Here is a 283,590-nt window from a genome sequence, read left to right on the forward strand (position 1 = left end):
TTTTAATCCCGACGAAATCACATATACGAACAGGTCAATTCTGACCGTTACGTAGATGCCGATAGTAAATATATCGGATATATATAGCGAAATTTATACAATGTATATGTGCAAAGGATGGGGATATTAGCTAGAATGCATATATCTCAAGAATGGCTGCACCGATTTTGACAAATTTTGTCAATTCAGAATGCTATCTTGGCATGAAAGTACAAAATCTAAAACAATCTCATAAAAAAGCCAATAATGATATTAATATAGATTTTGTTGTATTTTGTGACATTTTTTATTTTTATATTTTTTATCGCATCCGATTTTTTTAATTTGACTTATAATATTGAAGTGTATATTTTGTAATATTTTTTTCACCTTACACCACAGGTTGGGGTTATTATATACAGATTGCAATTATCGTCCGATCCTTACGAAAATTTTCACAAGGCTAAGGTTAGGCTCAGAGGGGCTAGGCCTATTGTTTGCAAAGATGCCCGCAATAAATTTTGGGGGTTGAAATGGATCAACAACTAACAATTTTGCTGATTTTGCAACCGTTATAAAGGTCAAAAATAGAAACCAAAGGACACGAAATCTCGCATGAAGTTAGAGTTTGGGACAGCGGTAGAATGGACCACTACTGTTGTGTGAAAAAATACCAGCATTACTTACAGGCAATATCCGAAGTAGGCAGAAAGCGAACTTCTGGCTTTTTATACCCTCCACCATACTATGGAGGGTATATTAATTTTGTCATTCCGTTTGTAACTCCTCGAAATACTCATGTCAGACCCAACAAAGTATATATATTCTTGATCAGCGTAAAATTCTAACACGATTTAGCCATGTCCGTCTGTGTGTCTGTCTGTCTGTCTGTTGTAATCACGCTATCTTTCGAACAAATTGAGATAGAAGGCTAAAATTTTGCACACATGTATGTTTTGCCAGTAGGCAGGTTGAGTTCGTAAATGGGCCATGTAGGTCTAAGTTATCATATAGCCCCCATATAATGGTACCCCCCGTTATTCGGTATTTTGATGATTTTAGCGACATTATTTACCGGAATCGTTTCAAAGTTGACATTTGAAGTTCGTAATAGATGCTGCAGCATAAAACAGAAAATGGGCCATGTAGGTACACGTCTTCGTATAGCCCCCAAATACCGTACCCCACGATATTCGGTATTTTGATGATTTTAGCGACATTATTTACCGGAATTGTTTCAAATCTCGCATGTGAAGTGCGAAATGGATACTTCAGCCCATGCCAGAAAATTGTCTGTGCAGAACCACGTCTTCGTATAGCCCCCATGTAACGGTACCCCCTATATTCGGTGTTTTGATGATTTTAGCTACATTATAAACAGATTTTTCTTCAAGTTTCGCATTAAAATATTGTAATAACTTATGAAAAAAGTTGCCTATGCGGGTCCACGTCGTCGTATAGGCATTCGGTATTTTTAAGATTTTAACAGAATTTTTAACGGATTTTATTATTTTTTTTTTTTTTTGATATTGTCAAATTTGTACCAAATGGTGGAGGGTATTAAAAGTTCGGCCCGGCCGAACTTACAGCTTTTTTACTTGTTTATGCTGATTTCGTTGACGAATATAGCCAAATATCATAGACAATTAGCTCATATAGATGAGTCTACATTTGTAGGTATAGAGGGGCCTCTTTCTTTTGGAGATGATCGCAAAATATTTAGGAGTTCAAATAAACCAAAAACAGAAAAAATTTCCTGATCACACAATTGAAGCCAATCGACACGCCTGAGAAGAGGGTTCAGGATAGGGAAGAAATCTATCATTTTGGATGACCATTGCATTATATTTAGCTTTAAAATGGACCACAACAACTAACAGCACGACGGAGTGCTCAAATATTGGGCAAATGTCCCTGATGAAAATGCTAAGGGTAGTATCTGGACAGTGCTCCATGGCATAATTTCAAATTCGAAATCTTCCAAAAGTGTTGTAGGGTATCACATGGTTGTCCCCTTAAGACTATAGCCTTTGCTTACTTGTTTTATTTACAATTATTTAAGTCAATCTCTAAATTACTCAATAAAGTGCCCCAAATAGTGACAGTTTCAGAACAAATGCCCTTATATTTCTGTTTAAATAATTAAATGAACTAAGTAATCTATTAAATTCATTTCTATATTTTCCTTCATTGCAATCGACTAAGTGGTTTCCAGTGTCTTTTGGAAAATTTATGAATTTTGATTTGTGGCCAATCTTACAAAAAATCCAAAAAAAAAGAAATTAAATAAAACACTTAACCAAAAACATATAACAAATGATTCTGATTTATTTTTTTTTAGATTTTTTTTCAGTTTTTTGTTATTTACAAAACAACACAACACAAATTGAAGAATTTGGAATGCGCATTTCAAATGTGGTAAAAAGAGGAGATAGAGAGAGAGCCAGAGAGTAAACAAACAAAAATGCCTCTGAGCCGACAACGACGTTCGGCATCAGCGGCGATTTACTCACCCATATCATCGATGATTGGCGCCATACGTAACGTTATACCGACCAACATGAGGCACATGAGCAACAGGAGACACGCTGTGGCTATAATAGTCCAGCGGGCACGTTGTGGCAAGTCATCGGGATCGATTACCTTTGGCGGCGTGAAACGAGAAAGAAAAAAATAAGAAAATACAATATTTTGCAAAAAAAAAAAAAAAAAAAAAAAAAAATTACAAAATTTGGTATTTTCTGCGAATCAATTGGTGCCTTACCTTGACTTCCTGGGTTTCTAAGTCTTGTACAAGAATTTTTGGTTTTTTATGGCGATGACGTTTTTTGTGGCGATGGTGTCTACAAGAAAGAGAAGAGAGGAGGAGAGATACATAATATTAATTTCAATTATAGATAATCTATAAAAATTGTATTGATCGCATATGCTCTCCCAAAAGCGCCAACATTTTTATATCTTTCACCACAAAGGGTGAGAAAAAAAAACTGCAACAAAGTCAAACACCATAATTTTTACACTTTTTTTAAATTTTATTGAATGAAAGCAAAAAATATCGAAAATAGCATCAAATTTCCGAATAAGTTTAGATTTTCTTCGAATTGGTCACCTTTGGCACGAATTATGGCCTTCAAATGGCCAATGAAACCGTCACACACTGCCCGCATGTTGCTATGCGGTATTTTGGCCCATTCCCGGTGAGATTTGGCCCATTGGTATCAGGAGATTTTGGTGGTCATTTTCCGCTGGAAATGATGCGAGGAACCTCATTTGTAACCATTCTTGGGTGGTGCGTGCTCACTGCGATGGTATTGAGTCCTGTTGGAATGTCCAAGGTCTGCGGACAAAATGTTTGCGGGCCCAAGGCTTTAATACCCTCTCCTGAATATTTTCACGATAATATTCACCATTAATTTTGATGCCACGGTCGATTAATAAGAGCGGAGAGCGACCATCGGCTGTTATGGCGGCACACACCATCACCATGGCCGGCGCCAATTTCCAACCAAATTAGGTAAAACTTGACACTTAGGGTTCCAGGCAGGTCGGTTCTCTCACCGCAGAAATTGTTCGCTACAAGACCACTAATTGGTATAGCCCCTGTATAACGGTACCCCGCGATTTTCTATATGTTGAAGATTTCCGCTAAAATTTTTAGCCAAATTAGATGAAACGTCACCATTAGGGTTCTCAATAGGTCTGTTCTCTTCCTAAAAAAAATATTCGCCACAGGTCCACTAATTGGTATAGGCTCCATATAACACTACCTCCCGTTTTTAGGTATTTTGCAGATTTCTGTCACAATCTCCAATTAAGTTGACTGAAATTTAACCACTAGGGTTCTCGGTAGATATGTTCCCTCTCCCTGCAAAAAATGTTCGATTCAGGTTCACTTATTGGTATAGCCCCCATATAACCATTCCTCCAGATTTTCGGTATTTTGGAGGTTTCTGCCACAATTTCCAACCCAATCAACTGAAACATGACAATTGGGGTTCTTAGCAGTTCTGTTCTATCCTAGCAAAACATTTTGGCTACAGGTCCATTAATTCGTATGGCTCCCATATAGCGGCACCTCCCGATTTTCGTTATTTTGAAGGTTTCTGCCACTATTTCCAACCCAGTCAACTGAAAGTTGACAGTCAGGGTTCGCGGTAGGTCTGTTCTCTCCTTAAAAAAAAATATTCCCTACAGGTTAACGAATCGGTATAGCCGCTGTATTAAATGAAACCTTATAGTTGGGATTCTCAATAGGCCTGTTGTTTTCCATGCAAAAAAATTTCGACCCAGGTTCACTAATTGGTATAGCCCCCATATAACGATACCTTCCGATTAGCGATATTTTGAAGGTTTCTTGCACAATTTCTAACCAAATGAAATGAATCTTGGCGATCGGTGTTCTTGGTAGGTATGTTCTCTCCCTGCAAAAAATAATCGCCGCAGGCCCGTTAAATCTATACCCCCAGATTTTCGGAATTTTGAAGGTTTCTGTCACAATATCCAACCCAATCAAATGAAACTTGACATTTAGGGTTCTCGGTAGGTCTGTTCTCTTCATGCAAAAAATGTTCGATTCAGGTCCACTTAATGGTATAGCCCCCATATAACGATACCTCCCGATTTTCGGTATTTTGAAATTCCAATCAAATTCCATCCCAATCAAATGAAACATGACAATTGGGGTTCTTGGTAGGTCTGTTCTCTCCCTGCAAAAATATTCGCTACAGGCCCATCAATTCTATAGTTCCATATAAAGCTACCTCCCGATATTCGGCATTTATACAACCCAATCGAAAGAAACTTGACTATTGGTGTTCTTGGTAGGTCTGTTCTCTCCTTACAAAAAATAATGGCTACAGGCCCGATCATTGGTATAGCCTTTACATAACGGTACATCCTTTTTTCAGGTTTTTAAGCATTCTGCCACAATTTCCATCCCAGTTAACTGAAACTTGACAATTGAAGTCTTTTGCCGTTCTGTTCTATCCTAGCAAAAATTATTCTCTACAGGTCCACTAATCGATATAACCGCCATATAACAGTACCTCCCGATTTTAGGTACTTTTTTAGGTTTCTGCCACAATTTCTAACCAAATTAAATGATACCTTATATTTGGGGTTCTCAGCAGGTCTGCTTTTTCCTTTCAAAAAATTTTTGATCCAGGTCCACCAATTGGTATAGTCGCCATATAATGGTACCCCCCGATTTTCGTCACAATTTCCAACCAAATTATATGAAACTTGACCATTAGGGTTCTCTGTAGGTCTGTTCTCTTTCAGCAAAATTTTTTTTAATTCAGGTCTATTGATTGGTATAGCCCCCACATAACGGTACTTCCCGATTTTCGGTATTTTCAAGGTTCTACCACAATCTCTAATTAAATTGACTGAAACTTTACGATTGGAGTTCTCGGCAGAATTACAAGAAAATATTGAATAAAAATATTTATTTTGAGACTTTCTCTGCCTCACTTCGTCTTTGTTAACCAACCAAACAATAAACGTGCACTCAACTGCCTGATGCTGCCGCCGAACGTCAGGCAGGCAGGCAGGCGGCATATCCTTTTTGTAACCCCTTTTTTGTTGTCAATGGGTGCATAACCGTTAAAGCATGTTCGAGTCGTGGTTGTTAGTATTGCCAGCAACCGATGCGGATTGGAGAATGGAAACTATACCTTGACCCAAATTCGGGATGAATGAAAGAAGAAATAAAAAAACAAACAACAACAACAAAAAAGCAATAAAACAAAATAAAAAATTACAAAAAAATAAACAGAACTGGTGAAGTAAGACATGGGGGCATAATTAAAATGTTTGCAAAGCACGGAGGACAACAGCAGAAGGAGAAGCTTTTTCTGTGCCAAAACAAAATCCATAGTTGCATGGGTATCGCTGCTCCCAAAAGGTAACGCTCACAAAGGCAACAAATACAACACCGGATGTAAGGCACAAACTGAATGAACGAGCAATAGACAAAGTCACAGAAGAATTTCTCAAATCCGTTGTAGAATTGCATAGATCCCCCCCCCCCCATTTTTTTAGTAATAATCGAAATTGAAAGAAGAGGGACTCGGGGAGAAAAAAAAATATGGTAAAGCATTTATGGCTGTGTCTCTTGCGGTAGACGCAAAGCGTTTATGTGGCATCAGAAATGGTGGCAGGTGCATTTGTTCTCTTTCTATTCACACAGAACCGGAAATGAAAGAACAAAAATACGGAAAGGATTCTGTTAACAACAACATCGACAAGAGCCATGTGAAACAACAAATTGTATGGTGATTCCAATGGACAGAAGTGAACAACCTATTAGTGAAGGTTAATAAGTTTTGAAATATTCAATATGGATTTAAAATGTTGTGAAAGGATATATTTTCATATTTTTTAACAACTACGAATTTTTGAATGCAAAAAGGTATTTTATTTTAATAAAGACATCTATTAATATCCTACAGGGTTGCGCATGTTCGACGGACCCATGACCCATTCCAATCGACGAGGCTTGTCCGCAGGCAACATTCTTTGCGTCAATTGAATTTTGTACGGGAACAAATGCAAATCAATGCGAATAATCCGTTGTAAAGTGGACCGAGCCATGCCCAACTGCTGAGAACGGCGTTTTTAGGATGTTCTTGGGGACCTCTCAACAGTGGCTCCTACGGCAGCGATATTCTCGGCCGATCGTCTTGGTCGACTTTTATATGGCCTCTTCGGATTAGAAAGAGCCTTACCAGTCGAAAATTTTTCGTATAAACGCTTAATGGTGTTCTTAGAAGGCGCACTTCTCACATTTTTTAATGTTTTAAAAGCACGTTGAGTTTTCACAAATGACTTCTTCTGTTGAATGTAAATTTCAACTATTTCAGAGCGCTCGCGTGACGTGTATTGGTTCATGGTAAAAATCTGCTTGGACCGACGCTTCAAACGCGGTATGTCATTAAGCGATGTGACATCTCTGTCAAAAGTTATGGCGTCGCCAGATGGGTCCGATGAATATGGGCAACCCTGTACATCCTACAGTCCAATAGAAATCAAATTTTCAAATTTCAGAATTCCAACACTACCCGTTCATCCAACATTTAAATTGTACCATTTAGAACACATAAGTACAAATTTGCCAAACTACCTACATACCCAGTCCTACTATGCAATAGTAATCGTATTTCCACTTTCCAGGATTCAAAATCTATTGGTTCTGACAAAGCAACATTGGTCTTAGAAAACAACAGTTATCTTATTTCTAAATTTCTGAATTCCAGCTCTATCGGTTCACCCAAATCGAAATTGTACCAAATTCAGTACAAATTTTCATAACTACCTACATCATACAGACCAAGAGAAATCTTATTTTCAAATTCCAGAATTCCAACTCTAGCAGTTCAAATTTAGTACCTTCAGTACACATAAGTACGATTTGACAAAAACTACCTACCTTCCTCACTCCTAGAATGCAATAGTAATCTTATTTCCAATTTTCAGGATACCACCTCTGTTGGTTCACCCAAATCCAAATTGTACCATTTAGTACATTTAAGTAAATATTTACATAATTACCTACATCATACAGACCAAGAGAAATCTTATTTTCAAATTTCAGAATTCCAACTCTAACAGGTCATCGAACATTTAATTTGTACCAAATTTAGTACCATTTAGTACACATAAGTACGATTTGACAAAAACTACCTACATTCCTCACTCCTAGAATGCAATATTTGTAACATGGAGAAGGAAACGAGATAGACCCATAGTTACTTTTGAGAACCTTCATAGAATCACTTTCTGAGTCGATTTATGCATGTCAGTCCGTCTGTCCATGTATTCTTGTGAACAAAATGCAGGTCGCATTTATTATCCGATTGAGATGAAATTTTCTAAACAATATTTTTTTGGCCCAGGGACGAACCCTATTGAAATTGGTGAGAATCGGATCAAATTTAGATATAGCTCCCATATATATCTTCATCCGATTTCGGGTTAAATGTGCACCAAATATCCACTATCAGTCCAAATTACCTGAATTTTGGCACACCCAACCGAGTTCGGCCTAGAAGCAAGTATATCAAATTTGGAGAAAATCGGTTCAGATATAGCTATAGCTCCTATATATATCTTTCATCCGATTTGATCTTTAAGTCCCTCACATTCCTACTATGCACTTCACAACCGTGATATTTGGTACCAGGTATTAGATGGAGCACAGAAATAGCTGTTTTAAATTTTATCGAAATCGGTTCAGATTTGGATATAGCTCCCATATATATCTTCATCCGATTTCGGGTTAATTGTGCACCAAATGGCCGATATAAGTCCAAATGGACTGAATTTTAGTACATCGGACCAAATTCAGCCTAGAAGCAAGTATATCAAATTTAGTGAAAATCGGTTCAGATATAGATATAGCAACCATATACATGTTTCATCCGATTAAGAGTTTTAGTCCCACACATTCGTAATATTCACTCCATAACCGTGATATTTGGTACCAGGTATTAGATGGAGCACAGGAATAGCTGTTTTAAATTTTATCGAAATCGGTTCAGATTTGGATATAGCTCTCATATATCTTCATCCGATTTCAGGTTAAATGTGCACTAAATGGTCAATATCAGCCCAAATCACCAGTCTAGAAGCTAATACGTAAAATTTGGAGAAACCCGGTTCAGAGATAGCTATAGTTCGTAAAATGCACGATAGAATTAGATAGATTTTGATTTTGTACCAAATATCTCATAGAGCTCTGAAATGCCCTGTATAAACCTTTTTATGAGAGCTCTACTAAATATGCATAGTGGTGTAGGGTATCATATAGTCGGCCCCGCCCGACTTTTAAGCTTTCCTTACTGGTTAGTATTGCAACTCGATCGGTTTAAATTTTATCAAATTTAGTACCATTTAGTACACATAAGTACGAATTTCCAATATTACCTACATTCCGTAGTTCGAGAAAGCAACAGTTATCTTATTTCGGAATTCCTGCTTTATCGGATCAACCAAATCGAAATTATAGCAAATTTAGTACCATTTGGTACTTTATGTGCACATAATTACACATTTCAAAAACTTCGTCCAAATCCCAATCCTACAATTCGCCAGTAATGTTATTCAAAATTTTCAGGATTCCACCTCTCCCGGTTCTCCCAAAATTTAAATTGTACCAAATTTGTACGAATTTCCAAATTTTCTTAGTTCTAGAAAGCCTCAATTATGCTATGTCTAAATTTCAGAATTCCAGTTCTATCAGTTCTAAATTGTACCAAATTTCGTACTATTTAGCACTTTCCGTGCACATAAGAAAACATCTCTAAAACTACCCCCATATCCCAATGCTACACCCCACCAATAATTTTAATTTCAAATTTCCGGATTCCAGCTCCCTCCGTTCCTCCAAATTCAAATTGTACTAAATTGAGTACCGTTTAGTACTTTTCGTATACATGAGTACACACTTCTAAAAATTACCTCCCAAAATCGATCCTACTCCTCAATCTTGGTTCCCATTCCGAATTTCAAGTTTTTATCTCTAACTTTTTACTTTATACGAAATAGTACCAAATGTAGTACATTTTAGTACTGCTCGTACACTTATAGTGTGAATTTCCATAAACCCGTTGGTACATCTATCATACACTCCATCAAGGACCCTCATGGCAAATTGAAGAGTTACAGCTCTACATTTCCCCTAAGTTTAAGATTTCCAATGATACTGCTTTCTCAAATGCAATTATAGTACGCATTTCTGAAACCAGCACCATATGTCCAGGTTACACCTGAACAACGACCCTAATACCAAATTTCAAATTTCAAGCACTATCTGTTCACCCAATTCGAAATTGTACCAAGTTTAGTACTATTTCAACGTACTATTAAGTACTTTTCTGACATTTCCAAAACCACGTCCATATCTCAATTTCAGATGCCACGGTAGACTTCAACATGAAATTTCAGGATGCCAATGCCAAATTTAGTACTTTAGGTACAATTATAGCACGCATTTTCCAAATCATCTCCATATCTCAACCTCAAATACCAACAGCGACATTAATACCAAATTTCAATATTTCATCTCTGTGCTTTCCCTCTTGCCAAGTTTAGTAGTATTTAGTACGACTATAGGAAATATTTCCAAAACCACCATCATATCTCAATCCCAGATGCTGACACAGACCTAAATATAAAACTTCGAAATTCCAACCACCAAATCTGAGTAATCTTTATATGACATTTCTGAATTGTATCTCAGATTCCTGGTTGAGAGAGATATTTGGTTGCAAGGAATCGCTGATTTGTTTTCCAAGTTGTAACAGATAAAAATATTAAAAATTGCGACCCTATGTGGACCAGGTATCAGAAGGGGTTTGCAAATATACGCCAACTTCACAACAGATCTTGTGTTAGCAAAAATGTTTGTATGTGTGAAATTCGAAGGGATTTGGATACTTATTTCGCTTTCTTTGAGTGGTCTGTTTTTCAAAATCTTGAACCCTATGTGCGGAAGATACCAGAAGAAACGGCCCGATGTCTATCATCTTTATTACATATCTAGTGTTAATGATCTGAAGGAAATCGGATGTTAATTTCGAGTTTTATAAGCTTCATGAATATTCAAAATTTTGGCCCTTCGTTGGGGAGGTACCAGTAGTAGTGGACCGATATATCCCATCTTCAGAGGAAATCTTATGTTAGTAGAAAAAATCAAATGTGTGAAATATAAAGCGATCCGGATGCTTAATTCGAATCTTATAATCGTTTTGTTAATTTCGCGTTTTATAAGCTTCTGAATATTCAAAATTTTGACCCTTTGTGGGGAAGGTGCCAGAAGGAGAGATCCGATTCTTAGCTTCTTTAAAACATGTGTCATATGTCGATAGAATTATTAAGATGTCCCAAGTGTGAATGGAATCGAATGTTAATTTCGCATTTTATGCACTTCATGGATATTCAAAATTTTGACACTTTGGGGGGGAGGTACCAGAAGGAGTGGACCGATGTATGTCATCTTCACACCAAACCTTGGGTTAATATAAATATTGTGTGAAATTTGAAGATAATCGGAATCTTACATCACATTTTATGAGAGTTGTAATTATTCAAAATTTTGACTCTTTGTGGGGGGGGGGGGGGGTACTTGAGGGAGTGGACCAATATTGTCCACTTTCACACCTAACTTAGTGCTAACGAAAATATTAGGATTTAGAACGTTGGAGCAAAATCGGATTATTCTTTCTCTTTGTGTGCAAAAAATATATTTTTTGAAAATTTCGACCTTTTGTGCTGGAGGTACCAGAAGGTGTGGAGTGATATTGCCCATCTCCGAACTCGATCTAAGTTTGACAAAAATATTACGATGTACCAAGTTAGGACCAAATCGGAAACTCCCTTCGAGAGTTATCGTGTTCACCAGCCAGACATACAAACGGACGGACGGATTTGGTCCAAAGAAACCTAGGTTCTAAAACCGTTATTTCGACTAGGCACATTTTGACCGTATCAAATGATATATACCCTTTGTAGCCATATGACTGAGGGTATAAAAACGGATTATCCTTTCCCTTTCTGTGCTGTAAAATATTTTCTTTGAACATTTTGAGATTTTGTGGAGGAGATACCAAAAGGGGTGGACCAATGGTGGCCCATCTCCGAACTCTATCTAAGTTTAACAATAATATTACGATATACCAAGTTTGAATCAAATCGGAAACTCCCTGCGAGAGTTATTGTGAGCACCAGCCAGCCAGACAGACGGAAGAACATCCCTTGATCGACTTCAAATGTCCTGAAACGGATGTGGTCCAAAGTGACGTAGGGTTATTTGGATGAGACACCTAGGTTAAGGATATAAAAACGTGGGATTTCAAAGCGCAAATGGAAATTCTGTGGATATCTCCAAGGAGACAAAAGTCCGTTGTCACCTATTTTAATTTAATTTGCCCGTCCCTGATGGCAATGCAAAAAAAAACAAACGTAGGATTTCAAGGAGGAAATGGAAAACTACACAGCAACTAACCGACATGCAACAGATTTGAATTAACTTTTTCTCCATCTCCCAGGTTCACAGCAGAAAGCTCAACTCAAATACCCATCATTACAATGTTTCAACAAAACACACACACACACAGTGGCAAACAAACGTCTCTATGTATCCGCCATTCTGTTTCAAGTGTGTCCTATTACGTGGGTGTGTGTGTTTGTGTTCCAACATGTGTACTGCGTTTGCGGTGATGGTGTTGTTGGTGCTACTAGAAAATGTTGGCGTATTTGTTTTTCATTTCCGTTAGAAGCTTTACCGTAACTTCCGTTTGGTATTTTCAAAACATTTACAATGTTGAAACTTTATCAGATCACCGAAGGAAGGCAACTCAAAATGGATTTGTAATGGAATACAGTAGAACACATAGAAAGAAACACAAATGCACACACACACACACTCACATTACACATGTCGGTAAGTCTGGTTAATAACTTTTGTTGTATTCCATTTTGTTGTGTGCGTTTGGTGAGAGCGTTACGAAGTGGCAGAGGCAGTGGTTTGAGATTAACTTTTTTTTTGCTGAAGGGGGTTTGGATCTATTTGGCATGCTGGTAGATAAGTTAGCTGAGCAGACAATTTGTTGTTTTTGCTAATTCTATTTGAATTTGGTAATTTGTAATGAAATAAGTGTGGTATTACAGGGAGTTTTAGGGTAATGGGAACATTTTGATGATGGGGGAAATGGGAAAATATATATATATATATATATATAAGAAAGGTTAAATTTAAGTACCATTTTTTTTTCAAGGACTATCAGAGCTGCCAAGGTGGAATTTTTAAGATTTTTTCCCAAGGACTAACAGAGCCAAAAACATGATTATTTTAAGGAGATTTTTTAATGAACCATAAGAGCATATAACATAGATTAAAACCAGTAAGGAAAGGTCAAATGATGGGCGGAGCCGACTTTATGATACCCTATACCATTGTGTCTATTTAGTAGAGCTTACGTAATAAAAACAAGTAAGAAAAGGCTATAGTCGTGCGGGGCCGACTATGTTATACCCTACAGCACTACAATATGTTAGAAGCCCCCTTTTGTCCATATGGATTTGGAAGATTTCGCTTTTGAAATTAGGATTTTGACTAGGCACATTTGACCAACATTTATGCACTCCGTCGGGCTGTTAGTTGCTGTAGTCCATTTTACAGATAAATATAATCCAATGGTCATCCCAAATGCTAGAATTCTTCCCTGTCCTTAACTCTCTTCACGATTGGCTTTAATTGTGTGATCGGAAAAACATTTCTGTTTTTGGTTAATTTCAACCCCTAAATATTATGCGATCATCTCCAAAAACAATAGGGTTCTATTCTGGCCCTAGTCCCACCTCCATTCTAAATTTCGTGAAGATCGGGCCATAATTGCGCCCTGTAAAGTGATTACAAATTAACATGGACAGACGGACAGACGTACGGACGGACATACATAGCTAGATCGACTCAGCTCGGCGATATTGGAAGATCCATATATACTTTCCTATGTGGGAAACCAATATTTCGAGGTGTTACATAAATTGTGTCCCCAACACATAGTGTTGTAGGGTTTAAAAATTGGGTATGTATGTGTTAAAATTGTTCAAAATGCCGACTCATTGTGGGGGAGGTACTTGACGGAGTGCACCGATATTGTCCATTTTCGCACCTTACCTACACTGAGGGAAAAATCCCGTTGCGAAATCAAGCACGTATGTTGTCATTTTCGCAACGACCCGTTGTTATATTTTTCAACAACGGCTGTTGGTGAATTGTGCACGAACGTGCTCAAATTGACACCGAGACGTGGTCAACTTTCGGTACCAACAACAGCCGTGCTTAATTTGTCCATTTGTAATATTGGTAATTGCAGCCGATTACACACGAGTAAAAAATGACAACGGTGGTGCATGATTCACACACGGTCGTTGTCAATATGACACCGGTCGTGTATGAATTATGCACCACCACCTGCATAATGATGCACCACCGTTGTTACTTTGTACACCGACGTGCATGAATCGTACACGACCGGTGTCATATTGACAACGACCGTGTATGAATCATGCACCACCGTTGTCATTTTTTTTACTCGTGTGCAATCGGCTGCATATTTACCATTTTTTCCGTGTTATTGAAAGAGAAAGGACGCATTGTGCAAAAAATTTATTGAAAATGAATAATAATTCGCAAGATCCTCAAAATATCATTGGTGAGTTGTTAGAAATCGATGGCAATATTGTTGTGGTTCGCGATACAAACCATTGCAGCAGTCAAGATGCGGAAAACAATGAGGACGATTATATGTTAAGGGAGTTCTTAAAAGGAATAAATATGGAGTCGCTTTTTGAACAATTAAAAGGTAAGTAAATAAAAATGAATTTTTCAGTTAATCAGTGTAATTAACAAAGAATTTTCTTTTTTGTTCTTTTAGCATCACATGTAACATTTCGCAGCTTGCAGTACTTGAAAAAAGAAGATTTAAAGGAAGCAGTGCCACCATTGGGACTGCGTGTTGAATTCAGAGAAAAGCTCTTTGCTTGGAAAAAACGAAAGGTACGTATTATTTGTTTTACAGAGTTGAACTCAGTATTAATATTGTCATAACAATAGCTCGGGATTGATGACGAAACTATGTCAGTTCCATCTAAAATAGGTGAATGGTGGAAACGCAACGAGACACCTGCAAGTACTCCTGGTACTCCCGACACTACAGGTTCGAACTGCTCAAAAGCCAAAGGAATTTTGTCAGAGGTAAGGTAAGAGTAATATTTGTGTAAGCATAGTTAATGTAGTTTTTTTATTTAATATAGGATCTAACGGAATTGTTAACACATACCTCGAAGGGGAAACTAGCGCTTGAATGTAGTAGCGTTAATAAGAAATTAAGTGACGAGCAAAGAGATGATATAATTAATATAATTATTGAAGATATTTTAACCAACAATGTTACTCTTTACACTCAAGACTATATGCGCATATTGGATGAAATTTGTTCCGTTTTTCCTCTTGAAAACGAAATGAGGGTAAGATTAACAATATAAACAACGTATCTGATTATGTAGTTTCTTAACTTATAATATGTCTTTATTTTTAGGATTATTATTACATTTCAAGAAAAGGAAAGAACAACGCAAGCGGAAAACTTTATGCCAAGTATAGAAACAAGAAGTCCAAAAGAATAAAGCTTTTGATTTCCGAGCCTAGCACAAGCAAAGCAGCAACTCACACATCTCCTAATTTTTGTAACAAAGATGTTCCCGAAATTGATGAATCAGTTGAAAATTCATTGAAAGCTTCCTTACTAAGAGAATGTAATGATTGGGGATCGATCTGCGAAAAATGGAAAAGATCTTTTAACATACGGCAAAGAGATATAAAAAATTTAAGTAGCCATACATTTCTCCTTGAATGGACGAAGTTGTCCGATGCAAGAGCTTCAGAATTGGTAAGTAGCCATGAGCTATTTATTTGTATATGGATACTAATGTTTCGTTTTAGGTCAACATTGATTTCGATATTATGTATCCACAGAAAGGCAATCTTCTACTTTCTAAATGGGACCAATTTAAGAAAAAAATTTACAATTATTATGGGAAAAATATTCATAACGAACATTGCAAACAACTCTTCGCAAATGTTTTGACGGCAAGCAGCATAGGTAAATTTTAATTCCTGATTTATCATAAACATTAAAAGTAATATTTATTTTATATTTCGGTTGCAGATGCTCAAGATTATATATACGCAATACTGTTGAATTCAGTTTTACCATCACCTGCTAGGTTTAAATGTGGAAACGGTAAATTACGAAAAAAAGTAACAATAGCTGATTCGCAGGAAAGTTTCGTACTGCGACTACCGACAATTAACGATTATAAAAGGCAAATTGATACAGTCACTGAAAAGTATTACAATGCTGGATTAACTATACAGCCATTTATAATTGTGGAGGGTTTGTCCGATTTCAATATAAAAGGTTTTTATGTTTTTTTTAACCACAATTTGTTAAAATTTCAATCGTTCCTCGAATGTTTAGATACATGTTTTAAAATTTTTCATGCACTTTCTTTAAAATATCCAAATGCCTGCCAAATTCCATGGATTTTTATCCAAAAATATTTTTATGAAATTAATACTGTATATGATATAAAATCAGTTAATTTGACTTCACTTATTAATTTCTGCAACAATAATTAAAGTACAATTCAAAATGTATATTTGCTTTCGTTGCCGTAAGCATTTTGATAAGGCAAATCTTTTAATAGCTCATTTGAAAACAGACCATTTAATGTCCACTAAATTTTTAAAAGTACAATGCGTTCAGGACAACTGTAAGCAAACATTTACAAAATTTACGTCATTCAGAATTCATTTAGAAAAACTTCACAAGAATCACACAAAAGCTCCACCAATGGTTAAAGCCATTAATGTGCCAGTTGAAATGTCATCATCAAAAGAAAATGATTATACAAACAGTGAAACTGTTATTAACAACAATACAATAGAAAAGGATTTAAATGTTTTGAAAAAGAAAACCTTATATCTGTCTTTACAATTACATGGTCAAAGCTATATGCCTAGAAATCATGTTATAGAAATACAACATTCTGTTTCAATTCTGCTTTCATCCATTTCATGTACAATTGAAAAATATATAACTGATCATCCAAATTATGAAGACTTAAGGTACTTACTAAACTTTTGTAAAAATCCTTTCGAAGAAACTAGAACGGAATATAGACTTTTAAAAATTTTAAAAGAACTAAACTTTTATGATGATCCAAAGGTTTATGTAATTAGCAATCAAGTCTCGGAAATTGTTATCAGCGGAAATCCCAGTTTAGGTCCAAAGTTATCCAATATTTATATAATGCCACTGAAATTCATGATAAGTGCCCTTTTTAAAATTCCAAATCTCTTAGATTTGACATTAGAAAACTCCAAAAAATTCCTAAATTCACCTGTTTTACAAAATTTTACAAACGGTGAGTTATATAAAACTAAATTATTAAAATATCAGTACAATTTAGTTATTCCCTATGTCCTTTACATGGATGATTTTCAAATTAATAATCCTCTTGGAACCCATACATTTTCCATATGTGGTTGTTATATTAGCTTTCCTTCAATGCCACAGCACTTGTTGTCAAAACTTGATTATATATTAACTGCTGCGTTTATACCATCAAAGGATTTAAAAGAACGTGGAAATGAAGTTTCATTTCACAATCTTGTAGAAGAGTTAAAAATTCTAGAAGAAGGGGTTGAAATTTGTGTTCAACAAAGTGTTCAGAAGGTGCATTTTATTTTAGGTGTAATTATTGGAGATAATTTAGCAGTTAATAGTATTTTAGGCTACGTGCAATCATTTAACTCTAAAAGATTTTGCCGGGTATGTAGAAGAAAAAAGTCCCAAATGCAATTCGACGCAATTCAGCATTTAGATAGTTTAAGAAACCAAGAGAATTACAACTCAAATGTATTGGAAAATAATTTTCAAGAAACAGGTATTAAAAACAAGTGTATCTTCGAATCTTTACCAAATTTTAACGTCACTGAAAATTTTTGTTTTGATATTATGCATGACATTTTCGAGGGCATATGTGTCTACGATATGTCTAATGTAATTCTCGGGCTGATTCAAGAAAATATTGTTACGTTAGATTGTATTAACAGCAGAAAATCTTTATTCCAATTTGGAGAAATTGAAGTGGGAAATAAATCTGGACCACTAGATTTATGTAGATTGAAAAACTATAACTTAAAAATGACAGCTAGTGAAACTATGTGTTTTACTAATTTTTTACCTTTAATGGTAGGCGATTTAATTCCTTTCTCCAACGATCACTGGAAAGTTTTTATAATATTATTACAAATAATCGATTTACTTTTAAGACCAAGTTATATAGAAGACGATTTAATAAAATTGGAAGAATTAATTAGAGATCACCATTCACTTTATATAACATTATACGGTTCGTTAAAACCGAAACACCACTTTCTTGTCCACTATCCCACAGCTATCCGAAAATGTGGTCCCCTTAAATATCTCTGGAGCATGAGATTCGAAGCTAAACACAAGGAAGCAAAAGCCTATTTAGGAAATACTACATCAAGAGTAAATCCCTGTCGTTCATTATCTATTAAGTCTGGATTGAAATTTTCCAATTTTTTATTAAAACACGAAGATAACTTAGAACCAAATGTTATCATTAATACGCATACCATCGAAGATTTGGCAAAAGAGGAATATTGTTACAAAAAAAGTAAGCCAGTTTTAAATTACCAAAATTGCAAAGTGTCTGATGACATTTTTTTTAAGGGAACTAGGTATAAAAAAAACTATTATTTAGCAACAAATAATGCCGCAATTGAACTTTTCAAAATTAAACATTTAATAATTGAAAATGAAAATGTTTACATTTTATGTAACCAAGTAAAAGTTAAAAACTTTGATTACCATTTACAATCGTATGAAGTTGGTTCTCTGAATGAGGATACAATTTTTTTAATACCAATTTTAGATTTTATTACTTACCCATTTCACTTATATCCTATGAATAATGGAAAAGTTTATTTCAGATTTAAGTTAATTTAATTTGTTTCTATACATTGAATATATGTAATTCGAATTGTTTTGTTAAATCAAATATGTATTTATATTGAATTTATGTAATTGGTTTCGTTCAATAAAATACTTTTCAAAAAATGTCGTTTCTTCTACTAAGGGTATAAAATGGAAAAGGAACGGATATCAAAAAATGACCACCATTGATTTCAATCTGACAACGGGCGTTGACAATCCGACAACGGAGCGTTGACAATCTGACAACGAAGCGTTGACGATCTGACAACGAAGCGTTGACAATCTGACAACGGGGCGTGCTCGAAATGACCACGTATGTGCTCATTTCATGCACATCTGTTGTTGAAATCGTTGCCAAAATCTCGGTGTCAAAATGACAACAGCGTGCTCATTTTGACACCAAACGTGGTTGATACACTATCATACACGGATGTGGTCATTTCATACACGGATGTTGTCATTTTTTCTCTGGGTGTAGAACTGATGCAAATATTAGGATTTGCAAAGTTACAGCAAAATCGGACTATCCTTTCTCTATCAGTGCACTTAAATCTCTGTGTCTTTTTTTGTTTTCTCCTATTTTTCGGGAGGTTCCAGATGGAGTGGACCGATATTGTCCATTTCCGAACTCGATCTATACTTCAAACTAATATTACGATGTACCAAGTTCGGACCACGTCGGATACTCGCTTCGAGAGTTATCATGTCCACTATCCTGAAACGGATTTAGTCAAAGAGCCATACCAAATGATATATACCCTCTCTACCCATATGGCTGAATGTATTACAAGTTAAAAAGCAGTTAAGTTCGGCCGGGCCGAAATTTGAATGCCCTAAACCATTTGGAACGAATTTGAAAATTTTCAAATAATATAATCCTTTAAAAATTCTGTTAAAATTTTAAAAATATCGAATATAACCGTTACATTGGGATCTATACGGCGTGGACGTACATAGGCATTGTTTGTCATAAGCCATTACCATATTCAAATTCGAAACGTGAAATAAACGGTGAATAATGTAGCTAAAATCATCCAAATATCGTATATAGGGAGGTACCGTTATATCGGAGCTGTGCGAAGACCTGGATCAGCATAGACAATTTTTATATTTATTAATTATTGCGGTATATAATGGTGCTGAAATCATCAAAATATCCAATATCGGCAGGTACCGTCATTTGGGGGCTATAGAAAGATGTAGATCCGCATTCGAAATATATTGCCATCGGTTGTAATACCCATTAGGATCTTCAAATACGAAATTTGAAGTGATTCCGGTTAATAATGGTGCTGAAATCATCAAAATATCGAATATCGGGAGCTAACGTTATATGAGGGCTATACGAAGTCCACGTCTTCGTTTGCACACAAAAATGTTTGTCATAGGCTGGAGTACACGTTACGAACTTCAAATATGAAATTTGAAATAATTCCGGTAAATAATGTCGCTAAAATCATAAAAATACCGAATATCGGCAGGTACCATTTTACGGGGGCTATACGAAAACTTGGACCGACATGGCCTATGTACAAACCAAACCTGACTACTGGTAATCTATGTATATAGGCAAATGTTTAGCCTTCTATCTCAATTCGTTCAAAAGATAGCGTGACGGACAGACAGACTGACATCGCTAGATCGTCTTAGAATTTTTTTGGCCAACCAGAAAATACATACCTTTTAGGGTCTATTATGAATATTTCGAGGAGTTGCGAATATACCCTCAATACAATGATGGCGGATGTAAAATTAGGGAAAATAATGAGGGTGTTTTACGGGCATCTTTGAAGACTCTTAATAGTTTAAAGGAAGATTTATTTGAATATTTTTTTTTTTTTGTCGAACTATCAAAACGGGTAAACTGTTTAAGGCCACATTTCAGCTATAAATAGGCCAGTTGTTGCTCCATTCCATGGAGGGTATATTAATTTTGTCATTGCGTTTATAACTCCTCGAAATACTCATGACAGACCCAACAAAGCGTATATATTCTTGATCAGTGTAAAATTCTAAGTTGACTTAGCGATGTCTGTCTGTCTGTCCGTCTGTCTGTCCATCTGTCTGTTGTAATCACGCTTTCTTTCGAAAAAAGTGAGATAGATGGCTAAAATTTTGCACACATGTTTATTTTGCCAGTAGGCAGGTTAAGTTCGTAAATGTGTCATGAAGGTCCACGTTTTCTTATAGGCCCCATATGACGGTACCTCCCGATATTCGAAATTTTAGAGATTATAGCGACATTATTCACCGGAATTGTTTCAAATTTGGCATTTCAAGTTCGTAATGGATACTACAGCCTATGACAGAAAATTTTCTGTGCAGGTCCACGTCTCCATATAGCCCTCATATAACGGTACCTCCCAATATTCGGGTTTTTTGATGATTTCAGCATCATTATTCACCGGAGTAGTTTAAAATTACGTATTTAGAGTTCGTAATGAGAACTACAGTCTGTGACAGAAACTTGCCTATGCAGGTCCAGGTCTTCGTATAGGCCCATATATCAGTACCTCCTTATATTCGGTATTTTGACGATTTTAGGTACAATACTCACCGAAATTGTTTGAGATGTCGTATTTGAAGTTCGTAATGGATGCTGCAGCCTGTGACAGAAAATTGTCTATGCAGGTCCAGGTCTTCGCACTCGGAGCCGTGGTACATCCCTATATACGATATTTGTATGATTTTAGCTACATTATTCACCGTTTATTTCAAGTTTCGAATTTGAATTTGGTAATGATTTATGACAAACAATGCCTGTGTGGGTCCACGTCGTATTGACACCAATATAACGGCTATTTTATTTTATTTGTATTTTAAAAATTTTAACATAATTTTTTAAGGATTTTATTTCCGAATTTGTTCCATATTGTGGAGGGTATTCAAAGTTCGGCCCGGCCGAACTAACTGCTTTTCATTTTTTTTTTCTTTGGATCGGATATTGGTTATTGAAATTATATTTATATAATTTATATCAATTATCGCCACTCATACTCACCGATGTTTATGATGTTTACGTTTTGTACTATCACTTGGAACTATTTTTTCGAGGTCATCATTTTTATCTGATTCCATTTGCAATTGTATGTCATAAGCGTAATCTTCCGTATAGGGATATTGACTGGATTTCCAATGTGGACAGTTACATTTCACGCACACAATTCGCAGTCCGATTTCAATTCCGATTCCAATCCAATGTTATTGTTTGCCAGCAGCATGGTATCAATGGCAAAAAGTCACAATTGTCCAATTGTTCAGTCGACCGGCAAAAAGGAGATTTTCGATGTTTGTTGACACACAGACACACACACACGAAGAAACAGACAGGGTTCAGTCCAGGCATCAAAGACATGAATTCCACATCATCAAGTCATTCGGTGTGCCAAGAAAAGTGAACAAAACATGAAATGAAAACAAAAAAAAACCCACAAAGAGATAGAAACAAACAAATAGACAAACACACAAAGTGAATTAGAAGTCAAGAAGAAAATGGAACGAGAAAAAAATTATTAATAATGTGTTCATTCGTGTCAAAAAATGTTCATAAACTATAGTTCCTTTGATAAGAATTTATAATTAATGTTGGTTTTTTGTTTGGTCTTTTATTTTGGTGTCATCAGGGTGTTTGTGTGTGTCAAACACACACACACACACAAGAGTATATGTATACATCATTAGTTTTCATTGGGCGGAAAAGGTTCAAGGATCTTTTTCTGCTTACAGGTGTGGATTATACTTACATAGGATCATTAGGTGGCATAGACAGTATGCAGTGCTGCAAACCACTCGTTGCTGGATAGACCAATACTGGATCGGAACAGCGATGATAACGTTCTGTAAGAATATGGCAAAAGAAAAATTAATAATATGGACAATTACAAAAACATTAAGATATATTAGAATTTCTATAAAAAAGTTAAAAAATATCTGTCGGTTTTGCCTACAGATGTATACCCTCAGCCAATGTACGATTACGATTTAAAAATATTTTGGCTTCTGCTATGATTAGTCAAATGTTTAACCCCTTGTGGAGTAGGTTTCGAAGGAATGTGCCAATATTGGCCATTTCGTATCGGACCTAATAATATTATATAACAAGTTTAAAATCAGTAAGTTCAGCCGGGCCGAACCCTCCTCCATACTATGGAGGGTATATTGACTTTGTCATGCCGTTTGTAACTCCTCGAAATACCCATGTCAGACCCAACAAAATATATATATTCTGGATCAGCGTAAAATTCTAAGTCGATTGAGCGATGTCCGTCTGTCTGTCTGTTTGTGCATCTGTCCGTCTGCCTGTCCGTCTGTCTGTCTGTCTGTCTGTCTGTCCGTCTGTCTGTTCTAATCACGCTATCTTTCGAACAAATTAAGATAGATGGCTAAAATTTTGCACACATGCTTATTTTTCCAGTAGGCAGGTTATGTTCGTGAATGGGCCATGTAGGTCCACGTTTTCATATAGCCCCCATATAACGGTACCTACCGATATTCGGTATTTTGATGATTTTAGCGACATTATTCACCGGAATTATTTCAAATTTGGCATTTGAAGATCGAAATGGATACTACACTCTAAGACTGAAAATTGTCTGTGCAAGTCCACGTCTTCGGTCTTCGTATAGCCCCCATATAACGGTACCTCCCTATATTCGGTATTTTGATGATTTTAGCGTCATTATTCACCAGAATTGTTTCAAATTACGTATTTAGAGTTCGTTATGGGAACTACAGCATGTGACAGAAAATTGTCTGTGCAGGTCCAGGTCTTCGTATAGGCCCATATATCAATACCTCCCTATATTCGGTATTTTGATGATTTTAGCGACATTATTCACTGGAATTGTTTCAAATTTGGCATTTGAAGTTCGAAATGGATACTACACTCTAAGACAGAAAATTGTCTGTGCAAGTGCACGTCTTCGTATAACCCCCATATAACGGTACCTCCCAATAATCGGTATTTTTATGATTTTAGCGTTATTATTCACCAGAATTATTTTAAATTACGTATTTAGAGTTCGTTATGGGTTGGGATGGCTGTAGTCATGTGATAGAAAATTGTCTGTGCAGGTCCAGGTCTTCGTACAGGCCCATATATTAGTACCTCCCTATATTCGGTAATTTGACGATTTTAGGTACAATACCCATCGAAATTGTTTGATTTGTGGTATTTGAAGTTCGTAATGGATGCTACAGCCTGTGACAGAAATTTTTCTATGCTAGTCCAGGTCTTCGCACAGCTCCGATATAACGGTACCTCCGATATTTTGATGATTTTAGCTACATTATTCACCGTTTATTTCACGTTTTGAATTTGAATATGGTAATGGCTTATGACAAACAATGCCTATGTAGGTCCAAGTCGTATAAACCCCAATATAACGGCTATATTTGGTATTTTTAAAATTTAAACAGAATTTTTTAAGGATTTTTTTTTTTCGATTTTATTTCGAAATTCATTCCAAATGGTGGAGGGCATTCAAAGCTTGACCCGTCCCAACTTACTGCTTTTTAACTTGTTTGCTTTAATTTTATTGAATGAAAGCAAAAAATTTCGGAAATAGCATCATATTTTGGAATATTGGCACGAATTATGGCCTTTAAACGGCCAATAAAACCGTCACACCCTGCCCGAATGTTGTTCTGCGGTATTTTGGCCCATTCCCGGCGAAGCGCTTGCTTGAGGTGATCGACACTTTGGCATTCTTCAGTGCCAACCTTGCTTATAGTCCAATAGTCCAACGGATTGTTATCCGGAGATTTTGGTAGCCATTGTGCTCTGGCAATGAATCGAGGAACCTTATTTTGTAACCATTTTTCGATCAAGTCGTTTTTTTAGTTTTCGAACCATTTCTACTGATGTTTCTGTTTTCTTCCCTCCACATCCTTTAGCGATGGTACGAGACACAAAAGATTTTTTCTCATTTAAATCCTGGAGTGCCCTAACGATAGCCACTTTTGGTTTTCCAGCCAAATATATAGAAATCACACTATCACGCTTGAATTCCATCACGAATAACTTTTTTTTCTGGAAAATTCTCACCGAAATGCTTTTGTACGCTTGTAAACAATATAATGAGCTGTCACTGGACTAATTTTAATAGCTGTCGGAGTGGCTTAGAAATGACTGTCTGAAGTTGGTTGCAATATTTTTCATCTCACCCTGTATTGGTAACTTCCTCCACTTTACCTGAGATATATGATAATTTTTAGAGAATTTTAACATGTGCGAGAGGTACCAGATATAGTCGAGCGAAGCATTCCATTTTCATGCTTCAACTAATACGTTTAAAAATACTGGTATGGAAATTCATAAATTTCAAATTCATCTCAGGTTTCTGGCAAAGAGAGTTATATTTAGACATAGCAAGTTGTAAAGAATCACTGACTTGTTTCGCAAATTATGATATATGAAAGCTTTGAAAATCTAACCCTTTGTGAGTGAGCTACCAGGAAGGGGTTCACAGATATTTATCATCGTTGTGTTCTTGAAAATATTGAACCCTATAGGTAGGTAGCGAAAGAAATGGTCCGATATCTAGCATCTTATAACAGGTACTGTGTTGATAGAAATATTCAGATGCGTCAAGCCTAAATGGAATCGAATGTTAATTTCGCGTTTTATGAGCTTCATGGATATTCAAAATTTCGACCTATTTGTGGGGGAGGTATCAGAAGGAGTAGACCGATATATCCCATCTTCATAACAGATCTTATGTTAGTGAAAATAATGGGATGTGTGAAATGCTTATTTGGGATTTTGTAAACATTTTGGTTATTCAAAATGTTGACCCCTTTCCCACAAAGGGGAAAAGTCCGATCACTACCGTTTTTACAACACATCCTGTATTCATAGAAATATTCAGATGTGCCAAGTCTAAATGGAATCGCATATTAATTTCGCGTTTTATTAGCTCAATACATTTTCAAAATTTGACCTTTTGTCGGGGAGGTACCAGAAGGAGTGGACTGATGTATTCTACCATGGCACCACACCTTGGGTTAATAAAATTATTGGGATGTGTGAACTTTGAAGACAATCGGACTTTTACATCAGATTTTATAAGAGTTGTAATTATTCAAAATGTTGACCCTTTGTGGGGGAGGTACCTGATAGAGTGGACCGATATTAACCATTTTTGCACCTGACCTAGCACTGGTGAGATTATAAGGATTTGCAAAGTTGGAGCAAAATCGGTTTATCCTTTCTCTTCCTGTGCAGAAAATATATTTTCTTTGAAAATTTCGACCTTTTGTGGGGGAGGTACCCGATGGAGTGGATAGCTATTGTCCATTTTCGGACCTGACCTAGCACTGATGAAAATATCACGATTCGAAAAATTGGAGCAAAATCGGATTATTTTTTCTCTTTCTGTGCAAATAATAGTTTTTTGAAAATTTCGAACTTTTGTGGGGGAGGTAGCAGAAGGAGTGGACTGATATGTTCCATCTTCACACCAGACCTTAGGTTAATAAAATTATTGGGTTGTGTAAAATTCGAAGACAATCGGTCTCTTACATCACATTTTATGAGACTATTCAAAATGTTTACCCTTGGTAGGGGAGGTACCTGATTGAGGCGACCGATATTATCAATTTTCGTACCTGACATATCACTGACGCAAGTATTAGGATTCGCAAAGTTGGAAAAAACCGGATTATCCTTTCTCTTTCTTTGCAAAAAATTATTTTCTTTAAAAATTTTGACATTTTGTGTAGGAGGTACCAGAAGAGTGGACCGATACTGCCCATCACCGAACTCGATCTAAATTTAACAATAATATTACGATGTACCAACTTTGGATCAAATCGGATACTCCCTTCGCCAGCCAGACGGACAGACATCGCTAGATCGACTCCAAATGTCCTGAAACGGATTTGGTACAAAGAGACCTAGGGTATAAAACCATTATTTCGATAAGGTACGTTTTGGCCGAATCAAATGATATATACTCTCTGTAGCCATATGGCTGAGGGTATACAAATATTTAGGGTCTACTAGAAAGTGGGCGTTTAAGGACTAAAAAAATTGTAGATTAAAAAAAGCTAAAAAGTGTCAGTCGGACAAATATCTGCCCTCAGCCAATGTTTGATTATTGAAATATATTTTGACTTTTGTTATGATTATTCAAATTGTTGATCCTCAATGGAGTAGCTACTGAAGCAATGGGCCTATGTTGTCCATTTCGTATCGTAACTAAATAAATATGATAAAAATATTGCGACGTACCAGGTTTGGACTATATGGACTACTTCCTTCACTTTATATGAGATATGCGATAATTGTTAGAAAATGTTGTGCGTGAGGAACCAGATATAGTCGACCAAAGTTCTACATTTTCTTACTTCATCTAATACAAATAAGAATATTTCATAATCATTTTTCGATGTACCAAGTTTGGACCAAATCGGATACTCTCTTCGAAAGTTATCGTGAAAGTAATCAGCAGACAGACATACGGACAGACGGACGGACATCGCCAGATCGACTCCAAATGTCCCCAAAGAAACTTAGGGTCTAAAACCGTTATTTCGATGAGACACGTTTTGGTCGTATCAAATGACATATACCCTCTGTAGCCACGTGGCTGAGGGTATAAAAAACTGGAAATCCTATGAATAAATTTTTAGGACTTTCTGGTTATTTTTTCAAGGACTAAAATAACATGTCCATGTCCATGCAGGGCTTAAATAATGCACTATGACAAAACCTGACGTATGCAGGTCCACGTCTTCGTATAGTCCCCATACAACGTACCTCCCGATATTCGACATTTTAATGATTATAGCGGCATTATTCACCGGAATTATTTCAAATTTCGTATTTGTCATATAAAGAGGTTAATTTAAGAGGTATTTCGCTACGATCTGTTTGGTTTTTTGAAAATTTTCTAGTTCTTTCAAAATGGCGGAGGCCGAACTTAGCTGTTTTTTTTCTAGTTAAATATTTTGTCAAGGGCTAACAGCTCCCTAATCGTAGAAATTAAGGATCAGCTTTAAAGTGTCTACTCACTGTATTTTCTCTTCTTGCGCCGATACTCATCATCGCTACCGCTCTGACCCGATGGAATGATGTGTTGTGCCGGGAAACGATGTTGTTTCTCCTTCAGACGCGATCCGGATGATTTCGTTGTTGTACAACAACCTGTGGGGCCAATGCTCGAACCAGTCGATGTTGAGGTCATGCGATGCAGCTTTGCCGTGTCATCGTTTAGCGACGAGGTGGTCGTTGTGGCAGCGGTGGTGGTGGTGTTGGTTACAATGGCGGCATTTTCCGAACCTACCGCTGCTGCTGGGCCACCCATCAATGTGGATGAGGAATACGATTCGATCACAGGATATTGCTGAGGCAGTTCTGAGTTGGCCGATGCCATGGTGACAATGTGCAAAGATTGCGATGGAATATCACTGGGCGTCTTGGGCGCCCGGTTGGTGATCTGGGTGGGAGCTATGGGCGATTTGGTGACTAATTTGAAACTATCTACTAAGATTTTCTGCTTACTATTGCTTGCAATGTGTAATTGTTGTAGTTCGGCTAGGGGAAGTTGTTGTTGCAATGGCAGCTCTAGGGGTGCTGGTGGTGAGGCTGAGGCCACGGGCGAGGGCTGGGCTGTTTCGCATGGTGGTGGCATGGGTGGTGGCGGCCGCGTGCGGCCATTGCCCAAGGCCACCAAAACACTGGTGCTTTTCGATTTGAAGCGATCGTTGATGTTGACGGGTCGAGTTGAACGCCCCACAAAATCGGCCACTGAGGGAGCGCCATGCAGCGAAGTGGAATCGCTTTGATTCAGTAATGTACTGACGGTGATGTTGGCACTGTCCTCGGAGGTGTTTTGCCGGGAAATGTTGCGCGACTCAAAAAGGCTGTCGGTGTAGGAAAATTGATTGGGCAAAAAACGTCTGCGGGAGGCCATGTCGCTGTCCTGCTCTGGTAGCTCGGCCAAAGGCATGGGTTCAATGATGTTTATGGGTGGTTGGGTGGTGCTCGGCGATGTCCCCACCACGGCGGCTTTAGTGACTGGCGGTGACATGGCTTTCGGCGGAGCATGGACCATGGTGCGTATGACATGCCGCGAGGGCAGTATAGGACTGCATTGGGCACTAATCGACTTGGCCTCCAGGATACGTTGCCGCTTGGCAGAGGCCTTGATGCGTTCATAGGCCACATCTTCGGGTATGATTTCGGTGGCCCCAAAACTAACGGTACAGCGTGAACTGGCAAAGGACAGGCTCTCAATGCTGTCCCGCATTGAGGTGAGACTATCCTCACACAGTGTGTTTGAATTGAGCCGGGCTCCGGCTCCATTGTCATAGCCACTTGCCAGGGAACTGGTATCACAGGTAAGCTCACGTGAGTGGCCTGCAGGATGGGTGGCGGACACGGAAGGTTTCTTTTCAGCCTTTGAGTCCGCCGATGAGCTTGAGGTGTGGACCTCTGTGGGTGTGCCATGGGTTTGGGCCATAACCAAAACGTTATGTTTCACCATTTTGCCCGACGAATTGCTAAGGGTGCTGGCAACGCTGTCCTCCGGACCTGTCCCATGAGGATGCTGCTGTTGTTGTGGTTGTTGTTGTTGCGTTTTTTGTGTCTCTGAACTGGCAGTGTTCGATTTCGATTTGGACCTGGTGGTAGGCGAATAACGCAGCTGGGCCGACTGTTGACTGGAGAGTGGTGGACTCTGCGCCGAGGACATACTGCGATCGGTTTCAATGTCCAATGACTGGGCTTGGACATGGTCCTTGCGAATGGCAGTTTTTTGCATTGGCATTTTCGTTAGTTTCTGGGGTGTTGTGGGTTCCGAATGGGCCTGCATAATCTTGTCCACACTGCCGCCAGCCGATTCACTGAGCATGGAACTTTTCCGTGAGTCAACGCTGCTAAATAAACGCTTGGCCAAGAATATCCTGCCAATGGATTTGCGTTTCAATCGTTTATTGCGCTTGCGCTCCTCACAGTCTCGCTTCATGGCCTGCATTTTCTTTTCGAGCAGGGAATTGAAAACCAGTTCATAGGTCACGGCCCGCTGATAGTCCTCCAGATCGGGTATGCCATAGGTGGAGACGGCCTTGTCCGATTTACTTAGAGGACCCCCGCCCTCGTCCATGGGAGTTGTGGGGCTTGGCAGTTCCTCGGCCAAGGGGTGTGGCATTGCCACTCCCTCCTTTGGCTGGTCTCTGGATGTCAACTCTCCTCTGCATAACTCCGCAGCCGCATCCTTGTGTTCCGCTGTTGAAGATTGCTTTTGAATCGTATCATCGTCCATTTTAGAATTTTGATTTATTAACGCCACGCCGCTCTCAGCTTTCGATACTATAATGCTGATAGCTTCCGGCTATGGCTCAACATTTGGCACAACTCTGGCCGCTGCAGAAAGTCACCGAGTTGGGGGAGGAGGGGAGGATGTGGCAAAAAGAGATGCTGGTGTTGTTGTTTGTTTTTGCGACTATTAGAGCTTAAAGGGAATTTGGGTGGCAGCCGCTGCTTCTGTGGCTGTGGCTGCTGTTTGTTTACGGCTATGCCTGACGTTGACAAGGACCACAAAGTTGCTGTTGTTGTTTTAGTTGTTGTTGTTGGCAAGTGAAATGACAATGACACTTTGATTGATAACCTAGATGTGAATGCTAATGTTCTCGCTGTGACTCGCCCGACTCGGCTGACAATGGCGGCTATTATTATCGCTCTGAGGGAAGATAGTTGCGTTTCCGCTCCTTTCGCTGCCGCAGAAAATAAAGCTGGTATTGACTTGTTATTGTTGTCGGATTCAGATTCTGATGCTGCTGATGCTTCTGGTTCGGCTTCTATTGATGACGACAATTTTTTCAACATTTTTCATTCGTTTTGCATTCCAACAAACCAAGTGACAATGACAACAATATTGCTGATGACACTCCTTCTCCGCCTAACAACAAGGACGATGACACCCCTAACAATGATGTTGTTGTTGTAAATATTTGCACAGATTTCCGATACCCAGACAAACAAAACATATTGACATTTATATGTGTGTGAATGTGTGCGGGTGGACCAGCTCTCTTCGATGGCGAACAATTCAATTTACTGGGTATCCCTCAGCTCTTCCCCGTTTTGTCTTCGAAAATGGTGTCTTTATATTCTTGAGAAAGCACCGAACAATGAAAGCAACTAGAAAAGATTATTTTTCACATTTCTTTGATTGCGTTTTACTTTATCCCCTGTTTCTCGTTTTTGTGTGTTTTACTGAAAAATTGTTGTCTATTCTTCTGTGATGAAATGAAGGAATCCAGTAGATTGTTGACAACGTCTGGAAGAGAAGAAAAAGGGGAGAATGTTAAAAATGTTATATTGTTATTTACAGAAAAACATTGAAAGGAAAGGAAATTAAATTTTGTGGTTAAAATTGATTATGACATTTATTTCAAACCAGATTGGAGGTTATATTTAAAATTTTTTTCCAGTAAATGCACACACACACACCTGAATTGTTGTTAATTAAAAGAAGAAAAATATCTGAAAGTTCTCACCAACTTGTGCAAAATATATTTCCCAAGAATCTTGCAAACGAAGATACAATTAAAAAACATGAACATTCGATCATAAAAACCTGAACAGGAACAACAGGGTGAGATAAAAATGAACTGCATTTTTTTTTGACATTTTTTATTAATTTACCGAATAAAAGCTAAAAATGTCGGAAATAGCATCAAATTTTAGACTATGTTTAGATTTGTTCGAATTGGTCACCTTTGGCACGAATTAGAGCCTTCAAACAGCCAATGAATCCTTCACACGCTGCCCGAATGTTATTCTGCTATATTTTGAGCCATTCCCGGCGAAGCGCTTACTTGAGGTGATCGACACTTTGGTATTTTTTAGTGCCAACTTTGTTTTCAAAATACTCCAGACACAATAGTCCAACGGATTGGTATCCGGTGATTTTTGTGGCCATAGTGCGCGTGCGTGGGTGGCGCGTACTGAGTCCTGCTAAGTCCTACTTGATACGCATAGTGGTATAGGATATCAAATAGTCGGACGTCAAGAGTCCGACTTCCAAATCATGGAGAGTATTCGAAGTTCTTCACTTGTGGTTTTTATTTTTCGGACTCAATACCTAATTTTGAGATGCATTGAGTTTTTATGTTCACTCTTCCAGCGTACGTGACAGTAATACACATGTCATACCCTCAACGCCTAATGAACGCCTAAACATACATACATACATACATAAAAAAGTTCTTGGAAAAATCTCCCATTTTATTATTTTTTTTTTGTCAAAATTTATTGATATTTTATGACATTTATGACTCTTAAGAAGACATTAAAAACTGACTGTGTTCTTTTTTTATTAAAGGAAAAAAAAAACGAAGAAAAAATTTAAATCTTTATCCAAATGTTGGAAGATTTATTGCCATAGGTCATTAAAAATGTTATGGGTGTTCAATGGGGCAATATCCCGACCCGTTGTATACCACTCGAACGAAACGTTGTAATAAAGAAATGAAGGCGGGAAAAACACACACACACACCCACTTACATTGCAATGCCCTATGAAGTGAGTGGGGGAAAGGGTGTGCTCTGCATTCATGATGTGTATGAAAAGGATATCATGTTGTAGTGGTGGTGGTAGTGGTAGTAACAGAAATCATTATCCCATTTTTTTGGGTATAGACAAACATTGAAATTGCTTTTTATTGGCCATATTGAAGTGGAATGCAGTAAGAGGTCGGTAGTTTAAAGCAACAGCTGCCGTCGTGTGGTTGGAGGACAGTGGGTCTAGTTGGAAGGAAATCTACCGGGTCAGATACAAAAACTGTAACAAAGTCAAAAGCCACAGTTTTTACATTTCTCTTTTTTATACCCTCCACCATACTATGGAGGGTATTTTAACTTTGTCATTCCGTTTGTAACTCCTCGAAATACTCATGTCAGACCCAACAAAGTATATATATTCTTGATCAGCGTAAAATTCTAAGTCGCTAAATCGACTTGTCCGTCTGTCTGTCTGTCCGCCTGTCTGTCTGTCTGTTGTAATCACGCTATCTTTCGAATGAATTAAGATAGATGGCTAAAATTTTGCACACATGTTTATTTTTCCAGTAGGCAGGTCAAGTTCGTAAATGGACCATATAGATCCACGTTTTCATATAGCCCCCATAAAACGGTACCTCCCGATATTCGGTATTTTGATGATTTTAGCGACATTATTCACCCGAATTGTTTCAAAATTGGTATTTGAAGTTCGTTATGGGAACTACAGTCTGTGACAGAAAATTGTCTGTGCTGGTCCAGGTCTTCGTATAGCCCCCATATAACGGTACCTCTCTATGTTCTGTATTTTGATGATTTTAGCGACATTATTCACCGGAAGTGTTTCAAATTTGGTATTTGAAGTTCGAAATGGATACTAAACCCTAAGACAGAAAATTGTCTGTGCAGGTTCGCGTCTTCGTATAGCCCCCATATAACGGTACCTCCTGATATTCGGAGTTTAGATGATTTTAGAAACATTATTAACCGGAATTGTTTCAAATTTGGTATTTGAAGTTCAAAATGGATACTACATCCTACGACGGAAAATTGTCTGTGCAGGTCCACGTCTTCTTATAGCCCCCATAAAACGGTACCTCCCCATATTTGGTATTTTGATGATTTTAGCAACATTATTCACCGGAATTATTTCAAATTTGGTATTTGATGTTCGTAGTGGATGCTACAGCCTATGACAGAAATTTGTCTGTGCTGGTCACGTCTTCGTATAGCCCCCATATAACGGTACCTCCCTATGTTCGGTATTTTGATGACTTTAGCGACATTATTCTCCGGAATTGTTTCAAATTTGGTATTTGAAGTTCGAAATGGGTACTAAACCCTAAGACAGAAAATTGTTTGTGCAGGTCCACGTTTTCATATAGCCCCCATATAACGGTACCTCCCGATATTCGGTATTTGATGATTTTAGCGTCATTATTCACCAGAGTTGTTTCAAATTACGTATTTGGAGTTCGTTATGAAAACTACTATCTGTGACAGAAAATTGTCAATGTAGGTCCAAGTCCTCGTATAGGCCCCATATATCAATACCACCCTATATTCGGTATTTTGATGATTTTAGGTACAATACCCATCGAAATTGTTTGAGATGTGGTATTTGAAGTTCGTAATGGATGGTACAGCCTGTGACAGATAATTGTCTATGCAGGTGCAGGTCTTCGCACAGCTCCGATATAACGGTACCTCCCTATATGCGATATTTTAACGATTTTAGCTACATTAATCACTGTTTATTTCAAGTGTCGAGTTTGAATATGGTAATGGCTTATGACAAACAATGCCTATGTAGGTCCACGTCGTATAGACCCCAACAGACGGCTATATTTGGTATTTTTAAAATTTTAACAGAATTTTTAAGAATTTTATTTTTTGAAAATTTTTAAACTCGTTCCTAAAGGTGGAGGGTATTCAAAGTACGGCCCGGTACTGCTTTTTAACTTGTTAAATTTTATTAAATAAAAGCGAAAAATGTCGGAAATTGCATCAAATGTTATAATAAGTTTACGAATTGGTCACCTTGGGCACGAATTATGGCCTTCAAATGACCAATGAAACCGTCACACGCTGCCCGAATGTTGTTCTGCAGTATTTTGGCCCATTCCCGGCGAATGGAGTGATCGACACTTTGGTATTTTTTCCGGAGATTTTGGTGGTCATTGTGCTCTAGAAATGAAGTGAGGAACCTCATTTTGTAACCATTCGTGGGTGGCGCGTGCTGAATGTGATAGTGCTGAATCCTGTTGGAATGTCCAAGGCCAAAATGTTTTCGTGTCCACGGCTCGATCACTGATGCCACGGTCGATCACCATGACCGGCGCTTGAGTTCTGGTGGCCGAACCGAAGGTTCACATTTTCAGCTGACCTGGCGTGTTTGGCAAGTAAATACGATCATTTTGTTTGTTTACAAACTGCTGGACAACTACTGTTTTCTCATCGGAGAAAACCAAATTCGGTAGTTCACCACTTTCGGCCAAGCGAAGTAACTCTTTAGCTCTTTTAAGTCTATTTTCTTTCTGTGGCGGTGTAACTTCTTGCACTTTTTGGAATTTCAATGACTTTGCCCCAAATCTCATTCTTCAATATTTGCCGAATGTAATATTGCGATATGTTCAGCTCACGCGATTATGTCGGACAATTTCTGCTGATGTTGCTGTTTTTATCCGTCCTCTTCCTTGACGTCAGGCTACGCTATCTGTATTACGGCCCGGTTACGAGCGATGGTACGAGACACAAAAGATTTATTCACATTTAAATGCTGGGGTGCTTTAACGATATCCTCTCGTGGGTTTTCAGCCAAATATAAAAAAATCACACCATCACGCTTGAATTTCATCACGAATAAGTTTTTTTATGGAAAATTCTCACCAAAAACCTTTGTACACTTGTAAACAATATAATAAGCTGTCACTGGAATAGTTTTAACAGCTGTCGAACGAGTGGCTTAGAAATAACAGCAGTCTGAAGTTGGTTGCAGTTTTTTCATCTCACCCTGTATTTCGTAAATATTTGTTTCGAATTTTACCCATTTGAAATGGCTTTGAATTTTACTCCCCAACACCATTCCACCATGTTCGAAACATTTGGTAGCTGCGAATGAACATTACTATAAAACAAGACATTCGATATGCATGGAATTGCTCTACAACTTGTACGTGCTGGTAGACGATAACATTTCTAATTTTTATCCGTGAGTGTGTGTATGTGTGTGTGGGTGGATCACAATAACGAAATGTAGAAGAAATCAAAACTTCAAATATATGTGTATATGTGTGTATTTTAAAGAAAAATCCGCCTGTAGCTTTGGCGTTGGCTTGCAAACGTGTTTTTTTAAAGAATATTTTTAAAGGAATTCTAGGGACCTTCAGAATATGTTTTTTAGAAGGACCTCTGGACCAACAAACGTGAATTTTTTAAAGAACATTTTAAGGAATTCCAAGGACCTTCAAAATATGTCTACAAGGACCTCTGGACCAACAAACGTGGATTTTTTAAAGAATAACATTTAAGGACTATCAACAAAATTGGATTTTTGGAATAAGTTTTAAGGACAATGAACAAAAGTGGATTTTTTTAAAAGAATATTTTTTCAAGGATCAACAAACGTGGATTTTTTGACGAAGATTTTTTCAAGAATCAACAAACGTTGATTTTTCGACGAAGATTTTTTCAAGGATATTTGACGAATATTTTTTTCAAAGATTTTCAAGGACCTCCAGACCAAGAAACGTGGAGTTTTTGTAGAATATGTTCTCAAGGTCAATCAAGGACCTTCAGAATATTTTTAAGGACTTTAAGAACAGTGCGGATTTTATAAGGAATATTTTTAAAATGCTTTATTTTTAAGAATGTTTTTCCAAACTTTCAACGACCTTTAGACCAATAAACGTGGTTTTTTTGGAGAATATTTTTTCAGACTTTCAAGAACCTTCAGACCAACAAATATAAGATGTTTTTAAGGACTTTCAGAATATTTTTCCAAGGACGTGAATTTTTTAAAGAATATTTCCAAGGATCTTCAGATTTTTTCCAAATACGTGGATTTTTTAAGGATATTTTTTTAGCAGATCTTTTTTTTAAGGTCGTGGATTTCCTAAGGAATATTTCCAGGAGTTTCAATTTTTTTTCGATACGAAGGTTTTTTGAAGAATTTTTTCAAGGACCTTCATATCCTTTTTTTCAATGACGTGGATTTTTTAAAGAATATTTTCAAAGACCTTAAGATTTATTTTCAAGGATATGGATTTTAAGGAAAAGAAGATTATGAAAGTCCTTGAAAATATTCTTTTAAAAATCCACGCCATTAAAAAAAATAATTATGAAGTTCCTTGAAAATATGCTTCAAAAAATCCACGACCCAGAAAATAAAATCTGAAGATCCTTGAATATATTCTTTTAGAAATCCTTAGAATCTCCTTTGAGAAACGTGGATTTTTTAAACGATATTTTCAAGGACATACAGAATCTTTTTTTGGGAAACGTGGTTTTTTTTAGGAAATTTTTTTTTGAGGTTTTCGATGAGGGTCTCTAGGGTCAATTTGAAGGAATATTTTTTCAAATATTTTTATAAAGACGGACTATAAGGACAAACATAACACAAAAGCTGAATTTTAAAAATAATATTTTTTTATTTTACTGCTCGTAGAATCAATTTCTCTTTTCCACTGAGTTTGTTGTTTACTGATACCATCTAAAGCATTTTACAGATCTATGGCGTATGCCCTCATCCTGTTACACAAAAATCGCTCCTAATAAACTTGTACACATCTCACTTAAGACGAAAAATTTCCTAATTATCGTCAACAAAACGCTAATAGACTTCATTAAGGCAGCAAGCATAAACGCTTAAATTTGTATAGCAATTTTCCGACAAAAAAAAAAAAAAAACAATTAAAACAGCCAAAACCACAAATTACCCCGTGTATAAACAGCACGCTCATAAAACACCCATATAATGACTTAAACACATCAGTGTTCATAAAGACACACATACTCGCTTACACACACACACACACACGTATCCAAATAATCACTTGCTTCCTCTAAAAACAAATTTACTTCCGCTTCCTGTTCAACATTCATGGCGCAGAGGCACAGCAGATCTTTATGGAGAATTTCGTCGTTTCCGTTTGGCGTTAAATATTATGGAACTTTAGATTGCCATTATTATTTTGGTTTTTTTTTTTTTTTTTTTGTTTTTTTTAAGCATAAGCACCCAAAATTGATGTTGTTGTCGTTTTTGCCAAAAAATCAAAAAATCCCACATAAGCAGTCTTAACAAAGCTAGTGATCAGGGGCGTGGCACTGTAATTTTGAAAGGGTAGGAAAACACTTTAATTATTTCTTTCTCAATAGAAAACCTCTCTTTTAACGGGGTTTCAGACTACTATCCTAAATTCCTTACTTATTCCCTCACTCCTCCCTTCTTCCGTGCCCATGATTTGAGCCACAAAAATCTGTTGCTAGAAGAATTTTGTCGTAGCCCAAAAAAATTAAGAACATAAAAATTTGTTAGCTTTACACCAGCAGAGGAACAACAACGCATAATAACGATGCAGTTGCATCTGTTGCCATTGTTGTTCTTGTTGTTGTCATTACTGTCGGCATTGTTGCTTTATTCTCTGTAATTTGCGTCCGGCAACAACTTAAGTTGCCTTTTATGACAACTAATTAAATTTTTATTACATTAAAGCCAATCTGTTTGCCGTTATCTGCTACAGATGGCCTTATTATGAAATTGGATTGTTGTAGTTGCTGCTTGCTGAATTCTGCATAAGGATAAGAGCGTTGCATAAAAAATGGGAATATATAGGCGATATGTTTGGCTATTATTAAAGAGGACACCAGAAAAAGGTGGTCTGCGGTGGAAATTTTTTGAAAAGCTTACAATGGGCTGGAGATCCTTAAATCTGGATTTTGTTGATCCTTGAATCTTTAAGGACCTTCTATGAACGAATGATCGTTTAGAGATCTTCCAGGTATGGGGGGTCTTTGAAAAATACTTCTTTGGTCCTTTGGTGAATAAAATCGTAGTTAAATACTAACTGAGAATCGACGCCCAAACGACGGTTTTAGGAAAGTCATAATAAAAGGATACGAAAAGGAAAAAAATAGAAAGTTATGAAATCTGTAATGAAAGTCACTGATAGAGTGCAGGATATATGAACAAAAGGGTGTTTGGAAATTCGAACTTTAAAGATACGAAAAGTTCAGAAATCGTACTGAAGTTCTAAAATTAAAATAAATGAGAATCAAGGTTATGAAGTAATTATACCCTGCAACACTATGTGTTGGGGGTATTATAAGTTTGATTGGGCCAGAATTTATGTAACACCTCGAAATATTGGTTTCCCATATAGGAAAGTATATATGAATCTTCCTAGCTCGCCGAGCTGAGTCGATCTAGCTATGTATGTCCGTCTGTCCATGTTAATTTGTAATCACGCTACAGGTCGCAATTATGGCCCGATCCGTATGAAATTTTGCACGAAGGTGGGGTTAGGGTCAGAATAGAAGCCTATTTCTTTTGGAGACGATCGCCAAATGTTTAGGGGTTGAAATGGACCAAATACTGAAAAAATGTCGGATTTTGCAGTAGTTATACAGGTCGCAATTATAGACCAATCGACGCGGAATTTCGCATGTAGCTAGAGTTTAGGGCGGGGAAGAAGCCTACCAATTTGCGTGGTCATCGGATAATATTTAGCGGGTAAAATAGATCATATCTTTTGTGTTGAAAAAATTCCAAAAATCTTCATTAAACTGCGAATATTTTAAATCCCGGAGAAATTACAAAGCCGTGACAAGGTTACTTCTGATCTTTACATTGATGTTAACATCCATCAAATCGGATATATAGACAAAATATGTGCGATATATATGTCTATCAAAAAAGATATGCTTGAAAGGTCGCTTATATGTCGACTGATTTCGACAGTTCTCATTAATTCAGAATGGCCTCTTGGCAGGAAAGAAAAAACGTCTAAAAAATCGCATAAAAATATCTCTCTAAAGATGAAAATATTGATTTTGAACATTTTCTCATATTTTTCAATTTTGTCATATTTTTTTGGCATATTTTCATTTTGAATTAAACATTTGGTAATATTTCTACAGCTAACAAAACTAAGTAGTTAGGATATCAGGATATCATATACAGATCGCATTTATGGCCCGATCCTTATGAAATTTTGCATGTGGATAAGATGAGGGTCAGAATAGAAGTCTACTCTTTTTGGAGATAATCGCCAAATATTTAGGGGTTGAAATGGACAAAAAAACTGCAAAATTTTCAGCAAGTCGTAATTATCGCCCGATCCTCACGCGAATTTGAATGGAGGTTACCGGACATTGCAAAAGCCAAATAGTTTTGGATGGCCATCCAAAAATATTCAATGTGTGAAATAGTTTGCCAACTTTTGTAGACAAAATACGAAAATGTCCATTCCAGTGACTTTTTGGAGAATTCACAAATACAGGAAAGACGCACTTCTGACTATTTCGTTAAGGCTGATTTCGTTGAAGAATATAGTCAAATGTCTGTATCTCATATAGATGCGTTTTAGTCAAAAACCAATAATAAATGTTAATCTTTTGCTGCTTCTGAGAGATTATAGGTCTTTGGGAAATATTGGTTCCAGATCTAGGAAGACCATTTACGTGCAACATCTACCAATAAATTGGAAATGAGCAAATTCGTTTAAGTTGCTATTATTCGAAAAGTATGTCGCCTATATAAACAGTATCATTTATTATAGTGATGTAGGGTATTTAATGGTCGGCCCTGTTCGAGGGTAGCCTTTGCTTACTTGTTTTGATATATGAAGGTGGTCATGGAAATGTGTACCATAACCGTACGAAGAGTACTGAATGGTCATATATTTTGTATTGAGTGAAGGGATAGAGAAAATATTCAGAAATTTAATATTTAGGTTTGTTGCTCTGCGGTATTTTGGCCCATTCCCGGCGAAGCGCTTGCTTAAGGTGATCTACACTTTGGTATTTTTAGTGCCAACCTTGCTTTCCAAAATTTAATATTTAGGTTTGGCAATGTTTTGGAAATTCATTCTATATTTGTACTTTCTCTAAAGTACTAAATGGTACTATCTCGGGACTTGGGCGAAGGGATAAGGCTGTAATCATCAAATCTTATATTGAGGTCTCTTTTGGTGTCTAAAATTGAAATATAATTGTGATTTTAGAAATGTGTACTATTGTTGTGCGAAGACTACTAAATAATACTAAATTGGTCAATGGGTGAAGCGATGGAGCTGGAATCTCAACCTTCTATATTAAGGTCTCAGTTTTAAAGATGCGTTTTTAAGGTACGCATCTTTAAAACAGAGAAATTAATGTACGAAAAATACTAATTGGTGCTAAATTGGGTATTTGGAACGACGTCTGAAGGTCCTTGAAAAATATTCTTAAAAAAAAAGTTTGTTGGACTGAAGGTCCTTGAAAAAATATTCTTTAAAAAAATCACGTCTGTTGGTCTGAAGGTCCTTAAAACAATATTCTTTAAAAAATTCATGTTTGTTGGTCTAAAGGTCCTTGAAAAAATATTCTTTAAAAAAATCGCGTTGGTTGGTCTGAAGGTCCTTGAAAAAATTCACGTTTCTTGGTCTGAAGGTCCTTGAAAAAATATTCTTTAAAAAAATCACGTTGGTTGGTCTGAAGGTCCTTGAAAAAATTCACGTTTCTTGGTCTGTAGGCCCTTTAAAAAAAATTCTTTAAAAAAATCATGTCTGTTGGACCGAAGGTCCTTGAACAAATATTTTTTAAAAAACTCACGTCTGTTGGAAGGTCCTTGAAAAAATATTCTTAAAAAAATTCATGTTTGTTGGTCAGAAGGTCCTTGAAAAAATATTCTTTAAAAAATTCATGTTGGTTGGTCTGAAGGTCCATGAAAAAATATACTTTAAAAAAATCCACGTTTGTTGGTCTTACGATCCTTGAAAAAATATACTTTAAAAAATCCACGTTTGTTGAAAAATTATTCTTTAAAAAATTCACGTTGGTTGGCCTGAAGGTCCTTGAAAAAATATACTTTAAAAAAATCCACGTTTGTTGGTCTTACGATCCTTGAAAAAATATTCTTTAAAAAATCCACGTTTGTTGGTCTGACGATCCTTGAAAAAATATTCTTTAAAAAATCTATGTTTGTTGGTTTGATGGACTTTGAAAAAATATTCTTCAAAAAATCCAGTTTTGTTGGTCTGATGATCCTTGAAAAATTATTCTTTAAAAAAAAATCCACGTCCACGTTTATTGGACTAAAGGTCCTTGAAAAATTATTCTTTAAAAAATCCACGTTTATTGGACTAAAGGTCCTTGAAAAATATTCTGCATAATATCTAGGTTTGTTGGTCTGAAAATCCTTGAAAAAATATTCTTTAAAAATCCAAGTTTGTTGGTCTGAAGGTCCTTGAAAAATATTCTTTAAAAAATTCAAGTTTGTTGGTCTGAAGGTCCTTGAAAAAATATTCTTTAAAAAATCCACGTTTGTTGGTCTGAAGGTCCTTGAAAAAATATTCTTTAAAAAATTCACGTTTGTTGGTATGAAGGTCCTTAAAAAATTATCTTTAAAAAAATCCTCCACGTTTTTAGTCTGAAGGTCCTTGGAAAAATATTATTTTAACAGTCCATGTTTGTTGGTCTGAAGGACCTTAAAAAATATTCTTTAAACAGTCCATGTTTGTTGGTCTGAAGGAGCTTAAAAAATATTCTTTAAAAAATTCACGATTGTTGGTCTAAAGGACCTTCAAAAAATATTCTTTGAAAAATCCACGTTTGTTGGTCCGAAGGTCCTTAAAAAAAATATTCTTTAAAAATTTACGTTTGTAAGTCTGAAGGTCCTTGAAAAAATATTCTTTAAAAAATTCACATTTATTGGTCTAAAAGGTCCTTGAAAAAAAAAAATCTTTAAAAAATCCACGTTTGTTGGTCTGAAGGTTCCTGAAAAAATATTCTTTAAAAAACCCACGTTTATTGGTCTAAAGGTCCTTGAAAAAATATTCTTTAAAAATCCACGTTTATTGGTTTAAAGGTTGTTGAAAAAATACTCTTTAAAAAAATCACGATTGTTGGCTCTGAAGGTCCTTGAAAAATATTCTTAAAAAAAAAAAACAAGTTTGTTGGACTGAAGATCCTTAAAAAATATTCTGCATAATATCTAGGTTTGTTGGTTTGTTGGAAAAAATATTCTTCATAACATCCAAGTTTGTTGGTCTGAAAGTCCTTGGCAAAATATTCTTTATAAAATCCGGGTTTTTGGTCTGAAGGTCCTTGGAAAAAGTATTCTTTAAATAATCCACGATTGTTGGCCTGAAGACCCTTGAAAAAATATTCTTTAAAAAATTCACATTTGTTGGTATGAAGGTCCTTGAAAAAAGATTCTTTAAAAAATCAACGTTTGTTGGTATGAAGGTCCTTGGCAAAATATTCGTTAAAAAATCCTTGTTTGTTGGTATGAAGGACCTTCAAAAAATATTCTTTGAAAAATCCACGTTTGTTGGTCTAAAGGTCCTTAAAAAAACATTCTTTGAAAAATCCACGTTTGTTGGTCTGAAAAAATATTCTTTATAACATCCAAGTTTGTTGGTCTGAAAGTCCTTGGCAAAATATTCCTTAAAAAAATCCATGTTTGTTAGTCTGAAGGTCCTTAAAAATATTCAGCATAATATCCACGTTTGTTGCTCTGAAGGTCCTTGAAAAAAAAATTCTTTAAAAAATCCATGTTTTTTAGTCTGAAGGTCGTTGAAAAAATATTCTTTAAAAAATCCACGTTTTTTGGTCTGAGGGTCCTTGAAAAAATATTCTTTAAAAGATCCACGTTTGTTGGTCTGAGGGTCCTTGAAAAAATATTCTTTAAAAAATCCCGGTTTTTTGGTCTGAAGGTCCTTAAAAAATTTTTTTTTTAAAAATCCACGTTTTTTAGTCTGAATGTCCTTATAAGAATATTTTTTAAACAATCGTGTGCTGGTCATTTGAAAAATTACTCTCTAAAAATTCGGCATTTGAGGTCCTTTGAAAAAATATTCTTTAAAAAATTCACCTTTCTTCGTCCTTAAAATTATTCTGAATTTGAAATCACTTGGCACTCACTTATCCAAGTGCATACTCTGTCTGTGGTTCACTTTAAATTCCTTTGAATTTCCAACTATTTTTCGAAATAACTGTGTGCTGTGTTTTAAAGTAACCCCCCTTTCCTCTCAAACTTTTTCCATTTGAATCTCAACAAAAGACTAAAAAAAAATACCATTGCTCTCTGGATCAACTGGCTTTCGATATACATAATAATCAACTTCACATTCCGACACTGGCACAAAAGCCGGCAAACCATAGGACCAACCAAACGACAGAGCGACAGACGTACGGTCAGATGGAAAGATATTGCGGACTGTCAAATAAACAATTCATGTAATCAGATAGTAGCGTCATAAACATCATCCATCACAGCAATGGTAAATATAGACTAGCACACAACTGGCCGAGCCTCGAACGAACACACACTCCGGCAAACACTCATGTTTATAAACATTTGCTAGAGTGTATCGTTTGTTTGTTTATGAGCGACCTTCCTTCCCAGTTCGAAGCGGTGTATCTGTCTGTGTGAGTGTGTGTGTGTCCCGCTGTGCATGTATGCAAATGAACACAACAGTGATTTTCTCATTTCATCAACACTTTACTCTCGACATTGAAATGCCTGGCATGCTTTGTTGTGTAGGGGGGAGAGAGAGAGAGAGTTAGGGAAAATAGGCTTCATGAAATGAAATAGGCGCCAAGCAAATGATTCACAGAATAAGCTAGAGCAGCTGTGTGTGTGTGTATTAGTGACTCGTTGAGTATTTAAGTAATGAATGTCCTGGCCATAAACACAAACAAACAGACACAAACGCTCCCTCCAACCCATTCGTCCATTTTCGACATTTTCCGCACGTTGACAATAAATGCTAACGACTCAGCTAAAATCTCAAGTATTTACCATTGGACACATATGCCATGTGAAATTAATCCCTGTTAGCTTTGGCTGACTTAACATATTTGCGTTTTCTCCAGCTCCCGCTTTTTGTTGGTAGTTTTAAGGAATTGGTTTTTGTGGGAATGGTGGTGAAGAGCGTTTTAAGATGTGGGATATGTTAGTAAAAAAAATGTAGTTCTATTGGAGTCCAACAGATCCTGTATTAGCAAAAATGCTTTTATGTGTGAAATGAGAGTCGGATCCTTATTTAGCTTTTTTGAGCGTTTTGTTTTACAAAATCATGCATCCTATGTGGGGGAGGAGATACGACAAGAAATGGCCCGATCTATATTGTGTTGATAGAAATATATTGAGGTGTGCCAAATCCGAATGAAATCAGATGTTAATTTCGCGTTATATGAGGATATGGATATTATGGATATTAAAAACTTTGACCCTTTTTGCGGGGGCTACTAGATTCCATTCCTTTTCCATCTTCTCTCTAGACCTTGGGTTAAAAAAATATTGTGATGTGCGGAATTTGAAGACAATCGAACTTTTGCATTACATTTTTTAAGAGTTATAATTATTCAAAGATTGATCCAGAAAGGGGGTGGGAGAGAGGTACTTTATGGAGTGTACCGCTATTATCCATTTTCGCACCTGACCTAGCATAGCTGCAATATTTGGATTTTCACATTTGGACCAAAATCGGATCATAATTTCTCTTTCTGGCAGTCAACAATTCTTTGGAAGTATTGAACTTTTGTGGGGAATGTACAAGAAGGAGTTAGTTACGTCTATAGAGAAGACGACCTCAAGGCCGTCTATAAAGACGACGACCTCAAGGCCGTCTATAAAGACGACGACCTCAAGGCCGTCTATAAAGACGACGACCTCAAGGCCGTCTATAGAGACGACGACCTCAAGGCCGTCTATAGAAATGACCTCAAGGCCGTCTATAGAGATGACGATCATAAAATTACGATGCAAGGCCGTCTATAGAGAGACGACAACGACCTCAAGGCCGTCTATAGAGAGACGACCACGACCTCAAGGTCGTCTGTAGAAATGAGCTCAAGGTCGTCTATAGAAACGACCTCAAGGCCGTCTATAGAGATGACCTCAAGGCCGTCTATAGAGATGACCTCAAGGCCGTCTATAGAGATGACCTCAAGGCCGTCTATAGAGATGACCTCACGCCCGTCTATAGATACGACCTCAAGGCCGTCTATAGAGACGACGACCTCAAGGCCGTCTATAGAGACGACGACCTCAAGGTCGTCTATAGAGACGACGACCTCAAGGCCGTCTATAGAGACGACGTCCTCAAGGCCGTCTATAGAGACGACGTCCTCAAGGCCGTCTATAGAGACGACGACCTCACGGCCGTTTATAGAGACGACGTCCTCAAGGCCGTCTATAGAGACGACGTTCTCAAGGCCGTCTATAGAGACGACGACCTCAAGGCCGTCTATAGAGACGACGTCCTCAAGGCCGTCTATAGAGAAGACGACCTCAAGGCCGTCTATAGAGACGGCGACCTCAAGGCCGTCTATAGAGATGACGACCTCAAGGCCGTCTATAAAGATGACGACCTCAAGGCCGTCTATAGAGACGACGACCACGACCACAAGGCCGTCTACAGGGAGACCACGACCTCGACCTCAAGGCCGTCTACAGGGAGACCACGACCTCGACCTCAAGGCCGTCTATAGAGAGACGACCTCAAGGCCGTCTATAGAGACGACGACCTCAAGGCCGTCTATAGAGACGACGACCTCAAGGCCGTCTATAGAGACGACGACCTCAAGGCCGTCTATAGAGACGACGACCTCAAGGCCGTCTATAGAGACGATGACCTCAAGGCAGTCTATAGAGACGACCACCTTCAGGCTGTCTATAGAGACGACGACCTCAAGGCCGTCTATAGAGATGACGACCTCAAGGCCGTCTATAGAGATGACGACCTCAAGGCCGTCTATAGAGATGACGACCTCAAGGCTGTCTATAGAGATGACGACCTCAAGGCCGTCTATAGAGATGACGACCTCAAGGCCGTCTACAGGGAGACCACGACCTCGACCTCAAGGCAGTCTACAGGGAGACCACGACCTCGACCTCAAGGCCGTCTATAGAGACGACCACAACCTCAAGGCCCGTCTATAGAGACGACCACGGCCTCAAGGCCGTCTATAGAGACGACCACGACCTCAAGGCCGTCTATGGAGACGACCACGACCTCAAGGCCCGTCTATAGAGACGACCACGACCTCAAGGCCCGTCTATAGAGACGACCACGGCCTCAAGGCCGTCTATAGAGACGACCACGACCTCAAGGCCGTCTATGGAGACGACCACGACCTCAAGACCGTCTATGGAGACGACCACGACCTCAAGGCCGTCTATGGAGACGACCACGACCTCAAGGCCGTCTATAGAGACGACCACGACCTCAAGGCCGTCTATAAAGACGACCACGACCTCAAGGCCGTCTATAGAGACGACCACGACCTCAAGGCCTCTATAGAATTTATGTCTTTGAAATTATGGATTTGGTTGCTCTGAGCTACCGAAAGTTAATTTCCCAGACCCAGATATTTACCATTTTTTGCCAAAAATATATTTGTATACCCTGCACCATAGAAGTAGGTTGATCAAGCGTATTATTATGTCTGCAGGATTTTTGGTATTGAAAATGGACCATGTCTGTCCACGTTTTGGTATAACCCCCATATAACAGCACCCGATATTTGGTATTTTGATGATTTTAGCGACATTACTCACCGGAATTGTTTCAAATTTGGATTTCGAAGTTCGTAATAGATACTACAGCCTAAGACAGAAAATTGTCTCTGCCGGCCCTCGTCTTCGTATAGTGCCCTTATAATTTTAGCAAGTTTCACATTTGAATATTGTAATGGCTTATGACAAAAGCTGCCTATGCAAGTACATCTCGTCGCATAGACTCTAATATAACGGCTACATTCGGTATTTTAAGATGTTAACAGAATTTTAAACGATTTTTTTATTTAGTTATTTATTTATTTATTATTTATTTATTTATTTATTTATTTTTTTTTTTTAAATTGCCAAATTCTTTTAAAATGATGGAGGGCATTGTTATGCATTATTCTTTTGTTCACAGAAAATAACTTCGAGATAAAAGAATCAGCAGCTTACCGAATATTGCAAGTTCAGTTCTGAAAATATTTCAAGAGTTTACGCCTTACACCTCTCCCCATCCACCATTTTATTGTGGCTGTTCATGAACCGGAAATAATGTTTGTTACTGTTATAGGCTTTTCAATTTTCCACCGTTGCGTGCTGCTGTGTGTGTTTCTCTTTCTGTTTTTTCGTTCATGCTCTCAGACAGAGCGTGAGAGACAACGAGATCTGGCGTATTGTAAAGCGACTTACAATTCCCGTCACATAATCCGTTTATGTCGAAGTGCACTTTCGTTTTGTGTGTGGCAGTTTTGCGCTACTTGAGTTGCCATGTTTTTCGGGGGGTTTTGTTAGTCGACTTATTTTTTGTTTTTTTTTTTTTTGTTCATTCAACAATTTTAGGATGTCATTTTTGTGAATTCTCCCAAGCCTCCTTTCATTGTTTAAGGGGGAAAATATCAAGTTTTAATGAAAATATTCAATATTCTTGATGACTTAGTGATTTCATTCCTTCGCCATTGAAGTTCCTTGAATTTTCGACTACATTCCTTGGACTGTGGATCTTAGCACAAATCTTCCTCCATATCCTTGTCTGGCTTCCGGACTTTTCAAATAAACAATTAAAACTATTTCTTAAAACTAATCATAGGAACAAGAGATTTACTACGGCAAACTATCCAACTATCAAAATTTCTAATCCCATACAAACTCAAACATAATAACACACACACTAAAACACATCCTTTCGCACACACACACACACACACACAGAGGATATATTATTTAAAACGAAAACTTTTCAAACATTTCACAAATGCTGGGATGCCACAAAGCAAAAAGCACAACATATTAGTTTTAAATACTTTTTGTGTTCAACAAAAACCAGAAAACAAGAACATGAAAATGGAAAACAACAATAACAACACTAGCAGATCAAATGTGGTTTATAAATGTTGTCGAATGAATGGCCCGAACAGAGTTTGTGCGGAACTAAACTGGAAACTGAACACTGAACTAAATGTGTGACCAAGTTTAAGTCGGTGCCATTTTGGATGGAGGCAATGAATATTCCATGAACTTGGCAATAGCCACAGGAACATCTTGGTGATGCAGAGGTAAAATGTTCGCCAGAACGAAAACATGAGTAAATGGGAGTATATAGAGGAATTTATTATGGAATTGTTTTCGTTGAATGCTTATATCTTAAGAACAGCTGGACCGATTTTGAAAAATTTTGTCAATTAAGAGTGCCCTTTTGGCATAAAAAAATAATGTCGAAAAAAAAATCGCATAAAAAGATGCCAATAATCATATTAATATAGATTTTGTAGTATTTTGTGGCATTTTCTTATTTTTTCATATTTTTTATCGCATGCGATTTTTTCAATTTGACTTACAATATTGAAGTGTACATTTTGCTATATTTTTTTTCACAACACACGTGGGATTATTATATACAAGTTGCAGGTTGCAATTATTGTCCGATCCTCACGAAAATGTTCACAAGGATAGGCTTAAACTCAGAAGGGCTAGGCATATCATTTTCAAAAATGTCCGCAATACATTTAGAGGTTAAAAGGGACCAACAACTAAAAATGTTCCTGATTTTGCAGCCGTTATAAAGGCCACAAATAGAAAACAAAGGAAACGAAATCTCGCATGAAGTTAGAGTTTGGGACAGCGGGTTGACCCTTTGTGGGGGAGGTACTTGAGGGAGTGGACCGATATTGTCCATTTTCGCACCTGACCTAGCACTGATGCAAATATTATGATTTGCAAAGTTGGAGCAAATTCGGATTAACCTTTCTCTTTCTGTACAAAAAATTTATATTTTTTGAAAATTTCGACCTTTTGAGGGGGAGGTACCACAAGGAGTAGACCGATATTGTCCATCTCCGAACTCGATCTAAGTTTGACAATAATATTACGATGTACCCAATTTGGACCAAATCGGATACTTTCCTCGAGAGTTATCGTGCGCACCAGCCAGACAGACGGACGGACGGACGGACATCGACTCCAAATGTTCTGAAACGGATTTGGTCCAAAGATACCTAGGGTCTAAAACCGTTATTTCGACTAGGCACGTTTTGGCCGTATCAAATGGTAGCCATATGGCAAAGGGTATAATAATCGAACATTGGCTGAGGGTATACATCTGTTGAGGGTATACTGACTGATACTTTTTAAATTGTTTTGCTATGTCTGAGAATATTTAAATTTCAGATAATCACCTTTATATGGAACTGAAATCGATATTTAATATGGCATTCAAATGCCTTTTTCAAAAATCACAAAGTTATTTGTCCAGAATGACTTTGCCAATATTGAAAGATTTATTCACTCCAATGAACTGCAACAAAAGTGTGTAGTATTGCATTTTAAAATACCACCCCATACATAACTAAATTCAATACATTCCTGCTCCCGTTTTCATATTTTTTTACACTCAGTCGCAGCACGACACTGCAGGACCTTGAACTTTAAAAAACTGAAACACGCAAAAATATAAATTTGGCATGTTTTTCTGGTTTAAAATAAAGTCCGACAAACTATTGGGCAGAAAACTATTGCTTTGTATGAGTGGGTTGTGTGTCTGTGTGTGTGTTTCAATATTTTGCGTATGCCTGTTTTTTTGTTTTTCCTTTACACGTCGGAAGCCTCAAACCAAAATTTTCTTCTCTCAGTTTGGCCAACTGATTTATCGCCTTTGCAACGAGACATTTATTTGGCTTTTATTTTTCCGCTCGAAAAAATATCGACTGACTGTAGCAGTCATCGGTTTTTTTTTATTTTTATTTTTTTTTTTTTTTTTTGGTCGCATATGCGTGAACAGAGGAAGTAAGCACTAGGGTATTAAAATATTGCGTATCGCGTGACAAATGTAAGAAGTGTGAGAAAGGGTGGCGGAATTGTTTTTGGCAAATATGGAAACTTTTGTCGCAATGCTGTTGATAGAGGAATAAAAACGAGTAAAAACGCTGTAAGTTCTGTCGGGCCCAACTTTGAATACCCTCCACCATTTGGAAAAAATTTGGAAATTTTCAAAAAAACAAACAAAAATAAATAAATAAATAAATAAAATCTGTTAAAAATTCTGTTAAAATCTCATAAATACCGAATGTAGCCGTATATTGGGGTCTATACGACGACGTAGACCTGCATAGGCAACTTTTGTCATAAGCCATTACAATATTCAAATGCAAAATTTGAAAAAAATCCATTCATAATATAGCTAAAATCATCAAACTATCGAATATAGGGAGGTACTATGGGGGTTATAAAACGTGGACCTGCACAGACAATTTTCTGTCATAGGCTATAGTATCCATTACGAAATCCAAATACAACATCTCAAACAATTTCGGTGAGTATTGTACCTAAAATCGCCAAAACACCGAATATCGGGAGGTACGGTTATATGAGAGCTATCCGAAGACGTGGACCTGCATTTTCTGTCATAGGCTGTAGGATCCATTACGAACATCAAATACTAAATTTGAAACCATTCCGTTAAATAATGTCGCTAAAATCAACAAAGAACCGAATATCGGGAGGTACAGTTATATGAGAGCTATACGAAGACGTGGACCTGCATAGACAATTTTCTGTATTTGGCTGTAGTATCCATTACGAACTTCAAGTACCAAATTGGAAACAATTCTCGTAAATAATGTCTCTAAAATCATGAAAATACCGAATATCGGAAGGTTCCGTTATATGGGTGCTATACAAAGACGTGGACCTGCACAGACAATTTTCTGTCATAGGCTATAGTATTCATTACGAACTTCAAATACCAAGTTTGAAATTATTTCGGTAAATAATGTCTCTAAAATCATTAGATTACTCAATATCGGGAGGTACCGTTAAATAGGGGCTATACGAAGACGTGGTCCTTCATGACTCATTTCCTGTCTTAGGCTGTAGCATCCATTACGAACATCAAATATCAAATTTGAAACAATTCCGGTGAATAGTGTCGCTAAAATCTTCAAAATACCAAATATCGGGAGGTACCGTTAAATAGGGGCTATACGAAGACGTGGTCCTTCATGACCCATTTTCTGTGTTAGGCTGTAGTATCCATTACGAGCTTCGAATACCTAATTTGAAACAATGCCGGTGAATATTGTCGCTAAAATCATTAAAATACCGAATATCAGCAGGTACCGTTAAATGGGGGCTACACGAAGACGTGGCCCTATATGGCCCATTTTCAATACCAAAAGTCCTGGAGACATAATACGCATTTAAGTAAATTTTTATTAACTTACTTTATTTCATTCGGATGCTAGAGTGATTTCCACCGACGGGCAAATGGACGGACGGACATCGCTAAATCGATATCGAATTTTATGCTGATCAAAATAAATAAATAAATAAATAAATATATATATATATATATATATATATATATATATGTTCTTTGTGGAGTCTAAAATTTACAAAATTTCAAAGTGTTACAAATGGAATGACAAACTTAATATACCCTCCATACTATGGCGACAAAATATTCACCTATAATGAATGACAACAATTGTCGGGATCTAACCGCAATGAAAGACGAAGATAGTATATTTTAAGAAGTAAAATATTTCACAATTTGATATCCTGAAAATATTTCAAAAATCATAATTTCTCACAAGGATTAAATGCCATTGCTGTTATTTAGGCAAAACTTTTACAACATAAATCAAAACTACAATTTGTCAGGGCATTAACAAGGGTATAGCAAACTTTTGTTGGAACAGAATGCCCCTACCAAAATGTTGCCGTATCCAATATTTTGGCCTTACAATCGAATTACACCATTCATTTTTACAGCTGCTCTCATTTGAATCCTGTCCAATGGCTGAATGGCCTCGAGCATATTTCACAAATAATAAATCATAATGATGACATTCGGCGATAAGTTTTCAATGGACAACAACAACAACAACAGAGCAGCAAAAAATTGTTTTTCTCTTTCTGTTAACTTGTTATAGATAATGAAAAGAGATTAAATACTTTATTTAGGTGAAATTTATTACACTTTTCAAAAAATAATAGAAAAATTTATTTTTCATATAAAACTTATGGTAGGTCATGAGCAGGCTATGGCTATGAATTTATGTGAAATATATCATATCTACCTTGAACCAAATAACATCGTTAAGGATTATATTAAACAAGTAAAAAAAGCCGTAAGTTCGTCCGGGTGATCTCTGAATACCCTCCACCATTTAGAACGATTTTGGCAATTTCCAAAAAAAAAAAAGCTGTAACTTCGGCCGGGCCGAACTTTGAATACCTTCCACAGTTAGGAACGAATTTGGCAATTCTCATAAACATTAAATCCGTTAATAATTCTGTTGAAATCTTAAAAATACCGAATGTAGCTTTTACATTAGGGTCCATACGACGACATGAACCTGCGTAGGTAACATTTGTCATAAGCCATTACAATATTAAAAAAATCGGTTATAATTTCGATAAAATCACAATACCGATTATCGGGAGGTACCGTTATATGGGGGCTATACGAAGAAGTAGACCTGCACAGACAATTTTCTGTCAAATATCAAATTTGAATCAATTCTGGTGAAAAATGTTCTAAAATCATTAAAATATCGAATATCGGGAGGTACCGTCATATGGGAGCTCTACGAAGACGTGGACCTGCACAGACAATTTTCTGTCATAGGTAGTAGTATCAATTACGAACTTTAAATACCAAATTTAAAACAATTCCGGTGAATAAACTCGTTAAAATCATCAAAATACTGAATATCGGGATGTACCGTTATATGGTGGCTATACCAACACGTGGACCTACATGGCCCATTTTCAATACCAAAAGTCCAGCAGATATAGCATACATTTGATCAAAATTTTATTAATCTATTTGAATTCGTTCCGAAGCTAGAGTGATTTCCACAGACGAATAGACGGACAGACGGGCGGACATTTTATGCTGATCAAGAATATATATACTTTGTGGGGTCTAAAATGTGTATTTCGAGGTGTTACAAACGGAATGACAAATTTAATATACCCTCCATACTATGGTGGAGGGTATAAAAATAAAATCCGTTAAAAATTCTGTTAAATCTTCGAAATATTGAATGTAGCCGTTATATTAGGGTCTCTACGATGACGTGGATCTGCACAGGAAACTTTTGTCATAAACCATGACAATATTCAAATGCTAAACATGAATAAAAAATTCGGTGAATAGAGTCGCTAGAATCATCAAAATACCGAATATCGGGAGGTATCGTTATATGGGTGCTATACGAAAACGTGAACCTGGCCAGACAATTTTCTGTTATAGGCTGTAGTATCCCTTACGATCTGCAACTATAAAATTTGAAAAATTTCCGGTGAATAAAGTCGCTTAAATCATCAAATTACCGAAAAAAGGGAGCTACCTTTATGTGGGCCAATACCAACATGTGGACCTATATGAGTCATTTTTTTAACCTGGAGATATAATACACATTCGAGGAATATTTTATTAAGCTACTTCATTTCGTTCTGAACATTTATTCTGATGCTATGGTCGAGTACTACGAGCGGAGAGCGACCATCGGTTGTTATGGACACCATCACCTTGCTCGACGCTTCGGTTCTGGTGGCCAACCGAAGGTGCACATTATTAGCTGACCTCTTTGGCAAGTGAACACGATAATTTTGTTTGTTTACAAATTGCTGAACAAAGAATGTTTTCTCATCGGAGAAACCCAAATTCGGCAATTCACCACTTTCGGCCAAGCAAAGCAACTCTTTAGCCTTTTTGAGGTAAATTTTCTTTCTGTTGAGGTGAAAGTACCGAGCTCATTATACCCTCAGCCATATGGCTACAGAGGGTATATATCATTTGATACGGTCAAAACGTGCCTAGTCGAAATAATGGTTTTAGACCCTAGGTCTCTTTGGACCAAATCCGTTTCAGAACATTTGGAGTCGATCTACCGATGTCCGTCCGTCCGTCCGTCTGTCTGTCTGGCTGGCGCGCACGATAACTCTAGAAGGGAGTATCCGATTTGATTCAAACTTGGTACATCGTAATATTTTTGTCAAACTTAGATCGAGTTCGGAGATGAGCAATATCGGCCCACTCCTTCTGGTACCTCGCACAGAAAATGTCAAAATTTTTAAAGAAAATAATTTATTGCACAGAAAGAGAAAGGATAATCCGATTTTGCTCGAACTTTGCAAATCCTCATATTTTTATCAGTGCTAGGTCATGTGCGAAAATGGACAATATCGGTCCACTCCATCTAGTACCTCCCCCACAAAGGGTCAAAATTTTGAATGATTACAACTCTTATAAAATGTGACGAAAGAGACCGATTGTCTTCAAATTTCACATATCCCAATATTTTTAATAACATAAGGTCTGGTAAGAGGCAATACATCGGTCCACTATATATATATATATATATATATATATATATATATATATATATATATATATATATATATATATATATATATATATATATATATAAAATATATTTTTTGCACAGAAAGAGAAACGATTTGGCGATTTTGCACTATCTTTGCAAATCCTAATATTTGCGTCAGTGCTAGTTCGGGTGCGAAAATGGACAGTATCGGTCCACACCATCAAGTACCTCCCCCACAAATGGTCAAAATTTTGAATAATTATAACTCTTAAATAATGTGATGTAAGGATCCGAACGTCTTCAAATTTCACACATTTCAATATTTTTATAAATCCAAGATCTGGTGTTAACATGCGATGCATCGGTCCACTCCTTCTGGTACCTCCCCCACAAAGTGAATACCCATGAAGCACATAAAACGCCAAATTAACATCCGATTCCATTTAGACTTGGCACATCTCAATATTTCTATCTTGCTAACACAAGATCTGTTGTGAAGTTGATATATATCTGCCAACCCCTTCTAGGGTCACAATTTTCAATAATTATATATGTTATAACTTTCGAAACAATTTAGCAATACTTTACTACTTGCTATGTCAAATATTTCTCTCAATAAGAAGCCCGATATGAATATGAAATTATCGGTATTTATGATTTCGCATAAAATTGAACATAAATATTATGCGATCATCTCCAAAAGAAATAGGGTTCTATTCTGTACTCACCTCCATTCTAAATTTCGTGAAGGTCGGGCCATAATTGCGACCTACGGGTCTATTTCGCTTCTCTCTCTACGTTATAAACAAATCCACAAAGACATAATACCCTTACCACTATGTTGTGTATAAATTCAAATAAACATTAAACACCAAATTGTACATAACAAAATCACCAAAAATATTTGGTATTTCAGTGCATACATATACACCCATGTGTATGTAAATAGAAAGAACTTTCAAACAAAAACATTTGAATAAAAATGGAGTCAAGGCCAACTTAACACAACTTGGTCTCCAATTCGTATTCAAAAAAAAAAAAAAAGCATCAAAAATATTCAATGATGTTTCGTGTCACAGAGCATTGGCTTGGTTTGATTTTCAAAATAAAATAAAAAGTCGTTTCATGTTTATTTTTACCAGGACGAGTCTTTAATACCAGCACACACACACACACACTCACACACAGCAATACACATTAACATAAATTCCATTGATGTTTGTTTTAACCTGTATGACGTTGTTGTTGTAATCGTTGGGTTTGTGTGTATTTGCGAACATGCTCTTGAGTTTGTAAGTTTGTGTACTCGACATGGAATACCACGCATTATAAAGCAACAGGAGGATATCAAATTTATGTAGATAACAACAATACATACGTGTGTGAGAGTGTGTGTGTGTGTGATTTTGATTCCAATTGTTCCCGGCAATAACAATCATACACTCACACTCAGTCACTCACTCTCTTTTCTCTTCTCTCGCTGATTTTTTGTTTATTTATCAATGTTTGAAATTACTGCAGAATTTGCCTCTTATACGAAACATGCTCTCTCTCTCTCTCCGTTTTTTTTTCTCTCCCCTTAACATTTATGATGAATTTAGTTCATAGCACTCTCAGCTCCAGCTCAAGAGTCTGGGAGCTGTTAAATTATTAATGCTAATGTTAACAAAACCAAAAAAAAAAAAAAAACGAAACAAATGCGGAGACCTTTTTGCCAAGGTTGGCGGATGATTATCTGTAGGGTAAGAGTAGAAAAAAAGAGAGGCGTGAGCTACCAAGTTAATACAATAACCTGGGAATGAAGTATGTAGTAAAGAGGGTACAAAGTAAAGTTGGGACAGAAAACAAAAGGTGGACGACAGCTACTCCCCTCTGGCACTGCTTTGAACCAATTATTTTCGTTTTTGTTTCCGTCGCTTGGCACTGAAAAGCTTGTTGCTCCGACCATCCATGCTAATTTACTACAAATGTGGGCACATTTTGAGTTTCAAGTAAATAAGTGTACTTGGTGCCCGTTTGCCAGGACCAATGTAAAGAAAACATAAAACAATGTGCCGTGGTCATGAAAAAGAGGGTATTTAGACACACAAAGTGGTGGCAGTAAACATTTTAGGATTTTTACATTCAGAAATGGGATTTGGAGCAATTGCTGGGAAGGACTTCTATAAACCGATGATATTTTGGAATGATTATAATTTATGAAAGAATTTCAGGCAGTGGTCATGAAAGTATACTATCATAAACCATAAAATAATATTATTAAAAATTTTCCTTGAAAAAGTATACATATGAAATAATCCTCGGAAATTTGTACCCTGAAAACATAGAAATCTTTAAAAAATCCACCTCCTTACAATTGACAAATTTTTAAAAAATCCACGTTTGTTAGTTAAGAAGGTCCTTGAAAATATTTTTTAAAAAATTAACGTTTGTTAATCAGAAGGTCCTTGAAATTTTTTTCTTTAAAAAATCCATATTTGTTAATCAGAAGTTCCCTGAAAATTTTTTCTTTAAAAAATACACGTTTGTTGGTTAAGAAGGTCCTTAAAAAATGTTGCTTTAAAAAAAATTCAAGTTTGTTGGTTAAGAAGGTCCTTGAAAATTTTTTCTTGAAAAAATCCACGTTTGTTAATTAGAAGGTCCTTGAAAAAATTTTCTTGAAAAAATCCACGTTTGTTGGTTAAGAAGGTCCTTGAAAATTTTTTCTTGAAAAATTCCACGTTTGTTAATCAGAAGGTCCTTGAAACAATTTTCTTGAAAAAATCCACGTTTGTTGGTTAAGAAGGTCCTTGAAAAAAATTTCTTTAAAAAATACAGGTTTGTTAATCAGAAGGTCCTTGAAACAATTTTTTTTAAAAAAATCCACATTTGTTGGTTGAGAAGGTCCTTAAAAAATTTTGCTTTAAAAAAATCCACGTTTGTTGGTTAAGAAGGTCCTTAAAAAATTTTGCTTTAAAAAAATCCACGTTTGTTGGTTAAGAAGGTCCTTGAAAAATTTTTCTTTAAAAAATCCAGGTTTGTTAATCAAAAGGTCCTTGAAAAAGTTTTCTTTAAAAAATCCATGTTCGTTGGTCAAAAAGGTCCTTGAAAAAAATTTTCTTTAAAAAAATCCACGTTTGTTGGTTAAGAAGGTCCTTAAAACATTTTTCTTAAAAAAATCTACGTTTTTTGGTTTGAAGGTCCTTAAAAAAGTTTCTTTGAAAAATCTGCATTTGTTAATCAGAAGGTCCTTGGAAGAACATTCTTTAAAAAATCCAGGTTTGTTGATCTGCAGGTCCTTGAAAAAACATTATTTAAAAAATCCACGTTTTTTTTGGTTTGAAGGTCCTTGAAAAAATATTCTTTAAAAAATCCACGTTTTTTGGTTTGAAGGTCCTTAAAAAAGTTTCTTAAAAAAATCCACGTTTGTTAATCAGAAGGTCCTTGAAAAATGTTTCTTTTTTGGTCTGAAATTCATTGAATCAATATTCTTTAAAAAATCCACGTTTCATTCGGTTCTTTGAAAAAATATTCTTTAAAAAATTTTTTTTAGTCGCTGAAAATTTTTTTTGTAAAAAATTATAGTTCAGTCCATGAAAATGTTTTTTTAAACTATATAGATCAGTGCTTGAAAATATTTAAAAAATTTTACTTCAGTCCTTGGAAAAAAATATTCTTAAAAAACTCAGGTTTTTTTTTTTTTTTTTTTTTTTTTGATCTGATAGTCCTTGATTTCTTTAAAATCTCCACGTTTTTTGCTCTGAAGATTAAAGGAAAATATATTCTTAAAAAATCCACGTTGACGCACTCTTTTTTTTTTTTTTTGTTAATAACAACTGTTGTTAAAATCCTCGTTTGTTGATCCATGGAAAAAAATGACATTATTTGGTTAATTTCAACCCATTGTGCACCGCCATAACAGTTACTACAGATTAAAATTCCAAAAATAGGTTTTATTCCCATAAAATATCGATTCGAAGAAGCTGTTAACATTAAACTTACATACCTGAAACATACATACATACATACATACCAACATGGGTATGTGTGTTTGTATGTGCGTGTGTTCACACAAACATGTGTCGATGACATTCACCTGAATATTTGTGCAATGGAATCTTGACGTTCAACATTCGGACGCTGAGGGGCAATGTTAGCTGACATAAAATGCGGGATTTTTTGGCGGTACCTGCGCACTTTGCACCAGCAACAGATGATGATCTCTTATACCGGCTAAACAAGGAAATGTGTGAGTAAAAGTGAGAGAGGCAGAGAGTGAGAGAATTCTAATAATTGTTGCTCTGTTGTTACTGTTGCATACAATGTTAACAGGTAATGCTGGTGGAGCAAAAAAAAACCAAAGCATTTTGGCTATAAATAAAGTTAGCGTAAAAGTATTGGCTTCAATTGTTCTTTGAAAATGAGTTGTGACTGGGCAACAATGCCCATGACCGGCAAACGGAGTTTTTCTTTTTTATATGGTTCTTTGTAAGAAACTTTAGTGGCAAGGGGTGCCATGGCCGTAGAAAGTAAATATGGAAACTTGAAAATTTATGCTCAGCAAGGGGACGTAGTGTTGCCTTTTCTTTGTTGTCAAATATTTATGCCATGGAAAATAAATGTTGAAAAAAAAAAACAAGAGAGAAAATGTGAACACAGAAATATGCAACAATTGAAAAGAAATCCATGGTGTGTGTCTCAACATGGATGCGAATGAAGGGAAGAGAGGAGATGTAGAGTTATATTTCCCCAAAATATAACGGTACCTTCCTATATTAGACATTTTAAATATTTAAAAGAATATTTTAATGGGTTTTATTTTTTTGATTTTTTTTCTAATTCGTTTCAAATGGTGGAGGGTATTCAAAATTCGGCCCGGCCGAACTTACTGCTTTTTTACTTGTAATTATACAAATTGTTCACCCTCTATGCTGTATTTCTCCAAGAAATGGGTCAATATTATCCATTTCGAATAGGACATAAATATTATAATGTGCCAGGTTTGGACTCTTTGAGCGGTTTGCTTTTCAAAATCTCGAATCCTATGTGGCGGAGGTACCAAAAGAAATGTGTTGATGGAAATATTGAGATCGACCAAGTCTGAATGGAGAAGAAGGTTTATTTCCCGTTTTATTGGCGCCATTGATATTCAACATTTTATTCGGAGTACCAGAAGAAACGTTCTCTTCTATTTTTGCAACAGATCTTGCGTTGATAGAAATATTGAGTTGTGCCAAGTCTGAATGAAAGCGGATGTTAATTTCGGCTTTTATGAGCTTGATTCAAAATGTTGACCCTTTGTGCGGGAGGTACCAGAGGGAAAGGCAGACCTTAGATTAATAAAAATATTGTGCTGTGTAAAATTTGAATACAATCAGACTCTTACATCACATTTTATAAGAGTTATAATTATACAAAATTTTGACTCTTTGTGGGGGAGATACTCGATGGAATGGTACGTCCATTGTCCATTTTTACACCTGACCTAGCCCTAATGCATGTCTTGTAGTAGTAGGTATAATGGGATGCGTGAAATATGATGAAACCCGGATGATTATATCGGACTTTATGATCGTTTTGGTTATTCAAAACATTGAGCCTTTGTGGTGGAGGTACAAGAAGAAATGGTCCGATCTCTGACTTTTTTATAATAGATATTGTGTTGATGGAAAAATTGAGATGATTTAATGGAATTGAATGTTAATTTCGCGTTTTATGGGCTTTACGGATATTCAAAATTGTGACCCATTGTGGGGGAGGTACCAGAGCTGGTGGACCAATATTGTCGATATTCACAGCAGACCTTGAGTTATAAAAAATATTGTGATGTGTGTAATTTGAAGAAAATTGGATGCTCATTTCGCATTTAGAGTTGTAGTTATTCATAACGTTTACCCTTTTGGGAGGAAGGTACTTGATGGATGGTTGGATGGTACGGATATTGTCCATTTTCGCACCTAACGAAGTTTTGATGGAAATATTGGGGCTTGCAAAGTTGGAGCAAAATGCGATCATGCTTTCTGTGCAGTAAAATATTTTTTTTTTTTTTTTAATTTCGACCTTCTTTGGGGGAGGTACCAGAGATATTTTGTTACCATACATAACAAAAATATCTCTTAAGGATCTTCTCGCAAAGATCCTCAGAGTCTGAATTTTTTGGGAATATATTTTGAAGGACCCTTCATATTTTCATGCTTTAACAGTTTTCAGAATTATTGCCATATTTATACCCTACAACACTATGTGTTGGGGTATTATAAGTTTGATTGCGCCAAAAATTGTGTAACACCTCGAAATATTGGTTTCCCACATAGGAAAGTATATATGGATCTTCTTATCTCGCCGAGCTGAGTCGTTCTAGCTATGTATGTCCGTCCGTCCATGTTAATTTTTCACCAAGCTGCAGGTCGCATTTATGAACCGATCTTCACGAAATTGAAAATGGAGGTGGGGATAGGGATGCATTATATTTAGGGGTTGAAGTGGACCAAACCTGAAAAATTTCCTGATTTTGCAGTTGTTCTACAGGTCGCCATTATAGACCAATCAAAGCGGAAGATAGTTTGGGGCTAGATTTTTGGGCTGTGCAGTAGCCTTTCAATTTTGATGGTAATCGGGTAATATTTAGTGGTTGAAATAGACCATAGCATTTGTGATAAATAAAAGTCAAATTTCCATTAAACCGCGAATATTTTTAGTCCCGGCGAAATCATAAATAGACGAACAGGTTAATTCTGACAGTTACGTAGATGTCGACAGTAAATATATCGGATATACATAGCGTAATATATACAATGTGTATATACAAAGGAAGGGGATATTAGTTAGAATGCTTATATCTCAAGAAGGGCTGGACCGATTTTGACAGATTTTGTCAATTCAGAATGCCCTCTTAACATAAAAGTATAAAATCTAAAAAAATCGCATAAAAAGTTGCTTATAATGATGTTAATATAAATTTTGTAGTATTTTGTGACATTTTTTTATTTTTTCATATTTTTTATCGCATGCGATTTTTTCAATTTGACTTAAAATATTGAAGTGTATATTTTGTGATATTTTTTCACCTTACAACACAGGTTAGGATTATTATATACACATTTCAATTATCGTCCGATCCTCACGAAAAGCTCAGAAGGGCTAGGCTTATTGTTTTCAAAGATGCCCGCAATATATTTAGGGGTTTAAATGGACCAGCAACTCAAAATGTTCCTGGTTTTGCAGCCGTTATAAAGGTCACAAATAGAAACCAAAGGACACGAAATCTCGCATGAATTTAGAATTTAAGACAGTGGGCAGAATGGACGACTAATTTTGTGTGAAAAAATACCAACATTAATTACAGGCGATATCCGAAATACACGATTGGCGAACTTCTGGCTTTTTATGCTGATTTCGTTGACGAATATAACCAAATATCGTAGACAAGTAAATCATATAGATGAGTCTAAATTTTCAGACAGAGAAGGGCCTCTTCTTTTGGAGATGATCGCAAAATACGACGGACTGCGTAAATATTGGGCAAATTTCCCTGGTCAAAATGCTAAGGGTAATTTGTTCATTGACATAATTTCAAAAGCGAAATCTTCCAAAATGGATTTGAATATTAGGGTTGTAGGGTATCACATGGTCGGCCCAGCACGACTATAGCCTTTGCTTACTTGTTTTCTTTTTTTTTTTGGAAATTGCCAAATTTGTATCAAATGGTGGAGGGTACTAAAAGTTCGGCCCGGTCGAACTTACAGCTTATTTACTTGTTATTTTTGTAAAGACATTCAAATTTGTTTTTAAGAAAATGTCTTAAGTACAATTATAGTCAGAGCTAAAGCTGAGTTTGAAAATTAAAAAAAAAATAGCTGAGGCTGAGTCTCGAAATTAAGAATTTTCATATAATGTAGTAATTTGATGTTATATAGTAATTTTATATTTTTTAATGAATATTTTTTTGGGAGCTTCAGAGATATAATTGTGAATAATTAAGGAATAATATTTGGAAGAACTAGTAGAGTCCGGGAATGTTTTGCTAATAAAGGTCCAAGGACTTTTTAATGTCCCTAGGACCTACAATATTTCTTCGGAATATATTCTTAAGGATCATCAGATCAATTTTTTTGAAAATATTGAAATTTTCATAACTAAACAAAAATTACAACATTTTATTGCCAAAAATTTTTGTTTTTATCATGGAAGCAACCATAGCCCTGTTTAAGGAAATACCTTAACACACATGCAAAATTGAAACGAATAAAAAAACTCACACACACACAGGCACACACAGAAAATGGATAAAACAACAGACTTGGTCTCCTAATTGACACAGTGACTGACACGGTAATGCCCACTGATGTAAAAACAGGGTGACTGACGGCGCTTGCATTCAAAATGACCATGGCTTCTGTTCCTGGCGATGACAACGGAGCTAGGTGTTGATGAAAAGAGAAGGTGAGGGGGCTGGTCATGCAAACTACAAGAAGGCCATTGTAGCAGCTGTCGAGAAAACATGCCAACAGTTTTGCCGAATAGGCCATGTAACCATTTTATGTGTCTTTTCAATGTGTGTGTGTGTGAGTTTCAGTATTCGTATTGGTGACACATTTGTTTACTTTTTTTCAATTGTCCGTCCGTCTGTGTGTGTGGGTGGATAAGTTACATTATTGGTTGTGGCTGTGAGAGAGCGTGCTGGTTATGATGTTATTAATACGTGTGTTTCACTCCCAAAATACCTACACATGTCTCTACCCATGTTTTTCTATTCTTGGCATCCGAAACTATTTTGTGACTGCCAATTAGTGAGTTTGGTCAACAGAAAAAAGTAAAAACATGTGGGTTATATTTTCAAACACATCAGGATGTGACCTGTTTTGTCGGCTCAGCAAAATAGCTGGGGCGGCTGTTGGTGCATAAATTTAGAAAGTTTAAAAATTATGAACTCGATTATTGGTCTTAGTGGTTGGGGGATTTGTGTTGATCAATATGCATATGGTGGTGGATGAACAAGGACGAATTAACAAAAGACCTAGAAAGCTGTGAAATGGTTGGTATTTGATAAAACAGGTATTCTGTAAAATAGTTTCTACAAATCTCCAAACCAAAGAAAACCGGTCACTTGCCCATCTACCTACGGCCTTCAATAATTTTTATGCCCGTGAAGATAAATTTTAAAATATAAATGCAATGCGTTGGTGCGCAAGGGGTTAATTGAAAAATAGTTTTTTTAATATTAATGAATTTTACCACTTTTTTTTTGGATAAATCAACGTATTTTTAAATTAATTTAAATTAAATTAATTAATTAAATTAATTTAACAGGAAAATGACACAATTTCCCGACGAGGACGAATAACCAGAGTGGTGTTGGCGGTAGGGAAACTGCATGGAAAATGCTGAATTGCATAAAAACTATGCAAGCTGCGTCATTGAGGCGGGTCTTACATGAAAGGTCTCGAGGAGTACTTTCTGGCTATGTATGCCTTATATTCCCAACTGATTTCAGATAATCGAATTTTTTCGATTTTCTAACCAAAGTGGCGGTTTCGGTAGGGAAACTGCATGGAAAATGCTGAATTGCGCAAAAACTATGCTAGCTGCGTCATTGAGGCGGGTCTTAAATGAAAGGTCTCGAGGAGTACTTTCCGGCTATATATGCCCTATATTTCCAACTGATTTCAGATAATCAAATTTTTTCGATTTTCTAACCAAAGTGGCGGTTTCGGTAGGGAAACTGCATGGAAAATGCTGAATTTGTAATTTTCCTTTTGCAAATCCTTCTAATTTAAACCCGTCACTTTTTTTTACGATGTAATATATTTTTGCAAAAATTGAAAATAGCCAAATTTGTTTCTTCATTTTTTTAACCAATCAATTTCACCAAATTAACTCCTTCAATGGTCTATGTGCAACTTCACAAACTAAAATTTGAGTGATGTGCTTCTCTTCAAAAAAAAAAAAAAAAACAATGAAACGTTATTCGCACACACACTCATACATATTGTTTATCCAGAACGTCTTCTGTCCATTGCCTACTATAGTAGGCGATCATCAAACAAGTTCGAACTTCCATGTGAACGTTCAAACTTGTTCGAAATTGTGTCCGTAATGTATTCAGTGTTGCCAGTCGCTTGCCTAGGTAAGTGAGGCAGTTTTGGACTTTGCCACTCCTATGATTATTGATGCATTTTGGATCATGGATACGAGTGTAATTATTTAGATCATAACAGGGGACTAGTTTTTGTGCATGTTTCCATGCAGTTTCCCTACCGAAACCTCCACTTTGGTTAGAAAATCGAAAAAATTCGATTATCTGAAATCAGTTGGGAATATAAGGCATATATAGCCGGAAAGTACTCCTCGAGACCTTTCATTTAAGACCCGCCTCAATGACGCAGCTAGCATAGTTTTTGTGCAATTCAGCATTTTCCATGCAGTTTCCCTACCGCCAACACCACTCTGGTTATTCGTCCTCGTCGGGAAATTGTGTCATTTTCCTGTTAAATTAATTTAATTAATTAATTTAATTTAAATTAATTTAAAAATACGTTGATTTATCCAAAAAAAGTGGTAAAATTCATTAATATTAAAAAAAAAAATATTTTTCAATTAACCCCTTGCGCACCAACGCATTGCATTTATATTTTAAAATTTATCTTCACGGGCATATAATTTTTATGGATGCTCAATAATTTCTAAAGATATTTGTTACATGGAGGGAAGAGTTATTTTTCCAAGTCAGAAATCCTCCAGCTTTTCTATGAAGAAGGCTCCTTGTTCTCCAACCCGGCTATAAAGAAGACACCCTGTCCTCCAGCTTGACTCCCTGATCTTAAGTTCATCTATAGAAGACAGTACCTGACCTCCAGTGCGTCTAACGATGTCCTAGTCTATATTATGCCTGTAGAAGTTTCCATAAACTCCTGCTGTTCTAAGGATAAGTGAAGATCCTTACCTTGTCTAAAGAATCCTTGACTTGTTATTTCATTGCTGAGTTGGTCGAGGAACAGAGGTTGCGAAAAGAATTATTAAAGCTCATTTTAGTCAATCGGCACTCATTTTGGATTATCAATTTTTGATTCCGAGATTTGCTAGTTTCCAATCACTCCCACTTCTTGTGGTCACGTTCCCTGTCATAGATCATTGAAGACTCTGTTCACTCACCGTCCATAACTACATCACTGACGGCAATCACCTTGCGGTTGCACTACATACAACCGGTGACCAGTTCCCAACTTGAAGCCATCTTCACATATCAATTTGAAGAACGCTTCTAACAAAAACTCTGCCTACGGCACTGCTACCCGGAGCTAGCTTCTCTACTACCTTGCTTACTATTATAGCTAGCTCATAGCCCGCTCAACGCTCTTTGATAGCTCACATGTCGTAAGCAGTTTAAATTACCATTTCATGCTCCTAACTAACTCAATACCCTACACAGGACATTTGGAATCGATATAGGGGTGTCCGTTCGTATGTCTGCTATTAAATTTAGATCGAGGGTCGGTTGACCCCACAAAAGGTCAACATTTTTACAGAAAATATTGTACTTCACAAAAATGAAAGGATCTTCCCAGTAAGTTGAAACATTGCATATCCTAATATTCGTATCAGTCCTATGTCAGGTGCGAAAGTGGGCCCACTCCATCATGTACCTCCCCCATAAAGGCTCAACATTTTAAATAATTATAACTCTTATAAAATGTAAAATAAGCATCGGATAGCCTTCAAATTTTGCACGTCCAAATATTTCTACCAACAAAAATCTGATATGAAGATGGGATATAGCGGACCACTCCTTATGATAACTCCTCCATAACTGATCGAAATTTATTAAATGCGAAATAAGCATCCGATTCTCCATAAATTTCACATACCTCAGTGGTTTTTCGAGACCAATTCTTCTCAAACTTGGTACATCAGAAAAAAGTAAGTTTTCAGTTGATTTGGTTGGAAGTTGTGAAAGAAACTTTTTAAATATCGAAAATATCGGGACGTACCAATTAGTAAACCAATAGCGAATATTTTCCGCAAGGAGAAAATAGATTTTTCAGGAACCCTTATTGTCAAGTTTCAGCCAGTTTGGTTGAAAATTGTGGCAGAACCCCCCAAAATAACGAAACTTAGGAGATATCACTATATAAGGACTATACAAATTAGTGGACTTGAATCAAACAGTTTTTGCAAGGACATAACAGATCTGCCGTGAACCCCGATTATAAAGTTTCACCTAATTTGGTTGGAAATTATGACAGAAAGCTTCAACACACCGGAATTCGGGAGGTACCGGGGACCATACCAAATAGTTGAGAAAGAATATTTTTTTAAGACCAAATTAACATGAATTTTTTAAAGAATATTTTCAAGGCACTTCAGACAACTAAACCTGGATTATTAAAGAATATTTTTTTAAGGACCAAATAAACGTGGGTTTTTAAAGAATATTCTTTAAAGGTCCAAATTAGAACTTTGAGACCAAGAAATGCGTTTTTGTAGGGGACTTTAAACTTAAAATCGGATGAAACACATAGATATATGGGATCTATAGCTATATTTAAACCGATTCTCTAAAATCTTAATAGGGTTCGTTCTTGGTACAATAGTTCTTGGTTCTTGGCAAATAGTGTTTGGAAAATTTCATTTCAATCGAATAATAAATGCGATCTGCATTTTGTTCACAAAAATACATGAACGAACGTACGGACGGACAGACGGACTGACATGCATAAATTGACCTTAGGAAGTGATTCTATGATGTTCCTCAAAAATAACTGTGGGTCTATCTCGCTTTGTTCTCCATGTATGTATAAAAAATTCCAAGGGCTTGAAAAAATATTTTTTTATACCCTACAACACTATGTGCTGGGGGTATTATAAGTTTGATTGGGCCTCGAAATATTGGTTTCCCACATAGGAAAGTATATATGGATCTTCCTAGCTCGCCGAGCTTAGTCGATCTAGCTATGTATGTCCGTCCGTCCGTCTGTCCGTCTGTCCGTCTGTCCATGTTAATTTGTAATCACTCTATAGATCGCAATTATGGCCCGATTCTCACGAAATTGAAAATGCAGGTGGGGTTAGGGTCAGAATAGAACCCTATCTCTTTTGGAGATGATCGCATGATATTTAGGGGTTGAAATGGACCAAAAACTGAAAAATATCATGATTTTGCTCTGCAGGTCGTAATTATAGACCAATCGCCGCCTAATTCAGCATGGAGCTAGAGCTTTGGGCTGGGCAGAAGCCTTCCAATTTTGATGGCTATCGGGTAATATTTAGTTGGTAAAATAGACCATGACATTTGTGTTAAATAAAAATCAAAATTTCCATTAAACTCCGAATATTTTCAATCCCGTCAAAATCACAAATAGACGAACAGGTCAATCCTGACCGTTACGTAGATGTGGACAGTCCATATATCGGGATGTTAGCTAGAATGCTTATATCACAAGAATGACTGGACCGATTTTGACAATTCCGAATGCCCTCTTGGCATAAATGAATAAAATCTAAAAAAAAATCGCATAAAAAGATTCCAATAATGATGCTAATATAGCTTTTGTTGTATTTTGTGAATTTTTCACATTTTTTATCGCATGCGATTTTTTCAATTTGACTTATAATATTGAAGTGTTTGTTTTGAAATATTTTTTCACTTTACAACACAGGTTGGGGATATTATATATATATTACAATTATCGACCGATCCTCATGAAAATTTTCACAAGGTTAGGGTTAGGCTCAGAAGGGATAGGCCTATTGTTTTCAAAGATGTCCGCAATATATTTGGGTGTTTAAATGGACCAAAAGCAGAGAAAAATTCCTGATCACACAATTGGACCCAATCGACACTTTTAAGAAGAGACTTAATGACAGGGAAGAATTGTAGCATTTTGGATGACTACTGGATTATATTTAGCTATAAAATGGACCACAACAACTAACAGAACCAGGGAGTGTGTAAATATTGAGCAAATGTCCCTGTTCAAAATGCTAAAAGTTATATCTGGTCAGTGCTCCGTGACTTAATTTCAAAAGCGAAATCTTCCAAAATAGATTTGGAGATAAAGGGACTTCTAACATATTGTAGTGTGGTAGGGTATCAAATGGTCAGCCCCGCACGACTATAGCATTTGCTTACTTGTTTAAATCTACCAAAAAAAAATCCAAAAAGATCTTTACTATATCGGAGATCTTCAGGTGGTATTCAGCTCAAAGGTCTGTTGTCTCTAAATATAAAACCAGAGGTGTTTGAATTTACAACATCTGTAAATTGTATCTATGGAAGAATTTAAATCAAAGAAAAAACTTCGAAATATCCTCTGCCTATAAAATACCCCTTCAATTTTTTCGATCCTAAATTTTATAATCCCTTAAATAGTCCCCTTTGAATATAAAGTTCGCCTAAATATTTCCATTGGCTTTTAATTTCGTATGTCCATATATTTTCATTCTAAGCTCATACAAGTAATTCTAATTATTGTCATATAACTGTAAATTAATTGCCAACACACAGTCACGCACCGACACACACACACAAATACTCCCTCACAAACCTACACACACACATTGAATTGCCTATCTGCAACAGTAGCTCTCTAATGTCGACATATGTCAATTGCCATTGTTAATTTTAATAATAGCCAGTTTCGAATGCGGCATACAAATCGTCTGTGTTTATTTCAAAATCACACAAAATTTAATTTGGATCCACAGAAGCAGGATAATTACGCATTCTTCTGGTGCGCCTTCTTTGCTATCTTTGTCGACTGCTTCGTTGTCGTCTTTCATCTGGCAATTGTCTGAAATAAACAAATGATGTCCTTGCGACAATGATTGCGCCTTCTTGAGTCCATTATGACCTGATGATGTCTCGAGCGCAACATAAAACGGCAAATCGGCAATATGCAGAGGCAGACAGACAGGCTGGACTCTCCTCCGTAGCTATTCGCATCATGTTCTGTGAAGGAGACCACAAAAATAAACTCTAAACCATATTCGTAATAAATTTTATGCTTAAACACATTGCGAAGTCAAGTATCGGGGGAATGGTAGAAGAGGGGGAAGGGGGTGTGTGTGGATAAGAGGTGGTGAGCACAATGTCTAGTTCTTGTCGACATACCAGCAAAATTTAATTATCTCACAGAGCAAGATGGACATTTTTGCTTAGTAATGCCCTCTGGTTCTATATCAGGCCAAGCTGACTTGTCTAGAACATTCTTCGTTTATGGGCGTATTTAGTGACAATGGCTGCCCGAAATTGACTTGTCAATGACAAAATAAGTAGACATGAATTCGAAATGTTTATGTGTAATTGGAATGCATAAAGAGTCGACATTTTATTGGTTACTGATGATAGTCATGATTAGCTTATATTAATTGGAGGGGGAATAATGAAATTCGAAAAAATTGATGTTATAATTTTGGTATTCAAAGTAAAGGAGTAAGAATGAAATAAGAAACGTTTGTTGGTCTGAAGGTCCTCAGAAAAATATCCTTTAAAAAATCCAGGTTTGTTGGTCTGAAGGTCCTCTGAAAAATATCCTTTAAAAAATCCACGTTTGTTGGACTGAAGGTCCTCTGAAAAATATCCTTTAAAAAATCCACGTTTGTTGGTCTGAAGGTCCTCTGAAAAATATGCTTTAAAAAATCCATGTTTGTTGGTCTGAAGGTCCTCTGAAAAATATGCTTTAAAAAATCCACGTTTGTTGGTCTGAAGGTCCTCTGAAAAATATGCTTTAAAAAATCCACGTTTGTTGGTCTGAAGGTCCTCTGAAAAATATGCTTTAAAAAATCCACGTTTGTTGGTCTGAAGGTCCTCTGAAAAATATGCTTTAAAAAATCCACGTTTGTTGGTCTGAAGGTCCTCTGAAAAATATGCTTTAAAAAATCCACGTTTGTTGGTCTGAAGGTCCTCTGAAAAATATGCTTTAAAAAATCCACGTTTGTTGGTCTGAAGGTCCTCTGAAAAATATGCTTTAAAAAATCCACGTTTGTTGGTCTGAAGGTCCTCTGAAAAATATGCTTTAAAAAATCCACGTTTGTTGGTCTGAAGGTCCTCTGAAAAATATGCTTTAAAAAATCCACGTTGTTGGTCTGAAGGTCCTCTGAAAAATATGCTTTAAAAAATCCACGTTTGTTGGTCTGAAGGTCCTCTGAAAAATATGCTTTAAAAAATCCACGTTTGTTGGTCTGAAGGTCCTCTGAAAAATATGCTTTAAAAAATCCACGTTTGTTGGTCTGAAGGTCCTCTGAAAAATATGCTTTAAAAAATCCACGTTTGTTGGTCTGAAGGTCCTCTGAAAAAGATCCTTTAAAAAAACCACGTTTGTTGGTCTGAAGGTCCTCTGAAAAATATCCTTTGAAAAATCCACGTTTGTTGGTCTGAAGGTCCTCTGAAAAATATTCTTTAAAAAATCCACGTTTGTTGGTCTTAAGGTCCTCTGAAAAATATCCTTTAAAAAATCCACGTTTGTTGGTCTGAAGGTCCTCTGAAAAATATTCTTTAAAAAATCCACGTTTGTTGGTCTGAAGGTCCTCTGAAAAATATCCATTAAAAAATCCACGTTTTGAAAAATATCCTTTAAACAATCCACGTTTGTTGGTCTGAAGGTCCTCTGAAAGTATGCTTTAAAAAATCCACGTTTGTTGGTCTGAAGGTCCTCTGAAAAATATCCATTAAAAAATCCACGTTTTGAAAAATATCCTTTAAACAATCCACGTTTGTTGGTCTGAAGGTCCTCTGAAAAATATCCTTTAAAAAAACCACGTTTGTTGGTCTGAAGGTCCTCTGAAAAATATCCTTTGAAAAATCCACGTTTGTTGGTCTGAAGGTCCTCTGAAAAATATCCTTTAAAAAATCCACGTTTGTTGGTCTGAAGGTCCTCTGAAAAATATTCTTTAAAAAATCCACGTTTGTTGGTCTGAAGGTCCTCTGAAAAATATGCTTTAAAAAATCCACGTTTGTTGGTCTGAAGGTCCTCTGAAAAAGATCCTTTAAAAAAACCACGTTTGTTTGTCTGAAGGTCCTCTGAAAAATATTCTTTAAAAAATCCACGTTTGTTGGTCTGAAGGTCCTCTGAAAAATATCCTTTAAAAAAACCACGTTTGTTGGTCTGAAGGTCCTCTGAAAAATATCCTTTAAAAAATCCACGTTTGTTGGTCTGAAGGTCCTCTGAAAAATATTCTTTAAAAAATTCACGTTTGTTGGTCTTAAGGTCCTCTGAAAAATATCCTTTAAAAAATCCACGTTTGTTGGTCTGAAGGTCCTCTGAAAGTATGCTTTAAAAAATCCACGTTTGTTGGTCTGAAGGTCCTCTGAAAAATATCCATTAAAAAATCCACGTTTTGAAAAATATCCTTTAAACAATCCTCGTTTGTTGGTCTGAAGGTCCTCTGAAAGTATCCTTTAAAAAATCCACGTTTGTTGATCAGAAGATCCTTAAAAAATCCACGTTCGTTTGTCTGCAGGTCCTCTGAAAAATATCCTTTATGCAATCCACATTTGTTGATAAGAAGGTCCTTTAAAAAAGTATTCTTTAAAAATCCACGCTCCACCTAATATCCAATCTGCAAAAATTTTCACCCTCAACTTTAATGTTCAGTGAAACGCGGCTTAATACATCACGCCACGATGCGAAAACTTTTCCACAGCAGCCAAAATGGTGTAATTACATTTTCCACTATCCTTCAGAGTTTCTCTCCTCCTCGGTGATTTCTTGTCATGCCACGCCAAACATCTTCATTTACATCTCACAAAGAAACGGAAATAAGCCGCAGGCAACGTTAAAGGATACACTCAAGCAAAGTTCAATGTGACATGGACATCCGTAAGATACATAAAAAAGCGTAAGTTCAGCGGCTGTAAAACAACGCGTAACTACTTGATACAAATTTGAAGAGGGAGTGAGGGTGGTTATTTTGAAACAGTTGAGATGATAGAAAAACGTTGATACTCTACACCATGGATAAAAAATGTTGAGCAGATTTAAAAAAATTAATTTCAAAATCCAGGGGCATAAACCAAAAGATCCCTGAAAAATATTTTCAAAAATCAATGTTCATGGATTTGTAAGACGTTGAAACTTATTTGGTAAATATCCACGTGTTTTTGATCTGAAGGTTCATAAAGAAAATATTTTTTTTTAAAAATTCACTTTTATTGCCCTGAAGGTACTTAATAAATATTTTGAAGCTCCTTGAAAATATTTGAAAAATATTTTCGGTAAAAAGTCCACATTTATTTGTGGTGAAGGTCCTTTAAAAAGTCCACGTTTGTTAATATCAAAGTCCACTTTTGTTTGTCTAAAGGCTCTTAAAAAATGTTCCTTAAAAAACTTCATATGTTGCTCTGAAGGTCTTTGAAAAATAGTCATAAGGTCCTTGAAAGTCCTTGAAAAATATATTTTAACAAAATTTACGTTTATTGCTCGGAAGGTCCTTTTATAATATTTTGATGGTCCTTGAACGTCCTTGAAAAATATTCCTTAATAAACTATGTTTGTTGGCGTTAAGGTCCCTGAAAAAATATACTTTAAAAAGCCCACGCTTGCTGTTGTGAAGGTCCTCGATAAAATAAAAAAAATCATGTTTGTTGCTCTTTTAAAAATATTCTTAAAATTCTTGAAACTCCTTGAAAATTTTTCTTTCAGAAATCGAAGTTTGTTGCTCTGAAGGTCCTTTAAAAATATTCTAAAGGTCCTTGAAATACCTTTAAAATAATCCTTAAAAAATCCACGATTGTTGATCTGAAGGTCTTTTAAAAATATTCGGAAGTTCCTCAAAAATATTTTTTTAAAAATTAACGATTGTTGGTTTGATTGTCCTTGAAAATATTTTCTGAAAGTCCTTGAAAGTCAATAAAAATATTCCTTAAAAAAATTCATGTCTTTTTTAGTCTGAATGTCCTTGAAAAAATATTATATATTACGTGTGTTGATCGCAAGGCCCTTGAAAAAATCTTCGGAAGTTATGCTTTAAAGAATCCACGTTGTTGGACTGAAGGTCCTTCAAAATATTTTCTTTAAAAAATATGCGTTCACTGACAAGAAGATCCTTAAAAACCTATTCTCTTAAAAATTCACTTTTGTTGTTTGTTTGTCGTATAGAAGGTCCTTGAAAAATATTATTTAAACAATCCACGTTGGTTGATCCGAAGGTCTTGGAAAAAAACTTCTTTAAAAAGTCTTCGTTTGTTTGTCTCAGCGTCCTTGAAGAAATATTCTTTAGAAAGTCCTCGTTTCATTAAAAAGACCTCGTTTGTTTGTCGGAGAGTCCTTGAAGAAATATTCTTTAAAAAGTCCTCGTTTGTTTGTCTGATAGTCCTTGAAGAAATATTTTTTAAAAATTCCTCGTTTGTTTGTCTGGAAGAAATATTCTTTAAAAAGTCCTCGTTTGTTTGTCTGCGAGAAATATTCTTTAAAAAGTCCTCGTTTGTTTGTCTGGAAGAAATATTCTTTAAAAAGTCCTCATTTGTTTGTCTGCAAGAAATATTCTTTAAAAAGTCCACGTTTATTGGTCTGAGAGTCTTTGAAAAAATATTCTTTAAAAAATCGAATATTCTTTTAAAAATGGTGTGAAGGATCGTAAAAAATTTTTTTACAAATTAGCGTTGGTTGGTTTCAGGGTCCTCAAAAACTATTGTTTAAAAAAACACGTTTGTTGATAATATATCCTTTAAAATCCACGTTTGTTAGTGTGAAGGTCCTCTGAAAAATATCCATTAAACAATCCACGTTTGTTGGTGTGAAGGTCCTATGAAAAATATTCATTAAACAATCCACGTTTGTTGATCAGAAGGTACTTGAAAGAAGTATTATTTAAAAAATCGACGTTTGTTGGTCTGCTGGTCCTCTGAAAATATCCATTAAACAATCCACATTTGTTGAGCAGAGGTTCCTTAAAAAATTGTTCTTAAAAAAATCCACGTTTGTTGATCGGAAGTTCCTTGAAAAAATATTCGTTAAAAATACAGGTTAGTGATCAGAAGTTCTTGAAAAAATATCCTTTAAAACTCCACGTTTGTTGGTCTGAAGTGCCTTGAAAAATATTCATTTAAAAATCCACATTTGTAGATCTGAAGGACCTTAAAAAATATTCTTAAAAAATCTACGATTGTTGGTCTGAAGGATCTTGTAAAATATTCATTTAAAAATCCACGTTTGTAGATCTGAAGGACCTTAAGAAATATTCTTAAAAAATCTACGTTTGTTGTATAGAACGTCCTTGAAAATATATCCGGGTTGGTCCTTAAGAAAACATCCTTTAAAAAAATCTATGTGGTCCTTGAGATAATATTCTTTAAGAAATCCTCATTGATCCTTGAACAAAGAGAGGGAAAATGTTTTTTTTTTTTTTTTTTTTCAGAAAGACATCACGATGGGAGTTTAGAAGTATTTTTTCTGTACTTGGACTTTTTGAGGTATATTTCTTCCAGAGCCAGCAAATGTGAATAATTTTTAAGGACCTTCAGAGAGAAATTTTCGGAGAATATAAATACATCATGCTTTAAGAAAACCCTGTTGATCCTTGAACAAATATTCTTAAAGAATCCTTATTGGTTCTTGAAAAAATGTTATTAAAAATCTAAGTTGGTCCTTGAGGTTCGACTAACAGAAGGTCCTTGTTTTGCCTCGAAATAATATTTTTAACATATCCTCTTTTGTTGGTACTGGAAAAATATTTATTTAAAATTTTTTTTTTAAAAATCTAAGTTGGTCCTTGAGTTTCGACTAACATAAGATCCATGTTGTGCCTCGAAATAATATTTTTAAAATATCCTCTTTTGTTAGTCCTTGAAAAAAAAAAAAAAAAAAAAAAAAAAAAAAAAAAAAAAAAAATATATATATATATATATATATATATATATATATATATATATATATATATATATATATATATATATATATATATATATATATATATATATATATATATATATATATATATATATATATATATACATATATATATATATATATATATATTTTTTTTTTTTTTTAAATCTATTTAATTTCAAAGTAGATGTCATACAGACAGTAGCGTATCCTCCCTCTCTTGGTATCGGCTATAAAAAGAAGCCCAACAACCGGAAAGGTTGAAACTAAAGCTCTTCGTGGCCATTCGAGTATTTTGAGCAGCAGTCGTCTCTTCTTTGGTTTTTTATTACAATTCTTCAAATTATAAAAAATTTATTTAAATTTTCGTATATCTCCTGGGCAGACAAGACACACACACACTTTGATGTGCACTTTTTCGCGTCAATACAAAGGTTTGTGTTCGATGGTGTTCCTGTTTTTTTTTTTTTTTGTATGGCTTTTACGTTCTGAACATTCGTCCGGCCATTACAGATTGCCTGGCTCGAAGTGTTAGTATGATGAAATATTTTACATAAAAACACGGAATGAAGTACCTACAGAGAAAAAGAGAGACAATTGAAATGCCTGAATGTCAGGCAGCCAGTTGTCCTGGTAGTAGGTTAGGCGGAAGGGGATGCGAACGGCATTGGATTACTCCTCCAATGCAATGGGGAAATAAACTTAAATTATTCAAAAAAAAAAAAAAGATGAAGAATGTGCATAACACAAACCCAGTGCACGTTGCTCGCAGTTCCGCAAGGAAGAGGAGAAAGCAGATGAAGCGATAGCCTATTGCTAACGTTTTTTTAGCTGATTTGTATGCAGAAGAAAAAAATACAATTTTTTTAACCCAAAAGTTTTGAAACGATTTACAACTGGCTGCTGTGACAGAGACAAAGACAATAAAGAATGGGAAAAAAACTGGAAAAAAAAACAACAGCAAAACAACAGCGCTTAATTGTAGTTTTATTCTCACGCTTCTTCCTCTTCTGATTCGTTTTTTTTGATCGCCCTCCAACCATCACTCACATCCAACAACCGCAACACAACCATTGCCGCCAATGCCACAGTGTGGATATGGTTTCTGTAAATGTGGTTGTGAGCTGTTGTTGTGTTGCGGCAGCGAAATAAGTTGTGAATATAAATTTCAAATGTCCACAATTGACTGATAGTCCTTTTAGTTGGGAATTAAAGAAGGATGTAGTTTTTTGTGCAGTTAATTTTAATTAATTCGAATTTTTAGGTAATTAAAAAAGAGAGGGTGGGGGGAAATGGGACACAAATTGAAAAGAATATTTTATTTCAGAATCACATCACTGTGGAAATTTAAAATTTTTTTTCCGTACAAACAAACTTGGAGTTTTTGAAGTGTATTTCTTCCAGAACAAGCAAAGGTGGTTGAGAAAAACCTGTAATTTTAGGAGAATATTTATTCAAGGAACGACAAAAGCGGAATTTTTGACAAAAAAAAAAAAATATTTTTAAGAAACTTCATATCACCAAAAGTGGATTTTTAATATATCTTTAGGGACCTTCAGAAAAGAAAAAATTGATTTTTTTTAAAAATATATCTTTTTTTTTTTGATTTTTTTAAAGAATATTTCTTCAAGAAGGTGGATTTTTTAGAAAATATTTTTGCAAGGACCAAAAAATGTGAACTGTTTAAAGAATATTTTGCAAGGGTCAACCAACGAAAATTTTTAAAGAATACGTTTGAATGACCGACAAACGTAAGTTTTTAAGAGAAACAATTTTCAAGGACCAACAAAGAATATTTTTTCAAGGACCAAAACACGTGACTTTAAAAAAAAAATTAAACTTTGGTTTGAACTTGGATTTCTTAAAGAATATATTTTTAGGAACCAATAATTGTGGATTTTTTAAGAGAAAAAATTTTCAAAATATTTTTCAAGGACCAAAAAACCTGAATTTTTAAAGAATATTTTTTCAAGGCCCAACAAACTTTGATTTGAACTTGGATTTTTTTAAAGAATATACTTCGAGGACCAACAATCGTGGATACTTTAAAGAATATTTTTGAATTTTGAAAACTTGAATTTTTTGGGATTTTTTCTTTTTAAATTACCTACAAACGTGAATTTTTTAAATAATATTTATTCAAGGACCCAAGGACCTGATCACCAAACGTGGATTTTTAAAAAAAAAATATTTATTCAAGGAGTCTAGGACCTGATCAACAAACGTGGATTTTTTAAAAAAAAATATTTATTTAAGGAATCTAGGACCTGATCAACAAACGCGGGTTTTTTAAAAGGACCTAATCAACAAACGTGGATTTTTTAAAAGGACCTAATCAACAAACGTGGATTTTTAAAAGGACCTAATCAACAAACGTGGATTTTTTAAAAGGACCTAATCAACAAACGTGGATTTTTAAAAGGACCTAATCAACAAACGTGGATTTTTTAAAAGGACCTAATCAACAAACGTGGATTTTTTAAAAGGACCTAATCAACAAACGTGGATTTTTTAAAAGGACCTAATCAACAAACGTGGATTTTTTAAAAGGACCTAATCAACAAACGTGGATTTTTTAAAAGGACCTAATCAACAAACGTGGATTTTTTAAAAAAATATTTATTCAAGGAGTCTAGGACCTGGTCAATAAACGTGGATTTTTTAAAAAAGTATTTATTTAAGGACCTAATCAACAAACGTGGATTTTTTAAAAACTATTTATTTAAGGACCTGATCAACAAACGTGGATTTTTTTAAAAACTATTTATTTAAGGACCTAATCAACAAACGTGGATTTTTTAAAAACTATTTATTTAAGGACCTAATCAACAAACGTGGATTTTTTAAAAACTATTTATTTAAGGACCTAACCAACACGTGGATTTTTTAAAAAATATTTATTCAAGGACCCAAGGACCTGAGCAAAATATGCGGGTTTTTTAAATAATATTTATTCAAGAACACAAGGACCTGATTAAAATATGTGGATTTTTAAATAATATTTTTAAAGCAAACATTTTTAAGGACTTCTAATCAACAAACGTGAATTTTTAAGGAAAAAAAATCAAGGACCTCGGACTAATAAACAGGGAGTTTTTAAGAAAAAATTTAAGGACCTTCTGATCAACAAACATGCATTTTTTAAGGAAAATATTTTAGGGACCTCAGACCAATAAGCATGGATTATTTAAAGAAAAAAATTTCATGGACCTCAGACCAATAAGCATGGATTTAAAAAAAAATCAAGGACCTCAGACTAATAAAAGTGGATTTAAAAAAGTCAAGGACCTCAGACCAAAAATAGTGGGTTAAAAAAAATTCAAGCACATCATGCCAACAAACTTGGATTTTTAAAGAAAATTATTTTAAGGACCTCAAACCAATAAAACTTGGATTTAAAAAAAAATTTAACGTAGATTTTTTAAGGAATATTTTTAAAAACAAATGCGGGTTTTTAAAGAATAGTTTTTGAAGGAATTTCAGACCAAAAAAGTAGATTTTTTTTAATAATATTTTTTCAAGGGGCTTCAGACCAACAAATGTAGATTTTTAAAGAACATTTTTTTAAGGACCTGTGGACCAACAAACATGACTTTTAAGAGGACCAATAAACGTTGATAAAAAAAATAATCAAGAACCGCAGACCAATAAATGTGGATTTAAAGAAAAGTCAAATATCTCAGACCAAACGGGACTACTGATCAACAAACGTGGACTTAAAAAATTGAAGGATCTTCTGATCAACAGCCGTGATTTTTTTTAAAAATATTATATCAAGGATCAACAAACGCGGATTTTTTAATTATGTTTTTCAATAACGCTCGGACCAACAAACCCTTCTGATCAAAAAACGTTCATTTTTTTAAGAGCATTTTTCAACAAAAAATATTTCAAAGACCTCGACCAAAAGTTATGGATTTTTCATGGACCACAAAAGTGGATTAAGACTTTTGACAAACAAACGATGATTTTTTAAGAAATATTTTTTCAAGGAACCTCAGACCAAAATGCATGGCATTTTAAACAAAATTTTTCCAGAACCTTCAGACCAAAGAACGTAGATTTGTTTAAGGAAAATTCCTTAAACGACCACCAGACCAACCTGGCTGGAACTTTTTAAGAATATTTGTTCAAGGAACTACAGACCATCCAGCCAGGATTTTTTAAAAATTATTATTTCAAGGACCCCAGACCAATCAGGTTGCACCTTAAGATTAACAAAAGTGGACTTTTTCAAGAACATTTCGAGAGAGTACAGGGTGAGATAAAAAACTGAAACAAAGTCACACGCCATAATTATTATTTTTTCAATTTTATTGAATGAAAGCAAAAAATGTCGGAAACAGCTGCGGACAAAATTTTTGCGTGTCCAAGGCTTCAATACACCCTCTAGAATATTTTCGTGATAATATTTGGCATTTATTCTGATGCCACGGTCGATTAATACGAGCGGAGAGTGATCATTGGCTGTTATGTCGGCCCACACCATCAACATGGCCGTTGCTTGAGTTCTGGTGGCCAAACGAAGTTACACATTTGCAGCTGATCTCTTTGGCAAACATTTTGGACTCAGCACCATCGCACTCAGCACGCGCCACCCAAGAATGGCTACAAAATGAGGTTCCTCGCTTCATTTCTAGCGCACAATGGCTACCAAAATTTCCGGATACCAATCCGTTGGACTATTGCGTCTGGAGTATTTTAAAAAGCAAGGTTGGCACTAAAAAATACCAAAGTGTCGATCGCCGGTAGTGGGCCAAAATACCGCAGAGCAATATTCAGGCCGTTTGAAGGCCATAATTCGTGCCAAAGGTGACCAGTCTGAACTTAATCTAAAACTTGATGCTATTTCCGACGTTATTAGCTTCCATTCAATAAAATTTAATTTAATTTTAATTTAAAAAAATGTAAAAATTATGGCGTTTGACTTTGTTGCATTTTTTTACTTGACCCTGTGTCTTCGAATACAAAATAAGCATTCGTTTGTCTTTGAATTTATTCAGGGACCAAAAAAAGTGGATTTTTAAAGAATTTTTTATTTCAACCTGTCAAAGAAATGGATTTTTAAAAAATACCAGAAAAAATAAGAGCCATTAAGCAAAATAATTTTAAGATATTTTCAACAAATGACCGTTTTTCGTTGAAAAATATATTTCAAGGACTATCAGTAAATATTCCTTTATTTATCATATATTATATATTTACATAACGTTTTCGCAATTTCCTTCCCCCTTTCTCATTCGCCCCTTGCTGTGACACCTGGAAATTTCCCATTCAGTTTCCACGTTTTTCGCCAATTCAATTTAAATTGCCCCCAATTACAGAACAATTTTTATTGCCATTTTATAAAAGTGGATGAATGTAAACAGAAATGAATTGCGTGATTATTATTAATAATTATTGCCGTCTTAAGAATACTAATCCCCCAAATTGCAAAATTCAGCAGCAGAGCTAAATAATTGTGTCGGCATATCGTGTAAACATCGAATTGAACATGTGTCTGAGTCGATTATTAATGATGTCACGAAATGCCTTGTCGGGGCATTTATTGAAAATATTGATTTCCTTTTTTTTTGTTTTTGTCATATTTTTCTATCGATGTCATGAGTAAGTATTGACGACTATTGGGGATTAATTCTCACGAATCAGTTATGTGGCTGATATTTTGTAATTGTATAACACCTCTAAGTCGAATGTAAGAGGATTGGAATACGTAATGGTGGCGGAGGGAAGATGGGGCGGGTGGTTAAGTACATTATCTGTTACGTTTCTTAACCCATAGATGGCGAAATATCAATAACAGGAAAATTCAAAAAAAAAAAATTATTAAGAATATTATATAATACTATGAGACCCCAATCGATGTCTTCCAATAAAAAATTCCCAAAATCTCAAGAACTAAATAAATTTTTATCACAAATTTTAGAAATTAGAAAAAATTGTCCACCTCATTTTGCATTGCTATCACAAGGGTTAACCCACCTTCGAGTACATGGTGGCGTATGAAACTCCCATTTCGGTATTTACATTTGTCATACGTCACCGGTTACCAAGGCGATTGCCGTTAATTGAATGATGACGTTAGTAATTTGTGAATTCATTCAACTGTTCATTACCGGCAGGTTTGGTGATACATGGATAATTATTATCGTCTATTTTTACCAATTGCTGGCTGTAGTTCCACGAATAGAATGGACTCAATAGACTGGGAACAAAATGTTTTACCTGAAATGATAGAGAAAAGGTAATTATGGGAGAATTAATCATTGCCAATATATAATTAGGGTAGGTTGGTAATAGAATGGTATATTATTGCATAAATGACTGTTAATGGTTGTCTATTTAAAGAGGATTGAGGATTGGAGAGTTTTATACATTCTATAAAATCTACAATGACCCTGGGCGCAAAAATTGTTTTTTTTTCCAATAATTACAGAGAAAATTCAACAGATAATGAAAGTATAGCTGAAAAGGGAAAATATCTCTCGAACTGTCTTCGAATGTTTACGTAACAAAGTAACCAAAATAGGGGTGGAAATTCCCTAACTTCTTACAAACTTTGGACGTCAAGGGATTAAGATTCCGCAGAATAAAATACGAAGAATTTTTAGGGAGAAAATTTTAACCCTCGAGCAAGTCAACAAATGAGTCTTTTGGTCCATTTTTATACCCTCAGTCATATGACCGAAACGAGCCAAATAACAATAACGGTGTTAGACCCTAGGTCTCATTGGGCCAAATCCGTTTTAGGACATTTTGAGTCGATCTCGCGATGTCCGTCAGTCTGTTTGGCTGGCCGGTTGTCTGGTTGCGCACGATATCTCTCGAAGGGAGTATCCGATTTGGTCCACATTTGATATATCGTGATATTATTATCACACCAAGATTGATTTCGGAGATGGGCAATATCGGTCGACTCCTTGTGGTAGCTCCTTCACAAAAGGTCGAAATAAAAAAAAAAAAAAAAAAAAAAAACAATTTAAAGTGTATCATTCTTTCTTGCTGACGGATGTGTATGTTTGTGTGTATCAGAAGCAATGACCCATTCTCTACCATCTTTATAACAGATCTGAATGGAATCGGATGTTAACTTTGCGTTATATGAGCTTCATGGATATTCAATATTTTGACCCTTTGTGGGGGAAGTAGCAGAGGAATTGGTCCGATCTCTATCATCATCACACCAGGCCTTGGGTTAATAAAAATATTTTGATGTGTGTAATTTGAAGATAGTCCATATTTTCATCTGCAATAATGTTGAAGACACTATATACCTAACATGCACGGATTCCGAGGAATTTTAATCCAAAAATGTCCAAAAGTGTTAAAAAGGTTGAGATTGATTGAGTTGTCCTTTAATAATCCACGTATAATTGGTCCTTGAAAAAAAAATATTTTTAAAGAAATCAACGTTTATTTCGCTCTTCAAAAATTGTTGGTCGAAGTTCCTTATTTGCTGCTTGAATAAATATTCTTCAAAAATTAGCATTTGTTAATATGAAGGTCCTTACTTTGTCCTTGACAAAATATTCTTCAAAACATCCATTTTTGGTAGTCTGACGGTCCTATTTTTATTCTTAAAAAATCCAGTTTTTTTTTTTTAAATAAAATTTTGGCAGTCGCAAGGTCCTTGAAAAAATTTAATTATATATTTATTCAAAAATCCACGTTAATTTGGTCCTTGACAAAATATTCTTTCCTTGGTTCTTGTCACAATATTTTTTTGATGTAGGATTTTTTAAATAATTCTTTGGTCCTTGACAAAATATTCTTTCAAAAAATATTCTTAAAAAAATCCATATTTATTTTATCTATGAAAAATATTCTTTATGTGGTCCTTAAAAAAACTTTTATTTGGTTCTTCAAAAGTATTCCCTATTTGTTACTTGAAAGTACTCTTTAAAGAATCCACGTTCATATGGTCCTTCAAAAGTAATCTTTATTGGTGCTTGGAAGACTATTTTTTGGAAAATCCACGTTTCATTTGATCCTTGAAAAAAAATACCTTATAAAATCCACTTTTCATTTGATCCTTGAAAAAAATAATCTTTAAAAACACCAAGTTTCATTTGATCCTTGAAAAAAATATTCTTTAAAAACACCAAGTTTCATTTGATCCTTGAAAAAAAATATTCTTTAAAAAATCCACGTTTCATTTGATCCCTATTAAAATATTCTTTAAAAAATCCACGTTTCATTGGTCCTTAAAAAAATATTCTTTAAAAAATCCACCTTTCATTGGTCCTTAAAAAAATATTCTTTAAAAAATCCACGTTTCATTGGTCCTTAAAAAAATATTCTTTAAAAAATCCACGTTTCATTGGTCCCTAAAAAAATATTCTTTAAAAAATCCACGTTTCATTTGATCCCTATTAAAATATTTTTTAAAAAATCCACGTTTCATTGGTCCTTAAAAAATATTCTTTAAAAAATCCACGTTTCATTGGTCCTTAAAAAAATATTCTTTAAAAAATCCACGTTTCATTGGTCCTTAAAAAAATATTCTTTAAAAAATCCACGTTTCATTGGTCCTTAAAAAAATATTCTTTAAAAAATCCACGTTTCATTGGTCCTTAAAAAAACATTCTTTAAAAAATCCACGTTTCATTGGTCCTTAAAAAAATATTCTTTAAAAAATCCACGTTTCATTGGTCCTTAAAAAAATATTCTTTAAAAAATCCACGTTTCATTGGTCCTTAAAAAAATATTCTTTAAAAAATCTACGTTTCATTGGTTCTTAAAAAAATATTCTTTAAAAAATCCACGTTTCATTGGTCCTTAAAAAAATATTCTTTAAAAAATCCACGTTTCATTAGTCCTTAAAAAAAATATTCTTTAAAAAATCCACGTTTCATTGGTCCTTAAAAAAATATTCTTTAAAAAATCCACGTTTGTTGGTCCTTAAAAAAAATAATCTTTAAAAAATCCACGTTTCATTGGTCCTTAAAAAAATATTCTTTAAAAAATCCACGTTTCATTAGTCCTTAAAAATATTCCTTAAAAAATCCACGTTTCATTGGTCCTTAAAATAATATTCTTTAAAAAATCCACGTTTGTTGGTCCTTAAAACAATAATCTTTAAAAAATCCACGTTTCATTGGTCCTTAAAATAATATTCTTTAAAAAACCACGTTTGTTGGTCCTTAAAACAATAATCTTTAAAAAATCCACGTTTCATTGGTCCTTAAAATAATATTCTTTAAAAAATCCACGTTTCATTGGTCCTTAAAAAATATTCTTTAAAAAATCCACGTTTCATTGGTCCTTAAAAAAATATTCTTTAAAAAATCCACGTTCCATTGGTCCTAAAAAAATATTCTTTAAAAAATCCACGTTTTATTGGTCCTTAAAAAAAATATTCTTTAAAAAATCCACGTTTCACTTGATCCTTGTAAATATATTCTTTAAAAAATCCACGTTTCATTTGATCCTTGAAAAAATATTACTTAAAAAATCCACGTTTCATTTGTTCCTTGAAAAAATATTATTTAAAAAATCCACGTTTCATTTGATCCTTGAAAAAATATTACTTAAAAAATCCACGTTTCATTTAATCCTTGAAAAAATATTATTTAAAAAATCCACGTTTCATTTAATCCTTGAAAAAATATTACTTAAAAAATCCACGTTTCATTTGATCCTTGAAAAAATATTTTTTTAAAAATCCACGTTTCATTTGATCCTTGAAAAAATATTTTTTAAAAAATCCACGTTTCAATTGATCCTTGAAGAAATATTTTTTAAAAAATCCACGTTTCAATTGATCCTTGAAAAAAATATTCTTTAAAAAATTCATGTTTTATTTGATCCTTGAAAAAATATTCTTTAAAAAATCCACGTTTCATTTGATCCTTAAAAAATATTCTTTAAAAAATCCACGTTTCTTTGGTCCTTAAAAAAATATTCTTTGAAAAATTCACGTTTCATTTGTCCATAAAAAAATATTTTTTAAAAAATCCACGTTTCATTGGTCCTTAAAAAAATATTCTTTAAAAAATCCACGTTTCATTTGATCCTGGAAAAATATTCTTTAAAAAATTCACGTTTCATTTGATCCTTGAAAAAATATTATTTAAAAAATCCACGTTTCATTTGATCCTTGAAAAAATATTATTTAAAAAATCCACGTTTCATTTTATCCTTAAAAAAATATTATTTAAAAAATCCACGTTTCATGTTATCCTTGAAAAAATATTATTTAAAAAATCCACGTTTCATTTGATCCTTGAAAAAATATTCTTTAAAAAATGCAAGTTTCTTTTGATCTTTGAAAAAGTATTCCCTCATTTATTCGTTTAAAATGGTTGTGTTATAATAGTCCTTTTTTAACTTTATATTTCCCTATCTTATAAAAAAATCTTTTACTTACTAACTAAACATACTTGATTTATTTTGTCCCCAAAAAGATACTCTTAACACCACTGAATAATAAATTACAAAGCTTTCAATAATATTTACAGCTGTATAACTTGTAATTTGCTTAGTTCTACAGCAAAGCAATATTGACTTTGTGACTCTTTTGACTTACACCGAAAAGGACTCCCTCCAGCTGTCTTTCTACGTTCCCTTTCAATGTCCTTATCTTGATCTACAATTTGCAATGTTGTAATAATGGTGGCATTGCTACTTTGCCAATTGTCGGAGCAATAAGCAATCAGCAATTACATTGGCTGTTAATACCGCTTACAATCAACTTTGGCGTTGAAAATTTGGTGTCACATCGGGGGATGGGTAAATATGTCAAATTGTGGTAGTGCAGAGAAAAAGACAACTGTTCCTCGACTCCTTAAGCCCCAATGTCGTTGTCGTAGTTGCTGTCCTTGTGCTTCCTAGTCAACAAGATAACCAAACAAATGAACGAACGTGCAATTGTTGGCGAATTAAAAGATTAGATGGCAACAGAGGCGCTGAAAACAGTGGATGAATTTCGGATATTTGCAACAGCTTTGTAAATAAGGGCAACGAAGACATTGAAGTTATATCTGTGATAAATATACAAAATATAACATTTCCAAAATTTGGAAAATTTTGAATTTCAGCTTCAATATCACCCAACATTTTTACGAATTTCCTTCATTCTTGTTTTAAAACACTGTTTTGATGTATTTCCTTTCTTTTTTGTTTCCCTTTCAAAAATGCAAATGCATTCCAAGTTTTGCCCATTAACTGGGAAAAAACGTAGTTCTGAAAAGTGTTTGTCTTTTGCAATATTCAAACAAACGACACCAGCTGCACTCAACAACTTTTCACAGTCGGAGTCGCAGTTCGTTTAACATTTATTGGTTTCGTAAGCACCGAGTAAATGTGTATGTAAATGCGTATTGTTAACATGTAAATGTACATTGGAATTAAAACAAATAGAAGGCATAAGAAAAATATTAAATGTGGAAATTTTATTTTTTTTTAAAGAATATCTTTTCAAGGACCAAATAAAATTCGATTTTTGAAAGAATATCTTTTCAAAAACCAAATAAAAGTGGGTTTTTTAAGAATATTTAAAAAAAATATTTTTTAAGGATCAAATGAAATGTGGATTTTTTAAAGAATATTTTTTAAGGATCAAATGAAACGTGGACTTTTTAAAGAATATTTTTTCAGGGATCAAATGAAACTTGGATTTTTTAAAGAATATTTTTTTCAAGGATCAAATGAAGCGTGGATTTTCTAAAGATTTTTTTTTTTTCAAGGATCAATTGAAACGTGAATTTTTTAAAGAATATTTTTTCAAGGATCAAATGAAACGTAAATTTTTTAAAGAATATTTTTTTCAAGGATCAAATGAAACGTGGATTTTTTAAAGATTTTTTTTTCAAGGATCAATTGAAACGTGAATTTTTTAAAGAATATTTTTTCAAGGATCAAATAAAACGTGGATTTTTTAAAGAATATTTTTTCAAGTATCAAATGAAACGTGAATTTTTTAAAGAATATTTTTTCAAGGATCAAATGAAACGTGGATTTTTTAAAGAATATTTTTTCAAGGATCAAATGAAACGTGGATTTTTTTAAGAATATTTTTTCATGGACCAAATTAAGGTCGATTTTTGAAAGAATATTTTTTCAAGGATCAAATGAAACGACCAAAATTAAGGTCGATTTTTGAAAGAATATTTTTTCAAGGATCAAATAAAACGTGGATTTTTTAAAGAATATTTTTTCAAGGATCAAATAAAACTTGGATTTTTTAAAGAATATTTTCCAAAGACTAAATAGAAATGGATTTTTAAAGAATATTTTTTCAAGGACTAAATAAATGAGAATTTTTAATAATATATTTTCAAGGAATAAATAAACTTTTTAAGAAATATTTTTTCAAGGATCAAATGAAACGTGTATTTTTTAAAGAATATTTTTTCAAGGATCAAATGAAACGTGGATTTTTTAAAGAATATTTTTTCAAGGATCAAATGAAATGTGGATTTTTTTAAGAATATTTTTTCAAGGATCAAATGAAACGTGGATTTTTTAAAGAATGTTTTTTCAAGGATCAAATGAAACGTGGACTTTTTAAAGAATATTTTTTCAAGGATCAAATGAAACTTGGATTTTTTAAAGAATATTTTTTCAAGGATCAAATGAAACGTGGATTTTTTAAAGATTATTTTTTCAAGGATCAATTGAAACGTGAATTTTTTAAAGAAAATTTTTTCAAGGATCAAATGAAACGTAAATTTTTTAAAGAATATTTTTTTAGGATCAAATGAAACGTGGATTTTTTAAAGATTTTTTTTCAAGGATCAATTGAAACGTGGATTTTTTAAAGATTTTTTTTCAAGGATCAAATGAAACGTGGATTTTTTAAAGAATATTTTTTCAAGGATCAAATGAAATGTGGATTTTTAAAGAATATTTTTTCAATTAACAAATAAACGTGGATTTTTGAAAGAATATTTTTTCAAGGAACAAATAAACGTGGATTTTTGAAAGAATATTTTTTCAAGGAACAAATAAACGTGGATTTTTGAAAGAATATTTTTTCAAGGAACAAATAAACGTGGATTTTTTAAAGAATATTTTTTCAAGGACCAAATAAACTTGGATTTTTTTAAAGAATATTTTTTTAAGGACCAAATAAAAGTGAATTTTTTAAAGAATAGAATGTTTTTCAAGGACTAAACTGAACGTGAATTTTTTTAAGAATATTTTTTCAAGGACCAAATAAAAGTGGATTTTTAAAGAATAGAATGTTTTTCAAGGACTAAACTGAACGTGAATTTTTTTAAGAATAGTTTTTCAATGATTTTTTTAAATATTTATTGAAAAATTATTTTGTCAAGGAACAATTAAACTTCGATTTTTAAAAAATAGTTTCCAAGGACCAACCCAACGTGGATTTTTTAAAAAATATTTTTTCAAGGACTAAATAAATGAACATTTTTAAATAATATTTTTTCAAGGACTAAATCAACGTGGACTTTTTAAAAAATATTTTTTAAGGACCATACGAAACGTGGATTTCTTAAAGAATATTTTTTCAAGGACCAAATGAACGTGGATTTCTTAAAGAATATTTTTTAAGGACCAAATGAACGTGGATTTCTTAAGGATTATTTTTTAAGCACAAAATTAACGTGGATATTCAAATAATATTTTTACAAAAAGAATATGCCAAAAAATTGCACTACTAGTGCTAGAAAGTCCTTCGAAGAATATTTTATGACTTTGAAGGCCTTCTACAATGATTTTATAAATCCTAGAATTTGTGCCATAAATGTCCTTTAAATTCGCCTTAGCTGAACTGACTTTCCTTTAAATTATATGATTGAAAAACGAAAAAACAAATTTGGTGGTCGGGCGATCCTTGAAGAAATGTTCTTTAAATTAGCATTTCAAAAAATCCTGCGTTTTTATATCTTCTAAACAATTGATGGTCTCTTAAATAAATTCACATTTTCAAATATACCCCCTGTCCCCCATGTACGCATAATTATCCCCGAAACCAGTCACCACCCACCTATCTATCTACCTACTCAGATTACATTACAATGACCTTCTCGAACAAGGCCACACACACACGGTGGATGTGCAACAGCCTTTTTGCAATGGAAATTCTCGCAGCTAACATTTTGAAAGGATATTTTGCCAGACATAAATTGTCATAAATAATACCATTCAATAAGTCCTTGAGGGGAGGTGGCAGCGATGCTGATATGCCTCTTCTTCTTCCTCTTTTCTATGTATGTATGTTTGCCATTCGTTTCCTGTATCCATTTGCTCGAGTAGCTGTAGGGAGTTGAACGTTCCTATTGTGGCAGTTGGGGAATGTATCATTTTAATTGTACACCACAGGGGAAATGTTACGTATGGCATGGCTATTATGCTGGTTCGGAATAAATTTATGTGTGTGTAGGTATATGTATATGTACCATGGGGTGGGGAGAAAAGCGTATGACTGATATCGGGTTTTTTCAGACTATATTTAGTATTTTTATTTGAAGCCAGTCATTTCGCTTCTAAATCTATTTCAGTTGAACCACACTAATGTAATGTCATAATAGTAAGCAATGCAAATAACATATACATGTGTAGTTATGTTTATTACTCTTTCTCTCTCTCTTTATGTACATTTAATGTGGCATAACAAAAGGGTGTCATTTACCAAAAGGGTTTGTTTGTACATTTTGTGGTAATACTTATTTTCAAATTCTCTGTAAACACCCATACACATGCACATGCAGCGCGTAATATTAACAAGTAAAACAAGTAATAAAGCTGTATGTTTAATTTAGAATTGCATAAAATATTGCTATTTATTGACCCCTGGTTTGGTCCTTAATTAGTCGTTAAAATGTACGCGCTACGGTTTATTGCAACCTTGTGCTAGCGCCTTTGACATTTTAACTACTAATTATTTGTCACTTGTTTTGCCGCCTCCTTTAGACATCAAGTAGTATTTCGCTGTCATTCGGACAGACAACACCCGCAATATCGTTTGCAAGGCACATATCGTTGTGCATAGGAGGCATATTGTTGCCACAGGTAATATCGTTACCACCCACCAAACTAGCAATAAATAGTTCTATATATTAAGAAAAACTATTGTGTTTTATTTCTTTTTATATTTCCCCCTACGGTCCACTGCTCGACGCATTCGGCGTTTTACTCCCATCGGCGGAGCCCCTCTGAGCTAAACATTGGTCAATTCGAGCCAGATTTGGATCATCGCTTGCGTATGGATACTTGGATCCTCCATAAATATACAGTCCATTACTCCTGCATTACAAGGTACGTATAGTGCAGTGTTGTTTTTAAGTGAGCTCGCGTTATTAAATTACCGCGACACCAACAAAACAATCGGTTTTGTTTGGGTACAAAGGTCGTTTTACTACGTCACCTCTTTCCCTTTTGTTTTGTTTCCCGCCAATCGTCGGCTTCTAATTTGGATGCTTGTATTCGGCAGCATCAAAATCAAAACAAAATTCAAAAGTAAAACTGTTGCAAAAATCGTTCGCTAATTTTCTTTTTGTTTTGGTTCGTTTCAAAAAACCAAACATTCAATATTTCTTTCGTTGATACCAACAAAAACGTCATCGTTGTTATTTCTTAGTTTGGTGTGCTTTACTACCTAAAGCAAAGACCGCAATATTAGTCTTTTTGTTTGGTCTGTCCGCTTTAATATTGCATATTGTTGTTGTTACACCTATTCTCTTTTTCTCGTTGTAACAACAGTCAAATTAATTTTCTGTTTTGTTTGTCGCAAACAACAACAACACTGTTGGATCATCCACCAACATCACTGCTTGCTTTGTCGTGGTTCTCTGATCAGCGCTTGTTGTTTGTGCTTTGTTAGATCAGTGAACGAACATAACAAACGAAGGAAGAATATTTTTGTGTATTCCTCTTTCTGTCGTGTCCGTTTAGGTTGAGTAGCTACACTACGTTGGTCGGTCACTTTGGTTTGTTATATTAGTTGGCATTGGGTGTAAACTTAACGTTATTATTAAAGTTAAATTAATATAAATACTATAGTGTATTTAATTTTTGTTGTTGTTTTCGATATTTTAAAAATTAATACACCCTACAGACGGTCATTTTGGCTAATTAAATAAATAAAAATAAAATTGTTATTTTATTTATTTTTGTATTTTTCCCCAAACTTGTTCAGCGTTTCGTGTTATAATTATGGCCTTCGCTCCTCTACAAACTTTCATAAGAGCATCTGACACTCTGACAGAATTTGGTGCACAAATCGGTGCAATAAAAGGTGACGATTTAGATATTAGTATATTAGAGGAAAGGAAGAGCAAGCTAGAAAAATTATGGCAATCGGTTCATAAATCGTTACGAAACTTAGAAAATTCGGAAAATGTAACAAAAGAACATCTGCATTTGGCAGAAAATAAACACAACGCTTCTTTAAACATTTATTCAAGCACTATGGCCACAATTAATAGAAAAATTATAAAAACTCGTTGTGTGTTAAAAAATTTGATTAAAAACGCGGATAAAAATCAAGAGCTATCGGCTCAATCTTTTTTGGTTCCTGAATCGCAGGAAAATATGGCGGCAAATATTTCTTCTGGTTGTGATATCGTTCACAATATGACATTGCCACCAATTGATATTAATGTTTTTGAGGGAGATTTTTCTTCTTGGCCTTCCTTTCGGGAATTGTTTAGCGCCGTTTACATTAATAACTCTCGATTGAGTGATGTTGAACGTATGTTCTATTTGCTGAACAAAACTTCTGGAGAAGCTCGGGAAATCGTTTCGCAGTTTCCTCTAACAAATCGTGGTTTCGCTTTCGCATGGAAAGCATTAAATGATGAATACAACAATATTCGATTATTGGTTCATCAACAACTAAAGTCGTTGAATAATCTTCCGATTCTTGAGAAAGAAACTGCAGTGGGTCTTAAGGAGATCCGACTGGGAATAAATAGTTGCATTTTTTCTATGTCGATCTATAACGTTCCCACAGATCAATGGGATCCGATACTTGTCTTTCTTTGCCTGCAACGCTTGCCGGAAGAAACGACAATGCTATGGGAACAAGGTATTAAAAACAAATCGGCCCTTTCTTCGTGGAAAGATTTAGACACATTTCTTTCAGAAAGGATAAACACGCTTGTGTGTTTGGAAAGTTATCGAGAGAAATCGATTCCTTCGACTGATACAAATTCGTTTAATACCGCTACCAAGTCCAACTCTAAATGTTCGTATTCCCCTTCAATTGGAAAAACGTGTTCTCTTTGTAGTGAGAAAATCCATCGGCTTCATTTGTGTTCAAAGTTTAAGAATTTATCCCCCGCAAATAGGTTTGCATTCGTAAAGCGCAACGACCATTGCATAAATTGTTTGGTAAAGGGACATAAACTAGTAAATTGTACTAGTAAAAATAGTTGTTTGAAATGTGGTCAACGTCATCACATGTTATTACATCGCGAGTCAGTAAAACCGAATAGTTCGATTCCGGTTTTGACTCCAAAAGCTCAGGCAAGCTCGTCAAAATCGTTGTTGTCAGCTGCAGCCCCAGCTTTTCGTCCCTCAAAATGTACATTCTCCACATCTGTCGAGGTCCAAAATAAAAAATCGGAAATGGTTCGTTTAAAATCACTACACCAAATGTCGAAAGAGAACTTAATTAAATTTATAAAAACAAATTTATTCAATGGAAATAATAAAAAGAAGTTTAAATTTGAAAACAATGTTGTAAAGCGACCTTCGCGTAAAATCGGTCTCACGACAGCTGGCGGTTTATATACCGGCATTGGCACAGGGTCTCAATTGGAACCCGCCTCGAATATCGTTTCGAGAAACACATAGCTCGATTGAAGTCCGAATCTGTAACTGCAGGTTCATCTGCGGCTTCAAAGTACTACATTTCGTGTATAAATATAGCTTGATTGAAGTCCGAATCTGTAACTGCAGATTCATCTGCGGCTTCATATTATCGTTGTAGCGGAGATGGATCCCGAATCTGTTACTGCCGATTCATCTGCGTTTCCATTCCCTACATTTAGTTTGAAAAAAAAGTTCACACTGCACTATACAACCCGTACCTAATACTGGATCTTATATAGATTAAGTTAATTGTGTTGAAACATGCTTTGATGTTTCAAGGGGGTCGGCATGTTTAATTTAGAATTGCATAAAATATTGCTATTTATTGACCCCTGGTTTGGTCCTTAATTAGTCGTTAAAATGTACGCGCTACGGTTTATTGCAACCTTGTGCTAGCGCCTTTGACATTTTAACTACTAATTATTTGTCACTTGTTTTGCCGCCTCCTTTAGACATCAAGTAGTATTTCGCTGTCATTCGGACAGACAACACCCGCAATATCGTTTGCAAGGCACATATCGTTGTGCATAGGAGGCATATTGTTGCCACAGGTAATATCGTTACCACCCACCAAACTAGCAATAAATAGTTCTATATATTAAGAAAAACTATTGTGTTTTATTTCTTTTTATATTTCCCCCTACGGTCCACTGCTCGACGCATTCGGCGTTTTACTCCCATCGGCGGAGCCCCTCTGGGGCCGAACATTGAGTACCCTCCACCATTTGGAACGAATTTGACAATTCTCAAAAACAATAAAATCCGTTAAAAATTCTGTTAAAATCTTAAAAATACCGAATGTTGCTGTTGTATTAGCGTCTATACATCGACATAGACCTGCATAGGTAACATTTGTAATAAGCTGTTATAAAATTTAAATGCGAAACTTAGAAGAATCGGTAATATTGTCGCTAAAATCATGAAAATACCGAATATCGGAAGGTATCGTTATCTGGGGGCTATACGAAGACGTGGACCTGCATAGACAATTTTTGTCATAGGCTGAAGTATCCATTACAAACATCAAATGCGAAATTTGAAACAATTCCGATAAATAATGTCGCTAAAATCATCAAAATACCGAATATCGGGAGGTACGTTATATGGGGGCTTTGCGAAGACATGGACCTGCACAGACAATTTTCTGTCATAGGCTGAAGTATCTATTCTGAACTTCAAATACCAAATTTAAAACAATTCCGATGAATAATTTCGCTAAAATCATCAAAATACCGAATATCGGGAAGGTACCATTATATGGTGACTCTACGAAGACGTGGATCTGTATATAAAAATTGTTGGCATAGGCTGTAGTACCCGTAACGAGCTTCAAATAAGAAATTTGAAATGATGCCGGAAAATAATGTCGCTAAAAGCATTAAAATACCGAATATCGGGAGGTACCGTTATATGGTGGCAATACGAAGATCTGAACCTGCATACAAAATTTTTTTGCCAAGGTTGTAGTACCCAGTAGGATCTTTCCGTACGAAATGTCAAAAGATTCTGGTAAACAATGTTGATGAAATCATCAAAATGCCGTATATCGGGAGGAACTGTTTTAGGGGCTATACGAAGACTAGGACCTGCATACAAACATTTTTGTCGTAGTCTGTAGTACCTATTACGAACTTCAAATACCAAATTTGAAACAATTCCGATGAATAATGTCGCTAAAATCATCAAAATACCGAATATCGGGAGGTACCGTTATATGAGGGCTATACGAAGACGTGGACCTGCATAGACAATTTTCTGTCTTAGACTGTAGTATCCATTCTGAACTTCAAATACCAAATTTGAAACAATTCCGATGAATAATGTCGCTAAAATCATCAAAATACCGAATATTGGGAGGTACCGTTATATGGGGGCTATACGAAGACGTGGACCTGCACAGACATTTTTCTGTCTTAGACTGTAGTATCTATTCTGAACTTCAAATACCAAATTTGAAACAATTCCGATGAATAATGTCGCTAAAATCATCAAAATACCGAATATTGGGAGGTACGTTATATGGGGCCTTCACAAAGACGTGGACCTGCACAAACAATTGTTTGCCTCAGGCAGTAGTATCCATTACGAACCTCGAATTACGAATTTGGAACAATTCCGGTGAATAATATCGCTAAAATCATAGCCCCGTTATATGGGGGCTATACGAAGACTTGGACCTGCATGGCCCATTTACGAACTTATCCTGCCTGCTAGTAAACTATGCATGTCTGCAAAATTTTAGGCTTCTAAGTCAATTCGTCCTAAAGATAGCGCGTTTAAAACAGACAGACAGACTGACATCGCTAGATCGTCATAGAATTTTACGCTGATCCTCATTATATATATATTTTTTGTAGGGTCTATTATGAATATTTCGAGGAATTACAAATGGAATGACAAAGTTAATTTACCCCTTATAATTATTATTTCTTTTTTTTTTTTTTGTCCAAAAGTCACCATTTCCGGATGAGTAACACTTACTGACTGTGAATACTGCACATTGTTCATTTTAACAATGCATAGACGGAAACGTTTTGTTGTTGCATTAATGCAATCCTGGAAGAAGCTACCATAAAAATATGAACATAAACCAACACGATTACATTAAGTTTTATGTTTTTATGTTCTGATGTTATTCGGTGTGCATAATTTTATTAACTTTTTTCGTATTTTCACCCGTAACCAGTTAGCCATAAAAAATATCTGCATCAATTCGTTTGCATTTTTTATAAGACAAACAAAAAAAAAACGAGTTATAAAAAATGGGAAAGTGTCAAAAAGCTTTTATGAAAAATAACTTCAACAAAATCAAAAGAGCAATATAAGAGTGGAGAGGACAATACGTTCCAGAAACGTGTTTTTTTGCGAATATTTCACGTAACCAAATTTTTTAATAAATAAATCTGCCAAGACCATATGACCCGCAAGTGTGGATTTTTACAGCATTTTATTTCATTTCATTTAACTTGGATTTTTAAGGAATATTTTTGTCAAAGGCCATAAAAAATCAACATCCTTAAAAATTTTATGTCTTTTAAAAAATTTTCTAAAAATGTAATATATCTTAATCTTTTAAAAATATTCTTAAAAAATCGTCCTTAAAAAAAATAATCTTAAAAAATCCACGTTCCTTTAAAAACTATTCTTAAAAAAACATGTTATTTAAAATTTATTGTTAAACAATCCACGTTCTTTATAATTATTCTTATTAAAACCACGTCCTTTAAAAATATGCTTTAAAAAATTTCCAGGAACTTTTAAAAGCATGCTTTTTAAAAAATCCAATCCTTAAAAATTGTTTAAAAAAATCTTTAAAAAATCCACGTCCATTAATTTTTTTTTAAATCCACGTCCTCTAAAAAATATACTTTTAACAAATCCAGGTCCTTATAAAAGCATGCTTCTTAAAAAATCCACATCCTTAAAAAAATTCTATAAAAAATCCATGTCCTCTAAACAAATTCTTCAAAAAATCCACGTCCTTTAAAACCATGTCCTTTAAAAAATATTCCTAAAAAAGCCATGTCCTTTAAAAATTATTCTTAAAAAGTCTAAGTCTTTTGAAAGATATTACTCAAAAAATATACGTCCTTTAAAAATATTTAAAAAAAACACGTTATTAAAAATAACCTGAAAAATCCACGTCTTTTCAAAAGTACTCTTGAAAAGTCGACGTCCTATAAAATTTATTCTTTAAAAAATCCATGTCCTTAAAAAAGTATACTTTAGAAAATCCGCGTCCTGTAAAAAAATATTTTTTTTAAATCCCGGATCCAGGTCTATGAACGAAAATTTTAAAACAACACGTCCTTTAAAAAATATAAAAACATCACGTCCTATAAAAATAATCTTTAAAAATATAAAATCCATATCCTTAAAAAAAAATCTTTAAAAAATCAAAGTTCTTAAAAAAGTCTTTAAAATGTCCACATCCTTTAAAAAAAAATCTTTAAAAAAACAAGTCTTGTAAAAAATATTCTCAAAAAGTTCTTTAAAAGATGTTACTCTAAAAGTCCACGTCTTTTGAAAAGTATTCTTGAAAAGTCACCGTCCTATAAAATTTATTCTTTAAAAAATCCATGTCCTTAGAAATGTATGCTTTAGAAAATCCGCGTCGTGTAAAACGTGGATTTTTAAAGATTATTTTTATAGGATGTGGATGTTTTATAATATTTTTTAAAGGACGTGGATCTTTTTATAATATTTTTAAAAGGTCGTGTTGTTTTTAAATTTTTGTTCAAAAACTTGGATTTTATAAAAAAAAAAACTTTTAAGGTTTTTTTTTTAATGGTTTTTATTAAGAATATTTTTCCAAGGTCCTTAATTTTTTAAAGAATATTTTTAAAGGACCTGGGTTGTACAAAGAATTTTTTTTAAGATCCGGGATTTAAAAAAAAAATATATATATATATATTTTTTTATATATATTTATATATATATATATATAATTTTTTTTTAATCCCGGATCTTGAAACATATTCTTTGTACAACCCAGGTCCTTTAAAAACATTCTTTAAAAAATCAAGGACCTTGGAAAAATATTCTCAATAAAAACCATGTCCTTAAAAGTTTTTTTTTTTATTAAATCCAGGTCTATGAACAAAAGTTTTAAAACAACACGTTCTTAAAAAAATATTATAAAAACATCACGTCCTATAAAAATAATCTTTAAAAAATCCACGTCCTTAAAAAATACCTTTAAATTATCCACGTCTTTCAAAAAGTATCCATAAAAAAATATCTTTTAATTAATGATCCACGATTCTTAAATAATCCAAAGAAAAGTTCTTAAAAATCCCCGTCCTTTAAAAAAATATGCTATTAAAAAATCTACGTCCTTTTTAAAATGCTCCTACGTGGATTAAACTTTATTTAAAAATTATATTTTAAAAGTATTCTTAAGTAATCCATCCATTAATAATCCAAAGAAAGTTCTTAAAAGTCCACGTCCTTTAAAAAAATTACTAAAAAAACACACGTCCTTTAATAAACATGTTAAAACATAAAATCCACATCCTTAAAAAAAATCTTTAAAAAATCAAAGTTCTTAAAAAAGTCTTTAAAATGTCCACATCCTTTAAAAAAAAATCTTTAAAAAAAAACAAGTCTTGTAAAAAATATTCTCAAAAAGTCCTTTTTAAAGATATTACTCAAAAAGTCCACGTCTTTTCAAAAGTACTCTTGAAAAGTCGACGTCCTATAAAATTTATTCTTTAAAAAATCCATGTCCTTAGAAAAGTATGCTTTAGAAAATCCGCGTCCTGTAAAAAATATTTTTTTTTTAAATCCCGGATCTTAAAAAATATTCTTTTTACAACCCAGGTCCTTTAAAAATATTCTTTAAAAAATTAAGGACCTTGGAAAAATATTCTCAATAAAAACCATGTCCTTAAAGGTTTTTTTTTTATTAAATCCAGGTCTATGAACAAAAATTTTAAAACAACACGTCCTTTAAAAAATATTATAAAAACATCACGTCCTTTAAAAAATATTATGAAAACATCCACATCCTATAAAAATAATCTTTAAAAAATCCACGTCCTTTAAAAAATATTATAGAACACCAACGCCCTATAAAAATAATCTCTAAAAAATCCACGTCCTTTAAAATTTTTGCACTTAAAAAAGTCCATGTCCTTTAAAAAATATGCTTACAAAACCACGCCCTATAAAAATGATTCTTAAAAATATTCTTAAATAATCCACGATTCTTAAATAACCCAAAGAAAGTTCTTAAAAATCTACGTCCTTTAAATAAAAATATTCTTAAAACATCTGGGTAATCCAAAAAATTTTATAAAAAACACGTTCTTCAAAGGATATTTTTCAAAAAAACAAGTTCTTTAAAATATTTTTTAAGCCACGTCCTTTAAGAAGTATTCTAAAAAATCCCTATCCTTTAAAAACTATTTTTAATAAATTCACTTCCTTAAAAATAATTTTTTAAGAGATCAACGTCCTTAAAAAAATATTGTTTAAAATATACACGTCATTTAAAAATGTTATTTAAAAAATCAAAGTCATTAGAAATACTTTTTAAAAATAAATGTCCTTAAAAAATGTTGTTTAAAAAAAATCCACGTCCTTTAAAAAATGTTATTTAAAAAATTAACGCCCCTTAAACAGAATTATTAAAACAGCTCGTCCTCTATAAAATCCATCTCCCAGAAAAAAATCATAATCCAGGTCCTTGGACAAATGTTCTTAAAAAGTCTACGTCCTTTAAAAAATATTTTTGAAAAATCCACACCCTAGTCAATTCTAGTCAATTAAAAATGTCAATGTTCTTGAAAAACTGTTCTTAAAAAATCAATGTTCTTTAAAAAAATATTCTCTAAAAAATCCATGTCATTAAAAAATTATTTTAAAAAATATCCCAGACAAAAAACAAGGGAACTGATAAGGATTGGTGGCTCTTTCCGAAACCTAGGTATTCTCTGCCTTACCCCCTGGTAAACATTACCATCGTTCTCCACTAATAAACGAACATTGTTTTATAAAAACAACAATAAAGGGATAAAGCCTGGCCATTTTGTAACAACAAATAACTACGGTATCCCGAACAAACAAGCCAAAACTGTTTTAAAATATTTTTTTTTAATCCATGTTTTTATTTTTTTTTTTAATCCACGTCCTTAAAAAATATTCTTATTAAATCCATGTTCTTCGAAAAATATTTTGAAGAAAAATCCTTCGATAAATATTAAAAAATATTCTTGAAAAAATATTGAAAAATATTGTTAAAAAAATTATTCAATTTATGTCTTTTAAAAATTATTCTTAATCAATTCACGCCCTTTAAAAATATTCTCGTAATTCCAAGTTCATGGAATTTTAAAGAATATTTTTTCAAAGACCATTAAACACGTAATCGGGGAATTTTAAAGTACATTGTTAAAAGGGTCATACAATCATCAAAAGTCATATTTTAAAGATTTTTTAAGGAAATCTGGATTTTTAATTTTTTAAGGACATTCAATCAATTAAACCTTTTTTTTAATTTTTTATAAGGACAATCAAGTGAATAAATATGTGCTAAGAATTTTCATTAAATTTTCATTAAAGGAAAGAAGATGAAGTAAACGTTTTTTTTTTTTTTTTTTTTTTGGAATATTTTTGAAGATCTTTACACATAAATTTTAGAATATTTTCAAAAATATTTGCACATTTCCAAATTAGAAATTTTGAATTATTTATTAAATTATTCAGTTTGTAATTTTAATTTTATTTTGCATATTTGCATCCACTTCATAGCTTATCTTTCATTACTTCATATTTAAATTCAAATTCGATGAATTTTTAATTCATTTCCAATCGACATTTACAATTCAATCGGAATTGCTTTGTTGCCATTCATTGGCATTTCGATGACATAGAAATCGTTTAATTTCACATATCCTAGGCATCAGCACAAATATTTGTACATTGTTCGATTGTCAAACAACAATAATAATTTTATATTTTATAATCCTGCCGTTCGGAATATCTATCTATCTCATTTGAATTTCTCAATTTTGTCAGTGAGTGTCGGAGGGAGGGATAGGCGGTCAGGCAAACTGTGGTTCGGATAATTCGATTATTTGTGCGTTCTCATGGGTCATCTGTTAACTTTTAATGAGTTTGGATTATGCGGATTATTATTTGTATCGATTAAATATTCCAAAGCTCGTCCCTTGTTACAGACACACTCGCATGCATACATGTGTGTGTGTGTGTGTTGGTATATTATTTTAATGTTTTTAAATTAGTTGCAATTATAATATTATTTTCATACACGTATACATACACAGGGTGAGATGAAACAAGTAACAGAACATTAAGTTCCGCCGGGCCAAACGTTTAATACCCTCCAACTTAGGGAAAAGGAAGCAGTACAGCCTATATACCAATTTTTAGTTATATTCATGGGAAAATGTGCCAAAAATCATAAAAATACCGAATGTCGGGAAATACGGCTATATGGGGCTATACAAAAATGTGGACCTATACAAGAGCTAGAACCCATTAAGACCAACAAATACCGATTTCTAGGCAAATCCGCGAAGAAATGTGGCAAAAACCATTAAAATACCGAATATCGGGAGGTACCGTTATATGGGGGCTATTCCAAATCGTGGACCTATACATGCAATGTCTCGCCAAAGGAGCTAGAACCTATTATGACCTACAAATACCAATTTTCAGAGATATTCGTGAAAAAATGTGACAAAAATCATCAAAATACCGAATGTTGGGTGGTACCGTTATATGGGGGCTATACCAAAACGTAGACCTATACATACAATATTTCGCCACACGAACTACGACCCATTATGACCCACAAATACCAATTTCTAGACAAATCAGTGAAAAAATGTAGCAAATATCATCAAAATATCGAATATCGGGAGGTACCGTTGTATGGACATGATCTTCGGGTCTTTGAAAAAAAGCACTGATATGACTTCAAAAATGTGTCCTTGCATGTTTTTCATGGAGCCCTTTTCTGGAGTTTAATAGACGTCTACCCCTTACCAGTTCCTTTTCTTGCCACAGCGCCGAAAACAATAAAGAAAGTCCTAAAGTCGGGCGGGGCCGATTTTATGATACCCTACACCACTTTGCTAATTTAGTTGAGCTCCACATAACAATTAAAAGTTTTTATGGGGGAATTCAATCATACACCCTATGATTATAATTATAATTTAAAATTCAAAGGACTAAATATTCCGAATCATTTGTATCGTTTAAATTCGGATTTATATTGCCCATTTGGTGCACAATTAATTTGAAATTGGATAAAAATATATATGGGAGCTATATATAAATCGGAACCGATCTCGATAAAATTTGGCAAAGATATTTCTGAACTGTATTTGATATATTTCCCTGAATATCGTTGTTACGGAGTGCATATTACGGCTGTAAGTAACAAATATAACAAATCGGATGAACAATATATATGGGATCTATAGCTATATCTGAACCGATCTTCATCAAATTTGGCATACTACCTTCTAGACTCAATTCGGTCGTATGTGCACCCCTCCCATTTGGACAAATATTAGACGTTTGGTGCACAATAAAATGTAAGTCGGACGAAGTTATATATGGGAGCTATATCCAAATCTGAACCGATCTCGATAAAATTTAGCAAATGTATTTCTGAGCTGCATTTGATATATTTTCCCAAATATTGTTGTTACAGACTGCATATTACGGCTGCGGAGGACAAAAATAACAAATCGGAGGAACAATATATATGGGAGCTATAGCTATATCTGAACCGATTTCGATCAAATTTGGCATACTTATTTTCAGGCCTAATTTGATTGTATGTGCAAAATTCCATACTATTCGGACTGATATTACACGTTTGGTGCACAATAAAAAGCAAATCGGACGAAGATATATGTGGGAGCTAAATCTAAATTTTTACCGAGTATCTCCAATTTCAATAGGGTTCGTCCTTGGGCCAAACAAATGATATGTGCAAAATTTCATTTGGAGCGGGCAATAAATGCGACCTGTACTTTGTTTTCAAAAATACATGGTGAGACGGACAGACGGACGGACATGCATAAATCGACTCAGAATGTGATTCTATGCAGATCATCAAAAGGAACTATGGGTTTATCTCATATCCTTTTGCCTGATACAAACAAATGCACAAAGACATAATACCCTGACCACCTTGTGGTGTAGGGCATAAACATGCAGGTCACCATCACAACCATTAACCTATGAACTTTATTTCTGTGTTTTGCAAATCTTTGGGATTCTAAATTATAAATCGATATCATCTAAATCATTATGCTGCCAACATATTCAACCCTTATTCAACAATCAGCTAACCTCAAGATATTTGAAAAAAAAGAAAAAAAAAAAACAAAAAGAAAATAAATAAAAACTTCAAAGGAAATGTGTTCGACTGAAGTGTGTCGATATGTTGGAATGAATATCTAGTCGAATAAATTTCCATTTCAAAGGGAAAGTTTTTAGAGAACGTGTTGTTGTTTCTAAACTTTCTCTTAACAGTTTGTGTGTGTGTGCGTTTTTGTTGCTAGTCCTAGTTGTTTGGCTTTGTATTTATAATTCAATAAAACCATTTGTCGACAAAGCCAGGAATGACCCCAAGTTCAACAGAAGAAAAAGAAGACCAAAAGGACGACAAAGACTACGAGGATGATGACGGTGATTATCTTTGCCCCCTTTTCTTGGACTTCTTGCCAACAGCCGAGGAAAATTACAAAAAGTTAAATAAAAGAACATGAAAAGAAAAAACAAGTACAAAACTGTAAGTTCGGCCGGACCGATCGTTGAATACCCTCCACCATTTGGAACAATTTTGGCAATTTTCAAAAAAATAAACTTTTTTTAAAAATTCTCTAAAAATCTTAAAACAACCGAATGTAGCCCTTATATTGGGATCTGTACGACGGCATGGACCTGCATAGGTAACTTTTGTCATAAGCTATTGCAATATTCAAATGCGAAATTAAAAAAAAAAATCGGTGAATAGTGTAGCTACAATCATCAAAATACCGAATATTGGGAGGTACCGTTTTATAGGGGTCTTAGACTTGAATAAAAAAAATCTGGGAATAATGTATATAATAAATAAATAATGTGTATAATAAATCATCAAAATTCCGAATATAGCAAGTACCGTTATATTCGGGCCATACGAACACGTAGACTTGCACAGGCAATTTTCTGTCTTAGGCTGTAGTATCCATTACGAACTTCCAATACCAAATTTTTAACAATTCCGGTTAATAATTTCGCTAAAATCATCAAAATACCGAATATCGGGAGGTACCGTTTTATAGGGGATATACGAAATTGTGGACCTGCACAGACAATTTTCTGTCTTAGGCTTGAATAAAAAAATTCGGGGAATACTGTAGCTAAAATCATCAAAATGCCGAATATAGGGAAGTATCGTTATATTCGGACAATATGAACACCTAGACCTGCACAGGCAATTTTCTGTCTTAGGCTGTAGTATCCATTACGAACTTCAAATACCATTTTTGAAACAATTCCGGTGAATAATGTCGCTAAAATCATCAAAATACCGAATATCGGGAGGTACCGTTTTATAGGGGATATACGAAATTGTGGACCTGCACAGACAATTTTCTGTCTTAGGCTTGAATAAAAAAATTCGGTGAATAATGTAGCTAAAATCATCAAAATTCCGAATATAGGGTACCACCCTATATTCGGACCATACGAACACGTAGACCTGCACATGCAATTTTGTGTCTTAGGCTGTAGTATCCATTACGAACTTCAAATACCATTTTTGAAACAATTCCGGTGAATAATGTCGCTAAAATCATCAAAATACCGAATATCGGGAGGTACCGTTTTATAGGGGATATACGAAATTGTGGACCTGCACAGACAATTTTCTGTTTTAGGCTTGAATAAAAAAATTCGGTGAATAATGTAGCTAAAATCATCAAAATTCCGAATATAGGGTACCACCCTATATTCGGACCATACGAACACGTAGACCTGCACATGCAATTTTGTGTCTTAGGCTGTAGTATCCATTACGAACTTCAAATACCATTTTTGAAACAATTCCGGTGAATAATGTCGCTAAAATCATCAAAATACCGAATATCGGGAGGTACCGTTTTATAGGGGATATACGAAATTGTGGACCTGCACAGACAATTTTCTGTCTTAGGCTTGAATAAAAAAATTCGGTGAATAATGTAGCTAAAATCATCAAAATTCCGAATATAGGGTACCACCCTATATTCGGACCATACGAACACGTAGACCTGCACATGCAATTTTGTGTCTTAGGCTGTAGTATCCATTACGAACTTCAAATACCATTTTTGAAACAATTCCGGTGAATAATGTCGCTAAAATCATCAAAATACCGAATATCGGGAGGTACCGTTTTATAGGGGATATACGAAATTGTGGACCTGCACAGACAATTTTCTGTCTTAGGCTTGAATAAAAAAATTCGGTGAATAATGTAGCTAAAATCATCAAAATTCCGAATATAGGGAGGTACCGTTATATGGGGACTATACGAAGACGTGGACCTGCACAGACAATTTTCTGTCTTAGGCTTGAATAAAAAAAATCGGTGAATAATGTAGCTAAAATCATCAAAATACCGAATATAGGGAAGTATCGTTATATTCGGACAATATGAACACCTAGACCTGCACAGGCAATTTTCTGTCTTAGGCTGTAGTGCCCATTACGAACTTCGAACACCAAATTTAAAACAATTCAAGTGAATAATGTCACTAAAATCATCAAAGATCCTAATATCGGGAGGTACCGTTATATGGGGGCTATACCACAACCTGGACCTACATCAACCATTTTCAATACCAAAAATCTTGCAGACATAATACACATTTGAGAAAAATTTTATCAAACTATTCCGTTCGGAAGCTACAGTGATTTTCACGTTCGGAAGCTAGAGGGACACACGGACGGACATCGCTAAATCGACATAGAATATTATGCTGATCGAAAATATATATATACTTTGTGGGGTCTAAAATATATATTTCGAGGTGTTACAAACGGAATGACAAACTTCATATAACCTCCATACTATGGTGGAGGGTATAACTAGGCAAGTGGAAGAAGGAACAAGAATAGAAAGCCAAATCAATCTCAAGTCGTTTATGACAATACTTGGCCATATTTCAACGAGAAAATTGTCCCATTTTAATGATAGTTGGAAAGTTCTGAAGAATCGTTTCTACTCGTTTTATTGGCAATGAAAAAAGTTTAACAAAAGAGTAATAGTTTGTAAACACTATTCAATGACATTTCATTGTTAAAATATTCAAATTAATATTTTTGTTAGTGGCATTTATTTGTTTGCTTTTGTTGCCATGACAGTAACCCTTCCACATCGAAAATGCAAGATATGACGTACAAGGTCCCTACTTTGTGTGACATGCAAAAGTCATTGGTCACACTATCGCCTGGTTATTTGTGAAGGGCACACTGCTTGACCTTTGGTGTTTACACACGTTGCTTGACCTATCCTAAACTATCCAATACAACAAATAAGGGAAGTGCAGATTTTTCAACCATGTTAAGCGGTGTTGTTTTTGTCCTTTGAAGAATATTAAGAAATATATATAATTATATAATTTTATATAATTTATTTATTTAATTTAATTTATATAATTTATATATAATTTTGTTGGTTCGAAAGTCCTTTAAAGAATATGCTCTGAAAATCGAATTAATGCTAGGAACACAATTGGAGCGAACGACGAATTTTTTCGCGGCGTATGTTCGTCGTCAAAAATAAAACACATATGTGTATATGGAAGTGCACACAATCACGGCACCGGCGAAAATTTCGTCGGTCGCCGCGAACTCAATTAGCTTTATTTCTATTTCACACGCCGGCGACCGGCGAACAAAACAGTACAAGGTGGCCATACTTGTACGAATTTTATGTGTTTTAGTAAATAAAGTTACTTTTTACTTTAAAATTTGTTATGGTCACTCTACTATCTGTTACTCGTATAAAAAAAAAACATAATTAATTTGTTTATTAATTTGTGTACTTGCGCCTGAGTGAAAATGGATATCAGTGAATTTATAATAGAGAAGATGGACATAAGTGAAATTATAATAGAGAACGTAAAGAATTATGTGTTCTTGTATAATTCATTGTAGTCAACAAATGCGCAAAAAGTAAACAACTTCATCAGCTGTTTTATAATTTCGTCGGTATTGTGTTCCATACGACGAATTTTCGCGGCTCATTTTGTCGCCGCGTAGGGCGAAATTCGTCGTTCGCTCCAATTGTGTTCCTAGCATAAGGTTGTGTAAAGACCCTTAAATGAATATTTCTTTTTTAAATCACATTTCTCGTTACGTCGGACTTTTCAAACGCATTCCGTAAAAATCCAAGTTTATAGCAAAAAGTCTTTAAACCAAATATTTTAAAATCCGCAATGTTTCATCGAAAAATTCCTAAATAAATAAATCTGGCCTTGATAGTCCTTGAAAAAATAATACTCAAAAATCTCGGTTTTGTGGATATTTGTTATTAAAAAAAAAATTATGCTTCAAAAAATTCACGTTTAAACGTAGATAGCCCTTCTTTTAAATAGTATATATATATATATATATATATATATATATATATATATATATATATATATATATATATATATATATATATATATATATATATATATATATATATATATATATATATATATATATATATATATATATATATATATAAATCCGTTTCAGAACATTTGGAGTCGATCTAGCGATGTCCGTCCGTTCGTCTGTCTCTTTGGCTGGAACTCTCGAAGGGAGTTCCAAACTTGGTACAATATAATATTTTTCTCAAACTTAGATCGAGTATGGAGATGGGCAATATCGGTCTACTCCTTCTGGTACCTCTACCCACCAAATTTTCAAAAAAAAAATATATTTTTTTTTGCACAGTAAGAGAAGGGATAGTACGATTTTGCTCCCACTTTGCATATCCTAACAAATATAACGATTGTCTTCCAATTTCACACATCCCAATATTTGTAATAGCCCAAGGTCTGGTGTTAAGCTGGACAATATCGATCCTTTTGGTCCTCGCCCACAAATGGTCGAAAAAAAAAAATATATATATATATATATAAAATACTTCGACTTCTGTTATAAATTTTCAAACCCATTACCCTCTTTATTATTATTATTATTTCCTATATATATATATATATATATATATATATATATATATATATATATATATATATATATATATATATATATATATATATATATATATATATATATATATATATATATATATATATATATATATATATATATATATATATATATTATATATATATATATATATTCTGCACAGGAAAGCAAATAATAATAATAATAAAGAGGGTAATGGGTTTGAAAATTTATAACAGAAGTCGAAGTATTTTAAAATGAACGTACATTGGCTGAGGGTATACATCTGTTGGCAAAACCGACCGATACTTCTTTTTATACCCTACAACACTATGTGTTGGGGTATTATAGGTTTGATTGCGCCAAAAATTATGTAACGCATCGAAATATTGGTTTCGCACATAGGAATGTATATATGGATCTTCCTATCTCGCCGAGCTGAGTCGATCTAGCTATGTCCGTCCGCCTGACCATGTTAATTTGTAATCACTCTACAGGTCGCAATTATGGCCCGACCTTCACGAAATTTAGAATGGAGGTGGGGCTAGGATCAGAATAGACCCCTATTTCTTTTGGAGACGATCACATAATATTTAGGTTAAAATTGACCAAAAACTGAAAAAAATCCTGATTTTGCAGTTACTCTACAGGTCGCAATTATAGCCCAATCAAAGCAAAAGTTAGCATGGGGCTAGAGCTTAGGGCTGGGCACAAGCCCTCCAATTTTGATGGTCATCGGTTAATATTTAGTGGCTGAAATAGACCATAGCATTTGTGATAAATAAAAGTCACATTTTCCATTAAACCGCGAATATTTTTAATGTCGGCGAAATCACAAATAGACGAACAGGTCAATTCTGACCGTTACGTAGATGCCGATAGTAAATATATCGGATATATATAGCGAAATATATGCAATGTGTATATACTGAGGAAGGGGATATTATCTAGAATGCTTATATCTCAAGAATGGCTGGACCGATTTTGACAAATTTTGTCAATTCAGAATGCACTCTTGGCATAAGAGAATAAAATCTAAAAAAAAAATCGCATAAAAATATGTCAATAATCATGATAATATAGATTTTGTAGTATTTTGTGACATTTTTTTATTTTTTCATATTTTTGATCGCATGCGATTTTTTCAATTTGACTTTAAATATTGAAGTGTTTATTTTGTGATATTCTTTCACCTTACAACTCAGGTTGGGGTTATGGTATACATATTACAATTATCGTCCGATCCTAACGAAAAGGGTAGGGTTAGGCTCAGAAGTGCTAGGCCTATTGTTTTCATAGATGCGCGCAAAATATATATAGGGGTTGAAATGGACCAGCAACTGTTCCTGATTTTGCAGCCGTTATAAAGGTCACAAATAGAAACCAAAGGACACGAAATCTTGCATGAAGTTAGAATTTAAGACAGTGAGCAGAATGGTCCACTATTTGTGTGTGGAAAAATACCAACAACAATAGATGAGTCTAAATTTAGAGACACAGAAGGGCCTCTTCTTTTGGAGATGATCGCAAAATATTTAGGGGTTCAAATGAACCAAAAACAGAAAAAAATTCCTGATCACACAATTGAAGCCAATCGACACGCCTGAGAAGATGGTTAAACACAGGGAAGAATTCTGGCATTTTGGATGACCATTGGATTATATTTAGGCGTAAAAAGGACCACAAAAAGTAACAGAACGACGGAGTGCATAAATATTGAGAAAATGTCCCTGGTCAAAATCCTAACGGTAATATCTGGGCAGTTCTCCGTGACATAATTTCAAAAGCGAAATCTACCAAAATGGATTTGGACATAAGGGTATGGATTTGTAGTGTTGTAGGGTATCACATAGTCGGCCCTTACTTGTTTGCTTACTTGTTTTTTTTTTGGGAAATTCTAATTAATCATGGAATTGTTTAAAATCCATTGGAGCAAAATTTCCGGGTATTCAATGATAAATGCACATTGAGCTTTAAAACACATTTTGGTTGTAGAAAACACATTTTTTTTTAAATTCTTTGACAGATTTCTTAATATTCGTTTAATGAAAGAATGCTGGAATATTTGTTCGGAAAAAAATTGTAACTCTCAGGAAATTTTCAGAATATTTTCATATACTATCGTATTGAATAATGTCAAGTCAAAAATGTTTTTTTTTTGGGGGTGGGGGGCTGTAGTTATTGTAATTCTGTTGGCACAGGTTTTTATTTTGTAAACAATTGCCGAAGAAAAATTCATTGTCCCATAGTTCCATTTTTTTGCCAGATGTGGCTTGTGGCTTCAGAATTTCGCCCCAAAAATATAAATATGTTTTTAAAATGCTGCCGCAAAATCCGTTTTACAAAAATCACGCGTACAGCTGGTTTCTTTGTGTCTGCCATTCTTTTGCATTTCATTAATGAAAGTATTGCTGGTAATGAAAATATTACCGGTCATGATATAAATAAACCAAAACATCCATTTCGGTTCAGCAAATGCAATTACTTCCTTCCATAGAATAACAATTATTATGAAAATCCTTTCTATTGCAATTCTCATTGTGGCAACAATTATGCCCAATATCCAGGGCCAATGTGCCGGCAGACCCTGTAAGCCCCATTCTTACATCCCCCCTCCTCCCTCAAATTACTTCCATACTCACGCTCTAATGTGACAATATCTGTATGGGTCTTTGCTTTGTGAAATTAATTTCGAATTATTTACATTATAGGGAATCCCGCATGTTATCCACCGCGTAATAATGGTCATGGCGGAGCAGGGTGTTCACCGCGCAGCATGTGGTGGTATGACCATGGAGCGAATTCCTGTAAGCGCATGTGGTACGGTGGCTGTGGCGGCAATCGTAATCGCTGGTGTTCAAAGGCCGAATGTGAGCGTTATTGTCTTCGGCGAGGATAAAACGTGGTTGCATTAATTATGTGTTGGATATTCAATAAAAGGAAGGATATTTTATTAAAGAAGTTGTTGTTGTTTTCTTAAATATTTATATAAAAAACAAGTTAAAAAGCAGTAAGTTCGGCCGGGCCGAACTTTGAATACTCTCCACCATTTGCAACGAACTTGGAAATTTTCAAAAAATAAAATCCTTAAAAAATTCTGTTAAAATCTTAAAAATACCGCATATAGCCGTTATATTGGGGTCTATATGACGTGGACATGCATAGGCATTGTTTGTCATAAGCCATTACCATATTCAAATTCGAAACTAGAAAGAAGCGGTGAATAATGTAGCTAAAATCATCAAAATATCGTATATAGGGAGGTGCGTTATATTGGAGCTGTGCGAAGACCAGGACCAGCATAGACAATTTTCTGTCGCAGGTTGTAGCATCCTATACGAACTTCCAAAACCACATCACAAACAATTTCGGTGGGTATTGTAACTAAAATCGTCAAAATACCGAATATAGGGAGGTACTGATGTATGGGGCCTATACGAAGACATGGACCTGCCCAGACAATTTTCTATCTTAGACTGTAGTATTCATTACGAGATAGATGGCTAAAATTTTGCACACATGTTTACTTTTCCAGTAGGCAGGTTAAGTTCGTAAATGGGCCATATAGGTCCACGTTTTCATATAGCCCCCATATAACGGTACTTCCCTATATTCGGTATTTTGATGATTTAAGCGACATTATTAACTGGAATTGTTTAAAGTTTGGTACTTGATGTTCGTAATGGATACTACAGCCTAAGACAGAAAATTGTCTGTGCAGCTGCACGTCTTCGTATAGCCCCCACATAACAGTACCTCCCAATATTCGGTATTTTGATGATTTTAGCGACATTATTCAACGGAATTCTTTCAAATTACGTATTTAGAGTTACTAATGGGAACTACAATCTGTGACGGAAAATTGTCTATGCAGGTCAAGGTCTTCGTATCGGCCCCTTGTACCAGTACCTCCTGATATTCGGTATTTTGACAAGTTTAGTTACAATACCCACCGAAATTGTTTGAGATGTCGTATTTGAAGTACGTAATGGATGCTTCAGCCTGTGACAGAAAATTGTCTATGCTAGTCCAGGTCTTCGCACAGCTCCGATATAACGGTACCACCCTATATACGATATTTTGATGATTTTAGCTACATTATTCACCGTTTATTTCAAGTTTCGAATTTGAATATGGTAATGACTTATGACAAGCAATACCTATTTAGGTCCACGTCGCATAGGCCCCAATATAACGGCAATATTTGGTTTTTTTTTTTAATTTTAACAGAATTTTTTAAAGATTTTTTTTTTTTTTTTGAAAATTTCTAAATTCTTTCCAAATGGTGGAGGGCTCGGCCGAACTTACTGCTTTTTACCTTGTTTTACTTGTTTCACTAAATTTTGAGGATTTCCCAAAACCCATAACCATGTAGCTTAGTTTAGTTTTGAAGCATATTTAAGCAGAGCAAGCATCTTTGCTCCCATTCATATCTATCGCCCTCTTAAAATTATGTCCATTTGCCTTCATTCCCGCAAAATAATTTCGGAATTTTGCCGTTTGTCGATAAATTATAAAAACAAACAATTATGAGTTGAGCCCATTGCCCCCAACATCACCACCAACTTTGCCACTCATATTTCTAGCGCTACTAATTTTGTTGACGACAGGTCCGTCTGTGTGGTTGCCGGCAAGTGGTCGTTCGCTTATCATCGGGTCCATTTATTCTCCCCGAGAAACGATTCCTCGCATTTCGTTATACCGTCGAGCTAATTATCGTCATCGTCTGTTACCATTAATTTATTAACAACTTATAATTATTTATGGTTCTTTGTCGATGTTTCTTTTTTTTTCTTCAAACGATTATTCATTAAATTCTTTGATTTCTTTTCTCTCTTTCTCCTCTCCCATTGTTGTTGGCCGTTATTGAATTGTTATTGGCCATGGCATGACTAATAATAATGTGCCAATTGCAATTTGCCGATTGCATAAATAAATGAAAGTGTGTGTGTGTGTGTGTGTGAATCGAACGGTTGTATGTGTGTTTGATTGGCTTGGAGGCAGACATGTTGGCTGTTTGATTCTGTTGTGGCGTTTGTTGTGCCATTGAAAGATTCCGTAATTTATGAAGATGAATATTTATGCTGATTTGTTGCATGATTCTATCAGAGATTGATGTTGAAGATCAATTTATGCCCATTACGGTTAAATATTTTGTCGGCTCAATTAAAATAAATATTTATAAAAAACGACAAATAAGTAAAAAACTTAACAAAAAAAAAAAAAAAATCGGAGAATAATGTTGCTAAAATCATCAAAATACCGAATATCGGGAGGTACCGTTATATGGGGGCTATACGAAGACGTGGACCTGCACACACAATTTTCCGTCTTAGGCTGTAGTATCCATTACGAACTTCAAATTCCAAATTTAAAAAAATTCCGGTGAAAAATGTCGCTAAAAAAAATCAAAATACCGAACATCGGGAGGTACCTTTATATGGGGGCTATACGAAGACGTGAACCTGCACAGGCAATTTTCTCTCATAGGCCTAGGTATCCACTACGAACATCAAATACAAAATTTGAAACAATTCCGGTAAAAATATCGCTAAAAACATCAAAATACTGAATATCGGGGGTACCCCCCGAATTCAGGTCATTAGGATGGATATGGGCCATTTGGTGCATAACTAAACCGATATCGGTGGAAAATATATGTGGAAGCTATATTTAAATTTGAACCGATTATCACCAATTCAAGTAGGGATCGGGGGCTATACGAAGACGTGAACCTGCACAGGCAATTTTATCTCATGGGCTGTGGTATTTATTGCGAACTTCAAATACCAAATTTGAAACCATTCCGGTGAAAAATATCGTTAAAATCATCAAAATATCGAATATCGGAGGGTACCGTTATATGGGGGCTATACGAAAATGTGGACCTACTTGACTTATTTTTTGTATTAGGCTGTGGTATCCATTACGAACTTCAAATACCAAATTTGAAACAATTCCGGTGAAAAATATCGTTAAAATCGTAAAAATACCGAATATCGGGAGGTACCGTTTTATGGGGGCTATACGAAGACGTGAACCTGCACAGGCAATTTTCTCTCATAGGCTGTGGTATTTATTGCGAACTTCAAATACCAAATTTGAAACAATTCCGGTGAAAAATATCGTTAAAATCATAAAAATACCGAATATCGGGAGGTAATGTTGTATGGGGGCTATACCACAACATAGGCCTACATCAGCCATTTTCAATACCAAAAATCCTGCAGACATAATACACATTTGAATAAAATTTTATCTACCTACTTCGTTCGGAAGCTAGAGTGATTTTCACAGACGGATAGACGGACCAGCGGTCGGACATCGCTAAATCGACATAGAAGTTTATGCTGATTAAGAATATATATACTTTGTGGGGTCTAAAATGTATATTTCGAGGTGCTGCAAACTGAATGACAAACTTACTATACTCTCCTTACTATGGTGGAGGACATAAAAGCATTTCGTTAAAAACTATCGTCAACCTATAGTAACTTTTAATTTTTAATAACCTCAGCCCAACGGCCACAGAGGGTATATATCATTTTAGACAGAAAAAAAAGTGCCGCATCAAAAAAAAAAAACGGTTGTAGACCCTGGGTCTCTTTGGAGAAAATCAGTTTCAGGACATTTGGAATGGATCTAGAGATGTCTGTGCGTCCGTCCGTCTGTCTGAGTGACTGGTGTGCAAGATAACTCCCGAAGGGAGTATCCGATTTGGTTCGAACATGATGAATCGTAATATTTTTGTCAAACTTAAATCGAGTTCGTAGATGAGTCCTATCGGTCCACTACTTCTCCTACCTGCCCCACAAAAAGTCAAATTGTTCATAGAAAAATATTTATTGGAAGTATCATCTGATTTTGTTCAAATTTTGCAAATCGTAATATTTACATTACTGCAAGGTTGAGTGTGAGAATGGACGAGATCAGACTACTCCTTCCAGTACCTCTCCCACGAAGACTCTGAATTCGGAATATCTTAAACACTCATAAAATGCAAAATATACATCAGATTCTGAGATTCTCAAATTGCACACATACAAATATTTTTGTGATCACAAAATCTGGTATATAAATGGAGTATAGCGGACCACTGCTTCTGGTACCTCCCCCACAAAGGGTGACATTTTTGAATGACCAAAGCGCTCGTAAAATGCGAAATTAACTTCCGAATCTTTCCAAACTTTCATATATCTATCAAAGCATGATCTGGCATGAAGATGGGATATAGTGAATACCTCCTTCTGATACGTCCCCCACAAAGGGTCAACATTTTGAATATGTAAAAAGCTCATAAAATGTGAAATATGCATCAGATTCACTTCAGTTTTTGCAAACTCCAATACAAAATCTGGTGTAAAGATGGAATATAACGGACCACACCTTCTGGTACCTTCCCCACAAAGGGTCAACATTCTCATAAAATGCGAAATAAGCATTCAATTTTTTCAATCTTCGCACATCCAGTATTTGTACCAATACAAGATCTGATGTAAAGATGGGATTAATGGGTGGGGGAGGTACCAGAAGCAGTGGACCAATATTGCCCATCTCCGAAATCGATCTAAGTTTGACAAAAATATTACGATGTACTAAGTACGGAACAAATCGGATACTGCCTTCGAGAGTTATCGTGAGCACCAGCCAGACGGACAGACAGACAGATGGGCATCGCTAGATCGGCTCCAAATGTTCTGAAACGGATTTGGCCCAAGAGACTTAGGGTCTAAAACTGTTATTTCAACTAGGCACGTTTTGACTGTATCATATGACATATATACCCTCTCTAGCCATATGGCAAAGGGCATAACTAGCCATATGACTGAGGGTACAAAAATCCGAGATCCTTCCAAAGGCACTCCTTGTTAAAAATATCTTCTTATGACCTTGATTTTTGTCCAGGATTATCGTAAAAAAATCATTTAAACAATCGACGATATTACGATGGTCCTTGTAATCATTTTTTTACAGAATCCTCATTCCTTAGCCGTGAAACTAACGATTTTTGCTTTGTATTTTATTTTTCAGAAGACTATGCTTGGCGAAAATATTCTTGGGACAAATATATTCAGGATATTTACCATTTTTGACAGGAAAGCCTATTAATAAGTTATTTTTATACCCTCCACCCTAGTATGGAGGGTATAATAAGTTTGTCATTCTGTTTGTAACACCTCGAAATATACGTTTAGACCCCACAAAGTATATATATTCTTGATCAGCATAAAATTCTATATCAATTTATCAATATCCGTCCGTCTGTCCGTTGGTCCGTCTGTGGAAATCACTCTAGCTTCCGAACGTAATGACTTATGTTGATAAATATGTACCCAAATGTGTATTATGTCCGCAGGACTTTTGGTATTGAAAAAGGGCTATGTAGGTCCACGTCTTCGTATAGCCCCCATATAACGGTACCTCCCAATATTCGAAATTTTGTTTCACATTTGGTATTTGAAATTCGTAATGGATACTACAGCCTCAGACAGAAAATTGACCATGCAGGTCTACGTCTTCGTATAGCCCCCATATAAGGGTACCCTCCGATATTCGGTATTTCGATGATTTTAGCGACATTTTTTACCGGAATTGTTTTAAATTTGGTATTTGAAGTTTATAATGTATACCACAGCCTAAGACAGAGAATGAGCCATGTAGATCCATGTCTTCGTATAGCCCCCATATAAAGGTACCCTCCGATATTCGGTATTTTGATGATTTTAGCGACATTATTTACCGGAATTGTTTCACATTTGGTATTTGAAGTTCGTAATAGATACTACAGCCTCAGACAGAAAACTACCCATGTAGGTCTACGTCTTCGTATAGCCCCCATGTAACTGTTCCTCCCAATATTCGGTATTTTAATGATTTTAGCGACATTATTTACCGGAATTGTTTCAAATTTGGTGTATGAAATTCGTAATGGATAGTACAGCCCAAGACAGAAAATCGGTCATGAAGGTCCACGTCTTCGTATAGCCCCCATAAAACTGTACCTCCCAATATTCGGTATTTTGATGATTTTAGCGACATTTTTTACCGAAATTGTTTCACATTTGGTATATAAAATTTGTAATGGATACTACAGCCTCAGACAGAAAATTGACCATGTAGATCCATGTCTTCGTATAACCCCCATATAAAGGTACCCTCCGATATTCGGTATTTTGATGATTTTAGCGACATTATGTACCGGAATTGTTTCACATTTGGTATTTGAAATTTGTAATGGATACTACAGCCTTAGACAGGAAATGGGCCATGCAGATCCACGTCTTCGTATAGCCCCCATATAACGGTACCCTCCGATATTCGGTATTTTCATGATTTTAGCGACATTATTTACCGGAGAAAATTGTCTTTGCAGGTCCACGTATGGTACCTCCCTATATTCGGTATTTTATTTATTTTAACTAAATTATAAATAGATTTTTTTCAAGTTAAGTATTTTAATATTATAATAGCTTATTACAAAAGTTGCCTATGCAGATCCACGTCGTCGTATATACCCTAATATACGGCTATATTCGGTATTTTTAAGCATAATTTTTAATGGATTTTACTTTTTTTTTAACAGAATTTTTAATGGATTTTATTTTTGTGAATATTGCCAAATTTGTACCAAATGGTGGGGGGCATTTATAGTTCGGCCCTGCCGAACTTACAACTTTTTTACTTGTTTTAATTCTTGATTGTTGGAAAAAAAGAGTCTTTATATAAAAAGTCCTTAAACATATAAATTCAGAATACCTAGCCAGGAAGTCCTTGAAATATTAAAGAACATCCACAACTATGTTAAATATATCTTATATTATAACTTATAAAACTGAGATCGAGGTCTTTAATAACTAAAAATCCGAATTCAATAATATTTTCCTCTTGGAAAAAATATATTTTTAAAAAATCTACAAATCTTACCCACAAACAATAAAAAAAAAACACCTTTCGAGAAAAATTATAACAATGTTCAACTCCCACGAAATTCACGTATTGCTTTCCTACCACCCACGTTGGCTCCACTCGGCTATTAGTCGATTTGTTTTGACAGACAAAGAGAATTCTAATTGCCTTTTACTGCGGGGAAGGCATACCCCAACGCATTTCCCTATTTCAATAAAAATGTAATTATACATTGTAAAGAAATGTGCAAAACTTGTGTTAATTATCACAACAACAGCAACAACAACACTCATCCGCCAAATGCAAGCTATTCATTGAACCTTGCAATTGTAAACAATTATTTATGATGATTTAATGCAAATAAAGAGGAATTATCCGAAGGCTTTTTTCTTGGTCTTTTTTGCACTGCCCGCATAGGCAGACGTGTGAAAACACATGTGTGAATGCGTATATGTGTGTGTGTGTGTACTTCCACTTAAGTGCAAGTGGACAGACAGTCTGTGAAAATTCAATGCACTATTTAACCATTGTCTGTCTGTCGGAAGGAAGTGTTTTTTGTGTTTTCTTTTCTTTCGATTTTATCAAAGGAAAGGCGCTTTTTACAAAGGGAATGGATTTTGATAGATTTCTAGGAAAAACTGATTTCGGAAATATCGATTTTTCAAAATTTACATTTTTTGGACGTGGGAATGTTGAAAAATCACTCAGTTAAATTTTCATTTCAAAATGAAATTTCAAATTATATACCTATTTCAGATGTAGTTCGAAACGTTTGAATTGTACTTCATAACAAATTATTTGTACTTCGAGAATTTAATTTGCAATTCGTTAAATTTCTATTTGAAATTCAAAATAATTAATTTGCAATTCGCATTTTTTTTTCTGGAATTAATCTATTTGAAATTTGAATTATTTCACATGTAATCATTTTGTTTCTAATTCGAAAAACATATTCGAAAATGACACATAAATTACAACTAAAATAGATTGAATTTAAAATCAAACAAGTAAGCAAAGGCTACAGTCGAGCGTGGCCGACCGTTGAATACCCTACAACACTATAATAAACGATACAGTTTGTATAGCCGAGATACTCGAAAGAATTGCACAAGATATTGTGACAAATAATAAAAGAAAACCATCAGGTTTCGTTCTCTAATTTTCGAATACTAGCAACTTAAATTAATTTGCTCATTTCCAATTTATTGGTCTTCCTAGATCTGGAACCAATATTTCCCAAAGACCTATAATCTCTCAGAAGTGGCAAAAGATTAACATTTATTATTGGTTTTTGACTGAAACGCATCTATATGAGATACAGACATTTGACTATATTCTTCAACGAAATCAGCGTTAACGAAGTAGTCAGAAGTGCGTCTTTCCTGTAGTTGTGAATTCTCCAAAAAGTCACTGGAATGGACATTTTCGTATTTTGTCTACAAAAGTTGGCAAACTATTTCGCACATTGAATATTTTTGGATGGCCATCCAAAACTGCTTGGCTTTTGCAATGTCCGGTAACCCCCATTCAAATGTGCGTGAGGACCGGCGATAATTACGACCTGCTGACAATTTTGCAGTTTTTTGGTCCATTTCAACCCATAAATATATGGCGATCATCTCCAAAAAGAGTAGGCTTCTATTCTGACCCTCATCTGATCCCCATGCAAAATTTCGTTAGGATCGGACTATAAATGCGATCTGTATATGATATCCTGATATTCTAACTACTTAGTTTTGTTAGCTGTAGAAATATTACCAAATGTTTAATTCAAAATGAAAATATGCCAAAAATATGACAAAATTGAAAAAATATGAGAAAATTTTACAAAATCAATATTTTCATCTTTAGAGAGATATTTTTATGCGATTTTTTAGACGTTTTTACTTTCCTGCCAAGAGGCCATTCTGAATTAATGAGAACTGTCGAAATCAGTTCAGCCGTTTTCGACATATAAGAGATTTTTCAAGCATATCTTCTTTAATAAACGTATATATCGCACATATGTTGCTATATATCCGTTTTGTTGGATGTTAACATCAATGTAAAGGTCAGAAGTAACCTTGTCATGGCTTTGTGATTTCGCCAAGATTAAAAATATTCGGGGTTTAATGAAAAATTTTGAATTTTTTCAACACAAAATATATGGTCTATTTTACCCGCTAAATATTATCCGATGACCACCCAAATTGGTAGGCTTCTTCCCCGTCCTAAACTCTAGCTACATACGAAATTCCGCGTCGATTGGTCTATAATTGCGACCTTTATAGCTACTGCAAAATCCGACATTTTTTCAGTATTTGGTCCATTTCAACCCCTAAACATTTGGCGATCATCTCCAAAAGAAATAGGGTTCTATTCTGACCCTAGCTCCACCTCCATTCTAAATTTCGTAAAGATCGGGCCATAATTGCGACCTGTAGAGTGATTACAAATTAACATGGACAGACGGACAGACGGACGGACGGACATACATAGCTAGATCGACTCAGCTCGGCGAGATAGGAAGATCCATATATACTTTCCTATGTGGGAAATCAATATTTCGTGGTGTTACATAATTTTTGGCCCAATCAAACTTATAATACCCCCAACACATAGTGTTGTAGGGTATAAAAAAAAAAAAAAAATAAAATAAAATAAAACCAGTAAAGAAAGTCTTAAAGCCGGGCGGGCAGATTTTATGATACCCTACACCACTTTGCTAATTTAGTTGGGCTCCACATAACAATTAAAAAGTTTTATGGGAGAATTCAATCATACACCCTATGATTATATTATAATTTAAAATTCAAAGGACTAATTATGCCAAAGCATTTGCATCTTTTAAATTCGGACTTGTATTGCCCATTTGGTGCACATTTAATTTGAAATCCGATGAAGATATATATGGGAGCTATATCCAAATCTGAACCGATCTCGACAATATCGTTGTTACGGAGTGTATATTACGGCTGTGGGTCACAAATATAACAAATCGGATGAACAGTATATTTGAGAGCTATAGCTATATCTGAACCGATCTTCACCAAATTTGGCATACTACCATCTAGACTAAATTCGGTCGTATGCAAATTTGAACCGATCTCAATAAAATTTAGCAAATGTATTTCTGAGCTGTATTTGGTGTATTTCTTCAAATATTGTTGTTACAGAGTGGATATTACGGCTGCGGAAGATAAAAATAACAAATCGGATGAACAATATATAAGGGAGCTATAGCTATATCTCAACCGATTTCTATCAATTTTGGCATACTTATTTTCAGACCTAATTTGGATGTATATGCAAAATTCCATACTATTCAGGCTGATATTACACGCTTGGTGCTCAATAAAAGGCAAATCGGATGAAGATATATATGGGAGCTATATCTAAATTTTTACGGATTATCTCCAAATTCAATAGGGTTTGTCCTTGGGCCAAACAAATGTTGTTTGGAAAATTTCATCACAATCGGATAATAAATGCGACCTGCATTTTGTTCAGAAGAATACATGGACAGACGGGCGGACGGACAAACGAACAAAATCAACTCAGAAAGTGATTCTGTGCAGATCATCCAAAGGAACTATGGGTCTATATCGTTTCCTTTTGCCTGTTACAAACAAATGCACAAAGACATAATACCCGGACCACCTTGTGGTGTAGGGTATAAAAACAAGTAAGCAACGGCTATAGTCGTGCGGGACCGACCACATGATACCCTGCACCACACTACAATATGTTAGAAGTCTCTTTATGTCTAAATCTATGTTGGAAGATTTCGCTATTGAAATTATGTCACGGAGTACTGTCCAGATATTACCCTTAGCATTTCGAACAGGAACATTTGCCCAATATTTACACACTCCGTCGTACTGTTAGTAATTGTGGTCCATTTTACAACTAAATATAATCCAATGGTCATCCAAAATGCTAAAATTCTTCTCTGTCCTTAACTCTCTTCTCAGGCCATTGGCTTCAAGTGTGTGATCAGATTTTTTTTTTGGTTCATTTGAACCGCTAAATATTTTGCGATCATCTCCAAAAGAGGGGCCTCTATCTCGAAATTTAGACTCATCTATATGATTTGTAAGTTCGGCCCGGTCGAGCTTTGAATACCCTCCACCATGTGGAACAAATTCGGTAATTTTCAAAAAACAAAAAAGAAAAACAGTAAGGAAAGCTCAAAAGTTGGGCGGGGCCGACTATATGATACCCTACACCACTATGCATATTTAGTAGAGCTCTCGTAAAAAGGTTTATACAGGGCATTTCAGAGCTCTATGAGATATTTGGTACAAAATCAAAATATATCTAATTCTATCGTGCACTTTACGAACTATAGCTATCTCTGAACCGGGTTTCTCCAAAATTTTACGTATTAGCTTCTAGACTGAATTCGGTCTTATGTACGAAAATTCAGGTGATTTGGGCTGATATTGACCATTTAGTGCAAATTTAACCCGAAATCGGATGAAGATATATATGGGAGCTATATCCAAATCTGAACCGATTTCGATAAAATTTAAAACAGCTATTTCTGTGCTCCATCTAATACCTGGTACCAAATATCACGGTTGTGGAGTGCATAGTAGGAATGTGAGGGACTTAAAGATCAAATCGGATGAAAGATATATATGGGAGCTATAGCTATATCTGAACCGATTTTCTCCAAATTTGATATACTTGCTTCTAGGTCGAACTCGGTTGGGTGTGCCAAAATGCAGGTAATTTGGACTGATAGTGGACATTTGGTGCACATTTAACCCGAAATCGGATGAAGATATATATGGGAGCTATACCTAAATTTGATCCGATTCTCACCAAATTTCAATAGGGTTCGTCCTTGGGCCAAAAAAATATTGTTTGGAAAATTTCATCTCAATCGGATAATTAATGCGACCTGCATTTTGTTCACAAGAATACATGGACAGACGGACGGACGGACGTACTGACATGCATAAATCGACTCAGAAAGTGATTCTATGAAGGTTCTCAAAAGTAACTATGGGTCTATCTCGTTTCCTTCTCCATGTTACAAACAAATGCACAAAGACATAATACCCTTACCACTATGTGGTGTAGGGTATAAAAACAAAATTAAAAAAATCCGTTAAAAATTCTGTTAACATTTTGAAAATACTGAATGTACTCGTATTTAGGGTCTATACGAGGACGTGGCATAGGGAACTTTTGTCATTACCTGTTAAAATATTGAAAAGCGTAACCTGAAACAAAATCTGTTAATAATGTAGCTAAAACCATCAAAATGCCGAATATCGGGAGGTGTCGTTATATTTGGGCTATACAAAGACGTGGACCTGCACAAACAATTTTCTGTCATAGGATGTAGGATCCAGTACGATCCTCAAATGCGAAATTTGAAACAATTCCGCTAAATAATGTCGATAGAATCGTCAAAATACCGAATATCGGGGCGTACAGCTATATGGGGACTCTACGAAGACGTTGACCTACATAGTCTATTTTCTTTGTTAGGCTGTAGTCGCCATTACGAACTTCAAATACCAAATTTGAAATAATTCCGGTAAATAATATCGCTAAAATCATCGAAAAACCGAATATCCGGAGGTACCGTTATATGGCGGCTATACGAAAACGTGGACCTGCAGAGACAATTTTCTATCTTAGGCTGAAGTATCCATTGAGTACTTCAAATATCAAAATAATGTTGCAAAATCATTAAAATACCGAATATCGGGAGGTACCGTTATATGGGAGCTGTACCAAAACGTGGACCTACATGGCCCATTTTCAGTACCAAAATTCCTGCAGACATAATATACATTAGAGTAACATTTTATCAATCTACTTCAATTCGTTCGGAAGTTAGAGTGATTTCCACAGACGGACCGACATCGCTAAATCGACATTGAATTTTATGCCGATCAAGAATATATATACTTTGTGGGGTCTAAAATGTTTATTTCGAGGTGTTACAAATGGAATGACAAACTTTATATACGACCCATACTATGGTGGAGGGTCGAAAAATCGAAATATTTTTCTACAAACATATACACACATGAACTCTTTTGAATGTCTTCTTTGGCTTCATAACTTTACCTAGGATTTTTCTTGTTTTTTTTTTTTTCTTTGAATACTTTACACCTGAAATCAAATGTCCAAATGTCAGATGTCCAAACAAATATTTCCCTAAGAACTGTCACACAAAGAGAGTCAACCTGTCAGTTTTCCACAATGTGGATATGAACACACACAAACGAACACTTCACCTGTATGGGACTATTTTTTTTCCTTCTTCAAATATTGTGGCATGGATGGGCACTTACCCGTCACTTGATAAATAAAATAAAAATGTCTTCTTGTCGTAGTCGTAGACTTATCTAAGGACATGTTGGTGGATTCACTTTTTGGTTTGGCAATGGTCAAGTGCCAGAGTCATGGGGGAGTCAATTGCTTAAATGTTGACGTTGGTTGTAATTTTCACAGAATTGAAGTGGGAAGTCGTGACTGCATATGACATATGTGGAAAAATAGTAGATGTCATGAACATAAAACAAGTTAGAAAGCATAAGTCGGGTTTTCCGACAGATGTGTACTCTCAGCCAATGTCTTTCATACCCTCTACCATAGTACGGAGGTTTCGAAAGCTAGCTTCGAAATTAAATGAAGTCGGTTAATAAAATTTTACTCAAACGTGTGGTATGTCTGCAGGACTTCTGGTATTGAAAATGGGTCAGACGTGGACCTAGTCTTCGTGTAGCCCCCATATAACGGTACCCCCCCGATATTCGGTATTTTGATGATTTTAGCGACATTAATCACCGAAATTGTCTCAAATTTGGTATTTGAAGTTCGTAATGAATACTAAAGCCTATGACAGGAAACTGTCTGTGCAGATTTTTTCACATTTTTATACCCTCAGCCATATGGCTACAGAGGGTATATATCATTTGATACGGTCAAAACGTGCCTAGTCGAAATAACGGTTTTAGACCCTAGGTCTCTTCGGACCAAATCCGTTTCAGAACATTTGGAGTTGATCTACCGATGTCCGTCCGTCCGTCCGTCCGTCCGTCTGTCTGGCTGGCTGGTGCGCACGATAACTCTCGAAGGAAGTATCCGATTTGATCCAAACTTGGTACATCGTAATATTTTTGTCAAACTTAGATCGAGTTCGGAGATGGGCGATATCGGTCCACTCCTTCTGGTACCTCCCACACAAAATGTCAAAATTTTCAAAGAAACGAATTTATTGCACAGAAAGAGAAAGGACAATCCGATTTTGCTCAAACTTTGCGGATCCTAATATTTTCATCAGTTCTAGACCAGGTGTGAAAATGGACAATATCGGTCCACTCCATCAATTACCTCCCCCACAAATGGTCAAAATTTTTGTATAATTACAACTCTTATAAATTGTGATTTAAGAGTCCGATAGTCTTTAAATTTCACACATCCCAATAATTTTATTAGCCCAAGGTCTGGTGTGAAAATGGAATGTATCGGTTCACTCCTTCGAGTACCTCCCCCACAAAACGTCGAAATTTTCAAAAAAAAAATATATATTTTTTCTGCACATAAAGAGAAGCAATAATCCAATTTTGCTCGCACTTTGCAAATACTAATATTTGCGTCAGTTCTAGGTCAAGTGCGAAAATGGACAATATTGCTCCACTCCATCAAGTACCTCCCCCACAAAAGGTCAAAATTTTGAATAATTACAATTCTTATAAAATGTAATGTAAGAGTCCGATTGACTTCAAATTTCACATATCCCAATATTTTTATTAATCTAAGGTCTGGTGTTAAGGGTGAATACATCGGTCCATTCCTTTTGGTACCTCCCCCACAAAAGGTCGAAATTTAAAAAAAAAAATATGTATATAAAATATATTTTTTGCACAGAAAGAGAAACGATTATCCGATTTTGCTCTAACTTTGCAAATCTTAATATTTGTGTCAGTCCTAGGTCAGGTGCTAAAATGGACAGTATCGGTCCACACCATCAAGTACCTCCCCCACAAAGGGTCAACATTTTGAATAATTATAGCTCTTATAAAATGTGATGTAAGGATCCGAACGTCTTCAAATTTCACACATTCCAATATTTTTCTAAACTCAAGATCTGGTGTTGACGTGGAATGTATCGGTCCACTCCTTCTGGTACCTCCCCCACAAAGTGTCGAAATTTTGAATATCCATGAAGCTCATAAAACGCCAAATTAACATACGATTCCATTTAGACTTGGCACATCTCAATATTTCCACCAACACAAGATCTGTTATAAAGGTGGTATAGATCGCGCCATTTCTTCTGGTACCTCCCCCATACATAGGGATCAAGATTTTGAAAAACAAAACACTCAAATAAAGCGAAATAAGCATCCAACTCTCTTCAAATTTCACACATAAAAATATTTTCCATACCAGGAACGTCGGAATATTTATAAATACGATACGAAATGGACAATATTGGTCCATTTCTTCGGAACCTGCTCCATAGAGGGCCAAACGTTTGAATAATTGTAACACTAGTCAAATATATTTTGATTATTTAATCGAACATAAGTATATATCTGTCGGCAATACCGTCTGATACTTTTTAACTTGTTAAGAGTTAATATTATTTCAAATGTTGACCTATTCGGGGGAGGAAGGAGTGGGCCAATACTGTCCATTTTTATACTCTCCACCATAGTATAGGGTATATTAAGTTTGTCATTCCGTTTGTAACATTTTAGACCCCACAAAGTAATATATTCTTGATCATCATAAAATTCTATGTCGATTCTTCAATGTCCGTCCGTCTGTCCGTCTGTGGAAATCACTCTAGCTTCCGAACGAAATGAAGTAGGTTGGTAAAATTTTACACAAATGTCTGCAGGACTTTTGGTATTGAAAATGGGCCATTTAAGTCCACGTCTTCTAATAGCCCCCCCTATAACGGTACCTCCCGATATGCGGTATTTTGATGATTCAAGCGGCATTTTTTACCGGAATTGTTTCAAAATTGATATTTAAAGTTCGTAATAGATGCTACGGCTTAAGACAGAAAATAGGCCATGTAGGTCTACGTCTTCGTATAGCTCCCATACAACGGTATCCCCCGATATTCGGTATTTTGATGATTTTAACGACATTGTTTAACGGAACTATTTCAAATTTGGCATTTGAAGTTCGTAATGAATACTATAGCCTATGACAGAAATTTGTCTGTGCAGGTCCACATCTTCGTATAGCCCCCAAATAACGGTACCTCCCGATATTCGGTATTTTGATGATATTAGCGACATTATTTACCGGAATTGTTTCAAATTTGGCATTTAAAGTTCGTAATGAATACTATAGCCTATGACTGAAAATTGTGTGTGCAGGTCCACGTTTTATAACCACCATGGTACCTCCCCATATTCGGTATTTTGATGATTTTAGCTACATTATAAACAGATTTCTTTTTAAGTTTCGCATTTGAATATTGTAATAGCTTGCGACAAAAGTTGCCTATGCAGGTCCACGTCGTCGTGTAGACTCTAATATACGGCTGCATCATTTTCAAGATTTTGTTACATCTGACCTGGGTAAAAAGGCCAATGAAACTGTCACACGCTGCCCGAATGTTGCTCTTAGGTATTTTGGCCCATTCCCGGCGAAGTGTTTGCTTGAAGTTATCGACACTTTGGTATTATTTCTGGACAACCTTGCTTTCCAAAATACTCACAATAGTCCAACGGATTGGTATCCGGAAATTTTGGAGGATATTTTGTGCTTTAAGTGAAGCAGGGAACTACATTTTTAACCATTCTTGGGTGGCCCGTGCTGAGTGCGATGGTGCTGAGTCCTGTTGGAGTGTTCAAGGTCTGGGGCCAAAATTTTTGCGTGCCCAGGGCTTTAATACACCCTCCAGAATATTTTCGCGATAATTTTCGGCATTTATTTTGATGCCACGGTCGATTAATATGAGCGAAGAGCGATCATCGGCTGTTATGGCCCACACCATCACCATGGCCAGCGCTTGCGTTCTGGTGGCCAACCAAAGATACACATTTTCAGCTGACCTCGTTGGCAAGTAAACACGATCATTTTGTTTTTTGTTGTTGCTGGACAACGAATCTTTTCTCATCGGAGAATATCAAATTCGGCAGTTCACCACTTTCGGCCAAGCGAAGCAACTCTTTAGCTCTTTTGAGTCTATTTTCTTTCTGTTGCGTTGTAAGTTCTGGCACTTATTGGCGTTTCAAGGGCTTTACCCCGAGCTCATTTTTCAAATATATGCCGAATGAAATATTGTGATATGTTCAACTCACGAGCTATTTTTCGCCTAATGCTACGTGGGTTTCGATCAAGTCGCTTCTTTAATTTTCGAACCATTTCTGCTGATGTTGCTGTTTTCTTCACGGACCGGTAACGAGCGGTGGTACGAGATTCGAAATATTTATTCACACTTAAATGCTGGACTGCTCTAACCATAGCCAGTTGTGGTTTCCCAGACAAATATAAAAAAATCACCCTATCACGCTTGAATTCCATCACGAATAACACTTTTCCCGAAAATTCTCACCAAAATGCTTTTGTACGCTTGTAGACAATATAATGAGCTGTCACTGGAATAATTTTAACAGCTGTCGGACGAGTGCCTTAGAAATGACAGCAGTCTGAAGTTGGTTTCAGTTTTTTCATCTCACCCTGTACATTTCAGCACATTTGCATATAGCCACAAGTATTAACTGTTGCGAAAAAAAGAACCTAAATTACGTGTTTTCATAAATCAAAAATCAAAGACCATGTCGACCAGCATGCCCATGAGATTTATTTGAACTACCTGATTATCGCCATGATAACTCGCAGATATCTTCAAATATCCCACATTGATAGATCTTTCGCTTGTCTCTCAACTATGTACTTTATTCTGGTGCAACTAGACATTATGTTGCCCATCTCTCTCTTTTTCTCTCTCGCTCTTTCTCTGTACCGAAAGTGTGAATGATTTGTAAACTATTCAAAAAAAAAAACACTGTTCATCATCGTCATTTATTTGAAACAAAAAGAGAAGGGAAACAAGTAAAAAAACCGAACTTTGAATACCCTCCACCGTTTAGAAGGAATTTGGAAATTTTCGAAAGAGAAAACATTCGCCAAAAATTCTGTTAACATTTTAAAAATATCGAATATAGCCGTTATATTAGGGCCTGAACGGCATGCACCTACATAGGCATTGTTCGTCACAAGCCATTACCATATTTAAATTCGAAACTTGAAATAAACGGTGAATAATGTAGCAAAAATCATCAAAATATCGTACATAGGGAGGTACCGTTATATAGGAGCTATACGAAGACCTGGACCAGCATAGACAATTTTTTTTTGTCACAGGCTGTAGCTTCCATTGCGAACTTCAAATACGACATTTCGAACAATTTCGATGAGTATTGTAATTAAAATCGTCAAAATACCGAATATCGGGAGGTACCGTTATATTAGGGCTATAAAAAAACGTTGACCTATATGGCCCATTTACGAACTTAACCTGTCACAGACTGTAGTTCCCATTACAAACTCTAAATATGTAATTTGAAACTACTATGTTCAATAATGTCGCTAAAATCATCAAAATATCGAATATCGGGGGGTACCGTTATATGGGGGCTATACGAAGACGTGGACTTTCACAGAGAATTTTCTGTCTTAGGATGTAGTATCCATTTCAAACTCCAAATACTAAATTTGAAACAATTCCCGTGAATAATGTCTCTAAAATCATCAAAATACCGAATATCGGGAGGTACTGTTATATGGGGGCTATACGAAGACGTGGACGTACATGGCTCATTTTTTGACTTAGGATGTTGCATCCATCATGAACTCCAAATACCAAATTTGAAACAATTCCGGTGAAAAATGTCGCTAAAATAATCAAAATACCGTACATAGGGGGGTAACGTTATATGCGGGTTATACGAAGACGTGGACCTGTACAAATAATTTTCTGTCTTAGGCTGTAGTATCCATTATGAACTTCAAATGCCAAATTCGAAACAATTCTGGTGAATAATGTCGCTAAAATCATCAAAATACCGAATATCGGGAGATACCGTTATATTGGGGCTATAAAAAAACGTTGACCTATATGGCCCATTTACGAACTTAACGTGCATACTGGCAAAATAAACATGTGTGCAAAATTTTAGCCTTCTATCTCAATTCGTTCGAAAGATAGCGTGATTACAACAAAAAGACAGACGGACAGAAAGACAGACGGACATGGCTGAATCGTCTTAGAATTTTACGCTGATCAAGAATATATAGACTTTGTTGGGTCTAAGATCATTATTTCGATGAGTTACAAACGCAATGACAAAATGAATATACCCTCCATACTCCATGTATGGCGGAGGGTATAAAAAGAACGAAAACAATTTTCATTAAATATTTCATGAAATCGCACTACACCAGGCTGGCTAAGCGCAAACAATTTGTCTTTCACCGCTTGTCTGTCTTTGAAAGCGAACCCACAAAATATATTGACTCTGCGAGTCATTTGTTTATTAGAACGCTAGAATAACAACAACAACAAAATATACTCCAGAGTGCAAAGTGTACAAAATTAAAGTATTGATGGAAAGCCATAACAAAATATTGGCTATGTTGAACATGCGGATATAAATACTCTCGCGTAGCAGTGACAGTGGGATAAGGGAGATTTTATGGGAAAGGAAAAACAATTCGAAAAAAAATAAAGGAAGTAAAAAAGCTGTAAATTCGGTCGGACCGATCTTTGAATACCCTCCACCATTGGGAAAGAATATGGCAATTTTCAAAAAAATAAAATCCGTTAAAATTTCTTTTCAAATCTTAAAAATACCAAATGTAGCCGTTATTTATTAAGGTCTCTATGACGACGTGAACCTGCATAGGCACCTTTTGTCATAAGCCATTAGAATATTTAAATACGAAACTTGGAAAAAAATCTGTGAATAATATCGCTAAAATCATAAAAATACAGAATATAGGGAGATACCGTTATATAGGGCCTATACGAAGGCGTGGATCTACACAGACAATTTTCTGTCACAGGATGTTGTATCCACTAGGAACTTCAAATACCAAATTGGAAAAAATTCCCGTAAGTAAGGTTGCTAAAATCATCGAATTAACGAATACCGGGAGGTACCTTTATATGGGGGCTATAAAGGCGGGGATCTGCGCAGATAATTTTTGGCTTAGGCTGTGGTATCCATTACGAACTTCAAATACCAAATTTGAAACAATTCCGGAAAAGAATGTCGCTAAAATCATAAAAATACCGAATATCGGGGGTACCGTTATATGGGGCTTAGGCTTTAGTACCCATTACGAACTTCAAGTACCACATTTGAAATAATTTCGGTGAATAATGTCGCTAAAACCATCAAAATACCAAATATTGGGGATTTTTTTCAAGTTTCGCATTTAAATATTGTGACTTGTGACACAAGTTGCCCATGCAGGTCCACGTCGTCATATGGACCCTTATATAACGGCTACATTAGGTATTTTTAAGATATGAACAGATTTTTTCATGAAATTGCCTAATTCTTGCAAATGGTGGAGGGTATTCAAAGTTCGGCCCGGCTGAATTTACAGCTGTTTTACTTTTTATATCCTCCACCATACTATGGAGGGTAGATTAAGTTTGTCATTCCGTTTGTAACTCCTCGAAATACTCATGTCAGACCCAACAAAGTATATATATCAGCGTAAAATTCTAAAATTCTAAGTCGATTTAGCCATGTCCGTCTGTCTGTCTGTCCGTCTGTCAGTCCGTCTATCTGTCCGTCCGCCTGTCTGTTGTAATCACGCTATCTTTCGAACGAGATGAGATAGAAGGCTAAAATTTTGCACACATGTTTATTTTTCCAGTAGGCAAGCTATGCTCGTAAATGGGCCATGTAGGTCCACGTTTTCTTATAGCCCCAATATAACGGTACCTCCCGGTATTTTAATGATTTTAGCGACTTTATTCACTGGAATTGTTTCAAATTTGCCATTTGAAGTTCGAAATGGATACTACCACCTAAGACAGAAAATTGTCTGTGCAGGTCTATGTGTTGAGCCCTCATATAGCGATACCTCCCAATATTCGGTACTTTGATGATTTAAGCGATATTATTCAGCGGAATTGTTTCAAGTTTGGTATTTGAGGTTCGAAATGGATACTACCGCTTAAAACAGAAAATTGCCTGTACAGGTCCACGTCTTTGTATAGCCCACATATAACTTTACTTCCCAATATTCGTTATTTTGATGATCTTAGCGTCATAATTCACCGGAATCGTTTCAAATTTGGTATTTAAAGTTCGTATTGGATACTACACCCTAAGTCAAAAAATAAGCCATGTAGATACACGTCTTCGTATAGCCCCCATATACCGTACCCCCGATATTCGGTATTTTGATGATTTTAGCTACATTATAAACAGATTTTTCTTCAAGTTTCGCATTTAAATATTGTGATAACTTATGACAAAAGTTACCTATGCAGGTCCACGTTGTCGTATAGGCATTCGGTATTTTTAATATTTTAACAGAATTTTTAACGGATTTTATTTATTTATTTGTTTTTTTTTTTTTTTTTTGTTTTTTTTTTTTTTTTGGAAATTGCCAAATTTGTAACAAATGGTGGAGGGTATTAACTTACAGCCGAACTTACAGCTTTTTTACTTGTTTTTTAATAAAATTGATTTTTATTTTATGTAAACATATTTTTCTCTTTCATTATTTTATTTTCATCCCGATTTAATTGATTTTTCTTAAAGAAGTTTTGTTTTAGTTTTTAATCCAAGTGCAATTTTGGTATTTTTCACAAACAGGACACATACATATGTCCCAATTAGTTTTGAATTAAAATTGTAAATATTTCCATAGGAATTTCAAATTGACTACTTACACGTATTTTTTAAAATATTTATAATTTTTTGATTTTTGCTGAATTGTTTTTATTACCTGAAAGAAAAAAGAATAAAATATATAAATATTTTATTAGAGCATTTAAATAATGTCGGCTGCAAAATATGTGCTCAACAAAAGTGGTAGGCATCAAGTATACAGGAGTATTGTGGAGAGCAAGGTTGGTACTAAAAAATACCAAAGTGTTGATCATCTCAACAAAGCGCTTAGCCGGCAATGGACCAAAATACCACAGAGCAACATTCGGGCAGCGTGTGACGGTTTCATTGGGCATTTGAAGACCATAATTCGTGCCAAAGGTGACCAATTCAAACAAGTCTAAACTTTGATGTTATTTCCGATATTTTTTGCTTTCACTCAACAAAATTTAAAATAAAAGTAAAAATTATTTCGTTTGACTTTGTTGAAGTTTTTTTTTTTTTATCTCACCCTGTATGTAAGTGTTTTTGTGGATTTGGAATATAAATTTCAAATGTTTCATAATATTTTTGAAATTGTTTTTATTGCAGCTCTGATTTTATAGAAATAAAAAAAAATATGGAAATATTCCCAGAGAAAAGAACTAATCGTTGTCCTTCTGTGAAAGTTCAAACAATAAAATATTTTACAAAAAAAAAAAAAAAAACAAGTAAAAAAGTTGTAAGTTCGGCCGGGCTGAACTTTGTATACCCTCCACCATTTGGTACAAATTTGACAATTTTCAAAAAAAATAAAATCCATTAAAAATGCTGTTAAAATCTTAAAAATACAGAACGTAGCCGTAGATTAGGGTCTATACGACATAGGCTGTAGTATCCCTTACGACCTTTAAATACCAAATTTGAAATAATTCATGCAAATAATGTCGCTTAATTAATCATCCAAATACCGAATATCGGAGTACCGCTATAAAGGGGATATACGAAGACGTGAACCTACATGGGTAATTTTCTGTCTGAGGCTGTAGTATTCACTACGAACTTCAAATGCGAAATTTGGAACAATTCCGGTGAATAATGTCGCTAAAATCATCAAAATACCGAATGTCGGAGGGTACCGTTATATGGGGGCTATACGAAACTGTGGACCTACTTGGCTTTTTTTCTGTATTAGGCTGTGGTATCCATTTCGAACTTCAAATGCGAAATTTGAAACAATTCCGGAAAATAATGTCGCTAAAATCATTAAAATACCGAATATCGGAGGGTACCGTTATATGGGGGCTATACGAAGACGTGAACGTACATGGCCCATTTTCTGTCTGAGGCTGTAGTATTCATTACGAACTTCAAATACGACATCTCAAATAATTTCGGTGGATTTTGCACCTAAACTCAAAATACCGAATATAGGGAGGTACTGATATATGGGGCCTATACGAAGATCTGGACCTGCATAGACAATTTTCTGTCACAGACTGTAGTATCCATTACGAACTTCAAATATCAAATTTGAAACAATTCTGGTGAAAAATGTCCCTAAAATCATTAAAATATCGAATGTTAGGGGGTACCGTTATATGGGGGCTCTACGAAGACGTGGACCTGCACAGACAATTTTCTGTCTTAGGGTGTAGTATCAATTATGAACTTCAAATACCAATCTTGAAACAATTCCGGTGAATAAATTCGCTAAAATAATCAAAATACCGAATATCGGAGGTACCGTTATATTAGGGCTCTACGAAGACGTGGACCTACACAGACAATTTTCTGTCTAAGGCTGTAGTATCCATTACGAACTTCAAATACCAAATTTTAAAATAATTCCGGTGAATAAATTCGCTAAAATATTCAAATACCGAATATCGGGAGTTACCGTTATATGGGTGCTCTACGAAGACCTGGACCTGCACAGACAATTTTCTATCTTAGGGTGTAGTATACATTTCGAACTTTAAATACCAAATTTGAAACAATTCCGGTGAATAAATTCGCTAATATCATCAAAATACCGAATATAGGGAGGTATCGTTATATGGGGGCTATACGAAGACGTGAACCTACATAGCCCATTTTTAGTACCAAAAGTCTTGCATACATAATACACATTTGAGTAAATTTTTATCAACTTACTTCATTTCGTTCGGAAGCTAAAGTGATTTCCACAGACGGACAGACGGATAGACAGAGGGACATTGATAAATCGACATAGCATTTTATGCAGATCAAGAATATATATACTTTGTGGGGTCTAAAATGTATATTTCGAGGTGTTACAAACGGAATGACAAACTTAATATACCCTCCATACTATGGTGGAGGGTATAAAAGGAAAGAATATCAAACGACATACCATCCTTCCCGTTTTTTTTTTCGACTCCACTGTGAAGTGAATAAAATAAAGAAAACACTTCTCTCTAAAGTTAAAACAAATAGATTTATGAATGAACTACCACCACTCGAATAATGTTCACAGCATGCCATAGATAGGTTTCTAGCTGTGTAAATGAAATGTCTTAATTCGAAACGTAGTTCAGCAGCCGTCTGAATGGGAGGAAGGCGGGTGAGCTATATTTTTACCAAATATCTAAAGTTAGAACACAAAGTCACGAAGGAACCCCCCCCCCCCCAACATGCCATCACGGCTCCTCAAATTTATTTCTATTTCAGACATTAGTCAAACTGGCGAATCGGGCTGCTAAAAATTGTTAACCTACAAAATGTGTTTGACTCTCGGTCGGTAACAAATGTTCAAATATTATTTGTAGGCCAAGTCAAAATTTTCACAATTTCCATTCGAAAAAAGCATCTCTTCGTTTATGTGGGTTATGTTTTTGCTGGCAGACAGAAGTGTGGGTGGTCGTGGTAGGGGTGGGGGTACGAAATGTTTTCTTTTACTGCCAGCAATAGACCTCTTGTTGTTGTTATTGTTGGCGATAACTTGAATAAAAATAATATTTATTAAAAAAAAATAGGTATGTGCTTTGTTGATGGGAACCTAGAGCAAATATTTCGTCAGGTGGTTGGCTTGTTTTTCATTAAATTTTTATTCCGATCTCCATAATAGAATTGTGATTTTGTTTTTCTTCAAGGTAGGATTCTATTTTTGTTTCTTGTGTGTTCTATTTAAAATTGGATATGAGTATACAATGTGTGTGCGCAATAATAAGAAATTAAACAAGTGAAAAAGCCATAAATTCGGCCGGACCGGGATCTTTGAATACCCTCCATTATTTGGAACGAATTTGGCAATTTTCAAATGAAAATTAAATCCGTTAAAAATCCTCTTAAAACCTTAAAAACAGCGATTGTATCCGCTATATTTGGGTCTATACGACGTGGACCTGCATAGGCAACTTCTTCCATTATCCATTACAAAATTCAAATGCGAGAATTGAAAAAGAAAATTCGGTGAATAATGTCGGTAAAATCATCAAAAATATATGGAGGCCATACGAAGACGCAGACAATCTTCTGTCATAGGCTGTAGTATCCGTTACGAACTGTAAATATCAAATTTGAAACATGTCCGGTAAATAATGTCGCTTAAATCACCTATATACCGAAAATTGGGAGGTACCATTATATGTGGACTATACCAAAACGTAGACCTATTTATGAGGGCTAAACGAAGACGTGGATCTGCATGGACAATTTTCCGTCTTAAGCTATAGTATCTATTACGAACTTTTAATACCAAATTTCAAACAATTCCAGTGAATAATGACGCTAAGCTTATCAAAATACCGAATATCGGAAGGTATCGCTATATGATATGCAGGTTCACGAAGACGTGAAATCGACATAGAATGTAATGCTGAACAAGAATATACATATACTTTGTGGGGTCTAAAATGTATATTTCACGGTGTTGCAAATGGAAAGACAAACTTAATGTATCCTCCATCCTAAAGTGGAGGGTATAATAAAAGAGGACAGCAATTGACTGACTGACCTAAAGATTCATCAACGGAAAATTCGTTTCAGGGTTAATCTTGGTGGAAGAGGTCAGATAAGGCTGGGTTTTTGGAAATTCGTACTAGAACGGTACTTAATGTACCCTCCATTCTAAGGTGGAGGGTATAATAAAAGAGTAAAGTAGTTGACTGACTGACTGACTGACTTAAAGATTCATCAACGCCCAAACGAAATGGCTGAAGTAAGAATCTGGAAAATTCGTTTCAGGGTTAATCTTGGTGGAAGAGGTCAGATAAGGCTAGGTTTTTGGAAATACGTACTAGAACGGTACTTAATGTACCCTCCATTCTAAGGTGGAGGGTATAATGAAAGAGTAAAGTTATTGACTGACTGACTTAAAGATTCATCGACCGCCAGATGAAATGGCTGATGTTAGAATCTTTAAATTTCAGATCAGGGTCAATCTTTATGGAAGAGCATAGATAAGGCTGGGGTTTTGGAAATTCGTACTAGAACGGTACTTAATGTAACCTCCATACTAAGGTGGAGGGTATAAAAACGAAATAAAGTAATTGACTGACTGGCTTAAAGATTCATCGACGGCCAGACGAAACGGCTGATGTTAGAATCTTTAAATTTCAGGTCATGGTCAATCTTTATGGAAGAGGATAGATAAGGCTGGGTTTTTGGAAATTCGTACTAAAACAATACGAAAAGTATAAAAAGGTACTAAATATGTTACCCTTTGTCTTTGAGGAAGTATTGGAGCTAGAACCCTTAAATTTGGAGGAAGAAGGATTCTTAAAATTGGAATGAAGGTCACCGTCCGTCTATCCGTATGTCCGTCTGTGGAAATCACTCTAGCTTCCGAACGAAATAAAGTAGGATGATAAAATTTTACTCAAATGTGTTTATGTATGCAGGACTTTTGGTATTGAAAATGGGCCATGTAGGTTCACGTCTTCGTATAGCCCCCATATAACGCTACCCACCGATATTCGGTATTCTGATGATTTTAGTGACATTTTTTACCGGAATTGTTTCAAATATCGCATTTGAAGTTCGTAATGAATACTATAGCCTATGACAAAAAAATTGTCTGTGCAGGTCCACGTTTTACAACTCCAATGGTTCGTCCCTATATTCGGAATTTTGATAATTTTAGCTACATTATAAACAGATTTTTTTCAAGTTTCGCATTTGAATATTGTAATAGGTTGTGACAAAAGTTGCCTATACAGGTCCACGTCGTCGCACAGACATTAATATACGGCTACATTGGGTATTTTATATTTGAAAATTGCCAAATTTGTACCAAATGGTGGAGGGTATTCATGTTCTGCCGGGCCGAATTTATAGTATTTTTACTTGTCGTATAGACCCTAATATACGGCTACATTCGGTATTTTTTAAGATTTTAACAGAATTTTTAACGGATTTTATTTTTTTTAATTGTTTAATTTGTACCAAATGGTGGAGGGTATTCGAAGTTCGGCCCCGCCGAAATTACAGCTTTTTTACTTGTTACCTTTTTTTAATTTTAGGATTCTGGTTGAGAGACATATATTTAGATATAGCAAGTTACAAAGAATCGCTGTTTGCAATTTATGACAGATAAACTATTAAAAATTGTGAACCTATTTGGGTGAGGTACCCGAAAAGGTTCACAGATATATAGCAGCTTCACAACAGATCTGGTGTAAGCAAAAATGTTTGTAAGTGTTAAATTTGAAAAGAGTTGGATTCTTATTCGCTTTCTTTGAGCGTTTTATTTTTCAAAACCTTGAACCCTATGCAGGGCAGGTAGCAAAAGAAATGTTCCGATCTCTACCATCTGCGTTTATGGAAATATTGAGATGTACCATGTCTGGTATATACTTGGATGTTGAGTTCGCCGCTTTTAATGAGCTTCATTAAAATTCAAAATTTGAAGCCTTTGTGGGTAAGGTACCAGAAGAAGAGGACCGATATATCGCATCCTCACAACAGATCTTGTGTTAGCAAAAATTCTTATATGTATGAAATATAAAGAGAATCTGATGGTTATTTTGGATTTTATTAACGTTTTGGTTATTCAAAACTTTGACTCTTTGTAAGGGAGGTTCCAGCAGAAATGGTCCGATATCTACCGACTTTACAACAGATCCTGTGTTGATAGAAACATTCAGATGTGCCAAGTCTGAATGGAATCTGATGTTAATTTCGTGTTTTATGAGCTTAACTAATATTCAAAATTTTGAATTTTTTTTTTTTGGGGGGGGGGGGGGGTGTACCGGAAAGAGTGGACCGATGTATTCCGTATTACTACCAGATCTTGGGTTCAAAAAAAAAAAATAGTAGAATGTGTTAAATTTGAAGAGAATCGGGCTCTCACATCATATTTTGTAAGAGTTATAATTATTCAAAATGTTGACCCTTTGTGGGAGAGGCACTTGATGGAATGGACCGATATTGTCCATTTCCGCTCCAGACCTAGCACTGACGCAAATATTAGAATATGTTCCTCTTTATGTGCAGAAAATCATTTTTTTGAAATTTTCGATTTGTGGGATGTGTGAACTTTGAAGACAATCGGACTCTTATATCATATTTTGTAAGAGTTATAGCTCTTAAAAATGTTGATCCTTTGTGGGGGAGGTACTTTATGGAGTGAACCGTAGTGTCCATATACGGATTTAGGATTATCCTTTCTCTGCCTGTGCAATAAATTTTGGACGTTTTGTGGGTGAGGTACCAAAAGGAGTGGACCGATATTGGCCATCTCTGGACTCGATCTAAATTTGACAAAAATATTACGATATACCAAGTTTGGAACAAATCGGATACTGCCTCCGAAAGTTATCGTGAGCACCCGCCAGACGGACAGACGGACGAACGGACATCGCTAAATCGACCTCAATTGTTCTGAAGCGGATTTGGTCCAAAGAGTCTTAGGGTCTAAAACCATTATTTCGACGTTTTGCCCGTATTAAAAGATATATACCCTCTCTAGCCATAAGGCTGAGGGTATAAAAATTCTCCACTCTCATTTTAATTTTACCCAGCTTATATATTTGCCCTTTAGCCTTCCGATGCCTTTGGACGTCTTCTGTATAGAGGTGGACGTCGCTCTATAAGTTGTCTTTACATTTAAGATCTTCCAAAAGCAATAGTTTTTTTTAGAATTAAATGTTCTGCCAATTTATGATATTTTTGTCGATATATATTTTTTTTTTAGAAATTAATATTTTATAAAGTAATGTTTAACATTTTTTTATCCATAGTCCTCATAGTCCTTTTTTAACGTTGTTTAACGACGACATTGCCTTTCACAGGCCGCCTTGGTGCAATGGCGATTGTTGTTGCCACGACATCCTCGATAACGCATCTCCTTGCACTGCCTGTCTCTGGGATCATAATACCACATGGTACGAGGTGTACAACGGCGTCCACGGATACCCAAATCTCGGGGTCCACTACAAGATGGATTTCCTAAAAACAATTATTAAATATTAATATATGTAGATGTTATTTTTATTATTTTTTATTTATTTATTTTTTGGTCCAAATCTTACTTGGTCTTCCAACACATGCCTGGGCGCTGACACAGGCCAAGAAAGCCAAAACTGCAATAATTATTGATTGTAAATGCATGTTGAAGTTAAAAGTTGGATGTTTGAAGCTTGAAAGGCTGGAAACGATGTGATGCTTTTCGAAAGCTAACAGGTGGTTTATATAGCTACAAATTTGTCATAAATATAGCATGAGGCCTATATTTGGCCTTTGTCCTCCGCTGAGAATATTTTTTGTTTCAAAATTGTTTTTTACTTCAAAAAATATGTCATCTCGATTTAATAGTTCATTTCAACACATGAAAAGATTGAAAAGATTTTCAAACATGCACGTGCATGAAAATAAAAACACAAAAAATTCAAAAGAATAGCATTCAATGGAACCGACACGACTCCTGAAAATGTAAGATATTTTTAAAAGCTTTAAAATCTTTTGTATGGCCAACAATGCCAAGATTTCTTTCTACATTTTACAACAGTTGTCCAGCTATATAAACCACCTGTTCCGATTCGAAAATCATCACATCGTTTCAAGCCATTCCAGCTGTAAAACATAACAACTCCAAGCAAAAACATGCATTTACAATCGATAATTATTGCAGTGTTGGCTTTCTTGGCCTGTGTCAGCGCCCAAGCATGTGTTGGAAGACCAAGTATGTGTGTTCGCCAGAGACCTCGACTCCATACAAAATATATCGACATTTTAAATATTTTTAATTTTTATTTTCAGGAAATCCATCTTGTCGAGGACCCCGAGATTTGGGCACCCGTGGACGCCGTTGTACACCTCGCACCATGTGGTACTATGATCCCAGAGACAGGCAGTGCAAGGAGATGCGTTACCGGGGATGTCGTGGCAACAACAATCGCCATTGCACCAAGGCGGCCTGTGAAAGTCAATGTCGTCGCTAAACGCTAAATAGCATCGAAGAAGGATAATAAGGACAATGGAACTGGATAAACGAATATTAAAAATAGCATTATAATATATCATTTTCTAAAAAAGAAAAATATATCTGCAAAATCATCATAAATCGGTAGTAAATCGGAAAATTCGTTTCAGGGTTAATCTTGGTGGAAGAGGTCAGATAAGGCTGGGTTTTTGGAAATTCGTACTAGAACGGTACTTAATGTACCCTCCATTCTAAGGTGGAGGGTATAATAAAAGAGTAAAGTAGTTGACTGACTGACTGACTGACTTAAAGATTCATCAACGCCCAAACGAAATGGCTGAAGTAAGAATCTGGAAAATTCGTTTCAGGGTTAATCTTGGTGGAAGAGGTCAGATAAGGCTAGGTTTTTGGAAATACGTACTAGAACGGTACTTAATGTACCCTCCATTCTAAGGTGGAGGGTATAATGAAAGAGTAAAGTTATTGACTGACTGACTTAAAGATTCATCGACCGCCAGATGAAATGGCTGATGTTAGAATCTTTAAATTTCAGATCAGGGTCAATCTTTATGGAAGAGCATAGATAAGGCTGGGGTTTTGGAAATTCGTACTAGAACGGTACTTAATGTAACCTCCATACTAAGGTGGAGGGTATAAAACGAAATAAAGTAATTGACTGACTGGCTTAAAGATTCATCGACGGCCAGACGAAACGGCTGATGTTAGAATCTTTAAATTTCAGGTCATGGTCAATCTTTATGGAAGAGGATAGATAAGGCTGGGTTTTTGGAAATTCGTACTAAAACAATACGAAAAGTATAAAAAGGTACTAAATATGTTACCCTTTGTCTTTGAGGAAGTATTGGAGCTAGAACCCTTAAATTTGGAGGAAGAAGGATTCTTAAAATTGGAATGAAGGTCACCGTCCGTCTATCCGTATGTCCGTCTGTGGAAATCACTCTAGCTTCCGAACGAAATAAAGTAGGATGATAAAATTTTACTCAAATGTGTTTATGTATGCAGGACTTTTGGTATTGAAAATGGGCCATGTAGGTTCACGTCTTCGTATAGCCCCCATATAACGCTACCCACCGATATTCGGTATTCTGATGATTTTAGTGACATTTTTTACCGGAATTGTTTCAAATATCGCATTTGAAGTTCGTAATGAATACTATAGCCTATGACAAAAAAATTGTCTGTGCAGGTCCACGTTTTACAACTCCAATGGTTCGTCCCTATATTCGGAATTTTGATAATTTTAGCTACATTATAAACAGATTTTTTTCAAGTTTCGCATTTGAATATTGTAATAGGTTGTGACAAAAGTTGCCTATACAGGTCCACGTCGTCGCACAGACATTAATATACGGCTACATTGGGTATTTTATATTTGAAAATTGCCAAATTTGTACCAAATGGTGGAGGGTATTCATGTTCTGCCGGGCCGAATTTATAGTATTTTTACTTGTCGTATAGACCCTAATATACGGCTACATTCGGTATTTTTTAAGATTTTAACAGAATTTTTAACGGATTTTATTTTTTTTAATTGTTTAATTTGTACCAAATGGTGGAGGGTATTCGAAGTTCGGCCCCGCCGAAATTACAGCTTTTTTACTTGTTACCTTTTTTTAATTTTAGGATTCTGGTTGAGAGACATATATTTAGATATAGCAAGTTACAAAGAATCGCTGTTTGCAATTTATGACAGATAAACTATTAAAAATTGTGAACCTATTTGGGTGAGGTACCCGAAAAGGTTCACAGATATATAGCAGCTTCACAACAGATCTGGTGTAAGCAAAAATGTTTGTAAGTGTTAAATTTGAAAAGAGTTGGATTCTTATTCGCTTTCTTTGAGCGTTTTATTTTTCAAAACCTTGAACCCTATGCAGGGCAGGTAGCAAAAGAAATGTTCCGATCTCTACCATCTGCGTTTATGGAAATATTGAGATGTACCATGTCTGGTATATACTTGGATGTTGAGTTCGCCGCTTTTAATGAGCTTCATTAAAATTCAAAATTTGAAGCCTTTGTGGGTAAGGTACCAGAAGAAGAGGACCGATATATCGCATCCTCACAACAGATCTTGTGTTAGCAAAAATTCTTATATGTATGAAATATAAAGAGAATCTGATGGTTATTTTGGATTTTATTAACGTTTTGGTTATTCAAAACTTTGACTCTTTGTAAGGGAGGTTCCAGCAGAAATGGTATGATAGAAATGGTTGATAGAAACATTCAGATGTGCCAAGTCTGAATGGAATCTGATGTTAATTTCGTGTTTTATGAGCTTAACTAATATTCAAAATTTTGAATTTTTTTTTTTTTGGGGGGGGGGGGGGGGTGTACCGGAAAGAGTGGACCGATGTATTCCGTATTACTACCAGATCTTGGGTTCAAAAAAAAAAATAGTAGAATGTGTTAAATTTGAAGAGAATCGGGCTCTCACATCATATTTTGTAAGAGTTATAATTATTCAAAATGTTGACCCTTTGTGGGAGAGGCACTTGATGGAGTGAACCGTAGTGTCCATATACGGATTTAGGATTACCCTTTCTCTGCCTGTGCAATAAATTTTGGACGTTTTGTGGGTGAGGTACCAAAAGGAGTGGACCGATATTGGCCATCTCTGGACTCGATCTAAATTTGACAAAAATATTACGATATACCAAGTTTGGAACAAATCGGATACTGCCTCCGAAAGTTATCGTGAGCACCCGCCAGACGGACAGACGGACGAACGGACATCGCTAAATCGACCCCAATTGTTCTGAAGCGGATTTGGTCCAAAGAGTCTTAGGGTCTAAAACCATTATTTCGACGTTTTGCCCGTATTAAAAGATATATACCCTCTCTAGCCATAAGGCTGAGGGTATAAAAATTCTCCACTCTCATTTTAATTTTACCCAGCTTATATATTTGCCCTTTAGCCTTCCGATGCCTGTGGACGTCTTCTGTATAGAGGATCGCTCTATAAGTTGTCTTTACATTAAAGATCTTCCAAAAGCAATAGTTTTTTTTTTAGAATTAAATGTTCTGCCAATTTATGATATTTTTGTCGATATATATTTTTTAGAAATTAATATTTTATAAAGTAATATTTAACATTTTTTTATCCATAGTCCTCATTGTCCTTTTTTAACGTTGTTTAACGACGACATTGCCTTTCACAGGCCGCCTTGGTGCAATGGCGATTGTTGTTGCCACGACATCCGCGATAACGCATCTCCTTGCACTGCCTGTCTCTGGGATCATAATACCACATGGTACGAGGTGTACAACGGCGTCCACGGATACCCAAATCTCGGGGTCCACTACAAGATGGATTTCCTAAAAAAATTTATTAAATATTAATATATGTAGATGTTATTTTTATTATTTTTTATTTATTTATTTTTTGGTCGAAATCTTACTTGGTCTTCCAACACATGCTTGGGCGCTGACACAGGCCAGGAAAGCCAAAACTGCAATAATTATTGATTGTAAATGCATGTTGAAGTCAAAAGTTGGATGTTTGAAGCTTGAAAGGCTGGAAACGATGTGATGCTTTTCGAAAGCTAACAGGTGGTTTATATAGCTACAAATTTGTCATAAATATAGCATGAGGCCTATTTTAGGCCTTTGTCCTCCTCTGAGAATATTTCTTTTTTTCCCAAAATTGTTTTTTACTTCAAAAAATATGTCATCTCGATTGAATAGTTCATTTCAACACACGAAAAGATTGACAAGATTTTCAAACATGCACGTGCATGAAAATAAAAACACAAAAAATTCAAAAGAATAGCATTCAATGGAACCGACACGACTCCTGAAAATGTAAGATATTTTTAAAAGCTTTAAAATCTTTTGTATGGCCAACAATGCCAAGATTTCTTTCTACATTTTGCAACAGTTGTCCAGCTATATAAACCACCTGTTCCGATTCGAAAATCATCACATCGTTTCAAGCCATTCCAGCTGTAAAACATAACAACTCCAAGCAAAAACATGCATTTACAATCGATAATTATTGCAATGTTGGCTTTCTTGGCCTGTGTCAGCGCCCAAGCATGTGTTGGAAGACCAAGTATGTGTGTTCGCCAGAGACCTCGACTCCATACAAAATTTATCGACATTTTAAATATTTTTAATTTTTATTTTCAGGAAATCCATCTTGTCGAGGACCCCGAGATTTGGGCACCCGTGGACGCCGTTGTACACCTCGCACCATGTGGTACTATGATCCCAGAGACAGGCAGTGCAAGGAGATGCGTTACCGGGGATGTCGTGGCAACAACAATCGCCATTGCACCAAGGCGGCCTGTGAAAGTCAATGTCGTCGCTAAACGCTAAATAGCATCGAAGAAGGATAATAAGGACAATGGAACTGGATAAACGAATATTAAAAATAGCATTATAATATATCATTTTCTAAAAAAGAAAAATATATCTGCAAAATCATCATAAATCGGTAGTACATTTAATTCTATAAAAATTATGCCTTTAGAAGATCTTAAACCTTAAGACAACCCATAAGGCGGTCTTCTGTACAGAAGACGTGCATGTCATCAGGGAAAATTAAAATCGTGATTTTCTTTAAGTCAAGAGCCCTTAACGAGCCAATGATAATATCCATATCGCGATTTTTTTTAATATTTTAAACATTTGAATATGTATTAAGAAAAAGAATATTTTTTTGCAAGAATCTGCAGAAATATGGACCCTTAATTTTAAAAAATATTTTCTCAAACTTTTTCTTTAAAAACCCACACTTGTGGGTCTTCCGACCTTTGAAGAATTTTTGAATTTTTTTAATTGTTGAATCCTTTGGTCCTTGAAAAAAGTTGTTTTTTGTAATCTGCATTTAGTGATCAGTTCGTACTTGATAAAATTTCCCAAAAATCCATTATGGTTCATGAGAATCTTTTCCACAAAAAATCCACATCAGTGGGTCTATTAAGGCCGAAAAAATGGCTCGTGAGCTGAACATGGCGCAATATTCCATTTGGCAAATATTAAAAAACGTGCTCGGGGCAAAGCCATTGAAATTCGAAAAAGTGCAAGAACTTACACCGCAGAAGAAAGAAAGTAGACTGAAAAGAGCTAAAGAGTTGCTTCCCTTGGCCGAAAGTGGTGAACTGCCGAATTTGTTTCTCCATCTCCGACGAGAAAACATTCGTTGTCCGATATTGTCTATTTTCACACCTGACCTAGCACTGAAGCAAATATTAGGATTTGCAAAGTTGGAGCAAATTCGGATTATTCTTTCTCTTTCTGTGCAAAAAATAAATTTTTTTCGAAAATTTCGACCTTTTGTGGGGGAGGTACCAGAAGAAATGGACCGATATTGTTCATCTTAACACCAGACCTTGAGTTAATATAAATATTGGGATGTGTGAAATTTGAAGACAATCGGACTCTTGCATCACATTTTATGAGAGTTGTAATTATTCAAAATGTTGACCAATTGTGGGGGAGGTACTTGATGGAGTGGACCGATATTGTCCATTTTCACATCTGACCTAGCACTGGCGCAAATATTAGGATTTGCAAAGGTGGAGCAAATTCGGATTATTCTTTCTCTTTCTGTGCAAAAAATACATTTTTTTTTTGAAAATTTCGACCTTTTGTGGGGGAGGTACTAGAAGGAGTGGACCGATTTTGCCCAAATCCGAACTCGATCTAAGTTTGACAAAACTATTACGATGTACCCAATTTGCACCAAATCGGATACTCCCTTCGAGAGTTATCGTGAGCACCAGCCAGACAGACAGACGGACATCGCTAGATCGACTCCAAATGTTCTGAAACGGATTTGGTCCAAAGAGACCTAGGATCTAAAACCGTTATTTCGACTAGGCACGTTTTGGCCGTATCAAATGATATATACCCTCTGTAGCCATATGGCTGAGGGTATAAAAATGAGGTTCTTCGCCCCATTTCCAGCGCACAATTGCCACCAAAATCTCTGGATACCAATCCGTTGGACTATTGTGTCTGGAGTATTTTGGAAAGCAAGGTTGGTACTAAAAAGTACCAAAGTGTCGATCACCTCAAGCAAGCGCTTCACCTGGAATGGGCCAAAATACGGCAGAGCAATATCCGTTTGAAGGCCATAATTCGCGCCAAAGGTGACCAATTCGAACAAATCTAAACTTATTCTAAAATTAGAAGCTATTTCCGACATTTTTTTCTTTAATTCAATAAAATTAAAAAAACATCTAGAAATTAAGGCATTTGACTTTTCCAATTTTATGCGAAATCTTCAATTCTATATTCATTTCAGGTGTCTTGTTGAGAGAAATATTTAGATTCAGCAAGTTGTAAAGAACCGCTAACTTGTTTCGCAAGTTACGACAGATAATAGTATTGAGAATTGTGGGTGAGGTACTAGAGGGGTTCGCAGATATATATATATATCATCTTCACAACAGGTCCTGTGGTAGCAAAAATATTTATATTGGTGATATTTGAAGAGAGTTGGATGCTTTTTCGCTTCCATTGAATGTTTTTTTTTTTATTTAAACCTATGTGGGGGATGTACGAGAATAATTGGTCCGATCTCTACCACCTGAGATATACCAGTCTACTATCTATATTAATTTCGCGTTTTATGAGCTCCATGGATATTGAAAATGTTGACTCTTTTCTGGGGGAAATACCAGAAGGATTGGTATATGTGTAATTTGACGACAAGCAGAGCCTGAACTCCCATTTTATAAGATTTATAATTATTAATTAATAATTAATAATTTATTTATTAATTAATAATTAATAATTTATTTATTAATTAATCGTGAAGTGAACCGATATTATTCATTTTCGTATCTGGCCTAACACAGTCGAAAATATTATATTTGCAAAGTTGGAGCAAATCGGATTATATTTTCTGTGCAGTAAAATATTTTTTTTCAAACTTTAACCTTTTGTGGAGATGTACCAAAAGTGGTGAAGCGATATTGCCCATCTCCAAACTCGTTCTAAGTTTGATAATAATATTCCCATGTACAAATTTTGGACCAAACTGGATACTCCCTTCGAGAGTTACTATGCACACCAGCGACGGTCGGACATCGCTAGATCGACTCCAAGCGCATGTTGTGCAAAGAGACCTAGGGTCTAAAACCGTTATATCGACTAGGCACGTTTTGACCGTATCAAAAGATATATACCCTCTCTAGCCATATGTCTGAGACTATAAAAAGTCCTATTACCAGATTAGTTATCTTATGTCCATTTTACGGTCAAAGACCTCTGAAAGCTCTTCAATGCATAAAACCACTTTAAAAGATTTCTAGGTCAAAAAGACTTATGAAAGATATCTGAAAAAAAAAAACATAGTATTATTGTCTTATATTTGTAAAAATACCGTTAAAGGTCTACCGTCTATGGAAGGACCACAAATTGACCTCAGTGTATGGAATATCTAAAGATCTACCTAATAATAACAAGTAAAAGAGCTGGCCGGGCCGAACTTTGAATACCCTCCACACATTTAGAACAAAAAAGGAAATTTTCGAAAGAGAAAACATTCGCCAAAAATTCTGCGAACACTTTCAAAATACCGAATATAACCATTAAATTTGGGTCTGTACGACGTGCACCTATATAGGCATTGTTTGTCACAAGCCATTACCATATTCAAATTCGAAACTCGAAATAAGCGGTGAATAATGTAGCTGAAATCATCAAAATATCGTACATAGGAAGGTACCGTTATATCGGAGCTATACGAAGATCTGAACCTGCATAGACAATTTTTTGTCACAGGCTGTAGCTTCCATTATCAACTTCAAATACGACATCACAAACAATTTCGGTGAGTATTGTACCTAAAATCGTCAAAATACCGAATATAGGGCGGTACTGATATATGGGGCCTATACGAAGACCTGGACCTGCATAGACAATTTTCTGTCACAGACTACAGTTTCCATTACGAACTCTAAATACGTAATTTGAAACTACTACGGTGAATAATGTCTCTAAAATCATCAAAATACCGAATATTGGGAGGTACCATTATATGGAGGTTATGGACCTGCACAGATAATTTTCTGCCTTAGGCTGTAGTATCCGTTACGAACTTCAAACACCAAATTTGAAACAACTCCGGTGAGTAATGTCGCTAAAATTATCAAACTATCGAATATCGGGAGGTACCGTTATATGGGGGCTATATGAAAACGTGGACCTACATGGCCCATTTACGAACTTAACCTGCCTACTGGCAAAATAAACATGTGTGCAAAAGTGTAGCCTTCTATTTCAAATCGTTCGAAAGATAGCGTGATTACAATAGACAAACAGACAGACAAGCGGACATGGCTAAATCGTCTTAGAATTTTACGCTGATCAAGAATATATCTACTTTGTTGGGTCTGACATGAGTATTTCGCGGAGTTACAAACGGAATGACAAAATAAGTATGGTGGAGGGTATAAAAAGGGCTTCAGGTGGATGTGAATAATGTCGCTAAAATCATCAAAATACCGAATACAGGGAGGTAATGTTATATGGGGGTTATGGACCTGCACAGATAATTTTCTGTCTCAGGCTGTAGTATCCATAACGAAATTCAAATACCAAATTTGAAACAATTCCGTTGAATAATGTGGCTAAAATTATCAATCTACCGAATATCGGGAGGTATATGGGGGCTATATGAAAACGTGATTTCAATATGTCAAATCTTTTAGTAGGCCTTCCATATTTAAGGAGGATAAAATCGTCCTCGTTGGACTCTTTTCCGAAATTTCCAAACCCAATCCCCCCAAACACCTTAAAACGATTAATCCGACATTGGGTGTTTTGAGGCCATATTCACACCAATTTCAATGTCTAATTATTTGTTTTGTCTGCGGTCATATGAAAAGGAATCATTTCAAATTGAATGGATGCTTGTGTGGGAGAACATATGGTGTGTAGGTATGTTTGTCTGTTTGTATGTTCATATGTATGTCTCTTTATTTCCGAGAGTAACATTCAAAGTCTTTCTCATTCATGCCAACCCTGTACCGGCGACCAGATGAGATCAATAAAATGAACCAAGCAATTGAATAGCTGCCGCACCAAGTGTATAAACAACAACAGCGACAACAACATGCTACATTGTTTTTGTTGTTATTTTCCTATGACGATGCCGATATTGTTGTTCGACATGTTTATTCTGTTTTGTTGTTGTTGTTGGTTGTGTGGTTAGTTGGTGGCGTTTAATGAGCAGAACTTCTGTTGCCACTGTCTGCCATGTGTGTGAGGGAGGGTGGGTGTGTGTGTGCGTGCGTGTTGGCATTATATGGCTGTTATTGTTATTATTGCGGTTGCAACTGTTTTTTTGTTTATTTCCGAATTATTTACTTTTCCTTATATTTATTTGTTTATCATGTCATTTAATGTTGTTTTTTTTTTTGTTGTTGTTTGTTCGGTATCTGACATTGGGGAGATTCACTTTTTTGAGTGTATCTTTATACGCTACACCACAGAGTGGTCAGGGTATTATGTCTTTGTGCATTTGTTTGTAACAGGCAAAAGGAAACGAGATGGACCTATAGTTCCTTTTGATGATCTGCATAGAATCACATTCTGAGTCGATTTATGCATGTCCGTACGTCCATCTGTTCGTCTGTCTGTCTGTCCGTCCGTCCGTCTGTCCATGTATTTTTATACACAATGTTCAGTTCGCAATTATTGCCCTATCCAGATGAAATTTTGAACAAATCATTTGTTTGGCCCAAGGACGAACCCTATTAAAATTGGAGATAATCGGTCAAAATTAAGATATATCTCCCATATATATCTTCGTCCGATTTGCCTTTTATTGTGCACCAAACGTGTAATATCAGTCCGAATAGTATGGAATTTTGCACATACAACCAAATTAGGCCTGAAAATAAGTATGCCAAATTTGATCGAAATCGGTTCAGATAGAGCTATAGCTCCCATATATATTGTTCATCCGATTTGTTATTTTTGTCCTTCGCAGCCGTAATATGCACTCTGTAACAACAATATTTGGGGAAATATATCAAATAGAGCCCAGAAATACATGTGTCAAATTTTATCGAGATCGGTTCAGATTTGGATATAGCTCCCATATATAACTTCATCCGATTTACCTTATATTGTGCACCAAACGTCTAATCTTGGTCCAAATGGCTTGGAATTTGGCACATGCGACCGAATTGGGTCTAGAAGGTAGTATGTCATATTTGGTGAAGATCGGTTCAGATATAGCTATAGCTCCCATATATACTGTTCATCCGATTTGTCATATTTGTTACCCACAGCCGTAATATGCACTCCGTAACAATGATATTCAGGGAAATATATCAAAAACAACTCAGAAATATTTTTGTCAAATTTTATGGAGATCGATTTCAAATTAATTGTGCACCAAATGGGCAATACAAGTCCGAATTTAAAATATACAAATGCTTCGGCATATTTAGTCCTTTGTTATAATCATAGCGTGTATGATTGAATTCTCGCATAAAAACTTTTAATTTGATATAGTGGTGTAGGGTATCATAAAGTCGGCCCTGCCCGACTTTAAGACTTTCTTTACAGGTTTGAGTGTATCTTTATATCCTACCTGGTAAGGGTATTATGTCTTTATACATTTGTTTGTAACATGGAGAAGAAAACGAGATAGCCCCATAGTTCCTCTTGGTGATGTGCATAGAATCACATTCTGAGTCGATTTATGCATGTCCGTCCGTCCGTCTGTCCATGTATTTTTGTACACAAAATGCAGGTCGCATTTATTATTGGATTAAGATAAAATTTTCTGAACAACATTTGTTTGGCTCAAGGACGAACCCTATTGAAATTGGTGAAAATCGCTCCAAATAAAGATATAGCTATCATGTATATCTTCATCCGATTTTAGGTTTCTTGTGCACCAAATGGCTAATATCAGTCCAAATGGTGTGAATCTTTTAACATCCGACCGAATTCAGCCTACAACCATGTGCTTCAAATTTGGTGAAAATCGGTTCATATAGCTGCCATATGTATATATATATATATATATATATATATATATATATATATATATATATATATATATATATATATATATATATATATATATATTTTTTTTTTTTTTTTTTTTATATCTGCCGTATATATATATATATATGTCTTCATCCGATTTTAGACATATTGTGCAGCAAATGGTGTGAACTTTGGCAATTCAGAGCGAATTTAGTATGGAAATAAGTACTTCAAATTTGGTGCACGATACAAGAATAATATTTGGTACCAGCTATCAGATGCAGCCAAGAAATAGCTGTTTTCAATTTTATGAAAATCGGCTCAGATTTGGATATAGCCTCCACATATATCATTATTCGATTTCAGGTTTATTGTGCAGAAAATAGCTAATATTAGCCCAAATGAAGTGAAATTTCAAAATTCAACCGAGTTTAGCGTAGAAGGAAGAATTTCATATTGGCTTCCATATATGTGTTTTATCCGATTTGGTTTTTAAATCTCCAACTTTCGGAATATGCACCCTATCATAATGATATTTTATACCAGATATGTCATACAGCTCAAAAATGTCAATATAAACCTTTCTTTTACGACAGTTCTACTAAATATGCATAGTGGCGTAGGGTATCATATAGTCGGCCCCGCCCGACTTTTGAGTTTTTTGGATATTCCAATGCAGTCAAATTCCAATCCATCACTCATCCATCCATGAAAAGTTAATAAAAAAAAATATTTTTTTTTTTGTAAATTTTAAGACTTGTTTGTGGCGGATGTTTTGGATCGAAGTGATTAATTCGATTAATTAAAAAGATTCAGAACAAAAAAAATAAATAATAATAATATGCTTAAAGGCAATGGCCAAGAACAACGAAACGAACGAAATTGAATTTTTAACAATTTTGTATTTTTTCAAAGACTACTTATATATCCTACAAGACTATGTGTTAGGGGTATTATAAGTTTGATTGGTTCAAAAATTATGTAACACCTCGAAATATTGGTTTCCCACATAGGAAAGTATATATGGATCTTCCTATCTCGCCGACCTGGGTCGATTTAGCTATGTATGTCCGTCCGTTTTGGGTGGTCATCGGATAATATTTAGCGGGTAAAATAGACCATATCTTTTTTGTTGAAAAAATTCAAAATTTTTCATTAAACCGTGAATATTTTAAATCCCGGCGAAATCACAATGCCATCACAAGGTTACTTCTGACCTTTACATTGATGTTATTATCCAACAAATCGGATATATAGCAAAGTATGTGCGATATATATGTCTATCAAAGAAGATATGCTTGAAAGATCTCTTATATGTCGAGAACGGCTGAACTGATTTCGACAGTTCTCATTAATTCAGAATAGCCTCTTGTCAGGAAAGAAAAATTGTCTAAAAAAATCGCATAAAAATATCTATCTAATGATGAAAATATTGATTTTGTAAAATTTTCTCATATTTTTTAAATTTTGTCATATTTTCATTATACCCTACAACACTATGTGTTGGGGGTATGATAAGTTTGATTGGGCCAAAAATTATGTAACACCACGAAATATTGATTTCCCACATAGGAAAGTATATATGGATCTTCCTAGCTCGTCGAGCTGAGTCGATCTAGCTATGTATGTCCGTCCGTCCGTCCGTCTGTCCATGTTAATTTGTAATCACTCTACAGGTCGCAATTATGGCCCGATCTTCACGAAATTTAGAATGGAGGTGGGGCTAGGGTCAGAATAGAACCCTATTTCTTTTGGAGATGATCGCCAAATGTTTAGGGGCTGAAATGGACCAAATACTGAAAAAATTCCTGATTTTGCAGTAGCTATACAGGTCGCAATTTTAGACCAATCAACGGAATTTCGCATGTAGCTAGAGTTTAGGGCGGGGAAGAAGCCTACCAATTTGGGTGGCCATCGGATAATATTTAGCGGGTAAAATAGACCATATTTTTTTTGTTGAAAAAAATCAAAATTTTTCATTAAACCGTTAATATTTTAAATCCCGGCGAAATCACAAAGCCATGACAAGGTTACTTCTGATCTTTACATTGATGTTAACATCAACAACATCGGAGGTATAGCAAAATATGTGCGATATATATGTTTACCAAAGAAGATATGCTTGAAAGATCTCATATATGTCGAGAACGGCTGAACTGATTTCGACAGTTCTCATTAATTCAGAATGCCCTCTTTGCAGGAAAGATAAAACGTCTAAAAAAATCGCATAAATATATCTCTCTTAAGATGAAAATATTGATTTTCTAACATTTTCTCATATTTTTTTCAATTTTGTCATATTTTTGGCATATTTTCATTTTGAATTAAACATTTGGTAATATTTTTACAGCTAACAAAACTAAGTAGTTAGGATATCAGGATATCATATACAGATCGCATTTATGGCCCGATCCTTACGAAATTTTGCATGGGGATAAGATGAGGGTCAGAATAGAAGCCTACTCTTTATGGAGATGATCGCCATATATTGGACCAAAAAACTGCAAAATTGTCAGCAGGTCGTAATTATCGCCCGATCCTCACGCACATTTGAATGGGGGTTACCGGACCGGAAAAGCCAAGCAGTTTTGGATGGGATACAAAAATATTCAATGTGTGAAATAGTTTGCCAACTTTTGTAGACAAAATACGAAAATGTCCATTACAGTGACTTCTTGGAGAATTCACAAAAATAGGAAAGACGCACTTCTGACTATTTCGTAACGCTGATTTCGTTGAAGATTATAGTCAAATGTCTGTGTCTCATATTGATGCGTTTCAGTCAAAAACCAATAATTAATGTTAATCTTTTGCCACTTCTGAGAGACTACGGGTCTTTGGGAAATATTGGTTCCAGATCTAGGAAGACCAATTACGTGCAACATCTACCAATAAATTGGAAATGAGCAAATTAGTCTAAGTTGCTATTATTCGAAAATTAGAGAAAGAAACCTGATGGTTTTCTTTTATTATTTGTCACAATATCTTGTGGAATTTATTCGAGTATCTCGCCTATATAATCTGTATCGTTTGTTATAGTGTTGTAGGGTATTCAACGGTCGGCCCTACTCGACTGTAGCCTTTGCTTACTTGTTTTTTCATATTTTTTATCGCATGCGATTTTTTACACCCTCAGCCATATGGCTACAGAGGGTATATATCATTTGAAACGGTCAAAACGTGCCTAGTCGAAATAACGGTTTTAGACCAAATCCGTTTCAGAACATTTGGAGTCGATCTAGCGATGTCCGTCCGTCTGTCTCTCTGACTGGCTGGTGCGCACGATAACTCTCGAAGGGAGTATCCGATTTAGTCCAAACTTGGTAAATAGTAATATTTTTGTCAAACTTAAATCGAGTTCGGAGATGGACAATATCGGTCCACTCCTTCTGGTACCTCCCCCACAAAAGATTGAAATTTGCAAAAAAAATATTCTTTGTACAGAAAGAGAAAGGATAATATTTGCGTCAGTACTCGGTCAGGTGTGAAAATGGACAATATCGGTCCACTCCATCAAGTACCTCCCCCACAAATGGTCAAAATTTTGAATAATTACAACTCCGATTGTCTTCAAATTTTACACATCCCAATATTTATAATAGCCCAAGGTCTGGTGTTAAGATGGGCAAAATCGGTCCACCCCTTCTGCTACCTCCCTCACAAAGGACCGAAATTTGGAAGAAATATATTTTTTTGCACAGAAATCCGATCCAAAGTCGGAAAGGATAATCCGATTTTGCTCCAACTTTGCAAATCCTAATATTTCCATCAGTTCTACGTTAGGTGTAAAAATGGTCAATATCGATTCACTCCTTCAAGTACCTCCCCCACAAATGGTCAAAATTTTGAAGAGTTACAACTCTCATAAAATGTGATATAAGAGTCCGATTGTCTTCAAATGTCGGACATCCCAATATTTATATTAACCCAAGCTCTGGTGTTCCACTCCGTCCACTCCTTCTGGTACCTGCCCCACAAATGGTCGAAATTTTAAAAAAATACATATTTTTTGCACAGAAAGAGAAACGATGATCCGATTTTGTTCCAACTTTGCAAGTCGTAATATTTGCATCAGTGCTAGGTCTGGTGCGAAAATGGCAAAATTGGTTTACTCCTTCAAGTACCTCCCCCACAAATGGTCAAAATTTTGAAGAGTTACAACTCTCATAATTTGTATTGTGTCTAGGATGGTTGGTATTGAAAATGAGATATATCGGTCCACGTTCTGGTATAGCCCCCATATAAGGGTACCTCCCGATATTCGGTATTTTAATGATTTATGCCACATTTTTGCACGGATTTGTCTGAAAACTGGTTTTTGTAGGTCATAACGGGTCCCAGAGAGTGTGGCAAAACATTGTATGTATAGGTCCACGTTTTGGTATAGTCCCCATATAACGGTACCTCCCAATATTCGGTATTTTTAAGATTTTCAACACATTTTTTCACGAATTTGTCTGAAAATTGGTAGTTGTAGATCATAATGAATGGCTCCCAGTTCGTGTGGCGAGTCATTGTAGTTATAGGTCCACGTTTTGGTATAGCCTCCATATAACGGTACCTCCCGATATTCGGTATTTTGATAATTTTTGCCACATATTTTCGCGGATTGGTCTAAAAATTGGTATTTGAAGGTCATCATGGGTTCTAGCCCCGTTGGCGAAACATTGCATGTGTAGGTCCACGATTTGGTAGAGCCCCCATATAACGGTACCCCCCAATATTCGACATTTTAATGGTTGTTGTCACATTTATTCTAATGTTTCCTTTACCCTAAGGTGGAGGGTATTAAAAGTTTGGCCCGGCCGAACTTAATGTTTTTTTACTTGTTTTTCTTTTTTAAGTTTCGTATTTGAATATTGCAATGGCTTATGACAAGTGTTACGTATGCAGGTCCATGTCGTCGTATTGACCCTTATATAATACCTACATTCGGTATTTTTATGATTTTAACAGAATTTTTAACGGATTTTATTGTTTTTGAGAATTGACTAATTCGTTTTAAATGGCGGAGGGTATTCAAAGTTAGTCCCGGCCGAACTTACAGCTTTTTTATTTGTTTAAATTTAATTTAATTTTTAATTTATTTATTTTATTTCACTAAAAATTTAATTAATTTTTTATTTAAAATTTTTTTGTTTTATTTTTTTTCTAGTCTTAGACTTTTCAATTTTTTTTTTTTAACATTTCTATCACCTTAAAATCTGTTCTCCGTTTCTTTAACATTCATTTCTAATTTAAGGTCATGACCCTGTATCCCAAATTATCTGAGTCCCGGCCGAACCTACAGTTTTTTTATTTGTTTAAATTTAATTTAATTTTTAATTTATTTATTTTATTTCACTAAAAATTTAATTAATTTTTTATTTAAGTTTTTTTTTTGGTTTTAGTTTTTTTTTTCAAGTCTTAGACTTTTCAATTTTTTTTAACATTTCTATCACCTTTAAATCTGTTCTCCGTTTCTTTAACATTCATTTCTAATTTAAGCTCATGACCCTGTATCCAAAATTAGCTGAGTCTAAACGCAAACACATGAGCCAAGTCTGAGCAATGCAAACGAAAACCAGCTGCCTGAGAAAATACATTAGTTTTTCGTTATTTTCTTTTTGCCAAAGATACATTTTCTTTCGTTTGGTTTACATTTTGGAAATTTAGTGAAAAATCCCCTCTCAATGCCACAGTGTCTGAGAGAAAGAGGGCGAGAGTGCGAATCCATCACTTCGAAACCAGTAGCAGGAGCCATTCAGGCGCTGTTATTGCCCTACCTCTGACGGTCTCTGTAATTACCACGATTCTTGCACCTGAATAAATCTCAAAACAGCAAAAAAAAAAAAAGAAAAACTGAAAAAATATTTAAGTCTTACAAAAATACCATCAAATATTCTGTTTTCATTAGAATGTAGTTGTAAACGTCGTCGTCGTTGACGACGTTGTTGTAGTTTTTTTTTTTTTTTTTTTTTTTTTTTTTTTGTTAAGGCTATGGCATGAAATGATGAAAAAAGACACGTAACATTCCGGCGTTTGACCGGCCCAGACCAGGCTAATTCAGCAGCTACATGTCCTTACATGGATGGACATGTTACTCGGCTGCTAAACTTCAATTCACAATTTTTGTATAGCCCGGTTGTTTTTCTTGTTGTTGTTGCTGCTATTGTTTTGCATTTTGCTTAGCTTTCATGAACGACAACGACCACTCGTAACCTCCACTTGTAGACGTCGTTGTAGTTGTACTTTTTTTCTCCTTCTTTTTTTCACTTGTAACCACTTTTACTCGCTTTTTGCTGCTGGTGTTGCTTGTCGTTGTTAAAGGTCAAAATGGCCAATTTATGGCTTAGAAAATGTAGACAAACACCCTGCCGAGAGCATGTAATGGACAAATATACGACCGTCACACACAGCGACACCACCAACCGACCGACCAACCAACCAAGCATTTAAAACTTGGCCCATACATTTTATGTTAGTGATGTCGTCTGTTAAAAGGGTCAGTGTGAATTTTTTGGAGTCATCTCTTGGTTTTGGCCAGAGAAACAAAAAAAAAGAAACACAGTAGCCAAATAGGGGGCTAGCTTTAAATAATGTAATATTTTGTATTCTCTTTTTTTTATTTTAAAGTAAACGAAAGTAAAACTAGGTCTGTCTAGTTGGCTTAACTTTCCTTGAGTCCTCTGCTATGTCCTTCAGTCTGGTGCTGCATGAAATTATAAAGTTTAGAGTATTAATTAAAACTTTAATGGGGATAAGTTCTGACATACGTTTGCCCATTTTTTTTTTTTGACATTCGTTTGTCGCATTCTAATAGGGTTGCCACTTTGGGAGACCAAAACCAGCGGATTTTTTTAAAGAATATTTTTTTAAGGATCATCAGACCAAGAAATATGGATTTTTCATAGACAATTTTTTCACGGATCTTCTGAACAACAAACGTTAATTTTTAAAGAAAATTCTTCGAGGACTCAGAGACCAAGAAACGTGGATTTAAAAAAAAAATAAGAACCCCAAGTGCGGATTTTTAATGAAAAATTTTTTAAGAACTCTCAGACCAAAAAATCTTGTTTTTTAAATTACCCTCAACCCAACACATATAGGTTTTTAAAGAATATTTTATTCAAAGACCTTCAGAACAAGAAACGTGTATTTTTTAAAGAATATTTTTTTCAAAGACTTTCAGACCCACAAACGTGGATTTTCAAAGAATATTTTTTCAAGTACTTCCAGACCTACAAACGTGGATTTTTTAAAAAATATTTTTTCAAGGACTTCCAGACCTACAAACGTCGATTTTTTAAAGAATATTTTTTCAAGGACTTCCAGACCTACAAACCTGGATTTTTTAAAGAATATTTTTTCAAGCAGACCTACAAACGTGGATTTTTTAAAGAATATTTTTTCAAGGAACCTACAAACGTGGATTTTTTAAAGAATATTTTTTCAAGGACTTCCAGACCTACAAACGTGGATTTTTTAAAGAATATTTTTTCAAAGACTTTCAGACCTACAAACGTGGATTTTTTAAAGAATATTTTTTCAAGGACTTCCAGACCTACAAACGTGGATTTTTAAAGAATATTTTTTCAATTACTTCCAGACCTACAAACGTGGATTTTTTAAAGAATATTTTTTCAAGGACTTCCAGACCTACAAACGTGGATTTTTTAAAGAATATTTTTTCAAGGACTTCCAGACCTACAAACTTGGATTTTTTAAAGAATATTTTTTCAAGGACTTCCAGACCTACAAACGTGGATTTTTTAAAGAATATTTTTTCAAGGACTTCCAGACCTACAAACGTGGATTTTTTAAAGAATATTTTTCAAGGACTTCCAGACCTACAAACGTGGATTTTTTAAAGAATATTTTTTCAAGGACTTCCAGACCTACAAACGTGGATTTTTTAAAGAATATTTTTTCAAGGACTTCCAGACCTACAAACGTGGATTTTTAAAGAATATTTTTTCAAGGACTTCCAGACCTACAAACGTGGATTTTTTAAAGAATATTTTTTCAAGGACTTCCAGACCTACAAACGTGGATTTTTTAAAGAATATTTTTTCAAGGACTTCCAGACCTACAAACGTGGATTTTTTAAAGAATATTTTTTCAAGGACTTCCAGACCTACAAACGTGGATTTTTAAAGAATATTTTTTCAAGGACTTCCAGACCTACAAACGTGGATTTTTTAAAGAATATTTTTTCAAGGACTTCCAGACCTACAAACGTGGATTTTTTAAAGAATATTTTTTCAAGGACTTCCAGACCTACAAACGTGGATTTTTTAAAGAATATTTTTTCAAGGACTTCCAGACCTACAAACGTGGATTTTTTAAAGAATATTTTTTCAAGGACTTCCAGACCTACAAACGTGGATTTTTTAAAGAATATTTTTTCAAGGACTTCCAGACCTACAAACGTGGATTTTTTAAAGAATATTTTTTCAAGGACTTCCAGACCTACAAACGTGGATTTTTTAAAGAATATTTTTTCAAGGACTTCCAGACCTACAAACGTGGATTTTTTAAAAAATATTTTTTCAAGGACTTCCAGACCTACAAACGTGGATTTTTTAAAGAATATTTTTTCAAAGACTTCCAGACCTACAAACGTGGATTTTTTAAAGAATATTTTTTCAAGGACTTCCAGACCTACAAACGTGAATTTGTTAAAGAATATTTTTTCAAGGACTTCCGGACCTACAAACGTGGATTTTGTAAAGAATATTTTTTCAAGGACTTCCAGACCAACAAACGTGGATTTTTTAAAGAATATGTCTTCAAGGACTTCCAGACCTACAAACGTGGATTTTTTAAAGAATATCTTTTCTAGGACTTCCATACCTACAAACGTGGATTTTTTAAAGAATATTTTTTCAAGGACTTCCACGACGTGGATTTTTTAAAGAATATTTTTCAAGGATTTTAAGAAAAAACGTGGTTTTTAAAGAATATTTTTCAAGGACTTCCAGAAAATACGTGGTTTTTGAAGAATATTTATTTCAATTACTTCCAGACCAACAAACGTGAATTTTTTAAAGAATATTTTTCAACGATTTTCAGAAAAACTTGGTTGTTAAAGAATATTTTTCAAGGACTTCCAGTAAAAAAAAAAATTTTAAAGAATATTTTTTCAAGGACCTTTAGACCGACAAACCTGGATGTTTTAAATAATTCTTTCTAGGATCTTCAGACCGAAAAGCTTGGATTTTTTAAGAAATATTTTTTTGGGATCTTCAGACCAACAAACGTGGACTTTTAGAGAATATTTTTTTGGGATCTTCAAACCAACAAATGTGGAATTTTTAAAGATTTTTTTCCCACAACTTCAGACCAACAAACATGGATTTTTTTTAAAGAATATTTATTTCAATCATTTCTAGACCAACAAACGTGGATTTTTTAAAGAATATTTTTCAAGGACTTCAAGACCACCAAACATGGACTTTAAAAAATAAACTCTCAAACCACCAAACATTGATTTTCTTTTAAGAAAAAATTTCAAAGACTCTCAACCACTAAACATGGATTTTTTTTTAAATATATTTTTTCAAGGACTTCCACATCAAAAACGTGTATTTTTTAGAGAATATTTTTTCAAGGACCTTCAGAACAAAAATGGGTTTTAAAGAATGCTTTTTTTCAAGGACTTTCAGACCAAAAAAATTTGGATTTTTAAAGGATACTTTTTTCAAGAACCTCCATACCAATAAACTTCGATTTTTTAAGGAATATTTTTTCAAGGACCCTCAGATAATCAAATGTGGTTTTTTAAGAATATTTTTCATGACCCTCAGACCAACAAACCATATTTTTTTACAGACCAATAAAATTTAATTTTTTTTAAAAAATATTTTTTTAGGATCTTCAGGCCAAACACCTTTGACTTTTTAAGGAATATTGAAGGACTTCCGATCAACAAACATGGATTTTTAAAACAGTATTTTGCTAAGACCTTAAGGTCAGCAAATGTGGATTTTTGAAAGAAAATTTTTGTTCAAGGACCTTCAGACAATATTTTTGATGACCTTAAAACCGACAAAAGTGTATTTTTTATAGAATACTTTGGAAGGACCTTCTGACCAAAAAGCTTTGATTTTTTAAGGAATATTTTTCAAGGACCTTTTGCCAGCATACCTTAAACAAGGATTTATTTTAATTATTTTTTTTTTCTAATAATTAATTTTTGCCGTTTGGCACCGCGACAGTTGTTCTTCAACATCCTGCTATCCGTAAGGTGACATTGAAATCCTCTTAATTTTCCATTCTTTTTGGGGTTGACTTACATTTTTTTATTATTTGTTGCCTTGAAATATTTAATAACATGTGTGTAAGCAGAATGTGTGCACACGATGTGTGTGTGTAAATTTTCGTGTGTCCCATGAATGTGGACCACAAATGAAGTAAAGTTTGCTCTTGGCAGTCAGTGCCCAAAGTGATAATGGTCGGTCATCTAAATGGAAATTGAAAAATATGTTTGTGGTTTCACTAACCCGGAAAATGTGACAAACTATGATAATAGATTTGTTTTTTTTTTTTTTTTTTTTCACACAAACATGGCCATTTAATTTGCTTTTATAATCATGGTGGTGGAAATATTTCTATTGACCCAGGGCGGATACACACATACACATTAATGACTGCCAAAATAAAGCTGTATTTAATAATAAGGGCAACAAAAAAAGATAGAAATTACTGGCAAAACTTTACTATAAACGTATCAATAATAAAAATAATACATTAAAAAAACTAACTTTTAAGGGGTCAGTATGTCTCTGACACAAATTAGAATTTAATTCACTTTCCGATCAAGATATGCATAAATCAAATTTGATTTGAATCAACCAATTTTGGGCACTCTCCTGCAATTTTCCATTGCCTGCACCCCCTTATTTTTGGTATTAATTTTTACATTTTCGTTTTTCTTTTTCTGCAAACATTTTTAATTTATTACAAATTTATCAAAAATTTAAATTATGTTTATTTTTACAATTATGTTTATTGAGCAAATATTTAATTCCAATGAAAATTCCTTTGCGTCGCAGTTATAAATCAATAAACAAATGATTCGATGTGAGATGAGGTGAAAACTTGAAAAGAATTGCATTCGAATCGATATTGAGTTGTAATAAACAAACAAGCAAATTTCGACCAGCAAATGTGTGGCATCAGGGGAAAATGGGCAAATACAGGGTGAGATAAAAAAACTGCAACAAAGTCAAAAGCCATATTTTTATTTTTTCTAAATTTTTTTGAATAAAAGAAAAAAAAACGTCGCAAATAGCATCAAATTTTAGAATAAGTTTAGATTTGCACGAAGTATGGCCTTCAAACGGCCAAAGAAACCGTCACACGCTGCCCGAACGTTGCTCTGCGGTATTTTGGCCCATTCCCAGCGAAGTGCTTGCTTGAGATGAGCGATATTTTGGTATTTTTTAGTGCCAACCTTGCTTTCCAAAATACTCCAGACACAATAGTCCAAGGGATTGGTATCCGAATCTATTTTCTTTCTGTTGCGGTGTAAATGCTTGCACTTTTTGGAATTTCAATTCAAAGTCAGTGTCAGTTTCGTTTTGAAAAACTTAAAATTTTTAACAATAACAAAACAAAGAAAAAACTTGAAAAAATTTTCGTAAAAATCCACGTCTTTTGGTCCTTAAAAAATATTTAAAAAATCAATGGAGGTCCTTTGAAAAATGTTTCTTAAAATTAAATTTTTTTCTTGAAAAATATTATTTCAAAATCCTCGTTTTCCGGTCAGAGAGTCCTTGAAAAAATATTTTCTTTAAAAATCCTTAAAAATATTTTTTTTCTATAAATCCACTTAATTATTGATCATTGATGGTCCTTCAAAAGATTAAATATGGTATGTAAATGTATTAATACATGAAAGTTCGTTTAGAAAAATTGACTTAAGAATCCACGAATACTGGCCTCAGAGATTAGATTAAAAAAATCAATTATTGTTCGGTAAGTCCTTTAAAAAATATTTTATTTAGAAAATCAGAATTATTAATCAGATGGTTCTTCAATAAAACAATGGATATTCTTAAACAAAATCCACGTTTGTTGGTCTAAAATCTATAAAATATAATCATTAAAAATCGACGTCTCTTGGTATGAAGGTCCTTGGTAATACATTCTTAAAAAATAAACGTTTGTTGGTCTGAATATCCTTGAAAAGCATTTTTTGGAAAAATACCGTCTGTTGACCTGAAGGTCTTTAACAAAATATTATTTAAAAAATAAACGTGTGTTGGTCTGAATATCCTTGAAAAAAAATCTTTAAAAAATGGAAGTTTGTTGGTCCTTGAAAAAATATTTTTTAAACATCCACGTTTGTTGTTCTAAAAGTCCTTCAAAAATATTCTTTAAAAATCCACATTTGTTGTTTGAAAAGTCCTTGAAAAATATTCTTTTAAAACCCACGTTTGTTGTTCTAAAAGTCCTTGAAAAAATATAATTTAAAAATCCACGTTTTTTGCTCCAAAAAGTCCTTGAAAAAATATTCTTTTAAAACCCACGTTTGTTGTTCTAAAAGTCCTTGAAAAAATATTCTTTAAAAATCGAAGTTGGTTGTTCCAAATATCCTTGAAAAAATATTCTTTAAATATCCACGTTTGTTGTTCTAAATATTCTTTAAAAACCCACGTTTGTTGTTCTAAAGGTCCTTAAAAAAATTTCTTTAAAAATTCACGTTTGTTGTTCTAAAAGTCCTTGAAAAAATATTCTTTAAAAATCCACGTTTGTTGATCTAAATATCCTGGAAAAAAATATTCTTTAAAAATCCAAGTTGGTTGTTCCAAATATCCTTGAAAAATATTCTTTAAAAATCCACATTGTTCATCTAAATATCCTTTAAAAAAATATTCTTTAAAAATCCACGATTGTTGGTATGAAGGTCCTTGAAAAAAAGTTGTCTGTTTTAAGTTGTTTGTCTTAAGGTATTTGAAAAATATTTTCAAAAATCTACGTTTCGTATTCTGGAGATCCTTGAAAAAATAACCCATACAAAATTCTCGTTGGGCTTAAGGTCTTCAAAAAATATTCTTTGAAAAATTCACTTTTGTTGATCTGAAGTCCAAGTCCTGAAATCCAAATTTTTGGTGTGAAGTATCCTGACGGTCCTAGGAATTACTTGAAAAAATATTCTTCAAAAACATTTACATTTATTTTTCAGAAGGTCCTTGAAAAAACAGAATTTCCTTGAAAAAAAAAAATATTCTAAAGGTCCTTAAAAATATTTTATTAAAAAAATCCAAGTTCTTTTGGCATTACGGCCCTTAAAAAAATATTTCTTAAAAAAATCAGGTTTGTGGCTCTGAAGGTCCTTAAAAATATATTCTGCTAAAAATTCAGGTTTGTTGGTCTTAAGGATCTTAAAAAAAATATTGTTAAAAAAATCAAAGATTAATGGTCTAAAGAGCCTTGAAAACATACTGTCTAAAAAATTCACTTTGATTAGTCTGAAGGTCTTTAAAAAATATCCTTTAACAAATTCAAGTTTGTTGGTCCTAAGATGCTTAAAAAATATTATTTTAAAAATGCACTTTGGTGGTCTGAAGGTCTTTGAAAAAATTGAATTTAAAAATCCTGTTTGTTGGTCTTAGGGTCCCTGAAAAAAAAGTCTTTTAAAATCCACGTTAGTTGATCTGAAGGTCATTGAAAAAAAAATTCTTTAAAAATCCAAGGTTGTTAGTCAAGAGAGCTTTGAGAAAATATTCTTTCAAATATCCACGTTTGCTGGTCCTAAGCTGCTTGAAAATATATTCTTTAAAATATCAACGTTTGCTGGTCCTAAGGTGCTTGAAAAAATAATTTTTTAACAAATTCACGTTTATTTGTCTGAAAATCCTTGAAACAATATTCTTAAAAAATCCGCGTTAGTTGGTCGGACGGTCCTTGAAAAAAATGTTCTTTTATAACCCCCGTTTGTTGGTCTATAAGTCTAGTAAAAATATTCTATAAAAAATCCACATTTGTTAGTCTTAAGGACCTTGAAAAAATATTCCTTAAAAATTCAATTCTGTTTCTCCAAAGGTCCTTGAAAATATGTTCTTTAAAAAATCCAAGGTAGTTGGTCTTAAAGTCCTTAAAAAAATATTCTTTAAAAAATCCAAGTTTGTTGGTATAAAGGTCCTTATAAATTATTCTTTAAAACATTGACGTTTGTTGGTCTGTAGGTCTTTGAATAAAAAATTCTTTAAAAAAATACAAGATTGTTGGTCTGAAGGTCCTTGTAAAACAGTTCCCTAAAATATCCACGTTTATGGCTTTGAAATTTCAGAACGAGGATAATTTCATTTTATTCCACCTCTACCAACCTATTGATTTCAATTTCCCAACAAAAAAAATTGAAGAAAATTGTTTTGTTGCGGTTTTGCCTACCATCGCTGCATTAACAATGACAACAGCAAGAAAAACAATGACACGATGTGTGTTTGTGTGCAATATTTGCACACACACACACACACATATATATATATATACAGCGACATTGCATTTTACATTTTACGCGGTAATTGAAATCGTTGACATCGACGCTAAGTGCCACCGTCGTTATAGTTTTATGACAAATTAACATTTTTGCGTAAAAATATGTCATGTTTGTAAACAAATATGGAAATTAAATATAAATTGAGTTCAACATGTGGGAGAAGGGGTGGAGCGTCCGGACGTGGGTAATTAATTTTGAAAACTTTAATGGAAATACAAAACTGATAATTTTCTTTGCACATGATATGTGCTGAAATGTACAGGGTGAGATGAAAAAGCTGCATTTAACTTCAAACTGCTGTCATTTCTAAGTTACTCGACCGACAGCTGTTAAAATTGTCCCAGTGACAGCTTATTACATTGTTTACAAGCGTACAAATGCATTTTGGTGATAATTTTCCGGAAAAAAGGTTATTCGTGATGGAATTTAAGCGTGATAGTTTGATTTCTTTATATTTGGCTGGAAAACCACAGGTGGCTATCGTTGCAGCACTCCAACATTTAAATATGAATAAATCTTTTGTGTCTCGTACCATCGCTCGTTACCGTGATAGACCCGACATCAAGGAAGTGGATGGAAGAAAACAGCAACATCAGCAGAAATGGTTAGAAGAGTAAATAAGAGATTTGATCGAAACCCGCGTCGCAGTGGCCGAAAAATGGCTCATGAGCTGAATATATCGAAATATTTCATTCGGCAAATCTAGGAAAATGAGCTCGGGTTAAAGCCATTGAAATTCCAGAATGTGCAAGAACTTACACCGCATCGGAAAGAAAATAGACTCAAAAGAGCTAAAGAGTTGTTTCGCTTGACCGAAAGTGGTGAACTGCCGAATTTGATATTCTCTGATGAGAAAAGATTCGTTGTCCAGCAACAACAAAAAACAAAATGATCGTGTTTACTTGCCAAAGAGGTCAGTTGAAAATGTGAACCTTCCGTTGGCCACCAGAACTCAAGCCTCAAACCGGCCTTGGTGATGGTGTGGGCTGCCATAACAGCCGATGGTCACCCCACGCTCGTATTAATCGACCATGGCAGCAGAATAAATGCCGAATATTATGGCGAAAATATTCTGGAGGGTGTATTAAAGCCTTGGGCACGCAAACATTTTGGCCGCAAACAGTGGACATTCCAAAAGGACTCAGCACCATCGCACTCAGCACGCGCCCTCTAAGAATTGTTACAACATGAGATTTCTCGCTTCATTTCCAGCACACAATGGCCACCGGATACCAATCCGTTGGAATATTGTGTCTGGAGTATTTTGTAAAACAAGGTTGGCACTTAAAAATACCAAAGTGTCGATCAAACAAGCGCTTCGCAGTGAATGAGACAAAATGCCGCAGAGCAACATTCGGGCAGCATGTGACGATTTTATTGGCCGTTGGAAGGCCAGAATTCGTGTTAAAGTTAACCAATTCGACCAAATCTAAACTTATTCTAAAATTTGATGCTATCTCCGACATTTTTTGCTATCACTCAATAAAATTAAAACCAGTAAAGAAAGTCTTAAAGTCGGGCGGGGCCGACTTTATGATACCCTACACCACTTTGCTAATTTAGTAGAGCCTCGCACAACAATTAAAGGTTTTGATGAGAGAATTCAATCATACATTTCATTCATTTCTAAATGAATTCGGAAATAATTCCTTAGCTTGTAATATATTTTATCTTCGAATTCATTTTCGCTTATTTTTTTTGAAATTCATCGCCCAACAGTCTTGACTTGAATATTTGATGATTTTTAAATCTACGACTGGTTACGTTATGAATGTAAATATCATTTAAAGTTCAAAGGACTAAATATGCCGTAGTATTTGTATCTTTTAAATTCTTGTATTAAGCATTTTGTGCACAATTAATTTGAATTCGGATAAAGATATATATGGGAGCTATATACAAATCGGAACCGATCTTGATAAAATTTGGCAAAGATATTTCTGAGCTGTATTTGATATATTTCCCTGAATATCGTTGTTGCGGAGTGCATATTACGGCTGTGGGTAACAAATATAACAAATCGGATGAACAGTATATTTGAGACCTATAGCTTTATCTGAACCGATCTTCACCAAATTTGACATACTACCTTCTAGACTCAATTCGGTCGTAAATGCCAAATTCCATACCATTTGGACAAATTTTAGACATTTGGCGCACAATAAAAGGTAAATCGAACGAAGTAATATATGGAAGCTATATCCAAATCTGAACCGATCTCGATAAAATTTAGCAAAGGTATTTCTCAGCTGAATTTGATATATTTCCCCAAATATTGTTGTTACAGAGTGCATATTACGGCTGTAGAGGGATAAAAATAACAAATCGGATGAACAATATATATTGGAGCTATAGCTATATCTGAACCGTTTTCGATCAAATTTGCCAAATTTGCAAAATTCCATACTATTCGGGCTGATATTACACGTTTGGCGCACAATAAAAGGTAAATCGAACGAAGTTATATATGGGAGCTATATCCAAATCTGAACCAATCTCGTTAATATTTAGCAAAGGTATTTTCAGCTGTATTTGATATATTTCCCTATGGGAGCTATGTCTAAATTTTGACCGATTATCTCCGATTTCAATAAGGTTCGTCTTTGGGCCAAACAAATGATCTGTGCAAAATTTCATGTGGATCGGGTAATAAATACGACCTGTACTTTGTTTACAAAACTACATGGACAGACGGACGGACGGACATGCATAAATCGACTCAGAATGTGATTCTATGCAGATCATCAAAAGGAACTAGGGTCTATCTCGTTTCCTTTTGCCTGTTACAAACAAATGCACAAAAACATAATACCCTGACCACCTTGTTGTGTAGGGTATAAAAAATGTAAAAATTATTGCGTTTGACTTTGTAGCAGATTTTTTATCTAACCCTGTAAAGTAAATTTAAATGTTGAAACATGCAATGGGTGGGGATATTCTTGGATATTTCAATGGAAATAAATATAATTATATGTTTTATTTGGTGTACAAGGTCCGTAGAGGAACTTCAGTATGGCAGTGAATTTAAAAATAATTAATTACATCAATAAAAAATCAGTCTTAATAAAATTCATTGTTCAGTTTCAAAAATATAATGAGACATTTAATTCGAAAAACGAAATCTGAATGAATTCGGAAATAATTCATAATATATTTTATCTTCGAATTTATTTTCGTTTAATTTTTTTAAATTCATTGCCCAACAGTTTTGACTTGAATATTTGATGATTTTTAAATCTACGACTTTAGAATGCCAAAAAAAATCTTATGTACACATACATCTAAACATTATTATACTGCAACGACTTTGCAAGTATCCACTCTGGCTTATGCGTTGTTGGCCTACTGTCATATTTCTGTGAAAAATAATTCGGAAAATGTTCTACTGCAGTTGTGTACTTATTTACTCATGGCATCCATGGCTACACAAACACATGCACACGAAAATATATACGTCGTCATGTCGTATGTGTATGTATGTGTACCTAACATGTTTATATCTTTTTTAGATTTACAAAGAAGGTCACATCCTTGAGATCTTATGTCAATATCATTCACATACATTAAATATTTTGAATTTGCCAGAATTTCTATTTTTTTTTTTCAAACGGAAAAGAATTAAATAATTAAAGAGGGGGTCCGAAAAAATGCTAAAGGAATTTTTAAAAATATAAAAAGAAATTAAATAAATAAATTAAAATTCAAAAATTGTATAAAAATATTCAAGATTTGTTTGAAAATTATCTTTAAGACCCATGTATACACTACGAATTCCTTGATATAAAGTTATTTATAAATTCTATAATATTAGAAGGGTAGTCCGTCGAAAGCTTATATTTTAAAATTAACAATTATTGACCTTGTGGACCTTAAAGGCATTCAACTTAAAAGTCTGCAATAATTGGACCACGACACTTAGTCAGGTGAATGTCGAAAGAAATCGATTTCAAAATCCACGATTATTGGCCTTGTGGAAAAGAGACTGCTCAATTTAAAAATCCAGGACTAGTAAACCTTGCAAAACATCTGATCCGTAGTCCTGGTCTAAGAAATTCATAAAAATTGAGACTTAGAGGAGCTAAAGGTCTTCGTACAGAAGAGCTATAGGTCTTCTTCTCATAGAAGAGCTATAGGTCTTCTTCTTATAGAAGAGCTATAGGTCTTCTTCTCATAGAAGAGCTATAGGTCTTCTTCTCGTAGAAGAGCTATAGGTCTTCTTCTCGTAGAAGAGCTATAGGTCTTCATCTCATAGAAGAGCTATAGGTCTTCTCATAGAATAAGAGCAATAGGTCTTCTCATAGAAGAAGAGCTATAGGTCTTCTCATAGAACAAGAGCTACAGGTCTTCTCATAGAAGAGCTACAGGTCTTCTCATAGAAGAGCTACAGGTCTTCTCATAGAAGAGCTACAGGTCTTCTCATAGAAGAGCTACAGGTCTTCTCATAGAAGAGCTACAGGTCTTCTCATAGAAGAGCTACAGGTCTTCTCATATAAGAGCTATAGGTCTTCTCATATAAGAGCTATAGGTCTTCTCATAGAAGAGCTATAGGTCTTCTTCTCATAGAAGAAGAGCTATAGGTCTTCTCATAGAAGAAGAGCTGTAGGTATTCTAATAGAAGAAGAGCTATAGGTCTTCTCATAGAAGAAGAGCTATAGGTCTTCTCATAGAAGAAGAGCTATGGGTCTTCTCATAGAAGAAGAGCAATAGGTCTTCTCATAGAAGAAGAGCTATAGGTCTTCTCATAGAAGAAGAGCTATAGGTCTTCTCATAGAAGAAGAGCTATAGGTCTTCTCATAGAAGAAGAGCTATAGGTCTTCTCATAGAAGAAGAGCTATAGGTCTTCTCATAGAAGAAGAGCTATAGGTCTTCTCATAGAAGAAGAAGCCATAGGTCTGTTCATAGAATAAGAGCCATAGGTCTGCTCATAGAAGAAGAGCCATAGGTCTGCTCATAGAATAAGAGCCATAGGTCTGCTCATAGAAGAAGAGCTATAGGTCTTCTCATAGAAGAAGAGCTATAGGTCTTCTCATAGAAGAAGAGCTATAGGTCTTCTCATAGAAGAAGAGCTATAGGTTTTTTCATAGGATTGCTAAAAGTCTTTTCTCTGAAGATTTTTTGGTTAACCTTTTAATCACAAACATTTTCGGAGGTTCTACCTAAGTTCTCCCCAATTTATTTCCCCTTTCAATCCATTTGAAAACATTTTACAACTTTATCAAACATCTCGATGTTTCAAATGCTTGTAAAAATGTTTCTATTGTTCACAAAATGATCGACCATTATCAAGACAAATTTTCAAGAGCAATTATGCCAGTCATTACGCCAGAATAACAATAAAATGGAAACTAAATTCATTTTATTTAATTTTGAGAAAAAAGTGTAAGAACAACAACAACAGCAACAAAACAAGACTCATAATATTTTTATGGGCCAACAAAAATCAGTTTGCACCATCAACGCTATCATCATCAGTTGGAGCGGCGGCAAGGCATAGTTTTGCCAACAGTATCAGTTGCAACTAGGAGAGGTCTGAAGAGCTGGATTTCTGTTTGGTCTGACACTTGAGCTGAGACCAAGGATACCTTCAACATATCATGTAACAAACACGCGCACACACACACACACACTGATGTACAAATATTCATATATATTATCCAGCACTTCACTTTTTCGAGGATTTGGATATGAAGACGGCAATGCGGATGGTGACGATGATGATGATTATTGTGGTGGGGATGAGGAGCACGATGATGATGATGATGACGATGCTGGCTTACAATGAGAATATGGCTGCGGATAACGAACGAATTCACAAGTGGTTCTACGGATGATGTTGGGTATTAGATATGAAAAAAGTTGTGGCGAACAAAATCCCTAAGAGGAAGACCTCATATACAAAATTGTTAGCTATCCCTTACCTCACACATTTCCCCCGTTTCCAAAAACAAAACAAAAAAAACACGAAATCCAACAAAATGAGAAATTGCACATGGAAATAAAGAATGAACACCGCCAACTCTGCTGCAAAAACTTTGCTACAAATTTTTGTCGCATTTGTTCGAGCGCCGCGCCATAAACGGTGTCTCAAAGTTCATGCATGAGTTCAACTAAAAGATTGTGCGTTTTTCTTCTCCGCTAGTTTGTTTTCCTCCTTTACCATCAAGTCCAACAGCAAGAAAAAAAGAGGAAACGAAACTTTCCTTTATATCTGCTCATCTTCAACTTATTATGGGAATATTACGAAGAGGATGACGAAAAAATGAAAGGAAGGAGACAAAAAACATTTCTCTCTCTCTCTCGTCTTTGTTGGATGAAAGAAAATAAGTTTTCATTTTTATACCCTACACCACATAGTGGTAAGGGTATAATGTCTATGTGCATTCGTTTGTAACATGGAGAAGGAAGCGAGATAGACCCTTAGTTACTTTTGAGGATCTCCATAGATTCACTTTCTGAGTTGAGTTCCGTCAGTCCATGTATTCTTGTGAACAAAATGCAGGTCGCATTTATTATCCTATTGAGATGAAATTTTCCAAACTACATTTGTTTGGCCCAAGGACGAACCCTATTGAAATTGGAGATAATCGGTAAAAATTTAGACATAGCTCCCACATATATCTTCGTCCGATTTGCCTTTTATTGTGCACCGAACGTGTAATAACAGCCCGAATAGTATGGAATTTCGCACATACATCCACATTAGGCTCGAAAATAAGTATGCCAAAGTGATCGAAATCGGTTCAGATATAGCTATAGCTCCCACATATATTGATCATCCGATTTGTTATTTTTGTCCTCCGCAGCCGTAATATGCACTCTGCAACAACAATATTTGGGGAAATATATCAAATACAGCTCAGAAATACATTTGCTAAATTTTATTGAGATCGGTTCAGATTTGGATATAGCTCCCATATATAACTTCGTCCGATTTACCTTCTATTGTGCACCAAACGTCTAATATTTGTCCAAATGATATGGAATTTGGCACATGCGACCGAATAGAGTTTAGAAGCTAAAATGTCAAATTTGCTAAAGATCGGTTGAGATATAGCTATAGCTCCCACATATATACTGTTCATCCGATTTGTTATATTTGTTACCCACAGCCGTAATATACACTCCGTAACAACAATATTCACGGAAATATATCTGATACAGCTCAGAAATATCTTTGCCAAATTATATTGCGATCGGTTCAGATTTTGATATAGCTCCCATATATAACGTCGTCCGATATGCCTTTTATGGTGCACCAAACGTCTAATATTTGTCCAAATGGGATGGAATTTGGCACTTACGAATTGAATTGAATATCGAATTGAGTCTAGAAGCTAAAATGTCAAATTTGCTAAAGATCGGTTGAGATATAGCTATAGCTCCCATATATATACTGTTCATCCGATTTGTTATATTTGTTACCCACAACCGTAATATACACTCCGTAACTACGATATTTACGGAAATATATCAGATATTGCTCAGAAATATCTTTGCCAAATTTTATCGAGATCGGTTCAGATTTGTATATAGCTCCCATATATATCTTTACCCGATTTCAAATTAAATGTGCACCAAATGGGCTACACATGTTCGAATTTAAAAGATACAAATGCTCCGGCATATTTAACCCATTGAACTTTTAATTATAATCATAGCGTGTATGATTAAATTCTCCCATAAAAACTTGTTATGTGGAGCTCTACTAAATTAGCAAAGTGGTGTAGGGTATCATAAAGTCAGCCCCGTCCGACTTTAAGTCTTTCTTTAATGTTTTTTTTTTTTTTTTGCTTTTCACTTTCAACGACAAAATGATGAGTTTAGCTTTTTGTTGTTGTTGCTGCTGTTGATTCTTGATGACTTCTGTAGATGATGATGACGACGATGAGGATGCTGATAATGCTAGAGAAAAAAGTCACAGGGTTATTATGCTAATAAGCTGTAACATTTAATGTAAAATAATATTTGTTAGAGAAAAACGAAAAAAGCAAAATTCGGAAAAAATGCATTATGATCTCAATGATTTTTAATGTTTGTGTGTGTGGTGCTAGGTTTGTGCTCAATTGGGCCCGTTTTTTTTTCGAAATTCTAAAAAAGTTCTGATTTATTCTAAAAATGATTTTTTTTTTCGAAAAAATCTGAGAGATTTGCAATTTTTGAATTTCGAAAAAGAGAAAGTTGTTTTCAATATCTCTTACCTTATTCGAAAAAAAAAAACTTAAGTCCGAAAGTATGCCAGAAGTGCAATTTTCGTATTTCAAAAAATTAATTAACGGTTGTGTTTAATTTGTGCCAACTTTTGCCGTTTATTATACCCTCAGCCATATGGCTAGAGAAGGTATATATCATTTGATACGGCCAAAATGTGCCACATCGAAATAACGGTCTTCGACTCTAGGTCTCTTTGGACAAAATCCGTTTCAGTACATTTGGAGTCGATCTAGCGATGTCCGTCCGTCTCTCATTCTGTCTTGCTGGCTGGGACGCACGATAACTCTCGTAAGGCGTATCCGATTTGATCCAAGCTTGGCGAATCGTAATATTTTTGTCAAACATAGATCTATTTCGGTGATGGGCCATATCGTTCTACTATTTCTCTCAATATTTTCAAAGAGAATAATTTACTGCACATAAGGAGTAAACGTAATCCGAATTTGCTTCAACTTTGCAAATCCTAATATTTGCATCAGTGCTAGGTCATGTGCAAAATGGACAATATCAGTCCACTCCATCAAGGGTCCACATTTTGAATAATTTTAACTCTTATAAAATGTGATGGAAGTGTTCGATTGTCTTCAAATTTTACTCACTACAATATAGCTATTAATCCAAGGTCTGGTGTGAATATAGAAGGGATCAACATTTTGAATGTTTATCTCGGATTCCATTCAGACTTGGTACCTTTTAATATATTTCCACCAACACAATATCTGTCATAAAGATGGTAGAGATCGAAGATGGTTTCTTCTAGTACCTCACCCACATAGGGTTCAAGATTTTAAAAATTGGCTCAAATAATCGCAATAATCGTCCAGCTCTCTTCAAATTTCACATATCCAAATATAATTGCTAATACAAGATCTGTTTTGAAGATGATATACCTGCCAACCCCATCTGCTACCCCATCCGCAAAGGGTCACAATTTCCAATACTTATATCTGTCGTAACTTGCGAAACCAGACGGCGATTCTTTACAACTTGCTATATCTAAATATATCTCTCTTTGCCAGAAATCTGATGTTATTTTTATCGAAATTTATAATTTCGCATAAAATTCGATGTAAATGTTCGATTTCCTTCAAATTTTGCACTTACCAATATTTTTGTATGCATTAGATGAAGTATGCAACTGAAATACTTTGGTCCGCTATATCTGTTATCTTACGCATATTTCTACGGACGGAACCGTACTGACCTGATAATTCTTAAATGATCGATATTTATATATCTACTATCCTCTACGGTTCAATAAGGAGTAGCCTTAATGCCCTCGGAATATTCACATATACGCTCAAAATAAATGACTGGCAGTCGCTTAAGCATAAGCCTGATGATTCTACATAAAATCCATTCTCAATTGTAGCCCTCAGAAGTATTCAGCAAGTAAAAAACCCGCTAAGTTCGGCCGGGTGGAACTTCTAATAACCACCAGACGTAGATCTGCATACAAAAATGTTTGTCATAGGCTGTAGCACCCATAACGAACTTTAAATATAATTTTTGAAATAATTCCGGTAAATATTGCCGCTTAAATCATGAAAATATCGAATATCGGGAGGTACCGTTATATGGGGGCTATACGAAAACGTGGACCGACCTGGCCCAGTTACGAACATAATCTGCCTACTGGTAAACTATGCATGTATGCAAACTGTTAGCCCTCTATCTGAATTCGTTCGAAAGATAGCGTGATTACAACAGACAGACAAGCAGATTGACGGACACCGTCTTAGAATTTTACGCTGATCCAGAGTGTATATACTTTGTGGGGTCTATTATAAATATTTCGAGGAGTTACAAACGGAATGACAAAGTTAATATACCCTCCATAGAACGGTGGAGGGTATAAAAATAGTAGTCCTTGAAGGAACCATACATTAGTCCTTAAAAGATTCACAATCGTGGCCCTGATAGTGCTATATAGTTTCACAATTTTCATTGCCATAGTCCTTAAAGGAACCACATATGCAGCCCTGATTATCCTTGAAAAATCCAAAGCAACAATCCTTCACGAAGTCCACAATTACGGGCCGAATAATTCTTGCAAGATCCACAAGTAAAGTCTGATATTCTATAAAATATAGAAAATTCTGACTTTTCTCATCTTTTAAGGTTTAACCTTTATAGATCGAATAGAAGTAAAAAGGATCCACAATTATAACCCTGACAATAAAAAAAAAATATGTATACATATATAAATATATATTTTTTAATATATATATAAATATATATATAGAAAGCTTTAAAGTCGGGCGGGGCCTACTATGATACCCTACATCACTCTGCTAATTTAGTAGAGCTCCACATAACAATTAAAAGTTTTTATGGGAGATTCAATCATACACGGGCTAAATATGCCGAAGCATTTGTATCTTTTAAATTCGGATTTGTATTGCCCATTTAAAATTGGATAAATATATATGGGAGCTATATCCAAATGGGAACCGACCTCGATGAAATTTGGCAAAGATATTTCTGAGCTGCATTCGACATATTTCCCTGAATATCGTTGTTACGGATTGCATATTACGGTTGTGGGTAATAAATATAACAAATCGGATGAACAATATATATGGAAGCTATAGCTATACCTGAACCGATCTTCACCAAATTTTGGCATGCTACCTTCTAGACTCAATTCGGTCGTAAGTGCCAAATTCCATCCCATTTAGACAAATATTAGACGTTTGATGCACAATAAAAAGTAAATCGGACGAAGTTATATATGGGAGCTATATCCAAATCTGAACCGATCTCGATAAAATTTAGCAAATGTATTTCTGAGCTGTATTTGATATATTTCCCCAAATATTGTTGTTGCAGAGTGCATATTACGGCTGCGGAGGACAAAAATAACAATTCGGATGAACAATATATATGGGAGCTATAGCTATATCTGAACCGATTTCGATCAAATTTTCAGGCCTAATTTGGGTGTATATCAAAAATTCCATACAGTTCGGGCTGATATTACACGTTTGGTGTACAATAAAATAAAAATCGGAGGAAGATATATGTGGGAGCTATGTCTAAATTTTTACCGATTATCTCCAAATTCAATAGGGTTCGTCCTTGGACCAAAGAAATGATATGCGTAAAATTTCATCTGGATCGGGCAATAAATGCGACCTGTACCTATGGGTAACGGACCTATGGGTAACGGTCTGTGCGGTCTGTGCAGGTTCACGTCTTCGTGTAGCCGGTACCTCCCAATATACGGTACTTTGTTGATTATAGCGACATTATTAACCGGTATTCTTTCTAATTTTGTATTTCAAGTTCGTAGTGGATACTACAGCCTATGACAGAAAATGATCTGTGCAGATCCACGTCTTCGCATAGTCGCCATATGACGGTACCTCCCGATATTCGATATTTTGATGATTTTAGCTTTTAGCTTTAGTTTTCTATTTTTCATTTTTATTTATTTTTTTAAACCAAATCCATTAGCCTCAGAAAGGTTACCCCCTTTTCTCCTTTGACAGCTTTAACCTTTTAAAGAGAGCACAAAAAATGGAGAATTTATATTTTTTCAAAATTTGAAATATGATTCAAAGTCAGTTAGTGTAGCTAACGACCATCACATTACACTTCACCCAAAATAGGAAAAGAAAAGAAATTGAAAAAAAAAAGAAACAAGTCCTGGGCATAATCATCAATCTTCATCGGAAATTGTTACAAGGACTATGGGCAACAAACGGGCAAAAATTGCTCTGACTTAAAATGTTTCCTCACCATTTTTTTCTTTGCGTTGTTTTTTCTCTAAAATTTTGTAGACATTGAGCTTATCCCTTTGTCCTCGGTTTCTTTTTACTTAACGACATACATACAAACATAAAATGATGTTAATGCATTTTGGATACAAGATTATTTAAAAACTTGGTGACTTTGGCAGTGCAACAAAAGATCAAGATTGATTGTGGTAAGGGGGTAGGTTAGTATAACCAGAAAGTGTAGCATTTAAAAATTTTCTCGAGAATTTCCGGTAGCTATGGCAACATAAAGAGTGTTCTCAGTCTACAGATGACCTCCAGCAGTCCTTTAATTTCCACAATATAAATTATCTAAAGGAGTACTAAAAGGTACTAAAATCAGTTACTTAAAATTAAAATAAAGGATAAAGCTTGAATTCAGTTTTTTTTTTTATTTATTATTTTTTTTTTTTTTTTTTTGAAAGGTCCTGTAGCAAACTGCAAATACGAAATTTGGAACAATTCCGGTGAATAATGTCGCTAAAATCACCAAAATACCGAATATAGGGAGGTACAGTCATATATGGGGGCTATACCAAAACGTTGACCTATATAGCCCATTTTTATATCCTGAGTCATATGGCTAGAGAGGTATCATTTGATACGATCGAAACTTGCCTAGTCGAAATAATGGTTTTAGACTCTCGGTCTCTTTGAACCAGATCAGTGTCAGGACATGTGAAATCGATCTAGCGATGGTGGCTGCATCTTCGGACCTTTTTTCTTCAAAAATGAGGCCGGAGTTCGCGTTACGGTCAATGGAGATCGTTACCGCAACACGATCAATGATTTTTTTGTTTAAAAATATGGATGACATTAAGCCAGAGGAGATGTGGTTTCAACAGGATGGCGCTACGTGCCATACTTTAAAAATTAAAAATTCTCTATAAAATCTTAGTGTATAGACCTTAAAGTGGTCTAAAGGTTGTCTTTATATTTTTTTAAATATCTACAGGGTGAGATAAACAAACTGCAACAAAGTCAAACGCCAAAATTTTTACATTTTGTTAAATTTTATTGAAGGAAAGCCAAAAATCGAAAATAGAATTAAATCTTAGAATATGTTTAGATTTGTTCGGATTGGTAACCTTTGGCACGAATTATAGCCTCCAAACGTCTAGCGTATGACAGTCTGCCCTATTGTTGATCTGCGGTATTTTGGCCCATTCCCGGCGAAACGCTTGCTTGAGGTGATCGACACTTTGGTATTTTTTAGTGCCAACCTTGCTTTCCAAAACACTCCAGATACAATAGTCCAACGAATTGATATCCGGAGATTTTGATGGCCATTATGCCCTAAAAATGAAGCGAGGAACCTCATTTTGAAACCATTCTTGGGTGGCGCGTGCTGAGTTCTGTTGGATTCTCCAAGGTCTGGGGCCAAAATGTTTGCGTGCCGAAGGCTTTAATACACCCTACAGAATATTTATTCGGCTTTTAATCTGATGCCATGGTCCATTAATAGGAGGGGAGAGCGAACATTGGCTGTTATGGCGGCCCACACCTTCACCATGGCCAGCGCTTTACTTCTGGTTGAATAAAATTAAATTTTTTCTGTTATTTTTTACAATTTCAACAAGAGGAAGAGGAACGATAACCCGATTTTGCTCTAGCTTTGCAAATACTATTACTTGCGTCAGTGCTAATTTGCATCTTACAACTCTTACAATATGTGATGTCAGATTGTCATCAAATTTCACACATCCCAATAATTTTATTAGCCCCAATGTCTGGTGTTAGGATGGTGTATATCGGTCCACAGCTCTGGTACCTCCTCCACAAAGGTCAAATTTTTGAATATCCGTGAAACACGTAAAACACGGAATTAATATCGTTTCCGTTTAGACTTGGTACCTCTCAATACTTCCATCAACACAGGATCTATTGTAAAGATGGGAGGGATCGGATTCATTTCAAGATTCTGAAAAACCAGAGCTCAAAGAAAACGAAATAAGCATGAGACTCTCTTCAAATTTCACACAGACAAATATTTTCGCTAACACAAGATCTGTTCTGGAGATGATATATATCTGCGAACAAATTCTGGTACCTCAACCACAAAGGATCACAATTTTCAATACTGTTGGCATGTTTGTTCGGGATATCAAAGTATTTTGTTGTTGCAGAATTGTCAGGCTTAATCTCTTTATTGGGGAGAAGTTCCCAGACAAAAACCACGGCACTGATGAGGATTGGTAGCTCTTTCCGAAACCTAGGTATTCCCTGCCTAACCCGATGCTGTTCATTTTCACATCTGATCTGAATATTAAAATATGCAAAGTTGCATTAGCCTTTCTCTTTCTGTGCAAAAAATGTGTTTTTTTTTTTTTTTTGAAAATTTCGACCTTTTGTGGGAAGGTAACAGAAGGAGTGGGCCGATATTGTTCATCTTAACACAAGACCTTGGGTTAATATAAATATTGGGATGTGTGAAATTTGAAGACAGTTGGACTCTTACATAACATTTTATGAGAATTGTAATTATTCAAAATTTTGACCATTTGTGGGGGAGGTACTTGATGGAGTGGACCGATATTGTCCATTTTCACAACTGACCTAGCACTGACGCAAATATTAGGATTTGCAAAGTTGGAGCAAAATCGGATTATCCTTTCTCCTTCTGTGGAAAAAAAATTATTTTCTTTGAACATTTTGTGTGGGAGGTACCAGAAGGAGTGGACCGATATACCGACCCATCTCCGAAATCGATCTAAGTTTAACAGAAATATTACGATGCACCCGATTTGGACTAAAACGGATACTCCCTTCGAGATTTATCGTGCGCACCAGCCAGGCAGACAGACGGACAGGCAAACGGACGGACAGTCATCGCTAGAGCGACTCCGAAACGGATTTGGTCCAAAGAGACCTAGGATTTAAAATCGTTATTTTGACTAGACCGTATTAAATTGTATATACCCCCTGTAGCCATATGTATGGGTATAAAAACGACAATAAAGGGATTAAGCCTGACCATCTTGCAAAAACAAAATACTATCGTATCCCGAACAAACAAGCCAACACTGTTCCAGAAAATGTTTTTCAAGAATTTTTTTCAAACGTTGTTTCTTTAATGTTTTTTTTTTTTTTTTTTTTCAATAGCAACCAAACGTGGATTTTTCAAAGAATATTTTTTTTCAAGGACCAAACGAACTTGAAATGTTGAAAGAATTTTTTCAAGGACCAAACGAACTTGAATTTAAAAAAAAAGTTTCAGAGACAACTGAATGCCTATTTCTTATTTTTTTTTTTTTTAAAGGACAACCAAACGTGAATTTTTTGAAAGAATATTTTTTCAAGGACAACCAAAGGGGGGTTTTTAAAAAATATGTTTTTTTTCAAGGATATATTTTTTATATATGTATTTAACAAGGAATGTTTGTTCAAGGACAACTAAACGGGGTTTTTTAAAAGAACATTTTTTCAAGGGCAACCGATCGGAAATTTCGTGAAAAATATTTTTTTCAAAGGAATATTTTTTGGAGAATATTTTTTCAAAGGACAACCAAACGTGAAATTTTGTATGATTTTTTTTTCAGGGACAACTAAACATGAATTTTTTAAAGAATATTTTTTTTTCAAGGACAAACAGACGGTGATTTGTTTTTAAGAAAAATTTTTTAAGGATTTTTTTTCAAGGACAATTAAACGTGACTTTTTTTTTAAAGAATGTTTTTCCAATGAAAACCAAACAAGAATTTTTTTGTAGACATTTTTTGTCAAGGATGTAACAACCGTGTTCTAGGAAAACGAAATAAAATCGCTGTGTTGACCATTAAGTGGCGTTGCCGGTATGCTGGCGTTTAGCGCGGCTATGGCTCGTCGGATTGGGGGTTGGTTCTTGCCACTTACAGATCTTTTCGGTTGAACAAACAAATAAAATCATACCGGACTTCAAACTAAATCAAAAAGGGGGTAAAAAGAAGCCTGAAACACGTTAACACCAAAATTAAAAAGAAGAAAACGTTCACCTAACTACAACCAAATCCCAAAATAACATTAGTTTTTTTTTTCACAGAAACAGTGCTCCTGGCGGCTGACCAGGCAGGAGATAGCCCTCCCTCCGAGAACACCTCTCGCCATGACGTCTACTCATTCTGGACGTCCCAGGTCTGACCCTTGACTTACCGCATTTTAAACCATTACCACCACCTGTTTAAAAGGGCTTTAAGCCAAGGACATATTTGTCTTTTCTATATAAAATTGGTACATTTTATTTAAACTATTTAAATACCCAAATAACAATTCAAAAAAAATTACATGCTAACTTTAATGTTTGCGTTCAAATATAATAATGATTTCAATTAAACGAATAAATACTATTTCGCCAAAGATTACAAAAAAACTTTTCTTTTTCTTCTTTTAGACTGCGCTTTCTGATGACAAAAATTAGGGTGCAATAATGGCGGCTTGCAATTGTGGTTCTTCCCAACAAGTATGTACGTAAGTATTGTTTTAAAGTTTAGCTTTTTTAATTATATTCCACGTTAAATTTTTTTTATTAATTATATTTCTTTCATTTAATTTCAGGAAAGGCAAACAAAGATGGAGTGTCGATAGCACTTAAAATCGACGAACGGATTAAAAGCCTGGTTACCTAACCTTGAATAGAGCTCTGTTCAACGTCGTGTACCTACAGACTAACCAAAAGGTGATTAAAATTTAAAATTGATTTCATTTGTTTCCCCTTCTAATTCATATTTCTCCTTTCTTTTACAGAAAAAACCGCGGAATTTAATTATGATGCTTCGTCGTCCGTCTGTCTGTCCGAGGTTTCTTGTGTTAAATGTCGATTGGGAATACCAAGCCACGCTGGGTTAGCAATGGCGCAAAATCAGCGGCTCCCTCGATGGATTGGATGGGCGATGGTGTGGCTTGTAGGCTCCAATTCTCCATGAATTTTTAGGTTTAAGATTTATTTTCTTGGTTTAGATTTTTAGTTAATTGTTTTGGTTTTTCTTTTCAATTTTGTTAAATTGTTTCCAAATTTTGTTTTAATTTTAAGTAAAGTTCAATTTGTCTTTTAATTTTCAATTTTTGTGAAAATTATTCGTTTTGTTATAAGTTTTATTTCAACTTTTCGCCTTTTGTTGTTAAATTTTGTATAATTATTTTAAGGCTTCCAATTTTGTTAAAAGAGTTTGTATTTCGTGTTGTTGTATATGTGTTTTAAACAAATAAAAACATTGAATTCACTTCTCAACAAGTGGTTCATCACCAAAAACTTTGTCGGCTTTTTTTCTTCGCTGGTTACAGGGAGCCACACATCCAATCTTCTTCGCAGGTAAATCAAAAAGGGAAGATTTTTCTTACAATTTTTGCCAGGAAATTCTGGCTGCCATTTTCCTCGCTTAATTTTTCCATTTTCTTTTTATATTATTCCCTAATATTGACATTTAAGTAATTGGAATAATCAGCTGTTTCCTAGTAATTGTTCTTCTTCTTCTTCTTCTAGCTATCAATTATTTTCAGGGTTACCCCTTTTAAAGGCGCACACCACAAAGCCAACTATCCTGCTGATATCCTTATCGAAGGATAGGGGGAAAAAAGGTGCGACCTTTGGTTTAAAAATGCAAAAAAAAAAATCAATGGTTTGATAGGGTATTTAAAAAAAAAATCGGTATTTGGCATCCCTAATAATCGAGGTCTGGCATCCCTCACACTGATTTTCAGATTTTCCAAAATAAAATTTAATTTTGGACTGCTTTAGTTATCCCAGTATAAAACTCCATTAGCCCGTAGGAACATGGTATAATGTTTACGTCATACGCCACGCGTTATCGTTTAGTCTGACGTAAGGTGACTACCGATAGTAGTGACTATCGATAGTAGTGACGTTTATGAATGAAAACAATCGGAGTACGCGTCTATTGTAATTTTTTTTTGGCGGATTGGAGCACGGACGGACGGAAAATTTGGAGCTGCAGAAATGATAAAATTTTGGGTAAGTAGAGTGAAAAAAATTATAGTGAATTATAAATTAATTATAATAAAATAAATGTAAATGCCGGGTGAGTGAAAATAACGTGTATAATTAAAGTGAAAAGTGAATAAAGTACCGAAAAAAAATGAATGAAAGTTACTATCATAAACATACAGTGCGGGTGTATGTGCGAATAGTAACTTGCAAATAATTGCGTGGAAAAAATAATCCAGAGAAATCTAAGAATTTTATATTGAAAACTAAAAGAATAATAGGAAATATGATAAAAAGAGTGGTTTTAATAAAACAAATTCAATTAATTTCCTAAAAATATTTAAATATTCTAACCAAAAAAATTAATGATTTCCCTCCAGTGTGTGTGTGTGTGTGTAAATAAAAGTTGCATTTGCATTTACAATGAAAAAATGCACTCATTAAGAAAAAATGTGACTTTGGCGGAAACAATAAGTTCGAAATATAATTCGAAGTTAGTGAGTAGTGAATAAAAATGAAACAGATAAAGAAAACAGAATTAAGAAATGAGTGAAAAGTGCGAATAAAATTAAAATAGATAATATCACCAAAAGAAAAGAAAAATTGAAATGGTGAAAACAAAACAAAATGTAAAAATTAACAATGTTGTGGACCAAAGAGATAAAGTGCAACAAAATTAATGAATGATTACTATTGGAAACACAGGAAATATTAAAGAAGGTGAATAAAAATTTAGTGGAGAATAGTGAGAAATTTAGAATTGATCGGACGGACGTAAATTATTTGTGAAAATATTGTGTTTATTTTTTTTAATGACGAAAAGTGCAAAAAATTTAATTGAACTAAACCATGAAAAAGTTGCATGATTAAAAAAAAGAAAAAAAAAACAATTAAAGCATAAAAAGTGATTTTACTAGTTAAAAACTGTGCAAATCTGTATCTAACAAAAATTTATAAAAAAAATTAAAGTGAATGAAATTGAAATGCTATTGTGAATTAATTGAAAATAAAATATTCAAGAATTGGGCTTCCGTAAATTTAATATGACGAATTATGTGCAATGCTTTGAATTTTGATGAAAGTATTAAACTGAATGAAAAATTAATAATGATAAACTGAGAAAGTTATCCAAATTGGTGTGATTGTCTAAAAATTAAATTTGTTTACCATATTCGTTCTAAATTATATTTTAATTTTAACTTAAAGTTTTTTCTTTTTCACAGATAACTAATATTTTCTCTTACTGTTCTTATCTTTTCAGATTGGTGACTGCCTACGTTTGGATTAACCGAACGGTAAGATTGAGACCTGATATTTTCTTTTTCTGTAGGGGTACCCTCAACTAGGTCCACACTTTGGTCAGATTGTTGGATACGATATTATTTCAAATGCATTTAGATGTGTTTGATCGTGTCTTCCCGCTTCCAGACTCTAACGTCGTAAATCGATGACTGACAGCTCTGCGACCTTGTGTACAACACTCTTCTGCCTTGTGCCATAGTTGCGTATGGGAATATAAAGGAAGAGTGCACAAATGGTCAAGGACAGTCACAACGTGACTGCTCAGGAATCGTAGACATATGGTTAGAGTCGGTAAATCTGGGATGCTTCCGTTCGTAATCCAGCGAATTCTTTCTGACCACTGCTGCTGGTGTCTAGACGAGTGGCCTCCTATGGTTACATGAAAAAATTTTCAATGGTCTTAATGTTCGAAAAGACGACTAGAGAATTTACTTAACTTGGATATCTAATTCACAACAGGTAAGTAGATATAGAAATGCTAATAATTTAATAAGAAAAATATTAATAATTTCCTTTTTTATCTTTCCAGACATTATTTACCTACAGGCGATTTAATTTGCCTCTCCTGTGAAACCAGGAAATTATATTTGATGGTAAGTTCGAGTAATCCTGTTCTCCTTTTTTCTCCAACAGGTGTACCATCGACTAGACCTTCATCTTTTGTCAGAATGTCGGATACGATGGTTTGCAAATGCCCTTAGGTGTATTGGTTCTTTTTGTCTTCTGGCTTCCAGACTCTAGTGTCGTAAGTCGGGTGAAGGACGGATCTGCGACCTCGTGTACAACAGTTCCCTGGCCCGTGCCAAAGAGCGAACTGCTACTGCTTCACCGCGAAAGGGGAATTGCACTAATGGTCAAAGACAGTCACCAGGTGACTGCTCCGGATGCGCAGACATCAACTAGAGTCGGTAAACCCAGAGTGCTTTAATTCGTACTCTGACTTCACAATTCTGACATCTGCTGTTAGAGTCTAGAAGATTGGACGCCTGTTCGGATGAAAAAAAACAGGGTTCCGAACTGCATCAGTGAATATTCCAGCCGAGACTTGTGGTGGGACTACGGTCGGCGCTTCAGAAATGAACGTAAGTTGTAGTTTTAATTCTATTTCGTAGTTTTCGTAATTTTGCTCTGGAAAATGAGAAAAATTATGAGAACACTATCTATTTTAAACTTAAATTTTGTAATTTATAACCAAAATTTAGCAAAAAAAACTTTGTAAGTATGGCTTGAGATGGACATTTCAAATTTAATTTTATTTTCATGTTAGTCATTTTTATTCGATTTTTTTCTATTTTGCCAATAATCCTACATAATGATATTTCACTAATTCATATTTTTTTCTCTTTATGAAAAAAAAACTGGAGAAATGGGTTTCAACCTTTACCCATACACAACTACACATCACTCAGGAAGGAAAAGCTGTCCTACAGCTTGTTAAAAAATTTGGGAATACTAAAAGGACATTTCGTAAGTTGTAATTCAGGTTAGTCCGCTTAATATTATATCTTAAATAATCCTAATAAAATTTGTATTTTTTTTTTTTTCAATTCAGGTACTACTTCAACTAAATTCAATTGGACCTTCCGGAACTCTTTGAAAATTCAGGTGAGTATTGGAAAAATTTAAACTTAAGGTAACTTTAAGTTAAGTTAAGATAGAATTAAGAGTTACATTTTACATATTTTCCGTGCATACGTTGCGGATTAGTATATCATTTTGAGATCTCCGCTTCATTTTAAAATTCAACTTAAATTAACTGAACAAAAAAAAAATTTCTATCCTCATATATATGCTTTGGACTTCGGTCGCTATATATATGTAAAAAGAAAAAAAAAATAATTAGAAGAAAAAATTAAATTCTTCAATTCCTAAGCATTTATCGCTTCAAATCTTTAGCGTGAAAAATGCCAATGGGATGCCCTTTAAGATCTTCTACTTCGTAAAGGCATTTCCCAACTGGCTTAACAATGCGACACTTGAAAAATTTTTTATCAAGTTTAGCATTATAATTATTTTTAAAATCACTTTGCCTGAAACTTCTTCGGAAAACTTCTTGCCCTGGGATGAACTTGACCTGACGACTTCTAAGATTATAAGATTTTTCATTTCTCAAGTATGCCTGGTGCAGACTATTTCTTATCTTTTCTCGAATAAGATTCTGTTTTACCGAGTTTGGAATGAGTGTCGTCTCGGGGTCATTAAGAAGTTCATCGCGGGTGTCGATTGAATGGACCTCAGCTTTAGTCTTTCCCAAGCCATACTTGGTAAAGCAAGGAAATTTGTCCTTCACTGTTTGCAAACGAACTCGTTGCTCCTCGGACAAAGAATGGCTGTTAACATCACTGATCTCAGGCTCACCACAGAGACTCACTTCCTGGAGTGACAAACCGTCCACCTGAGCAAACATTTGGAAACGTTTCATGAAGTCTACCCCCAGAAACAACTCACGACTCAGAGAAGGAACAAGATAGAATATGATAGAATGCTCCTGCTTTCTAAATTTTACAATAGTCGTCACCCTGCCAACTATTTTATGTGGGCTTCCATCAGCGGTTTTAATAAAAGAATGGAAATGCTTAATTTCCAATCCCGCTCTCTCCACAAAGCTAAGGCAATTTTTCCCCAGACAGGAAACGGAGGCTCCGCTATCTAGCAATCCCTCTATCTCTTCACCATTTATATGTAATTTTGTATATAGCCGATTATCTTCCCCTTCAAATATGGTAGCCGAGGCTATTTCCTGCCGAATGCGTCTTCTTCTCTTATATCGTTCTCTAGCCTTTTTAATTTTATTGGAAACTTGACCAAAAATTCTTTCTCTCGCCTCGCAATATTCTCTTATTCGGATATGAAGCGGTTTCAACTCTCTCAATCTCGGTTTTACTTCTAACTTTATATTTTCTCTCTCTTCATTCTTTAAAATCGAAACTTTAATACTGGAACTACTACTACTCTGCTCTGGGCTTAAACTGGGGTTGACCTCACCTGCCCAGACTGAGGTGGGTTCCTGTGCCGGTTTCCCTGACACTTCGGACAATCGGGGACGGTGACACCTTCTTGGCCACACCGATAGCAGAAAATCTTTCGAGGCTCCCGGCACTCCATCCAGCTATGACCCATAACACCGCAGTTCCAACATTTATATTTGGATGTCAGGGTCACGGCATCAACTTCAATTTCCCCTCGGGGTTCCTCTTCCATCTGCCATTCAAGCTCATGCACTTTCTGTGGTGTGTTGTATCGTTGCTGTCTTTGGGTCCATACAAGATTTTCGGCTTTCTTCACCTGCCTATAAAAATCACCCAAGCTATTTATCTGAGCCGAGAAGATCATTTGGGCTAGAGACGGCTTAAGGTTGCCTCTCATTATTTCCACTATCTCGTGCTCCCTGTATGGCGACTTTTGCTGTGTCCGTAGCCGCAGTACATCATTATAAAAATCTTCAAAATTCTCGTGTGGTAGTTGACGCCGATTTAAAATCTGCATCTGAAGTTGAAATTCATTTTCAAATCTTTGGTATTGCGCCAACAAAGCACTTTCTAACTCCTTCCATGTGCGAAACTGGACCAATTTCCGGTGGTTCCAATACCAATCGAGAGCTGGCTTTTCCAAAAGTTGGTGAAATTTGGTAATCAATACCTCATCTGGGCAATTATAATCCTTTTTAAGTTCACCCACTCTGAAAATAAATTCTTGGACGCTCATGGTTTTGTCCGTCCCATCAAAAGATACTCCCCATTTTGCCAAATTAAAACGCCCAGAGATTTCTGAGACAATACTGCTTGGATGTGGACTGGTATGGGTCTCGTGTGGCTCTGTTCGCATGCCTCTGCTGTACATATTAGGCAACCTCTCGGTCGGCAGTATTGTGTGAGCTTGGACTCCGGCGTCTGGTGGTGGTACCGATAAGCTGGTTGGTGGTTGTGCTGGTGCACCACTTGATGTGAACCCTGGTGGCGGTTGGTTAAACGGACCAAGTGACAACGGTCTAGGATCGTGAATCGGTGGTGGATTTACTCGCTCCGGATATGGTAGTGGGTAACCCCTTGCTAAATTAGGCTGCTGAGACGTTAAGCCTGACGCCAATGCATGTGAGGACAGAATGACTGACTCCAAGGATGTCCGCGCTGGTGCATGTGGTGCCGCTGCTGGCATCGCCAAGCCGGCTTGAGAAAATAACTGATTAGTGGCGTCATTGTCCCCCAACAACGAACGCTTGGTCGCTTCAGCAATTCTGGGTATCAGAACTCTCAATCTTTCTTCTTCCTGTTGACGGTATTGCAATTGGGACAGGGCGATGGCAGAATTAATAATTTCCCTGACTCCTGCGCTGACTGCTGGATCTGCTGGCGGAACAACTGGTCTATTCTGCAACCCGGTCAAAACACTATAGTTTGGTGAGGCCACGCTTCCATGTGACCAAAAAGACGTGTTAAACGAGTTAGCGGCCTCTTGCATGCTTAATGGAACTGGTGGCGGTGCCGATGAATTGGACATTGATGATGAAATACCTTGAGCTGGGACGTTCCCATGTGCTAAATGTGCAATATGAGAAGCAATGGGACCACTATGCGCGGCAGTTGTAACCTGCTGTGCGTTAGAAGGTGCGCTGTGAACCGCGGTAACAACACTGCTTACGGCTGTAGCTTCGGAAGTGGTTACTACCCCATTTTGCCCTAGAATCGGTCTACCTGCCAAACCTGCACTCGCAGCTCTAGTAAGAGGCATATTGCTTTTTGATACAACCAAATTAGTAAACAAAAAAATTCAGAAAAAGCGATAAAAAATCAAAAAGAAATCTGCCAAAAGAATTTGCTCGAAAGTAAACCACACTGTGGTTTCAATTAAAGAAAAAATAAAATAAAACAATTGTGGTAAGTAAAATAAAAAAATCCATTCAATGTAATTCAGTTCTTTCACAATTAATTCACACTTTTCACTTTTACAGGTTATTCTGTACGGCATACAAATTCTATTATCCGGCAGAATAATTTTGATGAAAAAAAAACTGGAAAAATTCAAATAATGTTAGGTGGTGGATTTCTGGTCAAAATAGTGGTAAGTCAAGGTCAAATAAACTGTTTCTGTATGAATTTTAAACTGTTTCACTTTTTTGCAGGGATTTGGTGAGTTACACTGGCAAAACTGGAATTGAAATGGACTAAAAACGGACTGAAAAATTAAAATGGAATATGGAATAGGCGACTTGCACAGACATCCCTTAAGAGGTTCCAGACAATACGACCAATGGTCGGAAGCCAAAATTGTCGCAGGACCGATGGAAACTCTGGGTGAGTCTGTGATCAGCTACCAAATTCCGGGTACTGAAATTAAACATAGACGGACAGAAACTACAATCTAAAAAAAACAAATTCGTTTGAGACTAGCAATTCTCATTTGCATAGCAGCGCGTCACCTGCCTTCTTATAGGCTGCTTGGACGGGTCTCCACAAATGAGAACTGATAAACCAGACGAATTTCTTCAATGATATTACTTTAAGAAATCTGAAATTTTAACTTTACTAAAATATGAAATTTTATTAAAATGCTAGTGCAATTAGAAGTATTAAACTAGAACGACTAAGCCACTAGAAAAAAACTAAAAATCATATTTTTCCAAATATAAATGATGTTTACCCGAGTCTTCGATGAAGCAACGCGTCAGGACTCTTAATTAAACCTAGACGGGACTCATTAAAGATTCACGGTAAACACATTTATTCACTACGACTAACAATAATTAAAACTAACATGTCTCAGGCCCCACGTTCTGGGCGCCATTTTGTAACAACCGTGTTCAAGAAAAACGAAATGAAATCGCTGTGTTGATCATCAAGTGGCGTTGCCGGTATGCTGGCGTTTAGCGCGGCTATGGCTCGTCGGATTGGGGGTTGGTTCTTGCCACTTGCAGATCTTTTCGGTTGAACAAACAAATAAAATCATACCGGACTTCAAACTAAATTAAAAAAATGGGTAAAAAGAAGCCTGAAACATGTTAACACCAAAATTAAAAAGAAGAAAACGTTCACCTAACTACAACCAAATCCCGAAATAACATTAGTTTTTTTTACAGAAACAGTGCTCCTGGCGGCTGACCAGCCAGGAGATAGCCCTCCCTCCGAGAACACCTCTCGCCATGACGTCTACTCATACTGGACGTCCCAGATCTGACCCTTGACTTACCACATTTTATATCATTACCACTACCTTTTAAAAAGGGCTTTAAGCCAAGGACATATTTGTCTTTTCTGTATGAAATTGGTACATTTTATTTAAACTATTTAAATACCCAAATAACAATTCAAAAAAAATTACATGCTAACTTTAACGATTGCGTTCAAATTTAATAATGAATTCAATTCAATGAACAAGTACAATTTTGCCAAAAATTACAAAAAAAAAACTTTACTTTTTCTTCTTTTAGACTGCGATTTCTGATGACAAAAATTAGGGTGCAATAATGGCGGCTTGCAATTGTGGTTCTTCCCAACAAGTATGTACGTAAGTATTGTTTTAAAGTTTAGCTTTTTTAATTATATTCCACGTTAAATTTTTTTATTAATTATTTCTTTCATTTAATTTCAGGAAAGGCAACCAAAGGTGGAGTGTCGATAGCACTTAAAATCGACGAACAGATTACAAGCCTGGTTACCTAACCTTGAATAGAGCTCTGTTCAACGTCGTGTACCTACAGACTAACCAAAAGGTGATTAAAATTTAAAATTTACTTCATTTGTTTCCCCTTCTAACTCATATTTCTCCTTTTTTTACAGAAAAAACCGCGGAATTTAATTATGATGCTTCGTCGTCCGTCTGTCTGTCCGAGGTTTCTTGTATAAAATGTCGGTTGGGAATACCAAGCCACGCTGGGTTAGCTATGGCGCAAAATCAGCGGCTCCCTCGATGGATTGGATGGGCGATGGTGTGGCTTGTAGGCTCCAACTCTTCATGAATTTTTAGGTTTAAGATTTATTTTCTTGCTTTAGATTTTTAGTAAATTGTTTTGGTTTTTTCTTTCTTTAAACTTTGTTAAATTATTTCCAAAATTTAATTTTAAAAAAAAGTTCAATTTACTTTTAACTTTCAATTTTTGTGAAAACTATTTGTTTAGTTATAAGTTTTCTTTCAACTTTTAGCCTTTTGTTTTTAAATTTTGCTTAATTATTTTAAGGCTTCCAATTTTGTTAAAAAAGTTTGTATTTCGTGCTGTTTGTATATGTGTTTCAAATAAATAAAAACATTGAATTCACTTCTCAGCGAGTGGTTCATCACCAAAAACTTTGTCGGCTTTTTTTCTTCGCTGGTTACAGGGAGCCACACATCCAATCTTCTTCGCAGGTAAATCAAAAAGGACAGATTTTTCTTAGAATTCTTGCCAGGAAATTCTGGCTGCCATTTTCCTCGTTTAATTTTTCCATTTTCTTTTTACATTATTCCCTAATATTGACATTTAAGTAATTGGAATGATCAGCTGTCTCCTAGTAATGGTTGGCAACATTTTTCTTCTTCTTCTTCTAGCTATCAATTATTTTCAGGGTTACCCCTTTTAAAGGCGCACACCACAAGGACAAAAAATATATTTTTCAATGAAAACCAAACGAGTTTTTTTTTAAGAATATTTTTTATAGCATATCCAAACGTGCGTTTTTTCTTTCTAAGAATAACTAAACATTATTTGTTTACCTTTTTTCCAGGATCCAGCAATCATTCATTTTTGAAATATGTTTTTTCCAAAACCACATCATGTGTATGCTTTAACGATTTTTTTTCAAGAACCACATAAGAATGAACTTTTCAAATATTTATTAAAAATGCATTTTAAAATGGTGTCCTTTAAAAGGCCCCACATTTCAACAGTTACCAAAAGTTTCCTCATAAAACCCCAGAGAAACCCTTCGTTCCCCTAAGATATTTAGCATTTTCTCATTTCCTTTCTAAGTACCAACTCCCGCCTCCTCCTCCTCTTCTTTTTGATTAAATATCCTTTAATTGAGTTGGTTAAGACATTTTCCAGAAACGCAAAGGAGGTGGGGTTGCTTTCTTTACAATTCATTATTATTTCAAATTAAGATTTTCACCCTATCCTCCCTCCCACACTCGCTCTCCTACTGGTGCGTACGGTGTTTTAATGAAAATGCTTGGTTTTTGTTCTGCCAAAGACAACAATGGGGCGAACAGCGGGAAACGCCAGGAGAAAAAAAAACTATTTTCACTTTCACGTTTTTTTTTTTCTCTGCCGGCAGCATTTATTTAATTCAACATTAACACGTCGATTGGCAAACTAAGAAATCAACTTGAAATAATCTACCAGCTGCAAGGACGACGACGACGACAATGCAACGCCGTGACGTGACGTGTCATGGGCTAGGATTCATTCGCTCACTCCTTCCGTGAAAGCCTGAACAAACAATGAAACGTGTCTACATTTCCGTTCTGTTTGTCAAAGTTTTTTTTTTCGTTTTGTTTTGTTTTTTATTCTCTTTTCTTTCAATTTTAGATCCTTTGGTTTACTTTGCCAGCAGAGAGGTTGTTGTTGCTGCTGTTGTCATAGTTGGTATAGTTGTTGTCGTTGGCACACTCATCGCTGCATTGTGAAATGTCAGCTTTTGTTTCAAGTGTTTGAAAACGTTTAGCGTTACAAACTTGCCGTTCCTCTTCAGCCAATGTGTGTGCGGTTGTGTGTGTGTGTGTGTTTGGGGTATCCAGCTCTTATGCCAACCGAAATGGATACATATGTTTGTTTGTGTATATATGTGTATAGGTGAATATGTATGGCATTTCCATGGTTTAGTTTTCATCTGCGGTTGTAAGGAATAGACGACGATAAATTCCTCTCATTGTGGCAAACCCGATGGCGGAATGGCGATGTTGGATGGGTGGAGGGCAGCATGTTGTATGCGTGTTGTGTTACAACACAACACAACACAACATTTAATTAGGATATGGTTGGACTTGCCTGCCAGCAGAGGATGTTGCTGTCATGCAATGGAAATCAATACCGGAACATGTTCAAGGATAACTTTGTAATTCTTCTCGATTGCGTTAACCAAGGTGTTTGGTTGGAGGATCCAACAGAGATTGGGAAATCCAAAGAAGTTAATGAACCGGAAAACTATTACTTTGAAGAGGATAATTTTAAGGGACCAAACGCGTGAGTTTCGCAATGATTATATTTTTCAAGGACCAACAAACGAAAAATATTTTTTTCAAGGACATGGATTTTTTTTAAAAATATTTTATTCTCAAGGACGAAAATATTTTTTTTTTCTCAATGAACAAAAAACGTTGAGTTATTTAATGATTATTTTTTTTTTTTCAAGAACCAACAAACGTAGATTTTTTCGAATATATTTTTCTCAAGGACGTGGATTTATTGAAATTTTTTTTTTCTCAAGGACGTGGTTTTATTATTTTTTTTTTTTTCTCAAGGACGGGGATTTATTGAAAACAAATGTTTTTCTCAAGGACGTGGATTTATTCAAAACAATTTTTTTTTTCTCAAGGACGTGGATTTATTGAAAACAATTTTTTTTCAAGGACGTGGATTTATTAAAAACAAATTTTTTTCTCAAGGACGTGGATTTATTGAAAACATTTTTTTTCTCAAGGACGTGGATTTATTGAATTTTTTTTTTTTTTTGCTCAAGGACGTGGATTTATTGAATTTTTTTTTGCTCAAGGACGTGGATTTATTGAAAACAATTTTTTTTATCGAGAAACAAAAAACGTTGATTTATTAGCAAATATTTTGATCAAAGACCAAAAAACGTGGATTTATTAGCAAATATTTTGATCAAAGACCAAAAAACGTGGATTTATTGAGAAAAATTTTTGTCAAGGTTCAAAAAAGTGGATTTTCAAGGAATATTTTTTTTTAAGAACCAAGAAAAGAGGATTTAAAAAAAATTATTTCCAAGGAACAATAACTTTAGATTATTTCAATTATATTTATTTTAAGGATTCTTTGAGGAGTATTTTTTGGTAGGACCAAAAACCTTGGATTTTTCTCTCAAGGACTTGGATTTATTGAAAAATATTATTTTTGTCAAAGACCAAAAAACGTAGATTTATTGGCAAATATATTTCTCAAGGATCAACAAATATGAAATTTTCAAAGAATATTGTTTTCAAGGATCAACAAACGGAGACTTCTTAAGAATATTTTATTAAGAATTTGGATTTATTGACAAATGTGTTTTTTTAAGGACCTACTATTTCTTTAAACCAAACAAAAGGATGTTTTTTGAGGACCAACCAAATGTGATTCTTAAGGATATATTTTAAGGGTACTGTTTTAAGGACCAACCAAACTTGGATTTCTTATAGAAAATGTTTTTCAAGGACCAACAAATCGTGAATTTTTCGAAGGATATTTTTTAAGTAACCTACCGACAGTTTATTTTTTTAAATTATATTTTTCTTGGATCAACCAGGCGTGGATTTTTAAGAGGATATATTTTCAGGGACCAACAAAATGTATATTTTTTAAAGAATGAATCTTCAAGGACTAACAAAAAGTGGATTTTTAAGGGATGTATTTTCAAGGACCAACCAAACGAGAGTTTGTTAAATCATATGTTTTCTAGAATCAACCAAACGTGTATATTTTAAACAATACTTTTCATGGAGTTTCATGGAGCATTGTTTAGTTTTTTTTCAAGGGCCAACCAAACATGGATTTCTTAAACAATAGTTTGTCAAGGACCAACAAAATGTGGATTTTTGAAAGATAATTTTTCAGTGACCAACCGAATGTGGATTTTGTAAAGCATAGCGTGGATTTTAAAGGATAAATTTTCTAAGACCAACCTCAAGGAACAACCAAACCATCCAAATAAACGTGGATTTTTTAAAGAATATTTTTTTAAGGATTTTTCAATAAAGAATATTTTTTAAGTGCCAATCAATCGTGGAATTAAAAAAATATATTTTTTTAAAAAAACTACCAATCGTGGATTTTTAAAAAATATTTTTCAAAGACCAACCAAACGTTGAATTTTAGGAAAATATTTTCTCAAAGTTCTTGATTTAAAAAAAAATTATTTTTTTCAAAGCCCATCCAAACGTGGATTTAAAAAAAAATTCAATGCCCAACCAAACGTGGATTTAAAAAAAATTTCAAAGCCCAACCAAACGTGTATTTTTAAATAAATATTTTTTTCAAAGCCCAACCAAACGTGGATTTCAAAAAAATTTAAACGTGGATTTTTAAAAAACTATTTTTTCAAAGCCCAACCAAACGTGGATTTTCAAAAAAATATGAACATGGATTTTTAAGACAATATTTTTTCAAAGCCCAACCAAACGTGGATTTAAAAAAAAATATATTTTTTTTTCTAAGTCCAACCAAACGTGAATTTAAAAAAAAATATTTTTTCAAAGCCCAACCAAACGTGAATTTAAAAAAAATCAAATCCCAACTAAACGTGTATTTTTAAATAAATATTTTTTCAAAGCGCAACCAAACTGGATTTAAAAAAAAAAATATTTTTTTTTTTCAAAGCCCGACCAAACTGGATTTAAAAAATATTTTTTTAAAGCCCAACCAAACATGGAGTTTTAAAAAACTATTTTTTCAAAGCCCAACCAAACGTGGATTTAAAAAAAATATTTTTTCAAAGCCCAACCAAAGTTTGATTTTTAAAAAAATATTTTTTCAAAGCCCAACCAAACGTGGATTTAAAAAAAATTTCAAAAACCAACCTAAACTTGATTTTGGAAAAAATATTTTTTCAAAGACTAACCAAACGTTGATCTTGAAAAAAATATTTTTTCAAAGCCCAACCAAACGTGGATTTTCAAAAAAAAAAATAAATAAATAAATAAATAAAATAACATGGATTTTTAAAAAAACTATTTTTTCGAAGCTCAACCAAACTGGAATTAAAATATATTTTTTTCAAAGCGCAACCAATCATGGATTTAAAAAAAATACAAGCCCAACCAATCATGGATTTGAAAAAATTAAAGGCCAACCAGGTGTGGATTTAAAAAAAAAATTCAAAGACCAACTAAATGTGAATAAAAAAATAAAAATATTTTTTCAAAGCCCAAAAAACGTTGATTTAAAAAAATATTTTTCAAATACCAACCAAACGTGGATTTTTTAAAAAAAAAATATTTTTTTTCAAAGACCAACCAAACGTGGATTTTCAAAAAATATAAATATATTTTTTTTTCAAAGACCAACTAAACGTGGATTTTGAAAAAAAAAAAATATTTTCTTTTTCAAAGCCCAACCACACGTGGATTAAATAAAAAAAACAATTCAAAGACCAAAAAAGCGTGCATTTTTTTAAAGAATATTTTTCTTTTCCATTTCTCTAATTTTTCCAATTATCCACCATTGTGTTTGTTGCTATTTTACGCTAAAATAAATATCACAAAAACATATTATATCCTACATCTGAAATGCCCGAATCCTTGTGCTCGAATAGAGCCACTACTTTACATCTGACTTGTAAGTGTTTGTTTCTATTCTTGCATCAAGTGTGCTCACACACACACTAATACAGACACATTCATATACAAACGTGTGTGTGTGCGTGTGTTTTTATTTTTGCATTCTTGTTTCCTTTTTCTCTCGTTGTTGTTGCTGTTGTCTTTGTGTTACTTTGTCCTGCTCAAAAGTAGCTTTAGATGTGGCAGTGGCAGCAGACGTTGTCAGGATAAGAAATGAAAACAACGACGAGAAATATGTCCAGCAGCTAAACAACGATGACGACGACAACGACGTGCTCTCGCCACGTCCTCTTTTCGTTGTGCATGTTGTTGCTGTGCTGTTGTCGTTTAGAATGAATGAAGGATTTGTTTAAATGCCGTAAATTAAAACCGAACAATTGCAGTAGTTTTCTGAGAACCCAGTAAATATTAGGGTAGATGGCGGATGTAACAAGGCTCAGAATTTATGGGGAATAAAAATGAAAGAAAATCAAAAAAAAAAACTCTTGGAAAATTAAAAAAAAAATCTTCAACCAAATTCCCAGCATTTCGTTACGCCCTACGTTACTTCTACATCGTTTCCTTGCCACTATACCTTTGTTGCCCTGTAAGTACAAATGTTAGCAGTGTACTTACGAAAGATTCTGCCATTTATTTGGCCAAGAATGAATTGTGAGCACAGAAGAGAATGTTGTAAGTATGTGAGTGTGTACATGTGTGTGTGTGTGTGGGTGCGTCAGTATGTGTGACAAAGATAAATGTCTTTTTAAGGATGCACGTAGAAACGTTCAACAAACACGTAACCAGATTCATAGCTGCAAGTGCAACAATTTACCTCTGGGTTAGACAACAACAACAACAAAAGTTCGTTGTTGTTGTCGTTTTCTAGTTTTCTAGTTATTTGAAGAAAAATGGCTTGACTATTCACAACGGGAAAGTGCTATTAAACAAAACATTAAACGAAAATAAACCATGAAAATGTTTTTGTTGTTTTGTTTGCCTTAGTTTAAATATTTAAATTTATTCTAGAATGGGAAAAAATAACCCGGTTTAATATTGCGTTATTTTCAAGGTCAGGAGGCCCGATCTTCACGAAATTTAGGATGGAGGTGGGGTTTAGGTCAGAATCTTTTGGAGATGATCGCATAATATTTAGGGGTCGAAATGGACCAAAAACTGAAAAAAATCCTGATTTTGTAGTTGCTCTACAGGTCGCAATTAAAGACCAAACGACGCGGAAATTAGCATGGGGCTTGCGCTTAGGGCTGGGCAGTAGCTTTCCAATTTTGATGGTCATCGGGTAATATTTAGTGGGTGAACAAGACTATAATATTTGTGTTCAATATAAGTGAAATTTCCATTAAACCGCGAATATTCTTAATACAGGCGAAATCATAATTAGACGAACAGGTCAATTCTGACCGTTACGTAAATGCCGATAGTAAATATATCGGATATATATAAGCGAAATATATACAATTTGTATATACAAAGGAAGGGGATGTTAGCTAGAATGTTTATATCTCAAGAATGGCTGGACCTATTTTTAAAAATTTTGTCAATTTAGAATGCCCTCTTGACATAAAAGTATAAAATCTAAAAAAAATCGCATAAAAAGATGCCAATAATGATGTTTATATAGATTTTGTAGTATTTTGTGAATTTTTTTATTTTTTCATATTTTTTATCGCATGCGATTTTTATACCCTACACCACATAGTGGTAAGGGTATTATGTCTTTGTGCATTTGTTTGTAACAGGCAAAAGGAAACGAGATAGACCCATAGTTCCTTTTGATGATCTGCATAGAATCACTTTCTGAATTGATTTATGCATGTCAGTCCGTCTGTCCGTCCGTCCGACTGTCCATGTATTCTTGTGAACAAAATGCAGGTCGCATTTATTATCCGATTGAGATGAAATTTTCCAAACAACATCCGATTGAGATGAAATTTTCCAAAAAACATTTGTTTGGCCCAAGGATGAACCCTATTGAAATTGGAGATAATCGGTAAAAATTTAGATATAGCTCCCATATATATCTTCGTCCGATTTGCCTTTTATTGTGCACCAAACGTGTAATATCAGCCCGAATAGTATGGAATTTTGCACATACAACCAAATTAGGCCTGAAAATAAGTATGTCAAATTTTACCGAAATCGGTTCAGATATAGCTATAGCTCCCATATATATTGTTCATCCGATTTGTTATTTTTGTCCTCCGCAGCCGTAATATGCACTCTGTAACAACAATATTTGGGGAAATATATCAAATGCAGCACAGAAATACCTTTGCTAAATTTTATCGAGATCGGTTCAGATTTGGATATAGCTCCCATATATATCTTTATTCGATTTCAAATTAATTGTGCACCAAATGGGCAATACAATTCCGAATTTAAAAGATACAAATGCTTCGGCATATTTAGTCCTTTGAACTTTAAATTATAATTATAATCATAGCGTGTATGATCGAATTCTCCCATAAAAACTTTTAATTGTTATGTGGAGCTCTACTTAATTAACAAAGAGGTGAAGGGTATCATAAAGTCGGGCCCGCCCGACTTTAAGACCTTCTTAACTGTTTTTTTTTTTTTTTTTTTTGAGTGAAAGCAAAAAATGTCGGGAATTAGATTTGTTCGAATTTCTCACCTTTGGCATTTCTTACGGTTGTGGGTAACAAATATAACAAATCGGATGAATAATATATATGGAAGCTATAGCTATATCTGAACCGATCTTCACCAAATTTGACATACTAGCTTCTAGACTCAATTCGGTCGTAAGTTACAAATTCCATGCCATTTGGACAAATATTATACGTTTGGTGCACAATAAAAGGTAAATCGGACGAAGTTATATATGGGAGCTATATCCAAATCTGAACCGATCTCGATAAAATTTAGCAAATGTATTTCTGAGCTGTATTTGATATATTTCCCCGAATATTGTTGTTGCAGAGTTCATACTACGGCGGCGGTGGACAAAAATAACAAATCGGATGAACAATATATATGGGAGTTATAGCTATATCTGAACCGATTTCGATCAAATTTGACATACTTTTTTTCAGGCCTAGTTTGGTTGTATATGCCAAATTCCATACTATTCGGGCTGATATTACACGTTTGGTGCACAATAAAATGAAAATCGGACGAAGATATATATGGGAGCTATATCTAAATTTTGAACGATTATCTTCAATTTCAATAGAGTTAGTCCTTGGGCCAAACAAAAGATCTTTGCAAAATTTCATCTGGATCCGGCAATAAATGCGACCTGTACTTTGTTTACAAAAATACATGGACAGACGGACGGACGGACGGACATGCATTAATCGGCTCAGAATGTGATTCTATGCAGATCATCAAAGGAACTATCTCGTTTCCTTCTGCCTGTTACAAACAAATGCACAAAGACATAATACCCTGACCACCTTGTGGTGTAGGGCATAATTACATAAAAAATTTAAAAATTATGGTGTTTGACTTTGTTGCATTTGTTTATATCACCCTGTAATGAGCTGTCACTGGAATAATTTTAACAGCTATCGGACGAGTGGCTTAGTAATGAAAAGCAATTTGAATTTGGTTGCAGTTTTTTTCATGTCACCCTATATTTAGATAATCAAATATTGTCTAAGGGTATACATCAGTCGGAATAACGGGCTGAGACCTTTTAAATTATTTCAAGTATCATCGAATTCGTATTGTGTTTGGTACAAGACCAAATAAACATTAATTTTTTCTTGGAAACACATGGTTGCTGTTGTTATTGTTTACTTTGGAAATACCATTCACCTCAGATAAATGAAAAAAAAAAAACAACAACAACAACAACTGCAGCGCCACAGACCATGTAAACAGCCACAGCTAATTGGGGTTTTTTCATTTGCACGGTGTAAACAAGAGAGATTTTCGATTAAGACAATCGATCAGAGCTATAGACGTTCTATCGGTCGAATTAGCCTGTCGGCCACCCAACAGCAAATTGTAACATCTGCAAAATGCATAGGCATGCAATGCAGGTTAGTAAGCTAATTATAAAAGTGGCAAAAAAAATCGGAACATTTATTGCCGGCCATTCATTCAACGATTCCAATGAAATGAGAGTCTCTCGGACGTGTAGAGATGGTCTCTTCGTTTTTTTTTATTTATTTATTTATTTATTTTTTTTTTTTTTTTTGCTATAATTAAAGTTAATTGATTTACTGGCTGTTGGTTTATTAGCATGTGGCTAAGGAGAGCTACGCGGGCTAGTTAATGAGGTTAATAACATGGTATGTGTTTGTGTAAAGCGTATTCCACAAATCGAAAGAATTTCCAGCTTTTTGGGCTAATTTGAGGGTGCCGCTTCGAAGCACGTAAAAGTCAGATGACAAAAATATATCTAAATAAACCCCAATCCGAGGGGATTTTAAAGCAAGTTAAAAAGTATTATTAGGTTTTTTCGTCCTTTTATGCCAAGAAGTCTTCAAAATCTTTCGTTTCGAAGTGTGCGGATGAATATCTCAGTGAAGCCACTGCAATTCTTATCTTTTTATACCCTCCACCATACTATGGAGAGTTTATTAATTTTGTCATTCCGTTTGTAACTCCTCGAAATATTCATGTCAGACCCAACAAAGTATATATATTCTTGATCAGCGTAAAATTCTAAGACGATTTAGCCATGTCCGTCTGTCCGTCTGTCTGTCTGTTGTAATCACGCTATCTTTCGAACAAGTTGAGATAGAAAGCTAAAGTTTTGCACACATGTATTTTTTCCCAGTAGGCAGGTTAAGTTCGTAAATGGGCCATGTAGGTCCAAGTTATCATATAGCCCCCATATAACGGTACCTCCCGATATTCGGTATTTTGATGATTTTAGCGACATTGTTTACCGGAATTATTTCAAATTTGGCATTTGAAGTTTGCAATGGATACTGCATCCAAAGTCAAAGAATGAGCCATGTAGGTCCACGTCTTCATATAGCCCCCATATAACGGTATCCCCCATATTCGGTATTTTGATGATTTTAGCTACATTATAAACAGATTTTTCTTCAAGTTTCGCATTTAAATATTGTAATAACTTATGACAAAAGTTGCCTATGCAGGTCCACGTCGTCGTATAAGCACTCGGTATTTTTAAGATTTTAACAGAATTTTTAACTGGTTTTATTTTTTGGAAATTGCCAAATTTGTACCAAATGGTGGAGGGTATTAAAAGTTCGGCCCGGCCGAACTTACAGCTTTTTTACTTGTTTTCTTTTCAAAACTATTTCAACCCCTCCATATATAAGCCTTAGGAACCAACAGTGACCACAAAATCAAATTTCAGCCCAATCTCTTTAACCAATACCGAATTTGGGGGGCAATTGATACGCATATCCAAAACAATCTACATCTCTTCATTCTAGACACCAACAGTGATCCAATATTAGATTGTACAATCACCACGAAATCTCAACCGAGATCTGAATATCAAATTTCGGGATTAGAGCTGGCTCTATACAGGGTTAGATGAGAATGGTAAGAATTTTCCAGAGAAAAAGTTATTCGTGATGAAATTCAAGCGTGATAGTGTGATCTCTTTATATTTGGCTGGAAAACCACAAGTGGCTATCGTTAGAGTACTCCAGCATTTAAATGTGAATACATCTTTTGTATCTCGTACCATCGCTCATTATCGGACCGTGAAGGAAGTGGACGAAAGAAAACATCAACATCAGCCGAAATCGAAAAGTATAGAAGCGACTTGATCGAGCAGCTAGTGAGCTGAACATATCACAATATTCCGGTCGGCAAATATTGAAAAATGAGTTCGGTGCAAGAACTTACACCGCAACAGAAAGACTCAAAAGAGCTAAAGATTTGCTTCGCTTGACCGAAATTGATGAACTGCCGAATTTGGGTTTCTCCGATGAGAAAACATTCGTTGTAAAGGAACAAAATGATCGTGTCCACTTGCCAAAGAGGTCAGCTGAAAATATCCACCTTCGGTTGGCCACCAGAACTTATGAGCCGGCCATAGTGATGGTCTGGGCCGCCATAACAGCCGATGGTCGTATTAATCGACCGTGGCATCAGAGTAATATATATATATATATATATATATATATATATATATATATATATATATATATATATATATATATATATATATATATATATATATATATATATATATATATATATATATAACAGGACTCAGGACCATCGCACTCAACTCGTTCCTAGCTTCATTTCCAGCGCCCAATGGCCACCAAATTCTGCGAATAAAAATCCATTGGGCTATTGTGTCTGGAGTATTTTGGAAAGCAAGATTGGCACTTGTCGATCACGACAAGCAAGCGCTTCGCCGGGAATGGGCTAAAATACCGCAGAGCAACATTTGGGCAGCGTGTGACGGTTTCATTGGCCGTTTGCAGGCCATAAATCGTGCCAAAGGTAACCAATTCGAACAAATCTGAACTTACTCAAAAATTTGATGCTATTTCCGACATTTTTTGCTTTCATTCAATAAAATTAAGAAAAAACGTAAAAATTATGGCGTTTTTTTTATCTCACCCTGTACTTTCACTCACTTCCAAATTTAGTACTGCTAAGTACTTTTCAAACATATTTGGTACACATTTGCGAAACCACCTCCATATGTCCAAGCTACACATGAACAGAGATCCTAATACCAAACTTCCAATTTCAAACACTATCTCTTCAACGGATACCAAATTATACCAAATATAGTACTATTTAGTACTTTTAGTGCACTTGTAGTACATATTTCCAAAACCAAAACACCTTTACCAATAATTTCAGAATTTCAGTTGTATTCCCTCACCCAATACCAAATTTAGTACTAATTAGTACCTTTTGTACAATTATAGTATTGCATATCTCAATTCCAGATACCAGGAGAGATCTCAATATCAAATTTAAAGATTCCAGCCTCATTCCTCACCCAATACCAAATTTGGTAGCATTTGTTACTTTTCGTAAATTATAGTACACACTTTTAAAACCATCACCCAGGCTACACATGAACAACAACCCCAATACCAAATTGCAGATTTCAAGCACTATATGTCGGCCAAATACCAAATTGTACCAAATATAGTACTATTTAGTATTTTTCGTACAATTATAGTTCACATCTCCAAAACCACCTCCAGATCTCGATTCCAGATACCAATGGAGACCTGAATACCAAATTTAAAGATTTCAGCCCTATCCCTAATACCAAATTTTAAAATCTTTTAGTACTTGTCGAGCACTTTTATAGTACGCCTTTTCAAAACAATCTCCAAGTCTCAACCTCGGTTACAAACAGCAACATCAACAACAATTTTCAGCGATACAATAGAGTACAATTTAGTACAGTTATACTCAAATGGAAAAACCACCTACATATTTTAACCACAGACACCAACAGTGACCTCTTCATCAAATTTTGGAGTTTCACCTCTATTTCACCACCCGATACCAAGTGTAGTACCATTCAGTACTTTACCTACAACTACAGTACATATTTCCGAAACAATCTCCATATATTCATGCTATACATAAGCAGCTACCCTAATACAAAATTTCAGATTTTAATCAGTTCACCCAATACCAAATGTACCAAATACAGTACTATTTAGTACGTTTCGCGGACTTGTAGGGCACATTTCCCAAAGCAAACCTACCACCAACAAAGACCCCAATACTTGATGTCAAAATTCCAGCTTCATCCGTCCCACTTAAACAAAACTGTTCCAAAGTTTGGTACCATTTAGTACAGTTTGCACACCTAGTCCACATTTTTTTTCAAGATTCTAGTTTCAGCCGTTTCTTGTGGGATCTCAGTCGATCAGTCAGGTGTTTCACTTTTCTTTTTTATACCCTCAGCCATATGGCTGCAGAGGGAATATATCATTTGATTCGGTCAAAAAGTGCCTAGTCGAAATGACGGATTTTGACCCTAGGTTTCTTTGGACCAAATCCGTTTCAGAACATTTGGATAACTCTCGAAGGGATTATCCAATTTGGTCCAAACTTGGTACATCGTAACATTTTTGTCAAACTTAGAACAAGTTCGGAGATGGGCAATATCGGTCCACTCCATCTGGTACCTCCCCCATAAAAGGTCGAAATTTTCAAAAAAAATATTTTCTATACAGAAAAATTGAAAGGATAAACCGATTTTGCTTCAACTTTGCAAAACGTAATATTTTCATTAGTGCTATGCCAGGTGCGAAAATGGACAATATCGGTCCACCCCATCAAGTACCTCCCCCACAAAGGGTCAAAATTTTGAATAATTACAACTCTCATAAAATGAGATGTATGAGTTCGATTGTCTTCAAATTTCACACATCCCAATATTTTTATTAACCCAAGGTCTGGTGTTAAGATGGAATATATTGGTTCACTCCTTCTAGTACCTGCCCCACAAATGGTCGAAATTTTCAAAAAATATATTTTTTTTGCACAGAAAGTGAAAGGGTAATCCGATTTTGCTCCAACTTTGCACAAACTAATATTTGCGTCAGTGCTAAGTTAGATGTGAAAATGGAAAAGATCCGTCAAAATTTTGAATGATTACAACTCTCATAAAATGTGATGTAAGAATTAGATTGTCTTCAAATTTAACACATCTTAATATTTATATTAACCCAAGGTCTGATGTTGAGACGGAATATATCGGTCAATTCCTTCTGGTACCTCCCCCACAAATGGTCGAAATTTTCCAAAAATATATGTATTTTTTGTACAGAAAGAAAAACGATAAACCGATTTTGCTCCAAATTTCCAAATCCTAATATTTGCATCAGTTCTAGGTCTGGTGCGAATATTAACCATATCGGTCACCTCCTTCTGGTACCTCCCTCACAAACGCCCAAAATTCTGAATATCCATGAAGCTCATAAAAAGCGAAATCAACATCCGATTCCACTCCTTCAACACAAGATCTTTTATAAAGATGTTAGAGATCGGACCATTTCTTTTGCTATCTCCTCCACATAGGGTTCAAGATTTTCAGAAGAATCAAAACGCGAAAAAAAGCGAATTAAGAATCCAACTCTCTTCAAATTTCACACATACAAACATTTATGCTAACACAAGATCTGTGGTGAAGATGCCATATATCTGCGAAGCCTTTCTGGTACCTCACCCACAAAGGGGCACAATATTCAATATATAAATTTTGAAACAACTCAGCGTCTCTCAACCAGAATCCTGGGATGACTATGGAATCTAAGATTTCCCATTACTTGGACATAAATGTTCCATTTTCTTATGTATCCATAATAATCTTTATATAATATTTGGGTCCGATATGAAATGGGCAATATTGACCCATTCTTTCAAAACCCACTCCAAAGAGCGTCAAGATTTAGAAAACTCATAACAGAAGTCAAAATATTTTTAAATAATCGAACATTAGCTGAGGGTACACATCTGTCGGCAAAACCAACCGATACGTATTTACTTGTTATGTATAGATAAAGGTTCCTTCAGGAACATTCCTTTAAAAATCCACGTTAATTCGTTTTAAAGTCTCAGGGAAATATTTTTTAACAAATCCTAATTTATTCTTCCTTGGGAAAATTGTTATAACATTCACGTTCATTGGTTTTACGGACCTTGAGAGATTTTCTTTAGAAAATCCACACTTTTTTCGGTCTAAAGGTTCTTGAGTCATATTCCTTCAAAATTCTTCTAAGAGTCCATGAGAGATATTCTTTTTTAAATCCGTGTTTTTTATTAGAGTTACCTTTTGGGGGAGAAGTACTATATGGTGAAGTGACGGGACAAACAAAGCCGATTAGTTCTACCAGGAAAACCTTGTGAAACCCTGGCCTATCAGATTTCCTCCACTTCCCTATTTCAATATTATTTTTCCAAAATTTCTTTAGATTACTTAATTTTAATTGGTTTCTCTGCACAGAATATGAGAAATAAAATTGTGTCAAAACAAACAAAGGACTTGCAGCTTTGTAGACCTGCCGTTCGCACTGCACACTGCCAACATAAACAGCAGCCACTGTTGTCCTTTTGAATTCATTTTGTTGCTGTTATTCTCTCAAGCTTTGTGAGAATGAATCGGCCTTTTTATGTTGTCCTCTGTGCAGTTCCGTGAAATTGTTTTAATTGTTTAAATGCTGTTGCATTTATATGCCGAGTGGCAAGTGTCAACATTCGTAGTTCCTTTCTTAATTTGTTTTTGTTGCTGCGAAAAAAAAAATAAAAAAAAAAAAAAAACATCAGACGCTCGACACAAGGCGGCGACAGAAAAATCTCAATTCACAAGCGTAAAAGAGCAATGAGAACGACAGACAGGGGCGAAAACAGGGGAAAAATAATCATTTTAATTGATAGACATTTGGGAAAAGAGCCCTCTATTGAAAACTGTTTGTTTAAGTGTCGTTTTAAATTTCTAGCAGGAAATACAAAAAAAAAAAAAAAAAAAGATAAGAGGAAGTCAAAAGTCGGATGATACCCTACCCTACTATACATATTTAGTAAAGCTCCCGTAACAAAAGAATTTATTTGAAGTAGACCATACCACATATCAACATTTGGTTTTAAAGCAGTTATAGTTTGGTTTCAGAGGAAACTAATGGAAAAAATTCTGAATCGATTTTCACTAAATTTGACGTAGACATTTGTATCTTTCATACCAAATAACATTGCTATAGAGTGCATGATCATATCACTTCGAGAAGGTTTATATTAAACAAGTTAAAAAGCTGTAAGTTCGGCAGGGCTGAATTTTGAATACCTTCCACCATTTGGAACGAATTTGAAAATTTTCAAAAAATAAACTCCCTAAAAAATTCTGTTAAAATTTTAAAAATAATGAATATAGCCATTATATTTGGGTTTATAAGACGTGGACCTACATAGGCATTTTTTGTCATAAGCCATTACCATACCATTACCAAATTCGAAACTTGAAATAAACGGTGAATAATATAGCTAAAAGCATCAAAATATCGTATATAGGGAGGTACCGTTATATCGGTGCTGTGCGAAGACCAGGACCAGCATAGACAATTTTCTGTCACAGGCTATAGTTTCCATTACGAACTCTAAATGCGTAATTTGAAAAAAAAATCCGGTGAAAAATGACACTAAAATAATTAAAATGCCGAATATCGGGAGGTACTGATATATGGGGCCTATACGAAGACCTGGAGACAATTTTCTGTCACAGACTGTAGTTTCTATTACGTACTTCAAATACCAAATTTGAAACTATTCTGGGAAAAAATGTCGCTAAAATCATCAAAATACCGAATATCGGGAGGTACCGTTATATGGGGGCTATACGAAGACGTGGACCTACACAAACAATTTTCTGTCTAAGGCTGTAGTATCCATTTGGAACTTCAAGTAATAAATTTGAAACAATTCTGGTGAAAAATGTCCCTAAAATCATTAAAATACCGAATATCGGGGGTACCGGGGGCTCTACGGAGAGGTGGACCTGGACAGACAATTTTCTGTCGTAAGATGTAGTATCCATTACGAACTTCAACTACCAAATTTTAAAATAATTCCGGTGAATAAATTCGCTAAAATCATTCAAATACGGAATTTCGGGAGGTACCGTTATACGGAGGCTCTACGAAGAGGTAGACCTGCACAGACAATTTTCTGTCTTAGGCTGTAGTATCCATTACGAACTTCAAATACCAAACTTGAAACTATTCCGGTGAAAAATGTGGCTAAAATCATCAAAATGCCGAATATCGGGAGGTACAGTTATATGGGGGCTATATCAAAACTTGGACCTACATGGCCCATTTTCAATACCAAAAGTCCTGCAGACATAACATTACTTTTTAGCAAAATTTTATCAATCTACGTCAATTCGTTCGGAAGCTAGAGTGATTTCCACAGACGGACAGACAGACGGATATCGCTAAATCGACATGGAATTTTACGCTGATCAAGAATATATATACTTTGTTGGGTCTGACATGAGTATTTCGAGGAGTTACAAACGGAGTGACAAACTTAATATACCCTCCATATTATGGTGGAGGGTATTAAAATATATATCGAGTTCCACAAAATGGAAACGTTCGTTCCGAAATTCACTTCATTTATGCTGATATTTACCACTATTTTTACAATAAATCCGAAATGGGAAATCGATCTCGCTAAAATTTTACAAAGGTAGTTCAGACCTATATAAGATCTCTGGTACCAAATATCACTGTTATCGAATGCATATTACGAACACCAAATAATTAATAACATAATTATTAACGGATTTAATTTATTTATTTATTTTATTTTATTTTTTTTTTTTTTGAAAATAGCTAAATTCGTTTCAAATGGTGGAGAGTATTGAAAGTTCGTGTCGGCCGAACTTACAGTTTTTTTTTTGGTATAAAAGTTAAACATTTTCCCATTATTTTTTTCGATAAAGGTAGAACTTGAATTGAAATTATATATCTTTGAAAATCTGAAAATTATCAGAAATAATAACCGTATTTGAAATTCACATATTCATTGGAAATGGTTTCAACGAAAATTGTGCTCAAAATTATTGAGTATTTTTTTACATTTACATATAACAATAAACGAAATGTTTTCAATTTCTTATTTATGTTTTTTTTTTTTTTCATTTTTGTAATTTTTAGTTTTGCAACGAATTGCAATTTTCAGTAATTACATGAATTGTAATTCAATACGAAAATAATGTTTTTCAATTCAAAAAAAAAAAAAAGACGTGACTTCTGTTCATTAGCAATCTCTGATGCAATTAATATATGTTTTGAAAATGTAAATCTTCATTTTAACACATATCGATTTTAAGGCATGTTTTCTGCATAACTTAATCTATAAATACGTTGTTTATATTTATTTAAAAAAAATGTTCACGCAACAATTTATTTTTCCTAAATTTGTAAACGAACACCTATAATAGGTGTGTTCGATAACTTTGACAACACAAATTACTCCATAACTTGTACACTCTTTCACACACAAATTTAGAGAAATATGAAGTCAAATCCAATGTGATAAATAATTTTTCGAAAAATTATGCAATATATTTTGAAAATGTTGAGTTATAAGGATTTCTTATAAGCAATACCAAATTTGCTATACTATCTGTTACTTTTCGAATATAGTACGCATGTCTCAACTTTAGATATCACTACAGACCTTAATGTCTAAAGGTAAGGTCACATTGGGCAAATGTTTGACGAAAAATGTCAAATATTTCTATGTCACAATCTGACCGCAGAATATTTTTTTGACGGTAAATACAAAAACAACTGATTTTGAGAAAAAAAATATTTGTCAGAATAACATGAGGGCCCACCTCATGTTACCCTATACCACTTTGCATATTTTGCAAAACCTCACATAACAAATAAAGGTTTTAATGGGGAATTTGTTTGTTTGTAATAAAAAGTCCAAAGGAATTAATATATGGGAGGAATATCCTCCTCTGAATCGACTTCTACTAAATTTGTCGAGACATTTGCGCCTTTTCAATTCGGGCTTGTATTATCTATTTGGTGCAGAATTATCTTGAAATCGGATAGATATATATGAGAGCTACGTCTATAGAACTTCTGAACCGAACTCGATAAAATTTGACAAAAGGTATTTCTGAGCTGTATTTGATATATTGCCCCGAATATCGTTACTACGGAGTCCACATTACGGCTATGCAGAGCAAATTCAACAAATCGGATGAACAATATGTATGGGAGCTATAGCTATATCTTAATCGATTTCCACCAAATTGGACATACTGGTTTCCAGACCCAATTTGGCCGTAAGTACCAAATTCCATTCCATTTGGGCTAATATTACACGTTTGGTGCACAATAAAAGGCAAATCGGACGAAGATATATGTGGGAGCCATATCCAAATATTAACCAATCTCGATAAAATTTAGCAAGGGTATTTCTGAGTTATATTCGATATATTTCCCCAAATATCGTTGTTACAGAGTTCATATTACGGCTGCGGAGGACAAAAATAACAAATCGGATGAACATACTTATTTTCAGGCCCAATCTGGTCGCACGTTCATTCCATACTATTTGGGCTGATACAAGTTTGGTTCACAATATAAGGCAAATTGGGTGAAAATATATATGGGAGCTATACCTAAATTTTCACCGATTATCTACAATTTCAATCGGGCCTTGGGTCAAACAAATTATTTGTGCAAAATTTAACTTTGTTTTAATTGAATTATTATTTTATTTTGTTTACAATAAATCAAATTTGGAATTGATTTATGTAAAAAATACTTCTATTTTTGGAGGTATCTTTACAGGGGGACCCGCAGGTAGAAGCGGGCCGTTCCAAATAATTGCCAGTAAGATTATTTTTTATAACCTCCACCAAAAAAAGTATGGAGGGTATATTAAGTTCGTCATTCCGTTTGTAACTCATCGAAATAATCATTTTAGACCCAACAAAGTATATATATTCTTGATCAGCGTAAAATTCTAAGACGATTTAGCCGTCTGTCCGTCTGTTGTAATCACGATACAGTCTAAACGAATTAAGTTAGGAAGCTAAAATTTTGCACAGATCTCTCTTTTGTCTGCAGGCAGGTCAAGTTCGAAGATGGGCTATATCGGTCCACGATATCGTATAGCCCCCATATAACGGTACCCCCGATATTCGGTATTTTTATGATTTTACCCACATTTTTCAACGGAATTGTCTGAAAATCCACACAAGTAGTTCCTTGTGGTTACTTTATACCTCGGCAGAGAATTATCGATATAGGTTCACAATATCGTATAGCCCCCATATAACGGTACCCCCCGATATTCGGTATTTTGATGATTTTACCCACATTTTTCAATGGAATTGTCTGAAAATCCACACAAGGAGTTCCTTGTGGACATTTTGCCCTCTCAAAAAAATTGTCTATACAGGTCCACGATATCGTATATCCCCCATATAACTGTACCCCCCGATATTCGGTATTTTGATGATTTTACCCACATTTTTCATCGGAATTGTCTGAAAATCCACACAAGGAGTTCCTGTGGGTATATTATACCTCGGCAGAGAATTATCTATATAGGTCCCCGATATCGTATAGCCCTCATATCACGGTACCCCCGATATTCGGTATTTTGATGTTTTTAGCCATATTTTACAACGGAATGGTCACAAGGGGTTCTTTGTGAGCACTTTACCCCCCGACAGAGAATTCTCTATATAGGTTAACGATAACGTATAGCTCCCATATAACGATACCCCGCGATATTCGGTATTTTGATGATTTTAGCCACATTTACCAATCGTATTGTCTGAAAATCCACACAAGGAGTTCCTTGTAAGTACTTTACACGCAGACATAGATTTGTCTTTATAGGTCCACAATATTGTATATCCCCCCCATATATCGGCACCTTCCTATATTATATATTTTAAAGATTTTAAAGGAATTTTTAAGGGATTTTATTTTTTTTAATGTTTTCTAATTAGTTCCAAATGGTGGAGGGTATTCAAAGTTCAGCCGGCCGAACTTACTGCTTTTTTAATTGTTAACTCCTTATTCGGGAGGTACGTTGTAAGGGGACCATGCCAAAACATGCATCGACCATATCCATTTTGTCACATTTTTTATTTTTATCCCATCAAGATACCATAACCAAAGATTCATATTGATATGTGCACTGAAAGTATTTTTGGCCGCTGTTCCCATACGACCTCGACCACTGTGCATTGAGCAGCATTTTGCTTTAAGAACAGGAGCATTTGTAACATGATGTTTAATAAATAGAAACACAAACGAATGCAATAAGTGTTTTTTTTTTCATTTGATATTTTTGAATTAACTGAATTTGAATGTTTAGTAAAAATTGTAATATATAGTCTGTTCCAGAACTGCAAGAATTTAAATGTTTTTACTACGATAACCGATTTTCCCTTTTTGATATCGAAGAAAATTGCGAAACTAGTAGATTCTTGCAGGTTCTGGAACAGGAATTAGGTAGACGCGTCAACGCTTGAAACATTGATATGTCAAAAATTTTGAAATGTTTTGAAAAAATAAGAAGATTTTTCTACGTTTTCTTTCGCGACGCAAATCGGAGGTTGTAATGATATGACTTTTTCGACAATTTTTACAAATTTCAATAATATTTCATTCATCATTTTCAATTCCAAAATTGTTTGGCAGTTCAGTTCCCTTCTCCAAATAAATTATATCCGAAACTCCATTTTCTGTATGTTCTCTGTCACTCTCTCTCTGTCTCTCTCTCTCTCTGTCTATTTCTCTCGGCCAAATAAACGTATGTTTCCTCACAGTTTGATTAAACAATTTAATGGGAAAATATATGTTTCGAATGTGAACATGTGACACACATAGCACTATTTGACGCTGTTTGGTGACTGCTTGAACAAACAAAATCTGTCAAATATTTAACTGTAATGTGAAAATCAAATCAGCTTTGTATGAATTTCACATTTGTTCAGCCAAATATGGGAAAACAAATTTCGATCAAATATTTGTCCAATGTGACCGTAGCTTAGGATTATCATTTTATCCCTATTCCTTCCACCCAATATGTTAATAACATTTAGTACTTTTTAGTACCTTTCCTACAATTATAGTACACACTTCCGAAACCACCTCCATATCCAAGCTTTACATAAACATCGATCATAATACCAAATTTAAGATTTTAAGCACTATATCTGTTCAAGCAATACCAAATTTATCGTACATTTCGTACGCTATTTTCATTTCCGAACCCCACTCGTTGTCTAACCCTACCTACAGGCAGAGACCCCAATACCAATATTTAAAATTTCCCAGATCAACCAGTATAACCAATACGAAAGTGTACCGAATTTAGTACCATTTAGCACTTAGTACAGATTTCCAATAACATAAGTTAAAAATAACCACTTTTGCCGACAGATGTATACCCTCAGGCAATGTTCGATTACTTAAAAATATATTTTGATTTCTGTTACGATTATTCAAATTGTTGACCCTCTATGGAGTAGATTCCGTAATAAATATGATACAAATATTGCGACGTTCCAGGTTTGGACTGTATCGACTACTTCCTTCCATATCGCATACATATGATAATTTTTAGAAAATGTTAAAATGTGTTTGAGGTGCAGGGTGAGATGGAAAAACTGCAACCAACTTCAGACTGCTGTCATTTCTACGACATTCGTCCGACACGCTCGTTACCGTAATTATGGTAACGTAGCCCGACATATGTCAAGAAAGTGGACGAAAGAAAACAGCAACATCAGCAGAAATGATTCCAAAAGTAAAGAAGCGAATTGATCGAAGCCTGCGATCAAGTCGAAAAATGATTCGTGAGTTGAACATATCGCAATATTCCATTCGGCAAATATTAAAAAACTTGCTCGGGGTAAAGCCATTGAAATTCCAAAAAGTGCAAGAACTTACACCGCAAGCGAAAGAAAATAGACTCAAAAGAGCTAAAGAGATGCCTCGTTTGGCCGAAAATGGTCAACTACCGAAAATGGTCAACTACCGATGAGAAAACATTCATTGTCCAGCAGTTTGTAAACAAACAAAATGATCGAAAATGTGCACCTTCGGTTGGCCAACAGAACTCAAGCGCCGGCAATGGTCATGGTGTGGGCCGCTATAACAGCCGTTGGTCGCTCTCCGCTCGTATTGTTCGACCGTGGCATCAGAATAAATGCCGAACATTATCGCGGAGGGTGCATTAAAGCTTGGACACGCAAACATTTTGGCCGCAGACCTTGGACATTCTAATAGGACTCAGCACCATCGCACTCAGCACGCGCCACCCAAGAATGGCAACAAAATGAGCTTCCTCGCTTCATTTCCAGCGCACAATGGCCAACAAAATCTCCGGATACCAATCCGTTGGACTATTGTGTCTATATAATTTTGGAAAGCAAGATTGGCACTAAAAATACCAAAGTGTCGATCAACTCAAGCAAGCGCTTCGCCAGGAATGGGCCAAAATAATGCAGAGCAACATTCGGGCACCATGTGACGGTTTCATTGCTCGCTTGAAGTCCATAATTCGTGCCTAAGGTGACCAATTCCAAAAAATCTAAACTTATTCTAGAATTTGATGATATTTCCGGCATTGTTTTGTTTTTGCTTTCATTCAATAAAAAAAAAAATAAAATAAAAGCTGGTAAAAAGACAATAAGTTTGGTCAGCCCGCACTTTTAATACCCTCCACCAATTTTTAGACATATTTGTGGGAAAATGTGGCAAATATCATCAAAATACCAAATATTGGAAGGTACCGTTATATGGGGGCTATACCAAAACGTGGACCTATACATACAATGTTTTGCCAACGGAGATAGAACCTATTTTCATCAAAAAATTCCAACAAATTTTAGACAAATCCGTGAAAAAATGCGACAAAAACCATCAAAATTCCGAATATAGGGAGATACCGTAATACGGCGGCTATACCAAAAATATGGACCAATGAATACAATGTCCCGCCACACGAACTACGACCCATTATGACCTATAAATACCAATTTTCAGACGAATCCGTGAAAAAATGTTGCAAAAATCATCAAAATACAGAAAATCGGAAGGTACCGTTATAGGGGGCTAATCAAAATATTGAACCGATATATCTCATTTTCAATACCAACTATCCTAGACACAATACGAATTATTTTGCTATATTTTGGAGCTCTACGCCAAATAATGTGGCCTGTATCGTGATTTCAACAGACAGGCGGACATCGTATAATCGACTTAGAATTTTATACTGATTATGAATATATATATATATATATATATATATATATATATATATATATATATATATATATATATATATATATATATATATATATATATATATATATATATATTATGGGGTCTACGACGAATATTTAGGGATGTTACAAACGGAATGACAAAGTCAATATACCCTCCTTCAAAGGTGGAGGGTATAAACCATAAAGAAAGTATTAAAGTCGGGCGGGGCCGACTTGAAATCGGATGAACAATATATACAGAAGCTATAGCTATGTCTGAACCGATTTCCAACAAATTTGACATACTGGTTTCTAGGCTCAATTCGGTCACATATGCCAAATTCCATTCCATTTGGAAAAATATTAGACGTTTGGTGCACAATAAAATGTAAATCGGACGAAGTTATATATATGGGAGCTATATCCAAATCCCAACCGATCTCGATAAAATTTAGCAAAGGTATTTCTGAGATGCAGTTGATATATTTCCCCAAATATTGTTGTTACAGAGTGCATATTACGGCTGCGGAGGGATAAAAATAACAAATCGGATGAACAATATATATTGGAGCAATAGCTATATCTGAAACGTTTTCGATCAAATTTCGCATACTTATTTCCAGGCCTAATTTGATTGTGTGTGTAAAATTCCATACTATTCAGGATGATATTACACGTTTGGTACACCATTAAAGGGCAAATCGGACGAAGATATATATGGGAGCTATGTGTAAATTTTTACGGGTTATCTCCAATTTTAATAAGGTTCGTCCTTGGACCAAACAAATGATTTGTGCAAAATTTCATCCGGATCGGGCAATAAATGTGAACTGTACTTTGTTTACAAAAATACATGGACAGACGGACGGACATGCATAAATCAACTCAGAAAGTGATTCTATGCAGATCATCAAAAGGAACAATGGGTCTATCTCGTTTCCTTTTGCCTGTTACAAACAAATGCACAAAGACATAATACCCTGACCATTTTTTGTGGTGTAGGATATAAAAAATTTTAAAAATTATGGCATTTTATTTTTTTTTTCAGTTTTTTATCTCACCCTGTACCGTCAGCCGTTTCACCTGGACGCCATTTAGAGCATTTAAATACTTTTCACACAATTTAAGTAGCATTTTCCGAAATGTCTCTCGGTTCACCATGTGAGAGATCAACCTCGTCCTATTTGTTTCATACGAATGGTACCATATTTAGTACCTTTTCCTACATTTCCTTACCTTCTGGTACCGTTTTCCACAAATGTGATTGATTTCACTTTTGTTACCCCCTCTACAGCCAGTGTTCGTTGGGTGGTTTCTCTAGGTTCTTCATATAAGATTGTGATTCTTCGAGTGTTTTGAACACTTCAAATTAACAACAGCAACAACAAAAACAACGCCAACAACTTCTTGTAGTTAATTATAAAAACAAAAAAAAAAACTCTTAGTTCTTTCTGAGAACTTGTGAAGTGCATTTTCATTTATTACTCAAAATGACGTCTGATGGAAATGAGATTCTGAGAGAGAGAGAGAGAGAGAGAGAGAGAGAGAGATGGGAATAAAATACATGAAAAATGCGGATGTTACAGCGTGCCGAAGTAGCTGTCAGTCAGTGTTGATGAATATCAAAACAGACAATGAGAATAATTATTTAAAAAAGGAAAATAAATAAATAAATAAAAAGAGAAATATAAATTTAAGTATTTAATTACCCTTTTTTCTATTTGGAGAGGAAGATGAAAACAATTTGCCTGAAGCAATTTCTAAAGTTAAAGGGGTGCTGGTGATTGACTGGCAAGTTATCAATCCTCGAGGGTAGCTATAGCACTTGAGTATTTTTCACTTTAAGATTTACAATAAGCACATAATTTGTAATCTCTTAGATTTTCTATTTTTTTTTTAACTTTTTATGTAAATAATTTTTTTATTTAAAATTTTTTATAAGAATTTTTTTATTCGTTACACATTTGAAAAAAAAAACTTTTTTTATTTTTTTGTAGAATGACTCTAATAATATTTCATTTATTGGGGCTTTATTTGCTTGCTCTTGAATATTATAATTTTTTATATATTTTTTCATTTAAAATTTTATTTAAATATATTTTCGAATTTTTTTTAATAAATTTATTTCTTTTTTTTGTGATTATTGAAATTCGTTTAAATTTGATTTTTTTGCTTTTGCTGCTTCGATTTAAATTTTATTTATTTTTTTTTTTTTGTTTATTAAAAATTTATATTTATTTCATCATAAAAACTATTGGATTTATGTGCCACAATTATTTCACAATTTATTTTAATTTTTTTTTTATTTTTCAAATTTTTTGAGTTTTGTTTAAAATAGTTGTGTGTTAATTTTATTTATTGATATTGTTGGGATTTTAATTTATATTTATTTAGAAACAATATTTATTGGCAAATGTTCAAATGCTCAGTCATGCATTGGTGTGGCTCACTTTTAGGCGGCTATTTATTAGGGATTTAAATAAACATATATATGTTGTTGTTGTTTTTTTTATTATATGCAAATAGTTATATCTCTCTCGCCTCCACTTTGGCTATTTGTCCATAACCTATCAATAACAATTTGTTTTAAAATATTTTGTGTTTTATTATTTATATTTTTTTTTTCAATTCAAACGAGGGAGCGAAGAGAGTGGCATGAATAACAATGAACTGCTTAATTGCTCATTAATGATTGTTTTATTAATTTTTTTAGCGTGTATGTGTGATTTTTTATTTAATATTTCATGTGTGTTTTTCTTTTGAATTTTTTTTTAGAGGAACATTTTTTTTGAATTATTATCTTTTTTGTTTCTTATTTGTTTCTATATTATATTTACTATAAAGAGATTTTCGTAAATTATTTATGCTAATTAACTTTTTTAATTGCACTAAGTATTATTTTTAATAAGCATAATTGATTTTTTTTTTTTTTTTTTTTGTTAGAAAAATATTCACTGCATCTGCCGCATATTAATCAAAGCTGCAAAGAGATAAAACCAATTTTGTTTTATAAATTATTATCAACTCACGTTCATAGAAATAATTGTGTACTTTCGGTTATAAATATTTAAAAAGAATAGAATTTAAATAATATAAAAATATATATATAAAAAACAAGTAAAAAAGCTGTTAATTCGTCCGGGCCTAACTTTGAATAGCCTCCACCATTTGAAACGAATTTGGCAATTTAAAAAAAAAATAAAATCCGTTAAAAATTCTGTTAAAATCTTAAAAATACCCGACGTGGAGCTGCAATCGCAACTTTTGTCATAAGCCATTACAATATTCAAATGCGAAAGTTGAAAAAAAAATCGGTGAATATTGTAGCTAAAATCATCAAAATACCGAATATAGGGAGGTACCGTTATATGGGGGCTATACCTAAATGTGGACATACATGGCCCCTTTTTAATGTCAAAAGTTGTGCAGACGCGGCCTTGAGGTCGTCTCTATAGAAACAGCCTTGAGGTCGTCTCCATAGACACGGCCTTGAGGTCGTCTCTACAGACACGGCCCTGAGGTCGTCTCTATCTACACGGCTTTGAGGTCGTCTCTATCGACACAAATAAAATTTTATCAAGCTACACTGAATCCCACAGACAGATAGACGGAAAGACGAACGGATATCGCTAAATCGGCAGAGAATTTTATGTTGATCAACAATATATATACTTTGTGGTGTCTAATATGTATATTTCGAGGAGTTATAATCGGAATGACAAACTTAATTTACCCTCCATACTATGGTGGAGGGTAAAATCTATCAGTCGGTTTTGCCGACAGGCAGACCGATGTACAACCGATGACTGAAAGCAGCAAATGTCGAAAATAGCATCAAATTTTAGAATAAGTTTAGATTTGTTCGTATTGGTCGCCTTTGACACGAATTATGGCTTCAAACGGCCAATGAAAGCGTCACACGCTGTACGAATGTTAACCGTACAGCGGTTATTTTGGTCTATTCGCGGCGAAACGCTTGCTTGAGGTAATCGACACTTTGGCATTTTTTAGTACCAACCTTGCTTTCCAAAATACTCCAGACACAATAGTCCAACGGATTGGTATCCGAAGGTTTTTGGTGGCCATTGAGCGCTGGAAATGAAGCGAGGAACCTCATTTTGTAATCATTCTTAGGTGGTGCGTGCTGAGTGCGAAGGTGCTGAGTCCTGTTGGAATGTCGAGGGTCTGTGGCCAAAATGTTTGTGTGCCCAAGGCTTTAATACACCCTCCAGAATATTTTCGCGATAATATTTGGCATTTATTCTGATGCCACGATCGATTAATACGAGCGGAGAGAGACCATCGGCTGTTATGGAGGCCCACTCCACACTATCACCATGGCCATCGCTTGAGTTCTGGGGTAAACCGAAGGTACTCATTTTCAACTGACCTCTTTGGCAAGTAGACACGATCATTTTGTTTGTTTACAAGCTGCTGGACAACGAATGTTTTCTCATCGGAGAAAACCAAATTCGGCAGTTCAGCACTTTCGGGCAAGTGAAGCAACTCTTTAGCTCTTTTGAGTCTATTTTCCTTCTGTTGCGGTGTAAGTTCTTGAACTTACTGAAATTTCAATGGCTTTACCGCGAGCTCACTTTTTCTATATTTCACGAGCCATTTGTCGGCCACTATAAGTCGTTTCTTTACTTTTCGAACCATTTCCGCTTATGTTGCTGTTTTCTTCCGTCCACTTTCTTGACGTCGGACCACGCTACCATTATCACGGTAACTAGCGATGCTACGAGACGCAAAATATTTATTCACATTTAAATAAATATAAAGAAATCACACTATCACCCTTGAATTCCATCACGGATATCCTCTTTTCTGGAAAAATCTCACCAAAATGGTTTTGTTCGCTTTTAAATAATATTATGAGCTGTCACTGGAATAATTTTAACAGCTGTAGGACGAGTGGCTTAAAAATGACAGCAGTCTGAAGTTGGTTTGCAGTTTTTTCATCTCACCCTGTGTATATATATGTAGACTTTCTGGGTTCCGGATAAATTCCCTAATATTTGTTAACGTTTATCCTTAAATTCAAAAAAAAAAACAAGTAAGCAAAGGCTATAGCCGTGCAGACCATGTGATTCCCTACAACACTACAATATGTTCGATGTCCCCTTATATCCAAATCCATTTTGGAAGATTTCGGTTACCCTTAGTTCCGGAGAATTTGGCAAAAATTGTGGTCCATTTTATATCTAAATGTAATCTAATGGTCATCCAAAATGCTAGATTTCTTCCCTGTCCTTAACTCTCTTCCGATGCGAAATTCCGTGTCGATTAGTTTCCCACTGTGGCCTATAGAGCGACTACAAAATTAGAAAAAAATATTTTTTTTTTAAGAACAATAGGCTTTAATTCTGACCCTACCCCCATGCCAAATTTCGTGAGGATCGGACGATAATTGTGACATGCATATAATGCATATAATATAATACCCTCAAAACGTAGGGTGTAAACATTTAGAAAATTTACAATTCAAAATTGTAAGTCAAATTGAAAAAATCGCATGCGATTAAAAATATGACAAGAATTGAAACAAGTAAAAAAGCAGTAAGTTCGGCCGGGCCGAACTTTAAATACCCTCCACCATTTGGAACGAATTAGAAAATTTTCAAAAAAAAATAAAATCCAATAAAAATTCTTTTAAAATCTTTAAAATATCCGATATATGGGGGGATATACGATATTGTGGACCTATAAAGACAAATCTATGTCTGCGTGTAAAGTACTCACAAGGAACTTCGTGTGTGGATTTTCAGACAATACGATTGGAAAATGTGACTAAAATCATCAAAATACCGAATATCGCGGGGTACCGTTATATGGGAGCTATACGTTATCGTTAACCTATATAGAGAATTCTCTGTCGGTGGGTAAAGTGCTCACAAAGAACCCCTTGTGACCATTCCGTTGAAACATATGGCTAAAAACATCAAAATACCGAATATCGGGGGTACCATTATATGAGGGCTATACAATATCGTGGATCTATATAGATTATTCTCTGCCGAGGTATAAAGTACCCACAAGGAACTCCTTGTGTGGATTTTCAGACAATTCCGATGAAAAATGTGGGTCAAATCATATAATACCGAATATCGGGAGGTACCGTTATATGGGGGATATACGATATCGTGGACCTATATGGACAATTCTCTGCCGAGGTATAAAGTACCCACAAGGAACTCCTTGTGTGGATTTTCAGACAATTCCGTTGAAAAATGTGGGTAAAATCATCAAAATACCGAATATCGGGGGGTACCGTTATATGGGGACTATACAATATCGTGGACCGATATAGCCCATCTTCGAACTTGACCTACCTGCAGACAAAAGAGAGATCTGTGCAAAATTTTAGCTTCCTATCTTAATTTGTTTAGACTGTAGCGTGATTACAACGGACGGACGGACAGGGCTAAATCGTCTTAGAATTTTACGCTGATCAAGAATATATATACTTTGTTGGGTCTAAAATGATTATTTCGATGAGTTACAAACGGAATGACGAACTTAATATACCCTCCATACCTTTTTTGGTGGAGGGTATAAAAAAATGGAACAAAATATTTTCACTTTTTTATTGGTAGATTTTCTGCTTTACTGGCAAAAGACCATTCCGAATTGATGGGAATTGTGAAAATCGGCCCAGCGCTTCTTGATTTATAAGCTGAATAAATAAGATCAATTCTTTTACATATATATTGTACCTATTTTGCTATATATCCGATTTTTTGGCTATTAGCATCACTCTAATGGTCAGAAGTGCTCTTTTAATGTATTTGTGATTTGGCTGGGGTTAAAAATATTCGCGGGTTAGTGGAAATTTTCCTATTTTCTTTTATAAAATTTTGTGTCTATTTTAACCGCTAATTATTGTCCGATGGCCAAATTGGTAGGTTTCTGCCCACTCCTAAACTATAGCTCCATATAAATTTTAGCGTCGATTGGTTCATAATTGTGACCTATAGAGCAACTGCAAAATCAGGATTTTTTCTGTTTTTGGTCCATATCAACCCCTAAATATCGTGCGATCATCTCCAAAAACAATAGGGTTCTATTCTGACCATAACCCCACCTTCATTTTCAATTTCGTGAGAATCGGTTCATAATTGCGACCTGTAGCTTGATTACAAATTAACATGGACAGACGGACAGACGAACAGACGGACGGACGGACATACATAGCTAGATCGATTCATCTCGGCGAGATAGGAAGATCCATATATACTTTCCTATGTGGGAAACCAATATTTCTAAGTGTTACATAATTTTTGGCCCAATCAAACTTATAATACCCCCAACACAAAGTGTTGAAGGGTATAAAAACGGAGAGTGAGAAAGGAGACATAATCCTGCTCGGTAAATTATAATTAAAAGTATTGTTTCGCCATTAAAATTTATCATAACGACGCATTGCCTAATGAGTTTTAATATTTATGAGGCTTTTCAGAAAAGTCATTAAGAGGGTTACTTGTGACCTACGCTAGCATAAGTAAAAGCATGACAAGAGCAATGTGTTTGTAACACATTGAGGTGATGATTTAAAGCACAAATGAAGAAAAAGTAAAACAAACTTGGAACCTAAAATCCCCACAATTTTAAATCGATTCCAAGCAATGAAGATTCTTGTGGGTAATATTTATTAAAACTCCGCTCTTGATGATTTTTTTGGAATTTCCCTTAGAATTTAATAACACACACAATTTATTTTAAATCACACAGACAGATGTAAACGTTAAAATTGTATATTTAAGAGAGTACAGAATCTTCAAATCTTAAATTTATGCCAGGAAGTTTCCAGACAGCTTGCCTGCAGGAAGTGCTCTAAACATTTCCTCACCGAAACCTTTGAAAAAGTCGTTGAAAAATGGACCTGCATAGGCAAGTTTTGTTAAAACCATCAAAACACCGAATACCGGGTGGTACCATCACATGGGGGCTATACCAAAACGAGGGCCGATACAGACAACTTTCTGTCATAGGCTGTAATATTAATTACGAACTTCAAATATTAAATTTGAAACAATTCCGGTTAATAATGTCGCTAAAATCATCAAAATATCGAATATTGGGAGATACCATTATATTGGGGCTATACCAAAACGTGGACCTATTTGGTCCATGTGGTCCGCCTGTGGAAAACACTCTAGCTTCCGAGTGAAATGAAGTTGGTTGATAAAATTTTACTCAAATGTGTATTATGTCTGCAGTACTTTTGGTATTGAATTGTTTGTAGCGGAATTATTTCAAACTTGGTATTTTAAGTTGGTAACAGATGCTACTGCTTAAGACCACGTCTTCGTATAGCCCCCATATAATGGTACCTCCCGATATTCGGTATTTTGATGATTTTAGCGACATTATTTACCGGAATTGTTTCAAATTTTGTACTTGAAGTTTGTAATGGATACTACAGCCTATGCCAGAAAATTGTTACTTCAGGTCCACCCATCCCTTCGTGTAGCCCCCACATAACGGTACCCCCCGATATTCGGTATTTTGATGATTTTAGCGACATTATTTACCGGAAGTGATTCAAATTTTGCATTTGAAGTTCGTAATTGATACTACAGCCCCAGACAGAAAAATACCCATGTAGGTCTACGTCTTCGTATAGTTCCCATATAACCGTACCCTCCGATATTTGGTATTTTGATGATTTTAGCGACATTATTTACCGGAATAGTTTCAAATTTTGCATTTGAAGTTCGTAATGGATACTACAGTCTAAAACAGAAAATGAGCCATGCAGATCCACGTCTTCGTATAGCCCCCATATAAAGGTACCCTCCGATATTCGGTATTTTGATGATTTTAGCGACATTTTTTACCGGAATTGTTTTAAATTTGGTATTTGAAGTTCGTAATGGGTACTACAGCCTCAGACAGGAAATCGGTATTGAAGGTCCACGTCTTCGTATAGCCCCCATAAAACTGTACCCCCCAATATTCGGTATTTTGATGATTTTAGCGGCATTATTTACCGAAATTGTTTCACATTTGGTATTTGAAATTCGTAATGGATACTACAGCCTTAGACAGAAAATTGACCATGTAGGTCTACGTCTTCGTATAGCCCCCACATAACGGTACCCCCCGATATTCGGTATGTTGATGATTTTAGCGACATTATTTACCGGAATTGTTTCAAATTTTGCATTTGAAGTTCGTAATGGATACTACAGTCTAAAACAGAAAATGAGCCATGCAGATCCACGTCTTCGTATAGCCCCCATATAAAGGTACCCTCCGATATTCGGTATTTTGATGATTTTAGCGACATTTTTTACCGGAATTGTTTTAAATTTGGTATTTGAAGTTCGTAATGGGTACTACAGCCTCAGACAGGAAATCGGTATTGAAGGTCCACGTCTTCGTATAGCCCCCATAAAACTGTACCCCCCCATATTCGGTATTTTGATGATTTTAGCGGCATTATTTACCGAAATTGTTTCACATTTGGTATTTGAAATTCGTAATGGATACTACAGCCTTAGACAGAAAATTGACCATGTAGGTCTACGTCTTCGTATAGCCCCCACATAACGGTACCCCCCGATATTCGGTATGTTGATGATTTTAGCGACATTATTTACCGGAATTGTTTCAAATTTTGCATTTGAAGTTCGTAATGGATACTACAGCCTATGCCAGAAAATTATTTGTTAAGGCCCACGTCTTCGTGTAGCCCCCATATAATGGTACCCCCTATATTCGGTATGTTGATGATTTTAGCCACATTATTTACCGGAATTGTTTCAAATTTTGCATTTGAAGTTCGTAATGGATATTACAGCTTATGCCAGAAAATTGTCTTTGCAGGATTATGTCAAAAGTTGCCTTTGCAGGTCCACGTCGTCGTATAGACCCTGATATACGACTACATTTGGTATTTTTAAGATTTTAACAGAATTTTTGACGGATTTTATTTATTTATTTATTTATTTTTTTTTTTTTTGGAAAATTGCCAAATTTGTACCAAATAGTTCGGCCCGGCCGAACTTAGATCTTTTTTATTTGTTTTTTGAATGATCCATTTATTATCAGGTATTTTTTTTTTTGGAGCACTGGATTTGATTTGAATTTATCTGCTTTTAAACGAAAATTATTATCGATCAAGGTACTACCTTCCTTCGAATTCACTCTTAAAAATGCCTTGCTTTCAATGTGAATATTTCTTATAAATCTTCTCTTCAAAATGCATGGCTTTATTGATGGATTTGCCTAAAAATATGCTTTGATTTTTACCAAACACATGCAAAACCAAGCCATAACTCATTTTACCTTCGGATGCTGTGAAGAATAGTGGTAACGTGAATTAACCAGCACTCAATCAGACACATACATTCGTTTACTCATACTTTCTCACTCCTACACACGCACACATAGCTAAACACCCATTTGGTGGCATAAACATAAAAATAGACCCTTCTCAAAAAACAAATGAACGAACGAGAGTGAGCCTTGAAATATCGAAGTAAACCAAAACCAAAAAAAAAAAAGAAATAATCAAACAAAACAAAAATTCCAGGTAAGAAACGTCGAATCAAAGCAGAAAGAGAATGAATGAATGTGTGTTGAAGATGTGAAAGGCAGGAGTCCATGATGTGGAAAAATATGTGTCAAGCTAGGTTGGTGGGGAAGGAGAGCGGGAGGGGAAATGAAAGTAAAAACGTAAGAGACAAAAAGTAAAAAAGAGGAAAGACTAGGCAAGGAGAGGGTAAAAGTTTGTGATGCTTGTGCTGATGGCGTTGATGATAAAAACGATGAAGAAGAAGACGATGATGATGATGAAGACTACGATGTTGTTGTTATTATTATTGTTGTTGTTGTCGTTGTTAACGACGAGAATACATTGAAATAAAACATAAAACCCCTTAAAGCTAAGCATAAATGTGGTAAGCAACAATTTATGTTTGTATGTATGCATGAATGAGGGTACATTTGAGTATGATTGTATGTGTATTTAGGCGTTATTGAGCAAAAACATTACTGAAACACATACACACAAAATGAATTTTCACACACACACAAGTCTTATGACAATGATTACAAAATATACCCTCAGCCATAACATTGATAACTTCCCAGCAAGCATTTGGAAGTGTGTGACTCACTTCCATTTTAAGATGCCACTTCTGCGACGCTTCTAATCCCATTAAATGCGATAGTATGTACATTTACAATAACAAAACTACTGTTGTCTACTTTCTATCGTCACGTAGTTACTACTTAGTGGCGTCAAGAAAGTTAAAAGAAGGTGTCGCGTGTGCAGACACTATCTAGTGACTGCCATCGGATAAAACAGTGATAGTTTGCCATTATTTACGAATTGAACATAAATAAGACTTTATTCTATCTGAAGAATATAAGACACTGTGGCGCAGTGGTAAGCATGCCAGCTTTGCTCTCTGAACACCTCGGTTCGATTCCCAATCCAGACATCACATTTTTAAAACGAAAAAAAAAAATGTTTGAGCATTTCATGTAATAAGTAATAATTCTATGCAAATGAACATTGGAAAAAGAGACAATAAAAACAAAAAAAAAAAAAAAATAAAAAATAAATGCTTAAGTCTGGAGTAAAATTTTTTTTTTTAGTTTTTTTTTCACTTCCAATTACTATCGAGGAAGTGACTTCCACGATCATTAGAAAAATATCGCGGGCGTGGTTCATCTCTTCCCGAAGGATGCTCCTTCCGGGGTGAGAAAGCGATATCAAACGCGATGATTTCTATTGCTTAGGCGTGACTTCTTAGTGATTTGGGGGATAGTTTTTGCTTGCTGGGTTGGTTACATCGAGATGCACACATACAAACATACACCTAGTGGCAATGTGGAAAATAGTAGCTCAACACTTTTGCTAGTAATACATACACACACGCACCCAGGTTGAAATATCACCGTAACCATACACCACAAACTTTTTGACACTCAACAAATGGCATTTCTCGAATAATTCATGACAACTTTCATAATTGTTGGAGACGAAGGTATTTGGGTCATGAACTTTTGGAATCGCAACAAATGTGTCCTAATTGAAGACAAGACACGAAGAGGTGTGGGCCAGACATGGTATATATTCATAAATTATTTGCAAGGGGGCTGAATTGCTATGGCTTCGAGAAGGATTTAGAATGAAGGGTTTAAAAGGGGTTTAAGACCGGCCTAACATTCTTTTTAACCCTCCACCACCATTATTATCGAAGTAAAATGAAATAATGGAATGTGTAGAATATATTAAACTAGTCTAGTCTGGGCCGAACTTTCAATACCCTCCCCATTTGGAACAAATTTGGCAATACTCGAAAACAATAAAGTCCGTTAAAAATTCTGTTAAAATCTAAAAAAAAACACCGAATGTAGCTGTTACTTTAGGGTCTATATGACGACATGGACCTGCATAGGTAACTTTTGTCATAAGCCATTATAATATTCAAATGCGAAACTTAACAAAAAAACGGTAAATAATTTAGCTAAAATCATCAAAATACCGAATATCGGGAGGTGCCGTTATATGGGGGCCATACAAAGACGTGAACCTGCACAGACAATTTTCTGTCATGAGCTGTAGTATCCACTACGAACATCAAATACTAAATTTTAAAGAATTCCGGTGAATAATAATCAAAATACCGAATATCGGGAGGTACCGTTATATGGGGCTATACGAAGATGTGGATCTACATGGCCAATTTTCTGTTTTAGGCTGTAGTATCCATTACAAACTTTAAATACCAATTTTGAAACAATTCCGGTAAATAATGTCGCTAAAATTATCAAAATTCCGCATATCGGTAGGTAAGGTTATATGGGGGCTATACGAAGATGTGGACCATTTTCAATACCAAAAGTCCTGCAGACATAATACACTTTTGAGTAAGTTTTTATTAACTTACTTCATTTCGTTCGGAAGCTAGAGTGATTTCCACAGACGGACAGATGCTGATGAAGTATGCAGATTCTTGATTTGGGGATCTAAAATGTATATTTCGAGGTGCTACAAATGGAATGACAAACTTAATATACCCTCCATGCTATGGTGGAGGGTATAAAAAATAGCGATCATTTAACTGTGGCAGAAACTTCAAAATTACCGACAATCTGAATGTAGTGTTCTGTGAGGGCTATACCAATTCAATCAATCACTTATTGGGTTGGAAATTGTGGCAAAAACCTTCAAAATACCGGAAATCAGGAGGTACCGTTATGTGGGGGCTCTATCAATTAATGACGATTTTTTTTTTGCAAGGAAATAACAGACCTGCTGAGAACTCTAATTGTCAAGTTTTAGCTATCTTGGTTGGTAATTGTGGCTGAAACCTTAAAAATATTGAAAATCGAAGGGAACCGTTCAATGGGACTACACCAATTAGTGGACCTATGTCGAACATTTTTTGCAAGGAGGGAAACAGACTTACCAAAAACAGCAAATATCAAGTTTCATCTAATTTGGTTGGACATTGTGGTAGAAACCTCAAAAAACCGAAAATCGGAAGGTACCCTTATATGGGAGCTATATCAATTAGTAGACGTATATCGTATACTTTTGCGAGGAGAAAACAGACTTTTGACCAATTGCCAAGTTTCATCTAATTTGGAGGAAATTGTGGCAAATACCTTTAAAAATACCGAAAATTGGGAGTTATCGTTATATGGGGGCTATATTAATTAATGGACCTGAATCGAACATCTTTCGCAAGGAGAGAACAGACTTGCAAATAATTTGCCCCGTTATCAAATATTGTACAATTATGTACAACTATAGTACATATTTCTAAAACCGCCTCCATATCGCAACACCAGACCAAGAGAGATACCTGAATGTCAAGTTTCGGGAATTCAGCTCTATAGATTCACTTAATACCAAATGTAGCACCATTCAACACTTTTCGTACACATTTTCACAATGATTTTCAAAACTTAACACCAGACACTTACAGAGAACAGAATGTCAAATGTCAAGAGTCCAGCCCTCTCCCTTCACCGAATAGCAAATTTAGTACCATTTAATACATACAGGGTGAGATAAAAAAGTGCACCAAAGTCAAACGCCATAATTTTTACATGTTTTTTTTTTTTTTAATTTTATTGAATGAACGCCAAAAATGTCGGAAATACCATCAAATTTTAGAATAAGTTTAGATTTGTTTGAATCACCTTTGCCATAACTTATGGCCTTCAAACGGCGGCATTTTTTAGTGCCAACCCCTTGCTTTTCAAAATACTCCAGACACAGTAGTCCAACGGATTGCTATTCGGAGATTTTGGTGGCAATTGTGCGCTGAAAATGAAGCGAAGAGCCTTATTTTGTAACCATTCTTGGGTTTAGCGTACTGAGTGCGATGGTGATGAGTCCCAAAGCCCAAGGCTTTAATGCACCCTCCAGAATATGTTCGTGATTATATTCGGCATTTATTCTGATGCCACGGCCAATTAATACGAGCAGAGAGCGACCATCGGCTGTTATGGCGGCCCACACCATCACAATGGCCGGCGTATGAGTTGTGGTGGCTAACCGAAGGTGCACATTTTCAGCTGACCTCTTTGGCAAGTAAACACGATCATTTTGTTTTTTGCTGTTTACAAACTGCTGGACAACGAATGTTTTCTCATCAGAGAAAATCTGATTCGCAAACTCTTTAGCTCTTTTGAGTTGCGATGTAAGTTCGTGCACTTTTTATACCCTCCACCTTGGAAAGGAGGGTATATTAACTTTGTCATTCCGTTTGTAACATCCTTAAATATTCGTCTTAGACCGCATAAAGTATATATACTCAGCATAAAATTCTAAGTCGATTTAACGATGTCCGTCTGTCTGTCTGTCTGTCCGTTTGTCCACATTATCTGACGTAGAGCGCCAAAATTTAGCAGAGCTATTTGCATTGTGTCTAGGATGGTTGGTATTGAAAATGAGATATATCGGTCCACGTTCTGGTATAGTCCCCATATAACGGTACCTCCCGATATTCGGTATTTTAGTTTTGTTTGCCACATTTATTCACGGATTTGTCTAAAAATTGGTATTTGTGGGTCATAATGGGTTCCAGCTCCGGTGGTGAAACATTGCATGTATGGGTCCATGATTTGGTATAGCCCCATATAACGGTACCTCCCGATATTCGGTATTTTGATGGTTTTTCCCACATTTCTTCTAATGTTTCTTTTACCCTAAGTTGGAGGGTATTAAAAGTTTGGCCCGGCCGAACTTAATGTTTTTTTTACTTGTTGGAATTTCAATGGTTTTACCCTGAGCTCATTTCTCAATATTTGCCGAATGGAATATTGCCATATAGTCAGCTCACGAGCCATTTTTCGGTCACTGCGACGTGAGTTTCGACCGAGTCTCTTCATTACTTTTCGAACCATTTCTGCTGATGTTGCTGTTTTCTTCCGTCCACTTTTTTAACATATGTCGGGCTACGCTACCAGTATCACATACAACGGTACCACCCGATACTCGATTTTTTTTTTTTTTTGAAAATTTTAGGGACATTTTTCAACGGAGTTGTTTTAAATTTTGTATTTAGAATTCGTAATAGATACTACAGCCTATGACAAAACATTGGGTATGCAGACCCAAGTCTATAGCCCAAGTCGTATAGCCTCCAAATATCAGTATCTCCCTATATTCGGTATATTGATGATTGTAGGTACAATATTCATCCAAATTGTTTGAAATTTCGTATTTGAATAGGTATAACAGGCTGTGACACAAAATTGTCTATGCAGATCCAGGTCTTCGTATAGCTCCGTCATAACGGTACCTCCATATATTCGGTATTTTGATGATTTTAGCTACATTATTCAGCGGATTTTTTTTCAAGTTTCGCATTTGAATATTGTAATGGCTTATGACAAAAGTTACCTATGCAGATCCACGTCGTCGTATACATACGACTACATTCCGTATTTTTAAGATTTTAACAGAATATTTAACGGATGTTATTTTTTTGAAAATTTCAAAAAGTGTTGGAGGGTATACAAAACTCGAGCCTACCGAACTAACTGCTTCTTTACTTGTTTTTTGTTTCTATATAAATCACAAGAATTTAAGGCCTGTTTTTATCAATATACCACTATTTTGAATTAAATTATTTGACTCTCTATATCCATTTTACCCTTCCATCAACCTTCACCCGCCCACACACTACACCACATAACAAGTTAATTAATTGCAATGCATATAAATCCAAACATAGCTCCCCCTCTCTCTCTGTTCCTCACTCCGTTATGCATGAATTCCAAAACTTATCGCAGATCGAAGAATAACTAACATAAAATGGCGAAATGGCAACAAATTGATTTTGTAATTTTCTTCTGCCGGTTGGTATCTGGCATTTGTACGGCTATTGCTCATTCTAATACGGCCATCAGATAAAAACAAACAACAGACATTCGTACGCAGTCAGGCGTGTTGATTGAAAGAGCAGAAACAAAAGGATATCATCCAGACACAATGTCTCGTTTTTTTTTTCTGTTTTTACTTTTGTTTTTTTTTTTCGCCATAAACAAGGGCTGAACAACGACAGAATAACATCAAAGTTTATGGACGAAAACAACGGGTCTCTTCTGTAAAATTTGAGAACAGTGCAATATATTTCAGCAAGAAAATTCAGTACTTTAAAAATTCGAAAATGAGAAAATTTAAGAAGTTTTTAAAAACTGCTTGAAGGATGTGAACTACTCAGAATTATTTAAACTTTCCGAAAGCCGGTTACATCTAAATTCTTAAAAACCTAACTCTTTTAGTCCCCGGGCATCCTACGTTGTCTAAGACATAAAGGCCAATTTTTCATAACTCTGAAAAATCTTCCTAATTGAGTACTTTGACTATGTGGAAAAACCTATTTTTATTAAATTTTTTCTTAAGGATCAAAAGTTTTCCTCTTCCATCAATGGGATTAAGATATTACCATTAAGCAAGGCATTGGAAATTTATTTAAACCCTCAAACACACACACACACACACACGAAAACCCCAACAACAAGAATACTATCAATGTCGACAAGAAGCAACATGTTGTAAAGATTATCCTGGTAAGGAGCTCAACAGGAATATAAATACTCTGCCACCCACCCACATCGAGCAGAAGTATTGATAGGTAAACGTTTGGGAGGCCCATCTGAAATGGTGGATAGATTTCATTCATTTCAAAATACAAAAATTGGATTTCCATGGAGTGTGAGTGTTTGTGATAGTATGTGTGTGTGGTTGGGTACCTGTAATATTTCTTGGAAATGTTTATGTGCAAAACTGACACAAAAATTCAAAAGCGAATACTAACTTTTCCAAGAAAAACAATTTTTTGGTCTTCTAATGAATTTTCCTACATAGAAAACTTCAAACGAATTAAGAAAGTTCAACGTTCGACTTCTATACGAAAAGTTCATCCATCGTCTGACAATGAACTTTTCTATAAGAAAAATCTATCCATAGTTTGACAATGAACTTTTCTATGAGAAAAGTCCATCATCGAATGACGATGAATTTTTTTATGGGAAAAGTCCATCATCGTATGACGATGAACTTTTCTATGGGAAAAGTCCATCCATCGTTTGACGACGAACTTTTCTAAAAGAAAAGTCCATCATCGTTTGACGATGAACTTTTCTATAGGAAAAGTCCATCATCGTTTGACGATGAACTTTTCTATAGGAAAAGTCCATCATCGTTTGACGATGAACTTTTCTATACGAAAAGTCCATCATCGTTTGACGATGAACTTTTCTATACGAAAAGTCCATCATCGTTTGACGATGAACTTTTCTATACGAAAAGTCCATCATCGTTTGACGATGAACTTTTCTATACGAAAAGTCCATCATGGTTTGACGATGAACTTTTCTATACGAAAAGTCCATCATCGTTTGACGATGAACTTTTCTATACGAAAAGTCCATCATCGTTTGACGATGAACTTTTCTATACGAAAAGTCCATCATCGTTTGACGATGAACTTTTCTATACGAAAAGTCCATCATCGTTTGACGATGAACTTTTCTATACGAAAAGTCCATCATCGTTTGACGATGAACTTTTCTATACGAAAAGTCCATCATCGTTTGACGATGAACTTTTCTATACGAAAAGTCCATCATGGTTTGACGATGAACTTTTCTATACGAAAAGTCCATCATCGTTTGACGATGAACTTTTCTATACGAAAAGTCCATCATCGTTTGACGATGAACTTTTCTATACGAAAAGTCCATCATCGTTTGACGATGAACTTTTCTATACGAAAAGTCCATCATCGTTTGACGATGAACTTTTCTATACGAAAAGTCCATCATCGTTTGACGATGAACTTTTCTATACGAAAAGTCCATCATGGTTTGACGATGAACTTTTCTATACGAAAAGTCCATCATCGTTTGACGATGAACTTTTCTATACGAAAAGTCCATCATCGTTTGACGATGAACTTTTCTATACGAAAAGTCCATCATCGTTTGACGATGAACTTTTCTATACGAAAAGTCCATCATCGTTTGACGATGAACTTTTCTATACGAAAAGTCCATCATCGTTTGACGATGAACTTTTCTATACGAAAAGTCCATCATGGTTTGACGATGAACTTTTCTATACGAAAAGTCCATCATCGTTTGACGATGAACTTTTCTATACGAAAAGTCCATCATCGTTTGACGATGAACTTTTCTATACGAAAAGTCCATCATCGTTTGACGATGAACTTTTCTATACGAAAAGTCCATCATCGTTTGACGATGAACTTTTCTATACGAAAAGTCCATCATCGTTTGACGATGAACTTTTCTATACGAAAAGTCCATCATCGTTTGACGATGAACTTTTCTATACGAAAAGTCCATCATCGTTTGACGATGAACTTTTCTATACGAAAAGTCCATCATGGTTTGACGATGAACTTTTCTATACGAAAAGTCCATCATGGTTTGACGATGAACTTTTCTATACGAAAAGTCCATCATCGTTTGACGATGAACTTTTCTATACGAAAAGTCCATCATCGTTTGACGATGAACTTTTCTATACGAAAAGTCCATCATCGTTTGACGATGAACTTTTCTATACGAAAAGTCCATCATGGTTTGACGATGAACTTTTCTATACGAAAAGTCCATCATCGTTTGACGATGAACTTTTCTATACGAAAAGTCCATCATCGTTTGACGATGAACTTTTCTATACGAAAAGTCCATCATCGTTTGACGATGAACTTTTCTATACGAAAAGTCCATCATCGTTTGACGATGAACTTTTCTATACGAAAAGTCCATCATCGTTTGACGATGAACTTTTCTATACGAAAAGTCCATCATGGTTTGACGATGAACTTTTCTATACGAAAAGTCCATCATCGTTTGACGATGAACTTTTCTATACGAAAAGTCCATCATCGTTTGACGATGAACTTTTCTATACGAAAAGTCCATCATCGTTTGACGATGAACTTTTCTATACGAAAAGTCCATCATCGTTTGACGATGAACTTTTCTATACGAAAAGTCCATCATCGTTTGACGATGAACTTTTCTATACGAAAAGTCCATCATGGTTTGACGATGAACTTTTCTATACGAAAAGTCCATCATCGTTTGACGATGAACTTTTCTATACGAAAAGTCCATCATCGTTTGACGATGAACTTTTCTATACGAAAAGTCCATCATCGTTTGACGATGAACTTTTCTATACGAAAAGTCCATCATCGTTTGACGATGAACTTTTCTATACGAAAAGTCCATCATCGTTTGACGATGAACTTTTCTATACGAAAAGTCCATCATCGTTTGACGATGAACTTTTCTATACGAAAAGTCCATCATGGTTTGACGATGAACTTTTCTATACGAAAAGTCCATCATCGTTTGACGATGAACTTTTCTATACGAAAAGTCCATCATCGTTTGACGATGAACTTTTCTATACGAAAAGTCCATCATCGTTTGACGATGAACTTTTCTATACGAAAAGTCCATCATCGTTTGACGATGAACTTTTCTATACGAAAAGTCCATCATCGTTTGACGATGAACTTTTCTATACGAAAAGTCCATCATCGTTTGACGATGAACTTTTCTATACGAAAAGTCCATCATCGTTTGACGATGAACTTTTCTATAAAAAAAGTCGATCCATTGTTTGACAATGAACTTTTCTATACGAGAAGTCCATCCATCGTTTGACGATGAACTTTTCTATACGAAACTTTTCTATAGGAAAAGTCTATCCATCGTTTGACGACGAACTTTTCTATACGAAAAATCCATCCATCGTTTGACGATGAACGTTTCTTTTCCTTCACGAAAAGTCCATCCATCGTTTGACGATGAACTTTTCTATAGGAAAAGTCTATCCATCGTTTGACGACGAACTTTTCTATACGAAAAATCCATCCATCGTTTGACGATGAACTTTTCTTTAGGAAAAGTCCTGTTTCATACGAAAAGCCCATACGAAGTTCAGAGGACTTTATTCAGACTCGTTTCAGGTTTTTTATTTCAATTTCTTAAATAAATAAAAAAAATCATTGTAATTCATTCTCGTAGGCTTCTGAGAAATTAAATAAGAAAAAAAACAACAGCCAAGTCCTATTGAACCTTTTTTCTATTATTTTCCTTGCCACCTCTACTTCCCAACCTCCAACCTAAAACTTTATTAGATTTTCCTCTCTCGACATTCATTTTCTTATTTATTGACCACACAATAGACAATTGAATGGAAGAAGATGAGGAGGATTTTCTCTCATTTCAGGTTAAATGTAAACAGATATGTTTGATTAGAATCCTCCCACATAGACAGGCATAGGCCTAAATCACGAACAGCTCGAGAACAATACTAGAAAACAACGACAACAAGAACAACAAAAAAATGTCAATTAATTGAAATTTGTTATTCAGATTTACAAATGAATATTAATAGAATTGAACAGATTTCCATTTTCATTTTGTTTCGATTTGGTTTTTCCTCCTATTTTCCATTTGGTATTGGTAATTCACAAAGGATAATTTCAAATCGATATTGAATGGCATGAATTTCAATGTCTATGGGGATTGTGGTTGGAGGGTGGGGCCGTTGGAGAGGTCATGGAAATCTGAATGGGATTTTTGCACCGTTTCTAAGTCGCTTCTCATCCCCTTGCCGATTATTGAATATCAATGGTGTAATTATGTCTGAATGAGATTAGTTAGCATTTTTTGGCTGTCGCTGTGGGGTTCCCCTTTTGTAAGCTTTTTTAGCTATTTGTTGGAAGCAAGCAAAAACAAATATTTATGGGCAGGATAATAACACTTGGCAATTAACGGTGTTCAGCGTACGTTTCGGAGGGTTTGGTAAAATTTTGATGTTTGCAAGGGATAACAAAAGGATGAGGCCACTAAAAACCGATTCTGTATTCTCAGCCAGGACATAAATCGTATTTTCTTAAATAGACTTCTGCTCAAGTATCGCAAAATGGTGTCGAATCACGGAGTTCTTCTGAAAAAATCTTGTTTTTTAGAAACTATTTAAGAAGTTCCTGTAGAAAATCATCGATGGCCAAAATTCGTGGACTTTTTTTAGGAATAACATTTCTGGCTTTTTGCAGAAAATTTTTGATTTGTTCTAGGATCTCCTTAATTTGTTAGAACTGTTTCCTATTTAAGGACCTAAATACTAAGAATTGTAAATTCAAAGAAATAGGTTTAAGGAGCTTTTGGACAAAAATCATAAATATTGGAATATCTGCACACCCTCCACCATAGTATGGAAGGTATATTGAGTTCGCCATTCCGTATGTAACGCATCGAAATAAACATATTGGACATAACAAAGTATATATAGGGTGAGATGAAAAAACTGCAACCAACTTCAGACTGCTGTCATTTCTAAGCCACTTGTCCGACAGCTGTTAAAATTATTCCAGTGACAGCTCAATATATAGTCTACAAGCGTACAAAAGCATTTTGGTGAGCATTTTCCAGAAAAAATGTTATTCGTGATGGAATTCAAGCGTGATAGTGTGATCTCTTTATATTTGGCCGGTAAACCACAAGTGGCTATCGTTAGAGTACTCCAGCATTTGAATGCGAATAAATCGTTTGTATCTCGTACCATTGCGTAGCCCGACGTCAAGGAAGAGCACGGAAGAAAACAGCAATATCAGCAGAAATGGTTCTAAAATAAGAAGAAGCGGCTTGGTCGAAACCCACGTCGCAGTGGCCGAAAAATGTCTCGTGAGCTGAACATATCCCAATATTCCTTTCGGCAAATATTAAAAAAATGAGCTCGGGGTAAAGCCATTGAAATTCCAAAAAGTGCAAGAACTTACACCGCAGGAGAAGGAAAATAGACTTAAAAGAGCTAAAGAGTGGCTTCTCTTGGCCAAAAAAGGTCAACCGCCGAATTTGGTTTTCTCCGATGAGAAAACATTCGTTGTCCAGCAGCTTGTAAACAAACAAAATGATCGTGTTTACTTGCTAAAGAGGTCAGCTAAAACTGTACTCCTTCGGTTGGCCACCAGAACTCAAGCGCCGGCTATGTTGATGGTATGGGGCGCCATAACAGCCGATGATCGCTCTCCGCTCGTATTAATCGAACGTGGCATCAGAATAAATGCCGAATATTATCGCGAAAATATTCTGGAGGTTGTATTAAAGCCTTGGGCACACAAACATTTAGGCCGCAGACTTTTGACATTCCAACAGAACTCAGCACCATTGCACCATGCACGCGTCACCCAAGAATGGTTACAATATGATGTGGCTCGTTTCATTTCAAGCGCACAATGGCCACTCCGGATACCAATCCGTTGGACTATTATGTCTACAGTATTTTGGAATGCAAGGTTGGCACTAAAAAATACCAAAGTGTCGATTAGCTCAAGCAAGTGCGTCGCTTCGCCGGATATGGGCCAAAATACCGCAGAGCAACATTCGGGCAGCGTGTGACGGTTTCATTGGCCGTTTGAGGGCCTTAATCCGTGCCAAAGTTGACCAATTCGAACAAATCTAAACTTATTCTAAATTTTGATGCTATTTCTGACATTTTTTGGTTTCATTCATTAAATTTAAAAAAAAATGTAAACATGATGGCGTTTGACTTTGTTGCTGTTTTTTTGGTCCCACCCTTAGTACCCATATATTGATACCTCTCAATATTCGGTATTTTGATGATTTTTGCCACATTTTTTCACTTATTTGTCTAAAAATTGGTATTTGTAGGTTATAATGGTTTCTAGCTCGTGTGACAAAACATTGTATGTATAGGTCCACGTTTTGGCATAAGCCCCATATAACGGTACCTGCCGATATTCGGTATTTTGACGATTTTTGTCACATTTTTTCGGGGATTTTCCTTAAAAAAATTTTAAGAGTTTCTTTAAAGGCTCTTCGAACTGAAAATTCGATTTTTTCAGATTATTTACATGACATCCTGGCAAGAAATCATGGATATGTGAAGATTTTTCTTAGGAGCTCCCTGCCATATATTGATACCTCTCAATATTCGGTATTTTGATGATTTTTGCCACATTTTTTCACGTATTTGTCTAAAAATTGGAATTTGTAGATCATAATGGTAGCCCGTGTGACAAAACATTGTAGGTATAGGTCCTCATTTTAGCATAAGCCCCATATAACGGTACCTGCCGATATTCGGTATTTTGACGATTTTTGTCACATTTTTCGGGGATTTTCCTAAAAAATGTTTTAAGAATTTCCTTAAAGGCTCTTCGAACTGAAAATTCGTTTTTCTCAGAATATTTACATGACATCCTGGCAAGAAAGAAGATTTGAAGATTTTTCTTAGGAGCTCCCTGCCAAAATATTCTATAATTTTTGCGATTTTTTAAGGGATTTATGCCTCAATATCATGGCTCTGTCTTAAATCTGTATAGGAGGCATCGTCCGAATAAAACATTCTTAATTTTACATAAATGTTGTTCTAGTCCTTACATTTTTGGCTTTTTTGGCCTCAACATCCTTTCTTATTCCATTCAGATGAATTTTTGTTGTTTTTGTTCTTATCCTAATATTTCTACCAAATTACAATATCTTTCCTTACCTCCTACCAGATAACAATATCCTCAAAATATAAATGTAATTTTTTATACCATCTCCCATCATGCCAGCAGTTTTAGATATTTGTAAACATTTGTACTTAATCTGAAAAATTTTTACATCTCTCGATTTCATCTCAACTTGTCACAACCACTTGATATCACTTTTTGAATCCTTTTGAAAAGGCAAATGGAACTGTATTTCTTTCATGAAACCAAAAAAGAGACCACACTCAACGATACACAAACCTGTCCTTTCATATCCCGTATCTGGTGGTTTGTCATTTGCACTCACTCACAGATTGTCTTGATATTCTTTTGGTGCAGATTTAATAACAAAAAGAAAAACAAAAAAACACAAAAGTAAAATATTTTCATGACATTTCCACCTGAGAGAGGAGTGGTTCATTTTTGTGGGCTTCATTTCAAATTGACCGTAATTTTTGTGGGTCTTCTGACAAAGTGAGCATGCGGATTTTGTCGCCAAACAAACATTTGAATAACTACTACGACTTTAATAGACTGACAAATTTTCCAACTAAGATTTAACAAAGTTCAAATGAAGTCGTTACAGTCTAGAATGGTAGGCAAACAATTTTCGGATCATTATCTCGTTAGTCTATTGCTGGAAAGGTCTTTTGGACGATGTTAAGAATATAGGTCAGATTATGTTGGTTTTTATTGTGAATTTCAGAAATCGGAAAGGTAGAAAGTTTATATTGAATTATATCGAAAGTTTGCATTAAACCTGGGCCAATAAAAATTCGGAAAAAGAAATTGACCATTTCTAATAACACAACAAGTAAAAAAAACATTAAGTTCGGCGGGGCCAAACATTTTATACCCTCCACCTTAGGGTAAATGAAACATAAAAGCCCATTATGACCCACATATACCAATTTTTACACATATTCATGGGGAAATGTGCCAAAAATCATCAAAATACCGAATATAAGGAAATACGGCTATATGGAGCTATACAAAAAGGTGGACCTATACATACAGTGTTTCGCCAAAAGAGCTAGAATCCATTAAGACCAACAAATACCAATTTCTAGACAAATCCGCGAAGAAATGTGTCAAAAAATCATCAAAATACCGAATATCGGGAGGTACCGTTATATGGGGGCTATACCAAAACATGGACCTATAATAACAATGATTCGCCACACGAACTGGGACCCATTATGACCTACAACTACCAATTTTCAGAGAAATTCGTGAAAAAATGTGTCAAAAAATCATCAAAATACCGAATATCGGGAGGTACCGTTATATGGGGGCTATACCAAATCGTAGACCCTTACATGCAATGTTTCGCCGCCGGAGCTGGAACCCATTATGACCAATAAATAATTGGTCAATTGGTCGTTATGACCGATAAATTATGGCAAAAATAATCAAAATACATAATATCGGGAGGTACCTTTATATAGGGGGGCTATACCAAAGTGTGTACCTATACATACAATGTTTTGCCAGACGAACTGGGACCCGTTATGACCTACAAATACCAATTTTTAGAAAAATCCGTGGGAAAATGTGGCAAAAATCATCAAAATACCGAATATTGGGAGGTACCGTTATATGGGGACTATACCAGAACGTGGACCGATATATCTCATTTTCAATAGCAACCATCCTAGACACAACAAAAATTGCTCTGCTAAATTTTGACACTCTACGTAAAATATTGTGTGCTGTATCATGATTTCAACAGACAGACAGACTGACGAACATCGTTAGATCGACTTAGAATTTTATGCTGATTATGAATATATATACTTTATGGGGTCTACGACGAATATTTAGCCATGTTACAAACGGAATGACAATGTTAATATACTCTCCTTTTCAAGGTGGAGGGTATAATAATAGAGGTATTAAAATTGTTTACTATCCTGAGGGGGGCGGTATCAGAAGAAATGGTCCGATCCTTCGAATCTTTATAACAGATGTTGTGTTGATGGTAATATTGAGGTGTACCAAGTCTGAATGAAATCGGATATTAATTTCACGTTTTATGAGCTTAATGCGTATTCAAAACTTTGACCGTCTGTGGGGGAGGTACCATAAGGAGTGGACCGATATATTCCATCTTCACAGCAGATCTGGTGCTGGTAGAAATAATGGAATGTGCAAAATATGAAGAGAACCGGATGCTTATTTTGGATTTCAATATCGTTTTGGTAATTCAAAATTTTTACCCTTTGTGTGGGAGGTACCAGAAGAAATAGTCCGATCTCCACCATCTTTATAACAGATCTTGTGTCGATGGAAATATTGAGATTTGTCAAGTTTGATTGAAATCGAATGTTAATTTCGCGTTTTATGAACTTCATGGCTATTCAAAATTTTAACCCTTTGTGTGGGAGGTACCAAAAGGAGTGGACCGATATTTCTATCTTCACACCAGACTATGGGTTAATAAAACTATTGCGATGTATGTAATTTGAAGGCAATTGGACTCTTATATCACACTTTATAAGAGTTATAATTAGTAAAAATGTTGACTCGATGTGGGGGAGGTACTTTTTTTTACCTAACCTGACATTGATGCAAATATTGGGATTTACAAGGTTGGAGTAGTATCGGATAATTCTTTTTCTTTCTGTGTAGTAAAATATTGTTTTTTTTTTTTTTTTTTTTTTTTTTTAATTTCGACCATTTATGGGAGAGGTACCAAAAGGAGTGGACCTATATTGTCCGTGTCCGAAATCGATCTTAGTTTCTACTAATAATATTAAGATGTTCCAAATTTGGACCAAATCAGATACTCCCTTCTAGCGTTAGGTTAGGTTAAAAAGAGGGGCGAAACCATCGTCTGGGTGGACATACTCTTAAGCCAGTGTAGGCCTGTTATGCACTCTAGACTAAAATATTGTTGCAAAAAGACCGTCAGTTTAGAGTCTATGTATTATATTCGAAATTCAGTTGCCTTAAAAAAATCCGTAACTGTATTATTTCATTTACAATGAACTGATTGAGGTCTGGTATGGATTTGTTCCCTTAAAATTGGATTCTGTTATTTGTAAAAGCTGGGCATTGGCAGAGAAAATACTACATGCGAGAGTTATTGTGCGCACCAGCCAGCCAGACGGACGGACGGATGGATAGACATCACTAGATCGACACCAAGTGTCCTGAAACGGAGTTGATGCAAAGAGACCGAGGGTCTAAAACAGTACCTCCTGATATTCGGTATTTTGATGATTTAAGCTACATTATTCACCGGAATTGTTTCAAACTTGATATTCGAAGTTCGAGAGGGATACTACAGCCTGAGACAGAATATTTTCTATGCAGGTCCACGTTTTCATATAGCCCCCATATAACGGTACCTCCCGATATTCGGTATTTTGATGATTTTAGCGACATTATTCACCGAAATTGTTTCAAATTTGGTATTCGAAGTTCGAGAGGGATACTACAACCTAAGACGGAAAATTGTCTATGCAGGTCCACGTCTTCATATATCTCCCATATAAGTGTACCTCCCGATATTCGGTATTTTGATGATTTTAGCGACATTATTCACCGGAATCGTTTCAAATTTGGTATTCGAAGTTCGAGAGGGATACTACAGCCTGAGACAGATAATTGTCTATGCAGGTCCATGTTTTCGTATAGCCCCTATATAATGGTACCTCCCAATATTCGATATTTTGATGATTTTAAAGTTATTGTTCACCGGAATTGTTTCAAATTACGTATTTAGAATTCGTAATGGGATCTACAGTATGTTACAGAAAATTATCTATGCAGGTCCAGGTCCCATATATCAGTACCTCCCTATATTCGGCATTTCGACGAGTTTAGGTACGATACCCACCGACATTGTTTGAGATGACGTATTCGAATTTCGTAATGGATGCTACAGCCTATGACAGAAAATAGTCTATGCTGGTCCAGGTCTTCGCACAGCTGCGATGTAACGGTGCATCCCTATATACGATATTTGGATGATTTTAGCTACATTATTCACCGTTTATTTCAAGTTGTCGAATTTGAATTATGACAAACAATGCCTATGTAGGTCCACGTCGTATAGACTCCAATAAAACGGCTATATTCGGTATTTTTAAAATTTTAACAGAATTTTTTAAGGATTTTATTTTTTGAAAATATACAAATTCGTTCCAAATGGTGGAGGATATTAAAAGTTCGGCCCGGCCGAAGTTACTGCTTGTTAATTTCTAAAACGCTCCACTAATATGATACCCATCTACAACCACGTACAACCACTTCTATGTAAAGCACTGTTTTAAACTATGTTCCGTGGCCACAAATTTTCTTTTTATTTGAAATTTCCTCCCCTAACAATTCCATGTGGCTTTCTTTCGACGTCTGTTGGAGTATGTAAACCAATGCTACTTACATCTCCTGCCAAGGAACATTTTTTTATGGCTTTTGTAAGAAAATTGCTCATAAAATTCCTACAGATACTTTATATGCAAAAAAGAAAAAAAAAGGAAAAAAAAACAAGAGAAGAGAAGAAGCCATCCGCTTGCCACACAGCCGCTGCAGAACGAAAGGCAGTGAAATGAACATTGATTTAATGTTCAGAAAGGTGGAGTTTTTTTTATTTTTGTATTTTAGCATTGTCTTTGTGTTGTGATATTTTCTTTTTAATATTCAATTTGATCATCCTGGGTGATGAGAAGAATATCACTAACCATCTCTCGTAGGTAAAATAATCACGGCTTAACTCTAGTTTAGTAAAAACTCTTCGATTTTTCGAAATTTTTTCCAGAGGTAGGTATTTTTACCCTGATCCCGGGAAACTATTTTTTTCTTGGGGGACGGACCTGGGACCCCAGATATTTGACCCGAAAGTCCGGTTTCAAGACCCCGACTAGACCCGGAACCAATTACCCGATAGATATCGTTGGAAAGCTTATGAAAATACCTATCCAACAAGTGGTGGGGTAAGATTGATGGGGTAAGATTAATTATTAATTAATTATACAAATTATCGATTTTTTGGACCCGCACTTTTTTATAAAACCCCTAAAAAGTCAAAAAAAGGGTTCATTATGGGGGACAACAAAATTGATGCCAAATTATAGCTGACACTCTTACCTTTCCAAAATGCTACAATTTGTGCTAATACCTTTACTAAGTCCAGAGATATGGGTCTCTCCATCCGCATAACCCGATTCTAACCAGTTCATTAAAACTAAGTTTTCAATGAAAAAAGGTATATTTCAAATTCAGATATCTTTGGTTTGCATTAGCCGGTGTTGGACATACTCAGAGGAGAAAATCCCAAGCCCCGGCCGAAGGCCGGCTATTTACAAAATGTCTTAAATTTGGAAAACTTTGGTTCGCGCCGGTGTGGGACATACCCAGAGGAGAAAATCTCAAGCCCCGGCCAAAGGCCGGCTATTTACAAAAAGTGCCAAATTTAGAAAACTTTTGTTATTCCGACGACTGCTACGCGAAATAAACCCTTTTTTATTGAAAACATCATTTTAATGAACTGGTTAGAATCGGGTTATGCGGATGAAAGACCCATATCTCTGGACCCGGAAGAGGTATTAGCACAAATTGTAGCATTTTGGAAAGGTAAGAGTGTCAGCTTTAATTTGGAAACAATTTTGTTGACCCCCATAATGGGCCCTTTTTTACTTTTTGGGGGTTTCATAAAAAATGCGGATCCAAAAAATCGACAATTTGACTATAACTTCCGAACCATGACAACTTACCCCTTCATGTGACAACTTATTGGATAGATGGATATCCATAAGCTTTCAATCGATACCCATATTGTCTATATCGGGTAAGTAGATCCGGATCCAGGCGGGGTCTTGATACCAGACTTTCGCGTCAAAAATCTGGGGTCCCGGGTCCGTCCCCCAAGAAAAAAATAGTTTCCCGGGATCAGGCTAAAAATACCTACCTCTGGAAAAAATTTCGAAAAAATCGAAGAGTTTTTACTAAACTAGAGTTGTTACTAAAGCTCTTTGTTAGCTTTAAATCGGAATCTGTTCTGGTCCTTGGAAATTTGATTGAACCATATCCGTGCGTTCAATGCGCACAACTAAAACCACAAGTGGTTATCGTTAGAGCACTGCAGCATTTAAATGTAAATAAATCTTTTGTGTTTCGTTACATCGCTCGTTACCGATTACGCGATACTGGTAACGTAGCTCGACGTTAAGGAAGTGGACGGAAAAAACAGCAACATCAGCAGGAATATTTCGAAAAGTAAAGAAGCGACTTGATCGAAAGCCGCGCCGCAGTGGCCGAAAAGTGGCTCGTGAGCTGAACATATCGCAATATTCCATTGGGCAACTATTGAAAAATGAATTCGGGGTAAAGCTAAAGAACTTACACCGCAACAGAAAGAAATTAGACTCAAAAGAGCTAAAAGTTGCCTCGCTTTGCCGAAAGTGGTGAATTGCCGAATTTGGTTTTCTCCGTTTCCGATGAGAAAACATTACTTGTCCAGCAGTTTGTAAACAAATAAAATTATCGTATTTACTTGCCAAAGATGGTCGCTCTCCGCTCGTATTAATCGACCGTGGCATCAGAATAAATGGACCAGAAATAATGGACCTGTAGTATTCATTGCGAACTTTAAATACCAAATTTGAAACAATTCTAGCGAATAATATGGCTAAAATCATCAAAATACTGAATATCGGGAGGTACAGTTATAAGGGGTCTATACCAAAACGTGGACCTACATGGCCCATTTTCAATACCAAAAGTCCTGCACACATAATATACATTTGAGTTAATTGTTATCAATCTACTTCAATTCGTTCGGAATTGAATTCAATCATACACGCTAAGATTATAATTATAATTTAAAGTTCAAAGGACTAAATATGCCGAAGTATTTTAAATTCGGACTTGTATTGCCCATTTGGTGCGAAATTAATTTGAAATCGGATAAAAATATATATGGAAACTATATTCATATCTGAACCGATCTCGATAAAAATTGGCAAAGATATTTCTGAGCTGTATTTGATATATTTCCCTGAATATCGTTGTTACGGAGTGAATATAGCTATATCTGAACCGATCTTCACCAAATTTGACACACTAGCTTCTAGACTCAATTCGGTCACAAGTGCCAAATTCCATTCCATTTGGGCAAATATTAGACGTTTGGTGCACAATTAAAGTTAAATCGGACGAAGTTATATATGGGAGCTATATGCAAATCTGAACCGATCTCTATAGAATTTGGCACATGTATTTCTGGGCTTTATTTTATATATTTCCCCAAATATTGTAGTTACAGAGTGCACATTACGGCTGCGGAGGACAAAAATAACAAATCGGATGAACAATATATATGGGAGCTATAGCTATATCTTGATTCGATCAATTTTGGCATACTTATTTTTATTTATATATATATATATATATATAAAATATATATATATATATAAAATATATATATATATATATATATATATATATATATATATATATATATATATATATATAAGCTATATCTAAATTTTGACCGATTATCTCCAATTTCAATAGGGTTCGTCCTTGGGCCAGACAAATGAGTTATGCAAAATTTCATCAATAAAAATACATGGACGGACGGACGAGCATGCATAAATCGACTCAGAATGTGATTCTATGCAGATCATCAAAAGGAACTATGGATCTATCTCGTTTCCTTTTGCCTGTTACAAACAAATGCACAAAGACCTAATACCCTGACCATCTTGTGGTGTAGGGTATAAGAATTGATTTGAACCCAATATGTAAACCCAATGCTATTTTTAAAGGGTTTCTTTACCTCATAGTGGAGGGTCTTACATTTCTGTTTCAATTTTTTGTTGTTGCACAGTTTTATTATATATTGACCCATAAGTAAAAATATCTTTCTCTTCCTTGAGTCGTTGCTAATAGATCGGTCAAGTGCAAACATACCAAAGAACAAATTTTCTCAATAATATTTAAAATATTTGAAATATTTTTTCCAACTAAGAAAATGCACCCCCTTTCCGTTCCCCAAAACTGACGTCAACCGAAACCATGGGAGAAAAGGCAAAAAAAATCTGTTGTTGATTGAACAAAATTTATAACTTAATTCTTGTGAGCTCATAAGCCGCCATTAGTAGTAAAAACAACAATAACAACAACAACAACAAAATATATAAATTTCAGCTACAAAAATTTAGGATGTTATTTGAATAAAAACGGAATCTTAGACAAAATAGCTAACAAACAAACTCGTCTATGTATCTTTCATAAGGAAATCAATTTAATGCTTTCATTCATCGTCCACACAAACGTATATTACTCAGAGACTCACACACGCACACACACACATTGACACAAATTGTACCAAACTGTATGGTTGGTGTTCCTTTGATATGTTAATCAAAGAGAGACGACGATGATGGCGATGCGAACGACGACAACGTCAAGAGATGAAAGTATTTTCCACACAATTTATTTTTATTCATAGATAGTTGATAGAAATCTTCAATTTTCTTTTCCAAAAGACATGTAATATAGCAGGCTCACACACACACACACACATACATGGGCACATATGGAGATGAGGGAAATTTGTATCCTTTTTTCAGCTACTCATACACACATCCAGGGTAAGATGAAAAAACTGAAACCAACATTAAACTGTTCTCATTTCTAAGCCACTCGTCCTACAGCTGTTAAAATTATTCCAGTGACAGGTCATTATATTGTCTACAAGCGAACAACAGTATTTTGGTGAGAATATTCCAGAAAAAAAAGTTATTCGTGATGGAATTCCAGCGTGATAGCGTGATTTCTTTATATTTGGCAGGAAAACCACAAGTGGCAGTCGTTAGGGCACTCCAGCATTTAAATGTGGAGAAATCTTTGGTGTCTCGTACCATCGCTCGTTACCGATTACGTGATACTGTGAGCGTATTCCGACATATGTCAAGGAAGTGGACGGAAGAAAACAGCAACATCAAGAGAAATGGTTCGAAAAGTAAAGAAGCGCCTTCATCGAAACCTGCGTCGCAGTGGCCAAAAAATGCCTTGTGACCTGAACATATAGCAATATTTCATTGGGCAAGTATTGAAAAATGAGCTCGGGGTAGAACTTACAAAAAAAAAAGAAAATAGACTCAAAAGAGCTAAAGAGCTGCTTCGCTTGGCCGAAAGTGGTGAACTGCCGAATTTGGTTTTCTCCGTCTCCGATGAAAAAATATTCGTTGTCCTGGAGTTTGTAAACAAAAAAAAAAAAAAAAAAATGATCGCGTTTACTTGCCAAAGAGGTTAGCTGAAAATGTGCACCTTCGGTTGGCCAACAGAACTCAAGCGCCGGCCATGGTGATGGTGTAGGCCATAACGCCACAACAGCCGATGGTAGCTCTCCACTCATATTAATCGACCATGGCATAAGAACAAATGTCGAATATTGTGGCGAAAATATTCTGGAGGGCACGCAAACATTTTGGCCGCAGACCTTGCACATTCCACCCAAGAATAATTAGAAAATGAGGTTTATTGCTTCATTTCCAGCGCACAGTGGCCACCAACATCTCCGGATACCAATCCCTTGGACTACTGTGTCTGGAGTATTTTGGAAAGCAAGGTTGGCACTAAAAAATACCAAAGTGTCGATCACCTCAAGCAATCGCTTCGCCTGGAATGGGCCAAAATACCGCAGAGCAACATTCGGGCAGCGTGTGACGGTTGCATTGGCCATAATTCGTGCCAAAGATGAGCAATTCGAACAAATCTAAACTTATTCCAAGAGCTGATGCTATTTCCGAAATTTGTTGCTTACATTCAATAAAAGTTAAAAAAAAACCAAGTAAAAAAGTTGTTAGTTCGGCCGGGCCGAACTTTGAATACCCTTCACCGTTTGGTACAAATTTGGCAATTTTCAAAAACAAAAAAAAAAAATCCGTTATATGGGGCCTATACGAAGATATGGACCTACATGACCCATTTTCAATACCAAAATTCCTGCAGACATAATACTCACTTGAGTAAAATTTTATCAACCTACTTCATTTCGTTGGGAAGCTAGAGTGATTTCTACAGACAGATAGACAGACAGACGGACGGACATTGATAAATCGACATAGAATTTTATGCTGATCAAGAATATACGGGTTGCTCATATTCGACGGACCCATCTGGCAATGCCATAACTTTTGACAGAGATGTCACATCGCTTAATGATATACCGCGTTTGAAGCGTCAGTCCAAGCAGATTTTTATCATGAACCAATACACACCATGCGAGCGCTCTGAAATAGTTGAAATTTACATTCGACAGAAGAAGTCAATTGTGAAAAAAATGTGAGAAGTGCTCCTTCTAAGAACACCATTAAACGTTTATACGAAAAATTTTCGACTGGTTAGACTCTTTCTAATCCGAAGAGGCCATATAAAAGTCGACCAAGGCGATCGGACGAGAATATCGCTGCCGTACGAGCCAGTGTTGAGAGGTCCCCAAGAACATCCCAAAAACGCCGTTCCCAGCAGTTGGGCATGGCTCGGTCCACTTTACAACGGATTATTCGCATTGATATGCATTTGTTCCCGTACAAAATTCAATTGACGCAAAGATGCGGACAGGCCTCGTCGATTGGAATGGGCCCAAAGGTCCGTCGAATATGGGCAACCCTGTATATACTTTGTGGGATCTAAAATGTATATTTCGAAGTGTTACAAACGGAATGACAAACTTAATATACCCTCCATACTATGGTGGAGGGTATAAAAATGTAAAAATTATGGCGTTTTTTGTAGTTTTTTTTTTTTTTTTGTCTCACCGTGTGTATAGGAACTATGAACAAAAATACTCCCCATAATTTGTGATCTTGATGGTTATGCTTTACAGAGATCCGATTAAGGAGTGGAGAGGGAAGAGGGATTTCTTGTCACCAATATTGGCCAAAACAGTATTGACTCATAGCTGATGGCAGTCAGACCATAAACTAACCAGCCTGGATATGGAACAACATCATTGTGGCAATAAAAATTTACATACAAAAATACATAGTATATACAGACAGACACACAAATCGACTATCATTTAAACACACAAATCTACAAAAAAAAACTGCTCGCTTGCTCTATTTGTCATCAGCTTAAAACTAAAGCCCATTTGATGACAGAATTTAATTTGAAAAGTCGTCGTTGTTTTTGTTGTTGTTGTTGTTTTGGCGACATGAATACCGTAATTTAATCAATAAAACCATGGCTATAAAAACAGTTATGAATATATTATCAATAGATTGATAGATTAATGACTGCCTATATTTCGGTATTGCGTCATTGTGAAAATGATGTTATTTTAATTTTTTGTTTTTCGTTTTTTTTTTTTAAATTGAAAACGAAAAGAGGTGAGTGGTGCTGAAGTCATGGAGAAAATTATAATGTAGGACAAATTTCTTTTGTATATCCTACACTGCATAGTGATTAGCGTATTGTGTCTTTGGACATTTTTATACCCTCCACCATAGGGTATACTAAGTTTGTCATTCCGTTTGTAACACCTCGAAATACAGGGTTGCCCATATTCGACGGACCCAGCTGGCAATGCCATAACTTTTGACAGAGATGTCACATCGCTTAATGACATACCGCGTTTTAAGCGTCAGTCAAAGCAGATTTTTACCATGAACCAATACACGCCACGCGAGCCCTCTGAAATAGTTGAAATTTACATTCGACAGAAGAAGTCAACTGTGAAAAAAAATGTGAGAAGTGCGCCTTCTAAGAACACCATTAAACGTTTATACGAAAAATTTTCGACTGGTAAGGCTCTTTCTAATCCGAAGAGGCCATATAAAAGTCGACCAAGGCGATTGCTGAGAATATCGCTGCCGTACGAGCCAGTGTTGAGAGGTCGCCGTACAAAATTCAATTGACGCATAGAATGTTGCCTGCGGACAAGCCTCGTCGATTGGAATGGGTCCAAAGAGTCATCGAAATGCCCGAAGATGACGAGCAATTTTGGAACAAAATTATCATGTCCGATGAAGCCCATTTCACATTGAACGGGACCGTAAATAAGCAAAATTGCCGTCTTTAGGCCACTGAAAATCCTCAGGAGATTCAAGAAGTGCCTCTTCATGACGAAAAAGTCATAGTTTGGTGCGGCGTTAGTGCAAAAACGGTCATTGGGCCGTTTTTCTTCCAAAATGAAATGATGGCTATGCTGTTACCATCAATCAGGAGCGTTATCGCGACATGATGACCAATTTTGTGATGCCAATTATTCGTCGAAAGCGTATGAGGCAGTTCTGGTTTCAACAAGACGGCGCTCCACCGCACACAAGTCGCATAACAATCGATTTTCTGAAGAATTTGTTTCCGGGCCGTTTGATGTAGAAAAGTGGTGATTTGGACTGGCCACCGCGTTTGCCCGATTTGACGCCGCCTGACTACTTCTTGTGGGGTTATTTGAAGTCAAAGGTTTACGTTAACAAGCCAAGGACCGTAGAAGAGCTCAATGACAACATTTGTCAAGAAATAGCCGCTATTCCGGCCGAAATGTTGGCAAAAACGATGGAAAATGCAGCAAAAAGGGCACAATACGTCATCAACGCCTGAGGCGGCCATTTGAGAGATATCATACTCAAAAATTGATGTAAACAAATCTACTTGGAACATATTAAATGATTAACATTGCCAACCGCCAAATTTTTATTTTTTTTTTCTTTGATTAAAAAAAAAACATGGGTCTGTCGAATATGGGCAACCCTGTATACATTTTAGACCCCACAAAGTATATATATTCTTGATCGGCATAAAATTCTACGTCCAACAGTCTGTCCGTCTGTGGAAATCACTCTAGCTTCCGAACGAAATGAAGTAAGTTGATAAAAATTTACTTAAATATTTATTATGTCTGCAGGACTTTTGGTATTAAACGTATACGTATAAGCCCCCATATAACAGTACCTCCCTATATGCGGTATTTTGATGATTTTAGCGACATTATTTAGCGGAATTTTTTCAAGATTGGTATTTGAAGTTCGCAATTGATACAAAAGCCAAAGACAGTAAATGGGCCATGTAGGTCCACGTCCTCGCATAGCAACCATATACCGATACCTCTCAATATTCGGTATTTTTAACGATTTTAGCGACATTATTTACCGGAATTGTTTCAAATTTGGTACTTGATCTTCATAATGGATACTACAACCTATGCCAGAAAATTGTCTTTGCCAGTCCACGTTTTATAACCCCCATGGTACCTCCCCACATTCGGTATTTTGAATATTGTAATCGCATTCGAATATTGTAATAGCTTGTAACAAAAGTTGCCTATGCAGGTCCACGTCGTCGTTTAGACCCTAATATACGGCTATATTCGGTAGTTTTTAGATTTTAATAGAATTTTAAATGGATTTATATTTTTTTAAAATTGTCAATTTTGTTCCAAATGGTGTAGGGTATTCAAAATTCGGCCAGGCCGAACTTACAGCTTTTGTACTTGTTGGAACCTACTTTTGTAGACCTCAAAAATATTCAAAATAATCTCTAAAATCTAAATTTAAAAAAAAAATAAATAAAAATCATCTTTACAGGCGTTGAACACACTCTAAAAAAATCATATGTTAACAATTCCGGAAAAATCCACGTGTGTGTGGTTTGAGAATTTCAATTATTATTATATTTTTTTTTTTTTAATTTATTCGAATTTTTTTGCAAAGAAAAAAGTTTTTGACGTCCCTGTATAAATCTGAAAATTTCTTTAATCTACTACTAAGTATGTGAAAATATCCATAATTAAGACCGTGTGGAAAGCTATTAAAAATGGCTTCAAGAATCCACGTTTATAGGCCTTGAAAATATAAATAAAAAAAACTGTTTTGCGAGATTTACCAAAATTTTAAAATATCCTAAAAACCGCACGTTTATATGCGTCAATAATAATAATAAATAATAAAAATTATTTATGAGCCTTGAGGAATTTTTGAAAAATTCTTAAAAAGTGTACTTTAAAGGGCCTTCAGGAAAATTGTAACACTCACGTTTATGGACCTATGGAAAAATGATTAAAAATTCTTGAAAAAATCCACGTTTATGGAACTTTGTGTGTCTAGATTGATAGTCCTCGAAAAGCTATTTTTTCAATTATTTTTAATAAAACAAAAAATTATTATCTACACTATTTTTGTGAAATACATACAATTATCAACAAGTAAATAGCTGTAAGTTCGGCCGGGCTGAACTATGAATACCCTACACCATTTGGTACAAATTTAATAATTTTCACAAAAATAAAATCCTTTAAAAATTCTGTTAAAATCTTAAAAATACCGAATGTAGGGAGGTACCATGGGGGTTATAAATGGACCTGTCCAGACAATTTTTTGTCATAGGCTGTAATATCTATTACGAACTTCAAATACCAAAGTTGAAACAATTCCTGTAAAGAATGTCGCTAAAATCATCAAAATACCGAATATCGAGAGGTCCCGTTTTATGGGGGCTATAGAAAGACTTGGACCTACATGGCTCATTTTCTGTCTTACGATGTAGTATCTATTACGAACTTCAAATACCAAATTTGAAACAATTCCGGTAAATAATGTCGCTAAAATCATCAAAATACCGAATATCGGGAGGGTTCCGTTATATGGGGGCTATAGGAAGACTTGGACCTGCACAGACAATTTTCTGTCATAGGCTGTAGTATCCATTACGAACTTCAAATACTAAATTTGAAATAGTTCCGGTAAATAACGTCTCTAAAATCATCAAAATACCGAAAATCGGGGGGTTCCGTTATATGGGGGCTATAGGAAGACTTGGACCTGCACAGACAATTTTCTGTCATAGGCTGTAGTATTCATTACGAACTTCAAATACTAAATTTGTAATAGTTCCGGTAAATAACGTCTCTAAAATCGTCAAAATCCCGAATATCGGGAGGAACCGTTATATGGGCCTATTGGAAGATTCATTTTCTGTCTTAGGATGTAGTATCTATTACGAACTTCAAAAGCCAAATTTGAAATATTTCCGGTGAATAATGTCACTAGAATCATCAAAATACCGAATATCGGGGGGGTTCCGTTATATGGGGGCTATAGGAAGACTTGGACCTACATGGCTCATTTTCTGTCTTAGGATCTAGTATCCATTACGAACTTTAAATACCAAAATTGAAACAATTCCGGTGCATAATGTCACTTAAATCACCAAAATACCGAATATCGGGGGGTTCCGTTATAGGGGGGCTATACGAAGATGTGGATCTGCACAGACAATTTTCTGTCATAGGCTGTAGTATTCATTACGAACTTCAAATACTAAATTTGAAATAGTTCCGGTAAATAACGTCTCTAAAATCATCAAAATGCCGATAATGGGGAGGGGGGGGGGGGGCGTTCCGTTATATGGGGGCTATAGAAAGACTTGGACCTATTACGAACTTCAAATGCCAAATTTGAAACCATTCCGGTAAATAATGTCGCTAAAATCATCAAAATACCGAATATCGAGAGGTTCCGTTATATGGGGGCTATAGAAAGACTTGGACCTACATGGCTCATTTTCTGTCTTAGGATGTAGTATCCATTACTAACTACAAATACAAAATTTGAAATAATTCGGGTAAATAATGTCGCTAAAATCATCAAAATACCGAATATCGAGAGGTTCCGTTATATGGGGGCTATACGAAGACGTGGACCTGCACAGACAATTTTCTGTCATAGGTTGTAGTATTCATTACGAACTTCAAATACTAAATTTGAAATAGTTCCGGTAAATAACGTCTCTAAAATCATCAAAATTCCGAATATCGGGAGGAACCGTTATATGGGGCTATAGGAAGATTTGATCCTACGTGGCTCATTTTCTGTCTTAGGATGTAGTATCTATAACGAACTTCAAATACCAAATTTGAAATAATTCCGGTGAATAATGTCGCTAAAATCATCAAAATACCGAATATAGGGATCTACCGTTATATAGGCTATACGAAGACGAGGATCTACATGGCCCATTTTTTGTCTTAAGCCGTAGTATCTATTACGAACTTTTAATATTAATTTTGAAACAATTCCGGTAAATAATGTCGCTAAAATCATCAAAATACTGAATATCGGGAGGTACCGTTATATGGGGGCTATACGAAGACGATGGCCTACATGGCCCATTTTCAATACCAAAAGTCGGGCAGACATAGTACACATTTAAGTATATTTTTATCAACTTACTTCATTTCGTTCGGAAGCTAGAGAGATTTCCACAGACGGAGAGACGGATAGGCGGACAGACGGACGGACATTCCTAAATCGACATAAAATTTTATGCTGATCAGGAATATATATACTTTGTGGGGTCTAAAATATATATTTCGATGTGTTACAAACGGAATGACAAACTTAATATACCCTCCATACTATGGTGGAGGGCATCAAAATATTCTGGGATGAAAAGTTATCAAAAAAAAAAAATATTTTTATTTCTTTTCCGCAATTCAATTAAAAATGCCCACACTTTTTCGCATTCCACACCCCCTGATACAAGGCAACAGAAACGGAAATTAGTTTAGGCTAATGACAAAATATGTGGCCTTGTTAAGCGACAGGTACACACACACACAAGTCCATATTGTTGTTCGACTGGGCATTTAATTAAAGCCATTGAAAGTTGGAAGTGTCGCTGTCTCGCCAAGGCTGATGATGTTGGCCAACAAGTCAATTCAATTAATTTCTACCCCTTTTTCTACTTCCACACCCCCTCCTGCAACGTATGGATTGTGGTTTGTGATTGACATTCGAAGATATGAAGAAATGATGCGTGAAAATATCCTGCTGGATGCGCTCTATGGGGGAGAATGAGAGTTTTTCATTTTTTCGTTTTTTTTTCTTTTGCAGATTCACCTTTCCACCCCAATAATGGGCCACAAAGATGAAGGTAAAAACAAAAAGGAAAATTTCACCCTCTTCAAAGCTCAGTGTGATGCCCCTTAAAGTGAAAGTATGTAATTGAAACGCCACCCACTCACCATCAACCTTAGTACTCCTTGTCACCCCCTCCTCCCCTTTTAAACAAACATAGTTAGTAAGAGTTTATTGTGTGCGTGTGTGTGTGTGGGATGGATACCTGATTGTTTTTTGATGCTACTCTTCTTTTTTTGGCATTTCATGCAACAAATTGTTGAATGTTTAATTGAGAGAAGAAGAGAAAGAAAGAACGCCAAAGCAGAACAAGAAGAAGAACAACAAAGAGCAATGTAAAGGTGAATGAAAACATGACCAGATTTGTTTGAGAGAAAACATGACTCGCTGAATATGGAATGAAATGAAAATGCCAAAAGTTTGATTTCAATTCGTCTAGGGAAAGCTAAAATAAATTGAAAATTAGTTCCAAGACCTAGAATGGATTTGTTAAAGAAAAAACAAGAAAACCTAAAGAAATGGATTTTTACAGAAATCTTCAATACTCATGAAGGCCCACAAACGTGATTTTTTATAGGAATTTTCAAGATCTTATGAAGGTCTACAAATTTGAATTTTCAAAGAAATTTTTCAAGACATCATCAGAGAATACAATTGGAACAAGTTAAAAAACAGTAAGTTCGGCCTGGCCGAACTTTGAAAACCCTCCACCATTTGGAACGAATTTGAAAATTGTCAAAAAATAAAATCCTTAAAATTTAAAAAATACCGAATATAGCCGTTATATTGGGGCCTATACGACGTAGAACTACATAGGCATTGTTTGTCATAAGCCATTACCATATTCAAATTCGAAATTTGAAATAAACGGTAAATAATGTAGCTAAAATCATCAAAATATCGTATATAGGGAGTAACCGGTATATCGGAGCTATGCGAAGACCTGGACCAGCATAGACAATTTTCTGTCACAGGCTGTAGCATCCATTGCGAACTTTAAATTCATCATCTCAAACAATTTCGGTGGGTTTTGTACCCAAACTCGTCAAAATACCGAATATAGGCAGGTATATGGGGGCTATACGAAGACGTGAACCTGCACAGATAATTTTCTGTCATAGGCTGTAGTATCCATTTCGAACTTCAAATACCAAATTTAAAACAATTCCGGGGAATGATGTCGCTAAAATCATCAAAATACCGAATATAGGGAGGTACCGTTATATGGGGATTATACGATGACGGGGACCTGCAAAGATAATTTTCTGTCTTTGGCTCTAGTATCCATTTCGAACTTCAAATACCACATTTGAAACAATTCCAGTGAATAGTGTTGCTAAAATTATCAAAATACCGAATATCGGGAGGTACCGTTATATGGGGGCTGATGAAAACGTGGACCTACATAGCCCATTTACGAACTGATCCTGCCTACTGGAAAAATAAACATGTGTGTAAAATTTTAGCCTTCTATCTCAATTCGTTCGAAAGAATGCGTGATTACAACAGACAGACAGACAGACGGACGGACAGGGCTAAATCGTCTTAGAATTTTACGCTTATCAAAAATATATATTCTTCGTTGGGTATAAAATGATTATTTCGATGAGTTACCTACGGAATGACGAACTTAATATACCCTCCATTTTAGGTATGGTGGAGGGTATTCAAATCAAGACCACATAAAGGCCCAACAACTTGAATTTCATAGCAATCTTCTGGATCACATCTAGGACAACATGAGAGGATTTTTTAAAGATTTTTTCAAGACCTATTCAAGGCCTATTACTGTGGATTTTTAAAGAATTGTTAAGACCTCATCAAGGGTGGATTGATTTTTAAAATAAATTTTCAAGACTACATCAAGGCCCAGCTACTTGGATTTTTATAGAAATTTTCTAGATCACATCAGGGCCCACAAAAGTGCATTTTTAAAGAAATATTCAAGACCTCATGAAGGCCTACAAACTCAGATTTTTATAGAAATTTTCTAGATTACATCAAGGACCACAAAAGAGGACTTTTTAAAGAGATTTTCAAGGCCCACAAATATAAATTTTTATAGAAATTTTCTGGATCACATTTGGGCCCATAAAAGTGGATTTTTAAAGTATTGTTTAAGATCACATCAAGGCCTACAATGAAATTAAAAAATTGAAGAACTCATCAGTGCCTACAAAATTGGATTTTATAAGAAATCTTCTAGACCGCATTTAGTGACACAAAAGTGGATTTGTTAAAGAAATTGTAAAGACCTCAATGTGGAATTTTTAAAGAAATTTTCAATTTTTAAATGTGAATTTTTTAAAGAAGTAGTGCAAACCTCATGAAGTCTTAAAAAGTGGATTTTTTAAAGAAAATTTCTTGTCCACATCTAAGCCCACAACGGAGGATTTTTCAAGATCTTATTAATGCAAGGCCACATGAAGGCCTACAAGCTTGATTTTTTTAAATACACTTTCCCGACCACCTGTTGCCCATCAAAAGTTTATTTTTTAAAGAAATTTTGAAGATCTTATAAAGGCCTACAAACGTGAATTTTTATAAAAATTTTCAAGACCTTATACAGGCCTACAAACTTGGATTTTATAAAGAATTTTTCAGGACCACATAGTAGCGTACAATGAATTAAAAAAAATTAAAATTAAAGACCTCATCCAGGCCTAAAAACTTGGGTCCTTAAAGATATTACTTAGATCACATATACGCCTCCAATGGATTTTTTTAAAGAAATTCTCACTGTCATGGAGTGAAATTTTGAAGAAATTTTCAAAACTTTATGACGGCCTAAAAATATGTATTTGTTAAGTATTTTTCAAGACCGCATCAAGACCCACAAAAGTAGATTTTTCCAAAGAAAACGTGATTATTTAGAGAAATTTTCAAGGCCACATCAATGCCCACGAAAGTAGATTTTTTTAAAGAAATTTTTTAGACCTCCTCAAGGTCGTGATTTCTTTTTAATTTTCAATACCTCATTTGGATTAAAAAAGTAAAAACTTGTCAATAATTTAATGTCACTTTCATGCATTAATTCAAAAAACAAAAAAAAAATGCCCCAGAAAATCCATATAAAAAGGAAAACTGTTATTGTTTTTATACCCTACACCACATGGTGGTCAGGGTATTATGTCTTTGTGCATTTGTTTGTAACAGGCAAAAGGAAACGAGATAGACCCATAGTTCCTTTTGATGATCTGCATAGAATCACTTTCCGATTTACCATTTATTGTGCACCAAACGTCTAATATTTGTCGAAATGGCACATACGACCGAATTTAGTCTAGAAGGTAGTATGCCAAATTCGGTTCAGATATAGTTATAGCTCCCATATATATTGTTCATCCGATTTATTGTATTTGTTACCCACAGCCGTAATATGCACTCCGTAACAACGATATTCAGGGAAATATATCAAAAATACAGCTCAGAAATATCTTTGCCAAATTTTATCGAGATCGGTTCAGATTTGGATATAGTTCCCATATATATTTTTATCCGATTTCAAATTAATTTCGCACCAAATGGGCAATACAAGTCCGAATTTAAAAGATACAAATGCTTCGGCATATTTAGTCCTTTGAATTTTAAATTATAATTAAAATCATAGCGTGTATGATTGAATTCTCCCATAAAAACTTTTAATTATTAAGTGGAGCTCAACTAAATTAGCAAAGTGGTGTAGGGTATCATAAAATCGGCCCCGCCGACTTTAGGACTTTCTTTACTGGTTTTTTCTTTAAATTAATTAAATTTAAATTTTTAAATTAATTAAATTTTTAAAATTTTTATTTTATCTGGTACCTCCCCTCTCACACATAGGGTTCAAGGCGAAATGGTCAAAGAAAGCGAAATGTTGCTGATGAGGATGCTTATATCTCTTCAAATTTTCACACACACAAACATCTGCGAACCCCCTCTGATATCTCACCCAAAAAGGGTCACAATTTTCAATACAAGTCTGCGATTCCTTACAAATTGCTACATCTAAATATTTCTTTCGATTAGAAATCTGATATGAATATGGAATTTATGATTTCGCATAAAATTGGATAAAAATTACAGAGGGTGTAAATCATTTGATACGGTCAAAACGTGCCTAGTCGAAATAATGGGTGTAAACCCTAGGTCTCTTTGGAAGAAATCCATTTCAGGACATTTGTAGTCTTTCTGTCTGTCGGGCTGTCTGGTGCGCACGATAACTCTCGAAGGGAGTATCTGATTTGATACAAACTTGGTACATCGTAATTTTTATTGTAAAATATAGATCGAGTTCGGAGATGGGCAGTATCGGACCACTCCTTCTGGTACCTGCCCCACAAAGAGTCAGAATTTTGAATAATTATAACTCATATAAACAGTGATCTAAAAGTCCGATTGTCTTCAAATTTCACACATACCAGTAATTTCTTAACCCAAGGTCTGCTGCCAAAATGGAATAAATCGGTCCACTTCTTTTGGTACCTCCCCCACAAAGGGACGAAATTTTCAAAAAAAAAATATATTTTTTTTCTGCACAGAAAGAGAAAGGATAATTCGATTTTGCTCCAACTTTGCAAATCCTAATATTTGCGTCAGTTCTAGGTCAGGTGCTAAAATGGTACCTCTCTCACAATGGGTCAAAATTTTGAATAATTACAACTTTTATCAAGTGTGGTGTAAGAGTCCGATTGTCTTCAAATTTCACACATCTGAATATTTTTATTAAGCCAAAGTCTGGTGTTAAGATGGAATATATCGGTCCACTTCTTCTGGAGATACCAGAAATGGTCGAAATTTTCAAAAACAAAAAAACATATTTTTTTGCACAGAAAAAGAAAACGGTAATCGGATTCCATTTAGACTTGGCACACCTGAGTATTTCTGCCAACACAGTATCTGTTAAAAAAAAATCCGACTATTCCTTCTGGTACCTCCCACACAAAGAGTCAAAGTTTTGAATGACCAAAACGTTTATAAAATTCGAAATATGCATCAGGTTCTCTTTATATTTCACACATCCTATTATTTCCACTAAAAAAAAGGATCCGTTTTGAAGATGCGATATATCGGTCCACTCTTTCTGTTACCTCCCCCACAAAGGCTCAAAATTTTGAATATCCATGAAGCTCATAAAAAGCGAAATTGACATCCGTTTCCATTCTAGACTTGGCACATTCTAAAATTTCCATTAACACAACACAGTCCAAACCTGGCACTTCGTCATATTTATATCATATTTATTTAGGTCCGATACGAAATGGACAAAATTGGCCCATTTCTTCGGAACCTACTGCACAGAGGGTTAACAATTTCAATAATCATTACAGAAGTCAACATATATTTAAATAATCGATCATTGACTGTCATCTGTCAGCATAACCGACCGATACTTTTAAACATGTTTTTTTTTATTCTCAATGAGGTTTAAAAATCTGGGGCGAACATATAATAGCATCTTACTCAAAGGTTTAAGAAAAAAAAGTGAATTAAAAAAAAAAACAAAACGGAAATTACCTTTAATTTTCGTGGAGGTATGTTTGTATGCCTGTATGTGTATCCTTGTTATTATCCCCAAAAACAATGCACCGAAGAAAGTTGTACACACACACACACTTGTTTTCACATTACACAACAACAACAAAGAAACTTCGTTGAAGCAAGTTGATATTTTGCCACAGGACCCTTGCTGCTTGACGTTGACCAGGTAGAGATGCTCAGGTGATGCTGTGTGATGTGGCTTGGGGTGGTGGGGTGGCTGATAACCAAAAATTGCAGATACAAAGCCAGTTGTAGCTAGGCGAATGTAAAACTGGAACTCCACCACAACGGCAGCAGCAGCACCAAGGAGAACGACCGTCAGGACAACGATAATAACGAGGACAATGAGCGCCACGACAAATTGTTTTCGAACGCGTTTTTAACGTTTATTTTTCGTTATTTTTTTATTATTTTGTCTACTTCTGTTTTTCAGAAGCCACCGTAGGTAATTCACACGTATACGCACCGTTTAACCGTTCCGCTAGTAACGCTTGAAAATCCACTTTAACGACACTTGAATTGTTTGTCGAAGCCATTGACAAGGGAAATTGAATTTATAAATTTTCAGGTTCGATTTGGTATTGAAATAATTTTTGTTTTTTTTTTTCAACTTTTGATTTTTTTGTATAAAACAGGGGGTGTTTTTTTTGAAATTATTTTACAAAGTGTTTTTTTATAAATTCTGAATATTTTATATTTATTTACTTTTAATTTAAATTTTATATTTTTTATACCAGACCTTGTTCGGTATTTTTTTTATACTTTTGTAGAGTATTTTATTTTTATTTTTTTTTTCTCAAAGTATTTTAATTTATTTCCAATAATTTATATTTTTTTCCAATAACTTTATTTTCCAACTTTATTTTTTAATATTTCTAATAATTTTTATTTTTTGTTTTCCTGTATTGCGATAGAAAAAAAAACAAGCCACAATATTAATTATTCAAAGACATGCTCATAAGAAAACACTTACACACACGCACACCAGGACACAAATACACTTGTAAACGCCACAAGAAAAAGCACCAAAGGACACTAATTTTTCATAAATTTTTAATTTATCTATTTTTTTATTTTCATATATTTTGAAAACACATTTTTCTCATATATATATCCTCCAGGGTACACGCACACACTCACTCACACACACGCACATAGGCACATACACAAAAAATATATTTTTTTAGTATTTTCCCCTTTGGAGATTTGAATTTTGTTTTCACCAAGAGATTTTTTTTCTTTTTTTTTTGTGCTAAGAATTTTCAATATTTTTTTCTTATTTTTAAGAATTTTATATTTTTTTTCTTTCTCTCTCTTTTTTACAGTTGTTGTTGTACGCCGGATACAACTAAACACATTGGATACTCGTTTCGTACTGGATGGGCACCTCATCAAATGTAGTTTGCCTTGGCAAATAATCTAGCTGCTGGATAACACACAAGAGCACACACACACAGCCACACGCATACAGAACAAAGTTTATACTCTCAATTGCAAACATATATACCATTAAAAGACAAACGACACACACACACACACTCACACTCAAATGGTACTGTTGATTTGTACTCACTCACCGAAAAATACGAAATATCAGCCACCAGCCACTACTACGACGACCAAACAAACGACAGACCAACCGACCGCCCGAATATGCAACAGCTGGAGTATATTAAAGCAAACAGCCAAGAACAACAACAACAAGTACCCCCAAAACATAACCACACACACAGTGATAAACAGACATACCAAAAGTTTTTCTTGTTTTTTTTTTGCTGGAACCTTTTGCGAAAACGTGGCCCAAGCAAAACATGCGTAAATCTGACACACATTCTCAATGTTATCCCTAATGGGGAGGCCTGTAACAGCACTGTTATTTCATTTCAAAGGAAGAGAGAAAACGAGAGAGAGTGTAACTCTTATACACAGCTGTTAGAGCAAAACGTTCTCAATGAGACCCACGGTTCTCATGTCGCATTTTTTATGAGGGCATTCTGGGAAGTGGAGGAAATAAATAAAATTTTCGCGATGACCTCAAGAAAAATAAGTAAACAAGCAGATAAGTAAGGCCGGACTGAACTTTTAATACTCTCCAAAATTTCAAAGGAACTTGAAATTTTTCAAAAAAAAAAAAAAAAAAAAAAAAAAAAAAATGCGAAAACTACCACTTAAATGAAAACCGTTACATGGAGACTTTAGCAAGACGTGGACCTGCATACGAAATTTTTTGTCATAGGCTGTAGTACCCATTACGAACATTAAATACGACATTCGAAATTATTCTAATAAATAATGTCGCAAAAATCATTAAAAACCGAATATCGGGAAGTACCATTATATGAGGCCTATACGAAGATCGGGATCTACGCCATAGGTTGTAGTACCCATTAGGATCTTCCAGTACGAATTTTGAAACGATTCCGGTGAAAAATGTTGCTGAAATCGTCAAAATACCGAATATCGGGAGCTACCGTTATATAGGGGCTATACGAAGACATAGACCTGCATAGACAAATTTTTGTCACAGGCTGTAGTACCCATTGCGAACTTCAAACGCGAAATTTGAAATAATTCCTGTAAATAATTTCGCCAGAATCATAAAAATACCAAATATCGGGAGGTACCTTTATATGGGGACTATACGAAAATGTGGACCGACATGGCCCATTAACGAACTTAACCTGCTATGCATCTATGCAAAATTTTAGCCTTCTCTCTTAATTCGTTCGAAAGATAGCGTGATTACAACATACAGACAGACGGGCATCGCTACATCGTCTTGGAATTTTACGCCGATCCAGAATATATATGATGAATAAGAATATTTCGAGGAGTTACAAACGGAATGAAAAGTTAATACACCCCGCATAGAATGGTGGAGGGTATAAAAATTGTTTAGCTTCTAAAAAATATTTCAAGACCCTCAAACATTGAATTAGGAGTTTTTAAAAAATCCTTTAGAACCATTGAACGTACTCTTTATACCCCCAGCCATATGGCTACAGAGGCTATATATCAGAGATCGGACCATTCCTTCTGGTACTTTCCCCACAGAGGTTTCAGGATTTTTGCTTACACAAGACCTGTTCTGAAGATGATATATATATATCCGCGAACCCCCACATTTTTTCAATACTTTTGTCTGTCGTGACTTGCGAAACAAGTCAGATATTCTTTACAACTTGCTACATCCAAATATTAATGATATCGCATAAAATTGGATATACAGCGGTGATCTGCCGAATTTGGTTTTCTCCGTCTCCGATGAGAAAACATTCGTTGTCCAGCAGTTTGTAAACAACAAAAAACAAAATGATCGTGTTTACTTGCCAAAGAGGTCAGCTGAAAATGTGCAACTTCGGTTGGTCACCAGAACTCAAGTGCCGGCCATGGTAATGATTAAAAGTCTTATAAAATTCGATGTAAAAATCCGATTGTTTCAGAATTTCACACACCCTAACATTTTTATAAACCCACGATCTGGTGTTAAGATGGAATATTTCGGTCCACTCCTTCTGGCACCTCCCCCACAAAAGGTCGAAATTTTCAAAAAATATATTTTTTGCACAGAAAGAGGATCAATAATCCGATTTTGATCCAACTTTGCAAATTCTAATATTTGCGTCAGTGCTAGGTCAGCTGTGAAAATGGACTATATCGGTCCACTCCAGCAAGTACCTCCCCCACAAATGGTCAAAATTTTGAATAATTACAACTCTCATAAAATCTGATGTAAGAGTCCCATTATCTTCAGATTTCATACATCCCAATATTTATATTAAGGCAAGGTCTGGTGTGAATATGGAATATATCGGACCACTCTTTCTGGTACCTCCCCCACAATTGGTCGAAATTTTCAATATCCATTAAGCTCATAAAACGCAAAATTAACATCGGATTCCATTTAGACTTGGCATATCTGAATATTTCTATCAACACAGGATATCTTAAAAATTACGCTGGAAATCGGAACATTACTTCTGTTACCTCCCCCACAAAGGGTCAAAATTTTGAATAGCCAAAATATAAAAACTGCTTCGGAATCTCCCCCATAAAGTGTCAACAGTTTGAGTAATCATAACTCGAGGCTTTTAAAGAATTCCTTAAGACACAACTAATGTTCCCAAACGAAGTGTTCTAAGAATTCGTCATGTCCCTTCATGATTTTTTTTAAAGAATTTTATGGCCCGTTTATAGGCCTTGATCTAGTCAATAAAAGTTCTTTAAAAAAATCCAAATTTACAGGCCTTGAGGTAGTCTATGAGAATTGTTCTTCAATATTCAACTATTGTCATGATTTTTTAATGAATTTAAAAAAAAATACGCCATTTAGTTTCCGCATATGTGGATTTCTTGCAGATTTCTTTAGGGTCCCTGTATGCCTCTTTAACTTAAATGTGCGTTTTTAAATAAATATCAAGTTTCCATTGTGGAATTCTCCAAGGATTTTTTCAGATTCCCTCAAAGCCTAAGAACATGAATTTTTAAAGGAACCAAACGCTCTCCAAGGTCCCCAAAATGGACCTCTTAGATTCCTATAAAACATGGATTAAAAAAAGAAAAGATTTATTGAAGAAATTTTGCAAGATGTTTTACATTTGTCTTAATTCCCCTACAAGGCTTACAGACTTTCATTTTTTAAAAATTTTTCAAGCCTTCTTCAGACCTACATATATTTTGCTGCCTTTCGCAAAAATCAATTCCATACTTATAAAGAAAAAAAAAGTCTCCAGCTCTCATAGTTTATTTTGCCACATCAATATCTGATTTTAAAGTTTTCAAACGCTTAATTAACTTCATTTACCAGCTAATCCCCCTCGCTCAGTAAACACCTTAGCTTAGTTTGCGTGCTCTAAAAAGTTTTGTGTTGAATCATATCCTTCATTTAAAGTGTTTCATCTGCCTCATTGCTCGCTGTTGGTGTTGTGTTGCTCTCGACAAGGAACACGTTCCAGAGCGTGACATGATGCAGAACTTGGTTGCATGCTACTTCTTCTTCTTCTTCTTCCTCCTCAATTTTTTCTTGTCAAGAATAAAGCGTCAATGAGAATTGTTTCCTAGAAATATTTTATGAGTGTATGCGTGTGTGTGTGCGTGTCTCTCTCTGCTTGGCAGGTTGTCTATGTATTTGTAGAATTTCTATAAATCTTGATACACTTAAGTGTCAATTGAGTGTCATTTTTAACACATTTTTGCTCATCATTGTTATTGTTATGTTGTTTATAAAATATTTGCTTTGTCATATCATCTTTGAATCCATCAACATAATGATGAGATGTTCTAAACGCTAAATTGAGTGAAGAAGTCAGAATTCGATATGGCTCAAATATAAAATATGACCGGATAAGTGTTAGGACTTTTTTTTAATTGCATAATAAGAATCTTAAATTTTTTAAAACACCTTATTGGGGAATTGGGAAGTTCTTTAAAGTAAACCCTCGTTGGAGAATTGAGAAGTTCTTTAAAGTAAACCCTCATTGGAAAATTGGGAAGTTCTTTAAAGTAAACCCTCACTGGAGAATTGAAAAATTCTTTAATAAATCAAAGTTTATAGACCTTCAGGTGGTCCATAAAAATTCTTTAAAAAATCCACGTTTATGGGGCTTGATGTGGTCCATAAAAATTCCTTAAAAAATCCACGTTTATGGGGCTTGATGTGGTCCATAAAATCTCTTTAAAAAATCGACATTTATAGACCTTAAGGTGGTCCATAAAAATTCTTTAAAAAATCCACTATAGGCCTTAAGGTAATCCATAAAAATTCTTTAAAAATGGCCAAAAGCTGTGAACTGTCTAATTTGGTTTTCTCCGATGAGAAAACATTCGTTGACCAGCAGTTTGTAGACAAACAAAATGATCGTGTTTACTTGCCAAAGAGGTCAGCTGAAAATGTGCAACTAGGCCTTCAGGTGGTCCATAAAAATTCTTTAAAAAATCCACGTTTATAGGCCTTCAGGTGGTCCATAAAAATTCTTTAAAAAATCCACGTTTATAGGCCTTCAGGTGGTCCATAAAAATTCTTTAAAAAATCCACGTTTATAGGCCTTCAGGTGGTCCATAAAAATTCTTTAAAAAATCCACGTTTATAGGCCTTCAGGTGGTCCATAAAAATTCTTTAAAAAATCCACGTTTATAGGCCTTAAAGTGGTCCATAAAAATTCTTTAAAAAATTCACGTTTATAGACATTAAGGTGGTCCATAAAAAATCTTTAAAAATTCAAGTTTATAGGCCTTCAGGTGGTCCATAAAAATTCTTTAAAAAATCCACGTTTATAGGCCTTAAGGTGGTCCATAAAAATTCTTTAAAAAATCCACGTTTATAGGCCTTCAGGTGGTCCATAAAAATTCTTTAAAAAATCCACGTTTATAGGCCTTCAGGTGGTCCATAAAAATTCTTTAAAAAATCCACGTTTATAGGCCTTCAGGTGGTCCATAAAAATTCTTTAAAAAATCCACGTTTATAGGCCTTAAGGTGGTCCATAAAAATTCTTTAAAAAATCCACGTTTATGGGCCTTAAGGTGGTCCATAAAAATTCTTTAAAAAATCCTACTTTATAGGGTTCGAGGTGGTCCATGAAAATTCTTTTAAAAAAATCCACGTTTATAGGCCTTAAGGTGGTCCATAAAAATTCTTTAGAAAAAACCACCTTTATAAGCCTCGAGGTGGTCCAAAAAAATCCACGTTTATAGACCTTGAGTTACCTTTATAGGCCTCAGTTTGGTCCATAAAAATTATTTAAAAATTCAAGTTTAAAGGTTTATATGAAGTGAAGTCTATTGAAAATATTCTAAAAATCCTCGTTTATAGGCCATACAAATCCATTAAAACCCCACGGTTTAAAGTTTAATGTCGGTTTAAAGTGTTTTTATACAATAAAATTGTAATTTTATTTTTTCCGCTTAAATCCCTTGTGTATTTTTAAATTTACCTTCGATTTTCGAATTTGTCAGGGACATGCATTAATTTGGCATATCAAAATATTTCAACACTTTTGCTAGACCAATTTGTGAAAAATTCAATTCACAAGAAACTGTCCAATGAAAACATTTGTTCATTTGTATTGGAAATGTCGAAGGAAGAGGGGATGAGAACGCAAGACATACTCATTTGTTTGAAAATAGAAATAGAAAATTCTTAATTGTAAAATCAATATTCGATTTCAATGAAAAATTATCCTTTTACGTTTCCAACATCAGCAGGAGCAGGAGCAACATCATTCAATTTGTTCACACATTTCAAATCTACATTTTCTTCCACACAGCAGTCCTCACAAAAACCGCATGCCAATGAAATGAAAACTTATTTCATTTTGGTACGAACAGACATGCACACACACATATATACATATGTGTGTGTGGCTGTCTGTCTGTCTGTCCAATTAATGTCTTTGTTTTAAAGGATCAATGGATGGATGTGTTTTCATTACAGAATACATTAGAATTCTGCACCACACTACCAGCTGCCCACCACCCAGCTACCCTTTCATCCTTGGATATGATTCTTAGCGTTTTTTTTTTTTGTAGTATCCAATGAAAATTGTAGAGACTGAACTTCGATTAGCTTTATTGAGCGGAAATGCAATTTAACGTTACATGTGGCTTTTTAACATTTCAGTGTAGCGATAGATTTCAAGGCGAAGTGAAATGTTTTCAATTGAGGGGAGATAGGGTTAAATTAGAGGAATGAATTTACACGGTGCAATAATTTTAGGTTCAAAGGGGGGAGCAATTCCAAATGGAAGAGCAGGGTAAATGACTATCCCAAGCATCGTAAACGTGGACTTTTAAGTGATATTTTATGGACAACTTCAGGGCATATAAATTTGGATTTTTTAAAGAATTTTTTTAACAGCGTCGAGGCCTTTAACTTGGATTTTTAAAGATATTTTATGGACCACCTTAAGGCCTATATCCGTGGACATTTTTAAGAATTTTATGGACCACGTCAAAGCTTATAAACGCGGATTTTTTTGAGAATTTTAGTGGACTACCTCAGGGTCTAAAAACGTGTATTTTTAAAGAATTTTTATGGATGAATTTAGAGCTTATAAACGTGTTTTTTAAAGACATTTTATGGGCCACCTTGAGGCTTTTAAATTAGAATTTTTAAAAGTATTTTTATTGGCCACATTAAGGCCTATATACTTGGATTTTTCAAAGAATAGAGATAATTTTGGATTTTTTAATATTATTAATTGACCCACCTTGAGGGCTACAAACGAGTATTTTTTCAGAATTTAGAGAATATGGAATTTTTTAAAGAATTCCTTATGACTATATCAAGGCCCATGCATTTTTAAAGATATTTTATGGATCACATTAAAGCCTATAAACGTGGATCTTTTTATGAGATTTTAAGGGGTGAGATAAAAATAAAACTGCAACAAAATCAATCGCCATAATTTTTTTTTTTTTTGTAAATTTTATTGAATGAAAGCAAAAAATGTAGGAAATAGCACCGCGTGCTTACTTGAGGTGATCGACATTTTAGTATTTTTTAGTGCCAACCTTGCTTTCCAGAATACTCTAGGCACAATAGTCCAACGGATTGGTATCCGGAGATTTTGGTGGCCATTGTGCGCAGGAAAAGAAGCGAGGAACCTCATTCTTGGGTGGCGCGTGCTGAACGCGATGTTGCCGAGTCCTGTTTGAATGACCAAGGTCTGCGGCCAAAATGTCTGCGTGCTTTAATACACCCTCCAGAATATTTTCGCGATAATATTCGGCATTTATTCTGATGCCAAGGTCGATTAATACGACCATCGGCTGTTACGGCGGCCCACACCATCACCATAGCCGAAGCTTGAGTTTTGGTGGCCAACCGAAGGTGTACATTTTCAGCTGACCTCTTTGGCAGGAAAACACGTTCAATTTATTTGTTTACAAACTGCTGGACAACGAATGTTTTCTCATCGGAGAAAAACAAATTCAGCAGTTCACCATCAAGCGAGGCAACTCTTTAGCGCTTTTGAGTCTATTTTCTTTCTGTCCGTTTCTGTTGCGGTGCAGTTCTTGCACCTTTTGGAATTTCAATGGCTTTACCCCCAGCTCGATTTTTAATATTTGCCGAATGGAATATTGCGATATGTTCAGCGAACGAGCCATTTTTCGGCCACTGCGACTCGGATTTCGATAAAGTCGCTTCTTTACTTTTCGAACCATTTCTGCTGATGTTCCTGTTTTCTTCAGTCAACTTTCTTGACGTCGGGCTACGCTACCAGTATCACTATAACGTGCGATGGTATGCGACACGAAAGATTTATTCACATTTAAATGTTGGAGTGCTCTACCGATGGCCTCTTGTGGTTTTTCAGCCAAATATAAAGAAATCACACTATCACGCTTGAATTCCATCACGAATAATTTTTTTTCCTGGAAAATTCTCACCAAAATGCTTTTTTACGCTTGTAAACAGTATAATAATCTATCACTGGAATAATTTTAACAGCTGTCGGGCGAGTGGCTTGGAAATGACAGCATTCTGAATTTGGTTGCAGTTTTTTCATCTCACTCTTTATATAAATATGGTAGAGGGTAAAATTAGACGCTACTGAACTTAACGCCTTGTGAATATAGCTTTAAAATATTTTTTCAATTGAATTTATTTATTTATTTTTTTTTTTATTTGAAATAATTTTGTGGGCAAAATTCTCGTTTTTCGAGAAAAAAAAACCTCAAACAGCCACCGCAACATAATCAATTTCTTCGATTGTTCTAACACAGATGTTCCAGTGCCATTTAACACTTGTCACCAATGTCCAACACCTGCTGGAAACCGGTCTGTAGCGTAGGGTCTCTAAAAATTATTGTTTGTTTTAAAACAATCAAATTAATTAATTAAAATGAGCCAGACACATTTGAATGGCTGTCATGGAGAATCAAACGTAGAAGAAGAAGAAGATCTCTTGAGATCTTCAGATCACAGGTGTTGTGACGTCATGAATTTTAATATTTTAAACTTGATTTGTTTTTTTCGTTTTGGACAAATTCGAGTTGATCTTAATTTGTGCATAGCCGAAATTGGGGGAATGAATTGCAAAATCAAAATTTTTGTTAGTGGAATTTTTTTGTTTGTTTTTTTGTTTTTTTCAAGTGTTTGATAAATGATTAGGGTTGCCGTTTTAAGTCTGATAAGATAAGTAGGAGAAAATGGTCAAAAAATATGTTTTATTTAAATAAATTTCGGTGCAAATTTTCAAAACCCGGATAGAAGTTGAGAAAATAATTTACAAAGGAAGGGCATACGAGTAGTTATTTTTTATGATTTCCTGAAGACCCAATAAACGTGGATTAAAAAAAATTAGGCACCAAAATCTTAGAAAAAAGTGCATTTTAGTAACATTTGGTACTATTTTCCAAAAAAAAAAAAAAAATTAAATTATTTAATATAAGTTTTGTATCAAAACGTGGACGTGCACTAAACATTTTTTACAAGATACGTTTTTATAACCTCCACCATACTATGAAGGGTATATTAACTTTGTCATTCCGTCTGTAGCTCCTCGAAATACTCATGTCAGACCCAACAAAGTATATATATTCTTGATCAGCGTAAAATTGTAAGACGATTTAGCCCTGTCCGTCTGTCTGTCCGTCAGTCTGTTGTAATCACGCTATCTTTCGAACAAGTTGAGATAGAAGGCTAAAATTTTGTAAATGGGCCATGTAGGTTCACGCCTTCGTTTAGCCCTCATATAACGATACCTCCCGATATTCGGTTTTTGATGATTTTAGCGACATTATTCACCGCAATTGTTTTAAATTTGGTATTTGAAGTTCGAAATGAATACTGCAGCATAAGGCAGAAATTTGTCGGTGCAGGTCCAAGTCTTCGTATAGGCCCCATATATCAGCACCTCCCTATATTCGGTATTTTGACGAGTTAAGGTACAATACCCACCGAAATTGTTTGAGATTTCGTATTTGAAGTTCGTAATGGATGCTATAGCCTGTGACAGAAAATTGTCAATGCTGGTCCAGGTCTTTGCACAGCTCCGATATAACGGTACCTCCCTATATACGATATTTTGATGATTTTAGCTACATTATTCACCGTTTATTTCAAGTTTCGAATTTGAATATGGTAATGGCATATGACAAAAAATTCCTATGTAGGTCCACGTCGTATAGACCCCAATATAAGGGCTATATTCGGTATTTTTAAAATTTTAACAGAATTTTTTAAGGATTTTTTTTTTTTTGAAAATTTCCAAATTTGTTCCAAATGGTGGAGGATATTCAAAGTTCGGCCCGGTCGGACTTACTGCTTTTTAACTTGTTTTAAAATAGGAATTCCATACTTAAATAATTTGCCCAGATTCAAATGGAAAATATGACAAAAACGCAAAAAATACTTGAAAACGGATTTTATCCTAACATAGATAAAATAAGCTCTTCTATTGAGCTTATGATCTCGCCACTTGGATAAAAAGTATTTGGTTATTTTTAAAGCATCGTTGGCTCTTTCCGAACCCTTGGTATTCCCTGCCTTACCCCATGACAAATATTAGCATCGTTCTCTACTAATAAACAAACGTTGTTTTTATAAAAACAACAATAAAGGGATTAAACCTGACCATTTTGCAATAGCAAAATACTATGCTATCCCGACCAAACAAGCCAACACTGTTCCTCATATAGAAACTATATTTAAAAATGAACCGACCTAATGACTCTTGAAATAATTTAATGAACCAATTTTCATAGGCCTAATTAAAAGCAGCGAAATAATACGCCATAATTTCTACATTTTTTAATAAAACTTCATTGAATGAAAGCCAAAAATGTCGGAAATAGCATCAAATTTTAAAATAAGGGTAGATTTGTTCGAATTGGTCACCGTTGGCACGAATTATGGCCTTCAAACGGCCAATGAAACCATCACACGCTGCCCGAATGTTGCTCTGCGGTATTTTGGTCCATTCTCGGCGAAGCGACGAGCTTGCTTGAGCTAATCGACACTTGGGTATTTTTTAGTGCCAGCCTTGCTTTCCAAAATACTCCAGACACAATAGACCAACGAATTGATATCCGGAGATTTTGGTGACCATTGTGCGCTGGAAATGAAGCGAGGAACCTCATTTTGTAACCATTCGTGGGTGGCGCGTGCTGAGTGCGATCGATGGTACTGAGTCCTGTTGGAATGTCCAAGGTCTGCTGCCAAAATTTTTGCGTGCCCAAGGCTTTAATACACCCTCCAGACTATTTTCGCGATAATATTCGGCATTTACTCTGATGCCACGGTCGATTAATACGAGCGGAGAGCGACCACCGGCTGTTATGGCGGCCCACACCATCACCATGGCCGGCGCTTGAGTTCTGGTGGCCAACCGAAGGTGCACATTTTCAGCTGACCTCTTTGGCAAGTAAACACGATAATTTTGTTTGTTTACAAACTGCTGGACAACGAATGTTTTCTCATCGGAGACAAGCAAATTCGGCAGTTCATCACTTTCGGCCAAGCGAAGCAACTCTTTAGCTCTTTGGAGTCTATTTTCTCTCTGCTGCGGTGTAAGTTCTTGTACTTTTTGGAATTTCAATGGCTTTACCCCGAGCTCATTTTCCAATATTTGCTGAACGGAATATTGCGATATTTTCAGCTCACGAGCTATTTTTCGGTCTCTGCGACTCGTGTTTTGATCAAGTCGCTTCCTTACTTTTCGAACCATTTCTGCTGATGTTGCTGTTTTTTTCCGTCCACTTCCTTGACATATGTCGAGCTACGCTACCAATATCACGGTCCGACAACGAGCGATGGTACGAGATACAAAAGATTTATTCACATCTATATGCTGGAGTGCTCTAACGATAGCCACTTGTGGTTTTCCAGCCAAATATAAAGAAGTCACACAATCACGCTTGATTTCCATCACGAATAACTTTTTTTCCTGGAAAATTCTCACCAAAATGCGTTGGAACGTTTGTAAACAATATAATGAGCTGTCACTGGAATAATTTTAACAGCTGTCGGACGAGTGGCTTAGAAATCACAGATGTCTGAAATTGATTTTAGTTTTTTTCATCTCACCATGTACAGTGAAATTTTGATGAAGAATATTTCTGTCTTTGAAATCATCCTTCTAAAATGATGCTTTGCAGGAGAATTTTGCATAAACTCACATGAAATACGGCTTTAACCCTTAAATGTGTTTGGTAGTATTTATGAATGTCTGGCATTTAGCTAAGAATAAGACTATTTATGTCTTCTGTATGACCTACAGTAGAATTTTATGACAAATAATTTTGAATAATATTTTGATGTGCTACCATTTCGTTTAGCTGGTGTTTTTAAACAAATTTTTAAAAAAAGGACCAAAAAGGCCACTTTTATGACTCGTATGAGTGTTAATATTTTTTTTTGACCAGAATAATCTCTGTACTCTTCTCAATAATATTGACTACATCGATTCCAAGGAATCTTAATACGAAAATTTCGAAATATTTTGAAAATGTGGCAATTTGCCCCCTCTATTTTGGTTACTTTGCGATTCAAACGTTCAAAACGCCTTTGGACTTGTCTTTTATTTTTAGCTCTACTTATATAATCTGCAGATTATTTTCTTTAATTTTTTTTTAGGATGATTTCTTTTATTTACTACGAATCCCTAAAAAATAACTTGGCAACCCTGCCGCTCATTTTCATCTACTTTGTGTTTTCTTAATATTTTTTATTTTAGTCTAATTTCTTTTATTTACTACGAATCCCAAAAAAAACTTGGCAACCCTACCACTCAATTTCGTTGAACTTGAAATTCTGCATTCTAACGATTTCTTTTCAGTCGAATTTCAACTCAGCACCGCATTAGAACAACAAAAAAACAAAATAAATTTGGCTAAAATGAAATATCGGATTTTGAATCAATTAACATTTTTCATTTATGTCTTATTTGCCACTACCGGCCATGCGGATCGGGTTTCGTTGATAAAATGTGGCAAACTTCCAGCTTGTGTGGAGAACATCAATGTGGAGACAATACAAGTTATGGAGGAGCATATGTACAACAACACCGATCCTTGTGGGGACTTCTGGGACCATGCCTGTGGATCGTGGCGCGAGTCACCCTATTATGATCATGTCGATACCATTGGGGCCATGACCAATTATTATGCCGATCGATTGATAGATTTATTGGAGACTTTAGAAAAATCCCATGGAGAGTTACGGGACATTTCGGGGATGACCCGCAAAATATGGCAGTATTATGAATCGTGTCGCACGAGCGGGGAATATTTTCTGAAAATGTCCAAATATCTGAAGGAGTTTAAAATGAAGGACATTTTTGGCAACAATTTCAAGTGGGGTGATTTAATTGATGGCGTGTCAGATGGTGGATGGCATAATTTTGATTGGCTGCAACCCTTGGCCTATTTAAGGCAATTTGGTTTAAATGGCGTGTTCTTCAAGGAATCGGTGAACTTGGCAGCCAATGATTCCAGCGTCCCGGTGGTGGAATTGAAAATTCCCAATGGAGAGAAACAATTTCGCAATAAATACGAAATTTATGAAATTTTTGAAGAATTTGAATTCAATCGGGCCTTTGCACCCAACGAGCTATGGAAGCTAACGGACAGCGTATATGGTCTGCAGCGGGAATTACTGGCATTTTACAAAATTTATGAAAATACGAACAATGAAATGAGTAGCCTGACTCTGCAGCAGTTAAACAGAGCTGAGCCGAGCTTGAATTGGCAATTGTATTTTGATAGGCTTGCCGGAAAACCCTTAGATCCCAAGACCCTGATTCTGGAGGTGCCCTCAAACTTGGAATATTTCCAAGATTTACGAAATTTCCTCAAGCAAAAGGACTCCTCGACCATTGCCTGGTATATCCTGGTGAGTTTTCTCAAACATTTGTTCAGCGTAAAACCTTTGATTAGCCCTCGCCACTGCCTGCTGCACACCAATGTTATGTTTCCGCTGGGTGTTAACTATATCTACGATCGTTTTCTCTATGAAAATCGCCAACAGGATGAGAGAGTCCTTCAAGAAATTTTAGCACAATTGAAACAACAGTTCTCTCTCTATTTGCAAGAGAATAAATTTCAACTCTCGCCCACAGAATTGCGATACTTAGAAGAGAAATTAAATGCAGTCTCTCTGAAAATTGGCAATCTACCCCAACACATACCCGATCTCAATGACTATCACTCCGGCTTACAGCTGTCCAGGGATAATTTCTACTACAACCATTTACAGTTGCTTAAGTTTCGTTTTTATCAACAACACAAGGCTGCTCTCCAGGAAAATCCAAGTCACATTCCTCTCCCACACCTCTACTATGTCAATGATGACATTGCAGCGCTACGCAATGCTCCCTACTTCAATCATCCGCGTAATGAACTCGTCATACCCATGGTGTTCCTACAACTCCCCTTTTATCATCACCGGCAACATCCTCTCCTGCAACACTCAATACTCGGTTGGATAATGGCCCATGAGTTGTCACATGCTTTCGATCCGCGTGGCCTAAAATATGATCACCACGGCAACTCTAATCCAATGGGTCAACAAATTGCCCAAAATCCCCTATTCATAGACAGCCTAGAATGTCTGACCGACAACAATTCACCCACAGTATCACTAAACGAACGCCTGGCCGATGTCAATGGTCTCCAATTGATTTGGGATGTTTATTCTCCTAAAATCGACAAGGAAAAGAAGCTCTCTTCTACATTCACCAACCCGCAATTATTTTTCCTAAATTTCGCTCAATTCTTTTGTGGCTCTCTACCCCCCAGCCATGCCCATGACTTGGACAATGTTCGAGTGAGGGAGACAGTGCAACACATCGCCGATTTTAAACGAATATTTAAATGCAAAACGAAGAGAGACGAAGGCGAGAGAGGAGAGTGCAGAATTTGGAAGAGATAAAGAGATACATGTGTAGATAAATAGAAATAGATTTAAGAGAAATTGTTTTGAGAGAAAAAAAAAATTTGAATTAAATGCTCTTTTTGGGTACGCAAGAAATTGGGAGCCAACTGAGCCGAATTATCCATGCTGAGAGAAGAGAGTGCAGAAATAAATAGAAATAGATTTAGGGGAAATTGTTTTGAGAGAAGAATAAACATTGTTGTTTGGTTGAAATTTGAAATAAATGCTCTTTTTTGGTAGGCAAGAAATTGGTAGCCAAATTATCCATTACAGGGTTAGATTTTTCAAAATCTTGAACCCTATTCGGGGGAGGTACCAGAAATATTGGTCCGATCTCTACCATATTTATAACATATCTTGTGTTGATAGAAATATTGAGATGTGCCAAAACTGAATGAAATCGGGAGTTGATTCCGCGTCTTATGAGCTTCATGAATATTCAAAAATATGAACCTTTGAGGTGGAGGTACCAGATGTAATGGTCCGATATATCGCACATCAACAGCAGATCTTGTGTACGTGCAAATAAGAGGGTGTGTGAAGTATGAAGATAACCGGATGCTTATTGCGGATTTCATAACCGTTTTAGTTATTCAAAACCAAACCCATTGTGGGGGAGTTACCATAAGTAATGGTCCTATCTTTACCATATTTATGATAGATCTTGTGTTGATAGAAATAATGAGATGTGCCAAGTCTGAATGGAATCGGATGTTAATTTTGTGTTTTATGAGCTTCATGAACATTCAAAATTTTGACCCTTTGTGGGGAGGTACCAGAAGCAGTAGACCGATATATTCCATTCTTCACACCAGACCTTGTGTTCATAAAAAATATTGTGATGTGTGTAATTCGAAGATAATCGGACACTTACATCACATTTTTTAAGAATTATAATTATTCAAAACTTTCACCTTGATGGAGTGGACCGATATTGTCCATTATCGCCCCTGACCTAACGCTGATGCAAATATTAAGATTGGCAAAGTAAGAACAAAATTGGATTATCCCTTCTCCTACGACGCAGAAAATTATTTTCTTTAAAAATTTTGACATTAGAGATGGACCGATATTGCCCATCTGTGATCTCGATCTACGTTTGACAAAAATATTACGATGTACCAAGTTAAGACCGAATCGGAAACTCCCTTCGAGAGTTATCGTGTGCCAGACAGACAGACAAACGGAGAGACATCGCTAGATCGAATCCATATGTCCTGAAACGGATTTGGTCCAAAGAGAAAACCATTATTTCGATGAGACACGTTTTGGCCGTATCAAATGATATATGGGTATAATTACAAAAATCTACAGGCCATATCCCTGTTATAAAGCTTTCACAGCTGGATGGGGGCAAGAGCCCGATTGAATTCAATTCAAATGCCTTAAAGAGCATACCATTCAAGCCATATGAACTCAAACAGGCCAAGATTATGCCATCCACCATCTCAAATTCCTTCAATTAAAACACCCCTCTTGGAATTGTCTACAAATATATCTTTCATTTTAAACACCTTCAGATATTTGAACATTTTCAAAAAAAACTTGTAAAACAAATTCCAATTTGTTACGAAAAAAAATTGCGTGTTTTTCCCGATTCCAATGAAATTTGGAAAGAGTTACTGAATTTGGTTTACAAATAAATTTGCCAAATTATTTTGAAATCGGTTATGATTTGGAAACAAAATTTTGAATGTATGTAAAATCCAAAGAAGCGAAATGCACCGGGCCGGCAAGTATTGCCATATTTTTCGGGTCATCCCTGAAAATTCCGGAAACTCCCCATGAGATTTTTCTAAAATCTCTAGCAAAACTATCAATCGATCTGCATAATAATTAGACATGGTCCCAATGGTATCGACATGATCAGAGTAGGGTGCCGGAGCCACGATCCTTAGGCATAGTCCCAGAAGTCCCCACAAAGGTTGGGGTTGGTGTGCATGTGCTCCTCCATAACTTGTATTGTCTCCACATTATTATACTCTACACATGCTGGAAATTTGGCACATTTCATTAACGAAATTTTTAATTGATTCAATATCCGATATTTTTGTATACCCTCCACCATAGTATAGAAGGTATATTAAGTTTGTCATTCCGTTTGTAACACCTCGAAATATACATTTTATACTCCACAAAGTATATATTCTTGATCAGCATAAAATTCTATTCGATTTATCAATGTCCGTCGGTCTGTCCGTCTATCCGTCTGTGGAAATCACTCTAGCTTCCGAACGAAATGAAGTAGATTGATAAAATTTTACTCAAATGTGTATTATATCTGCAGGACTTTTGGTATTGAAAATGGGCCATGTAGGTCCACGTCTTCGCGTAGCCCCGATATTAGGTATTTTGATGATTTTAGCGACATTATTTACCGGAATTGTTTTAAAATCGGCATTTAAAGTTCGTAATATATACTACAGCATAAAACAGAAAATGGGCCAGATAGGTCCACGTCTTCGTATAGCCCACATGATTTTAGATACATTATTTACCGGAATTATTTAAAATTTTGTATTTGAAGTTCGTAATGACTGCTACAGCCTATAACAGAAAATTATCTGTGCAGGTCCACGTTTTATAACCCCCACGGTACCTCCATCTATTCGGTATTTTGATAATTTTAGCCAATATTGTACACAGATTTTTTTCACGTTTCGCATTTGAATATTGTAATAGCTTGTGACAAAAGTTGTCTATGCAGATCCACGTCGTCGTATAGACCCTAATAAACTGCAAAATAGCCAAACGCCATATTTTTTTTTTCATTTTCTCAAATGAAAGCAAACAAGTAAAAAAGCTGTAAGTTCGGCCGGGGCGAACTTTTAATACCCTCCACCATTCGGTACAAATTTGACAATTTTCAAAAAAAAAATCCGTTAAAAATTCTGTTAAAATCTTAAAAATACCGAATGCCTATACGACGACGAGGATCTGCACAGACAATTATCTGGCATGGGCTAAAGTATCCATTACAAACTTCACATGCGAAATTTGAAACAATCCCGGTAAATAATGTCGCTAAAAACATCAAAATACCGAATATTGGGGGGTACGGTATATGGGGGCTACACAAAGACGTGGCCCTGCACAGATAATTTTCTGTCTTAGGCTGTAGTATCTATTCCGATCTTCAAATACCAAATTTGAAACAATTCCGGTGAATAATGTCGCTAAAATCATCAAAATACCGAATATCGGGAGGTACCGTTATAAGGGGGCTATATGATAACTTGGACCTACATGGCCCATTTACGAACTTAACCTGCCTATTGGCATAATATACGCGTGTGCAAAATTTTAGCCTTCTATCTCAATTTGTTCGAAAGATAGAGAGATTACAACAGACAGACAGAGAGACAGACACACAGACAGACAGACGGACATGGCTAAATCGTCTTAGAATTTTACGCTGATCAAGAATAAATGTACTTTATTGGGCCTGACATGAGTATTTCGAGGAGTTACAAACGGAATGACAAAATTAATATACCCCCCATAGTATGGTGGAGGGTATAAAAAGTCGGAAATAGCATCAAATCGTACAATACATTTAGATATGCTCGAATTGGTCACCTTTGGCACGAATTATGGCCTTCAAACGGCCAATGAAACCGTCTCAGGCTGCCCGAATGTTGCTCTGCGGTATATTGTCCCATTCCCGGCGAAGCGCTTGCTTGAGGTGATCGACACTTTGATATTTTTTAGTGCCAACCTTGCTTTCCAAAATACTCGAGACACAATTGTCCACAGTTTTGTTTTGTCACAGGAGTTAGAACATATTATTGTCTCCAAATACCGAATTTTAAACTATTCCGCCAGAATGTATGGCTAAAACTATTGAATATCGAGAGATACCTTAATATGGGGCCTATAGAAAAAAGTGGACCTATATAAACAATATTATGACACAAGGAACAGATCTCAATGCAAACTCTAAATACGAAATTTTAAATTATTCCGTTTAAAAATGTAGCTAAAATTCCGAATATGGGGAGGTATAATATGGGACTATACAAAAAAGTTGATCTTTAAGGACAAATTTATCCCACAGGAAGTAGAACCCAATGTAAACCCTAAATACCGAATTGTAAACAAAGCGTGGCTAAAATCGGCAAAATACCGAATATGCGGGGGTACAATTTTATGGGTGCAATACGAAAACTTTAACCAATATTGTTCGTCTTCGAACTTGACCTGACTGCAGACAACAGACAACTCTATGCAAAATAGCTTCCAATCATATGCCGTTTCGAATCTAGCGGTTAAATCGGCTTAGAATAGATAGTTTGTTGGGTGTAAAATTATTATTTCGATGTGTAACATACGAAATGGCAATGTAAATATACCCTCCATACTGAACATACGGAGGGTATAAAAAGTAGAACTTTGGTATCTGTCGGCAATAGTATTGCCATACAAGTAAAATATTAACATATCAAAGCTTGAGATTCTCTA

General features: G+C 35.2%; 8 protein-coding genes and 2 long non-coding RNA genes across 10 annotated transcripts; 7 read left to right on the plus strand and 3 right to left on the minus strand.

Annotated features, from left to right (window-relative positions):
* Positions 1-2,334: 2,334 nt before the first annotated feature.
* On the minus strand, positions 2,335-218,760 carry LOC101895872 (mucin-4). The gene is made up of 6 exons (XM_059125846.1): positions 218,545-218,760; positions 27,589-30,856; positions 22,316-22,409; positions 21,574-21,696; positions 2,744-2,822; positions 2,335-2,622 (listed from the first exon to the last, which is right to left on the minus strand). The coding sequence occupies exons 2-6, from the start codon at positions 29,837-29,839 to the stop codon at positions 2,485-2,487; spliced, it is 2,685 nt and encodes an 894-aa protein (XP_058981829.1). The 5' UTR covers positions 29,840-30,856; positions 218,545-218,760; the 3' UTR covers positions 2,335-2,484.
* LOC131803919 (uncharacterized) lies at positions 14,093-16,839 on the plus strand. The gene is made up of 6 exons (XM_059125849.1): positions 14,093-14,345; positions 14,418-14,539; positions 14,597-14,737; positions 14,797-15,009; positions 15,081-15,431; positions 15,485-16,839. The coding sequence occupies exons 1-6, from the start codon at positions 14,159-14,161 to the stop codon at positions 15,653-15,655; spliced, it is 1,185 nt and encodes a 394-aa protein (XP_058981832.1). The 5' UTR covers positions 14,093-14,158; the 3' UTR covers positions 15,656-16,839.
* On the plus strand, positions 90,146-93,840 carry LOC131803918 (uncharacterized). Its single transcript, XM_059125847.1, has 2 exons — positions 90,146-93,218; positions 93,294-93,840. Exon 1 carries the CDS (start codon positions 91,545-91,547, stop codon positions 93,186-93,188), a length of 1,644 nt encoding a protein of 547 aa, XP_058981830.1. The 5' UTR covers positions 90,146-91,544; the 3' UTR covers positions 93,189-93,218; positions 93,294-93,840.
* LOC105262517 (kappaPI-actitoxin-Avd3c) lies at positions 139,828-140,292 on the minus strand. Its single transcript, XM_011297750.3, has 2 exons — positions 140,119-140,292; positions 139,828-140,035 (listed from the first exon to the last, which is right to left on the minus strand). Exons 1-2 carry the CDS (start codon positions 140,195-140,197, stop codon positions 139,854-139,856), a joined length of 261 nt encoding a protein of 86 aa, XP_011296052.1. The 5' UTR covers positions 140,198-140,292; the 3' UTR covers positions 139,828-139,853.
* LOC131803920 (kunitz-type serine protease inhibitor homolog beta-bungarotoxin B5-B chain-like) lies at positions 140,648-141,087 on the plus strand. The gene is made up of 2 exons (XM_059125850.1): positions 140,648-140,768; positions 140,846-141,087. Exons 1-2 carry the CDS (start codon positions 140,690-140,692, stop codon positions 141,025-141,027), a joined length of 261 nt encoding a protein of 86 aa, XP_058981833.1. The 5' UTR covers positions 140,648-140,689; the 3' UTR covers positions 141,028-141,087.
* Positions 144,080-144,540, minus strand: LOC131803921 (kappaPI-actitoxin-Avd3c-like). Its single transcript, XM_059125851.1, has 2 exons — positions 144,428-144,540; positions 144,080-144,344 (listed from the first exon to the last, which is right to left on the minus strand). The coding sequence occupies exons 1-2, from the start codon at positions 144,504-144,506 to the stop codon at positions 144,163-144,165; spliced, it is 261 nt and encodes an 86-aa protein (XP_058981834.1). The 5' UTR covers positions 144,507-144,540; the 3' UTR covers positions 144,080-144,162.
* LOC101896044 (kunitz-type serine protease inhibitor homolog beta-bungarotoxin B5-B chain) lies at positions 144,937-145,413 on the plus strand. Its single transcript, XM_005176345.4, has 2 exons — positions 144,937-145,080; positions 145,158-145,413. The coding sequence occupies exons 1-2, from the start codon at positions 145,002-145,004 to the stop codon at positions 145,337-145,339; spliced, it is 261 nt and encodes an 86-aa protein (XP_005176402.2). The 5' UTR covers positions 144,937-145,001; the 3' UTR covers positions 145,340-145,413.
* LOC131803922 (uncharacterized) lies at positions 182,429-183,492 on the plus strand. The gene is made up of 3 exons (XR_009342830.1): positions 182,429-182,891; positions 182,979-183,099; positions 183,168-183,492. It is a non-coding gene; the product is annotated as an uncharacterized LOC131803922 (long non-coding RNA).
* On the plus strand, positions 190,502-192,224 carry LOC131803923 (uncharacterized). Its single transcript, XR_009342831.1, has 3 exons — positions 190,502-190,725; positions 190,787-190,958; positions 192,092-192,224. It is a non-coding gene; the product is annotated as an uncharacterized LOC131803923 (long non-coding RNA).
* Positions 218,761-277,040: 58,280 nt separating the features above from the next.
* Positions 277,041-279,309, plus strand: LOC101896096 (neprilysin-3). The gene has a single exon (XM_011296819.3). It carries the CDS (start codon positions 277,093-277,095, stop codon positions 279,124-279,126), a length of 2,034 nt encoding a protein of 677 aa, XP_011295121.1. The 5' UTR covers positions 277,041-277,092; the 3' UTR covers positions 279,127-279,309.
* The last annotated feature ends 4,281 nt before the right edge of the window (positions 279,310-283,590 follow it).

This window comes from Musca domestica, unplaced genomic scaffold (assembly GCF_030504385.1).
Source record: "Musca domestica strain aabys unplaced genomic scaffold, Musca_domestica.polishedcontigs.V.1.1 35, whole genome shotgun sequence".
Classification (NCBI taxonomy): Eukaryota; Metazoa; Arthropoda; class Insecta; order Diptera; family Muscidae; genus Musca; species Musca domestica.

What these genes read in the sequence shown, in the direction of transcription:
- LOC101896096 (XM_011296819.3), top strand. Translation starts at nt 277,093, where the DNA reads ATGAAATATCGGATTTTGAATCAATTAACATTTTTCATTTATGTCTTA.
- LOC131803920 (XM_059125850.1), top strand. Translation starts at nt 140,690, where the DNA reads ATGCATTTACAATCGATAATTATTGCAGTGTTGGCTTTCTTGGCCTGT. An exon ending in AGCATGTGTTGGAAGACCAA is followed by an intron (nt 140,769 to 140,845) that starts GTATGTGTGTTC and finishes TTTTATTTTCAG; the next exon opens with GAAATCCATCTTGTCGAGGA.
- LOC105262517 (XM_011297750.3), bottom strand. Translation starts at nt 140,197, where the DNA reads ATGCATTTACAATCAATAATTATTGCAGTTTTGGCTTTCTTGGCCTGT. An exon ending in GGCATGTGTTGGAAGACCAA is followed by an intron (nt 140,036 to 140,118) that starts GTAAGATTTGGA and finishes AATTGTTTTTAG; the next exon opens with GAAATCCATCTTGTAGTGGA.
- LOC101895872 (XM_059125846.1), bottom strand. Translation starts at nt 29,839, where the DNA reads ATGGACGATGATACGATTCAAAAGCAATCTTCAACAGCGGAACACAAG. An exon ending in ATGCCACCTAATGATCCTAT is followed by an intron (nt 21,697 to 22,315) that starts GTAAGTATAATC and finishes TTGGAAATCCAG; the next exon opens with TCAATATCCCTATACGGAAG. An exon ending in CGTAAACATCATAAACATCG is followed by an intron (nt 2,823 to 21,573) that starts GTGAGTATGAGT and finishes TCTTTCTTGTAG; the next exon opens with ACACCATCGCCACAAAAAAC.
- LOC131803921 (XM_059125851.1), bottom strand. Translation starts at nt 144,506, where the DNA reads ATGCATTTACAATCAATAATTATTGCAGTTTTGGCTTTCCTGGCCTGT. An exon ending in AGCATGTGTTGGAAGACCAA is followed by an intron (nt 144,345 to 144,427) that starts GTAAGATTTCGA and finishes AAATTTTTTTAG; the next exon opens with GAAATCCATCTTGTAGTGGA.
- LOC101896044 (XM_005176345.4), top strand. Translation starts at nt 145,002, where the DNA reads ATGCATTTACAATCGATAATTATTGCAATGTTGGCTTTCTTGGCCTGT. An exon ending in AGCATGTGTTGGAAGACCAA is followed by an intron (nt 145,081 to 145,157) that starts GTATGTGTGTTC and finishes TTTTATTTTCAG; the next exon opens with GAAATCCATCTTGTCGAGGA.
- LOC131803918 (XM_059125847.1), top strand. Translation starts at nt 91,545, where the DNA reads ATGGCCTTCGCTCCTCTACAAACTTTCATAAGAGCATCTGACACTCTG.
- LOC131803919 (XM_059125849.1), top strand. Translation starts at nt 14,159, where the DNA reads ATGAATAATAATTCGCAAGATCCTCAAAATATCATTGGTGAGTTGTTA. An exon ending in TTGCTTGGAAAAAACGAAAG is followed by an intron (nt 14,540 to 14,596) that starts GTACGTATTATT and finishes TCATAACAATAG; the next exon opens with CTCGGGATTGATGACGAAAC. An exon ending in CTCTTGAAAACGAAATGAGG is followed by an intron (nt 15,010 to 15,080) that starts GTAAGATTAACA and finishes CTTTATTTTTAG; the next exon opens with GATTATTATTACATTTCAAG.